This window comes from Bufo bufo, chromosome 2, assembly GCF_905171765.1.
Source record: "Bufo bufo chromosome 2, aBufBuf1.1, whole genome shotgun sequence".
NCBI lineage: Eukaryota > Metazoa > Chordata > Amphibia > Anura > Bufonidae > Bufo > Bufo bufo.
In genome coordinates, this window is record NC_053390.1 from 519292640 (window position 1) to 519580997 (window position 288358).

At 44.3% G+C, this 288358-nt stretch overlaps 1 protein-coding gene across 3 annotated transcripts; it reads right to left on the minus strand.

Annotated features, from left to right (window-relative positions):
- Window positions 1–58636: 58636 nt before the first annotated feature.
- SLC20A2 (solute carrier family 20 member 2) lies at window positions 58637–178441 on the minus strand. 3 transcript variants are annotated; one of them, XM_040417919.1, is made up of 11 exons: window positions 178319–178441; window positions 95997–96564; window positions 81747–81887; window positions 78943–79028; window positions 76151–76247; window positions 73635–73754; window positions 71116–71313; window positions 66887–67478; window positions 64431–64616; window positions 63057–63141; window positions 58637–60597 (listed from the first exon to the last, which is right to left on the minus strand). In XM_040417919.1, the coding sequence occupies exons 2-11, from the start codon at window positions 96283–96285 to the stop codon at window positions 60433–60435; spliced, it is 1959 nt and encodes a 652-aa protein (XP_040273853.1). In that variant the 5' UTR covers window positions 96286–96564; window positions 178319–178441; the 3' UTR covers window positions 58637–60432. The 3 variants fall into 3 exon arrangements, with proteins under 3 accessions (XP_040273853.1, XP_040273854.1, XP_040273852.1); XM_040417920.1 differs by lacking the exon at window positions 178319–178441 and adding an exon at window positions 145598–145618; XM_040417918.1 differs by lacking the exon at window positions 178319–178441 and adding an exon at window positions 103178–103245.
- Window positions 178442–288358: the final 109917 nt, after the last annotated feature.

Below are 288358 nucleotides of genomic sequence, written 5' to 3' on the forward strand. Positions count from 1 at the left end.
GCAAACCTCTCCTTTCACCTGGGATAAAGTGCATAACGTACTTCGCCACATCTTTGGGCGATTTGCGCTTTGCACATTGTCCCATGGGGAAGGAGAGGTTTGTTCTATAAAGGTAAAAAAAACTAAACAAAAAAAAAAATACCGGTAAGTAAAAAAGTTAAACGTTCAGTTAAAAAAGTTTAAAAAAAGTTTCTATGTTCTGTTCAACAGTTAATAAAGTTATTGCTTTGCGGCCTGGTTTTTTCTTTTTTGTTTTGTTTTTTTTACCTTTCAGGTGGACCAACCGATCGACCAGCTGCAGCACTGATGTGCATTCGGACAGAAGCATTGCGCTGCTGTCAGATTACACGCAAGTCGGTGTATGCAGCGCTGCAAGACGAGATTTCTCCTCTGCAGTAAAAGATACGTTTGCCGAGGCATATGAGCTGAGGAGGTGGCGGTGTTCATATACTTTGGCAAACACTTTGTATATATAAAAAAAAAAATCCCGGCAATGATTTATTCATCCACATCGATTGATGTGAATGGAGAAATCTGGTTTGCCAGGGCATACGAGCTGAAGTGGGTATGGATGTTGGGCGGAGCTCCTATGTCCTGGCAGACGCCTTTCCCCTCCTTTTTCTTTTTTTGGCAGAGATTTTTTCATCCACATTGATCGATGCGAATGAAGAAATCTGTGCCGTTCATTTTTTTCTTTCAGCCCAGAGGCTGAACGGAAAAAAAAAATCTCATTACCCGTATGCTCAATATAAGGAGAATAGCAGAAACTCCTAATGCTGGGCATACATGTAATGATTGCGGAGACCCTCAAATGCCAGGGCAGTACAAACACCCCACAAATAACACCATTTTGGAAAGAAGACACCCCAAGGTATTCGCTGAGGGGCTTATTGAGTCCATGAAAGATTGAAATTTTTGTCCCAAGTTAGCGGAAAGGGAGACTTTGTGAGAACAAAATCAAAAAAAATCAATTTCCGCTAACTTGTGCCAAAAATTTTTTTTTTCAATGAACTCGCCATGCCCCTCATTGAATACCTTGGGGTGTCTTCTTTACAAAATGGGGTCACATGTGGGGTATTTATACTGCCCTGGCATTTTAGGGGCCCCAAAGCGTGAGAAGAAGTCTGGTATCCAAATGTCTAAAAATGCCCTCCTAAAAGGGATTTGGGCACCTTTGCCCACCTAGGCTGCAAAAAAGTGTCACACATGTGGTATCTCCGTATTCAGCAGAAGTTGGGGAATATGTTTTGGGGTGTCATTTTACATATACCCATGCTGGGTGAGATAAATATCTTGGTCAAATGCCAACTTAGTATAAAAAAAATGGGAAAAGTTGTCTTTTGCCAAGATATTTCTCTCACCCAGCATGGGTATATGTAAAATGAGACCCCAAAACACATTCCCCACCTTCTCCTGAGTACGGAGATACCAGATGTGTGACACTTTTTTGCAGCCTAGGTGGGCAAAGGGGCCCACATTCCAAAGAGCACCTTTCGGATTTCACATGTCATTTACCTACTTACCAGACATTAGGGCCCCTGGAAAATGCCAGGGCAGTATAACTACCCCACAAGTGACCCCATTTTGGAAAGAAAACACCCCAAGGTATTCCGTGAGGGGCATGGCGAGTTCCTCGAATTTTTTATTTTTTGTCACAAGTTAGTGGAAAATGATGATTTTTTTTTTTTTTTTTTTTTCATACAAAGTCTCATATTCCACTAACTTGTGACAAAAAATAAAAATTTCCATGAACTCACTATGCCCATCAGCGAATACCTTGGGGTCTCTTCTTTCCAAAATGGGGTCACTTGTGGGGTAGTTATACTGCCCTGGCATTCTAGGGGCCCAAATGTTTTATATATACCCATACTGGGTGAGAGAAATATCTTGGCAAAAGACAACTTTTCCCATTTTTTTATACAAAGTTGGCATTTGACCAAGATATTTATCTCACCCAGCATGGGTATATGTAAAAAGACACCCCAAAACACATTCCTCAACTTCTCCTGAGTACGGGGATACCAGATGTGTGACACTTTTTTGCAGCCTAGGTGGGCAAAGGGGCCCACATTCCAAAGAGCACCTTTCGGATTTCACAGGTCATTTTTTACTGAATTTGATTTCAAACTCCTTACCACACATTTGGGCCCCTAGAATGCCAGGGCAGTATAACTACCCCACAAGTGACCCCATTTTGGAAAGAAGAGACCCCAAGGTATTCGCTGATGGGCATAGTGAGTTCATGGAAGTTTTTATTTTTTGTCACAAGTTAGTGGAAGATGAGACTTTGTATGAAAAAAAAAAAAAAAAATCATCATTTTCCACTAACTTGTGACAAAAAATAAAAAATTCTAGGAACTCGCCATGCCCCTCACGGAATACTTGGGGTGTCTTCTTTCCAAAATGGGGTCACTTGTGGGGTAGTTATACTGCCCTGGCATTCTAGGGGCCCAAATGTGTGGTAAGGAGTTTGAAATCAAATTCTGTAAAAAATGACCTGTGAAATCCGAAAGGTGCTCTTTGGAATATGGGCCCCTTTGCCCACCTAGGCTGCAAAAAAGTGTCACACATCTGGTATCTCCGTACTCAAGAGAAGGTGGGGAATGTGTTTTGGGGTGTCATTTTACATATACCCATACTGGGTGAGAGAAATATCTTGGCAAAAGACAACTTTTCCCATTTTTTTATACAAAGTTGGCATTTGACCAAGATATTTCTCTCACCCAGCATGGGTATATGTAAAAAGACACCCCAAAACACATTCCTCAACTTCTCCTGAGTACGGGGATACCAGATGTGTGACACTTTTTTGCAGCCTAGGTGGGCAAAGGGGCCCACATTCCAAAGAGCACCTTTCGGATTTCACAGGTCATTTTTTACTGAATTTGATTTCAAACTCCTTACCACACATTTGGGCCCCTAGAATGCCAGGGCAGTATAACTACCCCACAAGTGACCCCATTTTGGAAAGAAGAGACCCCAAGGTATTCGCTGATGGGCATAGTGAGTTCATGGAAGTTTTTATTTTTTGTCACAAGTTAGTGGAATATGAGACTTTGTAAGAAAAAAAAAAAATCATCATTTTCCGCTAACTTGTGACAAAAAATAAAAAGTTCTATGAACTCACTATGCCCATCAGTGAATACCTTAGGGTGTCTACTTTCCGAAATGGGGTCATTTGTGGGGTGTTTGTACTGTCTGGGCATTGTAGAACCTCAGGAAACATAACAGGTGCTCAGAAAGTCAGAGCTGCTTCAAAAAGCGGAAATTCACATTTTTGTACCATAGTTTGTAAACGCTATAACTTTTACCCAAACCATTTTTTTTTTACCCAAACATTTTTTTTTTATCAAAGACATGTAGAACAATAAATTTAGAGCAAAATTTATATATGGATGTAGTTTTTTTTTGCAAAATTTGACAACTGAAAGTGAAAAATGTCATTTTTTTGCAAAAAAATCGTTAAATTTCGATTAATAACAAAAAAAGTAAAAATGTCAGCAGCAAAGAAATACCACCAAATGAAAGCTCTATTAGTGAGAAGAAAAGGAGGTAAAATTCATTTGGGTGGTAAGTTGCATGACTGAGCAATAAACGGTGAAAGTAGTGTAGGTCAGAAGTGTAAAAAGTGGCCTGGTCTTTCAGGGTGTTTAAGCACTGGGGGCTGAAGTGGTTAAGGGTGTGCACACTTATGCAACCATATTATTTTATTTTTATATTTTTTCTTCCCTCTACCTAAAAGATTTCAGGTTTTTTTTCAATTGAGTTGTACAGTTTATAGGTCACATTAAAAAGTGGAAAAAGTTCTGAAATGATTTATCTTTGTCTCATTTTTTTACATCACAGGGGTGTGTAGACTTTTTATATCCACTGTATATAGCTATATATTCAAATCACGCCCTTTCCAAAGATATTTCTGCTTCTCAAAATGCCCATACTTTTAAAACATATTTTTCTATGTGTTGAATGGCATAATCAAAAAAATCTAAATGGTAGATTCACAATATTTTTGGTCGCTTCACCTCTCCACAATTGTATAAAAAAAATCTATAAATCGTCCCACAAAACATGAGCCCTCAAAGAGCTCTGCAGATGAAAATATGTGAAAGTTATGGAGTAGGAATATGATGATACAAAGAAAATAAAAAAAATGTTTAGTTTCTTTTTAAGTATTAAAACAGAAAAAGTATTAAAAAACAAACATACAAATGTGGTTTCTCTATAATCTTACTGACCCAGAGAATGAAGGTAACTAATATAGGTTTTGCAGTCATATTGTGCAGGATGGTTTTTTTAATCTTTTTTCAGTATTTTTTTTAGTCTGTAGTACCGTATGTACTTGAAGGAGTGCCACCTTCAAATCTGAATGCACTCCTACCGTATTTCTGACGTTGGGGGTAGCAGTATTTTGTACACTTTCGCCCTTTGTATTCCATAGGCGGCTTTCAATAGGTAGTAGATATAGCTGTGCATGCTCTTCCTCTCATTGGATGCTTGACTGCACACAGAGGTAACAAAATACAGCACACTATGGGGCACATTTATTAAGACCGGCATTTTATATGCCGGGCTTAATAAAGCCCTAAGCTGGCGGTGGATCCGCCAAAGTTATGAAGAGGCACAGGACTCTCCATAACTTTGGCAGATCCAGCGCCAGTTCTAAATGTAAGACAGCTTCCGAGCTGTCTTACATTTAGACCATTTTCTACATCTAAACCAGGCGTGACGTGGCGTGAGCGGGGCGAAGTCGCAGGTAGAACCTGTATTATGCCTAATGTAGGCTACTTTCACTCTGCCGGGAGCAGGTCTCGGCAGGCTGTTCTGGTAGGGGAACAGCCTGCTGGATCCCTGCTAACACTAGCCCACCGTGTTCACTATAATGGGGGGCGGGACGGAAGTCCGGCCGCAGCACGGAAAATATGCAGAGAGGCAGCTGGACAAAAACTACAACATGCTGCGGTTTTTTTCCGTCCGCCTTTGGGCTTGTTTGCCGTGCTGCAGCCAGCATTATAGTGAATGGGGCCAGAGCGGACTTCAGGCGGCACAGTGGGCTAGCATTAGCACGGATCCGACAGGCTGTTAACCCGACGAAACAGCCTGCCGGACCCTGCTGCCGCCAGTGTGAAAGGAGCCATAGGCGTATTTCAGTCAAATAAATGACCCCTATATGTGCAGGGTCTGCTCTCCTGAATGTAGATGCCCAATGGCATAGAGACGTTTTAGAGTAGATTCCTGCCTGACTGAGATCACATTGGAGCTGGTAGGTGGGCAGAAATGTATTTTCAAAATATATTTGCTAAGAATCTCATATTTTATCATATCAGAATGAGGGCTTAATACATTTTGCATCTATTGTGTTGTGTATAGTACAGTTATTTTCAGCGATTTAACATGTCCGTTTTTAGGAAATGCCATAAAAACAAAACCCATGTAACTACGGCGGAATTGCAATTTTTTTTTAAGCATCCCACTACACCATATGCAATATTAAATGGTACCATTAGAAAGTGCAACTTGTCCAGAAAATAACAGCCCTTTTACAGCTATGTGAATGGAAAAATAAATAAGTTATGGCTCCAAGAAGGTGGGGAGTAAAAAATTAAAAAGAAGAGAAAATCGCTGCATCAAGAAGGGGTTAACACATGCAGCATCGAATGTAGACATGTTACTTATGTATGAACTCTCACATCTTACAGTTTTTTTGCAGACTATATCTAAGGCTACTTTCACACTGCCGTTTCTGGGTCCGCCAGTGAGATCAGTTTCAAGGCTCTCACAAGCGCCCCAATCAGTTTAGCCCCAATGCATTCTGAATGGATAAGGATCCATTCAGAATGCATCAGTTTGGCTCCGTTCCGCCTCCATTCCGCTCTAGAGGCAGACACCAAAACGCTGACTGAGTTATGCAGACGGATCCGTACTGAACGGATACCAACGATTGCATTATAGGTGCGGATCCGTCTGTGCAGATACCAGACGGATCCGCACCTAAACGCTGGTGTGAAAGTAGCCTTACTTATCATAAGACTCCACTAGAGTACAAATTTTTGTCACAATTAGAATTTTTATCCAATTTTTGAAAATAGTTTGCTGCAAAGTTGCATGAAAGTGGTTGTGTTGTGTGTAGTAACTATAAGTAAGATTTTTATACACGGAATGTTTTGCACTCTCAGAAAGTCTTGATTTTGATAACATAGAAGCTGTTTGCTGTGTACGGTGTACATTTTTAACACATGTATGGATGGTGACCAAATATTACATGACCTTTGTTCCAGTGTTTTTAAAAACATAAACTCTTGTTGATTTACCGTATATGCTTGTGGTATACATGAGATTTGCACAACTCAATATATTACATTTATGGTACATTGTTCAATGTGTAAACTTCTGCTTGGATGTGAGATTTAGGCCTCATGCACATTACTGTGGTTTGAGTCCGCATGCCAGCTGCATTTTTTGCGGGTTTGGTGCGGACCCATTCACTTCAATGGGGCTGCAAAAGATGCGGACAGCACTCTGTGTGCTGTCCACATCCATACGTCCGTTACGTGGCCCCACAAAAAAAAAAAAGAACATGTCCTATTCTTGTCCGTATCACAGACAAGAATAGGACTGCTCTAGTGTGTGCCGGACATTCTATTGCTACAAAATGCAAAACGAACACCGCTGGTATCCATGTTTTGCGGATCCGTAATTTGCAGACCACGAAACGGACAAGGTCAGGTGCATGAGGCCTTCAAAACAAATTTTTTGATGATCCATGTTTTAAAATAATTTAAGTTTACATGAAGGTCGACATGGTTGTCTTCAGTCCGTCAAGGTAACTGCATCAGTTATCGGGATGTCTGCTTACAGGAAATATATAGGATTTGGGGTGCATTTACTTTTCAAGAACTGTATTTCCTGTAAAATTTAGGCTGTTAATTTTTAAAAAGTTACATCTTAGGGTACTTTCACACTTGCGTTAATATTTTACGGTATTGAGATCCGTCATAGTGTCTCAATACCATAAAAAAACGCTTCCGTTTTTTCCCCATTCATTGTCAAAGGGGACAAAATGTAACTGAACAGAACGGAATGCTCCAAAATGCATTCCGTTGCGTTCTCATACTGCAGCATACTGCGGTTTGCCTTGGGATGCGGAGCAAGACAGATCCGTCAAGACCCACAATGCAAGTCAATGGGGAGGGATCAGTTTTCTCTGACACAATCTGACACAATAGAGAACAGATCCATCCCCCCATTGACTTTCAATGGAGTTCATGACGGATCCGTCTTGGGTATGTTAAAGTTAATACAACCAGATCCGTTCATAACAAATGCAGACAATTGAATTATCAGTAACGGGAGAGTTTTTGCTGAACCCTGCCGGATCCAGCAAAAACGCTAGTGTGAAAGTAGCCTTAAAACCATTTTTGTCTTACCAGTTGTGGTTATTTTATGAAGATATATGCAGTGGTATTTATGAACTCTGCATATGTTGAATGTTTATTTTTAGGAGGTGTGGAGCTTATAACTTTCTGTTTGCGTCGCACTTTCACCCACTAATATCAAATTTTTAAAAATTTTATTTTAAAAAAATTACATTTTGACGCAAAATAGCATGAACCGTCAGTGTGTATAGAGTGCTGAGTGGTACTTGACCTTCAGAAAATATATGGGTATTTGTATGATTTTTTATTTTGTAATTTAGGTTCATATGCTTGTTTGAAAAAGGCTGTTTAGCCGAAACGCATCACATCTGCCTGTATTTTGTTTATGTCAATAAAGTGAAGATTTATTAGCATCAAAAAGTGAGTGCTCATCCACTTCTTCTACTTGTAATTTAGGTTTTGTACATGACAAAACTGTGATAATTGCCCTAGCTGCCAGAGGTGCAAAATGTCCAAACACCACTGGCACTAAAGGAGTCAATGGGGGTGACCTCTGTGATTATTCTATGTCAGATTTCATTAAAAACTATAGCTGGAAGGTGTTCTAAATACTCCAAATTTTCCACTTTATAAGCCACAGTTTATTCCCCCAAAAAGTGGGGGGAAAAAGTCAGTGCATCCTATAAAACGAACACGCCCATTAGAATCCAGGGGGCATGGGGAGCAGTGACTGTACTGCTGTTCTCAATGCTCCCTGGTTTTCTCCAGAGTTGCACTACATTGTAAGCAGTCAGGTCACATTGTAGTGTGGGTCCAGAGAAGACCAGGGAGCAGTGAGTGCAGGAGAGACCGCCAGATTTGCATAATGGCAGCAGAGCAGGAGAGATAAGTTAATTTGTTTTATTTCTGATGGGGGTCTGACCTGAGGTCTGACATGGGGATCTGAACTGAGGTCTGATGTGGGGGTCTGATCTGAGGTCTGATGTGGGGGTTCAATGTGGGGGACTAATCTGAGGTCTGATGTGGGGGTCTGATCTGAGGTCTGATATGGTGGTCTGATCTGAAGTCTGATGAGTAATGGGGTCTAATTTGGGGGTCTGATGAAGATTGGGGGTCTGTTCCGAGGTCTGATGAAAAAATATTTTTCTTATTCTCCTCCTCTAAAACCTAGGTGTGTCTTATCATCAGGTGTGTCTTATAAAGTGAAAAGTATGTTAATTCTTTGAAGTATACAAACTACAGATTGGCGTGGTATTAAAAAGCAGGAAGTGCTCAAACCTATAGGCAGTGGTGCATCTCTACAGGGGGGGCAGATCCTGCACTTGTGGTCCGCTGCTAATGGCAATCCCCAGCAAAAATGCATACAATGGAGGATGCCTGCAGCGGACCACAATACCACAATGGACTAGCAAATGTGTGATAAACAGTAAAAATAATATAACAAAAACAAAGACAGGTGCACTCTGCGGTCTTACTAACCCTCATACTGGTGTAAAATTGAGGGATTAGCCAACATATCCTGCTTGGAGGACATGTCTGAGCCCGAGCACCGCGCCAAGGTTTCTCAAGTAGCTCGGGACCTAACGCTAATTCTTTGAAGTCAATCCATGTGTGCTAGTTTCTGTTCAGAGTCTTCAACTTCCTCTTTATCTGTACTTTTAGTACAGCACAGAGGTTCACTTAGCACTCGTTGTCAGACCAATTAGAGCACCTTACCTCCCTTATGCTGTCCTAGTAGTGTGGCTGGTCAGTGTTTCTCACATTAAACGAATCGATGTATTGCCCCTCTGCTTGCAAGTTTTCTATGAATATTGAGTTAAAAAATACTCTTTTCTGAGGAAAGGATCTCTTTAAAAAGGGTTTAGCCTCCTGGTTTTGTAGGTTAATGTGGACTGACATTCTATCTAGGTTTATACAGATCTATTATAAAATACAATGAATAAGAGGTTCCCTTCTTTTGCTTACATTGAATTTACATAATTAGGAATTCTTTTTTGTATGCACTTCATTACTGTCCCTTTGATTGATGCTGAAAACATTAAAGCAATAAGAATTGAGTTTCTGAGCCTTCTAATTTGCTGCAAAAATATCTTACAAATAGATGTGGCAAAATGAAACTTGACAATAAGGATTCTATTACACATGTGCATCCAAGCCTATTGTAACCATACAGTTTGCTGCAGTTGTGTATTTAACATTTTAGTTCCATGTTAAGGTTTGCTACATCTGTACACATTTCAGATTATTATTTTTTTATGTCAAAGACTGTAGAAGGACAAATTCAATAATTTCGTTTGCAGTGCAATAAGATTACTCAATTGCTATTTTTTTTTTCTGGTTCTCTTCTAAATAAAGCAAACTTCCTATTAGATATGTTCTTATCTTTGGTTAACATAAGACATAATTTAATTTAAAAGGCACTCACTCCCCACAGAGATTTCATCTATTGGGAGTGTATTAGTCATGCTTCCTGCCAAGTAGTACCTGATGAAATACTAAATCCTGGAAGAAGAAAACACACAGGCAACTTTTCTGGTATTTTGTCACATTTCAAATACCATGAAAATAAAGAATGAGCATACAAGCAATAAAAAACAACAGAAAGGTATCAGCAATTTGATGTAGTACTCAGCTAAAAAACTACGAAAATAGCTTCATAATAGTATAAAAAAAAAGTAGGCGGCTGGATATATGGATTCTAATAGAGGCTCCACGAACATAAGAATTGTTTTGGATACCCTTAAATGGACAACAAACCCTGGGAAAAAACATAAATAGCACAAATCCATTTAATCCATATTGCATACTCAGCTATGTCTACAAGGTGCTCCCCAAACTGCTGCCATAAGTAATTTAATGATGATATTGGAGACAAAGAAGTGTCTCTATCTTCAGCAACATGCATGACCTTACACACTAAACAGGGAGTTTGGGAGAAGGGCAGGTCTTAAGCCTCCAGCACACTAAAATGCCTGTGCTGCTTAACTCCTTCAGGATTTTTTTTATTTTTTTTGCCTTGTAATCCCAGCCTTCCCAAAGCCATAACTTTCTTATTTCTCCATTCACATAGCTGTTGTAACGGGGTGCCGAAGGCACACTCGGTCTCCCATCAGCCGCAGAACTGCTGCTTAGCTTCGGGAGCGAGGATCTGTGTTTGACCTCGTTCCCAGGGCGGCTTTGCTAGCTGGGAGGCTCCCTGCTCCTAGGTCTGCCTTGAGCGCCGAGCTGATCACTCGGTGCTCGACTGGTCGGTCTGTCGGTCATGTGACGCTGGCCACGTCACATGACCCTCACTCCCCACTATAAATACAGGCAGCCTGCTGGCCACAGTTTGCCTGTTAATTTAGTTTCCTGGCAGTTGTTGTATACCTGTGTACTTACCTGATCCTGTTCCCTGACGATCCTTTGCCTGCTCCTCCTGTACTGCGCATCCTTCCTGGTATATTGACCTCGGCTTCCACCTGACTATTCTTTGTGGACTCCTTTGGTACTTCTCGACTCTCCTGGTATTTTTGACCCCGGCTTCTCCTGACCTTTCTTTGCTTATCCCTCTGTACTGCGTTGTCCTCTTGGTTTTGACCCGGTCCGTTCACTATCCGTTATTTGTCTTGTCTGTCCTTCCCGCACGTATACTAAGTTAGGGACTGCCGTCCAGTTGTCCCCTGTCATCAGTACTCGTGAGGCAAGTAGGCAGGGCCAGGGGTGAGGGTGGAGCGCAGTGGTCACTATCCTCCCCCCTGTGTGTGTGTGTGTGTGTATGTGACCGTTACAGCTGTATGACAGCTTGTTTTTTACAGGACAAGTTGTAGTTTCTAATGTCACCATTTACAGTTGCATACAATGTAGTGGGAAGCAGGATTTTTTTTTCTAATGTGGTAGGATTATAAAAAACAACAACAACAATTCACAACAGTTTTATGGGTTTTGTTTTTACAGTATTTCTTGAATGGTAAAACTGACCTGTTATGTTTATTCTCCGGATGAGTATGATAACAACAATACCCTTTATGTATATTTTTTCTTGCGTTTCAATACTAAAAAATTTAAAAACTTCTTTTTATGTATAGAGAGCTGTGTGAGGCTCATGTTTTGCGGGGGAATTTTTACTTTTCACTGATAACATTTTGGGGTGTGTATGACTTTTTGATTACTTTTATAAAAAAAATTGTGGGAGGTAAAGCGACCAAAAACGGCAAATCTTTTTTTCCAGTTTTGCCATTTGGGATAAATATTTTTATATTTTAACAGTAGGAGCATTTTCGTGTGTCACAATATCCATGATGTTTATTTTTTTTAATTGTTTATGGGGCTGATTTGAATTTTTATATATATATATATATATATATATATATATATATATATATAAAACCTTTTTTCTTTTTTTTTTACACTTTAATATTTCCACTAGGGAACTTGAACAAGCAATCATTAGATTGCTTCTCTCTTAGACTCCAGTGCATTAGCATTGGAGTATACAGCGGATGTTGGGTCTTTAAAGATGGTGCTGCTCCTGAGCGGAGCAAGCTCCATAGCTGTCGGGTACCTGCTGTTTCATATAGCAGATACTAATGTTCATTAGCAGATTGCTAATGTCCACGATCGGCGGTAATGCCGGCCATGGACATTTAACCCCTAAGATGCCTTGGTCAAGTTAAAAAAGTTTTGAAAAATATTTAAAAAAAATATATATATATATATATATATATATATATATAAATTCTAATCATCCCCCTTTCCTCAAAATGGCTAATTCACAGTTTTTCATCACTTTACTTCCCCAATTTTTTTTATAAAAAGTCATCAAAAAGTCATACATACCTCAAAATGGTATTATCAAAAACTACAGATCGTCCAGCAAAAAATGAGGCCCACATATCTCTGTAGACATAACTATAAAAAAAAGTTATGGGGGTCAGAATACTGCAATGGCAAGAAAAAAAAATGTTTTTTTAAAGTTTTTTTTTCAGTATTAAAGCACAAGAAAAACTATCCATATGTGGTATTTCCATAATCGTACTGACCTGGAAAATGAAGAGCACAACTCGCTTTTACAGCATAGTGAACACCATAAAAACAAAAACTGTGATGGTTAGTGGAGGATGGGGTAAACTATTAGTAAACCAAGGTTGGAGAGAGAGAATAATGACGGGGTGGATTAGGACAAGGAAAGCAGTAATATGTGAGAAATGGAGGGAAACTCAGTTGAAACTAATACACAGAGCAATATACGCATTCAATATAAATAATACAAGAAATACAGAGTCCTGGATAAATAAGTGTCCAAAATGTAGTCTCCTAAAGGCAGATCTAGACCACGGGATGTGGCTATGTCCCAAGACACAGCAATATTGGGAGTGGTTGCTATCATGGATTAAAGACACATGGCATATTGATTTACCATGTGAACCTGAAGTAGTTTTATTTCATGTATTTCCAGACACAATCCAAGTACCCAAACTAATAGATGGGGTATTACTAGTAGCATTGAAATGCTTATTACACAAATGGCTAGAGCCACATATCCCCACAAGTACGGAATTCCATAGTCTAATGCGGTACTTCCTGCTAATGGACCAATTAGATGCAGAATCAAATAAGAATAAGAGCTCAACTGCTTTTTTAAATAAATGGTCAAAATTTATTGCAAAGCATTTGTCAATGGAAGAAACACAAACTCTCATGAGTAACTTTAAACACACTGAATGGTATTTACAGAAAGATATTAGAGGAACTCTAGGAAAATTGAAAGTTTCATAAATATGAGAAATGGAAATAGGAAATCTATTGCTAGGTATAAGGATAAGGTAACAATAGTATAAGGGAAGAGGTGCATCCAGACAGTAGGGGTTGGGGGGAGGGAGGGAGGGATGGGGTTATAAGGCGGTTATTATTTCTTTATGCATTACTCATTTTTTCAGACTTAATGCTTGATACATTGTCACTGTAAGTATATGTTATATGGTGAAATTTGAAAGACAGAATATCATTGATGTTGAATGATACCTGAGACATGTGATATGTATACTCTCTTTTTATGTACCTGTCTGTATGAATAATTTTCTTTCTCTCCGCTATATGTGGAAATGAAATAAAATGTTTTGGAAAAAACTGTGATGGAATTGTGTTTGTTTTCCACCCCATTTGATTTTTTTTTCCCTCTTCCTGCTACATTCAATGCAATATTAAATGGTGGCATTAGAAAGTACAACTTGTCCAGCAAAAAACAAGCCCTTATACAGCAAGGTGAAAGGAAAAATAAAAAAGTTATGGCTCCGGGAAGGAAGGGAGCCAAAAAACAAAAACGGAAAATTATATAGTGCAAGTAATAGCAGCAGTCTCCACCACTGATGATCAGGCGATTGTTGGGTAGCAGGGATGCTCCGCCAATGAGGCGAGGTAAAGCAATTGCCTCAGGGGGCGTCAGGTTGGGGAAAGTGGGTGGCACCGGAAGGGCCATGAGCGCTTCCATTGTGGAAACATTCATCTCTGCATATTCAACTGCATCGCTGTTCTCAAGACTGCAATACAGTTGAATGCTGCGGTGGGGCACGGGAACAATGTCTCGCTGCCTCACCGTTCCCTCTAATAGCATTTGTCCTAGTTCCTTTAGCCTATCAGAGCCCGGTAGAATCATTGCACTGCCTGAGCTGGGCTGCATACAGCTCAGGGTACAGACCGGAAGAGGTCTGTGTCTTGCACCGCATCGCTGTCAGCAGAATGGAGGTAATTATTTGAGTTTAATATTTTTATTTGACAGCATGCTGTTGGGCCACAATGGGGGAAGCACTATGGGGACATTGGGGGCTCTAAAAAGGAGCAATTTTGTACTGGCACATACTATAAGGGGGTCATTATGGGAACATTCATTCTACTGAAGGCACTAAAAGGGGGTCATTTTTTGTACTGACACACAGTGTAAGGCCTCATGCACACGACCGTTGTGTGCATCCGTGGCCGTTGTTCCATTTTCCGTGATTTTCTGCGGACCCATTGACTTTCAATGGGTCAGTTGAAAACTCGGAAAATGCACCGTTGTTCATCCGCGGCCGTGATCCGTGTTTCCTGTCCATCCAAAAAATATGACCTGTCCTATTTTTTTGACGGACAACGGTTCACGGACCCATTCAAGTCAATGGGTCCGTGAAAAAACACGGATGCACACAAGATTGGCATCCGCGTCCGTGGCCGTAGGCTACTTTCACACAGACGGATCGTGAAAACTCAAATCTGACAGTATATTCTAACACAGAGGCGTTCCCATGGTGATGGGGACGCTTCAAGTTAGAATATACTAAGAACTTTGCACATGACTGCCCCCTGCTGCCTGGCAGCACCCGATCTCTTACAGGGGGCTGTGATCCGCACAATTAACCCCTCAGGTGCCGCACCTGAGAGGTTAATTGTGCGTATCATAGCCCCCTGTAAGAGATCAGGTGCTGACAGGCAGGAGGGGGCAGACCCCCCTCCCCTGTATTTAACTCATTGGTGGCCAGTGCGGCCCCCCTCCCTCCCCTGTATTTAACTCATTGGTGGCCAGTGTGGCCCCCCTCCCTCCCCTGTATTTAACTCATTGGTGGCCAGTGCGGCCCCCCTTCCTCCCTCCCCAGTATTATATTCATTGGTGGCCTGTGCGGCCTCCCCTCTCCCCCCTCCTAATTAAAATCACCCCCCCATTATTGGTGGCCAGTGCGGCCTCCCCTCTCCCCCCCCCCTAATTAAAATCGCCTTCCCCCATCATTGGTGGCAGCGGAGAGTTCCGATCGGAGTCCCAGTTTAATCGCTGTGGCTCCGATCGGTAACCATGGCAACCAGGACGCTACTGCAGTCCTGGTTGCCATGGTTACTTAGCAATTTTAGAAGCATTATACTTACCTGCAATGTCTGTGACCGGCTGGGCGCTCCTCCTACTGGTAAGTGACAGGTCTGTGCTATAGGCAATGCGCCGCACAGACCTTTCACTTACCAGTAGGAGGAGGGCCAGCGATTAAACTGGGACTCCGATCGGAACTCTCCGCTGCCACCAATGATGGGGGAAGGTGATTTTAATTGGGGGGGGAGGGGAGGCCGCACTGGCCACCAATGATGGGGGGGGTGATTTTAATTAGGGAGGGGGGGGAGAGGGGAGGCTGCACTGGCCACCAATGATGGGGGGGTGATTTTAATTAGGTGGGGGGGAGGGTAGGCCGCACTGGCCACCAATGAATATAATACTGGGGAGGGAGGGGGGCCGCACTGGCCACCAATGAGTTAAATACGGGGAGGGAGGGGGGCCGCACTGGCCACCAATGAGTTAAATACAGGGGAAAGGGGTCTGCCCCCTCCTGCCTGGCAGCACCTACAGGGGGCTATGATACGCACAATTAACCCCTCAGGTGCGGAACCTGAGGGGTTAATTGTGCTGATCACAACCCCTGTAAGAGATCGGGGGCTGCCAAGCAGCAGGGGGCAGTCATGTACACAGTTCTTAGTATATTCTAACTTGAAGCGTCCCCATCACTATGGGAACGCCTCTGTGTTAGAATATACTGTCGGATCTGAGTTTTGACGATCTAATTCAAATCCGATGGTATATTCTAACATAGAGGCGTTCCCATGGTGATGGGGACGCTTCAAGTTAAAATATACCATCGGATTGGAGAAAACTCTGATCCTATGGTATATTAACTCCTAACTTTACATTGAAAGTCAATGGGGGACGGATCCGTTTGCAATTGCACCATATTGTGCCGAGAGCCTACGAGGCCCTTATGCAACTGCCGTGACCCGTCCCAAGCGAGCGCCTGAGGATTGGGAGGCAGAAGAAGGAGAAGACTACTCTGGCTGCGAGCGAGAACCGGAACGCTCTCCAGAGCCGGCCCATCACGCCTTTCAGGAGCGGAGCTCCTTCATTGGGCCAAACGTCTTCTGGCAGCCAACCGTGTTGGAGAAATGGGTGAGCCCCTATCCTTCCCCCGAGCTGCCTCGTCGGGAGAAGACCATATCGGAGCTGGAGCAGTTAAAAGGACTTAGTGCTACCTTTCAGAACATCCGGATGGGACGGAGACCAGACGCATCGCCAGAACCTGCAGAGGCCGAGTCCGCGTCATCGGTGACTGTACCTGCGCCGGCGGCGTCAGCAGAGGACAGCGACTCCGACACAGAGAGCATCGGTGAGCAGATCGTCCGGCTGGAGGAGAAGTTGCGGGAGTTGCGCAAGACATACACCGCCGAGGAAGGATGAGGTAAGGGTGCCTGTCACCACCCGTAGACCGCCTTCTGTTGCCACCGCTCCGTCAGTGCCCCAGACCGGACCCGCGATTGCCGTAAACTGCTGCACCCAGAGCACCGGACCGCTTGCTGCGGCGGTGCCAAGCACGTCACACCCTGCAGTGATCATGCCAGGGCCGGCACGGTCCATCAGAGGGTTCACCCCTAGGCCTATGGGGCCAATACCTATTAGGGGCCCCTTTACCCTACAGCTGCCCCCTGATACTGTTATGTGGGCGCATCCTCCTGTAGAGGACTACTACAGACGATACCTGCCAGCGGAGCCAAGTGGATATGATATGCCACTGTAATCAGCCTGCTAGGCCTTTGATTTATTTCACTGAAGAAATATATGTTAACCCTTCCAGGACAGGAGTCCTATGTTTCTGGTCCTTTGTTGCGGCTGCCAGTTTCTCCACGGCTCAGTGGTAGGTGTTGACCACTGAAATAACAAAGCTATCAAGGCCACGTTTGTTTCCAGGACCTCCTGCTTGCTTTTGCTACCCACGCCAAGTTGTGCCTGTTCCTTTGTTGCACCTTTTACCCTTCACCCCCTTTTCAGGTTGATCAGGGGTTTTACAGCACTTTTCTTGCTGTCCGTTATTGTGCAACTTCATACTAAGGAACCGTGCCCGGAGACAGACTCAAAAGGACCTGAGCCTCTGAGATTCTTACTCTTTTAAAAGTAATGTGCCCAGAGATGGACTCCACCGCATGAGAGCCTCTGTGATTAATAAGAAATAACCTGGGTACGGACTCATGTTTGTTATTTGAGCCTCCAAGAACTTTTATACCGTTTTCTACTGTTCTATCATGGACTTATTCATTGTCATGGACTATCCTGGTTCTAATGTTACGCTGTGCCAGGTCAGCGCCCCCGTTCCATTCACTATCCTGAGAGAAGAGAACGACGCCCCTTGTCACTACCCTTCACTTTTGCCAATTGGACCTGATGTAAATGTAAATGCAGATGAAGTACATGTATGTATGCCTGCATGTCTCTTTTTCTATTTCAGGTAGAGATTCCAGTTGGGCGACCCATGATGGAGTACGAGGTCGTACTCAGCTTAAAGCAGTGGGGTATGTAGTGTACGGGAACTGTAATACCCGTCACTACCAAAGTGTCATTTGGTGTGCTGTCGTCCCTCCTTAATTATGGGAAGTTGTTATATGTCAGTTTTATAAAATGTAATGTAATGCATGTATTTCCCTGTTAATGACACTTGCATGTACAGGCTTGCCAGGGGTGTCATTCCAGCTTCTAGGCATTAGAGGGAGCTAGGGAGCCCTAGTTTATATAAGGCCCAGTCAGGGAAGTGCAAAAGAGACAGAGTCTAGTATCTGTAATCTACAGTTGGAGATTAGACAATGTCTGAGACAAGTCCAGGCCTGAAGCCTGCTGTTCAGGAGAAGATTCCCTCCTGAATTCCCATATGCAGAAGCAGGAATATCTTAGACTAAGAGCCTGAGGAACCATTCAGAAGCTGAGAGAGACAGAGGCAAAGATCAGAAGAGCCAGAGGTACTAAGAAAGACAGAGGAGGTACTTATTTAAGCCATAATCAAGGATATAAAGCCAGAAATAGGTTAATGGGCCTTGGTGAAGAATTGCTACATTCCAGGATCAGACAGAATTAGAGTGCAAGCTCCTGTGCTGCAAGTCCTGTGTTCAACACTCTGTAATTACCTTGCTGTAACTGAATTGCCTGCATCGACCGAATTGCAAAATCGACTGTATGCTAAGGAACTGCATTTCCATTATTGTCTCTGCTTGCAAAACTACTAAAGTTGGAGTTCTGTTTTAAGACTACGTTTCCTCAATTTATTCCTGCATCCGCAAACGGCGTGCCACCGTTTACTTGGCACTGGCGTCACGAACTATTTCTACCTATACCTGCCCTTGCAGAGAGTCAGCTGTACCAGGTTAGTGTATATTGCACTACTACACCCAGAAACACCTATTGCACACAACTTGAGTACGCTGCACTCTGGCAAAGAATTATTACTATTGGTGGGACTTTACACTTTTATCAGCTTAGCACAATTATTTTTGGAGGACATTATGTTTGTGGCAATAAGTGTCAGGGACACTATTTGCTGGGCAGTTATTTTTTAGGGGACTGTGTGCCAATAATTATATTGAAGTGGGGCAATATCAGTGTGATACTAGTATTTTCAGGTGGACTCCTGGTTTCTGCAGTATAGTATTGGGAAGCAAAGGGGAAATAGTACTAGAGGTGGCAGGATGGGGTGTTCTAAAGGTGGGGAGGAGGATGGAAAAGTAGGAAACTCAGTAGAGACAAGAGATGGCTGAAAGAAATCATCATGGCGGCCTGGTCTGAATGGAGAAGATAAAGAAAAGAACGTCTATATCAGAGGAGATGTCACTGGATGTAAGAGGTATGCCTTCCAAGTATGCCTTTAACAGTAGGACTGGAGGGAAGAGGATAGGTTGAGAATTTGGCATTGGGAAGAGGGGGAGCGCTATTTCAGTTTTCGCCTCAGGCAGCAGAAAGGCTAGGTGCACCCCTGTTGGGAAGGAACGCTTCCTCCATGACAATTGTCAGCCTTATATGCTGGTCTAATACCAGCCTTACTGCAAGGCATTATAGGTAAGCCCTCAGGCCAGGGCCATGCCCAGGTGGTGAAATCATTTTGTCTTCATATTCCCTGCCCTGCTGTGTTTTTCTACCGTACTGAATTTAATATGTAAAATGTCAGATGCCATCTCCAAAACTTTGGCTTTGTTTGGAAGCAGAGTTTTTAAGAAACGAAATGGATTCAATTAGAATTAATCTGCTCATCTCTAATCGGGATATTCAGGTTTCAGCAGATAATGCACAAAATGGGGCAAACGCTTTGACCATAGTGGAATTATATACAAGATGTCTCGATTAAAGGGTTTCTACCACCTCATTTTGACCTAATTAGCTCTCAGACACTAGCGATCTGCTAGTGTCTGATCTACCTAACAATGCTATTCTCAGACCTGTGTGTGGATCCGTTTCACTAAAAAACAAACTTTTATTAATATGCTAATGAGCCTCTAGGTGCTATGGGGGCGTCTTTTCAGCACCTAGAGGCTCAGTCTACTCACATTGTATGCTGCCCCAGTCGTCCATTAAGCCCGCCCATCTCCTCTTGAATGCCATCCTCCATCTGAGCCAGTGGACGAATTCTAGCGCCTGCGCCGTGCGCGTCTGTATTCTGCGCAGGTGCAGTGAATGTCTGACCGCTCCCTGCACAGACATCTTCACTGCGCCTGCGCCGATGACCGAGATGTCTGTGCAGGCAGCAGTCAGACATTCACTGCGCCTGCGCAGAATAAAGACGCGCACGGCGCAGGCGCGAGAATTTGTCCACTGGCTCAGATGGAGGATGGCATTCAAGAGGAGATGGGCGGGCTTAACGGACGAGCGGGGCGGCATACAATGTGAGTAGACTGAGCCTCTAGGTGCTGAAAAGACGCCCCCATAGCACCTAGAGGCTCATTAGCATATTAATAAAAGTTAGTTTTTTTGTGAAACGGATCCACACACAGGTCTGAGAACAGCATTGTTAGGTAGATCAGACACTAGCAGATCGCTAGTGTCTGAGAGCTAATTAGGTCAAAATGAGGTGATAGAAACCCTTTAAGCTTGGATTTACCGCTTTCTGAAATGGATACATTTACTCTATATGGGGGCTAATGCGCAGTTTAGTATTAATTGGTCAGCTATAGAGTCATCTTTGTTGCATCAAGGTACAAGGTATGGCTGGCCGTTGTCCCTTCTATTGTTTGCTTTGGAGCAAGCCAACTCTTGTATATCTAGAGTGTGAAAAATTGCCGCACTCCCAAAATCTTGACGTAATACCTTCTGATCGGGTTATTATAATATCTAGAGAGATTAAGCAGTTTATGCATCTTAATGTATTACCATTAATGAAGGAAATTAGGATTATTACTTAGCTTTGCCTGTCAATCTCGTTGGGCACAAGGGCGACATTAAAGGGATTTTGGGACTCCTATATTGATGGCCTATACACAGGACAGGTCATCAATATCTGATTAGTGGGCCCGGCAACTCCGCGATCAGCTGTTTAAAGAGGCCTCGGCGCTTCAGTGAATGCTGGGGTATTTTCACAGCTTACTAAGCACTGTGCTGTACGTTGTATAGTGGCTGTGCTTGGTACTGCAACTGGTAAGCTCCATGGCCTCTTCAAACAGATGATCAGCAGGGGTGCGTGGCAGGAGCTTGCCTCTACCAATCAGATGTTGAATACCTATCCCAAGGATGGTGCTGGGCATTATTAATTCAGGCTCCAATGATAACTGAAAGCAGTGAGGGATCTCAATGACTAATTGCATGAGAAAGTAAAATTTATAGATCTATATCAATTTGTTTTTGAGCCATTAGCAAGTCATTTTTTGGCATCAGAAAACCTCCAACTGACAAATCTGTTCCCAGTGCTTATTCGCTGCAAGGGGTTGGTCAATATAAATTACTAGCTGCACATACAAGCAGCTAGTAATACTGATTTAATATGTTTAATTTATGTTTAATTTTTCTACCGGTCCAGCGTCCTCCACCATTAATATAACCCCCTTTTCCCATTTAAGCGATGAGTTGATAAAGGTCTAACTGACCGAAATGTCTCCCCAAGCAATCACAGTACTAAGTGCTTCATCTATAACATATATGGAGATTTGTTCATAATTTAGAAACAATTATTTTTTTTCTTATTTCGATTTTTTTTTTCTTGATTGCATTCCTGAGATATTAGGAGCATTAAATTAAACCTACCTTTGCATACTACTTTGAGAGTGCGTGGTTTCATTCATATTGACTATTAGTGGGTCCTCACCCTTATACCATTGCACCTTCCCCCTTGAGGAGTGCATCTTCCATTTTTTCTAATTTATGTTTATATACTCTTACTTGCTAGTCGCTGCTGCACTCCCAAAATGGCCACTAATGGAGGGTCATGTGACCATTCATCAGTGGCCTCTATCCACTTACACTGGAGACAAACAGGGGACGGACAGAGAAACGATAAATGGATAACTTGGACGAAAGCTGTTCCATAGTTAAAAAAAAATCTATTTAAATATTCTTTTTTTTTTGGGTGGACTCTGCAGGACGGAAAAAGCGTAGTGTGCTCCGCTTTTGCATCAGTTTTTTTTTACCAACATATATGTTACACGTGGGACAAAAAAGCAAATTGAATAGCTGGAAACATTGTAGCTGTCAAACAAAGGGAGGCATAAAAGAAAGCTCATATATTTGCATCACAAGCAACAGCTAAAAAGAAAAGCAAATCTTAGTTTTAAGTGCCTGCTACCTGTTTCCATTTTGGGCTTCTTTTTTTTACCATTCTTCCTGTTATTGATCTTAAGGATATGAGAGGTGATACATGGATTCAGAGACTGTGAATCAGCTTCCTGCTTAGTCTTCCACTGCTCAGCTCTAATTTTGAAGTAAAAAACAGGAAGAAAATTTGAAAGAAAAAACACTAAAAATGAAGGAAGGAAAAAATACAACTGTGTAGCTAAAGAATTTAGTAATTCAATTTCCATAAACAAGTCTGTTAAAAACTGTTCAGTGGCTACAGCTAGTAGAAATTGTGTTTCCATTCTGTTCATCTACTGTATCTACCATATCTATCCAGGGATGTAGTAAAGAAGGGGGCTGCTGGGCCAGGTACCAGCCTATTTTGGTCCGGGTGTTTTTGGTACATGGCTAGGATAGTAAACTGAATCTTAGACCAGCAAACTGGTCTTAAAGGGGTTGTCTCACTTCATCATGTAGAGAAAGTTAATACAAGGCACTTACTAATGTATTGTGATTATCCATATTGGCTCCTTTGCTGGCTTAATTCCTTTTTCCATCACATTATACACTGTTCATATACAGCGTTCATGGCCACTACTGAAGCACAGATACGAGGTGGCCGGGACAGGACCTGCCGCACATGCAGTACCTATACGTGCTCCCACAGTCCCGCCCACCAGAGAGTCCAGTGCTTTTTTCTATAGTGTGCAAGCACAACCACTACTGCTGGATTGCAGGGTGGTTGTAACCCCCTGGAAACAAGCGGTGTATAATGCGATGGAAAAATGAATCAAGCCAGCAAAGGAGGCAATATGGACAATCACAATACATTAGTAAGTTCCTTGTATTAACTCTGTGTGATAAATGCCAGTTGCTGAAGTGAGACAACTCCTTTAGGACTCATGCACACAAACGTGTTTTCTTTCCGTGTTCGTTAAATTTTTTTTGCGGACCGTATGCGGAACCATTCATTTCAATGGGTCCGCAAAAAAAAAAAACAGAAGGTACATTCCGTTTCCGTATGTCTGTATTTCCGTTCCGCAAAAAAATAGAACATGTCCTATTATTGTCCGTATTACGAGAAATGGTAGGACTGTTCTATTAGGGGCCAGCTGTTCCGTTATGCAAAATACAGAATGCACACAGACGCCATCCGTATTTTTTGCGGACCGCAAAATACATACGGTCGCGTGCATGAGGTATTAAGGATGACCTAGCTGCTATGTTATCTTTGTATCTGTCTCTATTTGTCTGTATCAATTGATCCAGATTTCTTTTTCTAGATACACATGTGGACAAAATTCTTGGTACCTGTCACAGTCCCTCAGGTGACTTATGTCAGGAAATCAAGGAGATTGGCTGAGCGTGGAGGAATCTAACAGCATCCTTGATTTTCTCTTCTCAATGTTGGTAGGGTTAATGACTACTTCCCTTTTCTTAGCTGTTGCTCAGTGGTCATCACTTCTACCCTTTATAGTCTCACCCCACCCTTCTGACTATGCGATTGATAGCTTCATTTGAGTTTGGCTGAGCTGGTGTGAGATCATCTCTGGTGTTCCTGTTCTTCCATCTCTATAGAAGTTAATTGTCGCGTTTGTTTGTATTTGTTATATTCCCTGTTGTTGTATCTGGGCCTGAGACAGAGACTTCCATTCGTCCATCTGGGGAGGAATGGGTTGTCTCTGGTCCTTTTCTTATTCCTGGTCCTTATTGGGAAATCAGGGCCTAGGTAGCCTGTTTATGAATATTCCTACCTTTAAGGTCTATTCATATTGATAGGTAGTCAGGGCCCGGATTAGGGTTGTCTAGGAGGTGACATGTTTCTTCCCTAGTGTTCAAGCCCAGTTACTGTTCCCGTTCCCTCCTGTGTTCAGTTTGGAGTCCCCCCCCCCCCCCACTGATCGTGACATTATCAATCGCCACAAAAAAACGCCATTTCGTTCAGGTCAGTGCAGCTATGGATCCTATGTCTGTTCTGGTCGAACAGCTGCAGGGACTGTCTTTGGAGGTAGTTGACCTCCGCGGGAGGCTGGTTCCGATGGTGGGTACCAGGCCTGCCCTAAACCTAAGGTTGCCCTCCTGGACAGATTTTCTGGGCGTAGTGACAATTTCATTCAGTTCAGGGAATCGTGTAAATTGTACTTTAAGCTGCGTCCATACTCTTCTGGGGATGAGTGTCAACTTGTGGGTATGATCATTTGTTTGCTTAAGGATGATGCACAGTCTTGGGCTTTTTCTCTGCCGACCGAATCACCATCCCTCCAGTCGGTAGATGGATTTTTTAGAGCCTTGGGTCTTATTTATGATGACCTGTATCTCTCAGGCTGATACCAAGTTACGTGGTTTACGGCAGGGAGAACGCTCTGCGGAGATCTATTGCTCTGAATTTAGGAGATGGGCTACGGATACAGAGTGGAATGATCCTGCCCTCCGTAGCCAGTTCTGTCAGGGTCTATCTGAGAGGTTGCAGGACACGTTGGCCTTTCATGAGAAACCTGAGTCATTGGAAGAAGCCATGTTCCTTGCTGTACATCTGGATAGACGCCTGAGAGGGAGATCTAAGGGTCCTCATCCTCAGGACGTACTGTCAAATAAGGTGGCGGCTTCCTTTGACACTTATGGTAAAGAGAAACCTGTGGTTACGCCTTGTGAGGAGCCTATGCAGTTGGGGGGAGCTACTCCTGGGACTGCTGGTAAGAGCTCTGGTCATATGAAAGGAGTCTGTTTTTGTTGTGGAAACAAGGGACATTTTGTGAATATTTGTCCGTACATTCAGCGTCATGGTGTAAACAAAACTAAAAAAAAAAAACGCTTAATCCCTAAATTACTATTGGTGGTGTGGGTGGGGAGCAAGAAAACTTACTTTTGTCATTTACTGGTAGTACCCGATTTCTCCTGTCTGCCGAGGTGGCGCTAGAGTCCAAAACTGTGGAAATTTAGGTATTTATCGACAGTAGTGCTGGGGTTAACCTGGTTGATAGACAGTTTGTTCGTATTATGGGTTGACTAGTAGTGCACTACAGAGAACCATATCTGTCTTTGCAATTAATTCTGCACCTCTTACCCAAAAATGCCTGTCGCAGGTGGTAAATGACATCCATTTAAGAGTGGGTGATTTCATCAGGAATCTGTCTCGTGTTATGTGTTGAAGGGTCTGCCTGCTCCGATGGTTTTGGGCTTACCATCGTTAAGCAAACATAACCCTACCATTGACTGGCAAGCGAGACAGATTCTCGATTGGAGTGATTTTTCCATGGACAACTGTCTTAATGCGTCTTTCTCTGTGGTCACCACTAAAACTGTACCTTCGTTCATTTCCGAATTTTCTGATGTGTTTTCCGAGAGTGGTAACCAGGAGTTACCCCCGCATCGGGAGTATGATTGTCCCGTCAATCTTATTCCTGGAGCTAAACTGCCCAAATCTTGGTTGTATAATCGGCTATGTGAGAGTATATCACAGAGAGCTTGGCGAAGGGTCATATCATACCATCCAAATCCCCAGTGGCTGCTGGGTTGTTCTTTGTAAAAAAAAAAAAAGATGGTACACTTAGACCATGTTTGGACTTCCATGAGCTCAACAGTACTTCTGTCCGTGATCCTTACCCCCTTCCTTTGATTTGTTTAGTCAGATTGTCGGTGCCAAGGTGTTCTCTAAATTGCATCTGAGGGGGGCATATAATCTGGTAAGGATCAGGGTGGGGGATGAGTGGAAGACCGTATTTAATACCCGTGAGGGTCATTTTGAAAACCTGTTCATGCCCCCTTTGGGTTAAACAACGCTCCAGCGGTTTTTCAACACTTTATCAATGACATCTTTCATCATCTGGTGGGGAGATTTGTTGTTGTATATCTGGATGACATACTAATTTATTGTCCAGACATGGAGACTCATAAGGATCAGGTGAGACAGGTGTTACAGATCCTAAGAGAGAATAAATTGTATGCGAAGATGGAAAAATTTGTTTTTGCTGTTCAGGGTTACCAATTCCTGGGTTACCTGCTCTCACGCTGTCACCGCCAGTTCTGTGAGAAGGTCTGACAGACGTTCTTCTCTACCTCTTATATGACGTTCTTTGTTTTGGTTTCACTTTGTCATCTCCTTTCCTTCTGCCAGGTGTCACTTATTTAGACTAATCGTCTTCCTTTATATTCCCTCCCATACTGCCTCACTTTGCGGTTTATACTAGTTCCTGGATGAAGTGTTCACTGCTGGAGGCTGCTGCTGTTGTTTGCTAAGATAAGTCTTTTCCTTTATTGTGTTTCCATGCTGGCTTGACCCTGACTCTGTCCGTATTAAGTGCAGGGAGCCGGTGGTCGTGTCCCCTCACTATTATAGGGTTTTCAGGTGTCACACAGTCTTAGGTACGTGGGCATGCAATCGTCTACCATTGAGAGCCTTACATGTGCATAGCAGTCAGGGAGAGCTCTTAGGGTTTTAAAGGGCTCACCTATATGCTCCTTAGTTTGTGATCAAGCCAGTCAGTCGTTTATTTATTAGTTCCAGCTATCTGCAACTTCACCCGTGACATTATAAACCGCCAAAACCGTCTTAAGCATGGATAAGGTTTCAGCCTTGATTGGCCACATGCAAGGTCTTTCGCTGGAGGTAGCAGATCTCCGAAAAAATGTGTCTCAGTTTCAGGTGACCGGATCTGCTGGCGTTCATGGAGTTTGTTCCGAGCCTAAGATCTCGCTTCCGGATACGTTCTCCGGGGGTAGTGAGAATTTTGTTTGCTTTAGAGAGGCTTGCAAACTAAATTTTTGCCTACTTCCCCATTCCTCTGGTGATGAGGACCAGAGGGTGGGGATCATCATCTCGCTGCTCAGGGATAACGCTCAGTCTTGGGCCTTTTCGCTGCCGGTGGGGGCACGGCCCCTCCAATCGGTGGATGAATTTTTTGTAGCCCTGGGGCAGATATATGATGAGAGATGTGAAAAAAGGGGTAGTGACGTCTTAAAACCTAACTTTTAATAGGATAGTTATAAATCCCAACTGGGAAATGGACCCCTACCTGACAAACAAAACACAGACACAGAAAAACAGGTGACCTGGTATAGCAGGTCACCCGATGGTCAAATTGACGTACACGTCCCGGGGTGGAACGGGACGCGAGCTGTATGACCAGTGGGCATAAACAAAATAACAATAATAATGAAGACCGTGGCGTGTGCCGTGGTCTATAAACATGCCAGGGAGGCAAAAATATGGGTAGGTCTTACCGGTGGTGGGCAAGAGGACCAACCAGTCCAATGCCCTAAGGGAGGTGTTCTTGCGTGTGGATGCGTCCCCCAGTGAAGGTCACTTTGTGCAGGAGGGCCACAGGGAAGAAACTGTCCCTGGTGTTGCCCTACTTGGCCTAGAACTGCCCTAAAGTGCCTACTAATACGGGGTCCGATCCCCGCAAGGGGTGGCCCCGTCCGGAACCTAGCCCTAAAAACAATGACCCTAGATGACCCTGTGAGGACAGGGGAGAGGGCCCTGTGGGGCTCCAATGGCCTAGGTCAGCCAATAAAAGAGGGAGGGGGATTAAACGCTAGTGTGAATAAATGTAAAATATCCCATACACTAGTATAGATGGATACTCAATGTCCCTACGCGTTTCGTTAGAGAGTATAATGATGCTATATGTATCCTATAATAAAGGAACTATAGATGATTGCCTATGGCAGACCCCTTAACTCGTCAGGGGACAGGGGTAGAGGGTACAGGGTACAGAATGCCTCCCCACTCGCAACCTATCTGTGTGGTGAGAACAGAAATAGGGGGGGGGGAAACAAAGGTACCAAGGTGGTCGGCACCTGTATCTGTAGTGCCGCATCTTATGAGGAGAAGTCACATGACCCTCACGCCAAACAGAGCCTGGGTCATCTAGGACTACCTAGTCCCGCCAAGTCTGCGCCACCTTGGTACCTTTGTTTCCCCCCCCCCCTATTTCTGTTCTGACCACACAGATAGGTTGCGAGTGGGGAGGCATTCTGTACCCTGTACCCTCTACCCCTGTCCCCTGACGAGTTAAGGGGTCTGCCATAGGCAATCACCTATAGTTCCTTTATTATAGGATACATATAGCATCATTATACTCTCTAACGAAACACGTAGGGTAATTGAGTATCCATCTATACTAGTGTATAGGATATTTTACATCCATTCACACTAGCGTTTAATCCCCCTCCCTCTTTTTCATTGGCTGACCTAGGCCATTGGAGCCCCACAGGGCCCTCTCCCCTGTCCTCACAGGGTCATCTAGGGTCATTGTTTTTAGGGCTAGGTTCCGGACGGGGCCACCCCTTGCGGGACGGGACCCCGTATTAGTAGGCACTTTAGGGCAGTTCTAGGCCAAGTAGGGCAACACCAGGGACAGTTTCTTCCCTGTGGCCCTCCTGCACAAAGTGACCTTCACTGGGGGACGCATCCACACGCAAGAACACCTCCCTTAGGGCATTGGACTGGTTGGTCCTCTTGCCCACCACCGGTAAGACCTACCCGTATTTTTGCCTCCCTGGCATGTTTATAGACCACGGCACACGTCACGGTCTTCATTATTATTGTTATTTTGTTTACGCCCACTGGTCATACAGCTCGCGTCCCCTTCCACCCCGGGACGTGTACGTCAATTTGACCATCGGGTGACCTGCTATACCAGGTCACCTGTTTTTCTGTGTCTGTGTTTTGTTTGTCAGGTAGGGGTCCATTTCCCAGTTGGGATTTATAACTATCCTATTAAAAGTTAGGTTTTAAGACGTCACTACCCCTTTTTTCACATCTCTTGTCTATTTACGAGTAGTTTTGTTGGGGGGTGCCTTTGCACTACCCCCAAAGGACCACCCTTTATTATTTTGCAGATATATGATGACCAGGATCGTATTGCTCTGGATGAATCTAAACTGCGTCTTTTATGCCAGGCTAAACAGTCCGCAGAGATATATTGTTAGGAATTTCGGAGATGGGCAGCTGATACTGGTTGAAATGATGCTGCACTCCGAAGTCAATTTTGCCATGGTCTTTCGGAAAGATTGAAAGATGCATTTGCTTTTCATGAAAGACCAGCGTCCTTAGAGTTTGCCATGTCTCTAGCTGTTCGTATTGACAGGCGTCTTAGAGAGAGAAAAGAGACTACTCTTTCCTGTCATATTCAGCCCAAGGACAGTGGGGCTGTCTCATTCAGTGCGCAGGGGTCTCAGTCTGTCTCAATCTCCTCTGAGGAGGAGGCCATGCAGCTGGGTTTGCTTGCCTCTGATAGTAGAGGATTCAGCTCTCAGAGGAGGGTTTGTTTCTGTTGTGGGGGTATAAATCATTTGGCTAATGTTTGCCCCTCTAGGAGGTTCATGGAGTTTTCTGAGGGTAATAAAAAAATAAAAAAATAAATAAAAACCCTCTAAAAACTTTCCATTTGCTACTATTGGCAAGGTTGATGCGGAAATTGAAGGTTTGGCGTTTACTTGTAATTCCCATTTTCTCCTACCTGCCAGGGTGGCGCTAGACAGCGAGAACATTGTGAGATTTTTGTAAATAGTGGAGCAGCTGTCAATCTCATTGATAATCAATTTGCAACAACGCATGGTTTCCAGGTGTGCACTTTGGAAAAGGATTAACCTGTTTTTGCTATCGATTCCGCTCCACTTTCTCAAAGATCGTTAAAGGGCATAGTTCACAATATCCGTTTGACTGCTGGTGACGCTCATGTTGAGGATATGTCATGTTTCGTCTTTAGCAGATTACTTACTCCTCTAGTGTTGGGGCTACCCTGGCTCACTAAATATAACCCCACCATTGATTGGCAAGCAAGGCAAATAAATGGTTGGTGTGAGTTTTGCAGAGAGAATTGCCTCATGGCGTCTCTTTCAGAGGTTTCTACCAAGACTGTGCCATCTTTTCTTTCTGAATTTTCTGATGTGTTTTCGGAGAGTGGTGTCCAGGAGTTGCCCCCTCACCGGGAGTACGACTGCCCTAATAATCTCATCCCAGGCGCCAAGCTGCCAAAATCACGATTATACAATCTCTCCCAACCTGAAAGAGTCGCTATGCGTACTTATATCTCTGGGAGCCTGAGAAAGGGACACATCCGACCCTCGAAGTCACCTGTTGCCGCTGGGGGTTTTTTTGTTAAGAAAAAAGATGCTTCTTTAAGACCTTGTCTGGATTTCAGGGAGCTTAACCGTATCACGATTCGTGACCAATATCCACTTCCTCTGATCCCGGACCTGTTTAACCAGATTGTTGGAGCTAAAGTTTTTTCTAAGTTGGATTTAAGAGGGGCATACAACCTAGTCAGGGTCCGGGAAAGGGACGAATGGAAGACGGCCTTCAATACCCCTGAGGGTCATTTCGAGAATTTTGGTTATGCCCTAAGGTTTGATGAATGCTCCGGACGTCTTCCAACATTTTGTGAACAGCATTTTTTATCATTTAATGGGGAAATTTGTACTGGTGCATCTAGATGACATTTAGATTTTTTCTCCTGATTTCAAGACTCATCGGGACCACCTATGTCAGGTCTTGCTGATTCTGCGGGAGAATAAATTGTACGCTAAACTGGAAAAATGTGTGTTTGCGTTTCCGGAGATTCAATTTCTTGGTTTTCTTCTCTCCTCTTCTGGTTTTCAGATGGACCCTGAGAAGGTCCACGCTGTGCTTGATTGGGAGCTTCCTGAGAATCAGAAGGCGCTGATGCGGTTTTTGGGTTTTGCCAATTATTACAGAAAGTTCATTTTGAATTATTCCTCTGTTGTTAAGCCACTCACTGATATGACTAAAAAGGGGGTGGATTTTTCCTCATGGTTGGTAGATGCGCTTAAAGCCTTTTCTAGTATTAACTCCTTAAGGACACAGCCTTATTTCACCTTAAGAACCAGGCCATTTTTTGCAAATCTGACCAGTGTCACTTTAAGTAGTGATTATTCAGGTGTCTCCGCTGGTGTTTGTCGAGGGGCGAGTAGTGCGGGAAACTCCGGCGTCTTGCGTCGCACTCCTCGATTGCTGTAATTGCAAACTCTCGCGGGATCACGCTTACGCGGATTCCTCTTTCATCCGGAGATGACGTCTCTGATATGTCGATTAGAGATCCAATCTTCCGAATTCTTATAATAATGTCTGCATGGCCATGCGACTGGAAATATTTCGACAGGTGTATGGCGTTTACCAGACGCGTTTCGGGATATGTCGCTATCTGAGGAAGAGATTGCCAGGATCAAGGATACCTTCCAGACATGTTGGCACCTACATTTCATAAGGAATTATGAATCGCCCGGCCATCGCAGGCGCAAACCGGATACATATTTGTGTCCCGGTGGCCATGAGGTACGTGCCCATGGGCTTTATTTGATAGGGGCATGCCAGGGAAAGAAGATATCCATATCTCACCATAGAAACCACATAACGGTACCAGGTTTGGTACCAGGCAGGTCCGTTGATCCCAGAACCATCTCCCTGTGACCCGTGACCCTCTGGTCTGGAGCTATGAACCCTAAAGGGTTTTGTGGGTCATTTGCTGCCAGCCCAGAAGAGGGGGAGTGGAGGAGGGGGCGGCTACAGGCAAGCGGCTACAGGCAAAGGGGGTCACATCGTGCAAATGTTTGGAGAGACCTGGAAACCGCTGACATCACCCCCCCCCCTGTCACGAGGGTGTCAAGGACCACGCCTGACTCTGTTATACCCGGGGTCAGGAAGTCGCAGCGGTTGGCTGCACGCTCTATTTAAGATAGGGCTGTTTTCCTTATGGTAGCTTTCTGGGTTTGCTTAGCAAACCCTTTTGGCTCACTCAGGGATCCGTAGCTCCTTCTCCTCAGCTGTTCCTTGTCCAGCACTCCCAGACCTCCTTATATTTCTCTCTCACACTTCTCTGGTTGCCAGAGATAGAGCTTCCTGCCTGGACATCTACTCTGACCTTCTGGAGCTGTGTTGCTGCGTTTGCTGGTAGCTGGTCCAGTACGCTACCCTCCAGATCCCTGTTGGACCTTTTTGGTTTATTGTGGTCGCCCACCTGGGTGTATGTGTTTGTATGTTTTGTCTGTCCTCTCCCTGGTGTTTCCCTCTTAGTGATAGTGGTGTGGACTAGCGATCCCACCGGCCTGTTCACTATCCAGGGCTCATATTAGGGAGAGCCAGGGCTAAGGCACGCGATCGCCGCACGGGTGAGGAACCCGTCTAGGGACGTCAGGGCAGTCAGGTGCCAGCCGCAAGGTGAGTTAGGGGTCACCACCTTTCCCTCTCCCTTGGGCAGGGCTTTTCCTGTTTTCCTCCCTGTGCGTGTCGTCGGTCATTACATTATCTCTGGCCATTATTTTGTGTAGGTAAAAAAAAAAAAAAAAAAAAAAAAAAAAATTTACCTACTTAGAATCCAGTATGGATCAAATTGCTGCTCTGTCCAAACAATTTCATGGCCTGTCTTTGGAGGTGGTAGGATTGAAGGCGTCGGTCCTCCAGCAACAGCAGCAATTACAACTGACTGCAAGCCCAGCGGTTGCTACTGGTAACCAGGTTGTTGCGGAACCCAAGGTCCCTCTCCCTGACAGATTTTCTGGGGGAAGGGACAAGTTTTTGACATTCCGTGAGGCCTGTAAGTTATATTTTAAACTGCGCCCTTACTCCTCTGGTAATGAAGATCAGCGGGTGGGGGTTGTTATTTCCCTGCTGCAGGGGGATCCGCAGTCCTGGGCGTTCTCTTTACCTACTGATTCCCAGGCTCTTCGGTCAGTGGATGAGTTTTTTGGGGCCTTGGGTCTCATATATGATGACCCTGACCGAGTCGCCCTGGCTGAATCAAGATTACGGAGACTCTTACAAGGAGAGCGGCCGGTAGAGGAGTATTGCTCTGAATTCCGTAGGTGGGCTACGGATACCCAATGGAACGACCCGGCTCTCAGGAGTCAGTTCTGCTCTGGGTTATCCGAAAGGGTTAAGGATGCGCTTGCATTATATGAGACCCCCTTTTCCCTTGATGCGGTTATGTCCCTTTCTATCCGAATAGATAGACGCCTTAGGGTCAGGTTGAAAAAACCGGAGCAATTGGTAACCCCTCCCAAGCAGCAGTTAGTCTGTACGGACTTAGACGAGCCTATGCAGCTAGGAGGAACTACTCGTCAGGTCCGTCCTCCTGAGGCTCGCCGTAGGCGTGGGGTTTGTTTTTTTTGTGGGGAGAGGGGTCATTTCATTAATGTCTGTCCTTCTTTCCTCAGAAACAAAAGACCGTCGGAAAAACTACTAACCCCAGGCTGTGTGGAGGATGTCAGCCGGGGGGTATACGTTTCCTCCATACGTACATCGCAATTTGTGTTGCCAGCGGTTATTATTTTTGGTGATAAGACGGAGACTATTTCTTTCTTTCTAGACAGTGGAGCAGGGGTAAATTTGATAGATGCCCATTTTGCCCGCACTTTGGGTCTGTCTCTCTGTACTTTACAGAGACCCATTCCCATATTCGCTATTGATTCTGCTCCCCTGTCTCAGAGAAACCTCACGCACATGGTTCATAATTTACACCTTCGGGTAGGGGACCACCATAACGAGATGCTTTCAGGTTATGTTCTGGAGGGGCTTCCCACTCCGGTAGTGCTGGGTCTTCCCTGGTTGGTAGCGCACAATCCAGTGGTGGATTGGCAGGCCAGGGAGATATTGGAGTGGAGTGAGCAGTGCAGAGAAAATTGCTTAAATAGCAATTGCTTAGTCGCCTCCATAACTACCCTACCTACATTTATTTCGGACTTTGAGGATGTTTTTTCTGAAAAGGGTTGTCAGAAGTTACCACCTCATCGTCCTTATGATTGCCCGGTTAACCTTATTCCCGGCGCAAAATTACCCAAGACCAGGTTATATAATCTTTCAGGTCCAGAGAGACAAGCCATGAAAGATTATATCTCCGAGAGCTTGGCTAAGGGACACATCAGACCCTCTTCTTCACCCGTGGCTGCAGGGTTTTTCTTCGTTAAAAAGAAAGATGGGGGCCTGCGTCCTTGCTTAGATTTTCGCGAATTAAATCAGATAACCATCCGAGACCCATACCCTCTTCCTCTCATTCCTGACCTGTTTAATCAGATTGCGGGTGCTAGGTGGTTCTCCAAACTTGATCTTAGGGGTGCCTACAATCTGATTCGTATTAAGGAGGGGGATGAGTGGAAGACAGCGTTTAACACCCCTGAGGGGCATTATGAAAATCTAGTTATGCCTTTCGGTCTGACCAATGCTCCTGCCGTCTTTCAACATTTCGTTAATGACATTTTTAGTCATCTAATCGGCAGGTTTGTGGTAATATACCTAGATGATATTTTAATTTATTCGTCCGATCTGAAAACACATGAGGTGCATGTCAGACAAGTACTGCAGGTCCTACGGACGAATGAATTATATGCTAAAATTGAAAAATGTGTCTTCGCCGTTCAGGAGATACAATTCCTGGGTTATTTTTTATCTGCGTCAGGTTTCCGTATGGATCCTAGGAAGGTCCAGGCAATTTTAGATTGGGATCTTCCTGAGAACCTCAAAGCACTACAACGGTTCTTGGGCTTTGCAAATTTCTATAGGAAATTCATTAAAAATTATTCACTTATTGTAAAACCGCTTACTGACATGACTAGGAAGGGGACTGATTTTTCTAAATGGTCTGACGCCGCTAAAGTTGCTTTTTCCTCTCTAAAAGAGAGGTTTACCTCAGCACCTGTACTGGTCCAACCTGATGTCTCTCAGCCTTTTATTGTTGAAGTTGATGCGTCAGAGGTGGGAGTGGGGGCGGTGCTGTCTCAGGGTCCGTCTCCTGGCAAATGGCGTCCTTGTGCTTTCTTTTCTAAAAAACTATCTGCAGCAGAAAAGAACTACGATATTGGCAATAGGGAACTATTAGCTATTAAACTTGCGTTTGAGGAGTGGCGTCATTTCTTAGAGGGGGCAGTCCACCCCGTCACTGTAATTACGGACCACAAAAATCTTCTGTACCTCGAATCAGCTAAGCGTCTCACCCCTAGACAGGCTAGGTGGTCGCTATTTTTTACCAGGTTTAACTGTGTGATTACCTATCGTCCTGGGGCAAAGAACACCAAGGCTGATGCACTATCTCGTTGTTTCCCTGGAGGGGGTAATGTGAGTGATCCGGTACCCATTCTTCAAAGAGGAGTGGTTGTTTCTGCGGTACACTCTGTTTTGGAGGGGAAGGTGTTAGAGGCCCAGGGGGACGCCCCGGTCTCTTGCCCCTCAGAGAAATTGTTTGTACCGTTGAACTTACGTTTCGAATTATTAAAGGAACATCATAATTCGGCACTTGCTGGGCACCCGGGTAGTAAAGCAACCTTGGAACTATTGTCTCGTCGTTTTTGGTGGCCAAGGTTGCGTCAGGATGTATTGGATTTTGTGTCTTCTTGTTCTACCTGTGCGCGCGCAAAAGTTTCACATACACGTCCTGCAGGGTCTCTATTACCACTCGTCATTCCCAATAGACCGTGGACACATCTGTCAATGGATTTTATCACTGACTTACCTTTGTCTGCGGGTAAAACAGTTATTTTGGTAGTAGTGGACAGGTTTAGCAAAATGGTACACTTCATTGCGTTACCCGCACTACCTAATGCTAAGACTCTTGCTCAGGTATTCGTCAGTGAAATCGTGAAGCTTCACGGGGTCCCCTCCGATGTTGTTTCGGATCGGGGTACCCAGTTTATTTCTAAATTTTGGAAAGCTTTTTGTTCTCGTTTGGGGGTACACTTGTCCTTTTCCTCTGCTTTCCATCCTCAGTCGAATGGACAGACTGAGCGTACCAACCAAAACCTTGAGACATATCTAAGATGTTTTGTGTCTGAAAACCAAGAGTTGTGGTCATCATATTTACCGTTAGCTGAGTTTGCCATAAATAATCGTCGTCAGGAATCCACTGGCAAGTCACCATTTCTTGGTGCATATGGTTTTCATCCCCAATTCTGTACTTTCAAAGAGGGGGGGGTCTTCTGGGGTTTCCGAAGAGGAACGGTTTTTCGTCATCTCTTTCATCGGTATGGCAGAAGGTGCAAGCTAACTTGAAAAATATGGGAGGTAAATACAAATGCATGGCTGATAAGAGACGGTCGCCAGGTCCGGACCTAGGAGTGAATGACTATGTTTGGTTGTCTACTAGGAATATTAAATTGAAGGTTCCCTCTTGGAAACTGGGTCCTAGGTTTATTGGCCCTTACAAAATTGTAGCCATCATCAACCCCGTGGCTTTTCGCCTGGAGTTACCTCAGACTTTTAAAATTCATAATGTTTTTCATAAGTCGTTACACATAAAATATTTTCCACCTCTAGAACCATCACCGCTGCCACCCCCTCCTGTTGTCGTGGATGGTAACCTAGAATGTCAGATATCCAAAATTGTTAATTCTCGTCGGGTCCGCCGCTCTCTTCAATATCTGGTGCATTGGAGAGGTTACGGTCCCGAGGAAAGAATGTGGGTTCCTGCGTCTGAGGTAAACGCCGACAGGTTAGTTCGGGTTTTTCATGCCTCTCATCCTGGGAGACCTGGTCCTGAGTGTCCGGAGGCCCCTCGTAGAGAGGGGGGTACTGTCACGAGGGTGTCAAGGACCACGCCTGACTCTGTTAAACCCGGGGTCAGGAAGTCGCAGCGGTTGGCTGCACGCTCTATTTAAGATAGGGCTGTTTTCCTTATGGTAGCTTTCTGGGTTTGCTTAGCAAACCCTTTTGGCTCACTCAGGGATCCGTAGCTCCTTCTCCTCAGCTGTTCCTTGTGCAGCACTCCCAGACCTCCTTATATTTCTCTCTCACACTTCTCTGGTTGCCAGAGATAGAGCTTCCTGCCTGGACATCTACTCTGACCTTCTGGAGCTGTGTTGCTGCGTTCGCTGGTAGCTGGTCCAGTACGCTACCCTCCAGATCCCTGTTGGACCTTTTTGGTTTATTGTGGTCGCCCACCTGGGTGTATGTGTTTGTATGTTTTGTCTGTCCTCTCCCTGGTGTTTCCCTCTTAGTGATAGTGGTGTGGACTAGCGATCCCACCGGCCTGTTCACTATCCAGGGCTCATATTAGGGAGAGCCAGGGTTTAGGCACGCGATCGCCGCACGGGTGAGGAACCCGTCTAGGGACGTCAGGGCAGTCAGGTGCCAGCCGCAAGGTGAGTTAGGGGTCACCACCTTTCCCTCTCCCTTGGGCAGGGCTTTCCCTGTTTTCCTCCCTGTGCGTGTCGTCGGTCATTACACCCCCCCGTGACTGCAGCTAAGGATGATGGATGATTCCAAGCTAAGGACGATTCCACCATCATAGACCATTCAACTACACGGTAACTGACTTTTACTCTGCTTAAGCCTGTTGTACCCATATAACCCGTTTCTGTAACCTCAGACCACTGTATATATTCTCTGCGTATATTGTGTTGTATCTAGTGTGCCCTTACGGCGATTAAATATATAATTTAATCTTGTGCTATCTTGTTTCTCGATCACGAATCCCCACGTCCGTGTTTTGGCCTAGTTATAAGCTACCGCGGGTTTGTTTCTCACCCTATATAATCCCTTTAGCGGACCAGGCTTATACCAAATAAGAAGCTGGTGGCAGATTTCCCGGGCTGAAACAGCTCTGTTTTCACTGCGGCAGTGAAAAGGCTCTCTCAGCTTGTTGCCTCTCTGTGCCCGTGTGGACAGGAGGTGTGTGTGTAAACTGTACCAACCTGACCTTACCTGCTCCTCTTGAGGGCGTAACGTCACGTTTTTGGTAACCAGTGACTATACCGCATCTCGTGAGCTCGACGTAGGTGACGTCAAGCGGGCACGAGGTGTGGTATTCATCAAAGGGACAAAACAGAACTGAATGAAACGAAATACACCAAAATGCATTCCATTTAGTTTGGTTGCGTCCCCATCGCGGACAAAAAAACAATGCAAGCAGTGTTTTTCTGTCCGAGATGTGGTGCGGAGCAAGACGGATCCGTCCTGACACACAATGTAAGTGTCACGGACGTACCGAGACATACGGACATCCCGCTGACAGTGAGTGAGGAGAACTGCAAGACTGGCAAAACGTGGTTTGATCTGACAGGTTTTCCTTGTGGATCAATAGGTGTCTGTGTTGTTTCTGGTAATGGCCACACCCCTTGACTCTCCAGGTGTTGCTTATGTGGTAATTTAATCTTTCTTATTTATAGTTGCTTCTCCCACTATGCTGTGCGGTTTATAGCTTCTGTTCCTGTGGATTGTTTGTGGTTGGATCTCGGCTGAGTTCCTGGTGCTTCCATAGCCTCTTTGAAGTTAAGTCTTTGCTTTCCCTTTTGTATTTTGTCTGGGTCCTGTGTTTTGCATTTCCCTATTGTTTGTATTAGGCCTGAAGTAGATTCCTGTTTGTCCTTCCTTTTTGTACCAGGGTCCTATAGGGCTTGATAGGACTCTAGGTATTCCTGCGTATGAACTCACCTACCTTTGGGGTCTATTCATACTGGTAGTCAGTCAGGATTTTGTTTAGGGTTTTCACTAGGAGGTGTCCATCTTCCTTCCCTAGTTCTCAGGCCTGATTCCCTGTTTCTCCCTACCCTCCTATGCTCGGTGTGGTGTTTCACTCCCACACCGAAGCGTGACAGTAAGTCAATGGGGATGGATCTCTCTGACACAATCTGGCACAATAGAAAATGGATCCGTCCCCCGTTGGCTTTCAATGTTGTTCAAGACGGATCCGTCATGGCTATAGAAGACATAATACAACCGGACCCGTTCATGATGGATGCATGCGGTTGTATTATTGTAACTGAAGCATTTTTGCAGATCCATGAAGAATCCGCAAAAAACGATAAAGCCTAAAAATAATTTCAGTTGAGCTTTTGCAAACAGTTTAAGGCCTGTTTTCTCACTGAACAGCCTGCTGGAGCTCTCTGGATCCAGCATTGTCGTATGTTACCCCTGGCCCTTTGACTGTAATGGAATCCGAATGAGTTCTGGCCACTACTCGGCAAATAGGCTGAATCCTGCCAGACCAGCCTGTTGGAACAAGCCTTACATCCATGTGACAATACACCATTTAAAAGCTCCTAACAAGGGCCACTAGTGATACAATTGCAACGCCATGGTAACATAATACAATATTTTAAGGTGTTATAGAAGTGATAAAATTTAACAAAATAAATATGACAATTAAGTTTAACCCCTTGACTACCAAGCCCACTTTTTAGTTATGCCCACAGTAATTTTTTTTTGCTTTTGCCTTTTCACATTCAGACAGCCATAACCTTTTCTAATTTTTCATTGACATAGCAGCATATTCAGGCATTGATTTTGTGTATTTTGTAGTGTTTACTGTGTGTCATAGCTAACGTGCTAACGTAATTTTATTCCATGGGCTGGTATGATTACAATACAATGTATGAAAAAAAAAATTAAATTTTTTTTTATGATTCACTACTTTTGCATGCAAAAAAAATATTTCCATGAGCCATAGTAACATAGTACATAAGGCCGAAAAAAGACATTTGTCCATCCAGTTCGGCCTGTTATCCTGCAAGTTGATCCAGAGGAAGGCAAAAAAAAAAACTGTGAGGTAGAAGCCAATTTTCCCCACTTTAGGGGAATAAAAAAATTCCTTCCCGACTCCAATCAGACTAACTCCCTGGATCAATGACCCCTTTCTAGTAGCTATATCCTGTAATATTATTACACTCCAGAAATACATCCAGGCCCCTCTTGAATTTCTTTATTGTACTCACCATCACCACCTCCTCAGGCAGAGAGTTCCATAGTCTCACTGCTCTTACAGTAAAGAATCCTCTTCTATGTTTGTGTACAAACCTTCTTTCCTCCAGACGCAGAGGATGTCCCCTCGTCACAGTCACAGTCCTGGGGATAAATAGATGATGGGATAGATCTCTGTACTGACCCCTGATATATTTATACATATTAATTAGATCTCCCCTCAGTCATCTTTTTTCTAAGGTGAATAACCCTAATTTTGATAATCTTGCAGGGTACTGTAGTTGCCCCATTCCAGTTATTACTTTAGTTGCCCTCCTCTGGACCTTCTCCACCTCTGCTATGTCTGCCTTGTTTACAGGAGCCCAGAACTGTACACAGTACTCCATGTGTGGTCTGACTAGAGATTTGTAAAGTGGTAGGACTATGTTCTTATCACGGGCATCTATGCCCCTTTTGATGCAACCCATTATCTTATTGGCCTTGGCAGCAGCTGCCTGACACTGGTTTTTGCAGCTTAGTTTGCTGTTTATTAAAATTCCTAGATCCTTTTCCATGTCAGTGTTACCGAGTGTTTTACCATTTAGTATGTACGGGTGACTTGCATTATTGCTTCCCATAACTTTATTTTTCTGTGAATGTAGCCATGAGGGCTTTTTTTGTTGCAGGACAAGACATGGTTTTTATTGGTCCCATTTTGGAGTACATACTGTAAGATGTATTAATTAACATTTATTATTTTTGGGGTGTGGGAAGTAAATTCCTGTTTTTGCTTTTTTTTTACATTGCTCACGTGGTGCTTTAAATAACATCTGTATTAAATTGGTTGTGATGAATGCAATGATTCCTCTTATGTTTGTTTTTTTACTAATATTATAAAATAAAAAACTTTATTGGAAACAGTAATATTTTTCTTTTAAATAAACTTATTAACATTGAATTAATAATTTTTACTTTCATTAGGGGACATCATAATGAAATTACTTTTATATTTCATTGGTATACCTTGTATACCAATGCATTATAACCATCACTATCACTGGAAAACTGACTAGCTGTCTATTTGGCTGAGCCTGTGGCACACTCAAATGGGCAGCCTTTGTTAGGCCCCATCTATGGGGTTAAACAGCTGGGATTGGAATTATCTCCAGAGTTAATACAGCGGGAGCCTGGCTGTCAGTGCCGACATGAGCACCGCGACCTAACTGTACGTCATGGAGGCTTAATACAATCCTATTCATAATGTACAGTTATATTGCAGTGGCTTAAGGAAGTTTAATTGAAAAAAGCATGCAACGTTTTTTGTCCAGCCGATGGTCAGCATTTGCGCTGAATCAGGTAACTGGATCTCCAAAACGGAGCTGGGATCGGCGCTGTTTTTACTGCACTAAACAGCAAAAAAATTAAAAAGAATCAATATATTACATGTACCCTGAAATAGTACCAATAAAAAATTCAACCTGTCCCACAAAAAACAAGCCATCATATGGCTACACTGACAAAAAAAATAAACAAAAGCCCTGGAATGAAACATTGCAAAAATCTATTTTTTCTCCATAAAATGTGCAAAAGTACTAAAAGGTAAAAAAATTAATATATATATAAATTTTTGGTATTGCTGCATTTGAACTGTCCTATAGAATAAAAGTTATTTCTACTGCACCGTAAACAGCAGGAAAAAAAAAGACAGAAAGCACCCCCTCAAAAAAAAAAAAAGAATAAAATCTAATCGATAAATGACATGTACTTCAAAATAGTGCTATTAAGAATGCAACTTGTCCTACATAAAACAAGCCCATGTATGACTATAAAGACAGAAAAGTAAAAGGGCCAAAAAATTATTATTATTTTTTTTTCTAGCATTGCATTGTACTCATTTTGAGCTAAAAAAGATTTTTTTTAATTGGTCTTTATTACAAAGATGGTGTCCTTTTTTCTGTACATAGTTGAGATGCTCTAGTAGCTGACAGGTTCCTCATCTCTGCTCTCTGACATTATAAACACTCAATGTAGCTCAATTCTTATCTTACTGATAACAATGTGGCTTAAATAAGTGTTTATGACCTCTCAGAAGTTTAGAGATAAGGGTTATTAGATGACCGAAGGAAAAATATTGGTGAAAATGTATACGTCCAGGATATTAATACATTAAAAAAATAATTATAATTATTATTTTTAGGACGTTATAAAACAAAATAACAAAGTTTTATTAATCATCTGTTTTAAAAACACACGAAAAGGGCGTTTGACCTAAAAACTTAATATGTATTAGGCTTGCTCTGCGGTCAGAAGGAGGAGGTGTGTGATTCACTAAGACTGTGTGGGTGTAGCACCGATCTGGCACTATACACCTATGATTTGGGTACCAGTCAGCTGAACACAGTCCTCTAACTTGTATCGACCCACATATCAGGGGTAAACGTCGCATAGGGCAAGTATGTGGCACTTATTGTGTGTTGCGCCACTATAAAAAAAACACCCAGTGGAGTCAAACCCCTAATCCAGAACACAGTGTCCAGTGTCAGGCTTAACAAAAGCCACAATGTTACAGCTGGATACACAGAAGTCACCCTGAGGATGGCTGTGCACTATGCCATCCACTGAGGACAACTCATGATAGGTGCTTCACTAAAGCCAGTGTGGTGGACAGCTGATGTGGCTCATAGACAGCCAACCATCAGCGCTAACTGGAAGTAGTGACTACTGTAGAAGGCTCAACTCGTTTCTGTGCGCTCTATTGGCGCACTTCTCCAGGAGCATTTAACTAGAATTAGCACCAGAAACTGAAGCCTGCCTAAGTTGCACGGTCTCTAGGTTGAGAGTTGGCGTATTGTGTGGCTCTAATGTGAACCACGGCACTATGAGGGCCGCTCAGTGGCTGCCTATGTGCCGTGCTTTAAAGGGCAAACATCCCACCCCGCAGGCGTGCCTCCGCTCGATCAGCCAACCCGACGAGAGACACAGCTCTAGCATCGCCGGTCAGCTGATCAGAGGGAGGAACGAGATACACTTCGGGGAAAGCGCAGCTGCGCTGAAGGTAAATAGGGGGAATAGAACTGGCGACCCTAAAAAGATTGAAAATACATATAAATTAACACACAGGAGATAGCAGCGATGAGGAAATCATGTCAGAAAATAGTGCATATCAGACAAAATAGTGTGCATATGTCAAACATGTACAGACACAAATGGACAGAAAAATGACGTATGGTAGGAGATACCCAAGCGGGGACAGTACTAGAGAACAAACTAATACATATTACGTTTTTAGGTCATACGCCCTTTTCGTGTGTTTTTAAAACAGATGATTAATAAAACTTTATTTTTAACGTCCTAAAAATTATTAGATGACGGCACAAAGTTAAAGTAGCAGCCACACAGCTAGAAAAAGTTAACCCTTTGTGACAGAACATGTAATCATTAAAAAAAAATTGCCTCCGAAGGTGTACATAAGCCTTTAAGGTTTAAAATACGAGCAGTAATAAGGGTTTAGAATGCATCTCTCTCTCCATACCTGCTGGCTGGCAATCTCACCTGGTGTCTGTTCTGGGTCAATTAAATATCTCTCCTTTTTCCCGCTGCTCAGTCTCTTACTGTATGCAGTCTCACTGATAAAATGTAAAAAACAACAATGCATTCCCTTATCCCTGGCAATTATATAACTCAATTTTAGGAGGATTCTGGACATAACAAAGACCCTGCATGCACGGAGAGAGGCCTGCTGCTGCAGCCTTAACTACTGATAAAATACACTACAAAGATTCATGTATTCACCAATGTTACCACTTAGTGCACAGTAAGGGTACGGCCACACACTCAGGTTTTTGCTCCTTTTATTATCCACACCTGATTTTGGCTTTCAAAACTGCATTAAAAAGCCGACTCTGTGGCCATATTGATGAGTAATACATTAAAAGCATATTTGATCCTTCAAGCCTTTGTTTAGCAGCCGCATCCTTTGCTTTGACTCCAGCTTTTATGTGTGCATGTTTATATTACACTGGATCGTGTTCGTACAGTAAGTTCTATCAGTTCGGCTTTGATTTATGTTACAGTAAGCAAACCATTTCCTATTATTCACCTACAAGAACTCAGTTGCTTGCACTGTGCACTTGGACTTCAAAGGCTAGAAAAAAGCTTTTTGGTTGTCATAGATCCTGTAAACATAAGGACAAAAGCAAATGTTCTCCCCCCTGCAGTGTTCCATGCAGTGAACTAGAACATAATGATGGAGGCTCACATTCAAGTAAACGCTGCTAATGGTTGTGACAAGCTTGTTGGCTAATGCCTTTATGTGTATGAAATACAAATTGCACTTTGCGTTGTAGAATGAGGTTAGTAATAATAGGTTATACATAGTTGACAAACTTGATAGACTAGATACAGAAAATGTTACTTAGCAATAAATCATTGAACTATGATTAAATTTAAAAAAATGGTCCATTAAAATGGATTAGGTTTTAACAGTTCATATTTGGAATTCATAAATAAGTTATGGTCTTATTTAGTCAGTCAGGTCACATTTTCCCCTTATTAAAGGGAACCTGTCACCAGTTTTATGGTGTCCTAACTAAGGGCAACATAAATAAGTGACTGATTCTCTTAGCACAATGGTGGGTCACTTTCTTTAATTGACCCAGTCAATCTGCCAACATCTTATATTGAAAAGCTCCAGCTGATAATGATGAGTCCTGAATATTCATGAGCTCCTGACTCTCCCCGCCCACCTGCTGCTGAATGACAGTTTGTTTCCATATGAATCAGCAGCAGGTGGGCAGGGGAGTGGCTATAGCTGTTAATTAAATAAACGCTGGACTCAATGACATCACGCTGGACTCAAATCAGCTCATTAGCATGCGGCATGCGGCATGCGGCATGCGGCATCTTTGTGCGTATATTATGAGGTAACCATCTGTCACACCAGTAAGTGAATACATCTAAGGAGGTACTTTTTAGTAGTTAATGATTGTATATAATTAGTTAGATTATAATCAAATATCCACATGACAGGTTCCCTTTAACTTCAATAGAAAATGCTCCAGACTATACAATCTTTATGTAAAGAATTAGTGGGGTCATTTATCAAACTAGTGTAAAGTAGAACTGGCTTAGTTGCCCATAGCAACCAATCAGATTCCACCTTTCATTTTTGGGGTTAGGATAAAAAGGAAGAGGGTTAATCCTGTACTCCTGTGAGGGAAGATATAGGATTCAGACGCAGGGCGCCAGGGGTATGGGCCCAAGTGGATATACACTCACCTAAAGAATTATTAGGAACACCTGTTCTATTTCTCATTAATGCAATTATCTAGTCAACCAATCACATGGCAGTTGCTTCAATGCATTTAGAGGTGTGGTCCTGGTCAAGACAATCTCCTGAACTCCAAACTGAATGTCAGAATGGGAAAGAAAGGTGATTTAAGCAATTTTGAGCGTGGCATGGTTGTTGGTGCCAGACGGACCGGTCTGAGTATTTCACAATCTGCTCAGTTACTGGGATTTTCACGCACAACCATTTCTAGGGTTTACAAAGATTGGTGTGAAAAGGGAAAAACATCCAGTATGCGGAAGTCCTGTGGGAAAAAATGCCTTGTGGATGCTAGAGGTCAGAGGAGAATGGGCTGACTGATTCAAGCTGATAGAAAAGCAACGTTGACTGAAATAACCACTCGTTACAACCGAGGTATGCAGCAAAGCATTTGTGAAGCCACAACACACACAACCTTGAGGCGGATGGGCTACAACAGCAGAAGAACCCACCGGGTACCACTCATCTCCACTACAAATAGGAAAAAGAGGCTACAATTTGCACGAGCTCACCAAAATTGGACTGTTGAAGACTGGAAAAATGTTGCCTGGTCTGATGAGTCTCGATTTCTGTTGAGACATTCAAATGGTAGAGTCCGAATTTGGCGTAAACAGAATGAGAACATGTATCCATCTTCTGATGGCTACTTCCAGCAGGATAATGCACCATGTCACAAAGCTCGAATCATTTCAAATTGGTTTCTTGAACATGACAATGAGTTCACTGTACTAAAATGGCCCCCACAGTCACCAGATCTCAACCCAATAGAGCATCTTTGGGATGTGGTGGAACGGGAGGTTCGTGTCCTGGATGTGCATCCCTCAAATCTCCATCAACTGCAAGATGCTATCCTATCAATATGGGCCAACATTTCTAAAGAATGCTATCAGCACCTTGTTGAATCAATGCCACGTAGAATTAAGGCAGTTCTGAAGGCAAAAGGGGGTCCAACATCGTATTAGTATGGTGTTCCTAATAATTCTTTAGGTGAGTGTAGAGACCAAGTGTATTATTTTAAGATAGGAAAAAATGTCCTAATTCAGGGTATATCATAAGAGATTAGAAGCTGAAGGAAAGTAAGGGTACTTTCACACTAGCGTTTTTCTTTTCCGGCGCTGAGTTCCGTCCTAGGGGCTCAAATCCGGAAAAGAACTGATCAGTTTTATCCTAATGCATTCTTAATGGAGAGTAATCAGGGGGCGGACTGACAGGTCGGGCACTTCGGACATGGTCCGAGGGCCCGGCCGGGATGGGGGCCCGCCGCAGAATAACAATGTGTTATGCTGGCCTGGTAATAGTGGTAATGGCAGCGGGGCCCGGTGCACTCACTGTATTCTATCGCACCGGGCCCCGCTCACTGTAATACTAATTTTCATATGTGAACAAGAACAAGAGAAATCCTCTGCGATCCTCTCCCTCTCTGTACTCACAAACTCAGTAGCAGGCAGGCCGTGCGGCAGCGTAACTCACTGTTGTAATGAAGCTCCGCCTGCTTCATTACAACACCCGATGCCGGCCCCCAGACCCTGTATTGGGGGTCATTCACTCACAGGGACACTGTTATGGGGGGATCTGTGGATGACACATATATAGCATAAGGTGCTATATATGTGTCACCCACAGTGCCATCCACAGAGCCCCCACAACAGTGCCATCCACAGAGCCCCCACAACAGTGCCATCCACAGAGCCCCCACAACAGTGCCATGTTCCTGGAGGAATACACCAAATGGAAAAGGACTTAGGAAAACTAGAGGAATGGTCAAAAATCTGGCAACTATAATTTAATGTTGATAAGTGCAAGATAATGCACCTGGGATGTAAAAACCCAAGAGCAAAATATAAAATCAGTGATACAATCCTAACCTCAGTATCTGAGGAAAGGGATTTAGGGGTCATTATTTCAGAAGACTTAAAGGTAGGCAGACAATGTCACAGAGCAGCAGGAAATGCTAGCAGAATGCTTGGGTGTATAGGGAGAGGAATTACCAGTAGAAAGAGGGAGGTGCTCATGCTGCTCTACAGAGCACTAGTGAGACCTCATTTGGAGTATTGTGCGCAGTACTGGAGACCATATCTCCAGAAGGATATTGATACTTTGGAGAGAGTTCAGAGAAGAGCTACTAAACTGGTACATGGATTGCAGGATAAAACTTACCAGGAAAGATTAAAGGACCTTAACATGTATAGCTTGGAAGAAAGACGAGACAGAGGGGATATGATAGAAACTTTTAAATACATAAAGGGAATCAACAAGGTAAAAGAGGAAAGAATATTTAAAAGAAGAAAAACTGCTACAAGAGGACATAGTTTTAAATTAGAGGGGCAAAGGTTTAAAAGTAATATCAGGAAGTATTACTTTACTGAGAGAGTAGTGGATGCATGGAATAGCCTTCCTGCAGAAGTGGCAGCTGCAAATACAGTGGAGGAGTTTAAGCATGTATGGGATAGGCATAAGGCCATCCTTCATATAAGATAGGGCCAGGGTCTATCCATAGTATTTAGTATATTGGGCAGACTAGATGGGCCAAATGGTTCTTATCTGCCGACACATTCTATGTTTCTATGTTTCTATCCACAGAGCCCCCACAACAGTGCCATCCACAGACCACCATTAGTTAAAAACCCATCAAAATATTTTTTAATTTGGCTATTCCCCACCCCTCTTGTAATTGTTCCGCTACTTGTGGGCTGCACGGGCATGAGTTCAGTCACTTCGGTGCGCAATCCCGTCCTGCAGCGCGTGATCCCGCGAGACTGAACTCATGCCCACGTAGCCCGCAAGTAGCAGATCAGTGGAACAAGTACAAGGTGGAGGGGACTGTTTCTAACAGAGGCTCACTAATGGACGCTGAGATTAGATCACCCCATACGAAAGCATTGAATCAATGCTTTCCTATGGGGAAAAATCTGACCCTGGAGGTCATCATGCAGAGTGTTTTACTCCAGGAAGCCCTCAGGTGGCTGCCAGCCACTAGAGGCTGACTTATTGCTGGAACGTAAACAATGCAGTTTCTCTAGAACATTGCAGCTCGATTTGCAAAAGGGACACTGTACCCAGACCACTTCAATGAGCTGAAGTGGTCTGGGTGCCTTTTGTGTCACTTTAACTTTGAAATCTTATTAAAGATTGTGTAGGGTGTGGCTGGAGGCGATACAAGGGTGGGGCTTGCAGCAGAACATGGGTGGGGCCTGTAAGGGGGCCCTTGATTTATTTTGCCCGGGGGCCCTGAGGGTTCTCAGTCCGCCCCTGAGAGTAATCCGTTCAGGATGCATCAGGATGTCTTCAGTTCAGTCTTTTTGACTGATCAGGCTTTTCAGAAAACCGTAGTATGTTGTATTTTTACCTCCGGCCAAAAATCCGGAACACTTTGACTGAACGCCGGATCCGGGCTTTTTCCCATTGACTTGCATTAACGCCGGATCCGGCTTTTGCATGTTAAACCCGAAAAATGTGAAAAAAAAGTTAAAGTCCATAAATGGCGGATCCGTTTTTTCCATTGCATTTTTTCATTGTGATCAAAATCCTGATCAGGATTCAAATGTAATCCGTTTTCACACGTTTTTCCGGATCCAGCGGGCAGTTCCGGTGACTGAATTGAACACCGGATTCAAACAACGCTAGTGTGAAAGTAGCCTTAGGTGATAAACTATATGCGAAAACGCTATAAAGTGGCTATAGAGTAGAGGAAAAAAAAGGTTTACGATAGACTGGTTTAAAAATATATATTAGAATAAAAGAAAGGGAGAATCTAAAATGTATATGATAATATAAAATAAGGGGCAGTGTTATCCCTTTAATAAAAACTTTTGCCAATATGTTCCCCTTACCAATAAATAGTAGAACATTTAGTATTCAGTATCCATATGGTTAAGCCGTCTATCATCCGGTTTTATCATCCGGTACATTGTGTCATACGTAGAAACAATAAAAAGTACCTAAAATACGTAAAAAACGGGTGATATACACCACAGTCAGGTTGAGCTATACCTGACTGATCTCAATAAAGGATTATACCAAAAGAACAAAGCGTTGGACTGCCGTATCTTCCAGTAACTCTACGAGCGAGCCAGGCGAGGGAGGAGGTTGTTGTGGGTGTCTTGAGCTTTATCCCACAACACCCCTCCCTGGTGAAGTGAGTGTGGTGTATATTACCCGTTTTTTACGTATTTTAAGTACTTTTTATTGTTTCTACGTATGACACAATGTACCGGATGATAGATGGCTTAACCATATGGATACTGAATACTAAATGTTCTACTACTATTTATTGGTAAGGGGAACATATGTACACCAATGCCTCATTCAACATCCAGCATAGAGGCAGGGCAGAGTGCTGGTTGCAGAGTGCTATTGCATTTGTGTTTTTGCGTTTGTATGTGTATTTCGCCATAGCGATGTGCACCTGCATACAGGGTTGTGCTGACTGAATCCCCCACATTTTTTCTTGGTAGTATATATTGGAGGCGTGGCGATCTCCATGCAGTCATGCACACCTGACCAGTTAGTCGGTCCTGGAGGCTGGTTTTAAAGTCAGTATAAAACTGAGTCTGCTTATATGGCACCTACCAGTAGCCATTTGGCTCCAGAAGTATATAGTGGGCTCAGCATGCATGTTGGTACTTGCATCACTGGATCCGATGAAAGCTGTCACGGCACCGGACGGGGTTAAAAGCAGAGTGTGCCTGGCGTGCATGCTGTACCTGCGCTCCCTGGATTTTGTGCGGCTATCATGGCCCATAACAGGTAGGTACTAGTGTTAGGGACCACTCATAGAGGCGACCTTGACGTGGTGAGTGGCTTATTACGCTTTGGCCAAAATGTACGCCAATGCCTCATTCAACATCCAGCATGGAGGCAGGACAGAGTGCTGGTTGCAGAGTGCTATTGCATTTGTGTTTTTGCTTTTTTTATATTTTTAAACCAGTCTATGGTTCCCTATAGACATAATCTGTTAGCAGTTTGGCGCCATCAGGGGATTTTTTTCCCCTTTTTTTCCTCTTTCATTTTTGAAAGCTTCTTTGGAAAATGAAAGGTAGAAACTGGTTGCTATGGGCAACAAAGCCAGTTCTACTTTACACCGGTTTGATAAATCAACCCCTAGATTTTACAAGCAACATTGTAATAAGTGTATGGAAACACTTCTAAGATTTCCTTACTTCCTTAAAGGGAACCTATCACATTAAACATTCAATCTGCAGGGACTATCTTATTGAGCAGGAGGAGCTGAGCAGACATGGTCATTTTCAGTTTTTTACTCCCTGCCTTCCCGGAGCCATAACTTTTTTATTTTTTAATTCACGTAGCCATAGAAGGGATTTTTATTTTATGTGACAAGTTGTATTTTATTACAGCTCCATTTAATATTGCATACAATGTTAATGGGAAGCTGGAAAAAATTCTAAATGGGGTGGCCGCCACAGTTTTATGGGTTTTGTTTTTACGGCGTTCAATATGCAATAAAACTGTCCTTCATTCTGTGGGTCAATATGATTTCAATGATACCATGCATATAATTTTTCTTGCATTTTAATAGATAACAAAAATAAAAATGTTGGCAAAAAATGTATTCGCTCTTTTCATCGCCATATTTTGGCCGCCATAACTCTCTATATTTACGTCTTACCAAGCTGTGTGCATGGCAGTCTATGAGAAATATTAAACAAAGGATAACTTTTTTTTTTTACCACAGAGGTGTATTTTTTGGGTCAATGGAGTTTTATAGGAGTGCGGTGAATGTTTGCACATTAATATAAACACTAGCTAATATCCAGAGTAACTGCAGTGTGCTGCTAGAAGGTCTGGGAGTAACTCAATAAGGTCCTGGTAAGTTGTCAAAGGTATCTGGAGCCATACTGACTGCAGTGCATCCCACAGCTACTGGAGGGTGCATCCATAGAGCAAACACTATGATCGAGGTGGTCCTACAGATGCTTAGTTGCATTCAAGTCTGGGGAATTAGGGGGCCAGGTTGGTAATAGGAAGTCTTGGTCATGGTCTTCCAACCAATGTTGGACATTTCTAGATGTGTGACATCTCATTCTCTTGCTGGAGTATCCCATCCACCCCAGTGAAGGCATTGATTCATACCCAAATCGGTTGAAAGTGCCTTCCACATAGACTAGTGGGAAAAAGAGAATGCCACTAAAACATTCCCCAGCACCAGCTTGTGTTCTTCCAGCAGTAGTTGCACGGTGTTCTCTGATGTTTTTCATCTGACACACCGATATCCATCTGTTCACTGAAGCAGAAAACATGACTCCTTGGAGAAGGCAACCCTTTGCCAGCAGATGTCCAATTCCGATACTGCAGCGAAAATATAAGCCTTTTCTGCCGATGCAAGTTCATTAGCAAAGGTGTAGTGACCATCCATCTCCATAGGAGCCCTATATGCAGTAGGGTTTGCTGAACTGTTTTAGACACATGAAAGTGGTCATAATGTGACTCGATTATGTATTATACAAGGTTTTAAATAGGTAAACGGGAGCCACACATAGGCGACTGTGGGGAACGTGTGACAGCTGCCACAGTATGGTTATACCCTCAGTCACTTGTATTCTCATGAGTTGGGCGTAGAGTGTATGTTATCTGTTTGGTTAGGCCATTCTCCCCCTACTGTTCTGCAGAGGAAGTGACATTTCATGGGGCCACTACTTGCCTATAAAAAATGCAAGGCATATAAAAATAGTGTTAAAACCCTATAGGAGGAAAAAAACACTACAAAAATGCTGAGCAAGTCAGGCTTTGGGATGTAAAACACACAACACAAAACAGTGTGTGGCAGCACCTTAATATGGTCTTTTTTCCCCCTCATAGATCTCAGATCATGAAAATCTAAATTTAAAGGGAACCTGTCACATTTAACATGGTGTCTGAGCTGCAGGCAGCATATCATAGAGCAGGCAGATAAAACTATAAATCTATGGGAAAATATTCAGTAAAACTCGCATTTTATTAATTTAAAGATGCTCATTCTGGGCTTTGACATCAAGGAAGTGGTCCTATCATTGATTGACAGCTGTCCCTGTACGATTGTGAATACAGAGATAGCTGTCAGTCACTGATAGGACCTCCTCCTTGAATTTAAGTGAATGAAATACAGGTTATACCAAATCTTTGCCTATAAAACTATGTATCAATCTTTTCAGCTCCTCCTGCTCTATAACAAGCTGCCTGCAACTTACATTGCATTTTTATGTTGACAGGTTCCCTTTAATAAAAAAAGTATGTAATCACTTAGTGTGAACAGGAAAGATGAAGGGAATCCTGTAAAATGGTCTGTAATATCAAGAAATTGAAGAGAAAGCGGAAATGTGGAATGAAGGAGAGAAGAAGAATGTGTATTGCAATGCAGGGCTGGAACCAGTCGAGAAAGGAATGGCTAAAAATCATTGAGAATGTTAAAACACCCCCCCCCCCCCCCCCCTGACCACAAATAGAAGGATCTACACAAGGTCCAAGATTTCTTGTATCATGTATGTTTTCAATCTGAGTGTAAATAGTTCTCCTTTTTTACATACTTATTAGACTCAAGAACTGGATACTATAAGTAATATTATATGTAATGAAATACAAAATATGAAAAGTAATGCAAAGCCCAACAGGAAAAATAATCTAGGTCTATTATTAACAACCCTAGGCATATGGGTTTTAAATTTCATTTTATAGCCACGTCTGCAGCAGAGGAATCAGCTCTTTCTGCCTCTACCACAGGAAATACCAGCAGAGTTTAATGGACCAACTAGCAAATAAATTACATCAAGCTAATTGGGAAGAAAAACTGAGCAGAGGGAACATGTTCATAATACTGAATATAGACTGTGGGCCAGATTTATTAATATGTATGACCCTCAAATTTTTTTATTATTTTTTTTGCAAGTAGATATCTCCAATTTCTTTCAGACTCGCCTTAAAAGGCGAGGTTTAGTGAGAAGGGTTTCACTAATGATGCACCAACAATCTGAGCCAGTGCTAAATCTGGCACATTTTAAAACTGTCTGGTCCAAGTTTACCCTAACAGGCCACTATGCTTTTACTGTAACATTTTATTACAGCCCCTAAAAGCCTTTTTATTAAAAGGTATAGGTCGTTAAACCTTTGCCTAGCCATATGCTACTTACATTTTTTTTTTATATTGTTAAAATAACCAAAACACTGCATTATAAAAAAAAAAAAAAAAACAACAACAACTCTATACAGACTGCACAAACACATGGTACATGAATGTTTAGATTTTATTTTGCAGTTTTCTTTTTTCATGGTATAAAATAAAATATGCCTTTTTTTATACACTCACTAATTATATATATATATATATATATATATATATTTATTATCACAATTTCAATTTTGCTGCAAGTTAGATATTCTGCTACAATAATGTTCATATCATTTTCTTTATCTTTCAATAATATGCACTCAACAGCCCATATGTGCATACACATACAAATCTTAACATTTAGTTGTGAGCAGGATTCCCCTGAAAACACTATGCAGAATTTGTGCTGGTTCATGATCAGTGCAAGCTGCTTTATGGCACAATTTAACATACACCTTTTTTTTTTTTTTAACAGACTGACTGTTACAAGACAATTATTATAAAGAATGCACAAAAGGACAAAAGTGATATAGGCAAACTAAGTCAGTGTGCTCATTATTCAACAGCTAGCATCCAGTGACAAGGCCTAAAATATATGGGGCTTTGGATTTGTGTTTGTATGCTTAACAAACTCAACATATAAAAGAAAAAAGTCAAATATAAAATGCAATGTGCAGAGCCACAGCATTCTTTGTACAAACTGAAATGGACAGACAACTGCAGTTTATAAAACAGACCTACCTGATTACATATATTGTGATGCAACAACCTCAAAGTGTAGACATCAGAAGTAGAGATGAGCGAATTTCCGCTTATGAAATTCGTTCACACTTTGTTGGTTAAAGGTGAATTGCGTTATGGATTCCATTACCCCGGACCATAACACAATTCTATGACGGAATGCCTTTAGAGGCATTCCGTCATAACAGAAGTCTATGTGCTGCAAAACGGATCCGTCCAGTTTCCGTTATGCAGTGGGGGTCCGTGGTAACGGAATCCGTAACGCAATTCACCTTTAACCAGCAAACGAAGTGTGAACAAATTTCATAAGCGGAAATTCGCTCATCTCTAATCAGAATAAAAATGCAGACATTTTAAAATTGTAAAGATGGCAACATAATAAGTACCACGGACAGGCCTATGATTAAAAACAAAATAGCAGCATTTCAACATTATTATCATGTTGTAGATAGAAGCCTAAAATGGAAGACAGACCAGAAATGACAAAAATGGCAGTACTTCTAAAACTTGCTCAAACTGAACATTTAAAAGAACTGTCTGTTAAGGCAACCTGCACACTGGTGCAGGTTTACGAACAGAAAATCCGCATGAATTTCCGTGCATTTCAGGAACTAAAACTGCACCAAAACCGGCATATTTTAGGCTACTTTCACACTAGCGGTTTTTGCGAATCAGTCATGGATCTGCAAAAACGCTTCCACTACAACAATACAACCGCATGCATTTGTCATGAACGGATCCAGTTGTATTATGTCTTCTATAGCCATGACGGATCTGTCTTGAACAACATTGAAAGTCAATGGGGGGCGGATCCATTTTCTATTGTACCAGATTGTGTCAGAGAAAACGGATCCGTGCCCACTGACTTGCATTGTGGGTCATGATCTGTCTTGCTCCGCACCACATAGCGACGACATTTTGGTGCGTTCCATTTTGTTCAGTTTTGTCCCCATTGACAATGAATGGGGACAAAACTGAAGCGTTTTCATCTGCTATTGACATCCTATGAGGGATCTCAATAATGGAATTGAAAACGCTAGTGTGAAAGTAGCCTTACTCGTGGCTTTTGGTGCAGTTTTGTCACAGATCTCACCCTTCCATTGAAAAGGGTAAAATTAGCTACCAAAATCGAAAACATAATTGACATGCTGCAGATTTCTAAATCCACATGGCAGTTCAATTTCCGCACAGAACAAAAAAAAATAAAAAATCCAAGCGTAATCCCCAACATGTGTAGGGTAGCCTTCTTCAGAAACGTATCCCAACCGCCCTCCCCTTAAAATGCTTTAAGCAATGTAGAACTATAGAAAATGATTTAATAAAAAATGGGAAGGGTGCCGCATGTATAAAAGTAAAGTATAAAATTGTCAGGGATGCAACCTTGGAGAGTGAACAACTGATATGTAACACATCACGACACATTGCTTTTGTAGCAATTACAACAAGTTTATTATTTTGTCACGCTTAGAGCAACTAAAATATCACAGAGCATCAAGCCAACTTCTAGACAAATCTCCTCTCCTCAAACCATGGTGGAATGCTAAAAAGGAGGAAAAACAGAACATGGAAAGGCTAAACGCTTCAGTGTTACGATTAGCTTGCAGTCTAATAGGAAAATACAAAATCTTGTTCTACATACAAAACCTAGCTGCAAGAATTTTTATACCATTGCAGTATATCCTCTCTTTCCATCCAAGCATCCTTTAAGTTGGGTTTTTCCGGGACTAACATATTGATGACCTATCCATAGGAGAGCAAATAGTGTGTAGAGCAGCACTTCTGTAGAACACCGGATCCACGGTGCTCCATAGGTAAATTTACAAATAGAAGTTGATGGCAGCATTTTCGTCCAAAGATCCTTTATTAGCAGTTAGTCCATGAAAAGCTGTACAAAAAGGTGCATAAAAAGCTGCAATGTTTCGACCACCTAGTCTTTATCATTCATAGTAGGAATGCTATCCCAAAACATTTATAGGGCATCCAATACCACCCACAATATAAATAAACCAATGATATCAAGTGGATTTCCATTACCCAACCCAGGCTTGAAAAGCCACCAATACATAAACACCACAGTGTATTTCTAGACATAATTAACATAATGCTCTTCATAATATGGAGAGCATTCAGCGATGGACCCCTCACCTCATGCATCTTCCTCCAGCTTGGCGTCTCAGTGTTAAATGCGCATGCGTAAGAGAATCAAGCAATGTAACCCCATCGTCAGTTACTCAAATCATTTGATCGAAACCCGATCACATGATTATTCAACCACTCCTCCATCGGTCCGTCCAGCACATTATTTTGCTGAACACTCCATGTCTCCACCCATTCATGATATCATCTACAGATGCAATGGCAGACCTTTGACCACACCCCTCCATCATCTACACACTAGTAGACGCCAAGCTGGAGGAAGATGCATGAGGTGAGGGGTCCATCGCTGAATGCTCTCCATATTATGATGAGCGTTATGTTAATTATGTCTAGAAATACACTGTGGTGTTTATGTATTGGTGGCTTTTCAAGCCTGGGTTGGGTAATGGAAATCCACTTGATATCATTGGTTTATTTATATTGTGGGTGCTATTGGATGCCCTATAAATGTTTTGGAATAGGATTTCATACTATGGTTGATAAAGACTAGGTGGTAGTCGAAACATTGCAGCTTTTTATGCACCTTTTTGTACATGTTTTCATGGACTAACTGCTAATAAAGGATCTTTGGACGAAAATGCTGCCATCAACTTCTATTTGAAAATCTATCCATAGGAGAGGTCGTCAATATGAGATTCATGGGAGTCCAACACCCAGCACCCCTAGCAATAAGGAGTTTGTGGCGGCTGCAGGATCTAGAAGCAAACTGTGCGCTGACTGTTCCCGGGTACTGCAGTTTGGCTCCCATTCACCTGAATAACAGCATCAGCTGTAGTACCCAAGAAAAGCTCTACACAGATGTGTGTCCTGGCTCTATAACCTTACTCCCTCCACCTGTGCCTCCTGCTAACAGCTGACCAGTAGGAGTGCTGGGTTTTCCAAACCTGCAATTTCCGCTAGCAGCTGATCGGTAGGGGGTTGATGTTTTTCTTAGAAGCAAAATATGCGCCAAGGCCGGATGTTACATGTTGGCTAACAGGAAATTATTAAATGCCCTGCAGACAATAGGGGGGAATTTATCATTTTTCCCACACCACTTTTCCTGGCGTTAAAAAAAAATATAAAAAAAATAAGTGTGGAAGCACCATAAAGTGTTCCATGCTTATAAGTGGTTTCATATGCATTAAAATATATTTTAAGTTAAAATATTTAACTTTAAAAATGTTATGAGCATCAGTAAATTACTGGGAAAATAAGTGCTTATGTTTATTAAAAAATAACTGCACTTTCATAAAACTTTTCATATGTGCGTTAGCAGTTTACGGTAGGTATTACTGTATGCTTCAGAACCCATATACCCTCATTCACATGACAGAGGCAAAACTTTTTTTTTTGGGGCATCCAATTACCCTATGGGTAACAAATGCCACTTGGTGGGGTCTCAGCAGTTACTCTTATTACTCTAGTATATTAAATATTCTAAATATACGTCTGTTTACATCAGAAAATTGTCCTAATGACGATGCGATGAAAACGCAAGGTGAAAAGCTCCTGGAATTTTTAGAAGGAAGTTTCGAGGTAGACTTTTCTGCAGATTTTCCAGCCAAAGACAGAGGTGCATTTGAAAAGGAATCTGAACTATAAAAAGGACTTCTACTTTTCCTTCCTGCCGAATCCACTTCTGGCTCCACTTTTGAGGCAAACATGGAGAAAAATTTGCCTCAAAACCTCCTCTAAAAAACTGTGTGAACCTACCCTTAGGGGCTGTTCACACATCATATTTTTTTTTCTGACTAATTTTGACGTGTGAACGGCCCCTTATTCCGATATGTCAGAGACATGAAACAGCCCTTCGGCTCCCCTTGGAGAGGCGGGGTTAGCTAACAATTGGCTCATAGAAGGCCCTCTTCAGCTAAGGCTACTTTCACACTCGCGTTTTAGGCGGATCAGTCATGAACTCTATTGAAAGTCAATGGGAGACGGATCAGTTTTCTATTGTGCCAAAGAAAACGGATCCGTCCCCATTGACTTACATTGTGTGCCAGGATGGATCCATTTGGCTCAGTGTTTTGGTGCCCACCTCCAGAGCGGAATGGAGACTGATCGGAGGCAAACTGATGCATTCTGAGCAGATCCTTTTCCATTCAGACTGCATTAGGGCAAAACTGATCCGTTTTGGACCGCTTCTGAGAGCTCTGAACGGATCTCACAAACGGAAAGCCAAAACGCCAGTGTGAAAGTAGCCTAACTCTGTCTCCAAGGGGATCATAGCCAAAAGGACACAGCACTTGCCTGCCCCCTCATTTTAGCACTTTGTGGGGGTCTCAGCAGTTACTTTTTAAAGTACATTACAGCTGGAACCAAAGCTGAAGATTTGCATAGCTGTGTTACTGATAATTTGTTCACTCATATTTACACAATGCAATAAAACAAGCACAAGTGCATCAACTACATCAGTGTTTCACAACTCCAGTCCTCAAAGACCATCAATAAGTCAGATACTGAGAATTTCCTTAAAGGAAACCTGTAGATATTGATGATGACCTATTCTCAGGATAGATCATCAATATCAGATTGGTGGAGGTGAGACACCCCTGAAGATCTGATACTGATGACCTATTTTGAGGTAACCAATAACTACAGGCTGGAAACCCCATTTAAAGTAATACTAGAAGTCGAAATTGATATAAGTAAATCAGAAGAAAAACTTGCTTACATCATTCTGACTGATTATCTTATTGCAGCATGTTACAGAAGGTCTTCTAGAAATCTACATAAGGGATAATTTCCTTTTGTTTTATCCCGTTATTTGACTGATAGATGGTTAAAGGAGAGGGGGCTAAGCCAAGGTGGTTAATATTCCTTTTATGCTGCCAAAAGATTTTTAAGGAAAATTGTAGTCATCACAAAACAAGTGGCACAGACACTAGTTTTTCCAGAGGGAGGATAGAGGTTTGCAAAGGGATACAATCCTATTAATAATGTCAGAATTGGGCATAGGACAAGTTATCTAGATCAGATAACCCCTTTAAGATGTATACATATCTCATCTAGTTTATGGCTGGTTATTTGCCTCTACTTCTAGTTTTACCGCTGTGGGAAAAGCTTAGTCGTGTGTACCTGCCAACAGTGTATGTAGGGGTAATTAACAAAATTATGTCTATACCTTGTCTGGAAAAATCAGTGCTGCCGAAGTTCTAGCCGTGTGATGCTACATAGGCAGTATCCGAAAATAACAGGGAAAACAAAGGGGGTCATTTATTAAACAGAAATATGATTAGGCGCATTTCGGACACATATTGCAGCGCAAAAGGCAATCTGCTACTTTTCACCGCTCATGCCAGGTCTAAAAAAGTGGGAGCGGCACGGGTGGGAAGTGGCCGGCAGACATGTCTCATTTACTATTTTCTATGGCCGTTTTAGGCGTAGAAAATGGTCTAACTGTAAAACAGCTCGGAAACTGTCTTACATTGAGCAGTGGCGGTGGATCTGGCGAAGTTATGAAGAGGCCGGTGCTTTTACTTAACTGCGGCGGATCAACCACCAGTGCAGGGCCTTATTAAAACCAGCATCTTAAAACGCCAGTCTTAATACATTTTCCCCCAAAGTCTTCACAACGTACCAATGAGGTACACTATATCATAGCAATTTCTTTATTTTTGACTTAAATGTTCCTTTAATGAGTGACATGGCATCAGTTATTGTCACAGAAGTCCTGTTAAAAGAAGATAATAGAAGCTGACTTATGCAGGGATTTCAAGTACTGGAGCCGAGAAACAAAATTCATTATGAAAATGGAAAGCTGCGTTACTAGTGAACTGCAGCAGTTACATACATTAATGCTGTTCTGCACATACTCATTCAGCTTCATTACAGCATACGATTCTGAAGGCTTGGACAAGAAGCAGGTTGCTGAAGCACTGACACACAAAAATGTGACTTGACTCGTACTCTCCAACCCTACCTTCTTTGGTACTCTACTACACAAGTGGAAGGGCAAGGTGCTAATAAAAATATGCTAATGTATTTACAAATGCAAAATTATAATACATATAAATCTGCTTAGTGGGCGTGACCTTTTCCCCATAAAGAATTATGCACATCTTGTATGTACTTATTCCAGTCTTCTTCATACTCCATCATAACCCTACTTCTCTTTACAAAATGTATAATTGACTCACCCCGTACCTCGCTTAGCACTTACAGTACATATACCATGTAGATGTGGGCATCTTTGACAAGTCATACTATTTTTCTTTTAATATTAAAAAAGCAACCTCACAAAAATAATACATTATGTACAGCTTTTATCTAGATATAAAAGGCTATGCAATTACTCCCATCCCAAATTATAATGCTCTGGTAGTGTAACCTACTATACGCATATATATATATTTATTTAAATATAAGTAATGAGCCACATCTCACCATATCACCATTTTGACATACATTATATACAGCAACATTATTACATCAAGATGATGATGCATTTAGAAGAAGTACAAGGGCTTGCTATTTTCCACATTTTGGTGAAGCGAGCGGCTTGCAATATTGCTGTAGCTTTGTGTGGTTTCCAGTAGAGGACATTTAAATAGGATTTTTGCCTTAGTAGTCAGATCAAACATAGGGTAGGATGCCGTACTGAAGGATGGCCATCACTCCTGCACTAAAGAGGCCAGCTACAGGTACTGTCACAAACCAGGCCAAGAAGATGTTCCTGAACAAACGCCAGTCCACTGCTTTCCGTGAGCGGATCCAGCCCACTGACACCACCGATCCAACCTTACATTTTCATAAGATGCGAAGAAAGAAGAAAAAAAGATAAATCAGAAAGACAACATATGCAACAGATTAACTCGAGGTAAGTAGCACAATGATATTTTATTTTCTATGAATAGCTAACTGTTAAGCTCTACAGCTTTAATACCAATGGGTATGCAAATGAAAATCAAATTCTGAAATAAGGTGATGTTCAGAGTCTATTAGGCTACTGATTTCATGGGATGGTGAGAGCAGTGGTACTAACTAAACATGTGTCCTACAGGAAACATTTCAGATTAATACTAAGCAGATATTGTTAGATGTTAATCATGGAAAAGAGAAGGAGCGGTTACGGATTTATTAGTGAGCAGTCTGAAGCATCAATAAAGCGATCTGAGGAGAACTAAACATCTGATCATGTTGACTTCAGTAATTTACATGACAGGTAACGAGCATGCTCAGGAATTTAGATTTGGATCTGGAACCTGCTTGAAGGTAAAGTCGCACAACCACGGCAGCTGTGAGGCTAGCAAAGAGGAACAGGAAAATATATAATCCTGGGAAACTGTTAAGAGGACCTCCTGGAAAACCCCAATATGACATGTATATGGCTAAAAATGACGAGTTTATAAGCTGTTGCAGGATGACCGATTACTTGGCTGCATTGATGATGTGACGTATGCAACATAAGCCTGATGGGGAACCACAAAACGGCAGTCCTTCAGAGAAGAGTATGCGGGTCATTTACTAAACTGGTGTAAAGTAGAACTGGCTTAGTTGCTCATAGCAACCAGATTCCTCCTTTCATTTAGGTAAGCTCCTCTGGAAAATGAAAGTTAGATTCTGATTGGTTGCTATGGGCAACTAAGCCAGTTCTACTTTACACCAGTTTGACAAATGTGCCCCTATGTGACCATTTTGTTATTCTTTAACATACACATGTCGAATAACGCTTTGACAAAAGGAAACCCTCATCAGCGCTTGTGACCATGATAAACTGCTTACAGCTCTGGGTGGGGGCTGGGGACAGCAGCAAATACATTGAGATTTTACCATCAGTAGTACTGTGAATATGAACTTTTATTCTGCCAGATTCTTCTCCTGCAAGTGCACAGGAGGAGGTGCTTCACTTGTTCTCTACATTGAGCTGCTCCACCATCCCCTCCCCTCCGAGTGACAGTTTTAGTACCCAATCAGAATACCATTACAGCTGTCAGAGAGGAGGGGCTGTGAAGGAGCTCAATGTAGAGAACACGTTACATTTAAATGGTAATTTGACATTATATACTTAAAGAATACCCGTTTCAGACGACCTTTAATCTGCAGTTATCCCTTTTATAGGCTCCATATCTAATAGTCAGTATTCCCTGAGCTAATTGGTGACTTGCTGTAATGATATCTCCAATACAAAGAGAAGAGGTGCTTCTGCTCCCCTATTTCTCTGTAGTACCCCCCTTAGAAACAGCAGCAACATAAGTATTAAGCAGCGTAGCTGTGAATCCAGGACTGGGGCGAGATAGAGGCTGCTGAAGGCTATAGTGAGTTTTCTATGTCTGTTTCTCAGTCTCTACAGCAGCTCCTCCCTTGTCTTCTACTTTCCATAGACTTCTATAGGCTGCAGCTGTAACGTGATCTCTCAGTGAGCTGCTAACATCTCTTCATGGAAGAAGGATTTTAGCAGTGAATTAAGAGTGAATGATCAGTGCAGGGGAATGGTGAGACAGGAAAGCAGCCTGATAACTGGAGAAAATGCATTTTCTGCAGCAAGAAAAATTACAAAGATTCTCATCTTTGCACATACTTTTGATTTATGCAATGGCAGCTACTCTGAGTAATGTAATGTGGGTGATACTTTAATTATATTGATATATTCAATTCCTAGTTTACTGAGCAATATAAATGTAACAAAACTGAAGTCAAACACGATTAGCCTATTGCATGAAATTCTGATTATGACACAGAGAATTTTCTATTTTACCACTGCAAACCCAATACCTTGCAATGAGTGGAGCTTATGGGTATACCAACATTAGAGGCTATCAGTACAGTTAGCCCACACATTACTTCAATGCAAAATCCACTGTGGGGAAAAAACAAGACAGTTTTATGGGTGAAAGATATTTGCTTGAAACCACATGCTGTGCGCAGAGGAGAGTGGATGGCAGATGACGGGATAGGATGAGGCTCTGCGAGTAACCTGCTTTAGATCAATTTTTAGTGGCACAAGTGGACCTAACACTAGAAGTAGTAAGGATGCAAGTATTATTTAAACCAGTTAGTACAGGGCAAGAAAGCCATATTTTATCAACTTTAATATTCATAAACAGGGTAGCCCGGGGTAATAAAATAGTGGTTCATAGGATTTCAGAATATGGATGTATAGGATGCGCTCTGTGCCAGTAAATATTGATCTGAACCAAAAGGTAAAGTAAATGGATAGCCTTGACTACCCCGGCTGCAGTCACATGCAAAGGGCATACCTTGCAGTGTGTGGTGCTGACAGGGAGTCCAATATTGGAAGCTACCACAACTGTGAACGCTGAAGCCAACTCAATAGTGAATCCACTGTGGGAAGCATAAGAAAACACTTGATTGATAGTCACATTTTGTTTGCAATAATGTCACCCATTGTAGAAGGGCAACAAAAGAAAAAATCTTACCGGAATAGCCTTTAATGTCTGCTTCAGTGAACATAGAACAGCAGACAACATACAATCAACACTTCATGAAATATAACAGTGAGAAACATCTATGCTTTTCAATGACCCACACAATAAAAAATAAATAATAAAGATGACAAAACAAGAGATATGAAACCACAGCCAAGGTAAATCATTAGGGCTCAACAATATATCGAAAAACCTATGTGCAGTATATGATGTCAGAAATACACTTTACTATTGGGGGCGTCTTATGGGGTAAATCCTAATGAGCACTTCCACTATGTTGGTACATTAGTACAGTAGGACTGGGGAGCAGTAAATACATTGCTCCACGTGCGGGCTCTGAACTCACTTGCTTCCAGGTCTTCTCCTGCAGGGCTCCGCATGCTGTGCTGTGATCTGAGCACAGTGTGAGGATATAGGTGTGCTCTGTGACCTCACACTGTGCGACGTCCGATAACAGCACAGCGTGGCAGGAAAAGCAAGAGGAGCAGTGTTTGAAACAGGAGAGGAGAGTTCATTTATTTTGTCTGATCTGAGGTCTGATTAACATGGGGGTCTGATCTGAAGTCTTATAAACATTGGGGGTCTGAGCAGAGTTCTGATTAACCTTGGAGGTCTGGTTGGGGTTCAAAACTGAGGTTTGATTAACATTGGGGGGTCTGAGAGGAGGTCAAATAAAAAATATTTTATCTTATTTTCCTCCTCTAAAACTCATCTTATAGTGCGTCTTATAGGGCGGAAAATATGGTATACATCTTATTATAGACTTGTGCGTCCTGGCTGGACTTCTCATGCTTCATTCCTCCACTTTCCCTTAACTCAACTTATTATTTCTATTAGCTCCCCTCTCTGTCTCCAGCCTCACACACAAAAGTCTATGGAGAGGGGCCCCTGATTTATTACCCAACTACAGCCTTATCGTACTAGATATAGTAGAGTCAAAAGTGGGGGCCAGGTGCCCAAAATGGCAAATAATCATTTTTTTCTGTTTACAATATAGTTCTGTTTTCTGCTCTGTTACGGTATTCATTGCAAATGAAATATTTTTATATCTTAATGCTCTGGACATTTTCAGAGGTGGCAGTATCAGTTATGTTTATTGTTTAAAAGGAAATACTGGGAAAAGGGGTTATCTGAATAACTCAGTACTATCAATAAATATTTAAGAATACTTAACAAGTACATTACCTAGATGGAGTAATTGGGGTTAGGTCTTTTCCCATCGTCTGGATTACTCGACGACCCCATACCCAAAGGCCAGCGCAGATCCCGACTCCACCATACAAAAGCAACCACACTGGGGTTGAAGCTTCTTGCATGACTCCTCCTTGCTGGTAAATTAACCACAGAGCAACTAGGGGTCCAATGGCATTGCTGTGTGAGGGATAGACATCATTTTAGAACACTGTGGATTAAGAATTGAGATACAAACATTGCAAAGCAGATAAGACCCAATAAAAGCATTTACCAGTAAAGTAAGCTGCGATAGGTCCCAGTTTTGTAGACCACAATGTGCAGTCTGCAGCCTACGAGACCATTCTGTGCAGAGAATATACATCTTATTGCTTGCGGTGTGTGGTCAGGTCCATCTGCTCTACAGTAACTGACAGATTTCTCCACATTGCTTTGCATGGAGAGTCAATCAGTGGCTTGAATACAGCAGACTCTTCCCTGGCAGCACTGGCCATGAGCAGAGAAGACTGGCATGCCAGTTCTTTGAAACTAATCTTATCACACATAAGTCACCGACCTCTGAAATCAGAGTCAGTCACTACTTTGTTCATGATGGAACACTTGATAGGTTATATCAATATCAGAGAGTCCGAGACCCAGCTACCCCACCTATCAAGAAACACAGCTGGACATTTGGAAAAATGTTACATTTGAATTTCTCTGTGTTTAAGGCATAGGGGACGGGTCCGTTTTCTGACAATAGAAAACGGATCCGTCCCCCATTGACTTTCCATGGAGTTCATGACGGATCCGTCTTGGCCATGTTAAAGATAATACAACTGGATCCGTTTATAACGGATGCAGACGGTTGTATTATCATTAATGGGAGCGTTTTTGCCGAACCCTGCTGGATCCAACAAAAATGCTAGTGTGACAGTAGCCTTAAAAACACTGATGTGAAAGTAGCCTTATCCCGATATTTAAGTGCCATGGGCTGTGATGCTTAGGAGTCATGTGGGCGGTCCTACTCAGCGACGCACAGGTATAGCTGTATACACACTAATACAGGGAAGGAAGCCAATCACTGACAAAAGCCCACAGAGATTTAACTGTATGAATACTGATTTTTTTTCTACTATATAAATTTGCTCAGCTACTACTCCTCTGTAACCTGCTGCCTGCATGTTCTGCTCTCAGGTCATGTTAACCCCCAGTCCATAACCATCAGCACCACAAAAATGTTTTATCAGATGAGTCTTTTTCCCACCTGTGAAAAATACATTCCGCAATGATGATGGGTGTATCACACTATAAAGTCATTAACCCTGAGTGTATGTAAGAGCATGGCTTTTTCCAATGTTGTGCTGCCCATGGACGAGCATAGGCATCTCCCATACTTGAATATAATGTTGCTTAGTTACATCCCCAGAATGAAGACATGGTACAGCTTTGGAACACAATGTACAGTAGGAAATTTCTTATTACCATTATTGATATGTAGTAACCATTATTTGCTAACCTTGCAACCCCATGTAAGTTACTTCAAGTATTTGTTATGTACGTCTGGACCCAAAGAATCATGTACTGCAGCCTTAAAGGGGTTGTTCCATCTGGATATTTATGGCATATTGATAGGATATGCCATAAAACGTATGATAGCAGCAGGTCCTAGAGATGAGAACCACATCTATCTCAAGAATGGGACTCCCATGAAATGGAGAGCAAGCAATGCATGCTTTCTCCATTCACAAATATGGCGCTTGCACGGCTGTTTTTTAAGTCCCAGAGCAGTGAACAAAGAGGGTGCCAGGCATGTGCAGCGGGCTGTCCATTAATAGCAAGGCCCCGTTCTTCAGAAGGTGCAGGTCCCAGACGTAGGACCCTGCACTTATAGGACATTTATGGCATATCCTATCGATATGCCACAGATGTCCAGACAGGACAACCCCTTTAATATTAAAGGGTTTTCCAACACTAACTGATGACTTATCCTCTGGATAGATCATCAGTATCTGATTGCGGGCGTCTGACACCCGGGACCCCGCCGATCAGCTGTTTGAGCAGGCTGCACAGTGGCCTTCTCGCAGCTTACCCTAGGCCAGTGACATCACATTCATCGGTCACATATCCTAGGTGCAGCTCAGTCCCATTGAAGTGAATAGGACTGAGCAGTGATACCAAGTCGATATACGATGTACGGAGCTGTTCTTGGTAACCTGCAAAAAGGCTGCGATGCTCACAGGGGAGCCAATGCTTTCTCAAACAACTTATTGGCAGGGGTCCTAGGTGTCGGACCCCCACCTATCAGATACTGATGACCTATCCTCTGGATAGGTCATCAGTTAGAAAGAGTTGGAAAACCCCTTTAAGATATTACAAAAACAGAACACTTTCATAAAGACTGGTGACATTAACTTTAGCACAAGCTCAATATGTAGAAGATTCTACTTGACAAAAGGAGTGTCCTTTACCTGACATCATTTCCTCCATGAGCAAACGATCCAAAACAGGCAGTCAAAATCTGGAGGAAGTGGAAGAGTAAGTGGACATCTGACTTGTCTTTATCTTCTTTTTCCTCTTCTAAAGAATCATCCTGAGGAGGAATTGGATCGGCGAGTTCTGTGGCAAGCTTCATCTCTATGCCACCTTCCTCTGCCTCAATTTCCGCTTCTGCTACAGCATTGCAGTAGCTGGAGTAGCTATCATACCGTATACGTTTTTTTGAGTAAGACACAGAATCTCCAACTAACTTTTCGCTGTCCTCTGGAGTTGCAGTGTCAGATGCTTTGAACGTTGAGTGTACAGGCATGCCACAAATAGCAGCCGTATAGCACGTGTAGCTGTTGTTGCGCCTTAGCACCCTGTAATTGTTTTCATGAGAAGGACGATCATCGGTCACTCTATCTAGATGAATTTTGTGTAATAAGTCCTTGTACAGCCCTGAGTCCTTATGTACTGTATGATACACGTGAACATCACTTTTTATATTGTGGCCTTCAAAACTAAATGTGCCATTAGAAATTGGAGATCGTATGGAGCCATTTGTCATTGAAGCAGCTCTTCCTATAAGAGATGATAATGCACAACAATATAAACTATGTGCACTGAAAAATACCTTTTAATCATATCAAGCATTAACAATGAAACATTGGAGCACGTTGGTGTATGATAAATTATACTTCTGGATTGCGTACAATGTGACTCATGACATCAGTTGAAGTGAATGAGAACAGCACAATAGTGTCTATTGTGAATGAGTACACAATGGATGAGGCTGTGCACTTCTGGTACCAGAGCGACAAAGTAACAGCTGATCAGAGGAGATGTGAGGTGTCACACCCCTGCCAATCTGATAGTGGCAGCCTATCCCCAGGATAGCTCATCAATATCAAAAACATTTTTAAGCTTATATAAAAAAGAGTCAAAAGTACCTAGTGTGTCAGAATGATCACTAGATAATGCATGCCACCAACATTCAGAAGCAATTATTTAACATTTTCCATATCTTGCCTAGGTCTGTGATGAACCTTTGTTTTGATGCTGCTAGGGCTTGCTGTAAATTAGGGATCGACCGATTATCGGTTTTACCGATATTATCGGCCGATATTCAGGATTTTGACAGTTATCGGTATCTATTTTGCCGATATTCCGATAACGTATGGGGAACACAGATCACGCTGCTCTCAGCGCTCTCTGTGTTCCCTCAGCAGCACAGGGGAGAAGGAAGCAGTGTCACCCTCCCCCTGTGATGCTGCTGCCGCCGATGAGAGGAGAGAAGACAAGAGAAGGGGAGGGGCTGTGGCCACTGCGCCACCAATGATGTTGACTTACTCATTCATTCATATACAGGAGGCGGGAGCTGGCTGCAAAATCACATAGCCGGCTCCCGACCTCTATGAGCGGTAGCTGCGATCTGTGGTAGTTAACCCCTTAGGTGCCACGGATCGCAGCTACCGCTCATAGAGGTCGGGAGCCGGTTATGTGATTCTGCAGCCAGCTCCCGCCTTTTGTATATGAATTAATGAGAGATTTATGTTCATTGGTGGCGCAGTGTGGCCCCCCAAGCCCCCCAGTATTAATCATTGGTGGCAGTGGCCACAGGGTTCCCTCACCCCTCCTCCTCCGATCAGAGCCCCAGCAGTTTAAGCCTGGGGCTCCGATCGGTTACCATGGCAGCCAGAACGCTATTGAAGCCCTGGCTGTCATGGTAAGCTCCATGCTGCTGTGTGCACAAAGCACAGAGCAGCAGGGACAGTGTGAGATCCTATTCACCCTGATAGAGATCTATCAGGGTGAATAGGACAAGGGTTCTAGTCCCTAAGGGGGTTAAAAGTTAGTAAAAAATAAATACCAAAATATTAAGTATAAATAAAAAAAAGAAGATTTACAAAAAAAAATAACTACACATTAACAATAAAAATATTCTTTTTCATCAGATGTGTGTAGGATTTAAAAAAAAATTCACAGAATATCGGTATAAATTATCGGCTATCGGCCTGAAAGTTCACAAATTATCGGTATCGGCCCTAAAAAAAAAAATCTATATCTGTCGATCCCTACTGTGAATGGCATTACAATGTGAAGGATGTTGCCATTTCTGTAAATAAATCAAGGCAACTGGACTTACTGTAGATTTTTTGAAAACGTTTCACTCGTTCTTCCAATGAGCTTTCTCAATTCTGAGTGACTGTACAAGAATTCTCTGGGAATAAATAAATTATTCCCAGAGAATTCTTATACAGTCATTAAGAATGGAAAAAGCTTGTTGGAAGAACGAGTGAAACGTTTTCAAGAAATCTACAGTAAGTCCAGTTGCCTTGATTTATTCTTTACAGATATACCATGACCTGGATAAATGAGAACCTTCACAGACGATGTTGCTATTATTTATAAGATGCCTGCATCTATTACAGTTTGTAAGGTAGTGCTGTAATAACTCAGTCTGCTGTGCTATTCTTCTGTTTACTGACTACATAATCTGCTGCCCAGCATGTGAAACACAATCCCTCCAGAGACCCTAAGGTGGGCAGGGAGCAGTGGAGATTAGAGGCATGTGACCTTGACAAAACAGAGGGGAGTGGGAGAAAACCATGTGTTCAGAGTACAGAAGGTCACAAGTACCAGGAGTATGGGATTCTTAATGCTTGAGAGACTGGCTTACAGAGGCATCTCAGCAGCATACAGAACACTAGTGAGTGACTCACTGTACTGCATTAAACCATTTGCACACAATTATTTAGGACCAGAAAACCCCCCTTTATATGGAGGAAAGGCACAAAGGGGACTGAATATTAAAGAGGACCTTTCATGGATTTTTTTTTAGTTAAATACCTTTCCTTGCTGGGTACCCCCGCTGATGCTGTCACCCTGTCTGTTTTATTTTTTTTTAAATTGCTTGCATGCCCCGCTGTCTCTGCTGTTTTCCCACCCATTATGTTAATACTGAGCATCGGTACAGGGAGGAGGAGATGCCAGGGCTTCTCAATGGGTGTCTCCTTCTCCCTTGCTGTGATTGTACAGTGGCACAGCCAGGGAGAAGGAGACACCTATTGAGAAACCCTGGCATCTCCTCCTCCCTGTACCGATGCTCAGTATTAACATACTGGGCGGGAAAACAGCAGGGGGCACAGCGGGGTGTGCGAGCGATATTTATAAAAAAATAAAAACAGGGTGGCAGTACCCGGAAAGGAAAGGTATTAAAACTAAAAAAAAAAAAAAAATCCATGAAAGCTCCTCTTTAAATGGAGCGTGGATACTTATTTAAATACAGCTTAATCATTTCTGGCAAAATAACATTCAAGATCGATTTCCTGCCATTTCAAAGGGAACCCGTCACAATGAACATGGTGTCTGAGCTGCTGCAGCAGCATGTTATAGAGGAGGAAAAACTGACAAGACTGATATATAGTTTTAAAGAAAAAGATTCAGTAAAACTTGTACTTCATTCATTTAAATTCCTGCTTCTTTCGGGCTTTGAAGTCCAGGAGGCGGCCCTATCAGTGAATGACAGCTCTCTCTGTATACACAGTCAGAGAGAAGGCTGATAATCACTGATAGGACCGCCTCCTGGACTTCAAAGCCCAGAATAAGCAGGAATTTAAATGAATAAATTACACGTTTTTACTATATATGAATCTGCTCAGCTCCTCCTGCTCTATAACATGCTGCCTGCAGATTACCCTGCATTTTCATGGTGACAAGTTCCCTCTAAAGAGGTCTGCCTGTTGACAGGGAATGGAATCCTTTCTGTTTATATTCAGAGGCTGGTCTGACTGATCCTGGTCTCAGCAGTAGGTTTGCTACAATGCATCAGTTTAAGCAATCCTCAGAGCTTGGAGCACATCAGCACAAATCACTTCCCCGTGCCATGTCTAAACTTATTGGTTTTGCATACATTTCCAGAAAAACAAACCGACAGCTCTAATTGTACCCTCTAAATGCAAAAAGGAAATTTAAAAATATCATTCACTGACATCAAGCACAGATCTTCATCCAAAGAAATGACATTTTAAAAACCTTTAGTTTTATTTTGTGGAATGCACTAATGAGGAAGCCTGCTTCCAAGCAACTGTGCTTAGTATCTGAATGTTATAAAAAGGAATGGCATATCAGCAAGCTGATGAAAATGTAACTGTATACAAAAAACCGCCACTCTTCACTGTGTAGTACAAAGCTAAAGCCACAAAGTATAACAGCATACCATATGGTACCCTCGTGCTTCCATTGGCTACGGGCTCTGATCCAATCGCCGCTTCAGTAGTAGCACTAGTTAGAGGCACCACGCTTTCATCATTCCCCTTTGCACCAGGCAGCTCTTTAAAGACAGCATTCTCTTCATCTTGAATTTTATCAAGACTTTCTTCCGATATGCGCGACATTGCTTCTTTCTTTAATCGACCTACATAAACATCAAATACAAAATCCTTCATCTCACAGGAACTTTCACTCACAGCAATGTCTCTAGTCTATAAGGTCGCTCATTTAATAGTAAAAAAAAAAAAAAAAAAAAGGTGGAACTTACATAAAACTACTTAGGCTACATTCACACGACCGTATGTATTTTGCAGTCCGCAAATGTGGATCAGCAAAAAATACAGATGACGTCTGTGTGACAACCGCGTTGCATCATTTTTGCGGATCCATTGTAACAATGCCTATCCTTGTCCACAAAACGGACAGGAATAGAACATGTTCTATATTTGTTGTGGGGCTACAGAGCGGACATACGGATCCGGACAGCACACTGTGTGCTGTCCGCATTTTTTTGCGGACCCATTGAAATGAATGGGTCCACATCCAAAAAAAAAAAACACAAAAAAAAACAAAAAAACGGAAAGTTAACCGAGACAATAAGTTTGTGTGAATGTAGCCTTATTGTCCTGTTATATACATTTAGCATTCTGCAACATGTGTATCACATGAACCAGCTTTATGCCTAAGGAAGTTGCCCGCAAAAGGCTTATTAGATTCTTGCAAATTGGATGCAACAATGATAATTAAAGGGGTTCTGCAGTTTGTTTTAACGGATGATCTATCCTCTGGCCTCTGACCGGCAGGGGTCCAAAACCTGGGACCCCCGCCGATCAGCTGTTTGAGAAGGAAGCGGTGCTCCAGCAGCGCCGCGGCCTTCTCACTGTTTACCGCTGGCCCAGTGATGTCATGACTAGTATCAACTGGCCTGGGCGGGGCTAAACATTCACTGGAGCTTAGCCCTGCCCAGGCCAGTTGATACTAGTCGTGACATCACTGGGCCAGTGGTAAACAGTGAGAAGGCCACGCCGCTGCCTTCTCAAACAGCTGATCGGCGAGGGTCCCGGGTGTCGGACCCTCGCCGGTCAGAGGCTGATGATCTATCCAGAGGATAGATCATCAGTTAAAACAGACTGTAGAACCCCTTTAAGAATTTTAGGAGCAAAAAGCTACTTTTAAATACGACCTGTCCTCAATAAGTTCAAATAAAATCCCCTTATAATCAGGAATAGTGCCAGTGAAGGTACATCTACGGCAGTGAAACTAGCCTGATGGATTTAGCTGGATCTGGCATTGCTGGATTCTACAGTTCAATGCCAGATCCCATTTTACTATGATGGGGTCCGACAGTTATCCGGCCGCTTTTGGGCATAAATGCTAGTTTTCCGCTAAACAAAAAAGTTGCATGCATTTGTGCCAGATCAGGCATGCGGCAGATGCGAATGTACCCTAATCTGCACCATATTTGATGCACTTATTGAAGCCAAATCAGGAGTATAAAGAGGTATAATAGAGAGAGTAGGCTCAGCATGCACGTAGAACCTGCATTCCCTGAAATTAATGGAGATCAGTGGCACCCTTGGATGTAGTATTTAGTGTTGGTTTCTGTCCTAAAGAGATCACCTTGACGCTGTCATATTTTGTACAAAATTATTTGTGCCTGTATATTTGCCAAGAATTTTACATTTATAACGTAGCATTAGTACATTTTTTTTTATAGTAAGTGTGGCATTATTGTATTTACTTTATTATATGTGTTTGCATAGTGCTGTTGCATTGTTTCTTTTTGCTTTTGTGGATTTAGATAAAACAGGTAATATAGTATCTGTCATTTCTATTTTCTCTCCTCATATGATCCCCACCTGATTTTGGCTTCAAAAACTGCATTTGCTTGTTCACACATGAGTATTATTTTTTTTACTAACTGTGGGTCAGTAAAAATAAAAATCACGGAGACATGCACTACTTTAGTCTGTGATGTGGATTAAACACGCTCATTGAAGTCTACGGGTCCGTGAAAGTCATGGCCACAACACGGATGACATCCGCGTTTGGTCTGTTTTTCAATGGCAACTGATGGGAGATGCTCAGGAAATTAATTTTCAGAAAGTTATCTCAGGATAACACCAAGAGGGAAAAAATAAATAAATGGACAAACTAAGCAAACAAGGATTGTTCACGAACATCTTCACGGACATATTTTTAATGGACGTCAATTGGGCATACAAATGTGAATGAGGCCTTAGATGGTTTCTAAGGTAAAAGTGCTCTCCGAAGTCATAGTGGACTTAAGAAGTTATTTATGAGGATAAATGGGTGCGTTATATGACATGGGATGAAACACACCCCACCCATGCTGACAATTAATACTGAGGAATTCAGGAATATTAGGTGTAGACCATTTCATACATAAATAATATCTGGAATATTTATTGTACAAACATAACCAAGAAAAAAAAATAAACATACTTGCTATTTTCCTTCTCATCCATGGGCAAACAAAAAACCATACTACCAGACCAAATAAAACGGCAACGCCTAGTGATATTAACACCGTAGCCCACACAGGAAAAGAATCAAGTCCTAGAACTGAAGATAAAAAAGAAAAAAAGAGTAAATGAGACAGACTGATATAATAACACATCTTGCTTCATGCAAACATTTACACATTAGAGGTCAGAACAAGAAATTACACATTATCAGAATCTCACAAAGTGAATAAAAAAATAAAATAAAACTATCATGTAATAATAGTCTATAGTTTAGAAGTTCTTATTGGAATCTATCCTCTCAGGGCCAAGTCTTGTGAAATTTATTTACACAAGAGCAAAATAGATTAAAGTGACGCCATAAACAAGTACGGTATACATAAAATCATTAAAAAAAATAAAAAAAAATAAATAAAAAATAATAATAATATAATTTACAAGGAAGGGACTAAACGTGCGTAAAGATGACCTGCCAGAATTCCTGATGGTATAAATAATATGTTAACCTTAGGGCTGAAGCACACAAACGTATTTTTTGTCTGCATCTGATCCACAAAAGATGCGGACAGCACACCGTGTGCTGTACGCATTCCTATGTCCATTCCGTGGCAGCCACAAAAATATAGAACATTTCCAATTCTTGTCTGCATTACAGACAATGATAGGACTGTTCTATAGAGGGCAGGATATTCCGTTCCGCAAAATTCGGAACACAAAACGGCCGTGTGCATGAGCCCTTATTCTCTGGGTCATTAAAAGAAATTTATATAAATTCTTTATTTTTTACTACTTTTGCCTAAAAACAAAAAAACTAACAAACATTATATTGAAAATAACGTATTAGGTATTGCATTACGAGAGACATAAAAGTGGTTTGGCACACAGTATTTTATGGGGGGGAAAAATAAAAAATTGAGCCAAAGCCAAGTGTCAATCCAAAGAGGAAACGTATATTGCTGGATCCACTTCACAACACTGTATAAAATACTACAGTGGCGGTTTCCAAAAAATACTGTAATAATCATTCAGGAGCATCTATTCATATGACTATGTTGTGCCATTTCTTTATTATTCCCGCTAGAAGTTTACCAATAAATTGCCAGCAATCTGCAGTAAAGATACTCCTGGGTGTTACCAGTAGCGGGTCTCACTCTGTCCAATCAGTGCTTCTGGTGTCAGACTGTGCAGGGACACACCTCCAACTGGTTACCACCCCTCTGTACCCTTACTGCAGACTGCTAACAATTCATTCATAACGTCTAGTAGAAATAATACAGGAATGGCACAACACACAGACATAAGAATTGATGTTCCAGAATTATTACATAGGGAATGCAAGTAGTTCCCAAAACAGACATATCAGGAGAGGGGACAGGTTCTTTTTTAAAAGAAACAGCAGTTCTGTGAACACCAAAAGTTTTAATTATAAAAACTAAACAAAAGCAAAAAAACATTATTTTATATGCACTATAAATAGTACTAATTTAGGATGCAGATACCAATAGTTATTCTTTAAAAAATTCTCTCAAATAAAGCATTTTACAAAAGGGTGAAAAAGTCTAGATTTTTTTTCAATATTCTTTACTGAACTTTTATTATTTTTTTCAGTCCCACTAGGGGACTTCAACTTGCAATGTGCAGAGTAATCAAAGCACAAAAATGTTCCTGATCCTCAGTTCGCATGGCAAGTCAATGACCACTCAGAATCAAAGTTTGGGGTGGCCCCACCCGCTGTAAAATGATTTAGATGCTACGCCAACGGAGACCACAGGATCCAAGGACAAAATAATCAGGATCGGAGTCCTCTCAGATTCTGTCTGCCAACACCAACTGCTACATCTCCTGTACCATTACTGTGCTGTAATGGTGATATGCAGGAAGAACCCCATTTACAGACTTAAAGAGGACCTTTCATTGTTTTTAACTAGTTGAGATAAATACTTTTACTTGCGGGGTAAAAGCACCCCCCCCCCCCCATGCTGCCACCCTGCCTGATTTTTTTTAAATATTGCTCCTACGCCCTGCTGTAGTTTTCCTGCTCAGAATGCTAATACTGGAGCATCGGTACAAGGAGGAGGAGACACCAGGGTTTTTCAATGGGAGTCTCCTTCTCCCTGGCTGTGCCGCGATCCAATCACAGTGGAGAGCATCACAGCCAGGGAGAAGGTGGTGAGTTTTTTTTTTTCTCCCTGGCTGTGACGTTCTCTGCTGAGATTGGATCGCGGCACAGCCAGGTAGAAGGAGCCGACCATTGAGAAACCCTGGCGTCTCCTCCTCCCTGTATCGATGCTTAGTATTAGCATACTGAGCGGGAAAACTACAGGGGGGCACAGCGGGGCATAGGAGCGATATTTAAAAAAAAATCAGGCAGGGTGGGAGCATCAGCAGGGGGTACCCCGCAAGTAAAAGTATTTATCTGAATTAATTAAAAACCATGAGAGGTCCTCTTTAATCAGCCATTGCTATGTATGGATTAAATCTACAGCCGTTACTTACCTGGGGCACCAGTGTACAATATAGAAAATACATTAATAGCTATTGTAGCAGCATAAAATATTGGGAGTGCCTGTAGTCCATTGGGAACTGGATCCTCCTGAAAGACCCAAAAAAGACATTTCTTAGTGTGAATGAAAAAAAAAATTTAATCAAGGACAGGTAATGCAAATATCAGGTACAACTACATGATCAGCTTTTTTTCAGGTTTTCAGATGCAGTTTTGAAGCTATAACCAGGTGGGGATTGTACTGGGAGAGAAAGTATAATGGAGTACAGATACTACTATTTTTTATTTTTTTATTTACTCCTCGTCTCCTCCCGATTAAAACCTGAACGAGTACAGTCAGCCGTAGGCCTAGTTCACACTTCAGTAAAGCAGGAGTGCAGGTCAAAAACACAGAACAGAAGACATCTTTCCAGTCTACCTTATGTCTGTGTAGGCTCAGTTCTGGTTTTGGCTCACAATTAAGGATGAGCGAAATTGTCTTTCAAGTTTGGTGTAAAAGGTTCGCGTTATCTAATAAGTTATCCTCTGTGGTAGCAGGATCCATAATGGAATTCTTAGATAACCCGAATCTTGTATGCCGAACTTGAAAGACAATTTCACTCATTGCTACTCTCAATCACTGATGGAAATCACTGATGTGCGACATAGAAACATAGAATGTGTCGGCAGATAAGAACCATTTGGCCCATCTAGTCTGCCCAATATACTGAATACTATGGATAGCCCCCGGCCCTATCTTATATGAAGGATGGCCTTATGCCTATCCCATGCATGCTTAAACTCCTTCACTGTATTTGCAGCTACCACTTCTGCAGGAAGGCTATTCCATGCATCCACTACTCTCTCAGTAAAGTAATACTTCCTGATATTACTTTTAAACCTTTGCCCCTCTAATTTAAAACTATGTCCTCTTGTAGCAGTTTTTCTTCTTTTAAAATATTCTCTCCTCTTTTACCTTGTTGATTCCCTTTATGTATTTAAAAGTTTCTATCATATCCCCTCTGTCTCATCTTTCTTCCAAGCTATACATGTTAAGGTCCTTTAATCTTTCCTGGTAAGTTTTATCCTGCAATCCATGTACCAGTTTAGTAGCTCTTCTCTGAACTCTCTCCAAAGTATCAATATCCTTCTGGAGATATGGTCTCTAGTACTGAGCACAATACTCCAAATGAGGTCTCACTAGTGCTCTGTAGAGCGGCATGAGAACCTCCCTCTTTCTACTGGTAATGCATTTTATCCTGGTCCCTATTTGGGACGTCACATGTATATACAGCCACACCCACCACATATGAGCCTGCCAGTAAATACGTAGAGACCTGTCAAAGCGGAGATGGGCAGAGGAAAGCCACCAGCAAACTCTTCTCCCCATGCCCAACTGTGTTGATTGTAATAGCTGCCTGTGGTTCAGGCAGTCATGAAACAAAAGCCAGGCTCTCCACAGGATCAGACTTATCTGTATCTAGGCTTGGCTGTCTAAATCAGGCTCATGTTACACCATAAAACGCCATTATATGCACAGGAAGGATAAAAAGGCATCCAGTTGCCACACAAGATTGAGGGGTACTTTTAGAGAGAGTCGAACAATTTCTAAAGCCTACTTCCAGCAGAGGTAATTTTCTCTATCTGCACCTTGTCCCTCTCGTTTTGGACCCACTTCTAGTTACGGACAAGGATAGTACTGTTCTATTAGGGGCCAGCTGTTCCATTCCGCAAAATATGGAATGCATACGGACGTCATCCGTATTTTTTGCAGACTGCAAAATACATATGGTCGTGTGCATGAGCCCTAAGGGGTATTCCTGCTGTTACAAGTTATCCCCTTTCCACAGGAGAGGGGATAACTATTAGATCCTACTACTGGGACCCCCACCGATCATAAGAACAAGAAACACATAACCCCCGGAGCCCATAAAAAGGAAAGGAGGGGCAGGTGGAGCGTGCACACTGCCCCTCCATTCATCTTTATGGGAGTTCAGGTCAGTACAGCACTCTGCTATTTCCAGAACTCCCATAAAGATGAATGGAGTGGCAGTTTGCATACCAAACCTGCTGCTCCATTCATTTCAGGGGGCTCTGAGCGCTATGGGGTCCCCGTTCTCGTGATCACCAGGAGTCCCAGAGGTAGGACCCCAACCAATCTAAGGCTACTTTCACACTTGCGTTTTGGTTTCAGTTTGAGATCCACTCAGGGCTCTTACAAACGGTCCAAAACTGATCCGTTTTGCCCTATTACATTCTGAATGGAAAAGGATCCGCTCAGAATGCATCAGTTTGCCTCCGTTCCGTCTCCATTCCTCTTTGGAGGCAAACACCAAAACATTGCCTGCAGCGTTTTGGTGTCCATCTGATGAAACTGAGCCAAACGGATCCGTTCTGACACACAATGTAAGTCAACGGGGACGGATCAGTTTTCTATGACACAATCTGGCACAATAGAAAACAGAACCGTCCTCCATTGACTTTCAATGGTATCCAAGAGGGATCCGTCTTGGATAGGTTACAGATAATACAAAATTTATCCGTTCTGAATGGATGCAGACAGTTGTATTATCTGAACGGATCCGTCTGTGCAGATCCATGACGGATACGCACCAAACGCGAGTGTGAAAGTAGCCTAATAGTTATCCTCCTACCCTGTGGATAGCATATAACTTGTAACAACTGGAACACCCCTTTAACAGGTAAAAACATAAGAACGTGTGGCATATAGCAGTGAGTTTTTTTCCAGCTTTATTTACACAGCAAAAAACTGATATGATCATGATATGATTATGATATGATTTACCTTATTCAAGATGAAAAACTTAATCAACATAAAAAGACCACCAGACATCAGACCGGAGAGCAGCGGAGAAATGAACCAAGAGGCAACTGCAATGAAGAATTGAAAGCAGCCAGTTTAGAAGAGGAGTGTCGCCAAGTTCCACGCGCTACACAAGGCGTCTTGTAGAAAGAAATCAGTAAGACGAACCACAAGGTAAAACACTGGGGCATTCACAAGTGGGCGATCATAAGGTTAGTTAGATGGACACAAGCAGTATACAGGACATTCATATGCTGCTCACACTGCAGCGGATAAAATACTAATAATGATACCGTACATCTGTATATAAAAGGATCACAATGATACAACTGTAAAAGAAAAGCGCATTAATAGAAACAGTGCGATATCATACAAGCACATCTGCACATACATGATATGTAACACTCCCATTTTCCCCCTTTAAAGAGGTGTTGCATGTGGTTTACTCTACAACATTCCTCGCAGGTTAAGTTACAATGTTTCCGTTACTAGAGATTAAAGTGAATGACAGGATCCTGGAATAAAAACTGCTCAGAGTATAAATGGTGGGATAAAACCACAACCAAACAGCTCGTGCGCAAAGACATTTCAAATAACCCTCGTCTAACGCACTGAAAAACAAGTGAATAAAAATGGAACACAACATTATTAAAGAAGATAACGCTTTGAGGGAACGTATAACTGCTATGATCAGACCTATCGCCAAACGTCCCGTAACTTGCTACATTAGCCATCCTACAAACGAGACATACAACCTAACATACAGCAAAAGAGAGGAACAAGCACATGTGGAACACAGAAGTGACGTCAATCTGCAGAACACAAAGCAGAAATTACTTCTTTAAACGACAAACCCTTTAATACTAATTATTTCTATATTTAAAGGGGTTTTCGGAAACTTAAATATTGATGGCCTATCCTCTGGATAGGTTATCAGTATCTGGTGAGGGTCAGACCCCTGCCGATCAGCTGTTTGAGAAGTCAGTGGCACTGGTAGTAGGCATGGTGACGACACGGTCATTGGTTACGTAGCCTAAGCGCAGCTCAGCCCCATGTAAGAGAATAGGGCTGAGTGCAATACCAAGCACAGCCACTATACAATGTACGGCGCTGTGCTTTGGAGAAGGCTGAAACAACTGTGCCTTCTCAAACAGCTGACCAGCAGGGGTCACGGGTGTCGGACCCCCACTGATCCGATACTCAGGATAGGATACATCATTACCCTTTTACAAGACATATGTCCACAGGTTTACATACCCTTTCTGTGCCCCGCTGGGTTGCTGTTATGAATAGGACTTTTCTGGATCTAAACCACCATCCATACATAAACACTGCTACTATTCCAGCCAAATAGGAAAAGAACATTGTAGAAGCAGATTTGGATCAACATAAAATGACTGGGACACAAGGGCAAACAAGCAGCAGGAATGGGACCTGTCATTTATAATACGTATCATACTCTAAAGAGTCTTAAAGGGAATGTGTCACCAGCGACCTCCCTATCAAACTGTTTGCATAGTCACATAGCTGTGGTTCACCTGATTAAAATTATATATATTTTTTTCTTTTGTGGATCCCAGGCTTGGCTCCCAAGTTGTACTTTTTCTTAAAGGGGTCTTCTGAGATATTGTTATCTAATCGGTGGGGGTTCGACACCCGGGATCCCACCAATTAGCTGTTTGAGAAGGCACCAGCGCTCACAATAGGGCTGCTGCCTCCTTGCAACTTTGCCTAGGCCAGTGAGGACATGTTCATCAGTCGCGTGGCCTAGGATCAGCTCAGCCCCATTGAAGTGAAAGAGGCTGAGTTCCGATACCAAGCACAGCCGCTATACAGTGTATGGCGCTGTGCTTGGTGAGCTGAGAGAATGTGAGCACCGATGCCTTCTCAAACAGCTGATTGGCAGGGGTCCGGGTGTTGGACCCCCACCGATCAGATATTGATGACCTATCCTGAGGAGAGGTCATCAGTTAAAATATCCCGGAAAACCCCTTTAATATACTAATTAGGCATTGGTGCAATGAGGCGTCACCATTGCTCTAGCTGCACCTAAGCTCTACTCCTTTCTGTGGTCAGCCCCTCCTTCGCTGCTTTGCCCAGTCAGGCCCCCTTCACACAACCGACTTTTTGCCCCCTCTGAATGGGGCCACAAAAAATGCGAACAGCACACCATGTTTTGTCCGCATTTGCATTTCCTTTCTGCAGCTCCACAAAAAAAAAAAAATAGAACATGTCCTATTCTTGTCCCTTTAGCAACACGGACATCATCCATATTTGTCGCGGATCCACGTTTTGCAGACTGTTGTGTGAATGGGGCCTCAATCAAAGCAGTGAGAGAGGGGCTGGCCACAGACATGAGTGGTGCTTGGGTGCAAAAAGAGCAAGGTGACGCCCTCATTGTACCAAGGGCCTAATTTGCATGTCAAGAAAACATATAACTCGGGAACAGAGTCTCGGATCAACAAAAGAAAAAAACTGTTTTAAATCAGATGAAACACAGCTATGTGTCTATGCAAACAGTTGGAGAGAAGGTCGCTGGTGACAGATTAGTAGATAGTACATGGGCAAAAGAGGAAGCAAAAAACAATACGAACATGTATCCTGTAGTGTACTGCTTACCTGCAATGTGAGAAAAGGTACGTAGGTGTGCAAGTTTAAGTGAAACGATTTAAACATTGGTCCCTTCTACTATATGCTTGGAAAAAAGTAAGTCTACTATAGTTTGACCAGAGATTTCTAAAAATGTTTTCCACATACCCTCACTCATAAAAGGAAATGTCAATTACCAATCTTGACAAGCTGCATCCACTGCACACCCTGTGTACCGATAGCAACAAGAGAGAAGCCGATTGTTGCTCCAACTATGCAATGCGTCCCGGAGACTGGGAGTTTCAAGAAGGATGCGATCAACTGCCAGACAGCTGAGCCTGCAAAGAGGAGGACAATGTCAGACGGTCACATACATGTCAGGTTCAAGACCACCAATAGGAGAAGTCGCACATTCCTCGCCAAGCGTATGATATTTCATGAGTAAAGGCGCTGGCTTCTCTGGTGGATGAGACCATGGTAGTGCTCATAGGCCAGAACTTTTTCCGATTATGTCCAAGTACGGCCACCACTGCTGGATTGCAGGGTGGTCGTAACCCCTGGATAAGAGCAGTGTGTAAGGTGATGGAAAAATGAATCCAGCCAGCAAAAGAAGCAATATGGACAATCACAATACATTAGTAAGTGCCTTGTATTAACTTTCTCTACATGATAAATGTAATTTGCTGAAGTGAGACAACACATTTAAAAGGGTTGTATGGAGGCGCAAGCTCACATGCTGAGCTTATTCCATATGCAGTGGGTGCAGGCTGTACAATACAGCAGGCACCTACCGGCACTGACTAGGTGCGAAGATAACTCCAATCCCGATCATTTAACCCATCAGATTTCATGTTTAGTGCACAGTGAACAGTGCAAACACAAAACCAAAAAACCCATGGCGGAATTGCGTTGTTTTTTTTTTTAATTGCACCCCAAAAAGATTTTTTCCCCGCTTTCCAATACAAGCTATGGTAAATTAAATGGAGTCTAAAAAAGTAAAACTTGTTCTACAAAAAGTAAGCCCTCATATGGCTATGAGAATGAAAAAAAAAAAAATATAATAATTTTTTTTACATACACAATTTTTTTTTTTTATTACAAAAAATTCGCTACTTTCACTGATACACAATCACCCTTCCCTGGTTTCATAAAGGGGTTGACCAGCTTAGGGTACTGGCATGTTCAGCTGAGCAAGCGTATGGTGTATTAGGTAGGGATGACAGGCATCTCACATCTATGGCCAGCACAGGCATCAGATTCTCAGCAGACCACTCCAAATTTAGCCGAATCTGCTAACAGCATACAGACAGACATCACACATATGGCCAGCTTTAACCGGGGACGTCATTTAAGGCTACTTTCACACTTACGTTTGGTGCGGATCCGTCATGGATCTGCACAAACGCTTCAGTTCAGATAATATAACCATCTGCATCCGTTCAGAACGGATCCGTTTGTATTATCTTTAACATAGCCAAAACTGATCCATCTTGAACACCATTGAAATTCAATGGAGGACGGATCCATTTTCTATTGTGCCATATTGTGTCAGTGAAGACGGATCCGTTTTGCTCAGTTTCGTCAGGCGGACAGCGTTTTGGTGTCAACCTCCAGAGCGGAATGGAGACTAAACTGATGCATTCTGAGCGGATCCTTTTCCATTCAGAATGCATTACAATACAAACTGATCCGTTTTGGACCGCTTATGAGAGCTGTGAAACGGATCTCACAGACGGAAACCAAAACGCCAGTGTGAATGTAGCCTATTTTGTATTTGATAAATGGCCCACCCAAACTGTCAAGCATGGGACCTAAACACGGCATCAAGCACATTCTAATACGTAGAAGTGGTCCCTCCTCTCAAGTAACCCTCATAGACATGGACCACAAAGGCTTCCGTTGTGCATTCCATCCTATGGATTCCGGAAAGTCATAACGGAATAGCTAACGCTAGTGTGAACCCACCCTTAACGGTTTATTTTCCTAAGATAACCCCTTTTATGTAGTTTGAGTATTTTCTAACATTTGAATTTATTTATGCTGATGAATATGTGTAAGGGTACTATCACACTAGCGGCAGGACAGATCCGACAGGCTGTTCACCCTGTCGGATCTGTCCTGCCGCTATTTCACAGTGCCACCGCTCCGTCCCCATTGACTATAATAGGGACGGGGGCAGAGCTCCGGCGCAGCACGGCAGTTCGCGGTGAGTGGCCGGAGCTCCACCCCGTCCCCATTATAGTCAATGGGGACGGACCGGCGGCACGGCGAAATAGCGTCAGGACGGATCCGACAGGTTGAACAGTCTGTCGGATCCGTCCTGCAGCTAGTGTGAAAATGGCCTAAGATGAATCCCAAAAAACAGTTTATGTATTGCATTGGGTCACGGTCACCTTCTATTTGATGTCTAAGCTAATAGAAAGTTCCACCATGTGAAGTAATTAACATGTAAATGGAATACAAGGCATCCCTTAGCCCCCAAGTCCCCTCTTAGTCCTCTCCATTCACGTCTATGGGGCTGACAGTGCTCCAATCTGTCCTTTAGAAGTTAATGAAGTGGTGGACTGACATGTGCGCTAGTCAATCTGTCTGACAGTAAGTGCAATAGTGCCCCCTTTTCTTCAACATTCAGAGCAGGTGATCTCCCTCACTTACCCCCAGCAGTCACAACAATCCCCTAACCCTCTTTATGTGGCTGCTACTAGAAAAGTGTCACCACAGCATTCAAAAATGAGATCCAGAGATCTCATTAGAGCCGCCTACCTCAGTTCATCGCCGCCTCTCTAACGTCCGCTCTCCTCAGCCAGATCCCGCGCGTGCGCACTAGGTATAACCTGATGCGCCCATGCAGACTCCTGGCAGCGGCCTCGTTAAGCGAAGTGCGCATGCGCCAGCCGGCGCACTTCGCTCGAACCTGCCTTGACCGCCCTATTACAGCCATCCAACCTCCTACAGCTAGGTTATACCTAGTGCGCACGCACGGGATCTGGCTGAGGAGAGCCGACGTTAGAGAGGCGGCGATGAACTGATGTAGGCGGCTCTAATGAAAGGGAGGGCGGCGATTTCAATTCAGAAGGCAGCGATGGGCACTAAAACCAGATGCCTGCAGCCGGGCACCCTGCATCATGAGACGTCCCCTTGGACACATTTGTGAAGTGAGTGACAGGTTATATAAACCTGTTTTATATGATTATAGAGCCACAGGCGCATTTGATAAGGTCACTTTAGGATTCTGTGTATTAGTAGGGACCTAGCCATATGTTTAGGTTATAGGCCTAAATTCTGATGACAGAATCCCTTTAAGGCAGGCTTGATTCTGAACAATTAAACTGTGGTTTACATGGCTGAAAAGAATATATGCTTGCAACTAAACTATAAAAAAGGTAAGGATATAGGTTACACTTGGAAGCCTTTTGTGACTATTAGAGGCCATGGATATCAAGAAAAACTTCGATATTTCAGATAAAATACAGTAATCAAGACCAAGTTCACATTATGCACAATGCTAATGGCTGGGACGTGACCTGGCAACTTTCCTAAATACTTTTTTTGAAATTAGCTTGCATGAGTATTATTTTGCATGTGTAAACTAGGTAAAAATGTAAAGGCTTGTACAGAATTAGAAAAGCATGGTTGAGCCTCATCATAAATTAAGCACATCCACCAGCAGTACAGGGGAGGCGTAGCACATGCTGGTCTAGATAACTCTCCCCCATCTTAATATCTCCCTTTCACAGGACATGATTAGTGGCAATTATCTATCTTTCTTTGCACCCTGGAATAAAAGCAACAGATGTGAGGACGACCTCAAGGCTGAGTGACCTGTAGATATTGAATAGTACACCTCCTAAAATACAAACAATGAAACTCTGACTCCAATTTTTTTTTTTTGGGGAGAAGAACAGAAGGATGGTAATACTATCTCTTGGGAAAGGTGAAACTGGGAAGAGACTTTTGCTAAAAAAAAAAGGAAGGATCAGGAGAAATCACTACCCTTCAAGATTACCAAGTAGGGCTGGTTAATGGAGAGCACAGCGATCTTACTAGCCCTCCTAGCGAATGTAATGGCCAAGAGGACTGCAAGCTTATAAGGGAACCTGTCATCAATTTTATGCTGACCTCACTAAAGGGCCACATAAAATAGTGACAGACATGTTGGTGTGTCACTCATGAACTAAAAGTAAGTGGTTGCCGAGAACCAGAATTATAATCATTGCAGCACAAGCCTTGAAAAGAGTCAAATCTACATGAGAAGAGTCCTGGTTATAGATAATCTCCTGCTCATCTGCTGATGATTGGCAGTTCTCTACTAGAGAGAAAGGGAGAAAACTTGGTAGAAGACTGTCAGTCATCAGCAGGTGGGCAGGGAGAATCATGTAGATTTGACTCTTTTCCAGGCCTAGTCTGCAATGCTTGTGATGTTGGTTCTCGGCAACCACTTGCTTTTAACTTAGAAATGACAGACCGTTGAAATCAATTCACTTGTCTGTACTTTATGCTGTCGTTAGTATGGGCAGCATAAAGTTGATGACAGGTTCCCTTTAACCACCTCCGGACCGCTGTACGCACAGACGCGTCCTGGAGGTGGTTGTTTTATTCCACCTGGACGCGCCGGCGCGTCCTCTCTCGAGACGCGAGATTTCGGTCACAGCCGGCCCGTGCATGCGCATCGCGGGCCGGCAAAAGTTAAAGGACTATTGCATCAGCAACCTGCCAGCCAATGATCGTCGCTGGCAGGTTGCTGATTTTTAAAAAATCGAATCAGAAGCCAGATAACAGATCATATTAGTAAATATGATCTGTTATATGGCTTCTCTGCTGGTCCTTTTCGTCGGTTGGTTCCAGCAGAGGAGCAGACATCACTGAGTACACACAAAACACTACCCTTAGCCCCTGATCACCTTCCATCACCCCCATCATCCAAATTAACCCCTTGATCGCCCCCTGTCAATCACTTAGTGAAAGACAAAAAGTGATCAGTGTAAACGGACACTTTTTTTTTCACTAGTATTGGCTGTTAGGTTTTAGGATAGTTTAGGTCCCTTGGTTAGGTAGTTAGCGCCCAGCCCACCGCACCGCAGTCACTTTTATTCGCTGATTAGCGCAGCCCTCCCTGGACCTAGTACCAGCACTGCCGTACAACATGGTGAAGTAGCGAGCACCAGAAGGGCAGTTGAAGCTGGTACGGTGGCACGTGCAGTAGTTACCCCGTCGCAGCCACCGCACAGACAGGCCCGTAGAGCCCCTAGAATCCCTGAGGTGCTGGCAAACCCTGATTGGCAGTCACCAACTTCAGCCGCACCTGTAGTTCCCCCTTTCACCGCCCAGTCTGGAGTTCGGGTTGAGACGGCTCAGATCAGTACGGCCCTGGGATTTTTTGAGCTGTTCTTGACTGCGGAGCTCTTGGACTTAGTCGTGGCAGAGACAAACCGGTATGCCACACAATTTATAACCGCAAACCCGGGAAGCTATTATGCCCAGCCTTTCCGGTGGAAACCAGTCCAAGTTTCCGAACTTAAAATTTTTCTGGGCCTTCTCCTCAACATGGGTCTAACCAAAAAGCATGAATTGCGGTCATATTGGTCCACGAACCCGATTCATCACATGCCCATGTTCTCTGCTGCTATGTCCAGGGCACGTTTTGAGACCATCCTGCGTTTCCTGCACTTTAGCGACAACACCACCTCCCGTCCCAGAGGCCACCCAGCTTTTGACCGGCTCCACAAAATTCGGCCCCTCATAGACCATTTCAACCAGAAATTTGCAGATTTGTATACCCCTGAGCAAAACATCTGCGTAGACGAGTCCCTAATACATTTTACCGGGCGCCTTGGCTTCAAACAATACATCCCAAGCAAGCGTGCCCGGTATGGGGTCAAATTCTATAAGCTCTGTGAAAGGGCCACAGGCTATACCCACAAATTTCGGATCTATGAGGGAAAAGATCAGACCCTGGAGCCGGTCGGTTGCCCTGACTACCTGGGGAGCAGTGGGAAGACAGTCTGGGACTTGGTGTCACCCTTATTCGGCAAGGGGTACCATCTTTATGTGGTCAATTTTGACAACAGTGGTGCCCTCATTATGCATTTGTTTATAGAACGGATTTGCGCCTGTGGCACCGCACGGACTAGTCGCGTGGGCTTCCCCCAACGGCTTGTAACCACCCGTCTTGCAAGGGGGCAGAGGGCTGCCTTGTGTAACGAAGAACTGCTCGCGGTGAAATGGAGAGACAAGCGTGACGTTTACATGCTCTCCTCCATTCACGCAGACACGACAATCCAAATTGAAAGGGCAACCCGTGTCATTGAAAAGCCCCTCTCAGTCCACGACTATAATGCGCTCATGGGAGGGGTGGACTTCAATGACCAGATGTTGGCTCCCTATTTAGTTTCCCGCAGAACCAGACGCTGGTATAAGAAGGTGTCTGTATATTTAATTCAATTGGCGCTGTATAATAGTTTTGTTCTCTACAGTAAGGCTGGGAGAACACGATCCTTCCTCAAATTCCAGGAAGAGATCGAGAACCTCCTTTATCCAGGAGGTTCCGTGGCCCCATCCACCAGTGTAGTTAGCCGTCTACACGAGCGACATTTCCCCAGTGTCGTTGCTGGTACCTCAACCCAACCGCCACCCCGAAAAAAATGTGTCTGTAGCAGGAGTGGAATAAGGCGTGACACCCGCTATTTCTGTCCTGACTGTCCGGACCACCCTGCCCTATGCTTAGGAGAGTGTTTCCGGAAGTACCACACACAGGTACACCTAGCATAGGGATCACATCTCACCAGGACAGGCACACAGGGCTATTAGGGCCCTTTCTCTCACAGCTGCTGCAAACCTCTCCTTTCACCTGGGATAAAGTGCATAACGTACTTCGCCACATCTTTGGGCGATTTGCGCTTTGCACATTGTCCCATGGGGAAGGAGAGGTTTGTTCTATAAAGGTAAAAAAAAACAACAAAAAAAAAACACCAGTAAGCAAAAAGGTTAATGTTTAGTTCAAAAAGTTAAAGTTTAGATGTTCTCTTCCAAAGTTAATAAAATTATTGTGTTGCGGCCTGTTTTTTTTTACCTTCCAGGTGGACCAACCGATCGACTAGCTGCAGCACTGATGTGCATTCGGACAGAAGCATTGCGCTGCTGTCAGATTATACGCAAGTCGGTGTATGCGGCGCTGCAAGACGAGATTTCTCCTCTGCAGTAAAAGATACGTTTGCCGAGGCATATGAGCTGAGGAGGTGGCGGTGTTCCTATGCTTTGGCAAACACTTTGTATATAAAAAAAAATAAAAAATCCCGGCAAGGATTTATTCATCCACATCGATTGATGTGAATGGAGAAATCTGGTTTGCCAGGGCATACGAGCTAAGTGGGTATGGATGTTGGGCGGAGCTCCTATGTCCTGGCAGACGCCTTTCCCCTCCTTTTTCTTTTTTTGGCAGAGATTTTTTCCATCCACATTGATCGATGCGAATGAAGAAATCTGTGCCGTTCATTTTTTTCTTTCAGCCCAGAGGCTGAACGAAAAAAAAAAAATCTTATTACCCGTATGCTCAATATAAGGAGAATAGCAGAAACTCCTAATGCTGTGCATACATGTAATGATTGCGGAGACCCTCAAATGCCAGGGCAGTACAAACACCCCACAAATAACACCATTTTGGAAAAAAGACACCCCAAGGTATTCGCTGAGGGGCATATTGAGTCCATGAAAGATTGAAATTTTTGTCCCAAGTTAGCGGAAAGGGAGACTTTGTGAGAAAAAAAAAAAAAAATCAATTTCCGCTAACTTGTGCCCAAAAATTTTTTTTTCTATGAACTCGCCATGCCACTCATTGAATACCTTGGGGTGTCTTCTTTCCAAAATGGGGTCACATGTGGGGTATTTATACTGCCCTGGCATTTTAGGGGCCCCAAAGCGTGAGAAGAAGTCTGGTATCCAAATGACTAAAAATGCCCTCCTAAAAGGAATTTGAGCCCCTTTGCCCACCTAGGCTGCAAAAAAGTGTCACACATGTGGTATCTCCGTATTCAGGAGAAGTTGGGGAATGTGTTTTGGGGTGTCATTTTGCATATACCCATGCTGGGTGAGATAAATATCTTGGTCAAATGCCAACTTTGTATAAAAAAAAAAAAATGGGAAAAGTTGTCTTTTGCCAAGATATTTCTCTCACCCAGCATGGGTATATGTAAAATGACACCCCAAAACACATTCCCCAACTTCTCCTGAATACGGCGATACCACATGTGTGACACTTTTTTGCAGCCTAGGTGGGCAAAGGGGCCCACATTTCAAAGAGCACCTTTCGGATTTCACAGGTCATTTACCTACTTACCACACATTTGGGCCCCTGGAAAATGCCAGGGCAGTATAACTACCCCACAAGTGACCCCATTTTGGAAAGAAGACACCCCAAGGTATTCGCTGATGGGCATAGTGAGTTCATGGAAGTTTTTATTTTTTGTCACAAGTTAGTGGAATATGAGACTTTGTAAGAAAAAAAAAAAAAAAAAAAAATCAATCATTTTCCACTAACTTGTGACAAAAAATAAAGAGTTCGAAGAACTCACTATGCCCATCAGCGAATAGCTTAGGGTGTCTACTTTCCGAAATGGGGTCATTTGTGGAGTGTTTGTACTGTCTGGGCATTGTAGAACCTCAGGAAACATGACAGGTGCTCAGAAAGTCAGAGCTGCTTCAAAAAGCGGAAATTCACATTTTTGTACCATAGTTTGTAAACGCTATAACTTTTACCTAAACCATTTTTTTTTTTTACCCAAACATTTTTTTTTTTTATCAAAGACATGTAGAACAATAAATTTAGAGCAAAATTTATATATGGATGTCGTTTTTTTTGCAAAATTTTACAACTGAAAGTGAAAAATGTCATTTTTTGGCAAAAAAATTGTTAAATTTCGATTAATAACAAAAAAAGTAAAAATGTCAGCAGCAATGAAATACCACCAAATGAAAGCTCTATTAGTGAGAAGAAAAGGAGGTAAAATTCATTTGGGTGGTAAGTTGCATGACCGAGCAATAAACGGTGAAAGTAGTGTAGGTCAGAAGTGTAAAAAGTGGCCTGGTCTTTCAGGGTGTTTAAGCACTGGGGGCTGAGGTGGTTAAGGGAGAGCATCTTTGGGGAAATTGTACTGATAGGCTCAAAAGGTTCCGAAGTGTGAGCTGAAAGAACAAAGTTTAAATCCCAGGGAGGCACCCTATTTTTACAGACCGGGGATAACTTAGACACTGCCGTCACAAATCTCTTAATCCAAGGATATTCTGCTAACTTAAACTCAATCAAGGCTTTTAAACGCTAAATTCTGCACCTTCAAAGTGCTAGGCCTAAGCTTTTTTCTCCCTCCCTCCTGTAAAAAAATATAATACAAGTGGAATGTCCGGAACATCTAGCACATCCAGTGGTCTATTGGCACAAATCTGTAAAAAGCCCTCCAAACTCTCAGATTGATATCAGAAGGGACCTTCTTACGACTTGCCAACAGAGTAGTAATATCCTCAGAAATCCCTCTCTTCCTCAAAATCTCCATTTCAACAACTAAGCAGTCAGGTAAAGGTTTTTCACTTCTGGGTGAGATTGGCCCCTGAGCCAGAAGTTCACGGGACTCGGGAAGAACCCAAGGGGTGGCTATCGACATCCTACGGAGCCAGGAAACCATACCCTCCTTGGCCAAAAGGGAGCGATTACTATCACCGTGGCACTTTCCTCCCTGATGGACCCTCGGTAACAGCTTTAAAGAGGGAAAGGCATATAGAAGGCCCTGCTCCCAGGATTGAGCAAATGTTTCCACTGCTTTTGGATGCTCCTTCGGGGAAAGAGAACAGAAAACTTCTACCTTTTTGTTTGACCTGGTGGCAAAAAGCGCTATCTCCGGGACACCCCATAAGGCTGTAATCTGATTGAATACTCCTTGGTCTAGGGACTATTCCCCCTGGCACAAATGACGGCTGAGGAATCTGCTTTCACATTGTCTGTTTCTCTTAGATGTACTGCAGAAAGAGATAGAGAAGTTTCTGCCAGACTGAAAATCTGATGACTGAGGGACATAAGGCCCGGAGCCCTGTTACCTCCCTGTCGGTTGATATAGGCCACTGATGTCATATTGCCTGAGTAACCCCTCACGTTTCTGCCTCTGATAATTAGGAGACTCTGCATCAAGGCTAACCAGATTGCATTCAGCTCCTTGAAATTGTGAGACTGAGACAGAGAGCTGTTGTCCCAGAAGCGACCCCACGTGGGCTCCCCATCCGGATGGACTGGCATCCGTGGTCAAAGGTGAGAACCGTCTCCCTGAACCAAGAAACACCTCTGTGTAGATTTTGCAGATCCATCCACCACCCCAAAGAACTTAGAGTCTGGGGTGATAGAGAGATCCCATCTGTCCCAAGTTTCCATAATCTGGAGAAGCCTTGAATGATACTGGGCCCACTCTACCCCCGGAATAGCAGCCGTCATGGGACCCAGCACAGAAATGGCATCCCTCAAGGAAACAGACTGACGTGAGAAGGCACTGAACCCTTGACTTGATCAGAAAAGCCTTCTGCAGGGGCAACAGGCATCTCTGGTTTCTGGAATCTAGGATCACCCCGAAGAAACTGGACCTCTGATTTGGACAAACTGGACTTTTCCAGGTTTATATCCCACCCTAGTCTGTCGAGAACTTCGCTTAACCAAGCAATCTGTCCTTGAAGGATCCGATTTTACCGGGTGACAAGAAAATAGTCTAGGCAGGGAATGATAACCATCTCCTTCTCCCTAACGTGGGCCATCATCTCTGCAATAATCTTTGTAAAGACCCTAGGAGCCTGGGATAGCCCAAAGGGAAGGGCCCGAAACTGAAAATGCAGAACCTACTCTTCTAGCTGGACTGTTACTCTCAGAAACAGCTGGTGGCTGGGATGGATTAGGGACATGATAGTACGCATCCCTCAGATCTACTGTGGCCATATAACAGTCCGGAAAGGGGATTGTTCAAAGCCGACCTGATGGATTCCATCTGAAATCTCTCGTACACCAGATAACCGTTCAAACATTTTAAGTTTATTATTGTTCGAAACAAAACATTTGGTTTTTTGACAAGAAAAAGGGTAGAGTAAAAACCTCTTGCCACTTCCTGTCTTGGAACTTCTACCAGCACTTTTTTTCTTTAATAGGGAGAAAACTTCTGATATGATGGCGACTGTCTTGGAGGATCTGATCGATAATCTGTCATCACAAATCTTTCTATTGGCAAACTCTGAAACCTTAGGGTCCATTCACACGTCCGTAGTGTATTCCGGACCCACAATACACCCGGCCAGCACCACCTACTGGAGGCCTGGCGTCATTGGGGTTGTTTTTTAGAGGCATCTGACCCGGAAAAAAGAAACCCCTTAGACTTTCTAGCAGCTCCCACAAACTGTTTAGCTCTTTCCTTCCCCTTGAAACTTGCTCTATTAAAGAGGACCTTTCACTTGTAAAAGTATGCTGCCATGTAGAGCGGCGCCCGGGGATCTCACTGCACTTACTATTATCCCCGGGCGCCGCTCCGTTCTCCCGTTATGCCCTTCGGTACCTTTGCTCCTTAAGTTATAGTAGGCGGTGTCTTCCCTTGTCCTGTGGGCGTCTCCTTCTCCTAGGCTGTAGCGCTGGCCAAGGAGAAGGAGATGCCCACAGGACAAGGGAAGACACCGCCTACTATAACTTAAGGAGCAAAGGTACCGGAGGGCCTAACGGGAGAACGGAGCGGCGCCCGGGGATAATAGTAAGTGCAGTGAGATCCCCGGGCGCCGCTCTACGTGGCAGCATACTTAGTTCACATAGTTTTTACAAGTGAAAGGTCCTCTTTAAGCCTGGGACGGAAGGACCTCCTAGGGGGCTGCTGACTGGTAGAGGGAAAGCATTTTTTCCTATCTGAAGCCTTCTCCAGTAAATCGTCATGGACTGGCCCAAATAAGTATTCACCTTAACAAGGAATGGCACAAAGTTTAGCCTTAGAACTAGCATCCCCATTCTAGCTCTACGGGCAGAGTAAGATAAAGCGGAAGCTCTAGCAGATAACCTTAATGAGTCAGCGGAAGCATTGGCCAAAAATCCCAAAGCATTATTTATAGTAGGGAAAGAGGAAATTAACTGTTTCCTAGGGGTACCTCCTTTTAATGTGAGCTTCCAACTCCCTCATCCACACTTTCAGGGATCTACCAACGGAAGTGGTGGCAATAGCAGGTTTAAAGGCCACCGCAGAGGCTTCCCAATAATTTTTTTTAATAAATCTCTGCTCTCTTGTCCATTTTGTCTTTAAAGAGAACCGGACATGCAAACACGGCCGCAGACAACCAAAAAGGCCGAAACCTCCCTAGGCCAAAAAGTAGAACGGAGTGGGGTAGGAGGGAGAAGGGAGCCCAGTCTTTTGCAGCGGCTCCTAGAGGAGTCTTAGGCCGCACGGGATAACCCTCCTAATACTATTCAAAGTCGGGGCTCCCGCAGCTCCATCTTTTTTCTTCTTTAGCGGTTCTGATCCTACCTGTCCCTTAGGACAGGAAACAAAACTGGGGATAGAGGGGGTGGACCCTCTCCAGGGGTGCTGTCATAGGCGAACGGGAAAATTGAATAATTATCTTCATAAAAAATTCCCCACTATATGTTTGATTTGATTACTTTAGAGCAAACATTGGAACCTTTAACACCCCTCTGCTTTCAAAAGGTCTCCCCAAAAAAAAAAAGAGAAACAAAGAAAGGAGGCGGTGTCCATCAAACACTATGGGTGAGATTTATCAAACTGGTGTAAAGTAGAACTGGCTTAGTTGCCCATAGCAACCAGATTCCACTTTTCATTTTTCGAATCTCCTTTGGAAAATAAAAGGTTGGGCAACTAAGCCAGTTCGATAAATCTTCCCCTATATACTTTAGGTACAGATTCAAAAACTGCACCCTGGAGTGTTACTACAGGTTTGTCACCAAGTGCAGAGCAGCCAAGGAAATAAATGATGCATCCTCATGCATTAGCATGTAGTGAAACTCCTCCTTCCACAGTCTTCAGTAGCTGGTAGGACAAGAAAAAGACTGCCACGGCCTACAAGACAAGAAGCTGCCAGGCGAAACTCGAGTTGGGCTAGTACACACATGGACTGCGGATGCCATGTGATTGTTAGTGTAGCAGTAGTGTTGCGTCACTATACCACTGGAGGTCATGGCTGTCTTTTTCTTGTTTCACAAGCTACCGATGATGGTGGAAATCTCTAATGGAGGAGCTTCACTACGTGCTACTGGATGTGGATGCAGCAATTTTAATTTTGTTTGGTGAAGACCTTCAGCTAAGTGTCTGATTGCGCCAATATATTTTACCATTAATTACTTAGGTAGGTACTGCCTTTAACCTTTGGCTCTATTTTTCATCCTTGCATTGCAGGAGCCAGAACTTGATCATTCCACATAACAGCTTGTTTTTTGTTTTGCAGGAAGAGTTACAAATACGAATATAGAGGTTTCAAGAGAACAAATATTTTTCAGGATTTCCTATATGTAATGCTGTTGATGAAAAGCCCGTTTACAACTCCAGTTTCTTACAAAAAAATCTTATTGCATTTAACCTTTGGTTTCAGCTGCTCTCAGGCATTGACACAGCTGCTTCCAGCCAGGAGGATTGACTGACGAGGCTCTCCTCACAGTGCTCTTCCCAAATGTCCTCTCCTGCTCAATGCCATTGCCTTTCCAAGTGGTCAAGTCAATACCCCCACCCCTTTTGTAAAACCAGATCATAAAAATAAAAAAATAAAAAAAACAAACACTTTGCAGCAATTACGGATCAGGAACAGTAAGTGAATGTTCTGCGCAAGCACAGAAGATTATCCACCCAGGGGCAACAAAGACAAGTGGTGCCTCTTTTTGCCGTGCTGCCGCCAGAACTCCGCCCCCGCCCCCATTATAGTCAATGGGGACGGAGCGGCAGTCCGGGGGCACACGTGAACTAGCGGCAGGATGGATCCGACAGGCTGTTCACCCGCCGGACTCCCCTGCTGCTAATGTGAAAGTACCCTAAGGCTGGGTTCACACTTGAGCGTTTTTCAGCGCATTCAAACGCGCTGTAAAACGCTCAACACATGAAAACCAATGCTTCCCTATGGCCCTGGTTCTCACTTGAGCGTTTTACAGCGCTGAAAAACGCGCTGTAAAACGCCCTACGCTCAAACAAGTACTTGAGCTTCTTTGGGGCGTTTTGACGCGCGTTTGTGGCCATAGGACATTGCAGTCAATCACACAAACGCGCGTCAAACGCGCGTTTACTATTGCAAAAAACGCTCGTCAAAAACGCGCGTTAAACGCGCATATCAAAGACGCTCAGGTCTGAACCCAGCCTAAACCTTTTAAAACTACCAAATGAGGTGCAAGAAAGGTCTGCACACTCAACAAATCCAGCAAAAGCCCATTTAGTTCAGAAGAAACACAAACTACTTACCAACCATAGCGCTAACCTCTCCCGCCATCAGTAGGCTCACAGAGTTGTTATAAAGGTTTACATCGATGATACCCTTCCGGATGGTTTCTCCAACTTTAGCTCCCAGCAATACCGAGCCGGCAGTTTCAAAAATTGATGCCAGTATGCAAGCCTGCCGTAAAGTCACCACTCCAGAACCCACCGCAGTGCCAAACGAATTGGCCACATCATTTGCACCAACAGAAAAGGCCAAGATGAAAGCTATGATGAAGCCCAATATAACCATCCACAGATACTCGTCAAGAACCATGTTGGCGGTTTCTTTTTCTTGCTCTTACTCCAGGTCAAAAAAAAAAGGGAAAATTAGAAATCGGGGGCGGGGGAAGCAAAAACAGGAGTATGAAAACCTGTTGAGCAGAGCTGTGTAACAGGGATCAGCTCTGCTGGAAAGTGCTAGTGTTCAAGAGAATGGAGAAAATGCTAACTGAGGGTAATAAAAATACTGGCAGGAAAGTTCCTCTGGGTGCGCTCAGTCAGTGAAACACATTCCATAATTTGCTCTTGAATAAGTTCTCTTTATTTTCTTGTCCTATGGAAAAAAAAAAAAAAAAAAAAAAGGAGAAATTGATCATTTCATGGTAGATAGAATAATATGATCTTTGGCAGAAACAGACAGAGAAAGGGGGGAGGGGAGAATAAATCTGCTGGCTGGATCTCAGCTTCAACATGTGACATTTCAACCAAAAACACAAAGAAATAAGATTATTATAAGACTCTACAAGCTTTAGTTACATAAGCATGCCAGAAATGCAACGCTTAGTGCCACACAAAGCTGTAGGAAAAGGGATGGAAACGAGCGCCCTGGAATAACGGAGAGAAGTGTGGAGACCACTCAGCTCTCAGATGAACCCGACACCCAGTTTCAACTGTGCTCCACTTATAGGACTCTGTACCTGTGCTGGGCTGGTGTTATGTGAGGAAGACTTTTCAAACAACGCACAGAAAGGGTTAAACTACTAGTGGGTGCTGTGCAGCTCCCTGAAGAGGAGCTTGGCATCCTGTGCCCGACAACCAGCTGAAAAGAAATTTTGGAGGTGCAATGTGAGGGAAGCCGATGTCAGGTGCTTTCAGGCAAGGAAATCGCTGAAAACCCTCCTGGCTGGAAGCCAGTGACTGACGAGGCTCTCCTCACAGTGCTCATCCCAAATGTCCCATCCTGCTGGACACCATTGACTTTCCAAGCTGTCAATGCCCCACCCCCTTTTGTAAAATCTATATATACTAGCAGAAGGACCCGGCTTCGCACGAGTATGTTCCTGTGTGTCGTTAAAAGATATCGACAGTAGGGATCGACCGATATAGATTTTTTAGGGCCAATACCGATAATTTGTGAACTTTCAGGCCGATAATTTATACCGATATTCTGTGAATTTTCATTTTTGAAAAAAATAAATAAATCCTACACAAATCTGCTGAAAATGAATATGTGTAGTGTTTTTTTTGTAAATCTTTCTTTTATTTATACTTAATATTTTGGCATTTATTTTTTTTACTAACTTTTAACCCCCTTAGGGACTAGAACCCTTGTCCTATTCACCCTGATAGATCTCTATCAGGGTGAATAAGAGCTCACACTGTCCCTGCTGCTCTGTGCACACAGCAGCATGGAGCTTACCATGGCAGCCAGGGCTTCAATAGCGTTCTGGCTGCCATGGTAACCGATCGGAGCCCCAGGCTTACACTGCTGGGGCTCCGATCGGAGGAGGAGGGGGGACCCTGTGGCCACTGCCACCAATGAATAATGGTGGTTGGTGGGGGGCGCACTGCGCCACCAATGTTTTTAATACGGGGGTGGGGGGCGCACTGCGCCACCAATGATTAATACTGGGGGGCGCACTGCGCCACCAATGAAGATAAATCTCTCATTAATTCATATACAGGAGGCTGGAGCTGGCTGCAGAATCACATAGCCGGCTCCCGACCTCTATGAGCGGTAGCTGCGATTCGCGGCACCTGAGGGGTTAACTACCGCAGATCGCAGCTACCGCTCATAGAGGTCGGGAGCCGGCTATGTGATTCTCCAGCCAGCTCCCGCCTTCTGTTCAATTTGAATGAATAAGTTAACATCATTGGTGGCGCAGTGGCCACACCCCCTCCCCTCCTCTTCCCATCTGTCTCTTCATTGGCGGCAGCAGCATCACAGGGGGGAGGGAGACACTGCTTCCTTCTCCCCTGTGCTGCTGAGGGAACACGGAGAGCAGCGCGATCTGTGTTCCCCATACGTTATCGGAATATCGGCAAAATAGATGCCGATACCCATAACTGTCAAAATCCTGAATATCGGTAAAACCGATAATCGGTCGATCCCTAATCGACAGTATCCCCCATAACCGTGACCTCTACAGTACCCCGCCCCCTTAACAGTGAACTCCATAGCCCCTCACCCCTTAACACTGACTCCCCCACAGTGCCCCGCCTCCTTAAAATGGGACCTCCACAGCAGCCCATCCCCTTAACTTTGACCATCACAGCAGCCCTCCCCTTTAACAGTGAGTTTCACAGCACCCCACTCCCTTGACATTGACCTCCTCAGGGGCCCTCCCCCTTAACAGTGACCTCTACAGCACCCCACCCCTTAACACTGACCTCCATAGGGGACCGTCTCCTTGTCTGTGACCTCCACTGTTCCCTGCCCCTTAACAGACCTCCACAGTATCCCGTTCCCTTAACAGTGACCTCACAGTACCCTACTGACTTAACAGTGACCTTCACAGCAGCTGCCCCTTTAAGGCTACGTCTACACAGGGCACAACTACACTGCAACATTTGTAGCGCAACATTTTGTTGCACTAATGTCGCGCGACAATTTTTATAATGGCAGTCTATGGTGTCGCACTGCAACGCAACAGTTGCCGAAAAATCCATCTCAAATAGATTTTCTGCGACTGTTGCGTCGCAGTATGTTGCAGTGCAACACCATAGACTGCCATTATAAAAATTGTCGAGCGACAAATGTCGTCGTGTAGACGTAGCCTAATAGTGGCCCCTGCCCCCCTTAACAGTGACCTCCACAGAGCCCTGCACCTTTAAGGCTAGGGCTACATGACGACATGTGTCGCGCAACATTTTGTCATACCAATGTCACGCAACAATTTTTATAATGATAAGCTATGCTGTCGCACTTTCTGCTACAGTCGCAAAAAATCCATCCAAGATGGATGCATGTAGCAGCGTAGTTGTTCCCTATGTGTCGTGCAATTTATTGTCATCATGTAGACCTAGCCTAAAGCTGACCTACAGCAGTGAAGAAAAATGGCTGGGTTGTTATGGAAACCTGGAGTAAAAACTGTGTGTGTTTGGAGACCAAGGGCCTGCGAGCTTCTATTGGCTGATAAGGGACATGTGACAGTGTGTATGGCAGTTGGGATATAAAGAGCAAGACTTGCAGGTTTGGATTGGCTAATGCAGGAAATTTTTTGGGAATTTCACAGGAACGGTATGTCCTAGAGAGCTGAGACCCGGTCTAAAACCTTCCCGGACACCTGATGTACCCGTGTGTCAAATTTGGTGAAGATCAGTCCAGTCGTTTGGTTGCGCATAAAGAACAGAGACAAGAAATAATTTTTATAATATAAGAGATATATATAAATAAATAAACCTTATCATATAAAAAAAAAAAAAAAAAAAAAAAAAAACTTTACAGGCCAAGTCTAAAGTAAAGAATTACCAAAACTGGTGTAAAGGAAAGCTGGCTTAGTTGCCCATGGCAACCAATCAGGTCCCACCTTTCATTTTTCACAGCTCCTTTGGAAAATGAAAGGTGGAATCTGATTGGTTGCTCTGGACAACTAAGCCACTTCTACTTTACCCCAGTTTGATAAATGTCCCCCATAAAACAGAGAGCTGCACATCACACGCTCCATCTTTACACATGGCTGACACCAAACACGTGTGTGACATGGGCAACATTTAAAAAGAAGTCAGCAATTGTTAGGGTGCCTGCACACATAGGCTTGTAGTGGAATTTTCTGCACTTGTGTTTTTTTTTTTACAACTCCGCTTTTTTGCCAGCTCCAGATATTAGATCAAGGTCTATGGGAAATATGAAACAGGGGACACCAGCATTTTTTGCTCTTATTAATTAGGTGGGTTATTTGTCGGTCTACCGCTAACTTCTTTTCAGAAAAGCTGCATGCTGGAGGAATTCAGTCTAACCATATACTTGGAAGACAGTACTCGGCATATACAAGAATAATGCCACTAAAGTGGGCAATTATTTTTATACCAAGAAGTAAGCGGCAGACTTGGCTTGGGGTTGCTTTACAGTAGCTGGTAATATTACACTGGAAAATGCCCCGTGCCACCTCCTTGCCCAGTATCTGATGTATATCTATCATATGCCTCCGTGCCCCCTCCATAACATATATTCATGCTATGCCTCAAGGCCATGTCCTTTTCCTATATCCACGTTATGCCTCCACGCCACCTCCCGGCCATCCATCTATCCACGCTATGCCTCCACGCCACCTCCCGGCCATCCATCTATCCACGTTATGCCTCCACGCCACCTCCCGGCCATCCATCTATCCACGTTATGCCTCCACGCCACCCCCCGGCCATCCATCTATCCACGTTATGCCTCCACGCCACCCCCCGGCCATCCATCTATCCACGTTATGCCTCCACGCCACCCATCTATCCACGCCACCCATCTATCCACGCTATGCCTCCACGCCACCTCCCGGCCATCCATCTATCCACGTTATGCCTCCACGCCACCTCCCGGCCATCCATCTATCCACGTTATGCCTCCACGCCACCTCCCGGCCATCCATCTATCCACGTTATGCCTCCACGCCACCTCCCGGCCATTCATCTATCCACGTTATGCCTCCAAGCCACCTCCCGGCCATCCATCTATCCACGTTATGCCTCCACGCCACCTCCCGGCCATCCATCTATCCACGTTATGCCTCCACGCCACCCCCCGGCCATCCATCCACGTTATGCCTCCAAGCCACCCATCTATCCACATTATGCCTCCCGGCCATCCATCTATCCACGTTATGCCTCCACGCCACCTCCCGGCCATCCATCTATCCACGTTATGCCTCCACGCCACCTCCCGGCCATCCATCTATCCACGTTATGCCTCCACGCCACCTCCCGGCCATCCATCTATCCACGTTATGCCTCCACGCCACCTCCCGGCCATCCATCTATCCACGTTATGCCTCCACGCCACCCCCCGGCCATCCATCTATCCACGTTATGCCTCCACGCCACCCATCTATCCACATTATGCCTCCACGCCACCCCCCGGCCATCCATCTATCCACGTTATGCCTCCACGCCACCCATCTATCCACATTATGCCTCCACGCCACCCATCTATCCCCGTTATGCCTCCACGCCACCTCCCGGCCATCCATCTATCCACGTTATGCCTCCACACCACCTCCCGGCCATCCATGTTATGCCTCCATGCCACCTCCAGGGCACATATCCATGTTATGCCTCCTTTCTATGTCCTTTGGCATACATAAATGCCATGAGCAGCTGGAATCATTAAACTAGTTTGGATCCGTCACAGCTATATCATTAAACTAGTTTGACGTCTCATGACCCAATCCTTATATTCTCTGACCCACGTGTGATACTGACATCGGAGGCACCCACTCAACTTTCACCCACAAAGAAAAAAGGGGGGGGGGGGGGGACAGCTTTCATAAACTTAACTGTGACGACAAAACTCATCAGCCACCATCACGTCACACGCCAGCGACCCCGCCATCTATAGAGTATGCCATACAGGGAGACACCCTACAACCATTTCCTGTCATTAGAAAAGAAAAAAAAAAAAAAGGAGGGCGAGTATGCCAAATTTATCAACTGTGACTTTCATAAAAGCCAGAAAAAAAGTGTCTAAAGACGCACCAAATAAAGTGATACATTTAGAAACATAGAATGTGTCGGCGGATAAGAACCATTTGGCCCATCTAGTCTGCCCAATATACTGAATACTATGGCTAGCCCCTGGCCCTATCTTATATGAAGGATGGCCTTATGCCTATCCCATGCATGCTTAAACCCCTTCACTGTATTTGCAGCTACCACTTCTGCAGGAAGGCTATTCCATGCATCCACTACTCTCTCAGTAAAGTAATACTTCCTTATATTACTTTTAAACCTTTGCCCCTCTAATTTAAAACTATGTCCTCTTGTAGCAGTTTTTCTTCTTTTAAATATTCTTTCCTCTTTTACCTTGTTGATTCCCTTTATGTATTTAAAAGTTTCTATCATATCCCCTCTGTCTCGTCTTTCTTCCAAGCTATACATGTTAAGGTCCTTTAATCTTTCCTGGTAAATTTTATCCTGCAATCCATGTACTAGTTTAGTAGCTCTTCTCTGAACTCTCTCCAAAGTATCAATATCCTTCTGGAGATATGGTCCTTGGTGAAAGTAATGGAAATGCCAACTCAGGAGAAACCCACTTCCCTTCATAAGTTCCCAGGCAGACCACTGCCTTGCCTTCTAGGCGACTTCAGCATACACATAGCCTGTGGGCCGGACCTGCCCTTCATGAGTGCCATATCCATGTTATGCCTCCATGCCACCTCCCGGTCATATATCCATGTTATGCCTCCATGCCACCTCCCGGTCATATATCCATGCCATCCACACAGCGTGCAGCCACATGCCCGGCATGACAGGCCTCCCAGATCCACAGGCCGCTCACCTCTCCTCCTGGGAGCGCTGCTGCCACCTGCCGGCATCACCTCTCAGGAGGCAACTACTGAGGCTGGCAAGCCGGGTACTCGGAGGTTACAAGTAGGGAAGCCGAGGGGGCATCTGTGGAGCACATGCCTATAACCGGGCACCCTGTATAGGACCTTCCCGTCGTGCACTGTTCTGGGAAGGCAAATACATGTCCTGCCAGTATCTGGCATCGCCTGGCACACAGCATGAGCGCCCCGATCGCGTCCCTCTCCATTCTCCTTCTGACAGGAAGCCGCCCGCCTCACATCTCCACAATAGGGAGAGCGGTGCTGGGGGGGGAAAGCGCCCTTCTGCGAGCCGAGGTGTCACCCATCATGCTCCCGCACTCCGCTACACCGCATCCTGCGCACACGACGGGGACCTGTCACTGTGACAGTGGGGAGCCGCGGCCGTACGGCGGGTTCGCAGGGCTGGTCACTCACCTGGACTGAGCGCCGCTCTCAACTGCCCTGAAGTCGCTGCTGGTCAGACTTACAGCACTAAGCGGGAGGAGAGGGGCGGGGCTCTGCCATGGCTCCGCCCGGCGTGAAAGACGTCAGCGCGCGCTGAGCCGCCAGAAAAAAAAAAAAAGCGCGCTCAGTCCGAGTGCACAGCGTCTGTCGTGAGCTGTGAGGAGAGAGCGGGAAAGCCGCGCTCAGGTATTGCCATATACAGTATAGAGGAGAGACGACACTTATGCGCCCTGAGGAACCGGACTGGCCCGGTGTAGTCAGCCATGGTGGGCAGATTGTGCGCCCTTGTGTATCTTCATGGGCTGGTGTTACTAGTCTTTCGTTTTTTACCTTCCCCAAAAGCCATGATATGTTTAGTTTTCCCATGTGAGCGCCGGGGGCAAAGGGGGAAAGAGGCGCAACGCAAGTCTTCCTCAGCGGAATGGCCTGTGTATACCCGCCGTGCAGTCTCTGGTTCATCCAGGTTCCACAACAGACAGGTGGACAGTGTACCATACACAGGTTTTGGGGCAATACTTATGCAGTGCTAAAGGGGATTTCCGAGACTTTAAATCCTTTGGATAGGTCAATAGTGACTAATTAGTATCTAATAAGCCTGGGCCAGTGAAGACACGTTTATCAGTCACATGGCCTAGGCACAACTCAGCCCCATAGACGTGAATGGGGCTGAGCGTGATACCACAGCACTGTACATCGTATAGCTGGCCGTGCTTGGTAGGCCGCAGTTTTCATGGGAGCTAGTGCCTTCTCAAACATCTGATTGGCGGGGGTCCCGGGTGTCAGACTCCCACCGATCAGATCAGCGGTGTAGCTAGAAATGACTGAGCCCTACAGCAACTTTTTTGCAATCCCCTCCTCCCGTGCAGCCTCTGTTCCTATGGCTAGTCAAGATCGCTCTCTCAGACCAGGCCCGGGAGCTGCTCCGTCTGTTTCCTACACGTTCAGTATATACTGTATGAAATGTAAGTGTATAATACCGGGGTCCTGATAATAAAATCTTCTAGCGCTCCACCTGGGTGGGCCCCTTCTTTATTCGGTTCCCATATAGCTACGCCCCTGGATCAGATACCAATCTATCCAGAGAATAGCTCATCAATATTTACATTTCAGAAAACCCTCTTACGTGCGTGTCTAATGAAAAAGGAGTATGGTTTGTTTTCCTTGAACGTTTCACTCCTCCCCTGTATCTGTCCCTACTTATTAGAAAAAATAAAATAAAAAATGTGGCAGTTACACTTTAACTTTTTTTTATAGTTTCCCCTACATCACATGCAACCAGGATGGATAAAAATCAATGATTTTTTTTTTAAATATTAAAAAATCTAATTTTTTTTATTTAAATCAATCTGATTTTTTTAATATAAAATGCTTTTTGAGGAAAATATATTACCATCCAAAGGTTATTTCATTATGAAATAAAGATTACTTTTTTAATTATGTAGAATAAGGCTGTATATGTTTAATTTTTTGTTAAATTCCATTAATCCATTCACAATGTCATGCTCTTCCAGAGGTTTTTGTAAGATTATTGGGCAGTTTCTCTGCCTACAAGATATTATCACAGATGCTTGGTTTAATTTTGGAGTTCTCAAAATTGAATTTATAACATGAAAAGAGTTGAGAAAAAGATCTTAATCCTAACTTCTACAAACCTATAAATACAGAATTTATATATATTTTCTTTAGCCAAATTAGTTAACAAACATGCTGTAATGTTATTGTTTCTTTTGAATAAATCCAGTTTAAATTGTTATCATTAAGGTAATGATTATTTTTCTCCTTCCTAAGTACAACAGAAAAATTGTCCAAATATGAATCTTTATGTAAAAAACTATGATTTAAAGCAAGCCTTACTGACTAGTGATTTAAATCGGTTTGATTTAAATCAAATCCACCCTGCATGCAAGATTAAAAGCTGCCGTTATAAAGTATAACTTTACTCACCAAAAAACCTGATATGGGTATTTGAATGTAAAAATAATAAAGTTATGGCCCTTGGAAGGCTGGGAGAAAAAAAATGGAAAATGGCCTGGTCCTGAAGAAGTTCAAAAAAAACAAAAAACGTCCTTTCATCTCAACAAGTCACGTACAATATAAAATAAAAATAGACATATAAGGTACTGCCACGTTTGTTACGACTGCCTCAAATAAAATATCCCGTGGCCAGATGAATGCTGTGTTCACCTCTTCAATATCAAGAAATTAAAATGTATCCACCCCAAAATGGTACCAACGAAAAAATTGCCTCATCCCAAAAAAATGAGCTCCCACACAAGATTGCCAGAAAAATAAAAAATAGGCTTTCCACCTCCTCACCATGACGGCTACGAGGAGATTGACCCCTGACCTCTGTAGGGGCAGGAACAGAGAGAGTGTTTAAATCCCCCCCTCCCACCACCAACACCAGTGTTTCCTGTCCCTACAGAGGACAGGGGCAGAGAGAGTCTCCCTGTGGGGAGATGAAGACGGATCCTTTTCCTGGCACCTACCGGTGTTCCCCCTGCTCTCCTGCGGTCAACGTACTAATGCTGGGCAGGGGTGAAGGAGGGAGGCCTCGCTCCATTATTAGATGAGAGCCTGCTCCCGGCTGCGATCTCCCGCCGACCCTTTTTGCGTTCGCCGGGTGTGCACCGAAGCGCTTCTGAAGGCGGCCGACGTCACTTCCGGTGGACGAGGGAGGTGACGTCATCCAGGAAGCGTCTCCAGCTTCAAATTTCGGCGTCAGCAAGCGCTGAATGCCTCCTGTACTGGCATACCTTGGAGTCTGTGTGCGGTCATGTCGGCTGAACCCCGCTCCCCTGGAGACCCTCCCCTGTGGGGAAGCGCTTGTTACTCTGTTACTTGTTCTTTCTAAACACTGTACCAGGTTGCCTACTCCTCCTCCTCCACTTCTCAGGCTTGGGGCTGTTATCTCCATGCATTTATTTCATGGCTGATAGGGATTATTTCCCCCAGGTTCCTAAGGAGGCCCAGAAAAAAATCAAGAAACAGGCCAAATGCGTGTCCTGCCTCAAACTGCTTCCGGACGATTACCGCAAGAAACTTTGCAAGGACTGCATTTCTAGTGTCATTGCGGAAGAACAGCCTTCCTTTCTTTGATGAATTAAGGTCTATGATCCATGACAAAGTAAAGACCTCCCTATCCCAAATTTCCCCCCCTCTCAGGGACCCGCCTCCACCTAAAAAGCGAAGGGAACCCTCTCCCTCCTTATCTGACCCGGAGGTAAAGGGGGAAGATGCCTCTACATCTAGAGCCTGGGAGGACGAGGAGGCTTCCTCTGATATTGACACTACTGAGTCAGAGAGGAAATTTTGTTTTTCGCTAGATGAGATGCCAGACCTTCTAAGGGCTGTCTGGGCCACGATGGGGATAGAAGACACCCCAAAAGCCCACTCAATACAAGACGAGATGTTTGGGAGACTCCGGGCTAAGAAAACCCGCGTGTTTCCAATTAACGAAAATATTCGAGATAGGGTTCTCGACAAATGGTCCAACCCTGAGAAACGTTTGGGGGTATCCAAATCCTTTAAGAACCGGCTGTTATTCGATTCTAATGAGGGGAAGATTTTCAATGAGACTCCCAAAGTGGACATTCAGGTCGCTAAGGTCAATAAAAAGACTGTCTTGCCCTTTGAAGATACCTCACAGTTGCGTGACCCCATGGATAGGATGGCAGATAGTCTTCTAAAGAAATCATGGGAAGCGGCCATGTTTAATCTAAAAGCTAACATCGCGGCCACCTCGGTAGCTAGGTCCATGAGGTTGTGGCTTGACGAGTTAGAATCTCACATTAGAGATAATACCCCCAGGGAAGAGTTACTTAGGTCCCTCCCCTTATTGAAGTTCGCCACAGCCTTCATGGCAGATGCCTCGGCCGAATCGGTTAGATTCACCGCAAAGGATGCTGGGCGACAATACTTCGAAAATGAAGCTATGCTCCATTCCGTTTTCAGGGGAATATGTTTTTGGCCCGGTCTTGGACCGTATCCTTGAAAAGGCCGCGGACAAGAAGAAGGGCTTCCCTGAGGAAAGATCCTTTAAAAGGAAATATCCCTTTCAGGCCCCCTCTAGCCAGAATAAACCCTTCAGGGATAGGGGAAAGTCAGGGCGTTGGAGCTATCCTAAAGGGGGCAAGGGTAGAAGTAACCCCTCTTCCTCCCAAAGTAAGTCCTCCAACAAACAATGACGCCAGCGTGGGGGGGAGATTGAGGAAATTTCTGACTCCGTGGGAGTCCATTACCCCGAATCCTTGGGTCCGGGACATCATAAAATTCGGTTACCAAATCGAACTTTCCTCATTTCCCCCAAACCGCTTCATCGTCACGAATATAAGCTCCTCCAGTATACGCATAAAAATTCTGCAGGGAATTCAAAGCCTTCTAGCTATGGACGTGATAGTACGGGTCCCTCCTTCTCAACTAGGTCAGGGCTTCTATTCAAATCTTTTTCTGGTAGAGAAGAAAGAGGGGTCTTTCCGTACAATTATAAATCTGAAAGCCTTGAACAAATTCATAACTTATCGGAAATTCAGGATGGAATCCCTAAGATCCCTGATCCCCTTAATAGGGAAGAATGCCCTGATGTGCTCAGTAGAGCTTCAGGATGCCTACTACCACGTTCCAATTCATCCGGAATCCCAGAGGTTCCTAAGATTCGCTATCCAGGACCACAGGGGGGTAACCAGCCACTTCCAGTTTACGGCCCTCCCCTTTGGGATATCATCTGCACCCAGAGTCTTTACGAAGCTGGTAGTCGAGATGGTTGCCTTCCTGAGACACAAGGGACTAGGGATTGTTCCATACCTGGACGACTTCCTCTTGGTTGGGAATTCAGAGGACAATCTGAGATCAGACTTACTAACTTTCCTATCTCTCATCCAAGAACTAGGATGGTTGGTGAACCAGAGAAAGTCAAATCTTGTACCTTCCAGCACTATCCAGTTTTTAGGTGTCGTCCTGGACTCCCGGGCTCAACGTACCTTCCTTCCACCAGACAAGATCAAAAACCTTCAACTGAAGATTCGTCGGTTTCAGAACAGGAGGTCCTGTCCCATAAGGGAAGCCATGAGCATCCTGGGTCTTCTTTCGTCCTGCATCCCGTCCGTTCCCTGGAGCCAGTCCCACTTTCGATCTCTTCAGTTATGGATCCTCAGATCTTGGGACAGACGACAGTCCTCACTGAATCGCAAGGTTCTGATCCCTCCTGTGGTGAAGGCATCCCTGAACTGGTGGAAATGTACAGCCAACCTGTCCTTGGGAGTCGCCTGGGAGAAGACCCCCTACATCCAAGTTCTTACGGATGGGGTGCGAAAGTGGTAGATCACTTCTTTCAGGGTTCCTGGATTCCGATAACCCGCTCCCAATCTTCCAACTTCAGGGAGCTGGAAGCGGTCCGAAAAGCTCTGGAAGCGGCAGAAGTCCTCCTTGTGGGTCATCACTTAAAAATACTTTCCGACAATAAGACGACGGTAGCGTACCTTTCTCATCAAGGAGGCACGAGATCGGAGAAGCTGATGTCCATCGCAATAAAAATCTTCGCCTGGGCAGAGTCCCGCGTGAGGTCCATCTCCGCAATTCATTTAAAAGGGATACTAAACGTGGAGGCAGACTATCTCTCAGTTGCCAGTTGATAGACCATACCGAAAGGTCTTTGAATCAGGACGTGTTCCAGGCTCTGGTGGAAAAGTGGGGCACTCCACAGGTGGACCTGTTTGCCTCCAAGAAGAACGCAAAGGTGCCGACATTTTGTTCATTGAACCCTCGAGACAACCCTTGGGCTCTAGATGCACTCACGATTCCTTGGGACTGGGATCTCTGCTACGCATTCCCACCCTTGCCTCTGCTTCCCAGGATAATTCAAAAGCTCAACCTAGAAAACCCGACTCTGATCCTAATAGCTCCCTATTGGCCGAAAAGGAGCTGGTTCCCTTCCTTAAAGAACCTATCGATAGAGGACCCATGGCCTCTTCCTTCCAGGAGGGACCTTCTTCTTCATCAAGGGCCGATACTCCACTCAAACTCGAGTTTCCTCAAGTTATCTGCTTGGATCCTGAAGTCCAGAGGTTGAAATCCCAAGGGCTTTCCGATCAGGTGATTTCTACCCTAAAAGCAAGTAGGAAGAAAGTTACCTTCTCTATATATCTGAATATCTGGAAGCGGTTTTGTTCCTGAAGCGGCAGTTCTGCCCCAAATCTAGAGCCTCCCAATTTCCAGAAGATCTTAGATTTCCTCCAGCAGGGACTTGAATTGGGTCTCAGGCCTTCCACCCTGATGGTACAAGTCTCGGCCCTAGCCTGTTTTTTTTTATCAAGATTTAGCCAATCATCGCTGGATCAGAAGATTTATGAGAGCTGCTTCTCGACTTTGTCCCTCTCTGAAAACCAGGATCCCCAATTGGGACCTCAATACGGTGCTCACAGGCTTGACCCTTGCCCCGTTCGAGCCCTTAGCTAGTTGTTTTACCAAACATCTTTTTCTAAAAACAGCTTTTTTGGTGGCCATCACGTCCGCAAGACGGTTAGCGAGATTCAAGCTCTATCAATTCAGGAACCCTATCTCCGTATCACCGATGATCGAATTGTCCTTAAATTAGATCCAGGGTTTTTACCTAAGGTAGTATCGGATTTCCACCGTAACCAGGAGATAGTATTACCTTCCTTTTGCAGTAATCCCTCTAATGATAGGGAGTCTAGCTTCCATTCCCTGGATGTGAGACGCTCAGTCCTGCGATATCTCAAGATATCTAAAGATTTCCGTAAATCCAATAACCTTTTTGTCCTATTCTCAGGTAAGAATAAGGGTCTAAAAGCCTCCAGGTCCTCCTTAGCTCGGTGGATCAGGGATTCCATTTCCTATGAGTCTCAAGGCCTTCCTTGCCCCACAAATCTGAGAGCCCACTCTACCCGAGCTATGTCCTCCTCCCAAGCCGAGCGGGCAGGAGCTTCCCTTGATGATATCAGTAAACCTGGTCTAGCATTCACACCTTCACTAAGCACTATAGGTTAGACCTATCCAGTTCAGACCTGTCTTTTGGACGTAAGGTCCTTCAGGCGGTCGTCATCCCCCTAGGCTATAATTTTTTTCATATCTCCTCGTAGCCGTCGTGGTGATGAGGTGGAAAGCCGGAATTAGACTTACCGGTAATTCAGTTTCCACGGCACGTATTTTCCCTACCCCTTATTAAGTTTCCTGGGGAGGTTATGAAGTAATACCCTCTTGATTTGTTATGTTTTTTGTTCTCACCACTTATTTTTGTCTCTGTAATTTTGGACACACTGGTGTTGGTGGTGGGAGGGGGGGATTTAAACCCTCTCTCTGTTCCTGCCCCTACAGAGGTCAGGGGTCAATCTCCTCGTAGCCGTCGTGGTGATCTCGTGGAAACTGAATTACCGGTAAGTCTAATTCCGGCTTTCAGAAAATGGCTATGCAAAAGTGCTTTGTGTAAGTGGTGAAACGTAAAAAAAAAATAATATATATATAAAATCGGAATCTCTGTAATCGTACTGACCAGCAGAATAAAGATAACTTGTAGTTTTTTCCACAATAACAAACCCCAAAAAGCAATGGCAGAGGTGCTGTATTCATCCTGCTTCTAAGATATGCAATATTTGTCCGGCCTTTCCTCTGCATGTTTACCGGGTTACGGCCAAATCTCCGCCATTCCCCATTATAGTTAATCATCTGTTCTATGTCTCGATCTCTCAGTTGCATCTCCACATCCTGACCTAACCTTCTAGGATACTACCATGAGGCTCACGGAGAGGTAAGAATCTTTTCACGTAATACCGCATTTACTTTTATGAACATTTCTCTCGCGTGCTGATTCCTTTTTTCTTTCTACCGGAAACTCTTTTGCATCACTGCATTTTGATGGGGATCTCAGCAGTTTCTGGGATCGTCTGTCCAACTTGTAAAGTCATCTGCAGCGACTCAGAGAAGCAGTGTTGCCACAACCCAAGACGGAAGATTGGCTTCGTACTGCCAAGGGATTTTATCAATCTAACAGTTTCCAGACTGCAACGGGCCCCTGGATAGCAAACGTGTTAGGCTACTTTCACACTGGCGTTTGGTGCGGATCCGTCTTGTATCTGCAAAGATGGATCCGCACGAATAATGCAAATGCTTGTATCTGTTAATAACGGATCCGTTTGCATTATTATTTCAAAAAAAGTATCCGTCTTTACTTGCGTTGAAAGTCAATGGGGGACGGGTCCGTTTTTAATTGTACCATATTGTGTCGGTGAAAAACAGATCCGTCCCCATTGACTTACTTTGTAAGTCAGGACGGATCCGTTAGGCTGCGCATAGTCAGACGGTCACCAAAACGCTGCAAGCTGCGTTTTAGTGACCGTCTAAAAAACGCCACAGGCACCAAACTAAGCCAAATTATTGCATTCTGAACGGATCCTTATCCATTCAGAATGCATTGGGGCTGAACTGATCCGTTTTGAGCCGCTTGTTAGAGCCCTGAAACCGATCTCACAAGCGGACCCAGAAACGCCAGTATGAAAGTAGCCTTAAGAAGCAACCTCACTGAGGTCCTGGTACTTCAGTTACAAACAATATTTTTTGGTGGCACTGTTAGCCTTGGCTTACAGTAACTACAGGTTTGTAATTGCTGATATCGCAGCCTATGGAAGCTCTAGAATGGGTGAGGGGTTTTGCGCCAGTCAGCTAGCCTTTGCAGAGCCCAGAATACTCCCCGGATCAGCGAGTCTACTGGTACTTAGCCGACAAAGGGTTTGCATTGTTACCTCATATGATACGGCCCTTCCCAAGATGAAGATGAGCTAACAGTCGCCCAAATCGCAACTACTGGTTTACTAGTGCCCATCGGTATGTTGAATGTGCATGAATACTATCCACAAAATGGTGTTCATGTCGTCCTTACAGATGGATCTGGACAAAGCCACCCTGGTGATTCAAGCTTGTGTAGTTCTTCACAGTTTAATCAGGATCCATGATGTGATCTCAGATGCTGACCTGGGCCAAAATCTGAAGACGATCATCTGTCATTTTAGACCAGACCCGCCATGGACGTTCTGGAACCGCAGGACTTACTAATCTGTGTGGACTACTTCAGTAACCCTGAGAGTGCATTGTCGTGGCAAGTGGACGCAATTCGTGGCAGTTGTTGATTTTAGCTGGTCTCTTAATTTATTCAAAAATTATTTTTTAGTGCCCCTGTTGTTTTTAGTGTAGGGACTTGCAAGAGAATAAGGACCCTTGATGTGGGTTTGCAGGCTGGAGTATTTTATTAACCAAGTTCCACATTCAATCTTAATTTAAGGATTGATTGTGAGGAAGTGATATTATTTAGTTTACAATGCCATAGTAAGCAGAATTACTGCATGCGCAGTGCGCCCTCCGTTTATTTCCCCGCTCCGTTCTCATTGTAGGTGCGGGTCCCTAGCAATATGCCCCCATTGTCTGTGATGGGAATACCCCTTTAAACCTTTTGATTATATGTCTGTCATATGATTTATGTTTCTAATGAAGAAATATAAAAGTTCACTGGTTGATGTAATGAAAAGGTGTCTTTTTGTCCCATTTTATTATGTACCTAATTTTCAGAGATAACAAGTTTTTTCAGGGAGGGTGTTGCTACTACATGTAAAGGATCAACTGACAAGCCCTCAGGTGTGATTATATGGGAGTATTTTTAAAAGATTGTAAGAAGCAGTAGGAAATTAGAGTACTTCAGGATGCTACACGGGATTCACATATACTGTATGCTTGTGTAGTCACGTATCAAGTGATGTGGACTCCTTCCTTTTAGACGTCTCCCATTCCCTTCCAAGAATTGTGTGGGTGAACTCCTCCCATGACCGATCGTTGCGGATTTGGTCATGGTAGAGGTCACTGTGGGTAGCCCACGCTTCTGGTCTTTCTTGGATAAGAACAATTAAATATCCTACGTCAACTTTTTTTTAGATAAAGAATTGCAAAGACCTTTGTCTGCTATGCAAAGTAGTTTGCCCATTGGCGCAGGGGACTGAGCCTTCAGTTTCACAGCAACGGATCCGCAAAAAAAGGATGGCATACAGATGGTCTCCGTCTGCCATACGCATATTTTGCACACCCATTGACTTGAATGAGGACAGGGGCCAATTTTTGCTTGCCTAAATAGTTTTTCTTTTTTTTTTCGGAATGGAAATGGACACACAGATGCGAACAGCATACTAAATGCTATTTACATTTTTTTAAGGCCCCATTGAATATAATGGGTCCGCATCCAATCTGCAAAAAATGTGGATTAGATGTGAAAAAAATCATACATTCATGTGAATGGGGGGAGGGGTGGGGGATTCAGTCAGCACAACCCTGTATGCAGGTGCACATCGCTATGGCGAAATACATATACAAATGCAATCGCACTCTGCAACCAGCACTCTGCCCTGCCTCTATGCTGGATGTTGAATGAGGCATTGGTGTACATTTTGGCCAAAGCGTAATAAGCCACTCACCCCGTCAAGGTCGCCTCTATGAGTGGTCCCTAACACTAGTTCAATTCATGTGAATGGACCATAATGCAGAGGACTAGTCCTGTGCAGTGCAGCCATATGAGGACTGGATAGGACTAAACATGGGGTCTGTCTTGTGCCCCCCACATGACATGATCCTAGCATTCAGTAACCACTCTTCAGGTACTTATCGGGTGTTAGGTAGTAGTTTATTGAAGAATTACTGCACAGAGCATCGGCTTATCATGAATGTCAGTCTAAATATAGAGCATCTTCATAGTTCGTCTGTCCAAAAGCATCTCTCTTACATTCTTCATGTGTCTCCTGCGTGTGTTTTTAACAGTTTACCTTCTCAACAACAACGTCACCTAGAGACAGGCTGCTATATTCTGTATCACCTAGAGACATGCAACGCTGCTATGCAAGTGAAGACGCTGCATGGTGGATGTAGTTCTAATGACCAAAATAAATAGTTATTCTATTAGTTCTATAAATCTTCTCTTGGATGTCCTGTTACCCTGTTGGTTACTCATTGGTAGATACCAGTGAGTTCAGGTCAGCCGAGCCACAGTTGAACCAGGGCCATATTCCCCAGATTGCACACGCTGGTGTGAAAGTGGCCTTATGCAGACAGCTTGCTTGCGATCCCAGACAATGAGAGAAATGGGTTTTGTGACTTTTATTGCCACAGTGACTACCAGCCGCTTTAATACCTGTTATCCTTCCACCACTACACAACTAGAACATTTGTATTGTGATAAATACAGATAAGTTTTGGGCAATGGCAACTTATTTATCAACGCCGGTGTATGCTATGCTGGCCTTGACAGAACCTGTGCTGCCGGAGGTGGGATGTAATTTCTGACAAGGTGCACCAGAATGTAATCTACGGCAACTCGGAGCTGCTATATATTTCGGTCATTATTTCCACCATAAATAATAATGAACTAGCCAGGCCCCCCCCCCCAGTGTAAAATGCAGATTGCAACTAGAAAAAGTCACAAATACAGTTAGAAAGGTGGTTGACACAATGTGTGTGCTAGGTGTATGAAGGAGAGGCTGGGGCGGTGATGCGACAATAAAAATTGTGGCGCTACGTATATTAGACATTAAACTGTTCTACGCACCAAATATGATCTAAATTCCACATCCATTTGAAAGTGGTGCAGGATATCAAAATTTTACACAAAAAGCGTGCGTGCCAAGATGTATGACAAATTTATGCCAAAAACAGTCCCCCTTTGTGTATATACCTTTAGAGTATGTCCACACCGGGCATAAGTTGCAGTAGAGAAATCTGTAACAAACTGCATGAGGTACGTGCGGATTTACTACATATTTCACCCTTCCCCAAAAAAAACCTTGGGAGAAATCGACTGCCATTTTCATTGCCAGCCTTGATTCCCCGTGCACAGCTGGCCGATCCTCCCAGAGGCCATGAGAGAGCCTAAAATCTATCGCAGCCTCCTAGCTGCCATAATTTTCTACCTTCATTCACCCCCCCCCCCAAAAAAAAGCAGATAAAGATAAATGTGCTGGCCCTGCTGCCCATGCCCCCTCCTGCCCTTGTCACGCCCCCTGAATCTTGCCACTTTTCTGAAAGAGGCAAGTTGTGCCACAAAAATAGTGTGCGACATAAGTTGCGATTTTCATTTTTAACTTCACAATAGGGGCGTAAATAGCATAAGTCTTCCCTAATCTTTAAAATCTTATAATTTTACAAAATCTTGGAGAACCCTTTTAAGGCCACTTGAATTTATTTTTATTTTTTTCATTTTTTTATTCCCAGACTTCCCAAGGCTATTACTTTTTTTATTTTTCCGTTCACATACAGTAGCCGAATGAGAGCTTGTTTTTTTGCTGAACTAGTTGTACTTTCTAATGGCACCATTTACGGTTGTATATAATGTGGGAAGCGGGGGGGAATTCAAAATGGGGTGAAATAAAAAAAAAAACACAATTCAGTCACCGTTTTATGGGTATTGTTTTTAGACAGTTTCCTATGCAGTAAACCTGTTACTTTCATTCTCCGGGTCAATACGATTACAACAATACCACATAAGTAAATTTTTCTTTTTTTTTAACCCCTTAAGGGCCCTGCCATTTTTCACCTTAAGGACCAGGCCATTTTAAGCAAATCTGACATGTCACTTTATGTGGTAATAACTTTAAAACTCTTACATATCCAGGCCATTCTGAGATTTTCTCGTCACATGATTGGTAAAATTGAGTCAAAAAATGTCATTTTTATTTATAAAATCAGATTTATAAAAATTTTTGAAAAATTAGCAAATTTCTATTTTTCTACTTTTCTAATAGTAATAACTCCAAAAATTTGTTATTACTTTACATTTCCTATATGTCTACTTAATGTTCAGATCATTTTGTGAATGCCATTTTATTTTTAGGGGACGTTAGAAGGCTTAGAAGTTTAGAAGCAAATCTTGAAATTTTTCAGAAAATTTCCAAAACCCACTTTTTAAGGACCTATTCAGTTATGAAGTCACTTTGTGAGGCTTACATAATAGAAACCGCTTTAAAATGACCCCATTTTAGAAACTACACCCCTCAAGGTATTTAAAACTTACAAACTTTGTTAACCCTTTGGGTGTTCCACAAGAATTAATGGAAAATGGAGATGACATTTCAGAATTTCACTTTTTTGGCAGATTTTTCATTTTAATCCATTTTTTCCAGTAACAAAGCAAGGGTTAACAGCCAAACAAAATTCAATATTTATTGCACTGATTCTGTAGTTTACAGAAACACCCGATATGTGGTCGTAAACTGCTGTACGGGCACACAGCAGGGCACAGAAGGAAAGTAACACCATGTGGTTTTTGGAATCAGATTTCACTAGGATAATTTTAAGCTGCCATGTCACATTTGAAGACCCCCTGATGCACCCCTAGAGTAGAAACTCGAATAAAAATGAACCTATTTTGGAAACTACGGGATAAGGTGGCAGTTTTGTTGGTACTATTTTAGGGTACATATGATTTTGGTTACTCTATATTACACTTTTTGTGAGGCAAGGTAACAAAAAATAGCTGTTTTGGCACCGTTATTTACAATGTTCATCTGACAGGTTAGATCATATGGTATTTTTATAGAGCAGGTTGTTACAGACGTGACAATACCAAATATGGTTTTCAGTTTTACATCATAAACCATTTAAAAAAAATATATTTTTTAGGGTCTCCATATTCTGAAAGCCATAGTTTATTTTTATTTTTTGGGCGACTGTCTTATGTAGAGGCTCATTTTTTTCAGGATGAGATGACTGTTTGATTTGTACTATTTTAGGGTGTATATGACTTTGTGATCGCTTGGTATTAAACTTTTTGTGATGTAAGGCGACAAAAAAATGTTTTTTTGTACTTTTTTTGTATTAGAATTTTTTTTTCTTTACGGTGTTCATCTGAGGAGTTAGGTCATGTGCTATTTCTATAGAGCCGGTTGTTACCGACGTGGCAATACCTAATATGTATACTTTTATTTATTTAAGTTTTATACAATATCATTTTTGAAACAAAAAAAAAATTTGTTTGTGTCTCCATAGTCTGAGCGCCATAGTTTTATTTTTATTTTTTGGGCGATTCTTAGGTAGGGTATCATTTTTGCGGGATGAGATGATGGATTGATTGGCACTAATTTGGGGGGCATATGCCTTTTTGACTGCTTGCTATTACACTTTTTGTGATGCAAGGTGACAAAAAATGGCTTTTTTGACACAGTTTTTATTTCATCTTTTTTTACGGTGTTCATCTGAGGGGTTAGGTCATGTGGTATATTTATTTTTTTAGAGCAGGTTCTTACGGACGCGGCGATACCTTATATTTAAACTTTTTTTTTTTTTTACATTTAACACTATAAAAGCTTTTTTGAAACAAAATCCTATTTTAGTGTCTCCATAGTCTGACCCATATATATATATATATATATATATATATATATATATATATTTTTTTTTGGCTTATTGTCTTGGGTAGGAGCTTATTTTTTGAGGGATTAGGTGACTGTTAGATTGGTGCTATTTTGGGGGGCATACGCCTTTTTGATCGCTTGGTGTTGCACTTAGTGATGTAATGTGACAAAAATAGTTTTTTTAGAAACATAGAATGTGTCGGCAGATAAGAACCATTTGGCCCATCTAGTCTGCCCAATATATCTGAATACTATGGATAGCCCCTGGCCCTATCTTATATGAAGGATAGCCATATGCCTATCCCATGCACGCTTAAACCCCTTCACTGTATTTGCAGCTACCACTTCTGCAGGAAGGCTATTCCATGCATCCACTACTCTCTCAGTAAAGTATTACTTCCTTATATTACTTTTAAACCTTTGCCCCTCTAATTTAAAACTGTGTCCTCTTGTGGTAGTTTTTCTTCTTTTAAATATGCTCTTCTCCTTTACCGAGTTGATTCCCTTTATGTATTTAAAAGTTTCTATCATATCCCCTCTGTCTCTTCTTTCTTCCAAGCTATACATGTTAAGGTCCTTTAACCTTTCCTGGTAAGTTTTATCCTGCAATCCATGTACTAGTTTATGAAGGGTTTTGGAACCGCGCTGCTCTGGACCAAGTCTCCCGATAAACGTGGATGGCAGAGGATGAGCCCCTTTCTCCCAACACCCAAAGGATCCAATCTTCAAAAGATCTCCTCCTCTAAGGGTTTAAATGGGATAGGCAGAATAGTGAAGCACCCTTTGCAATTTTTTCTTAAAAGGTTTTATTATACTCACAAGAGTTGGTAGACAAAAAGCATATAATACAAGATATCAGAACGTCAGGTTCCTGCCCGACCCGGGTTTCGCTGTCTCGCTTCCTCAGGGGCATCTGCTGTGCATGCTTGCACTCCGGCCCTTAAATAGCCCAACTGCTCTTAATCAGTTAACCAGTAAGCTTCCGGAACATGCAGCAGTTACTAAAACAGTTGTACATCTCACATACTTAATTTGTCATTGTTGTTCCTTTATGCTTTCACAAACACATTAGATGTAAAAATAAGGAAGGTTCCTTCCTCCTTTATGAGAGTCATAAATTCATACATAAAACATATAAAACATTAATAAAATAGAAATAGGGGATCAGTTCCCTCTATTATAAATTAAACAAACCACATTTCTATCCTTATGTTGCCGCACCATTGCATATTAAATTGCAGCCTAATTCGCATTATAACATCATATAACCAAAATCTACATTACCGTTCCTAGTATCCACCCACTCCTAGTGCATAATGTCAGTATCCCCCACCCATTCTTACTAGCGTCATCCAGGTATCCCTTGCCCCACCTCCCCCCTCTGTCATAATATCATGTGACAGCACCGCCCAATAGAACGGTCCGAATATCATGACGTCACTCACAGGTCCGGTTCCAAAACCCTTCATATTGTATTCACCAGTGTGTATGACCTACCACACTACTCCGGGACCAGCAGCAGCGCAAGTAATTTGTCGGTGTTGGGACACAGGACTGACTTTTCATTTTGCCTTTTTACATGTACTAGTTTAGTAGCTCTTCTCTGAACTCTCTCTAGAGTATCTATATCCTTCTGGAGATATGGCCTCCAGTACTGCGCACAATACTCCAAGTGAGGTCTCACCAGTGTTCTGTACAGCGGCATAAGCACTTCACTCTTTCTACTGCTTATACCTCTCCCTATACATCCAAGCATTCTGCTGGCATTTCGTGCTGCTCTATTACATTGTCTTCCCACCTTTAAGTCTTCTGAAATAATTACTCCTAAATCCCTTTCCTCAGATACTGAGGTCAGGACTGTGTCAAATATTCTATATTCTGCCCTTGGGTTTTTACGCCCTAGGTGCATTATCTTGCACTTATCCACATTAAATTTCAGTTGCCAGAGTTCTGACCATTCTTCTAGTTTTCCTAAATCCTTTTCCATTTGGCGTTTCCCTCCAGGAACATCAACCCTGTTACATATCTTTGTGTCATCAGCAAAAAGACACACCTTCCCATCGAGGCCTTTTGCAATATAACTTATGAAGATATTAAACAAAATTGGTCCCAGTACAGATCCCTGTGGAATCCCACTGGTAACATGACCTTGTTTTGAATGTTCTCCATTGACTACAACCCTCTGTTGTCTGTCACTCAGCCATTGCCTAATCCACTCAACAATATGGGAGTCCATGCTCAATGACTGCAGTTTATTGATAAGTCTTCTATGTGGGACAGTGTTGAGGAACGGTTGAGACGTATGCATATATCCATGCATGCCTGCAAACACGTGCGGTCATGTATGGTATATATCTGCATACATTAACCACAGCATCATGGGACGATGTGCCCAGCATCTGCGCACGTCTGCCCATGGTGATCCCCAGGGGCTCATGGTGGCCCTTGTGGGAAATATGTGGTCCCTGGAAGCTGTGCTCCCTTATAATCCCCCTTATATTAGTATATATATGTGCCCCCTTATATGTGTCCTCTTATAGTTAGTATATATTTCCTGTATGACCGTGTATATATTGGCCCTGTATGGCAAGTGGGAACATATGCATGTCCCCTGTATGTGTATTTGCACACGTGTCTATGTATATACACTTATGTCAGCATGACAGTATGTATGTGGGCTTATTGCTGCCCATTCATACCCCCGGTTTTGTATGTGTTTATAGATGTGCCCCAAGCATCTGTGGATATATATATGCATATATGCAATTCCAACTGTTATCAACAGAGTTGTTTAGAGAAAAACTTGTGCTGATAGCCTGTAGGATAACAGCTGATTAGCATCTAGTCCCCTTTTGTTCAGGCCCCTTACAATCAGACTCTCTGGCACCGTTAGGGCCTTCTAACCAGAGACATCATAACCTGTTTTCCACACCTCTGCCCCATGGCCATGCCCATTACTCCCAGCATTTTTGGGACTAGGAGGGGGGACTAAGGCACACTATGATGTCACATGCCTGAGGAAGGAGGAGGGGGTTGCTTTTGGGCTATAAAACCCCAAACCGGACAGAGGTGCCCTCTCTTGCAACCAGACTACAATCAGAGACGCAGGGGAGAGAGCAGCTTCATGATGACCACCTGGATAAGGCCTAAGTATACCTGTGTAGCCCCTACCTACTCCTCACATATCACCCCTGGTCCTGTTGCCCTGTGTGCTGGTAACCCCTGATGGACCCTGGTGCCATATCCCTGGTCCCTGACCCAGCACCACTTCCCCTGATTAACCCTTTCCCCGCCAGGCTTAACCCCTGGTTTACCCTGGTCCCTGTGTGCTGGTAACCCCTGCTCAAACCCTGCCACACACCCCCCCTCACTGTACACTTGCAGGGTATTTACCCTTGCATTGCTGTACAGTTATGTTATTATCCCCTTTGTTAACCCTTTGTGTTTGTGGTTTACTTACACCCCTGTAAGACCACCGGTAACCCTCGTCGTAACTTGTAGGGACAGTGATTAGTCAGGCGGGTGGGTTACTGATATTTGTGTGTATGAATGTATTATTGCAATGTATAGATAGTGTGTGTGTGTGGTGGAATTTGGGATTGTGCTGTGTAGTGTAGCTAGGCTTGTATTGTGTTTATGGTAGTACTGTTTCTGTACTGCGGTGTGTACGTCTATATGTATATATATATTCATATCCATTGATCCATGAATATGTATAGATATTAGTAGGGATGTCCCGATACCATTTTTTTAAGACTGAGTACGAGTACCGATACTTTTATTTAAGTACTCACCGATACCAATTACCGATACAAATTTTAACAATAAAATACACACACATGTATTTTCTGACCACTGACCAACCAAAAGGCCCAAAAACAGAACTATAACATTCCAAGGAGACGTTCTACTGTATGGGGGCAGCCACAAGGAGACGTTACACTGTATGGGGGCCACAAGGAGACGTTCTACTGTATGGGGGCAGCCACAAGGAGACGTTCTACTGTATGGGGGCAGCCACAAGGAGACGTTCTACTGTATGGGGGCAGCCACAAGGAGACGTTCTACTGTATGGGGGCAGCCACAAGGAGACGTTCTACTGTATGGGGGCAGCCACAAGGAGACGTTCTACTGTATGGGGGCAGCCACAAGGAGACGTTCTACTGTATGGGGGGGCAGCCACAAGGAGACGTTCTACTGTATGGGGGCAGCCACAAGGAGACGTTCTACTGTATGGGGGCGGCCACAAGGAGACATTATACTGTATGGGGGCGGCCACAAGGAGACGTTATACTGTATGGGGGCCACAAGGAGACATTATACTGTATGGGACGGCCACAAGGAGACGCTACTGTAAGGAGTCAGGACAACAATTTTTGAAGCCCCCCCTCCTCAGTATAATAGTCTTGTGGCCATCATACAGTAATGTATATTTCTTCTTGCCCTAATGCCTGCTTTTAGAGATCAATGTGCAGCTTGCAGGCAGGAAGGGAAGGACCAGGGCCATAGAAGACATACACTATCACTTTTAGAGGGACTCGCTCCTGGCAAACACAGCTCTGCTGCAGTGAATGCAGTGGAGCAGACTGTGATGTAATTATAGTTATTGCAGGGACTCAGAGAATCGTCTGAGAGTTTATTAGTTAAAACGAATCGAATGAGTCAGAGACTGTCACCCCAGACTTCCTGCTCTGCTACATGCACCCTGTACACACACAGCTCCACTACATGCTATGCTAATAATGCCCCCCCTTCCCCCCGGACGGACTTACAGGGAGCCGCAGAGCAGGAAGCCTGGCAGGGACTCGATGACACGGTCTGTGACTCATTGGATTCTTTTAACTAATAAACTCTCAGACGATTCTCTGAGTCCCTGCACTACGCTCCCTGTGCTGTGAGTCAGTGCTGGTTGCCTCTGATTGGTTGGAGGGCGGGGAGGGGCGGGGCGGAGCTAGCTTCCACTCTAGGCTCCAATTACACTGCCTGCTGCTGCCTCTGAAGTGTGAAGCTGTTAGCTGTGGGAGATGCAGGGGCCGCGGACGGACACATAGAAGCGGTGCACAGGTATCGGCAGTGGTATCGGGGACATTTGCACGAGTACATGTACTCGTGCAAATGCCCGGTATCGATACCGATACTGGTATCGGTATCGGGACATCCCTAGATATTAGCGTATTGCTAGACTTGTATAATTGTATTGTGTAATAAATATTCCTTATTGTTCATAATGCAGTGTATGGTGTTTTTAGTAGTCGCCGCCGTAGTATAGTGATAGTAAGGCGCATGCAGCTAGCATAGTGATTAGTGTAAAGCATAGCGAAGATATTGTGTTATTATTATATAAAGGCATAAATGGGCGGAGTTATCACTAGACGGCTCCTCCCATTTATGAATATTAATTATCGATATTTGCATAAATATTGGTGATTAATACTCCCCCTTTACAGACAGTGTCAAAAGCCTTACTAAAATCTAGATATGCGATGTCTACTGCACCTCCACCGTCTATTATTTTAGTCACCCAGTCCAAAAAATCTATAAGATTTGTTTGACATGATCTCCCTGAAGTAAACCCATGTTGTTTTTCATCTTGCAATCCATGGGATTTTAGATGTTCCACAATCCTATCCTTTAATAGGGTTTCCATTAATTTGCCTACTATTGATGTCAGACTCACTGGTCTATAGTTGCTCGATTCCTCCCTACTACCTTTCTTGTGAATGGGCACGACATTTGCCAATTTCCAATCTTCCGGGACGACTCCTGTTATTAATGATTGGTTAAATAAATCTGTTAGCGGTTTTGCCAGCTCACCACTAAGCTCTTTTAATAATTTTGGGTGTATCTCATCAGGCCCCTGTGACTTATTTGTCTTCACCTTAGACAGCAAACTTAGAACATCTTCCTCTGTAAAGATACATGCATCAAATGATTTATTAGTCATCCTTTCTAGTGGAGGTCCTTCTCCTTTTTCTTTTGTAAAAACTGAAAAGAAGTATTCATTAAGGCAGTCGGCTAGCCCTTTATTCTCTTCTACATACCTTCCGTCCTTTGTTTTTAATTTTTGTTATTCCTTGTTTTAATTTCCTTTTTTCATTTATATATCTGAAGAATGTCTTATCTCCTTTTTTCATAGACTGAGCTAGTTTTTCTTCTGCCTGCGCTTTAGAAGTTCTTATAGCACAGTTTTTATTTAACTTTTTTGACGGTGTTCATCTGAGGGGTTAGGTCATGTGATATTTTTATAGAGCCGGTCTATACGGACACGGCGATACCGAATATGTCTACTTTTCTTTTTTCCCCTATTTTTGACAATTTGTTTTTTACTTTATTTTGGGAAAAGGACGCTTTTTTATTTTTTTTTTACTTGAAACTTTTAATTTTTTTAAACTTTTTTTCACTTTTTATTACTTTTTTATATTTGTCCCACTGTGGGACTTCACCTTTTCAGGGTTTGATCCCTGTTTCAATTCAGTACAATACATTCTGTATTGTACTGAATTGAACTGTCAGCGACTTACACAGTAAGACACTGACAGATGCCTAGGAGACCCAGCCCTCAGGCTGGATCTCCTGGGCTTCCGTAGCTGGCAGGCTGATGCCTGTGTAAGGAATTGTGGCTGCCATGGCTACCATCGGGTGCCCGCCACCACAGTGCGGGGACCCGATGGCTATGGAGTCGAATTGGCCATTTTTTCTTTTTTTCCTGTTTGCTATATGGGATAAATTTTTTAGTATCTTAATAGTACAGGAATTTTCGCACACTGCGATGTCGCTTATATATATTTTTTTTATTGTTTTATGTATTTTAATTTTGGGGAAAGGGAGGGGTGATTTCAATTTTTATATTTGTAAAATATTGAACTTTTTTTTTTACACTTTATGGTTCCCATAGGGAACTGTAACAAGCAATCATTAGATTGCTTCTCTCATAGACATCAATGCATTAGCATTGGAGTCTGAGGATTACATTATGTTCCTATAGAGTCCTGCCACAGGCAAGGGGTTCCATAGGAACTTGTGTGTGGCAGCCCCCGGATCATCCAGAAGGACTGAGGCTGCCACACACACCATCTGGATCCTTGCTAGGGGGAGCCGGTGTAAGGCCGGGAGCACTTGTTCCGGGTTTTTGAGCTCCCAGATGCCGTGGTCACATTTAACCACAGCATCTGATGGGTGTAATGTGTGAGATCGATGTTATCGTCAATTACATACATTAGTTCCGGATGACTGCTGTTTAAAACGGCATGCACCTGATGTCTATGGCTCTGGCTGTGCTCGCTAGCGGGCGCCATTTTTAAATACCCACCAATGTCAATTTACGTGAGGCAGTCGGGATGGGGTTAAATGTCATCCAGCTGCTACTGTAAAATACTGCAAATTTTCTACCATTCCATGATGCAAAATCTACCCTTACAGTATGTTCACATGCAGCAGAAATTCCCCCATTCAGAGTTAATGCCCTGATTATTCAGCTAAATATATTTTGCAACCAAACCTCGGTGTGGAACATATGCCTATAGTTATTGAAAGCAGTGGCTACATACCTCAACCTACAGTAGAAAAGCTCTTCTAGTGTGTGAGAGACTTCTGAAAGAACACTGTTTTCCAATCTCTGTGAGAGCTGCTGAAGCTAAAATGCTGCATAAAAGGCTACAGATGTAATAGCTAGCGGTAAACAGTGCACTGAAAAAGCTTCTGTGTGGATGAATGGCGTGCTAGAAAACTTCTTTGACAAGTTTTCTATCAGTCATCTATTTTTGTGTCGACATCATTCATCCTTTCAGCTTCTATTTCTGTGCTGAAGCTGTAATACATTTCAAAAGATGAGAAATGAAATTAGAACTCAACTGATTAAAATAAATGGAGCCTGCCAATGTTTTTTTTTGGCAGACATTTTGTGTTTTTTATGGCAACTATCTCATAAATACATACAGTAATTGTAGTTAGTCTGTATTCCTAGCTAGCATTTACTGAGGTATTGTCTCCAGCTCTCTCCTCACTAGACAAAAGGCTGTATTTTTTCTTATCCAAGTATTTTTGAATGAAGCCGTTGCTGTAATATCTACTATAATTAGTGATTGAACAAATGCAGGAAAGCAGCAAACGTATTGGAAGATATTGATGAGCCCACTGCATTGGCCATTTTGTAACTGTTCTGCCCCAAGCAATACAGAATGAGTCAGGATGAGTTCAGGGTAAATCCTGATGGTTTTGGACACAAGTTTAATTAATTTTGTCTGTGATTGCAGTCAGTTTTTATCCGCATGGATGCAACTAGTTCTTTATACACGTGAAATGAGACGCGACCATCACTGAAAAACGCATTGCATCCAGAAGCCGTCCGTTTTTCACACAACTATGGCGCCAGGGCTGCATGAAAGCACACAATCTAGAGAATGCTGTGATTTCTCCTGGACACATTGAAATGAATGGTTCAGGATTCAGTCCAGATGCTATCGGTTCACGACACGCCTTGCATTTAGATGGACTGACACAAGTGAGTTTTCCGTATGGAGGTGATGCGTGTTGTGAACAAAGCACATCTGCACTGAATCCTGAATTTCAATGGGTATGTGTACATGAGTACTGTTTATCACCGATCATCTCTGCATTCAGGAAAACTGCAGCATGTTCTCTATTTTTTTTTTTTTTTTTTTTTTACGCAGCCCTGATCCAATAGAAATGAATAGAACATGCGTGAAAAATGGAAGGCATTCGAATGCAATGAGTCTTTCACTGATTGTTGCTAGGAGATGTTGAGTGTTATTCTTCAGTCTTTCTTCACACGCAGCATAGTTTTTTAATGCATCATCTGTGCATTCAGGAAAAGAAAATCTCACATAGCTCTGGCTCCACAGAAGTGAATAGGGCTTTCTGGAGAAACGGAAGGCATCCAGATGCAGTGAAGGTTACTAGGAGGTGCTTAGTGTTATTCTTCAGTGTTTGAAAAGTGCATACAATCTGGATGAAAAAATGCACACACAATGCAATAAGGCCTCATGCACACGACCGTTGTGTGCATCCGTGGGCGTTTTCAGTTTTTTTTTTCGCGGACCCATTGACTTGGGTCCGTGCATCCGTGATCCGTGTTTCCTGTCCGTCCAAAAAATATGACCTGTCCTATTTTTTTTGACGGACAACGGTTCACGGACCCATTCAAGTCAATGGGTCCGTGAAAGAACACGGATGCACACAAGAATGGCATCCGTGTCCGTGATCCGTGGCCGTAGGTTACTTTCATACAGACGGATCCGAAGATCCGTCTGCATAAAAGCTTTTTCAGAGATGAGTTTTCACTTTGTGAAAACTCATATCTGACAGTATATTCTAACACAGAGGCGTTCCCATAGTGATGGGGACGCTTCTAGTTAGAATATCCTACGAACTGTGTACATGACTGCCCCCTGCTGCCTGGCAGCACCCGATCTCTTACAGGGGGCTGTGATCCGCACAATTAACCCCTCAGGTGCTGCACCTGAGGGGTTAATTGTGCATTTCATAGCCCCCTATAAGAGATCAGGGGCTGCCAGGCAGCAGGGGGCAGACCCCCCTCCCTCCCCAGTGTGAATATCATTGGTGGCCAGTGTGCGGCCCCCCCCCCCACCCCCTATTGTAATATCATTGGTGGCCAGTGTGCGGCCTCCCCCGGCCACCCCCCTCCCTCTATTGTAATATCATTGGTGGCCAGTGTGCGGCCTCCCCCGGCCACCCCCCCTCCCTCTATTGTAATATCATTGGTGGCCAGTGTGCGCTCCCCCCACCCCCCCCCCCGGTCATTGGTGGCAGCGGAGAGTTCCGATCGGAGTCCCAGTTTAATCGCTCTGGGGCTCCGATCGGTAACCATGGCAACCAGGACACTACTGCAGGCCTGGTTGCCATGGTTACTTAGCAATATTACAATATTAGAAGCATCATACTTACCTGCTGCGCTGTCTGTGACCGGCCGGGAGCTCCTCCTACTGGTAAGTGACAGATCATTAAGCAATGCGCCGCACAGACCTGTCACTTACCAGTAGGAGGAGCTCCCGGCCAGTCAGACAGCGCAGCAGGTAAGTATGATGCTTCTAATATTGTAATATTGCTAAGTAACCATGGCAACCAGGCCTGCAGTAGCGTCCTGGTTGCCAGGGTTACCGATTGGAGCCCCAGAGCGATTAAACTGGGACTCCGATCGGAACTCTCCGCTGCCACCAATGATCGGGAGGGGGGGGCGGGAGAGGGGAGTCCGCACACTGGCCACCAATGAAATTACAATAGAGGGGGGCCAACGGAGGCCGCACACTGGCCACCAATGATATTGCAATAGAGGGGGGGCCGCACACTGGCCACCAATGATATTACAATAGAGGGGGGGAGGGGGGCCGACGGAGGCCGCACACTGGCCACCAATGATATTACAATAGAGGGAGGGAGGGGGGGCCGCACACTGGCCACCAATGATATTCAAACTGGGGAGGGAGGTGGGTCTGCCCCCTGCTGCCTGGCAGCCCCTGATCTCTTACAGGGGGCTATGATACGCACAATTAACCCCTTCAGGTGCGGCACCTGAAGGGTTAATTGTGCTGATCACAGCCCCCTGTAAAAGATCGGGTGCTGCCAGGCAGCAGGGGGCAGTTATGTACACAGTTCGTAGTATATTCTAACTAGAAGCGTCCCCATCACTATGGGAACGCCTCTGTGTTAGAATATACTGTCTCATCTGAATTTCAGATGTAACTCAAATCCGATGGTATATTCTAACATAGAGGCGTTCCCATGGTGATGGGGACGCTTCAAGTTAAAATATACCATCGGATTGGAGAAAACTCTGATCCTATGGTATATTAACTCCTGACTTTACATTGAAAGTCAATGGGGGACGGATCCGTTTGAAATTGCACCATATTGTTTCAACGTCAAACGGATCCGTCCCCATTGACTTGCATTGTAATTCAGGACGGATCCGTTTGGCTCTGCACGGCCAGGCTGACACCAAAACGACTTTTTTTTCATGTCCGTGGATCCTCCAAAAATCAAGGAAGACCCACGGATGAAAAAACGGTCACGGACCTACGGAACCCCGTTTTGCGGACCGTGAAAAAATACGGTCGTGTGCATGAGGCCTAACACTTGCGTGCAAAACCATCAGTTTTTCCCTGAACAGATCCTTACACAATCCGTACCGCTCGTGAGAAAGAGGCCTAAGGGTACTTTCACACTTGCGGCAGAGGATTCCGGCAGGCAGTTCCGTCTCCGGAACTGCCTGCCGGATCCGGCAATCCGGACACAAATTGATGGCATTTGTCAGATGGATCTGGATGCGGATCCGTCTGACAAATGCATTTAAATACCGGATCAATCTCTCCGGCGTGATCCTGTATATTTAATATTTTTTTTGGCATTTTTAAAGGTCTGTGCATGCGCAGACCGGAAAGCCAGATCCATTTTGCCGGAACACTGAATGCCAGATCCGGCACTAATATGCTTCAATATAAATTAATGCCGGAGGCGGCATTCCGGCATGTGATCAGTATTTTTGGCCGGAGAGAAAACTGCAGCATGCTGCGGTATTTTCTCCATCCAAAAAACGTAAGAGGGACTGAACTGATGCATCCTGAACGGAATGCTCTCCATTCAGAATGAATTAGGATAAGGCCTCATGCACACGGCAGTGTTCTGCGGCCGAGAGCGGTCCGTGGTAACCCGGCCGGGATTCCTTAGCGCTGTCAGAAGGAATCCCGGCCGGGTTACCACGGACCGCTCTCGGCCGCGGAACACGGCCGTGTGCATGAGGCCTAAAACTGATCAGTTTTTTTCTGGTATTGAGCTCCTGTGACGGAACTCGATACCGGAAAACAAAAACGCTAGTGTGAAAGTACCCTGAGAGTTGCTGGCTATTAGTGTTTTCATACATACGGTATCTATTGCACCAAAATGAAGTTTACCATGACAAGTAAAACTACTGCCGCTCTGTTTCCCTACTGCTATTGAAATTCTCTGCCATGAAGCCAACAGCTGGAAAAGACCCAAGATGCTATATTTCAGTAGAGGGCTCCCTTTCTTGCCAGGCGATTAGGCACACAAGTAAAGCAGTGCTTTGTGCACTTTAGATGTTGAACTTCAGATAACCCAGAATAAGTCTTGAAGTACAAGCAGGTCGTAGTATTCCGCAGTACTATTTATACCGTCTATTCAGAAGCGTGCTGATGGCTGTTGCCACTCATCTTAATTTAGGCAAAAGGTCACAGTTCAGTTGAGCAGTTGAAGGGCCGCCAATGTTTTTTTTTTTTTTTTTTTTTTTTTTTTAAATAGTTCGCAAAGTTCTTTTTTTAACTACAGAATGTGACAGTCCAGAGCCAAGAAATACAAGAAGATCAAAGGATATTGTAAGAGATTGTTTTTGGATTCATAACAATGCCTCTCAAGCAAAAATGAAATGCCTTTGTCTTTAGTCCTCATATGGATGCCACAACATGGTGTTTTAATTGAACTGTGTTTTCAGATCTATTTCATATTAGAGTTCAGCATGTAGCTTAGGCAGGGTGCTGAATCTCCTTAGAGAGGCCAGTCCTGTGTGGAGACTCACTGGAAGTACTTCATTTTATAAAGACTTATTGGCAATGCTCCATGGGAAATGAATATGCAAAGAGGTATTCCCTAAGAAAGGGAACTATCTTGCCAGCACCACCTATTGGGGGTTGCTCTCGGAGTCAAAATCAGACTTTCCAACAAGTCTTGGGATTTGACAAGTACTGGTCTTGCTATATTCCCTTGTTAAATCCCCAGGCTTGTTGGAAAGTCTGATTTTGACTCGCAGGAAGCGACTTCCAAAAGGTGGAGCTGGTGAGATGGTTCTCTGTCTTAGGAGGTACCTCTTCGCAAGTTCAGCATGTGCAAAGCACTTGCTTTGACCAGTTCCAGACTGGGCAATTAAACCCACACCCCAACCAAGTCCAGTTTTGCAAATCTGACGTCACTTTATGTGGTAATAACTTTTGAGATTGTTTTTTTTGTGACCCATTGTACTTCACATTAGTGGTAAATCTGGATCAGTATGTTTTATCTTTAAAAAAAATCACAAATTTACAAACAGTTTGGCAAAATTTGCATTTTTCTCAATTTGAATTTCTCTACTTTTAAGACCAATAGTGATACCACACAAAATAGTTATTAACATTAACATTCACCATATGCAATTCTTAAGAAAATTTCCAAAACCCACTTTTTAAGGACCAGTTTCTGAAGTCACTTTGTGGGGCTTGCATAGTGGAGACCACCCATAAATTATCACATTTTAGAAACTACACCCCTCAAGTTATTCAAAACTGATTTTACAAACTTATTAAGATGAAATTTCAAAATTTCTGTTTTTTGGGCAGTTTCCATTTTAATCAAGTTTTTCCTGTAACATATCAAGGGTTAACAGCCAACTGGCACAGTCCACCGAACCCCCCCAAGTATTATAATCATTTGTGGCAGTGGCAGTTCCGATCGGAGCCCCAGCAGTGTAAGCCTGGGGCTCCGATCGGTTATCATGGCAGCCAGGGCGCTACTGAAGCCCGGGCTGCCATAGTCTGCTCCCTGCTGCTGTGTGCACAGAGCAGCAGGGAGAGTATAAAGTCCTATTCACCCTGATAGAAATCTATCAGGGTGAATAGGACAAGGGATGAAAGATCCCAGGTTCTAGCCCCTAAGGGGGGAAATGGTTATTAAATAAAAAGTAAAAAATTAAATAAAAATAACACCAAAAAATTTAGTTTAAATCACCCTTTTGCCCAATTTTACATATAAAATATATAAACAATAAAAAAATTACATATCGCCACGCCTGAAAAAGTGCGAACTATAAAAATATGTAAAAATATCTCCTATGCGGTAAACGCCGTAACAGAAAAAAAAAACTTGCAATTTGCAATTTTTTACTCACCCTGTCCTGACAAAAATTTGGTTGGACTGTTCTATTATGGTCCAGACGTTCCATAAAATCAGGAATGCACGCGGCTTTTTTGGTGTTTTTTTTTTTTTTTATCGTATCGAAATCAAGAGTCTAAATTTTGGTATTGTGGCAACCCTAGGTAAGACCTGTGTGTGTTATTTATATATTTATATATATATATATATATATATATTTATTTTTTTTCGATTATACCGTAATTAAATGTATTTTAAATTTGGCGACAAAAAATTTAAATTTGACTCCTAAATTTTTCAGGTTAGGAGCCAATGGCTCATTGATATTTCTTTTAGTCTGGAGCCCTGGTATGGTTTTTGGAAGGCAGATTTTGCTGGACTGATTTTTGGACACCATGTCCCATTAGAATCAAACTTTAAAACAAATTACAAAACTGATTTTTTAAAGGGCCAATTCAAACTAGGGGTGGGCGATATGGCCTAAAATCTACCGTATTTTTCGCCCCACAAGACGCACTTTTTCTCCCCCCAAAATGGGGGGAAAATGCCCCTGCGTCTTATGGGGCGAATGCTGACCGTTTTACATCGCAGGCTGCGATGTACGAGCGAGCAGGGGAGGGACTGGGAGGAGGAGCCGGGGGCCGGCAATAGCGGCGGGGCGGTGCAGTCACTGTACTATAGCTCCAGTGCTGCAATATTCAAATATAAAATGTCTTATTCAATTGAAACTGATTACACATGCCCCCTCACTGCTATTATTACCGTACATCCTAACAGCTTCAGTAGAACGCAGGCCGGGCGGGCAGCATCGTAACTCCCTGATGTCACGTGCCTGCGCCGCCTACTTTATGAATGAAGCAGGCGGCGCAGGCAAGTGACGTCAGTGAGTGACCCGCCGTCCTGCCTGCCTGGGTTGTCCAGAAGCTGTTAGGATGTACGGTACTATTAGGAGTGGGGGGGCATGTGTAATCACTTTTAATTGAATAAGACATTTTATATTTGTATACTGGAGCGGCGGGGGGGAAGAGGGATCTGTGGATGACAGTTTTATGGGGAACATCCGTGGATGGCACAGTTAAGGGGTGGGTGGCACTGTTATGGGCTGGGGGGGGTCTGTGGATGGCACTGTTATGTGGTGGGGGATCTGTGGATGGCACATACATAGCAGTGCCAGCCACAGATCCCCCATAACAGTGCCACCCACAGATTCCCCCCTGTAACAGTGCAAGCCACAGATCACCCCCCATAACAGTGTCCGTCACAGATCCCCCCCATAACAGTGTCCGTCATCCACAGAACCCCCCCCATAACAGTGTCCGTCATCCACAGAACCCCCCCCATAACAGTGTCCGTCATCCACAGAACCCCCCCATAACAGTGTCAGTCATCCACAGAACCCCCCCATAACAGTGTCCGTCATCCACAGAACCCCCCCATAACAGTGTCCGTCATCCACAGAACCCCCCCATAACAGTGTCCGTCATCCACAGAACCCCCCCATAACAGTGTCCGTCATCCACAGAACCCCCCCATAACAGTGTCCGTCATCCACAGATCCCCCATAACAGTGTCCGTCATTCACAGATCCCCCATAACAGTGTCCGTCATTCACAGATCCCCCCATAACAGTGTCTGTCATTCACAGATCCCCCCCATAACAGTGTCCGTCATTCACAGATCCCCCCCCCATAACAGTGTCCGTCATCCACAGATCTCCCCCATAACAGTGCCCGTCATCCACAGACCACCATTAGTTCCAAACCCACCAAAAGCACATCTTTTGGTTAAAAAAAATGTTTTTCTTATTTTCCTCCCCAAAAACCTAGGTGCGTCTTATAGGGCGAAAAATACGGTATATTGCGACATAATTTTAAGCATGTGCGATATGCGATATATTGTTTTCTATATTTGGGGGGGGGGGGGGGGTTAAACTTTTTTATTTTTTTTATTTACTTTTTATTTAATAACTATTAGCCTCCTTAAGGGCTAGAACCCTTGTCATATTCACCCTAATAGAGCTCTATTAGGGTGAATAGGACTTTACACTCTCCCTGCTGCCCTGTGCTTTGTGCACACAACAGCAGGGAGCTGACCATGGCAGCCAGCCACTAATGTGCCCCCAGCCTCTGATCCGCCCCCCCAGCCTCTCATGTGCCCTCCAGCCTCTCCCTCTTATCAGCCCCCTCTGGTAACTCAAACCCACCCCCCCTCCCTCCCTCCCTCCCCAGTATTAATCATTAGTGGCAGTGGCCACATGGTTCCCCCCCCCCCATCATTGGTGGCAGTGGGCAGTTCCGATCGGAGTCCCAGCAGTGTAATGCTGGGGCTCCGATCGGTTACCATGGCAGCCAGGACGCTGCTGAAGTCCTGGCTGCCATGGTATGTTAGTGAGCAGCATTATACTCGCGTGCGCCTTGGCCGCCGGGCGCTCCTTCTCATAGGTCTGTGCGGTGTGCATTGCTAATGCTATAAGCATTAGCAATGAGCCGCACAGACAGAAGAAGGAGCGACCGGTGGCCACGGCGCACGTGAGTATAATGCTGCTCACTAACATACCATGGCAGCCAGGACTTCAGTAGCATGACTCCTGGCTGCCATGGTAACCGATCGGAGCCCCAGCATTACACTGCTGGGACTCCGATCGGAACTGCCCACTGCCACCAATGCAGAGACTGAAGAACATTCCTGGCACCCGACCTCTGACAGGATGCTGTGATCCGCGCGATTAACCCCACAACTGAGGGTTTTATTGCGGCGGATCGCAGCGTGCAGTCATAGGGGCCGGGATATGGCCGGCACATGAACGCTACGTTGGTATTCAGGCATTCATTGGTGGCGCAGTGGCCACAGTCCTCCCCTCCTCCTCCTCCTACTCTGTTCTCATTAGTGGCCAGCGGCAGCCGCGCACAGTGGGGAGGAAGGGACTCCCTCCTTCTCCACTGTGCCGGCTCAGGAGAACATGGTGCGCGCCCAGAGCGCGATCATTCACTACCGCTCCGTGGTCATATCGCTGTCCGGCGATATGCACAAAATCCATATCGTGGCACAAATTTATATCACCTACATCGCCCACCCCTAATAGAAACCACCCATAAATGACCTCATTTTAGAAAGTACACCCCTCAAATTATTCAAAACTGTGGTACCCCCTACAGTGGGACACCCCCCCCCACAAAAAAAATAAAAAAATAGATAAAAAGTGACCCTATTTTGGAAACTACACCACCCAAGGAATTTTTTAAGGGGTGTAGTGAGCACTTTGACCCAACAGGCGTTTCAAAATTTTTAAACACTTGGCTGTGAAAATGAAATATTTCATTTCTTCCAATAACATGTTGTTTTAGCCCAAGATTTTTAATTTTTACAAGTGGTAATAGGAGAAAAAGAACCCCATGTTGTGTTACATGATATATATTTTTTTGAGTCTGACAGTATCCCCTATGTGGTCTTAAACTGCTTTTTGGGCACACTGCATGTTTGAGAGAAGGAGCACCATTTGCATTCAAGACCTAGTTTGGTAATGTATACATCATTGGCCAACAACTGTAGAGACTCTGCGGTGAAGTTAAAAAAATAAATCAAAAAAAAAAATTATTTTTTTTTTTTTTTAAAAACCCCCAAAAAATACAAAAAAAAAATAACTAAAGCGATCTCCGTTTAGAAACCATACTCGTCACAGAATTTACCAAGGGGTGTGGTGAACATTGTTACCTAGTGCCCAAAACATTGTGCCCACAGTGTGCTAGTGTGAAAAGTTAGCCCTCTTATTATGCTGTTTGCTGGTTTCAGAAACACCCTACATGTGGGCCTAATCTTGTGTGGACATACAACAGGGCTCATGAGTGAAAGAGCACCATGTGTATTTGAGGCCCAATGTGGTGATTTACACAGGTTGCACTGGCAATTGTTCAGGCTCTGGGGTGAAATAATAAATGTAATGTCTGATAAGTGAACCCATTTTGGAAACTTTAACCTTCCAAGTACTTTTTAAGGGGTGAAGTGAGCATTTTGAATCCACAGGTGTTTTGCAAAAATGAATGCAGCGCAGAGTGATAATTGCAATTCTCCTACAGATATGCCATTTCAGTTCCCAATATCTTGTACCCAGTTGGTGCCATCTGAGAATGACACCGCACTTTCTAAATTATTAGGCAGGTTCTACTGGGTATGGAAATGCCATAAGCTACTGGATGTAAGCTGCTGTGTAGGCACATGGTAGGGCTTAGAAGGGAAGGAGCACGATTTGGTTTTTGAATCTCGGATTTAGCTGGAATGGATTTACATTTGCAGAGACTGAGATACCCACACAGTGGAGACCACCAATAAGTGGCACCATTTTGGAAACTACACCCCTCAAGTTATTTATAAATGAGTGGAGAGAGCATTTTGACACCAAGGTATTTTGCAGAAATAAATGAGCAGGGGATGACGCAAAATAAAAATTGCAAGTTTTCTACAGATATGGCATTTCAGTGCTTTGTACAGTATGCCATTAATCAGCTTATGCCACCTGAGACACAGCACACCCTTAAATTTTTAGGCAGGTTCTAGTGTGTACGAAATAAATGTGGAGCTAAACTGCTGTTTGTGTACACTGCAGAGTTCAGAAGGGAAAGATCACCTTTTGCAGTGCAGATTTTGATAGATTAGTTTACTGTTGTCAAGTTACTTCTGAACAGCCTCTGGGTTACCAGTACGTCTACGTATTTTCTGAGAACCATACGTGTGTGAGGGATTATTTTTTTTGTGTGGAAGCAGTTGCTATTGTCAGTACTATTTTGGGATACCTACAATTTTTTGATAGCCTTTTATTTAACTTTTTGGGAAGCAGGATGAAGAAAAAGCTGCAATTCTGCCATTGCACACCCTGCACCATGTGGGAAAAACATGTTAATGTTATTGTGTATTTATGTCACCATTTTCTAAAAGACATATTTTTATGGCAATGGTCTTGTGTGTGAGATAATTTTTTGCAGGATGAAGTGACATTTTCAGTGGTACCATTTTTGGGGTACATTAGAGTTTCTGATTGGTTGATATTTTTTTTTGGGAGGCATTTTTTTACATTTTTTTATGGCATTTACCTGATGGGATTGATAAGGTCATATTTTTTAGAACAGCTCATTGCGGATAAATTTTTTTATTCATTTTTTTTTTCGGTTTAGACGACAAAAGCATTTTTGGAAAAAAATAATCATGGTTTTGTCTCACCATATTTTATTTTTCTGGTGATGGTCTTGTGTGAGGGCTCTTTTTTCATTAGTACCATTTTGGGGTACGTACGACTTTTTGATCAATTGATATTGTCGTTTTTGGGAGTCAAGATGACTAAAATAAAATCGCTTTTTTTTTTTATATACCATATTTAGTTCACCTGACTGAGTAGATCATGTGATACTTTTATACAGTCAGTTGGTATGGACAAGGCAACACAAAGTATGTCCATTTGTAAAAAAAATTATTGATAAATGGTTTGAGGGGAAGATGGCTTTTTTTTTTTTTTTTTTCACATGAAACTTTAACTTCATTTTTATAAAGCACTGTACAACCGCACACCAGTTGTTGATCCAGGATAAGACCAAGCAGCTCGTGCAGAATTCTGGCCCCTGGTGGTCATATGACCACTAAGGACGGAACAGGAAGTGGCTTAGCGCTTTCTGATCTTTCTGAGATCTCTGAATGGCCATGTTAGAATATCCGTTCAGAAATAAGTCATGATCTCCCGGGCCTTTATAACCTATTTTTCACTTTATAAAATGTACCGTATAATAAGACACATCTCAGGTTTTAAAGGAAGGAAATAAGAAAAAAAAAATTTCATCATACTCCCCATATCAGATCAGCCCACCATATCAGGAATTCATATCAGAACCCCATGGAACGATATCAGATCAGACCCCCTATGACCTCTATGTCAATCCCCCATCAGACCTTCGTGTCAGACCCCATAAGACTTCCATGCCCGACCCCCATATCAGCCACCACTACTCTCCAGTTCTGGCGGTTTCTGCATCCATTGTGCTTCCTTATCTTCTCCAGCCTGCGCTTTTCTCTCACCTGACTGTGTTTAGTGTCAGGTCATAGTGCATGCATAGCGCCCCAGGGAAGGTGAGTACCGGCAGCGCTTCCCTCCCTGCACCTACTGCCATTTTTCCTTGACTTTTGGGGGGAAAGAAGTGTGTCTTATAAAGTGAAAAATATGATACTCTGTGGGCTGTCAAGAAGTGGTAAACTAATCCCATAGTGTATTTCACATAAGACTTCTGTTAGGTCACAGAACAGAGACTACTATTAGGCCTCTTTCACACATCTGTAGTCACATCTATGACTAGATTATCAGTGGTTCTAACGTGAAGATATCTGATAAGGATCTTTATTTGGTCTGTGTATCTGTTTTTTGCCCTCCATGTCTCATCTGTATTCCAGGGACAATGCTGGGCTGAAAATTTAATTTCTAGAGCATATCCTAGCAATGATCTGTGAAAATCGTGGACCAGTTACAAAAATCAAGGATAAACGGCACTCCTTGGTATGAATGCAGTGGGTGCTCGTCTCCAGGGGGGTGGTAAAATCCCCCCTAGGGTTGTCCCGATACCACTTTTTTAGGACCGAGTACAAGTACCGATACTTTTTTTCAAGTAGTCACCGATACCGAATACCGATACTTTTTTTAAATGTCATGTGACCGTTTTGGGGGATCTGTGGATCTGTGGATGACGCACTGTCATGTGGGGGATCTGTGGATGGCACTGTTATGGGGATCTGTGGATGGCATTGTTATGGGGTGGGGGGATCTGAGGATGGCATTGTTATTTGGTGGGGGATCTGTGGATGGTGCTGTTATAGGGGATCTGTGGATGGAACTGTTATGGGGAGGATCTGTGGCTGACACTGCTATATGTCATCCACAGATCCCCCTCATAACAGTGTCCCCCAATACACCGGGCCCCGCCGCTCACCGAAGTATTTATAAACGTGAATCCTTATCCTGTTGTTAAGTTGAACTAACGCTGCCCTCTCCCATGTTCCCATGTCCCCCCTGTATCCCCATAGCACTTACTTAAGCTTCCATAGCAGGCAGAGCAGACGGCAGCAGTAACGTCACTCACTGACGTCGCGCGCCTGCTCCGCCTGCTTCACTCATAAAGTGGGCGGAGCAGGCGCTCTACGTCAGTGAGTGACGTTACTGCTGCCGTCTGCTCTGCCTGCTATGGAAGCTTAAGTAAGTGCTGTGGGGATACAGGGGGGACATGGGAACATGGGAGAGGGCAGCGTTAGTTCAACTTAACAACAGGATAAGGATTCACGTTTATAAATACTTCGGTGAGCGGCGGGGCCCCGCCCATAGTTACGCCCATAGTATTCTATTTATGTATCGGGGCGGGGTATCGGCGGCTGAGTACCGCCGAGAAAACTCGGAATCGGTCCCGATACCGATACTAGTATCGGTATCGGGACAACCCTAATCCCCCCCAAACAAAAGTGTGAGCAACAAAGATGAAAAAAACAAAAAAAACTGAGACGGCACGTCCAAATTTGTGGAATTTAATCCAGATGCAATGGCATGCTTGACAAAGGCTTTCCAAGATGAAACGTTGCATCTGGATTAAATTTCACAAATTTGGAAGTGCTGTCTCCATTGTTTTTGTGGCAACTATGCAACCCCGTTTTGAATTTGGTAAAACCCCAAAACATTGGGAAATAGAAAAGAGAATGCAAAGAGAGAGTGCGCTGGAGTATAACAATGGCTGGGTGCTGCTGGTATACTTGTCTACTCAGCACAAGGTATGGACAAGTTCTGTGGGATCCATGCCAGGTTCATTTTAGTGAACGTTAGCTTGTCCACTTTGGCTGTGGACAGGCGGCTGCGCTTGTCTGTGATTACCCCTCCCCCATAAAGGGCAAGCTCAGGCCATGTGCCCAATTTGGAGACCGAGAAGTTGAATAGGGCAGACCCATTAGTCAGTACGTGTAGACATGTGCACACGTACTGTTCCACCATGTTGCTGAAATGCTGCCTCCTGCTAAGAGGTTCCGTATCAGCTGGTGGTGCTGGTTGTTTTGGCGTGGTGACAAAGCTTTTCCACATTTCGACCATGCTAACCCTCCCTTCTGAGATGCTGGCGGTGCCCCTCGACTTCTGCGTTCGCCTTGTGCTTCCACTAAGCCCCTGCTGTCAGGTGTGAATGCCATGAGCAGTGTGTCCACCAGCGTGCGCTTGTACTCGTGCATCTTCCGATCACGCTCCAGTGACGGAATTAAGGACAGCACGTTGTCCTTGTAGTGTGGATCCAGCAGGGTGGTTACCCAGTAATCAGCACTGGTTAGAACGTGGGCAACTCGGCGGTCATTGCGCAGGCACTGGAACATGTAGTTGCTCATGTGTGCCAGGCTGCCCAGAGGCAATGACGAGCTGTCCTCAGTGGGAGGTGTATCGCCTGTGTCCTCTGTATCCCCCCAGCCACGCTCCATTGATTCCCATAAGCTGCTTTGGGTGCCACCCTGCTGTGAACACGGTTCCTCCTCCTCATCCTGCAGAACTGTGCCCTGGCTGGACAGTTGTGTACCTGGCCTCTGTTGGTGCAGGAACGCACCCTCCAAGCCACTTGTGAATGCCTGCCCTGATAACCATGGAAATGATCCCTCTTCCTCCTGTGCCACATCCTCTTCCATCATCGCCCGAAGTGTTTTTTTTCAAGGAGACATAGAAGTGGGATAGTAATGCTGAGGACAGCGTCATCGGCACTGGCCATGTTGGTGGAGTACTTGAAACAGCGCAACATGTCACACACGTGCCGCATGGAGGCCCACTTAATGGTGGTGAAGTGGTTCAGTTCCGCAGAGCGATTCACCCGTGCGTGCTGCAGCTGAAACTCCACTATCGCCTGCTGCTGCTCGCACAGTATCTCTAGCATGTGCAAGGTGGAGTTCCACCTTGTGGGTACATCGCATGTGAGCGGGAAGGCCAAAGTTATGCTGCAGCGCAGACAGGCCAGCAGCAGCAGGGTGAGAACGCAGAAAGTGGGTAATTTTTTAGGAACCTCTGCACCTCCAAATTCGGCTAGCCCAAGAGCTGCTACTAGATTCCGCCTGTTATCACACACCGCCAGGCTTGAGGCTTAGCGGCACCAACCACTAATCGGTCTGTTGTTCCATGCCCGTCCACAGCTCCTGCGCGGTGTGTTCCCCCCCCCAAACAGATGAGTTACAAAACAGCCTGCTGTTGTTTCCCCCTGGCTGTGCTGAAGTTGTTGGTGAAGGTGTTATGCTGACTGGATGAGGGGGCGGAGGAGGCAACGAGAAATGTCCTGCAATCCTCAGTGGCGGTAGGACATTCGCCAAACTGCTATCCGCTTCAGGCCCAGCTGCCACTGCATTTACCCAGTGTGCAGTTAGGGGGATATAACGTCACTGCCCGTGCTTACTGGTCCACGTATCTGTAGTTATGTGGACCCTGCCACAGATGTTGCGCAGTGCAAACCTGATTTTGTCTGCCACTTGGTTGTGCAGGGCAGGGATGGCTCGCCTGGAAATGTAGTGGCGGCTGGGAACCACGTACTGTGGGACAGCCACTGTCATAAGTTTTTTAAAAGTCTGTCTCCACCAGACGGAATGACAGCATTTCAAAGGCCAGGAATTTTGAAATGCTGGCATTCAGAGCCAGGGATTGCGGGTGGTTAGGGGGGTACTTCCTCTTTCTCTCCAGTGTTTGGGGGATGGACAGCTGAACGCTTCCATGTGACAGTGTGGACATGCTGGGTGACTGTGGCGGTGTTGCTTCCACATCCTCTGTTTGCGGGATGGCAGGTGCCACTGTCACTCTAGAGGGGGAGGAAGAAGCAGAGACCGAAGCAGAAGAAGGAGCAAGAGGAACCTGAGATCTTTTGTGGTTTTTCAGGTGTGTACTCCACTGCAGCTCGTGCTTTGTATAAAGATGGCTGGTCATGCAGGTTGTGCTCAGGTTTAGAATATTTATGCCTCGCTCCAGGCTCTGATTGCACATCGTGCAAACCACTAATCTTGTCAGCACATTTTCTGAAGAACTGCCACGCCAGGGAACTTCTTGGAGCTGGCTTTGGTGTGCTCAGTCCCTGGGTGCGGTGGGCAGTAGCAGGCATACTGGCTAGGGGACAGGCACTTTGCTTTTGCACCCTGCTCCCTCTTTTGCTGTGTAACTGGTGCTGTGTGACCACCACCTCTTCCTCCGAAATGCACACGTCACTCGCATGACCTTGATTTCATGTGGGGTATAGGACCTCATCATCCTCCACATCATCTTCCACCCACTCTTCAGCCCTGCCCTCCTTTCCAGTCTGCACACGGCAGAAAGCCGCAGCAGTTGGCACCTGTGTTTTGTCATCATCAGAGACTTGCTGCGGTGGTCCTCCGATGTCCACATCCTGAAACATAAGTGGTTTGCACTCAATCTCTTCCACTTCTGGGGCAGGGCTGGGTGGATGGCCCACGGAAATCCTGCCAGCAGAGTCATCAAAAAGCATAAGAGACTGCTCCATGACTTGGGGCTCAGACTTCTTGGCTGATTTGCAAGGGGCTGTCAAAGACAGATGCCCATGGGCAGCAGGTGCCTACTCTGTGGTTTCCGCAGGAGACCAGGTGGGAGAAAATGTGAAGGAACTGGAGGCACTGTCAGCCATGCAATCTACTACCGCCTGTAATTGTTCTGGCCTCACCAGTCGTACACCGGTATTCTACAAAATGATGCTGAACTTCCTGTCGCCTACGTGCACCTGAGGAAGGTGTTTCATTTGGGCATGTAGCTGGCACAGAACGACCACGTCCTCTCCTCGCAACAGGAGCTCCACCAGCAGGACCAGGGCCATGTCCCTTATTTGATGCTCTCCTCATTCTTTGAGGTCACCCACCGAACTAACAGACGGACTAACTATTTTAATTTCCCTTTCACGTATGTAGTGCAGGTGTACTTCACACCAAAAATTTAGTTTTTTTCCTGCTGACCATGGGCATCTGTCTAGTTAGTCTGTCTGTTATATGTGAACTAACAGACGGATTAACAATATTTTTGTCAGGGGTACAAGAATTAACAGCCAGGTTAATATATTTTTGTGTCGGGTACAAAGATGGTGCATTGCACCCACAAAAAAAAACGCTGTTGGTCACCCACAGAATTAACAGCCAGATTTATTATTATATTTGTGTCATGGGTGCAAAGCTGGTGTATTGCACCGACAAAACAAATAACACTCTCCCTCGCTTCAGCTGCCTGCTTTCTGTCCCTGCACTACTCAGAGCTGATGAGCGTGATCCAGCTTGTATAGAGGCTGGGTCACATGATGCACCGGCCAATAATGGCTTCTAATTGCCCACAGCTTAAAAGCTTGATTGGCTGCCCTGCAGCCTGTCAAAAGCAGTATTAAATGCCCGAACACCGAACTTTCCCGGCAAAGTTCGGTTCCAGGTGCCTGAACTCTCAAAGTTCAGTACGGACCCGAACTTTACAGTTTGGATTTGCTCAACACTATCTAACTTCTCCTGACATGTCTGTTTTAAAAACTACTTGCATTCCCCATATAATAATTCTGGAGCAACTGTCCTTATTTCTTTTAGAAGTTGTGAATGACTTGCTAGCAGTTTGTATTGAAGGTCCAGATGGGTGTAACTAGCTTGGGTGTGCCCCTGCACAGTCTGACACTGTCCATACTGTGCAGGGACACACTCCCAACTGTTAATACTCATCCGGACCTTCAAAGCAAACTGCCTGAGCGAAGCCGTTTCATACAGCAGACAACCACGGCTTATGTCGGGTAATGCTGGTTGCGGACATTTATCACTTCAGATGCCGTGGTCAGTCCTGACCACGTCATCTGATCGCATGCAAACCCGAAAGCGCGCACTTCCGGATATCCTCCGGTGGCGATCGGAGGAGCTGGAGTTTGTATACAGCAGCCCCTGACAGTAAGCTACTTCATAGTGTTTCCTATGGAGCCCTTGTCTGTAGCAGGGCTCCATAGGAAGCCAGTACATTTCTCATATACTCCAATCAATGCATTAGACTCTATTGCTTGTTATAGTTCCCTATGGGAACCATCAATAAGTGTGAAAAAAAATAATTACGTTTTAAAAAATATATATACACTCACCTAAAGAATTATTAGGAACACCTGTTCTATTTCTCATTAATGCAATTATCTAGTCAACCAATCACATGGCAGTTGCTTCAATGCATTTAGGGGGGTGGTCCTGGTCAAGACAATCTCCTGAACTCCAAACTGAATGTCAGAATGGGAAAGAAAGGTGATTTAAGCAATTTTGAGTGTGGCATGGTTGTTGGTGCCAGACGGGCCGTTCTGAGTATTTCACAATCTGCTCAGTTACTGGGATTTTCACGCACAACCATTTCTAGGGTTTACAAAGAATGGTGTGAAAAGGGAAAAACATCCAGTATGCGGCAGTCCTGTGGGCAAAAATGCCTTGTGGATGCTAGAGGTCAGAGGAGAATGGGCCGACTGATTCAAGCTGATAGAAGAGCAACGTTGACTGAAATAACCACTCGTTACAACCGAGGTATGCAGCAAAGCATTTGTGAAGCCACAACACGCACAACCTTGAGGCGGATGGGCTACAACAGCAGAAGACCCCACCGGGTACCACTCATCTCCACTACAAATAGGAAAAAGAGGCTACAATTTGCACGAGCTCACCAAAATTGGACTGTTGAAGACTGGAAAAATGTTGCCTGGTCTGATGAGTCTCAATTTCTGTTGAGACATTCAAATGGTAGAGTCCGAATTTGGCGTAAACAGAATGAGAACATGTATCGATCCTCTGATGGCTACTTCCAGCAGGATAATGCACCATGTCACAAAGCTCGAATCATTTCAAATTGGTTTCTTGAACATGACAATGAGTTCACTGTACTAAAATGGCCCCCACAGTCACCAGATCTCAACCCAATAGAACATCTTTGGGATGTGGTGGAACGGGAGCTTTGTGCCCTGGATGTGCATCCCTCAAATCTCCATCAACTGCAAGATGCTATCCTATCAATATGGGCCAACATTTCTAAAGAATGCTATCAGCACCTTGTTGAATCAATGCCACGTAGAATTAAGGCAGTTCTGAAGGCAAAAGGGGGTCCAACACCGTATTAGTATGGTGTTCCTAATAATTCTTTAGGTGAGTGTATATAAAAACTTAAATCGGGGTGATTTAAGTTTTTATATACACTCACCCTAAAAAAAAATTACGCCACGTGCGAAAACTGATTTATTTGACCCCCCCCCCCCACAAAATTTTTTTTTACTTTCAGTATCAAAACGCCAACAAAAAAAAATATACACACAAGGTATCGTCTGATTCGTACTGACTTGTAAAATAAAATAACTGGTCAGTTTTTTCGCACATCGAACATTGTGTATAAAAAAAAAAACTGTAAAACTGTTGCGGATTTGTCTTTGTTTTTTTCCAATTCCACCCTATTTGGAATTCTTTTTTCTGCTTCCCACTACATCATATTCAATATTAAATAGTGGCGTTGGAAAGTACAACTTGTCCCGCAACAAACAAGCCCTCAAACGGCTATGCGAATGAAAAAATAAAAAAGTTATGGTTCTGGGACCACAGGGAGCGCAAAACGAAAACACCTCCAGCGTAGAAAGGGTTAAACATGGATAATGTAAACAATATCAGTAACAGTATAAAAGCTAAATGAATAATTTTTTTTATAAAGTAACAGAATGTAGTCAATGGCATTCATTGTATAGTAAAAAGCTTATCATACAAGTACATTTTGGGGCATTGCCAAATCCTTTAAATAAGGTTTGGTGGAAAAGTCAGCAAACATGTGATTAGTGCAAGAGGAGACACAAATTGTGCTGTTCATAAAAGCCGTTAGTGTCTACGTTGGTGATCATGAAAGAAAAACAATTAGCTGCTTCATGTGACTGGTTCAAGTTATGTAATACATTGTTATTCTGCCTTGTACAGGCTGAGAGCCGGGATACTGGGATTAATGGCACTTTATGAGCTTTAGCAGAGCAAACAGTTAACTCCTGATTGCTTTCCAACTGAAAATACAAATTTTTTTTTTCCTCATGAATTATAGAGCACAACAGATTAGTGTACCAACCTGCAATAGAAGTACTGGATCCTATACTACTAGCATAAGGAATATGTTAAAGGCTAGGTCACACTTGACGAATTAGCTGTGGATTTGCTGTCATGGAATTTGAGTCATACGGAACCAGCAAAGTGGAAAAAATGCTGCAGAAAAGGTGAGGCAGTACAGATTTGAAATCTGCAGCATGTCAATATACAGGTGAAACTCGAAAAATTTGAATATCATACAAAGTTCATTTATTTCAGTAATGCAACTTAAAAGGTGAAACTAACATATGAGAGACTCATTACATGGAAAGCGAGATATTTCAAGCCTTTATTTGTTATAATTTGGATGATTATGGCTTACAGCTTATGAAACCCCAAAATCACAATCTCAGGTACCCTTTGCTCAGGGGATATGGATTAATTAGCTGACTAGAGTGTGACACTTTGAGCCTAGAATATTGAACCTTTTCACAAAATTCTAATTTTAAGCCGCATTAATGCAACTCCTTTTAATTTGCATTACTGAAATAAATGGACTTTTGCACGATATTCTAATTTTTCGAGTTTCACCTGTATACAGTGGATTTCTCCTGCGGATTTCACTCTTTCCAATAGTTTTTCTGCAGGTGGTCTTTGCTGGGGAAACTCAGTCACTTGTGAACCTAACTTAAAGGGATTAAATATGTTTCTCTGTTAGAGCACACAAAATATAATTTTTCTTAATGGAATATTTTTAATTTAAAATGCTCCAGTGTCTAGATCTTGCTGTTGTTTCTTTGTTAGGGTGCTCTTTGATGTTCATTTGATTCCCTTTTTACAATGTCCATCTAATGTTTCCAGTGCTGGTAAGAATAGCCACTTCTAATGCACGTATTCTTATTTGCTTTCCTGACAATACCACAAATTAGTAAACTGTCCTTGTACAATGCTGTGTCTAGCTGTCCACTGGACATAATGGGCAGGATTATTTATCGCCATACGCCAGACATCTGGTTTTAAAGAGTCGCGAACCCTGGTTTGAAACTTTTAAAACGCTATTTGTGCAAACCAAAAAATAAATAAATACGGATCTGGACTTCTTATCTGCAGTACTACTCATGTATTACTGCACATAATAGTCCAAGATCATGGTTACTGATTCCATTTAAACCTTAGAGGTATATTTAGGACAGGCACTCTGCATTCAAAAGATTTGAATTACCATTTAATATTATACATCTTTATCCAAAGTAAATATACACATCTATCCATAAACTTAATAGTAAAAGTATATTTACTTTGGATAAAGATGTATAATATTAAATGGTGATTCAAATCAATATATTCTCTGGATGGTTTCAAATGCAGAGTATATGTCCTAAATATACCTCTATACACTTACTACATTGACAGGGTGAGTCAACTAGACATGAGCACCACGTCTGTAGTAACAGGGGGGTGAGCCCCTATAATTTCTTCTTAAACCTTTTAAACCTTATTTTAAAAAATGTACTTAATCGATGACACTAAGCATACAATGTTATTTTCAAGAAAACCTACATCAAGACAACTATGCCACCCTCATACTTAACCTAACTACCCTTTTACAAAAAAAGTGTACATAGAGTTTGGACTTTAATTAGCGTGTGAAAGACTGAAATAACTCTTAACACTGCTCAAAGAAAGAATAGTTAATGAGTACTGAATTATTGATCGGCTAGGAACTGTTCAGGTCATCCTGATCCTTTTTAGCTACCCTTCACCTAATAACTTTAGTTCTTTTAAGTTTAGCATTTTTTTAATAATCAAAATAGATACGAGTAAAATGTGTAGACAACTGAACAAGAAATCTGCAGTCTAGAAGTAACATCTGTGATTCAGCTCTCAATGCCTCTTGCTTTTATATAGTGACTTCCTCAAGTATTCACCTCCCACCTTTGTGCTTGTCCTGTTTTGTTGGATTGATTTTAATTTGGATTTTATGTAATTGATATCACAAAATAGTTTTTGCAGTGAAACGAAAACCTATGTTAAAAGAATTAAATGAAAAAGTTGTGAGGGCATCTGTATTCACCTTTGCTATAAAACCCCTAAATAAGGTCTGGTCTAACCAATTATGACGCCTCAGAATGAGCTGAATAAGGTCCCTGGCGTGAAATCAAAGTGTCACATGATGTGAGTATAAATACACCTGTTCTGAAGCTCCTGATTCATGAAGGGGTTCTGCAGCTTTATCTTAATAATGATCTATCCTCTGGATAGATCATCAGCATTTGATCGGTGGGAATCCAACACCCGTGACTCCCGTCAATCAGCTATTTGGAGAAGGCAACATGAAGACCATGGAGCTCTCCAAACAGATAAGAGACAAAGTTTTGGAGAAGTATAGAGTAAAGTTGGGTTGTAAAAAAAAATAATAATAAAATAAAAAATATCCCAAACTTTGGACTTCCAACAGAGCACCATTAAATCTATTATAACAAAATGATAGTAATATGGCACAACTGCAAATCTGACAAGAGAAGGCCGCCTACCAATACTCACAGACCGGGCAAGGAGAAAGGAAGGCAATAATGAGAGATTCACCAAAGACACCAAGGATAACCCTGAAGAGGCTCCAAAGATCCACAGCAGAAATGTAAGTATCTGTTCATGGGATCATTACTCTGTACACGCTACAGGTTGGGGCTTTATGGAAGAGTGGCCAGAAAAAGCCATTACGCCTTAATGCAGAAATGATGTAACTGCAATATTTGTGTGTAAGGGCTGAGCCTGCTCCATATGGGTTGGGTGTTGGCTGAGCAATACAGCTGACACCTGGCCGCAGGATCGAATGTTAGGAGGGCACATATGTCCTCTCAGCATGCTCTGCTCCCCCATTAGACTGCTGGAAGCCTGTGATATCATTGAGCTGTCACTCATTTTTATGTCAACTCCCACAAATGCAGGAAGGAACCTCTAAATGAGAAATGTTTAGAATATTTTGTGACGGAGCTGATCATTTTAGGTCTCTGTCTTTTCAGGAGGATATGTCAGCCCAATATTTTTAATGGCAGAGCACTATGCAGCATTATCTGCCATTAAACAGGATCACATAAGGTGTTGTGCCAAGTTTAAAACTGATTTTGTTGATGACAGACTTCCAGTTATCTAGCTTTATTTAAAAAAAAATGCTCAACCCCGTAATGACTGCTAATACGCCTTTTTACAGCCGTCATTAATGGGCTTTATTCTACAGTAGAGCGTGTTTTTTTCCAGCAAGGCTTTAGAGTAGGATCGCAGTGCTGAAGTCACCAGGCTCAAGCCGTCGGCTTACAGTTAGGGACCTGGAGATTATAATGGGTACTAATCTGATTGGTCCCCAAAGCAGTGATTGCAGTGAGAAGCCAATCAAATCAGTCACAGCCTGCCAAAACATAGGGCTCAGCTTTCCTCTGGTCTCTGCCTCTCCTCTCAGTGTGGTTTTGTAAGAAGCCATGAAAATGGATACAGTGTGTGTAACAATTGCATTATTGTGAAAGAAAAATAACATAGATAACTTATATAACCCTACATAGGCTTATATTAGGCTAGGGTCAGGGCTTGTATCAAACCCTCCCTATTCATACACACTAAAACAACTAAACAAAAAAAAAAAAAAAAAATGTATACAAAAAAACACTTTCACATTTATTTATGCTTTTGCACTTTGATCAACAAAGTAACATCAGGCAATATCCTGGTTTTTAAAATATATTTTATATTTAAAAAGGAAATTACGACAATGTATTTTAGATCATATACCAGTCTAAAAAATAGCATGTATCAGAACAGATACAGTGAACTGAAAGCATTTGAAGACTGATCCGTCTAAAAAATGCGTTCGGTGTTACTATGGCAGCCAGGACGCTATTAAAGTCCTGGTTGCCATAGTAGTAGTGGGGAGCGGGGGAGCAGTATACTTACCGTCCGTGCGGCTCCCGGGGCGCTCCAGAATGACGTCAGAGCGCCCCATGCGCATGGATGACGTGATCCATGCGATCACGTCATCCATGCGCGTGAAGCGCCCCGGGAGCCGCACGGACGGTAAGTATACTGCTCCCCCGCTCCCCACTACACTTTACCATGGCAAACAGGACTTTAGCGTCCTGGCAGCCATGGTAACCATTCAGAAAAAGCTAAACGTCGGATCCGGTAATGCGCCGAAACGACGTTTAACTTAAGGCCGGATTAATGCCTTTCAATGGGTATTAATTCCGGATCCGGCCTTGCGGCAAGTGTTCAGGATTTTTGGCCGGAGCAAAAAGCGCAGCATGCTGCGGTATTTTCTCCGGCCAAAAAACGTTCCGGTCCTGAACTGAAGACATCCTGATGCATCCTGAACGGATTGCTCTCCATTCAGAATGCATTGGGATAATCCTGATCAGGATTTTTCCGGCATAGAGCCCCGACGACGGAACTTTGTCCTGAAAAAAAAAAAAAGGCATAGCAAAAGTGCTAATTTCGCTTTCGTCATTAAGGCCCAGAAAGCATACAGGGGGAAGTGATAAAATGTTATGGAGACCTTTGAGACGGAAACATTATTTATTCCATTTTTGTATCTATTGTATCTTGAGTAACGAAATTACACTAAGTTTGAGTCTGCAATCTTCATTAATTTCCAGACCCCATAATATTCAATTTGCAACATGCTCCTAGTTTCAGGCTGTTTTCATGTGGCTGTATCCCTCCCAGTTATTCTAAGAACTCCAGTCCAAGACTGTGCAACTGGACTTTAGCTATAGCATCTTTCCTGGCTAATAATGGTGTCCCCGGTACCTAGACTGGATTGTTGCAACAATAATATTATGAAGCGGGCATCAAGCTGGCAGGCAAAAAATATACAGAAATAAACTCTTAGTTAGATAAGAAGAACTGAATTAGGATGACAAACGGATGATGGAGATGCCAGTCAGGCACTGGAGCAGATGAAAGATAGTAACATAGTACATACAGTAAGGCCAAAAAAAGACATTTGTCCATCCAGTTCGGCCTGTTATCCTGCAAGTTGATCCAGAGGAAGGCAAAAAAAAACAACCTGTGAGATAGAAGCCAATTTTCCCCACTTTAGGGAATAAAAAATTCCTTCCTGACTCCAATCAGGCAATCAGAATAACTCCCTGGATCAACGACCCCTCTCTAGTAGCTATATCCTGTAATATTATTACACTCCAGAAATACATCCAGACCCCTCTTGAATTCCTTTATTATACTCACCATCACCACCTCCTCAGGCAGAGAGTTCCATAGTCTCACGGCTCTTACTGTAAAGAATCCTCTTCTATGTTTGTGTACAAACGTTTTTTCCTCCAGACGCAGAGGATGTCCCCTCGTCACAGTCCTGGGGATAAATAGATGATGGGAGAGATCTCTGTACTGACCCCTGATATATTTATACATAGTAATTAGATCTCCCTCAGTCGTCTTTTTTTTAAAGTGAATAACCCTAATTTTGATAATCTTTCAGGGTACTGTAGTTGCCCCATTCCAGTTATTACTTTAGTTGCCCTCCTCTGGACCCTCTCCAGCTCTGCTATGTCTGCCCTGTTCACAGGAGCCCAGAATTGTACATGTGTGGTCTGACTAGCGATTTGTAAAGTGGTAGGACTTTACAAGATGGTGATGGTGTACATACAGAGAGCGGATTAATGATAGTGAATAGAAACAGACACTAGTCCGCAATACTATCACAGGAAGAAGAATTTAGGACCCACAGTGCCTGGATCTGGAGAAGAGTCAAACATTTCCAGAGAAGAGTCCAGTTTATTCATGAGGTTCCCCCTCTTTCCACCCACAAATGAATGACCGTTCTCTCCTTAGTTTTTTCTCTAGGAGAAAACTGCCAGTTATTGGCAGGGTGTGGGGAAAACATGAATACGCTGTACCCTTCTCTGCTATGTGTGCTGCCAGCATCACACAGTAAGTTCTCAGCACATGTGCTACTGTGGCACACGATTGACAGACCGGTGCTTTGAGTATGCCTGTCACTTACATTATGGAGCCCTCAGTGAGGACAGCATATAGGAGGTGACAGGTTCCTTTGAACTTTGCAGTTATGAAGCAGATGAACAGTAAAAAAATAATAATAATAATCTGTCCATAGCCTTTAATTATTATATGTAGAGATGAGTGAATTTTCCGAAAAGGTTTGTGTCAATCCTAATTTATTCCTGGCGAATCGCATTGAAAAACAGCTATTTCCTGGCTTCAGAGAGACTGTAAAGGGGTGTAGAACACTGCCTTGCAGTAACACGCATATGGAGTCTGCTGTGGTAGAGAAACAATACTGAGTCAGTATGACATGCAGATGACAGGCATCACTCTTAGAATCACTGCACACTTCACTTATTTGGCCAGTTATGGGGTCAAAACTGACCAAATAACTCAAGTGTGAGCTCAGCCTTATAGGTCGATTTTTAGCGTCAAGAAGCGCGCTCCTTTTACACCATCAGCTGATTCCACATGGATGTCTACAGAACCTGTTTTATTAAACGCTTATACAAGTAGAGCCCCCTGACAGAGTGGAGAGGGTGTCAGCAGTAAATTTGTGCTGACGTCACTGATTATTTTGCCCTTCCTCTGATCCGTCAAAACAATAACCCCCAAAAATGGGATCCTGTCTGTTGAGCATCCGCCTTCACTCGGTCAGCATTTGGTCAGTAATCCATCAGTATTGCTAAGCCAAAAAAAAAAAACGGCATTGGATCCATCATAGATGACACGTGAATGAAATATTTACATCTCTTCTGTGTTTTGTACCCACTCCTGCTTTTGGCTACCAAATCATAAGCCAATTTTGATGCAAAATAGGGACCATGTCATACAGGCCTTACAGCTGTTACAAAGACAGGATCCGTTGCGCGTCTCATTTTGCCTTCCTTCTGACAGATCAGAAGGGTCAAATAAATGATGTCAAAAAGGCAAAATAGTGGCCCAGTCATGGAGTGGAGAGGGTGGAAACAGCATGAGCAGTCTACAGAGTGGCCCAATGACATAGTGTTGAGATAGCAGCATCATGAGGAGACCACAGAGTAGTGAAGTGGCAGAAGCATGAGGAGTCCACAGAGTGGCCCAGTGACAGGGTGGGGAGGTGGGGGCAATACCAGTACCAGCTGAAGATGCTGGCTGGTAGTAGAGGCACCTGGTAGCAGGTGTGGCATCAGGCTGGTGGCAGCATCAGAATAGTAGCTGAAGCAGGTAGCCATAAGAAACAGGTCTCTTATCAAAGTGTTGGTGTGGCACCATGGATGAGCTAGTCTGATGCATCAGGCACTGGTGTTTGAAAATCCTGTCCGTTCCACGCCTGATTCATCTTCACAAAGGTCAGTTTCTCCACATTTTGGGTGGACAAGCAAGTTCTGCTTGGGGTAACTATGGCCCCCACCGCACTAAACACCCGCTCTGATGCCACACTGCTGGCCGGGCAGGAAAGCTTGTCCAGGGCAAACTCGACCAGTTGCGGCCACAAATCGAGTTTGGCTGCCCAGTAGTCCAGGGGATCTTCCATGTGGCATGGCAGCGTGCACTCCAAGTATGCAACCACCTGCTGGTTCAAGTTCTGCTCCAGGTCTAGCTGCTGCTGCTGGTGAGTAGTTTCTTCAGTAGTCAGGTGAAGAAAACTGCTCATCAGCGACTCTAGACTTAAGTTGCTGCTGATGGAGCTGATACTCCTCCTGCTCCCTCCCTCCCCCAGCAGCCATGGCAGTGGAACATGAGCGAAGAGAGTCCCCCCGGTTAGACCTGCGTGAGAATGGGCGATGGCGCATATAGGCAGTGGCCAACTGAATACATAGGATGTCTCGATAGTAGTTCAGTTTGTCCTCCCTCTCAGTCAGTGTAAAAAAGGCCCCCATTTTGGACCAGTAGCGAGGGTCTAACATGGTGAAGAGGCAGTAGTCACCCCTCTGCCGAATAGTGACAATTCGGCTGTCACTACTCAAACAAGTGAGCATGCATTGGGCCATTTGCGCAAGTGACTCGGAGGGACTCCCTGCCTCCATCACCACTGCATACTGCCACGGTGTGTCTGGGTCCTCTACCTCGTCTTCCTCATCGCCCTGTAGCTCCTCTGGCAGACCCAGCTCCTCCTCTCCTGTCACCTGTGTAGAAAAACCACCCATTTCTCTACACTTGCTTGTGCTCGAATGTCCTCCTTCCCCTCCTCCTCATCTAGTTCAGCCCCCACCGGGCTCAAGTGGCCGTAAGATGTAGTTGCCACGTCTCCTGTCACCTGGCCAGCCAGATTTAGCAGCATCTGTTCCTGGACATGAATCAGTGGAATGACGTTCATCCCGTAGTCCTGGCGACTGACAAATAAAGTGGCCGCCTCAAAGGGCCCGAGCAAATGGCAGGTGTCATGCATGAGCTGCCCCTGGCTAACATCGAAGTTACACAGGGGAGTACCTCTGTCCGCCTGTATCATCAAGAAATCGTTTATGGCCTTTCTCTGTTCATATAATCGGTCCAACATATGGAGGGTGGAAACGTCGCATATCGGCCTATGTTGGGGGTGCTGTTCTGCCGATGCAGCTCAAAGAGAGTGTGCTTTGCGGTGTACGAGTGGCTGAAGTGCATGCAAAGTTTCCTGACTATTTTCAGGATGTCTTGCAGATGGGGTGAAGACTTCAAAAATTGCTTTACAACCAGAATGAACATGTGCACCATGCAGGGCGCATGGCTCAGCCATCCTTGACGCAGCGCCGACACCATGTTCTTGTTGTCGGTCACCATGGTTCCAATTTTGAGTTGTAGAGGAGAAAGCCAGGATTCGATTTCTTAATAAAGGACGCAGAGTAGTTCCTCCCCTGAGGTGCAGAACAGCGTGACACCGTTGTGCCCTGCACATGTGGTATGGTGGAGGGGCACTGTGAATTGTCCCTGCAGTGGAATCTGAAGATATGGTGGAGGATGAGGAGGCAGAGGCAGACATTGTCGCAGGACCAACAGCGTGAGAACGTGGAGGCGGAAGCAGCATCACCTGGCCAAGTTGCTGGTGTGGCTGGGCTAGAACCACATTTAGCCAGTGGTCTGTAAAGGACATATATTGTCCTTGACCGTAGTTACAGCTCTACACGTCGGCGCTTCCGTGCACTTTAGCAGACACCGACAGGCTCAAGGACTGTCCCACCTTCTGTTCTACATATGTGTGCAGGCCTGGTACTGCCTTTTTCGCAAAGAAATGATGGCTTGGGACTCTCCACCTTGGCTCGGCCATCAGTTCTCTGAAAAGTGCAGAGTCCACCACTTAAAAAGGGAGGGAGTGCAGCACCAGCAACTTGGCCAGGAGCACGTTCAGCTTCTGCGCAATTGGATGAGTGCACGCATACTGTTGTCTATTGGCAATCGCTTCAATGATCGATTGCTGACGGAATGACTGATGAGCAGTAGGAGGAGCAGGAGCATCAGGACCAGCAGATGATGGGAAGGACAGACAGCTCCCTTCGTCTGAGGTGGTGGAGTCTTGACTGCATGAAATTGGGTGCGTGCCACTGGATGATGTAGCGGTTTCTGTGTCAGGCTTGACCACCACATTGGAGCCACGGTTCTCCCAGGCCACTTTATGGTGACACTGCATGTGTTGACGCAGGGCCGTGATGCCAACATTGGCACCCTGGCCAGGCTTCAACTTCTGCCCACAAATTCTGCAAGTGGCCATGTTCACCACCTCTGGCGGCCTAACAAAAAATTGCCACACCGCCGAGCATGGCATTTTCCCTCCAACACTCCGCGCTGACTGCCTACTACTGCTGCCTCTGTGAACCAGTGCACCGCTACTTTCAGGCCCGGTAGGCTCCTGCGAAGCGGGTGGTATACCCCGGATATGTTTGGCTCTCGACCTCCCACTGCTGCCACCCTGCTGACTCAGTGCCACCCTGCTGGCTCAGCCGCTGCCTCACGTGCAATCTGCCACTCTCTCTTCTCCTGATGATGATGATGAAGCCCCTTCTCCACCCAGCTCCCAAGTGCGATCGGCTACATCATCATCATCCGCTACTGTCTCCACGTCATTGATATCCCCCTCAACGGTCTAAGGGCCAGGAGCCTGACCACTCGCAACATCTGCTTCCATGTGACTCTCATCATCACTACATGCCTGCCTAGTGGAGGAAGCGGCGTATGTCTCCTACAGATCTTTGGCTGCGCAGTAGCTGCTGACTGTCCTCTAGTAGCTCCTCCTCGTTGAAAAGTGGAGCTGAGCCTACGGCATATTATACTTCTTGCGCTGAGTGAACATAAAATGACAGAGGAAGGTTCAGGACAGGTGGGGGCACAGGGCCTGCTCCGCACCATGCCAACTAAGCGTTGTGTCAGAGGAACCCACCGACTCTTTGCTGAGGGTGTCTGATGTCACTTGCAACGAAGTCGAAGACCGAGTCACCCATATAAGCACCACTGGGTTGCTGGGCAAGACACGACCGCTAGGTGACACCGGGAGTTCAGGCCTCCTGCTGCCACCCCCAATTTTTCTGCTGCCTGCCACTGAAACATTTTGCCCACTGCCCGTTCCCTTTCAAGGGCCTGTCACCTGTATGTCTGACATACTGTATATTAAAATTATTAAAATAATACCCCCCAAAAAAGGCTGTAGAACAATATTACTTCACCGCTGAACGGCAATTAAGATATACTGTATATGTGTATATATATTTGTGTGCTTTTCTGATTAATAAACTCCCCCACAAAAAAAAGTCACAATTCACCGCAGAAGGTCAATTAAGAAGTCAAGTAAAAAGTTTTAGTTTTCCTATAACTATATCCCCAAAAAATAAATATAACAACCACAATTCACTGCAGAACAGCTAATGGGACGTACATATATTTCCTTTTTCTACACTATGTAAATAGCTGTAGTACAATGTAACTTCACCGCTGAATGCCAATTATGACATATTTTTTCATTTTTTTCCCCCCTATTTCTACACCCCAATAAATGAAATATAACAATCACAATTCACCGCCGAACGGCTAATGGGGACGTATGTATATTTCCTTTTTCTACACCATGTAAAAGGCTGTAGTACAATGTTGCTTCACCGCTGAACGGCAATTAAGATATACTGTATATGTGTATATATATTTGTGTGCTTTTCTGATTAATAAACTCCCCCACAAAAAAAAGTCAATTAAGGCATATATATTTTTTTCTGATTAATAAACTCTCCCAAAGCGCCCCCCCCCAGGGCCGGACTGGCCTACCGGGAAAATTCCCGTTAGGCCGGTAGCCCTGATTGCCGCGTGGCCGGCCGCAGGCGACAGCAAGGAGGCTCCTCCATGGCAGGACGCTAATCTCCTGACGTCATTAATGCAGAATGGCTGTGCGTTCCAGGGCTGCCTGGATGTCACAGCAGGCTGATGGAGTGGCTGCTGGCGGCGGGGATCGGCTTTCTGCTCAGCTCGCTATGGCTGCTGGCAGCGGGGATTGGCTTTCTGCTCTGTCCTAGTGCTGGCCTGGTGCTGAGGGGATCGGGAGACCATGTCAGCCTGCTGGTGTAGTCGGTTCTGGTGAGTGCCCAGTGACAATGTCACAGCACGCTGGGGTTGATTGAGTCGGCTTTCTGCTCACTGTCCTAGTGCTGGTGGTGAGGATAGCTCTGGTGCTGCGGGGATCGGGAGACCACAAACCCGGCAAGAAAGGCCATGTCAGCCTGCTGGTGGTGGCCGGTTCTGGTGAGTGCCTACTCAAAGCGGGCCCCAGACTCCGAAAGATGCAGTATAGCAGCGAGGGGACTGGTGACTTGACATTACTTATACCTATATGTCCTGGTGGGGTGTACTACTATCATAGAGGCCCTCTTGGCAGGTGTAGGCGTGTAGCTGACTGCCGCACAGTGTAACTACTGTAGTTACACAGCAACATATACACCACTAACGTGATAAGCAGTCACCATTTCCTTGTAGCTTGCCTTTTACTCAGTACATAAATACACAAAGGCGCACCAAACATGGCTCCTGTACTACAGACACATCTTATGAAAGCAGCTTTCACTCTAGCATTGGATAGAGCACTTATGTTGTCGGCAGCGTAGCACAGTTGTGTATCTAAGGCTACTTTCACACTAGCGGCACGGACCTCCGGCAGGCTGTTCCGTCGGGTTAACAGCCTGTCTCATCCGTCCTGCCACTAGTGACTGTGTGCCCCCGGACTGCCGCTCTGTCCCTATTGACTATAGCGGGGTCGGAGATCCCGCGAGGCATGGCGAGAGGCTGCTGGAATAAAACTACGACATGTCCGACATTTATTCCGGCAGCCTCTCGCCGGAACTCCGCCCCCATTATAGTCAAAGGGGACGGAGCGGCAGTCCGGGTGCACACGGTCACTAGCGGCAGGACGGATCCGACAGGCTGTTCACCTGACGGAACAGCCTGCCAGAGGTCCCTGCCGCTAGTGTGAAAGTAGCCTAATGTTCTGTGTGCATTGTTCTGAATGAAATCCGGCTGATTCACTGCTGCTGCCGGAGTGAGAAAACGCTGAAAAGGCTTCGTTCTTCTACCGAAAAGTTTGACAGGTAAAAAGGTGGTTGAAGCCATATTAACTCAGCATTTCAACCAGCCTACTATCACCGTGGTGTGTATGAGAGCGCGAATTGTCACTGGGCCTCAGGTTCCTCCTGGGACTTAAGTAGTTTGTTCACGCCGAATGCAGTGGTCATTGTACTGGACTGCTGTATTGAGTTCTCCTATAGGTTCCGCTCAGGTGTTTTTGATATTGGAGAGGGGCAGAGCCGAGGTGTAAACCAGGTCGGGGAAATGCCGAGTCATGTGCGCCCAGTGTGCCAGCCCAGGTACCAGACACTGACTGGTCCTCTGCCAAACGCTGTCTGGGCATGCTGAGAGTTGTAGTTTTGCAACAGCTGGAGGCATCCTGGTTGGGAAAAGCTGGTCTACTGTGATAATATGAACAATGGGGGTTCTACAAAAGAGCTATTGTGGGGCAAAGTTCATATTCAAGTTTACACACGTGTTTTAAAATGAATGCTTTCCCCTTTTATAAACAAGTAAATAATGACGCAATGCTGTGGGGCTGGTATTCAACTTTTTCCAGGGCTGGTTTTTATCCCCAGTCCAGCCCTATCCCCCCAAAAAAATAATAATAATAATAATAATCACAGTTCACCTCAGAACGGCAATGAAGACGTTTTCTTTTTCCTATTTCTACAACCCAAAATAAGAAATATAACAATCACAATTCACAGCAGAACGGCTAATGGGACGTACGTATATTTCCTAATACATCACATAAATGGCTGTAGTACAATGTAACTTCACCACCGGACGGCACTTATGACACATTTTTTTTCTTTTTCCCCCTAATAATACACCCCCCAAAAAAAGGTAATACAATGTAAAATCAACGCAGGACAGCTAATAGAACGTACGTAACTATCCTATTACTACACCCCGTAAATGGCTGTAGTACAATGTAACTTCACCGCTGAATGGCAATTATGACATATTTTTACCTTTTTTTTTTCCTATTAATAGCCCCATAAAAAGGAAAACAATGTAAAATCAACACAGAACGGCTAAAAGGACGTACAGTACGTATCTTTCCTATTAATATACCCCGTAAATGGCTGTATCACACAGAACTTGCACCCCAATCACAAGCAAGGTTTGCTGGAATTAGTGATGTATCATATAGTGCAAACAACCTAAAAGCAGCAGTATAACACCAATTTGGATCCCCAATTAGTGCAGTAAGATGTAATAGAATCACTCCTATTACCCAGGCTGGACACTCTCCTATTGCACCCTGTTCACCTTTTATAGTGTAGATAATGCCTCCCTATCCTTCCCCTACACCTTGACTAATCTTTCCCTGAATTTGTAAGTCATTTTTTCAGCACAATGAAGTCTTTCCTAGCACCGTCACTAGCGCCTGCTGACGTCTCTCCCTGCACTAAGTACACTGGAAAATGGCAGAATCCAAAATGGCTGAGACTATTTATAGGGCTGTGACATCACAGGGACTGGATGGCTGCTGATTGGCTGCATGCATGGCATTGTGGGTGATCCATCGTTCCCAGAGTTCTCTGCTCCATGTCCTAACACGTGCAGCAGCCATTTTAGAAAAAAATTTGATTCGTTACCACGAAGCGTGAGTAAATTTGGATTCGGTGCAAATAGAATTTTTCCTGAAATTCTGATCAAATTCCACTTCGTCACCTTCAATTTGCTCCTCTCTAATTATATGCTTTAAATGAGCAACTAAATATATTAGCAGTTGCACAAATCTCTCTGCGGTCTTGCTGTAAAGTTTAATTTTGCAGTCCAGGCTATTTAGGCCACAGACAGTTGGCTACACTGGCTAACCCTTTCGATCCCCCTGCCATAATACTACATTAGCAGGGTGCGAGAGATGTATGAAGCAGGATCAGCTGATGATCCCGCTTCATATACGGCTGCAATGACAGGGTGGGAGATGACCCTAATCCCTGTCATTTAGCCCCTCAGATGCCATTGGCAGTAGTGACCGTGGCATCTGTGGGGTCACACAAAGGGAGAGGCCTCTGATCGGAGCTCCTGTGGCAAAATCACAGTGCTCTAATCTGTTGCTATGAAATCTGGAAGCCTTGTGAAGGCTCCCGGGCACGTCTAACTGAGCTACCTGCAGAGCGATGCCTGAGGCACGGCCTGACAGGCAGCCTGTCAGAATGCTATAGACTGCAATAGCTTTCTATGTCAGCCAATCATTGACCGCAGTGATTGGCTGCAGCAGTCACACGTCCTATACATGCATGTTATGTGGCATGCAGATGTACGGCATGCCACCACTATAGCTAATCACTGTCCTCAGCTATAAACTGCTGAGGATAGTTATTGGTTGGCAGCTGCAGTGGTCATGTGCTGTGTACCAGCACGTCACCGCCACTGCAGTTTGAAAGCATGCAGCGGCATGGGGACTAGATCGACAGAGCAGAAAAAGAGGTGAATTTTCCAAAACGCCAATAATGCAAGTAAAACAAGTCAGTGTGGGCCTTTCCAGAAGATGTTTGGTATTACATCTCATCTCATTCAAGTAAATGGAAATAACATAAATGAGAATTCAGAATGTTCCATAAAGATCTCAGATGGGAAAAGCATTTGCATCTCTCAAAGCTGTTTTTCAGCTTGGCCCTGTGACCGCTATATAGAAAAAAAGACAAACTGTCATTCATCTTATGAGTTCATATATATCAGGGGTAAATACTTAGACTAAAAAACATATATCCAGGATTTTTGCCGCCCCCTCATGTCACTCACTGACAGACAGACAGACACGCACTCAGACACTCACTGAATGACGTACACAGAAACTCACTGACAGACACACATACACTCACTGACAGACAGACACACACACACTCACTCACTGACAGACACTCACTGACAGACATACACCTACCCACTGAAACACACACACACGGAAACTCACTGATAAACATACACATACTTACTGACCGACAGACATCCACACTCACTAACCTATACACTCACTCACTGACATACACACACAGACACTCAATGACAGACACACATAGATTTACTGACAAAAAGACAGACATACATACACTCACTCACTGACATAAATACACAGGCAGACACTCACTCAGTCAAACACTTAAACACTCACCTCCCTGGGGTCCAGTGTGGTGCAGCTCCTCAGTCCTCCAGCGCGTCGTTTAGTATGCCGGGGCCGGAATGACGTCATATTCCGGCATCACAGAGGGCGCATGAGGAAGGAGTGTGGAGCTGCTAGAACAGCCTCCCTTGCCGCCCGCCTCCTCTCCTCCGGTAATTTACTGGTAGAGCAGGCACCTGCCATCAGGGTAAGCAGATGCCTGCTCTGCCATATTTAAGAAGGACCTCCACCTTCTAGCCCCCCTGTAACGGCGCTGGAGCCCCAGTCAGGGGGGAGCCCACCAGGGCGCCCCCAGCAGGCCGGCGCCCTAGGCGAACGCCTAGTTCGCCTATATGGTTGCGCCGGCCCTGCATATATCATTAAGATACACTACATTCTAGAACAGGATAAAGGCTCGGACATTAGTGATTGTCAGCCGCACACAAGGTCTAAAAATTCCCTTCCATATAGACTTCAAAGCCAGTTAAACTGGTGTATTACTGCACAGCACAACACGATTATCGTGATTAAGAGAATAAAGATTGTAAATAAGGAATCAGAATAAAACCACACAAATAGAGTACTATAGTTATGATATGTCTGCACACTAGTGGTAAGAGAAACAATGTGGAAAGAGTACAGTGTTTGTTTTAGCTGGGTGTACGTGGTTTACATGAATGTGATTATTGTAATTATTAATCTCTGCCTTGTGACTCCTGTGATACCATGAATAGCTATAAGTTTTAACCTTAACCCTTTCTACCGCGAGCCAGTTTTCACCCTCCTGACTTTTCTGACTTGGCAATATGTGATATGTTTATTTATTTATTGTTTATATATTTGATATGTGAAATTGGGAAAAGGGGGTAATTTATACTTAATATTTGGGTGGTTTTTTTTTTGTTTTGTTTTTTTTCACTTTTTATTTAACCACCTCAGCCCCCTAACTTAAACACCCTTAATGACCAGGCCACTTTTTACACTTCTGACCTACACTACTTTCACCGTTTATTGCTCGGTCATGCAACTTACCACCCAAATGAATTTTACCTCCTTTTCTTCTCACTAATAGAGCTTTCATTTGGTGGTATTTCATTGCTGCTGACATTTTTACTTTTTTTGTTATTAATCGAAATTTAACGATTTTTTTGGCAAAAAAATGACATTTTTCACTTTCAGTTGTAAAATTTTGCAAAAAAACGACATACATATATAAATTTTTCTCTAAATTTATTGTTCTACATGTCTTTGATAAAAAAAAAAATATTTGGGTAAAAAAAAAAATGGTTTGGGTAAAAGTTATAGCGTTTACAAACTATGGTACAAAAATATGAATTTCTGCTTTTTGAAGCAGCTCTGACTTTCTGAGCACCTGTCATGTTTCCTGAGGTTCTACAATGCCCAGACAGTAGAAAAACCCCACAAATGACCCCATTTCGGAAAGTAGACACCCTAAGGTATTCGCTGATGGGCTTAGTGAGTTCATAGAACTTTTTATTTTTTGTCACAAGTTAGCGGAAAATGATGATTTTTTTTTTTTTTTCTTACAAAGTCTCATATTCCACTAACTTGTGACAAAAAATAAAAACTTCCATGAACTCACTATGCCCATCACGAAATACCTTGGGGTGTCTTCTTTCCAAAATGGGGTCACTTGTGGGGTAGGTATACTGCCCTGGCATTTTAGCGGCCCAAATGCGTGCAAAGTAGTTTGACATCAAAATCTGTAAAAAATGGCCGGTGAAATCCGAAAGGTGCTCTTTGGAATGTGGGCCCCTTTGTCCACCTAGGCTGCAAAAAAGTGTCACACATGTGGTATTGCTGTACTCAGGAGAAGTTGGGCAATATTTTTTGGGGTGTCATTTTACATATACCCATGCTGGGTGAGAGAAATATCTTGGCAAAAGACAACTTTTCCCATTTTTTTTTATACAAAGTTGGCATTTGACCAAGATATTTATCTCACCCAGCATGGGTATATGTAAAATGACACCCCAAAACACATTGCCCAACTTCTCCTGAGTACGGCAATACCACATGTGTGACACTTTTTTGCAGCCTAGGTGGGCAAAGGGGCCCACATTCCTTTTAGGAGGGCATTTTTAGACATTTGGATACCAGACTTCTTCTCTTTAGGATTTCACAGGTCATTTTTTACACATTTTGATTTCAAACTACTTACCACACATTTGGGCCCCTAGAATGCCAGGGCAGTATAACTACCCCACAAGTGACCCCATTTTGGAAAGAAGATACCCCAAGGTATTTCGTGATGGGCATAGTGAGTTCATGGAAGTTTTTATTTTTTGTCACAAGTTTAGTAGAATATGAGACTTTGTAAGAAAAAAATAAAATAAAAAAAATCATAATTTTCCGCTAACTTGTGACAAAAAATAAAAAATTATAGGAACTCGCCATGCCCCTCACGGAATACCTTGTGGTGTCTTCTTTCCAAAATGGGGTCATTTGTGGGGTAGTTACACTGCCCTGGCATTCTAGGGGCCCTAATGTGTGGTAAGTAGGTAAATGACCTGTGAAATCCGAAAGGTGCTCTTTGGAATGTGGGCCCCTTTGCCCACCTAGGCTGCAAAAAAGTGTCACACATGTGGTATCGCCGTATTTAGGAGAAGTTGGGCAATGTGTTTTGAGGTGTCTTTTTACATATACTCATGCTGGGTGAGAGAAATATCTCGGCAAAAGACAACTTTTCCCATTTTTTTATACAAAGTTGGCATTTGACCAAGATATTTATCTCACCCAGCATGGGTATATGTAAAATGACACCCCAAAACACATTGCCCAACTTCTCCTGAGTACGGCGATACCAGATGTGTGACACTTTTTTGCAGCCTAGATGCGCAAAGGGGCCCACATTCCTTTTATGAGGGCATTTTTAGACATTTGGATCCCAGACTTCTTCTCACGCTTTAGGGCCCCTAAAATGCCAGGGCAGTATAAATACCCCACATGTGACCCCATTTTGGAAAGAAGACACCCCAAGGTATTCAATGAGGGGCATGGCGAGTTCATAGAATTTTTTTTTTTTTGGCACAAGTTAGCGGAAATTGATTTTATTTATTTTTTTCTTACAAAGTCTCCCTTTCCGCTAACTTGGGACAAAAATTTCAATCTTTCATGGACTCAATATGCCCCTCAGCGAATACCTTGGGGTGTCTTCTTTACGAAATGGGGTCACATGTGGGGTATTTATACTGCTCTGGCATTCTAGGAGCCCTAAAGCGTGAGAAGAAGTCTGGAATATAAATGTCTAAAAAATTTTACGCATTTGGATTCCGTGAGGGGTATGGTGAGTTCATGTGAGATTTTATTTTTTGACACAAGTTAGTGGAATATGAGACTTTGTAAGAAAAAAAAAAAAATTTCCGCTAACTTGGGCCAAAAAAATGTCTGAATGGAGCCTTACAGGGGGGTGATCAATGACAGGGGGGTGATCAGGGAGTCTATTAGTCTATATGGGGTGATCACCCCCCTGTCATTGATCACCCCCCTATAAGGCTCCATTCAGATGTCCGTATGTGTTTTGCGGATCCGATCCATGTATCCGTGGATCCGTAAAAAAACATACGGACATCTGAATGGAGCCTTACAGGGGGGTGATCAATGACAGGGGGGTGATCAATGACAGGGGGGGTGATCAGGGAGTCTATATGGGGTGATCACCCCCCTGTAAGGCTCCATTCAGACGTCTGTATGTGTTTTGCGGATCCGATCCATGTATCCGTGGATCCGTAAAAACATACGGACATCTGAATGCAGCCTTACAGGGGGGTGATCAATGACAGGGGGGTGATCAGGGAGTCTATATGGGGTGATCACCCCTGTCATTGATCACCCCCCTGTAAGGCTCCATTCAGACGTCCGTATGTGTTTTGCGGATCCGATCCATGTATCAGTGGATCCGTAAAAATCATACGGACGTCTGAATGGAGCCTTACAGGGGGGTGATCAATGACAGGGGGGTGATCAGGGAGTCTATATGGGGTGATCACCCCCCTGTAAGGCTCCATTCAGACGTCTGTATGTGTTTTGCGGATCCGATCCATGTATCCGTGGATCCGTAAAAAACATACGGACATCTGAATGCAGCCTTACAGGGGGGTGATCAATGACAGGGGGGTGATCAGGAAGTCTATATGGGGTGATCACCCCTGTCATTGATCACCCCCCTGTAAGGCTCCATTCAGACGTCCGTATGTGTTTTGCGGATCCGATCCATGTATCAGTAAATCCGTAAAAATCATACGGACGTCTGAATGGAGCCTTACAGGGGGGTGATCAATGACAGGGGGGTGATCAGGGAGTCTATATGTGGTGATCAGGGGTGATCAGGGGTTAATAAGTGACGGGGGGGGGGGGTGTAGTGTAGTGTGGTGTGGTGCTTGGTGCTACTTATTACTGAGCTACCTGTGTCCTCTGGTGGTCGATCCAAACAAAAGGGACCACCAGAGGACCAGGTAGCAGGTATATTAGATGCTGTTATCAAAACAGCGTCTAATATACCTGTTAGGGGTTAAAAAAAATCGCATCTCCAGCCTGCCAGCGAACGATCGCCGCTGGCAGGCTGGAGATCCACTCGCTTACCTTCCGATCCTGTGAACGCGCGCGCCTGTGTGCGCGCGTTCACAGGAAATCTCGCGTCTCGCGAGATGACGCATATATGCGTGACTCTGCGCAGGGCTGCCACCTCCGGAACTCGATCCTGCGTTAGGCGGTCCGGAGGCGGTTAATAACTATTTTCCCCCCTTAGGGGCTAGAACCTGGGATCTTTTAGTGCATTTAGTGCTTATAGTGCACACAGCAGCAGGGAGCCGACTATGGCAGCCAGGGCTTCAGTAGCGTCCTGGCTGCCATGGTAACCGATCAGAGCCCAAGGATTACACTGCTGGGGCTCCGATCAGAAGCTGCCACTGCCACCAATGGAGGGGTGGAGACCCTGTGGCCACTGCCACCAATGAAAAGGGGAGGGGACCCTGTGGCCACTGCCAACAATGATTTTAATACTAGGGGGTTGAGAGGGGCGGACGCCCTGTGCCACCAATGATTTTAATGGGGTGGTGGGGGGGAGCACTGCGCCACCAATGATAATTAACCCTTAATACAGGAGGCGGATACTGGCAGCAGATCAATGGCAGTTAACCCCTCAGGTGCCGCACCTGAGGGGTTAACTGCTGCTGATCGCAGCTCCCTGTCAGAGGCAGGGTGCTGGCGGCTATGCGATTCTGCTGCCGGCACCTGCCTCCTGTATTATGTGTTAGACGACCTTATATGGGTCCAGACTAAGTAGCAGGCTACACAGAGCGGCGCCCAGAGATGTCCCAGCACTTACTATTATTCCTAGGCGCCGCTCTGTTTGCCCGCTGTGCCCCATTACTGTCTCCTGCTCCATATGCTAATTACTATCGGACGAATTACGATCGTCTTGTGCAGGGGCTCATTTTTTTGCAGTTGAGGAGATGAAGAGTTTACGTTTTTTTTGGTACCATTTTTGAGTACATAGGATTTTTTGATCATTCATTATTACAATTTATGGGACAAGGTGACCAAAAAAATTGCTTTTTTTGGCACAGTTTTTGGGGGACTTCAACTTTTGGGGGTCTGATCCCCTCTGCAATGCATTACATCGTATTTTAATGCATTTCCTGTTAGAGTATTACACCTAGTAGGTGGAATCTAATTGGTTGCAGAACAACTGCATTTAATCTGTACTGTGTGCAGGTACTCTAAACCTGATTGCTCCATGTAGGATATTATACGTTAGGTGAAATTTAGACTTTGTAGGTAGTGTTGATCAAGCACCAAAGTGCTTGGGTGCTCGAGTAGAACCCCTCGGGATGCTCGGATGCTCATTAGATGGAAGTCAATGGAAGAACCTGAGCATTAAGCCTGGCACCCCCTGCTCTGAAGAGGGGAGGATCTCTGGTTCACATAAAAAGGTCAGAAATTGATGGAAACATAACTGAAATTGTTCGGTAACAGCATGGGGAGGATGTCTGGATGCATCTTGGACTCCCAGGTCGCTGCTGGGTACGATGTTGTCCGAGTAGTACTCCAATTTTACAGACTGACAATAATACACACAAAACCGAAGATAAAATCGATTTTATAGAAAAAATTGTTAGGAAACATTCTTTCCTGTATATTTACTTGTATATAAAGTGCAAGTGCTGCCAAAACTTACAAGGAACCGGCACTCCAATACACCCTTTATTACACATAAAGGAGGGCATCATACACACCCTTGAAAAATTATAATTGCTGGCCTGCTGGTGACCCTCAAAAACATTAGGAGCAAGGGCCTGGTGGTGACACTCTAGAACACGGGTGTCAAACACAAGGCCCGCGGGCCGGATACGGCCCGCCAGACCTCGTCATGTGTCCTGCGCAGCCGCCGCTGGCCGCCAGCCTTCACCTTTTATTCTCGCTTTTTTTTTGACACAAGAAAGCCGCCTCTTCAGCGCATGCGCGGCAGCCTACAAGCCAGAGAACGTCTGCCCTCTAGCGGCGCCGGCCGTTTTACACAGGAAATAATTTTACCGTATATCCTAATTGCTTGTGTAGAATGCAGGCAGGCCGGGCGGGCGGCAGCGTAACTCCCTGATGTCACGTGCCTGCACTGCCTCCTTTATGAATGAAGCAGGCGGCGCAGGCAAGTGACGTCAGTGAGTGACGCGCCGGCCGCCCGTCCTGCCTGCCGGCATTATACACAAGCAATTAGGATATACGGTACAATTAGGAGTGAGGGGGGCATGTTTAATAACTTTTAATTCAATAATACATTTTATACTTGTATACTGGGGGGGGGGGGGCGGCGGGTTTACACGGAATCTGTGGATGGCACAGTTAAGGGGTGGGGGTCTGTGGATGGCACTGTTATGGGGTGGGGGGTCTGTGGATGGCACATATATAACACTGCCATCCACAGATCCCCCCCCTGTAACAGTGCCAGCCACAGATCCCCCCCCCTGTAACAGTGTCTGTCATCCACAGATCCCCCCATAAGTGTCTGTCATCCACAGATCCCCCCATAAGTGTCTGTCATCCACAGATCCCCCCATAAGTGTCTGTCATCCACAGATCCCCCCATAAGTGTCTGTCATCCACAGATCCCCCCATAAGTGTCTGTCATCCACAGATCCCCCCATAAGTGTCTGTCTTCCACAGATCCCCCCCATAAGTGTCCGTCATCCACAGATCCCCCCCATAAGTGTCCGTCATCCACAGATTCCCCCATAAGTGTCCGTCATCCACAGATCCCCCCATAAGTGTCCGTCATCCACAGATCCCCCCATAAGTGTCCGTCATCCACAGATCTCCCCATAAGTGTCCGTCATCCACAGATCTCCCCATAAGTGTCCGTCATCCACAGATCCCCCATAAGTGTCTGTCATCCACAGATCCCCCCATAAGTGTCTGTCATCCACAGATCCCCCCCATAACAGTGTCTGTCATCCACAGATCCCCCCCATAACAGTGTCTGTCATCCACAGATCCCCCCATAACAGTGTCCGTCATCCACAGATCCCCCCATAACAGTGTCCGTCATCCACAGATCCCCCCCATAACAGTGTCCGTCATCCACAGATCCCCCCATAACAGTGTCCGTCATCCACAGATCCCCCCATAACAGTGTCCGTCATCCACAGATGTTTAAAAAAATAAATAAAATTACTGTCTGTTACCAAAAAAATTTTTTCAATAAATTGTACAATAATTGTACATTTGAATATCTACTTGCCATTATTCTGACTGTTTCTGCTTTCAGAGCTAGTTATTACTTACATTATTACAAAAAACAGTAATAATTGAATGCAGTGACAATAATTTATCATAATAAAGAGTGGACACATAGTCCTACAGATACAACCGGCTCTTTGAGGGTGACTAAACTGCTGATGCGGCCCCCGATGAATTTGAGTTTGACACCCCTGCTCTAGAACATTAGGGGCGAGGGCCTGCTGCTGATCTCGCCATCTAAAACATTAGGGGTGAGGGTCTGCTGCTGAGCTGACCATCTAAAACTTTAGGGGTGAGAGCCTGCTGCTGAACTGAACATTGAAAAAATTATGGTTGAGGGTCTGTTGTTGAGCTGACTCTATAAAACATTACTCTGAAACATTAGGGACAAGTGCCTGCTGCTGATCTGACCATTGTAAAAAGTATGGTTGAGGGCCTTCTGCTGAGCTGACCATCGAAAAAATTATGGTAGAGGGCCTGCTGCTGAGCTTGCACTCTAAAACATTAGGGGCGAGGGCCTGCTGCCGAGCTGAGCATCTAAAACATTAGGGGTGAGGGTCTGCTGCTGAGCTGACCATCTAAAACATTAGGGGTGAGGGTCTGCTGCTAAACTGAGTCTCTAAAACATTAGGGGCGAGTGCCTGTTGCTGAGCTGACCATCGAAAAAATTATTGTTGAGCGCCTGCTGCTGATCTGACCATGGAAAAAATTATAGTTGAGGGCTTGCTGCTGAGCTAACCATCGAAAACATTATGGTTGAAAGCCTGCTGCTGAGCTGACCCTCTAAAACATTAGGAGCGAGGGCAGCCTAATAAGCATGTTGATATGATGGAGGAGGAGGACGAGAAAAGGAAGATTGAACCATATACCCTTTTTTGTGGTGGAAGGGATGCATGGGAATACAGTGTATTCAATACACCATAAAAGCCACATTTAAAGTGCCTTTATGTTCAGCCGCTGTGCTCTGGTGGAGTAGAGAAGTCAGGGGCAATCCAGGCCTTGTTCGTTTTGATAAGTCAACCTGTCAGCATTTTCAGTCAGATGCGCTTATCGGTTATTATGCCCCCAGCAGCACTAAATACCCGCTCTGACAAAACGCTTGCGGCAGGGCAGCCCAGCACCTCCAAGGCGTAGAGCGCCAGTTCGTGCCACGTGTCCAGCTTGGACACCCAATAGTTGTAAGGCACAGAAGGCTCATTGAGGATGCTGACACCTGTCTGCTATGTACTCCTTAACCATCTTCCAAAACTTTTCTCTCCTTGTGACACTAGGCCGCGCATCAAGGTGAGGTTGCTGGGGGGGTGTCCTGAAACTGTCCCAGGCCTTGGAGAGTGTTGCCTTGCCTCTGTTGGAACTGCTGTGTGTTCCCCTCCCCTCCTCGGTTGCCCAAGGAGCTACATACTCTGCTGCCATTGTTGTCAGCTGGAAATTTTGGGAACAATTTTTCCACAAGGACTTTCTGGTATTTTGCTAGTCCTTTCCACCACAGGAATGAGACATGAGAAGTTCTCTTTGTAGCGGGGGTAATCGTTGTTGGCCAAAATTCGTATAATGCGATGGTAGCGGGAAAGGCTGCATAACATAAAGTCAGCCATGTGTGCCAGAGTCCCAACAGACAAGACTTTGCTGTCCTCATCAGGAGGATGACTCTCAATCTCCTCATCCTCTTCGGCCCATCCACGCTCAACAGATGGAATAAACCTGCTGTGGGTACTACCCTCGTAGCGGAGGCAACCGTCTCCTGCTCCTCCATCATCCAATTCGCTCTGAGAAGATGAACGGAGGGTGGTCTGGCTATCACCCTGTGTACTGTCTTCCCCTATTTCCACCTCTTCCACATTCAAAGTGTCCTCCTTCATTGTGAGCAGCGAGCATTTCAGTAGACTGAAGTGGGATGGTTATGCTGATAATAGCGGCATTGCTGCTCACCATCTGTGTTGATTCCTCACAGTTGCGTAAAACCTCACAGAGATCCAACATCCATGCCCACTCGTCGCTTGTGAAGTGCGGAAGCTGACTGGAAAGGCGCTGACCATGTTGCAGCTGGTATTCCACTAATGCCCTCTGCTGCTCACAAAGCCTGGCCAACATGTGGAACGCGGAGTTCCAGCGCGTGCTCACGTCGCAGAACAGTCGGTGAGCTGGCCATTGCAAGCGCTGCTGCAGCATTGCCAGACCGGAGGCAGCTGTAGATGATTTCGGAAATGGGCACACACGCGGCGCACCTTCACCAGTAGCTCAGGCAAATTGGGGTAGGTTTTGAGAAGCCGCTGAACCACTAAGTTGAACACATGGGCTAGGCATAGTATGTGTGTGAGCTTGCCGAGCTCCAAAGCCTCCACCAAGTAGGTTGAGTGGCCAGAGACACAGCTCAGTCTGGTCCCTTATACCCTGCCACAGCTCTGCGGCGGTGTGCTGTTTGTCACATTAACATATTAGTTTCAGCACGGCCTGTTGCCGCTTCCCCACTGCAGTGCTACACTGCCTCCAGTTACTGACTGATGTCTGACTGGTGCTGCAAGATGATAATTCAGAGGTGAAAGTGGAGGAGGAGAAGGGGGGGTTGCAGCCACTAATGTAGGGCCCGCAATCCTTGGCGTCGGTAGCACCTGTGCCATTCCAGGATGCAACTCGCTCCCGGCCTCCACAACGTTCACCCAGTGTGCCCTCAGGCAAATGTAGTGTCTCTGGCCACAAGCACTTTTCCATGTGTCAGTGGACCTTTCCTAATAACTGCGTTGGTCAGCGCATGGGTGACGTTATGGGACACATGTTGGTGTAAAGCGGGGACGGCACACCGGGAAAAATAGTGGTGGCTAGGGACTGAGTAATGAGGGACCGCTGCCGCCATCAGGCTGCGGTAAGCCTCAGTATCCACAAGCCTAAATGGCAACATTTCCAGGGCCAGCAATTTGGAAAGGTGCACATTTAGTGCTATGGTCTGTGGGTGGGTGGCTGGGTATTTGCGCATTTGTTCTAAGGCCTGGGGTATGGACATCCGTATGCTGCGCTGGGACACAGAAGTGGATGTGCCAGCTGATGGTGCTTGCGAAGGTGCAGGCATCCGGGCCTGCATCTTGGACAGGGGATTGGCCAGCACTTAACACAGGGGAAGAGTGGTGTGAAATGCAGACACTGATTATGGACCCAGGCGTTCGGCCCACCTATTAGGGTGCTTTGATGCCATGTGGCGGATCGTGCTGGTGGTGGTGAGGTTGCTAGTGTTCACGCCCCTGCTAGTTTTAGTACAGCACAGGTTGCAAATGACAATTCTTTTATCGTGCGCACTTTCCTCAAAAAAGCGCCAGACTGCGGAACACCTACCCCTTGGCAAGGGAGATTGCTGGAAGGGGGTGCTCCGGGGAACAGTTGCGGGCCTGTTTAGTGTGGCCCGACTTCTCCCTTTTGCCACCCCACTGCCTTTTCCAGCCTGTTGCGGTGCTGCGGATCCCTCCCCCTCTGTACTGCTATCCTCGCTCGGCTTGCCACTTTCCCAGGTTGGGTCAGTGATTTCATCGTCCACCACCTCCTCTTCCGTTTCCTCACTCTGGTCATCCTCCTGACTTGTTGAGCTAACAAGAACCTCACTTATTGACAACTGTGTCTTATCCTCATCATCAACCTCTTAAGACACTAATTGCCGTTGACTTATTGACAACTGTGTCTCATCATCATCATCCACCTCCTGAAACACTAATTGCCGTTCACCACCGTCATCTTCTTCTAACTGTGGATACTTAAGAGTTTGGGAATCAGTGCACAAGATCTCCTCATGTCCCTCTTCAAGCGGGCTTGGCGATCGGCCCAAATCAAAGAATGGCGATGAAAAGAGCTCCTCGGAATATCCGAGTGTGGGATCACTTGTTTGCCAAGACTCTACATGGTGGGAGGAAGAAGGATAAGGGTGAGGATTCTGTTGACCAGACTCTTGGCTACTGACTGGACTTTGTGGAAGACAGGGTGGTGCTTAACCGACTGGAAGCATTATCTGCTGCAATCCAACCGACCACCTGGTCGCACAGGTGTGACTTCGAGAGTGGTTTCCGGCGCCGCCCTGCAAACTGGGACATGAAGCTAGGTATCGTGGATGAGTCTGTTTCTTGAGCTCTGGCAGCAGGCACAGTTTCGCCACGGCCTCTGCGTGCACCATCAGCAGCACGGCCACTTCCCCGTCCCTTACTGCTCGCCTTGAGCATATTAAATTGTATATATGCTTGCAAATATGTCACACGTAAGGTAGCGCAGGTTTTGAAAATGTATGCGCAAATAAATTAACCGCCTCCGGACCGCCTAATGCAGGATTGCGTTCCGGAGGCGGCAGCCCTGCGCAGAGTCACGCATATACGCGTCATCTCGCGAGACGCAAGATTTCCTGTGAACGCGCGCACACAGGCGCGCGCGTTCACAGGATCGGAAGGTAAGCGAGTGGATCTCCAGCCTGCCAGCGGCGATCGTTCGCTGGCAGGCTGGAGATGCGATTTTTTTTAACCCCTAACAGGTATATTAGACGCTGTTTTGATAACAGCGTCTAATATACCTGCTACCTGGTCCTCTGGTGGTCCCTTTTGTTTGGATCGACCACCAGAGGACACAGGCAGCTCAGTAATAAGTAGCACCAAACACCACTACACTACACCCCCCCCTGTCACTTATTAACCCCTGATCACCCCATTTAGACTCCCTGATCACCCCCCTGTCATTGATCACCCTCCTGTAAGGCTCCATTCCGACGTCCGTATGTTTTTTACGGATCCACGGATACATGGATCGGATCCGCAAAACACATACGGACGTCTGAATGGAGCCTTATAGGGGGGTGATCAATGACAGGGGGGTGATCACCCCATATAGACTCCCTGATCACCCCCCTGTCATTGATCACCCCCCTGTCATTGATCACCCCCTGTAAGGCTCCATTCAGACGTCCGTATGTTTTTTACGGATCCACGGATACATGGATCTGATCCGCAAAACACATACGGACATCTGAATGGAGCCTTATAGGGGGTGACAAATGACAGGGGGGTGATCACCCCATTTAGACTCCGTGATCACCCCCCTGTCATTGATCACCCCCCTGTAAGGCTCCATTCAGACGTCCGTATGTGTTTTGCGGATCCGATCCATGTGTCCGTGGATCTGTAAAAAACATACGGACGTCTGAATGGAGCCTTATAGGGGGGTGATCAATGACAGGGGGGTGATCCCCCCATTTAGACTCCATGATCACCCCCCTGTCATTGATCAGCCCCCCCTGTAAGGCTCCATTCAGACATTTTTTTTGGCCCAAGTTAGCGGAAATTATTATTATTATTTTTTTCTTACAAAGTCTCATATTCCACTAACTTGTGTCAAAAAATAAAATCTCACATGAACTCACCATACCCCTCACGGAATACAAATGCGTAACATTTTTTAGACATTTATATTCCAGACTTCTTCTCACGCTTTAGGGCCCCTAAAATGCCAGGGCAGTATAAATACCCCACATGTGACCCCATTTCGGAAAGAAGACACCCCAAGGTATTCCGTGAGGGGCATATTGAGTCCATGAAAGATTGAAATTTTTGTCCCAAGTTAGCGGAAAGGGAGACTTTGTGAGAAAAAAAAAAAAAAAATCAATTTCCGCTAACTTGTGGCAAAAAAAAAAAAATTCGATGAACTCGCCATGCCCCTCATTAAATACCTTGGGGTGTCTTCTTTCCAAAATGGGGTCACATGTGGGGTATTTATACTGCCCTGGCATTTTAGGGGCCCTAAAGCGTGAGAAGAAGTCTGGGATCCAAATGTCTAAAAATGCCCTCAAAAGGAATGTGGCCCCCTTTGCGCATCTAGGCTGCAAAAAAGTGTCACACGTGGTATTGCCGTACTCAGGAGAAGTTGGGCAATGTGTTTTGGGGTGTCATTTTACATATACCCATGCTGGGTGAGATAAATATCTTGGTCAAATGCCAACTTTGTATAAAAAATGGGAAAAGTTGTCTTTTGCCGAGATATTTCTCTCACCCAGCATGAGTATATGTAAAAAGACACCCCAAAACACATTGCCCAACTTCTCCTGAGTACGGCGATACCACATGTGTGACACTTTTGCAGCCTAGATGCGCAAAGGGGCCCAAATTCCTTTTAGGAGGGCATTTTTGGACATTTGGATCCCAGACTTCTTCTCACGCTTTAGGGCCCCTAAAATGCCAGGGCAGTATAAATACCCCACATGTGACCTTCATTTTGGAAAGAAGACACCCCAAGGTATTCCGTGAGGGGCATGGCGAGTTCCTAGAATTTTTTTATTTTTTTTGTCACAAGATAGCGGAAAATGATGATTTATTTATTTTTAATTTTTTTCTTACAAAGTCTCATATTCCACTAACTTGTGACAAAAAATAAAAACTTCCATGAACTCACTATGCCCATCACGAAATACCTTGGGGTGTCTTCTTTCCAAAATGGGGTCACTTGTGGGGTAGTTATACTGCCCTGGCATTTTAGGGGCCCGAATGCGTGAGAAGTGGTTTGAAATCAAAATCTGTAAAAAATGGCTGGGGCATTTTTTACAGATTTTGATTTCAAACTACTTCTCACGCATTCGGGCCCCTAAAATGCCAGGGCAGTATAACTACCCCACAAGTGACCCCATTTTGGAAAGAAGACACCCCCAGGTATTTCGTGATGGGCATGTACGGAAAAAGTACACTGGTTGTCACAGATATTTTTAGGATGCGCAAACGTTACACAGGAGATGTGGCGCAGGTAATGTCACTGTCCGCTGCCTCTACGGAAAAAGTACACTGGATGTCACAGATATTTTTAGGATGCGCAAATGTTACACAGGAGATGTACCGCAGGTAATGTCACTGTCCACAGTGGACACCGTCTACGGAAAAAGTACACTGGATGTCACAAATATTTTTATTATGCGCACACGTTAAACAGGAGATACGCGCAGATAATGTTGCTGTCTGCAGCGGCCAAATAATTGCACGCAATTTAGCGCTAATATATATTGCTGCCAGATACAACAATAGTCCTTAAAAGGACTTTTAGGTCTCTAACACCAACCCTGCCTAACAAAAAAATAAAATGTAATTCCCTACACTATCTGTCCTTTCTACAGCACAGCTCTCCCTAACTAAGACTGGCCGAACAACGTTTTCATCGGGTGCTTTATAGCACCCGATGACGCGTTCCGGCCAGCCAATCACTGTAATGCCAGTAACCAACATGGCTATGGCATTACAGTGAGTAGCAGTACTTACCTGCACGTTTATTGGCTGCATAGCAGCCAAAAAACAAGCGGGGAGGAGACTCGAGCATCGCGCTCGAACAGATGCTCGCGATGCTTGAGCTGAAGTAGTATTTGGCCGAGCATGCTCGATCAATACTATTTGTAGGCAATTTATAGTCTATATACATATATAACAAAAGGTGCTTAAAATGCTAAAAGGGCGTATATCCACAGTTATTTATGAGACAGAGGTTTGACAAATTGGAGTGTGAGAAACAAGTAAGGCTACTTTCACACTACCATTCAGAGCGGGTCCGTCTGATGTCTGCACAGATGGATCCTCTCCTATAATGCAGATGTTTGGATCCGTTCAGAACGGATCCGTCTGCATTATAGTTTAAAAAAAATTCTAAGTGGGAAAGTAGTTAAGACGGATCCGTCCAGACTTTACATTGAAAGTCAATGGGGGACGGATCCGTTTGAAAATTGAGCCATACTGTGTCAGCTTCAAACGGATCCGTCCCCATTGACTTACATTGTAAGTCTGGACGGATCCGTTTGCCTCCGCACGGCCAGGCGGACACCCGAACACTGCAAGCAGCGTTCAGGTGTCCGCTTGCTGAGCGGAGCGGAAGCTGAACGCTGCCAGACTGATGCATTCTGAGCGGATCCGCATCCACTCAGAATGCATTAGGGCAGTACGGATGCGTTCGGGGCCGCTTGTGAGACCCTTCAAACGGAACTCACAAGCGGAGCCCCAAATGCTAGTGTGAAAGTAGCCTAAGTTACTAGTGATGAGCGGCAGGGGCATAATTCAAATTAGCGATGTTTCGCGAATATTTTGTAGAATATTCATCATATTTTCGAGATTATATTCTTAATTGCAAAAATCGACACTGTAATATTCGTGTAATGCGCACGAAATACAGGCGTGGGTCACATATGCTACATTTTTCAAGCTGGTATAAGTTTCCTGAGACTGGAGAAAATGGTTGGCATGGCAGAACATTAGAATAGCTTTATATGCAGATAGAGTGCTCCAATATATTTGCGCTTGCGAATTTTCGGCAATTAATGATGCTCATATTTTTTCGCAATACGTGTAATGTGTGACATCACAGCACTATGTCTGTAGCATGTATCTATGGACAGTCTAATGTAATACAGAGCACAGCAATGACACTGCTGTCTCTTTCATAACTGCAATAAACTTTAGAAAATGGCTGCTGGGGAGGTTCTTATATAGTAAGGGGTAGGCAACTTTTCTATTGGTTACTAGGGATGTTGCTAAGCTGTGACGAAGCCTTCTCATTGGCCCACAAGCAAGAAGAAGGGAGGGATGATCACCTGATGTCTACTGTGTTAAAAAAAAAAATATCGAATTTACAAATATATAGCGCCATATTCTAAATATTTGCAAATTCTCGAAGTGCCGATATTCACGATTAAAATTCAAATATTTGCGCTCAACACTATAAGTTACCATATATTTGCTTAAATTCGGAGTTCAGTTCCTAGTTTTGTTAGAGCAGCCGACATGAAAGGGCTTTGAAAAGTTAGTTTGGGTTAACATGCATATTTGGTCTAGCTACTAAAGCAGCAGAAATATTCCAGCATGCACTACATATGACCTTAAAAAAGTCCTGTTAGCAAGCCGTGTGTTCAGAGGTACTGTTCAGTTCCAAAAAATGTTTTTATTGTGTTTTGGTATTTAATATAGCAGTGCATGCATGTTCATGACTGCAGTTTTTATAAGCAGGTTATATGCCAATGCAAATATTTATTTCCTGCTATAAAGATAACGATTGCTGGATACATATGTAAAGGCTGAGAAGAAGATAATCTAAGCAAAGACTGAAACTATGACAAGCTTTCTCATTCCGATACACCCTGCTCTTTTGTACAGGGATGCAACAATGCATTGCCATGGCCTGGGTATAATTAAACAGAAAGACATAAACATTACATAACACAAAAAGCTATGTAGCCAGAAAAGTTTTGGGATGCAAAAGGTACTGTGATTCAGTTTGACCCTGAAACAGTTGACATCTTTGTTTTAGGGTATCTAAAGTCCACAATTATCAGCACACATGACTGTTCTTTTAACGTGGCCACCCCAAGATGAATCGTGCATCAGCTGAATACACAAAAGTAGATATGATTACCTGTATGACACTTAAACGAAGGACTGCCGATGGGACGGCTGCAAAGTCACACACTGGTTTATTCTGGTTGCACTTCTATGGCAGCTGTTATAATTCCATGCTAAGGCATCCCAGAAGAGCACCATAAATAACATAATCGTATGGGGGTGGGAGCTGCAGGCAGATCATTTTGACGGTTACTCTCTCCTAGAAAAAATAAATAAACGTTCTCTACACCCTCTGCCTGTCAATCAAAGACATAACAGCTTCTAGAAGCAGTACAACACTGCAATGGTATACGTAGTAGGTTACAAGACTACAGGACTGCGAAGGTAACAGGGCAGTGATTTGTAACTAAGTATACCCTATTGCTGCCGCACGGACTTCTGCTGGATGTTTCCCAGTTTCTGCAAAACTGCCACTGACAAGTGATCATGAGCAAAACAGCTCATCTGTTGAATTTGGCTTAGCAAATGGCAGTTTACATTAGTATAGTACAAACTGTTTTGATTCCTTTTTCTTTTTGAAGGGAATATATCGTGAGAAAATGACCTATTTAAAAAAATATTTAAAATATATTTTTTTACGTTTTGGTGGCGTCTTTCATGTGAATATCCATATGAAAAAATAAACAGACATAATAAGCTCACAATCCTTGTTTTTCCAGCTTTGGTGTGTAGCCTGGGACAGAGTCAGCAGAAGACAGGGAGTTTAGAGAGGTTTTATATTGAGGGTGTGTCCTTAGCATAAGCCATCAAAATACTATCAGCAGCTATGTTTTAGCAGCCTTGGTGCTGGAACTCAGCAGTTCCTTTCGCTGTGTACTGCAGCACTATTCCCATTCACTTCAATGGAAGCAGTGCTGCAGTAACCAGCTGTGGAGCTGTGTAGTTCCAATGCCAGAGCTACCGAATAACAGATGATTGGTAGGGGGTGCCAAGATTCGGACCTGTGGCAATCAGTTATTGATAGGCCAAATATCCTAGGGATAGGCAATCAGATATCCTATGGATAGGCCATTAATATAAAAGTCCTGGATAACCCTATTGGCAATTGTATTGTTGGAACCCTAGGTAAAGGCTGTATTACACAGCCCAATTCTGCAGATGATTGTCGGGAAGGAAGCATTCCTTCCCTGCAATCACCTGCTTTCTAGCGGAGGAGACCACTGCTATTACATGCAGCGATCGCCTCTACAGTAGGGGGAGGAGCGATCGTTATACCATCGCTCGTTCCTATGCTGTCTAGTTGTTTGCTGGTGGCAGATCGTGCTGTGTAATCATGGTCTGCTTATAAATCACAATTGCTCCTTCATCGGGCAATCGGCAGCAGTATTACAACGAGTATTCCTCCCAGGCGTCTGGTAGTATCCTATTACCTGCTCAGTATGCATGTGTATGAGGGAGTTAGAAGTAATAGCTGTATTCAGAAGAGAGATGCAAAGGAGACAGCGGCACTCACCAATTCCAAGATAAGGCTACTTTCACACTAGCGTTCGGAGCGGGTCCGTCTGATGTTTCATCAGACGGATCCGCTCCTATAATGCAGACGTTTGCATCCGTTCAGAACGGATCCGTCTGCATTATAACTTAGAAAAATTTCTAAGTGTGAAAGTAGCCTGAACGGATCCGTCCAGACTTTACATTGAAAGTCAATGGGGGACGGATTCGTTTGAAGATTGAGCCATATTGTGTCATCTTTAAACGGATCCGTCCCCATTGACTTACATTGTAAGTCTGGACGGATCCGCTTGCCTCCGCACGGCCAGGCGGACACCCGAACGCTGCAAGCAGCGTTCAGGTGTCCGCCTGCTGAGCGGAGCGGAGGCTGAACGCCCCCAGACTGATGCATTCTGAGCGGATCCGCGTCCACTCAGAATGCATTAGGGCTGGACGGATGCGTTCGGGGCCGCTTGTGAGCCCCTTCAAACGGAGCTCACGAGCGGAGCCCCGAACGCTAGTGTGAAAGTAGCCTAAAACGTCCAGTTTATTAGGCTTCTATAAAATAGGGTACAGGCAGGTCTGTGCACATAGGTCAAATGGAGGTACGGCTACAGCTGTTTCACGATAGGAGCGCTTCATCATGCCTTTCATGCTGTGGAGGTGAGTGACTGACCTATAAAGGTCAGGTCAGGCCACTCCCCCCACCGCATCACATAGAGGAACACCGTGTTAACTCATTCAATACTCTATTACACCAAAAAATCAGTGTGTCAAACAAAAACAAATAAATCATTCCTATCATTAAAACCTGATGGTCCCATCGCTTCTGTCTTAATGATCCATAATGCTTCTCTCTTTAGGAGAAGCTTTTTTCTGTCTCCGCCGCGAGGCGGTAATTTCACTATTTCTAGACCTGCAATCTGTAGGAGGTCCTCGCGGTTTTGGTGCGATTCTTTCATATGTTGTATTAATCTAGTGGCTCCAATTTCTGTTTTAAGGCTGTACTTGTGCTCTCTAAAACGAACGAAAAGGGGTCTGAAAGTTTTTCCAATATAAAAATGTCCGCAGGGGCAGAAAAGAGCATAAACTACAAAGGTGGACCTACAATTAATGAAGTCCCTCACTCTGTGTTTTATGGCTCCAATTTTTAAATGTGCGCCTCTCCGCATCTGTTCACACATGGAGCAGTGTCCACACCTGAAATTGCCCTCAGGGACGCAGCGTTCAAGCCAATTTTTGTTCACATTACAAAAATCTAATGTGAACACTGATCTGCTAGGAACCGTGTCGGAGACGGGATTTTTTAATTCTTGTGGCTCTATATTTCTGTGCTTGCTGATAGATTTCAGATCAAAGTCACCTGCAGATCTTTTATAGAAGTAATAGCTGTCTGCTGCAGCAGTGTTTGTCCAATAGCTATTTAACGTCCATCTGTGAAATTTTTCTGTCAATTGAGTCCCATTAATTGCAAATGCCATAAAGCATGCACACCCTGCTGCTCTGATGATAGAGGAAGAAAGTGTGTATTTCTGAGATGGCAGTCCCAATGGAAGTTTTCAAGAGTAAATGATTGAAACATCTACACATTATTCCTCTTCTACAGACGTATACCTCATTAATGAAACTAACGTTAGGGCGAGTTCACATCAACGTTATCCTTTAAATACTTTGTATCCAAGAGGCCTGAACAGGGACTACGAGGTTATGTCATTTTAATATGTTTTTCATCTGGATGCATTTTTTTTCAGACCACGGTACCAAGAACCTGATATGGGAGGATCCGATTTTCCTTCGGATGGACTGGGTCATAGTAGGATAAATGCATCCATTGATATATTTAAAGGATTACATGTGTGTGCTATCATGATTGTCTAATTGATGATGTCATGATTAGGTGATGTGCATGTCACTATTTGGTATTGTGCAGTTGAGGAAGGCTGGACGAGCCGAAACGCGTCCTGTAATCTTGTATTTATACTCTATGCAATAAAGAATAACATGGATTAAAACTAACACAGGTGCTGGGATTTCCTGTTGAATTGATTGATGGGGACTGCCCTTTCCCGTGCAACAGTTGGAGGATCGTGAGCTGTCTGTTTGGTGTTCTATTGTACATGTTAAGGCATGTGTAGCTGAGGAAACTGTGTCCTATCTGAGTGCAGGTCTTGATGATAAAAGAGCCTAGCCTAGGTCATACAGTGGATCAATAGTGCACAATATAAGAGTATACTACAGTACCTATAAATAACCATGGTAGCTGGGTAATAATATACGTACCCAGTTTACTTAGTTATTACTTCTTATAATCCCTGTAATACAAGCCGGTTACCATTGGGGAAAAATAACTGCCTATTTTAACCTGTCTAGTACAAGAAAGCAGTAGTGCACTGTACACTGTGGCATCCCTGGATGCCGCAGGCATTTTGCCACCTTAGTGTAAGCTTGAGTTTATAGTGCAATTCAGACTCTTTACTAAAGAGGGGGTCGAGATTTTTAGTCCTAAACTTATGGAGGGACTAACAGTAGGTTTTCCAGTTAAACCCACATTCTGCTGAGTTCCAAATATCCACAAAAACCCCACCAAACCTTTGAGGCATGCGATTTTGGGCATATGTAACAACATCTGCAGGTTTGTGGACTTTTACCTACAACAGGGCATTCAAACTTTACCATCCTTTGTGAAGGACACACAGCAGATATGCTTAGATACCTTAATGGTTTCCATCTTGATGAGAACATGTTTATGGTTACATGCAGTGTGGAGTCTATACTCCTATAAAGGAGGGAATACACCTATCATAATTTTTGGAGATTATTATTATTATTTATTATTATTAAATGCCATTCATTCCATAGTGCTGTACATATGAAAAGGGGTATACATACATAATACAGACAATTACACTAAGCATAAACAAGACGAGTTACAAACTGGTACAGAAGGAAAGAGGGCCCTGCCCGTGAGGGCTTCCAATCTACATGGTATGGGAGAATGACACAGTAGGTGAGGGTGAAGTTGGTCATGGCAGTATAGAGGCAGCAGGGTCACTTGTTGTAGGCTTGTCTGAAGAGGTGGGTTTTTAGGTTTCTTTTGAAGGATTCCCCTGTAAGTGAGAGTCTGTTATGTTGGGGTAGCGAGTTCCAGAGTGAGGAGAAATATTGGAGGCGATTGTGTGAAGAGGTGATTAGACGAGAGGAGAGAAGGAGGTCTTGTAAGGATCGGAGATTGCGTGTGGGGATGTATCGGGAAAGTAGCTCAGAGATGTAGGGAGGGGACAGGTTGTGGACATCCTTGTATGTATTTGTATTTTGAACTGAATTCGCTGTGCAATGGGGAGCCAGTGAAGGGATTGGCAGAGGGGAGAGGCAGAGAAGTAACAGGGTGAGAGGTGGATTAGTCAGGCAGCAGAGTTAAGGATAGATCGGAGGGGTGCGAGAGTGCTATATGGAAGGCCACAGAGGAGTATGTTGCAGTAGTCTAGGCGGGAGATGATGAGGGCATGTACAAGCATTTTCGCAGATTCAAAGTTAAGGAAAGCTCAAATGCCGGAGATGTTTTTGAGTTGGAGGTGGTGGAAAGTGCTTGGATGTGCGGTTGGAAGGAGAGGGCAGAATCAAAGGTCACACAAAGGCAGCGGACTTGGTTGACCGGGGAGAGTGTGCAGCCATTGATCGGGATAGATAGGTCTGTTGGGGGGGTTGAGCAAGATGGGGGAAAGATGATGAATTCTGTTTTATCCATGTTAAGTTTTAGAAAGCGAGAGGAGAAGGATGATATAGAAGATAGACATTGTGGGATTCTGGATAATAAGGTGGTGATGTCTGGACCAGAGAGGTAGATGTGTGTGTCATCAGCATAAGAGTAATACTGAAAGCCAGGGGACTCTATGAGATGTCCCAGGCCAAAAGTGTAAATAGAGAAGAGCAGGGGTCCTAGGACAGAGCCTTTCGGGACACCAACAGAGAGGGAATGAGACGAGGAGGTGGTGTGAGAGTGGGAGACGCTGTCCGGTCTGTGAGGTATGATGTGATCCAGTGGAGGACCAGGTCAGTGATGCCAAGAGATGAGAGAGTTTGCAACAGAAAGGAGTGGTCGACAGTGTCAAAAGCAGAGGACAGGTCAAGGAGAAGGAGGACAGAGTAATGTTTTTTTGGTTTTGGCTGTTAGTAGGTCATTGGTGACTTTGGTAAGGGCAGTCTCAGTTGAGTGGTAGGATCGTAAGCCAGATCGTAGCCGGTCAAAGAGGGAGCAGGAGGATAGGTGAGAGGAGAGTTCCGAATGGACATGTTGTTCAAGTAGCTTTGAGGCATACGGAAGAAGCGATATGGGGTGATAACTGGACAAAGAAGATGTGTCCAGTGAAGGATTTTTGAGGATGGGTGTAATGGTAGCATGTTTAAAAGCAGAGGGGAATACACCAGAGGTTAGTTATAGATTGAAGAGATGAGTTAGGGCTGGGACAAACACTGTGGTGAGGTTAGGGATGAAGTGGGATGGGATTGGGTCAAGTGCACAGGTGGTGAGATGTGATCTGGAGAGTGGAGAGTTTTTGTTCTGTAATGGTGAGTTCTCAGCTGAGATGAGAGGAGAGGGTGGGGGCACTGGGGGATGGAGAAGGGAGTTAAAAATGTAAAAAAGTAGTTTAGGGCTGTGGGACAGGGGAGATATGAGGGATGAGAAGTAGGCCTGTTTTGCATCAGCGACTGAGGATTTGAATATGAGGAGGGATTACTTGTATGCGGTGAATTGATCTTTAGAATGGGATTTCTTCCATCGCCGCATAGCAGCCCTGGAAGCTTGTCTGAGTTTTTTGGTCAGGTTGGTGTGCCTCGGTTGTCTGTTGTTTTTCAGGGTTTTGTTATGTGTGAGGGGGTCAACAGTGTCCAGAGCTGTACTTATTGTGGTGTTATATAGGGTGGTGGCAGCATCTGGGTCTTGGAGGGAACAGATGGTAAAGAGTGAGAGAAGAGAGTCAGAAAGCAAGCAAAGGTCGAGATGTTTAAGGTTCCTGCGGGAGTGTGCTAGTGTGTGGACCGGGGGAGCAGCAGAAGAGACCAATGAAGAGAAGGTGAGTAGGTTGTGGTCGGATAGGGGTAGAGGCGAATTATAAAGGTTAAATAGGGAGCAGAGAGGAGTTAAGATGAGATCCAGAGTGTGACCATCTCTGTGGGTGGGAGCTGAAGACCACTGTGAGAGGCCGATGGAGGAAGAGAGTGATAGGAGTTTAGAGGCGGCTGCGTGGCAGGTTTCAATAGGGATGTTGAAGTCACCCATGATGATAGTGGGGATGTCAGCAGAAAGAAAGTGTAGTATCCAGGTGTTCAAGTGGTCAGGAAAGATGGTGGCTGGGCCTGGGGGCCGGTAAATGACAGCTACTTGAAGGTTGGAGGGAGAGTAGTGGCGAACAAGGTGTACTTCAAATGAGGTGAGCGTAATGGAGGATGGCAGTGGAGTTGGGTTGTAGGAGCAGGTGTCTGATAGGAAAAGACCAACTCCTCCACCATGTTTGCAGCAGGGGCGAGGAGTGTGAGTGAAATGAAATCCACTATATAAGAGTTTAGAAGGGGAGGAGGTGTCAGAGGGTGTCAGCCATGTTTCTGTGAGACCCAGAAAGGAAAGTTTTTGAGAGATGAAAAGATCATGAATGTAGGACAGTTTGTTACAGACAGAGCGTGCATTCCATAATGCTCCTGCAAGAGGAATCAAAGGAGCAGGGGTCAGAGGAATGGTTATTAAGTTTAAGGGGTTGCAGAAATTTGTATAAGGAGATTTGTACTGTGACGTGTAGCTGATAGTGGGGATTTGCTGAAGGGGGCCTGGATTTGGAGAGATATTACCAGCAGTAAGGAGAAGCAGAGAAAGTGTTAATAGATGAGAATGAGAGGGCATGAGGTATCTGTGTGTGTTTGCAAAGGAAGTTTTTTACGTTGCCAAACAGGTATGTGCAAGCGGTCAGATGAGAAGGTAAGATGGAGGAAGAGATGAATATTTTCTTGCTGGGTGAATGGATGTGGGGGTATTTCAGGAGATTGTGGAAAAGTGGGAAGAGTAAGATGAAAAATGTAAACATTGTTTGCAGTAACTATGTCTGTAATCACCTGTGGTCCCCTTCTGGTCCAATTTTGGTATAATTCGGTATGTGCACTTAAAGAGTTGCACTTGAAAGATGTTGCATTGACAAGACCAAGGTCTAAAACACCTAAGGACTTAGATTTATACCACTCAGTGTTCAATCAGGTGTGACCAAGAAGGGAGGGGGCTACATATGGGCTAATCAAGGGAGGACCAGATACAGGGTGAAATAGTCAATGTAAACAAATAATCAATAAATCCAGCAGGGAAAAAGACATTAAAGTTCAATGTAGACATACCAGGGATGAGAAGGAAAGATGAGGGGTGTGGACAATATCAGACTGTGGAAAAGCTGGGTGCAGCAGTTAGCTTCAATGTAGACATACCTGGAGAGGAGAGAATTGGGTGATGGTCAGTAGGCAGTGATGACAAAGTGGATTCCATATCCATATTAATTACATTCTGGTATAATTCATTATGTGCACTTAAAGAGTTGCACTTGAAAGATGTTGCATTGAAAAGAGATGAACCAATCTGGACACTGATCTTATAGCATTTATTTTAACTTTGCTGGAATATGCTCTAACATTATTTTTTTTATGTACTGCCTCTTCCTGTAGCTCCAGGGCAGAGCTGTGGGGGGTGAGTGGTGTGGCCTTATATGATAGCCTGTTCCAATACAGAGAAAATAAAAATAAACACAGAAAGGAAGGTAAAAATAATGTTATTTCACACACATTAGTATTGACTCCCCATCTTATATGAGGATGACATTTTATATGAAGTATTAAAAAGTGGTTGTAGGGTAGTATCAAGACATTCACGAACATTAGCTAACACTCTTTCCTCTCCATTTTTTCCTAATGTGACCAAAACCACAACCAACATTTAATTGAAATACATGGGCTTTTATAGATGTGGAAGTCATCATGTAAAACGTAAATATACTGTGACTGTCAAAAGCTTTCATGATTCAAAACATAGCTTGGAGTTTCCAATTAAAAGTTACATCAATTGTAATACAGTGGGTATAGTTTATATTATACGGTGTGCTGACTGCGATTTTATGTACGTAAGCAGTTCTTCTAGGAAATTTAAAACTAGGATATTAGAACATATTAATTACATAACTAATCCTTTCTGCCTAGGTACATCAAATGCAGCCAAACACTTTATATCCTCACATGACCGCAGCTTGAAAAGCTTCTAAACATTTGCAATAGAAAAAGTGGTGCCCCCCCCCAGAGATGGAGATATAAAAAAAAATGACTCTACAGAGAGAGGCATTCTGGATTTTTAGACTGAACTCCAGAACTCCAATGGGATTAAACATGAGAAAAGAGCTTATGTACAGTATTATTATTAAGTTATATTAAAATTCATTAATAATAATAATAATAGTATATATGTAGAAGAATATATATATATATATATATATATATATATATATATATATATAAAATGCACAGTGAGAGTTAAAACCCCCACAATTGGTGTCGGATGCGGGCACAACTAGAAATCGCAGCCACCGGCAGTTGTAGGAGGTAAATGTCCTGGGTAAAAACTGCAGCGAAATTACAGTCTGAACATCCAACCATGGAGGATTTAGTAAAGCAATTGGTGCAGGCTAACTTGCTGTAGCAACAGGCTACTGCTCAACAGCAGAAAGCCCATATGGAGGCTATGCAAGCCCAGCAAGAGACAAATCAGCTCCTGATACGACAGATGTCTGTATTGACTGAGGCCGTCAAATCTCAGGAGGGGGTGAGCCTTCCCAGTCAAAATGGCAGTGTTAAAGCCCGTAAAAATGTGAGGGGAACTTTGCAAAAAATGACACCTGAGGACGACGTTGAGGCGTACCTGTCCATATTTGAAAGGGTGGCAGAAAGGGAGAGTCTCCCACCCGAGCAGTGGGCAGAAGTGTTGGCGCCATATTTAACAGGAGAACCTCAGAAAGCCTATTATGATTTAACCTTGCAAGATGCTAAAGAATACGGCAAGCTAAAAGCAGAAATTCTTGCTCGGCAGGGGGTGACTGATGCAGTCCGAGCGCAGCGTGTTCACAGCTGGGAGTTTTGCCAAGATAAGCCTCCCAGGTCCCAAATGTTCGATACAAAAATGGTTACAGCCAGAATCATCCTCCCCAGCTCAAATGGTGGAAAAAGTGGTGATGGACCGGTTCCTCCATACGCTGCCAAAGCCCATAAAAACTAAAAACGAACTATATCAGTGGGCAGAGCGGCGCCCAGGGGTCCCCCTGCACTTACTAGTATGTCTGGGCGCCGCTCCGTTCGCCTGGTATAGGCTCCGGTGTCTGCAGCTCCCTCTGTTGTACTGGGCGGAGTTTTTGTATTAGGGTTGTCCCTTGCTGCAGCGCTGGCCAATCGTAGCGCACAGCTCATAGCCTGGGAGCTCATAGCTGAACAAGCGAAGAGGGAGGAATTGGTCTATGAAAGACCCCAGAGAGTGGTGAGATCATATTGTTTTGTTACCTGATTTGGACTGAACACAAAATGTGGGACTTTATGTTGTGCAATATTTGTGGGCTGAAGAAAGCTCAAAGCTAAAGTTTGGACATGTTTACTTTTGTTTGCTGAAATAAACACTGCCTGTGGTGAAGAGTGAACTGACACGTGTGTATGTGTGCACAGTGACAGAGTTAAAACTCCCACAATATATATATTATTTTTTTTACTTTTCTCATGTTTCCCTTGTGCAAACACAAAGCAAATTCCATTATATGTTGTCAAAAGAGTATTAATAATTTTTATTATTTTAATTTTGACAATGTAAACTAAGGAAATTAATTGTACAATTTTTCCTTTTTATTTTATTTACTTTGTGCTTTTTTTCTTGTTGTGGCCATAATTTTTGGTTGGGATTATATATTGGTTATTACTTTACATTTCCCATATGTCTACTTCATGTTTGGCTCATTTTGTGAATGCCATTTTATTTTTTGGGTATGTTAGAAAGCTTATAAGTATAGAAGCAAATCTTGAAATTTTTCAGAAAATTTCCAAAACCCACTTTTTAAGGACCAGTTCAGGTCTAAAGTCACTTTGTGAGGTTTACATAATAGAAACCACCCAAAAATGACCCCATTTTAGAAACTACACCCCTCAAGGTTTTAAAATCAGATTTTAAAAACGTTGTTAACCCTTTAGGTGTTCCACAAGAATTAATGGAAAATTTCAGAATTTCACTTTTTTGGCATATTTTCCATTTTAATCATTTTTTCCCCCCGCTAACAAAGCAAAGGTTAACAGCCAAACAAAACTTAATATTTATTGCCCCGATTCTTTAGTTTACAGAAACACCCCATATGTGGTCGTAAACTGCTGTATGGCCACACGGCAGGGCGCAGAAGGAAAGGAATGCCATATGGTTTTTGGAAGGCAGATTTTGATGGACTGGTTATTTGACACTATGTCCCATTTAAAGCCACCCTGATGCACGACAAAAACACAGAAATATAGTGGCAATACTGGAGGAGCTGCTCAACCCCTAACACTGTAGCGTGTTTTTCATTGGGGGAGCAGCCCCACCGTGTGTGGACCGCAGCAAACGACTATCCCCAGCAAAAAATGCATACGGTGGAGGATGTCGGCGCGGTCCACATGCACCACAAGGGCATCCTACACAAAACGGAGCATTGTGCGGATGAAAATACAATCATATAAATCACAGAAAAAATGCACCAAACGGATATGCCACTGACTATACTGGCTAGTCATAAATGCAGATATTAAAAGCTGAGACTTTCGCCAATATATTCCTGTCAGGAAAATATCTGGCATTTAAACACTCTTTTGCACCTGGTGACCTCCATCACATGGTCTGATATGGGTGTGGCTTACAGTCTGGCTTTGTTCATATTGCACTAGTTGTCCTGCTAGGCGTTTGTGTGGAAGCCTGGCTGTGAGCTGGATTACATCACCTTCAGACCTTGTTCACACCATAGTTAGCGTAGTGGTAGGACCCTTTGCCATGCTGAGTGACCGTGACGTGGTGCATGAAGGGCTCCGATATTTTCCTGACAGGAATATATTGGCGAAAGTCTCAGCTTTTAATATCTGCATTTATGACTAGCCAGTATAGTCAGTGGCATATCCGTTTGGTGCATTTTTTCTGTGATTTATATGGCCACCCTGATGCAGTAGAAACTCCCAAAAAGTGACCCCATTTTAGAAATTACACCCCTCAAGGTATTCAAAACTGATTTTACAATCTTTGTTAACCCTTTAGGTGTTCCACAAGAATTAATTGAAAATGGATATGAAATTTCTGAATTTCACTTTTTTGGGCAGATTTTCAATTTTAATCTTTTTTTTCCGCTAACAAAGCAAGGATTAACAGCCAAACTAAACTCAATATTTAATGCCCTGATTCTGTAGTTTACAGAAAACTCCACATGTGGTCATAAACTGCTGTAGGGGCACACGGCAGGGCGCAGAAGGAAAGGAACGCCATATGGTTTTTGAAGGGCAGATTTCCCTGGGATAATTTTAACTTGCCATGCCACATTTGAAGACCCCCTGATGCACCCCTAGAGTAGAAACTACAAAAAAAGTGACCCCATTTTGGAAACTACGGGATAAGGTGGCAGTTTTATTGGTACTATTTTAGTGAGGCAAGGTAACAAAAAATAGCTGTTTTGGCACTGTTTTTATGTTTGGTTATTTACAACGTTTATCTGACAGGTTAGATCATGAGCTATTGTTATAGAGCAGGTTGTTACGGACGCGACAATACCAAATATGACCATTTTTGGGTTGTTTTTTTCAGTTCTACATAATAAAGCATTTTTTAACAAAAAAATTTTTTAGTGCCTTCATATTCTGAAAGCCATATTTACTTTTATTTTTTGGGCGACTGTCTTATGTAGGAGCTAATTTTTTTCAGTATGAGATGACTGTTTGGTACAATTTTGGGGTGCATATGACTTTTTGATCGCTTGCTATTACACTTTTTGTGATGTAAGGTGACAAAATGGCCTTTTAACATTGTTTTTATTTTTTACGGTGTTCACCTGAGTGGTTAAATCATGTGATATTTTTATAGAGAAGGTTGTTACGAACGTGGTGATACCTAATATGTATACTTTTTTTTTTATTTAGGTTTTATACACTAATATCATTTTTGAAAGAAAAAAAAATCATGTTTTAGTGTCACCATAGTCTGAAAGCCATAGTTTATTTTTATTTTTGGGGTGATTCTCTTAGGTAAGGTATAATTTTTGTGGGATGAGATGATGGTTTGATTGGTACAATTTTGGGTTGCATATGACTTTTTGATTGCTTGCTATTTTCTTACTTTTTACGGTGTTTACCTGAGGGGTTAGGTCATGTGGTATTTTTATCCAACCAACAAAGGAAGCAATATGGATAATAACAATAAATTAGTAAGTGGCTTGTTTTAACTTTCTCTACATGATAAATGCCACTTACAGAAGTGAGACTATCACTAACTGTTTACAAACTTTACATAAATTAATAGTACAGGCGACCATAAGAAACTTTATAATATATCTTATTAGATATAAATGTCTAGTTCTGCTGTTTACCACTCCCCGCTAAATGCTTTTCTCTTTAACCACCTCCCGACCGCCTAACGCACGGATGCGTCCTGGAGGTGGTTGATTCATTCCTCCTGGACGCATCCATGCGTCATCTCGCGAGACGCAAGATTTCCTGTGAACGCGCGCACACAGGCGCGTGCGTTCACAGGATCGGAAGGTAAGCGAGTGGATCTCCAGCCTCCCAGCGGCGATCGTTCGCTGGCAGGCTGGAGATGCGATTTTTTTTTAACCCCTAACAGGTATATTAGACGCTATTTTGATAACAGTGTCTAATATACCTGCTACCTGGTCCTCTGGTGATCCCTTTTGCTTGGATCGACCACCAGAGGACACAGGCAGCTCAGTAATAAGTAGCACCAAACACCACTACACTACACCCCCCCTGTCACTTATTAACCCCTGATCACCCCATATAGACTCCCTGATCACCCCCTGTCATTGATCACCCCCCTGTCATTGATCACCCCCTTGTAAGGCTCCATTCAGACATCCGTATGTTTTTTACGATTCCACTGATACATGGATCGGATCCGCAAAACACATACGGACATCTGAATGGAGCCTTACAGGGGGGTGATCAATGACGGGGGTGATCACTCCATATAGACTCCCTGATCACCCCCCTGTCATTGATCACCCCCCTTTCATTGATCACCCCCCTGTAAGGCTCCATTCAGACGTCCGTATGTTTTTTACGGATCCACGGATACATGGATCTGATCCGCAAAACACATACGGACATCTGAATGGAGCCTTACAGGGGGGTGATCAATGACAGGGGGGTGATTACCCCATATAGACTCCCTGATCACCCCCCTGTCATTGATCACCCCCCTGTAAGGCTCCATTCAGACGTCCGTATGTTTTTTACGGATACATGGATCGGATCCGCAAAACACATACGGACGTCTGAATGGAGCCTTACAGGGGGGTGATCAATGACAGAGGGGTGATCACCCCATATAGACTCCCTGATCAGCCCCCTGTCCTTGATCACCCCCCTGTAAGGCTCCATTCAGACGTCCGTATGTTTTTTACGGATCCACGGATACATGGATCGGATCCGCAAAACACATACGGACGTCTGAATGGAGCCTTACAAGGGGGTGATAACCCCATATACACTCCCTGATCACCCCCCTGTCATTGATCACCCCCCTGTCATTGATCACCCCCCTGTAAGGCTCCATTCAGACATTTTTTTGGCCCAAGTTAGCGGAAATTTTTTATTTTAATTTTTTTCTTACAAAGTCTCATATTCCACTATCTTGTGTCAAAAAATAAAATCTCACATGAACTCACCATACCCCTCACGGAATCCAAATGCGTAAAAATTTTTAGACATTTATATTCCAGACTTCTCACGCTTTAGGGCCCCTAAAATGCCAGGGCAGTATAAATACCCCACATGTGACCCCATTTCGGAAAATAGACACCCCAAGGTATTCGCTGAGGGGCATATTGAGTCCATGAAAGATTGAAATTTTTGTCCCAAGTTAGCGGAAAGGGAGACTTTGTGAGAAAAAACTAAAAAAAATCAATTTCCGCTAACTTGTGGCAAAAAAAATAAAATTCTATGAACTCGCCATGCCCCTCATTGAATACCTTGGGGTGTCTTCTTTCCAAAATGGGGTCACATGTGGGGTATTTATACTGCCCTGGCATTTTAGGGGCCCTAAAGCGTGAGAAGAAGTCTGGGATCCAAATGTCTAAAAATGCCCTCCTAAAAGGAATGTGGGCCCCTTTGCGCATCTAGGCTGCAAAAAAGTGTCACACATGTGGTATCGCCGTACTCAGGAGAAGTTGGGCAATGTGTTTTGGGGTGTCATTTTACATATACCCATGCTGGGTGAGAGAAATATCTCGGTCAAATGCCAACTTTGTATAAAAAAATGGGAAAAGTTGTCTTTTGCTGAGATATTTCTCTCACCCAGCATGGGTATATGTAAAATGACACCCCAAAACACATTGCCCAACTTCTCCTGAGTACGGAGATACCACATGTGTGGCGAAACCGACCTCGCCACTTGGTTTTGGAGAGGACTGGCTGCTGGCCTCTTGCCCCAGGATTATGGGCCATATACTAACTTTTAAACCCCTGAACCGATTCAAGTGAATTTTGGATAGGTTTGTCCCCAAGTTATACTGTTTAAATTGATGTAAGTTATATGTATGGCCAATGTAAACTCACAAAGTTGTAACAATTTATAAAAAGTGTAACTTGTCAGCTTGGGAGGAAAATGCTGGGTGTGTTTCTATTGTGCCATTGTCCCATTGTGTGTTTAAATGGTGATGTCTGTTCTGTTGTCCTCACATGTGTATTGGCGATCTCCCTTTGTCCTCAGAGATAATTGGATTGCTCCTCAGGTTGTCTCCGGGACAGAGAGGAGGAGACCATGATGCATTGTGGGGATATGTTGTATTTGTCCTATGTCACAGTCTTCATTCTGGTCCTCTGGGGGTGTGAATGATTGGTTGCTGTAAGTACATTGTATGTGTTGTAAATTACTGATTGGTTGTATTTCAAACCCCTGTGGGCAGTACTATGTTTGTGGTTTATGAATAAAAGAGGCTGTACGTGAAGTACAGTCAGTCCACTGCTTGACCCTCAACACGGAGCCTTGTCTCGTTAATGGGGGGATTCACTGTATGCTGTTAGAAGACCGATTGCCAGAAGTGTAAGCTGATCCCTGTTCGTCTGCTAGCAGCTATTTGTGAGGTTCCAGTTTGGAGTGCTACTTTGTATCCAGTTCGGGACATTGGTGTTCTGCAGTAGCTGTGCCTGTCTCTCAGAAAGGGGCTTATCGCCTAAACGGATTTTAACCCCTTGTCTGCTGAAACGGTCCGTTACAACATGTGTGACACTTTTTTGCAGCCTAGGTGGGCAAAGGGGCCCACATTCCAAAGAGCACCTTTAGGATTTCACAGGTCATTTTTTACACATTTTGATTTCAAACTACTTACCACACATTAGGGCCCCTAGAATGCCAGGGCAGTATAACTACCCCACAAGTGACCCCATTTTGGAAAGAAGACACCCCAAGGTATTTTGTGATGGGCATAGTGAGTTCATGGAAGTTTTATTTTTTGTCACAAGTTAGTGGAATATGAGACTTTGTAAGAAAAAAATAAAATAAAAAATAAATCATCATTTTCCGCTAACTTGTGACAAAAAATAAAAAGTTCTATGAACTCACTATGCCCATCAGCGAATACCTTAGGGTGTCTACTTTCCGAAATGGGGTCATTTGTGGGGTGTTTGTACTGTCTGGCCATTGTAGAACCTCAGGAAACATGACAGGTGCTCAGAAAGTCAGAGCTGCTTTAAAAAGCGGAAATTCACATTTTTGTACCATAGTTTGTAAACGCTATAACTTTTACCCAAACCATTTTTTTTTTTACCCAAACATTTTTTTTTATCAAAGACATGTAGAACAATATATTTAGAGAAAAATTTATATATGAATGTAACAAAAAAAGTAAAAATGTCAGCAGCAATGAAATACCACCAAATGAAAGCTCTATTAGTGAGAAGAAAAGGAGGTAAAATTCATTTGGGTGGTAAGTTGCATGACCGAGCAATAAATGATGAAAGTAGTGTAGTGCAGAAGTGTAAAAAGTGGCCTGGTCATTAAGGGTGTTTAAGCTAGGGGAGCTGAGGTGGTTAAACATCCTCTTGACATTGCCTAAGATGGAGCAGCTCAGTGAAGGATCAGATTACACATGTCAGTACAAGTCTATGGAGAGGGGAGGAGGGATCTCAGAGACAGGCATAGCAAGGAAGACTACATAGACAGTTTCTGTCTCAGACCAAGTGCTAAGTTCACATCCACTCCATGATCTTGGGGCTGCGTCTGAGTAAGAGAAAGTTAGGAAGCAGATTCTCCTCCCATTGTGCAGTGGATGGGAGCTAGAAAACAAAGAACGGAGCTCATAGTACCATATATAAAAATTATATTTTTATTGTAAACATGATTAAGATGTAAAAATAATAAATAGTATGCCATTAAAAAGTGAAAAGAAGCAGCAAAGAGAACGCCATCCTGGGGCTGCACACGTATCAAATATAGAAACATAATAATAAATGGTATTGATTGTATGTAGTACAATGACCAACTATTAAAAGAGAATAAGTCTTAAATATAAATATTGGGCGAGTCAACAGTCAAAAAATAATAACTGCACGGCTGGGGAGGAAAGGATTGCATGCAAGTGCAGCGGTGACCAAATGGGAGCAATCCACAATAGTAACCAGGTATCAAAATAGTACCTATATCCAATGCCGTGTAAGTTAAAGATGACAGAGACTCGCCCAAAAAGATCGTGTGCTGTATCAACCAGGATGGCGCTACCCCTAGCATATAGAAAGAGGAGGGGAAATAAACCCCCCAAAAAAGAGTGTTATTCTCAGATTACCCTTGGATAATATCTCCAAAGGTGGTCCAATAGACAACAACCGGGCGCCACCGGGGAGGAGAGAGAAAGATCAGTAGTGGGTAGGGAGGCAGATTGGTGGTAGGCTGCCAGAGGTGGCTGAATACACAGCAGGGATAGCTGTATATAGTAATAAAGTAGAAGAACCAAAAAAATAATAGTAACCTAGCCACTAGGTCAGCGCCAATCACCTGTGTAGAATAGAGTAAAATAGAATGATGTAGGGAACATAGTGCTGTCTAGAGTGGTTTGTAGGCGAGACGCGAGATTACGAGCATAGCCGGCCCGCGCATGAGCAGTGCGGGCCGGGAAAAGTTACAGGAGAAGTTCGTCACCAGCCTGCCAGCCAATGATCATCGCTGGTAGGTTCCTGACTTTTAAAAAATCGAATCACAAGCCATTTAACACATTATATTTATAAATATAATGTGTTAAATAGCTTCTGTGCTCTCTGCTGGGTCCTTTTCGTCGGTTGGTCCCAGCAAGGAGCACATATCACTGTGAGTACACCAAGCACAACACAATTAGCCCCAGATCCCCCCCCCCCCCCCAATCACCCCAATTAACCCCTTGATCACCCCTGTCAACCACTAGTGAAAGGGAAAAAAGTGATCAGTGTAAACTGTCACATATTTTTTTCACCAGTATTGAGTGTTAGGTTTAGGATAGTTTAGGCCCCTTTGGTAGTTAGCTTCAGTTAGCGCCCAGCCCACCGCACCGCAGTCACCGATTCGCGTATAGCTAATCAGCATTGGTACTTTTATAGTATCTGTAACTGATCAGAACTGATCAGTCAGATCTATAATAGTATTAGTGTCACCTTAGCTCGCCCTCCACCCAAAACGCAGTGTTTGCCCGATCAGGCCTGATCGATCGCCCACACGTGCGTTCACCCACGCCCGCCCCGCCGCAGTGACAAAAATTTTGTATTCTTCTGAAGAGGCCTACAGGCTTCTGACCCTGTCGGATGAGGAATGGGAACTCTCATCTGACGAATCCAGCGGGTCAGAATACGAACCTGTAGAAAGCAGTGGCAGTCTGACCCAAAGTTCGGAGGATGAGGTTGAGGTCCCTGATACCACCAGACATACCCGGCCCCGTGTTGCTAGACCACAGGTTGCGCAGGATCCGCTTCAAGGGCAGCAGAGTGGGGCTGGCGCTGTCGGATTACGTGGTGAGGCATACACCAGCAGCGCAGCCCATCCTGGACCTAGTACCAGCACTGCTGTAGAACATGGTGAAGTGGCGAGCACCAGAAGGGCAGTTGAAGCTGGTACGGTGGCACGTGCAATAGTTCCCCCGTCGCAGCCACCGCACAGACAGGCCCGTAGAGCCCCTAGAGTCCCTGAGGTACTGGCAAAACCCTGATTGGCAGCCCCCATCTTCAGCCGCACCAGTAGTTCCCCCTTTCACCGCCCAGTCTGGAGTTCGGGTTGAGACAGCTCAGATCGGATCGGCACTGGGGTTTTTTGAGCTGTACTTCACTGCGGAGCTCTTTGACTTAGTCGTGGCAGAAACAAACCGGTATGCCACTCAATTTATAGCCGCCAACCCGGGAAGCTTTTATGCCCAGTCTTTCCGGTGGAAACCCGTCCAAGTTTCCGAATTTAAAACTTTTCTGGGCCTTCTCCTCAACATGGGCCTGACAAAAAAGCATGAATTGCGGTCATATTGGTCCACGAACCCAATTCATCACATGCCCATGTTCTCTGCTGCCATGTCCAGGACACTATTTGAGACCATCCTGCGTTTCCTGTACTTTAGTGATAATGGCACCTCTCGTCCCAGAGGCCACCCAGCTTTTGACCGGCTCCACAAAATTCGGCCCCTCATAGACCACTTTAACACCAAATTTGCAGATTTGTATACCCCTGAGCAAAACATCTGCATAGACGAGTCCCTGATGCATTTTACCGGGCACCTTGGCTTCAAACAATACATCCCAAGCAAGCGCGCCCGGTATGGGGTCAAATTGTATAAGCTCTGTGAAAGGGCCACAGGCTATACGCACAAATTTTGTGTCTGAGGGTAAAGATCAGACCCTGGAGCCGGTCGGTTGCCCTGACTACCTGGGGAGCAATGGGAAGACAGTCTGGGACTTGGTGTCACCCTTATTTGGCAAGGGGTACCACCTTTATGTGGACAATTTATACACAAGTGTGCCCCTCTTTAGGCATTTGTTTCTAGAACAGATTGGCTGCTGTGGCACCGCGCGACCTAGTCGCCGGGGCTTCCCCCAACGGCTCGTTACCACCCGTCTTGCAAGGGGGGAGAGGGCTGCCTTGTGTAACGAAGAACTGCTCGCGGTGAAATGGAGAGACAAGCGTGACGTTTACATGCTCTCCTCCATTCACGCAGACACTACAATCCAAATTGAACGGGCAACCAGTGTCATTGAAAAGCCCCTCTCGGTCCACGACTTTAACCACCTCAGCCCCCAGTGCTTAAACACCCTGAAAGACCAGGCCACTTTTTACACTTCTGACCTACACTACTTTCACCGTTTATTGCTCGGTCATGCAACTTACCACCCAAATGAATTTTACCTCCTTTTCTTCTCACTAATAGAGCTTTCATTAGGTGGTATTTCATTGCTGCTAACATTTTTACTTTTTTTGTTATTAATCGAAATTTAACGATTTTTTTGCAAAAAAATGACATTTTTCACTTTCACTTGTAAAATTTTGCAAAAAAAAAACGACATCCATATATAAATTTTGCTCTAAATTTATTGTTCTACATGTCTTTGATAAAAAATAAATGTTTGGGTAAAAAAAAAAATGGTTTGGGTAAAAGTTATAGAGTTTACAAACTATGGTACAAAAATGTAAATTTCCGCTTTTTGAAGCAGCTCTGACTTTCTGAGCACCTGTCATGTTTCCTGAGGTTCTACAATGCCCAGACAGTACAAACACCCCACAAATGACCCCATTTCTGAAAGTAGACACCCTAAGGTATTCGCTGATGGGCATAGTGAGTTCATAGAACTTTTTATTTTTTGTCACAAGTTAGCGGAAAATGATGATTTTTTTTTTTTCTTACAAAGTCTCATATTCCACTAACTTGTGACAAAAAATAAAAACTTCCATGAACTCACTATGCCCATCAGCGAATACCTTGGGGTGTCTTCTTTCCAAAATGGGGTCACTTGTGGGGTAGTTATACTGCCCTGGCATTCTAGGGGCCCAAATGTGTGGTAAGGAGTTTGAAATCAAATTCTGTAATAAATGGCCGGTGAAATCCGAAAGGTGCTCTTTGGAATGTGGGCCCCTTTGCCCACCTAGGCTGCAAAAAAGTGTCACACATGTGGTATCTCCGTATTCAGGAGAAGTTGGGGAATGTGTTTTGGGGTGTCATTTTACATATACCCATGCTGGGTGAGAGAAATATCTTGGCAAAAGACAACTTTTCCCATTTTTTTTATACAAAGTTGGCATTTGACCAAGATATTTATCTCACCCAGCATGGGTATATGTAAATTGACACCCCAAAACACATTCCCCAACTTCTCCTGAATACGGAGATACCACATGTGTGACACTTTTTTGCAGCCTAGGTGGGCAAAGGTGCCCAAATTCCTTTTAGGAGGGCATTTTTAGACATTTGGATACCAGACTTCTTCTCACGCTTTGGGACCCCTAAAATGCCAGGGCAGTATAAATACCCCACATGTGACCCCATTTTGGAAAGAAGACACCCCAAGGTATTCAATGAGGGGCATGGCGAGTTCATAGAAAAAAAAAAATTTTGGCACAAGTTAGCGGAAATTGATTTTTGGGATTTTTTTTCTCACAAAGTCTCCCTTTCCGCTAACTTGGGACAAAAATTTCAATCTTTCCTGGACTCCATATGTCCCTCAGCGAATACCTTGGGGTGTCTTCTTTCCAAAATGGTGTTATTTGTGGGGTGTTTGTACTGCCCTGGCATTTGAGGGTCTCCGCAATCATTACATGTATGGCCAGCATTAGGAGTTTCTGCTATTCTCCTTATATTGAGCATACAGGTAATGAGATTTTTTTTTCCCGTTCAGCCTCTGGGCTGAAAGAAAAAAATTAACGGCACAGATTTCTTCATTCGCATCGATCAATGTGGATGAAAAAATCTCTGCCAAAAAAAGAAAAAGGAGGGGAAAGGCGTCTGCCAGGACATAGGAGCTCCGCCCAACATCCATACCCACTTAGCTCGTATGCCCTGGCAAACGAGATTTCTCCATTCACATCAATCGATGTGGATGAATAAATCATTGCCGGGATTTTTTTTTTTATATATACAAAGTGTTTGCCAAAGTATATGAACACCGCCACCTCCTCAGCTCATATGCCTCGGCAAACGTATCTTTTACTGCAGAGGAGAAATCTCGTCTTGCAGCGCCGCATACACCGACTTGCGTGTAATCTGACAGCAGCGCAATGCTTCTGTCCGAATGCACATCAGTGCTGCAGCTAGTCGATCGGTTGGTCCACCTGGAAGGTAAAAAAAACAAAACAAAAAAGAAAAAACCAGGCCGCAACGCAATAAATTTATTAACTTTTGAACAGAACATATAAACTTTTTTTTAACTTTTTTAACTGAACGTTAACTTTTTTACTTACCGGTATTTTTTTTTTGTTTAGTTTTTTTTACCTTTATAGAACAAACCTCTCCTTCCCCATGGGACAATGTGCAAAGCGCAAATCGCCCAAAGATGTGGCGAAGTACGTTATGCACTTTATCCCAGGTGAAAGGAGAGGTTTGCAGCAGCTGTGAGTAAAAGGGCCCTAATAGCCCTGTGTGCCTGTCCTGTGAGATGCAATCCCTATGCTAAGTGTACCTGTGTGTGGTACTTCCGGAAACACTCTCCATAGCATAGGGCAGGGTGGTCAGGACAGTCAGGACAGAAATAGCGGGTGTCACGCCTTATTCCACTCCTGCTACAGACACGACATCTTTTTCGGGGTGACGGTTGGGTTGAGGTACCAGGAACGACACTGGGGAAATGTCGCTCGTGTAGATGGCTAACTACACTGGTGGATGGGGCCACGGAACCTCCTGGGTAAAGGAGGTTCTCGATGATCTCTTCCTGGAATTTGAGGAAGGATCGTGTTCTCCCAGCCTTACTGTAGAGAACAAAACTATTATACAGCGCCAATTGAATTAAATATACAGACACCTTCTTATACCAGCGTCTGGTTTTGCGGGAAACTAAATACGGAGACAACATCTGGTCATTGAAGTCCACCCCTCCCATGAGCGCATTATAGTCGTGGACACAGAGGGGCTTTTCAATGACACGGGTTGCTCGCTCAATTTGGATTGTCGTGTCTGCGTGAATGGAGGAGAGCATGTAAACGTCACGCTTGTCTCTCCATTTCACCGCGAGCAGTTCTTCGTTACACAAGGCAGCCCTCTCCCCCCTTGCAAGACGGGTGGTTACAAGCCGTTGGGGGAAGCCCACGCGACTAGTTCGCGCGGTGCCACAGGCGCAAATCCGTTCTAGAAACAAATGCCTAAAGAGGGCCACACTTGTGTAGAAATTGTCCACATAAAGATGGTACCCCTTGCCGAATAAGGGTGACACCAAGTCCCAGACTGTCTTCCCACTGCTCCCCAGGTAGTCAGGGCAACCGACCGGCTCCAGGGTCTGATCTTTTCCCTCATAGATCCGAAATTTGTGGGTATAGCCTGTGGCCCTTTCATAGAGCTTATACAATTTGACCCCATACCGGGCACGCTTGCTTGGGATGTATTGTTTGAAGCCAAGGCGCCCGGTAAAATGTATTAGGGACTCGTCTACGCAGATGTTTTGCTCGGGGGTATACAAATCTGCAAATTTCTGGTTGAAGTGGTCTATGAGGGGCCGAATTTTGTGGAGCCGGTCAAAAGCTGGGTGGCCTCTGGGACGGGAGGTGGTGTTGTCGCTAAAATGCAGGAAACGGAGGATGGCCTCAAATCGTGCCCTGGACATAGCAGCAGAGAACATGGGCATGTGATGAATCGGGTTCGTGGACCAATATGACCGCAATTCATGCTTTTTAGTTAGGCCCATGTTGAGGAGAAGGCCCAAAAAAAAATTAATTTCGGAAACTTGGACTGGTTTCCACCGGAAAGGCTGGGCATAAAAGCTTCCCGGGTTGGCGGATATAAATTGTGTGGCATACCGGTTTGTCTCTGCCACGACTAAGTCCAAGAGCTCCGCAGTCAAGAACAGCTCAAAAAATCCCAGGGCCGAACCGATTTGAGCCGTCTCAACCCGAACTCCAGACTGGGCGGTGAAAGGGGGAACTAATGGTGCGGCTGAAGTTGGTGACTGCTAATCAGGGTTTGCCAGCACCTCAGGGATTCTAGGGGCTCTACGGGCCTGTCTGTGCGGTGGCTGCGACGGGGTAACTACTGCACGTGCCACCGTACCAGCTTCAACTGCCCTTCTGGTGCTCGCCACGTCACCATGTTGTACGGCAGTGCTGGTACTAGGTCCAGGGAGGGCTGCGCTGCTGGTGTATGCCTCACCACGTGATCCGGCAGCGACAGCCCCACTCTGCTGCTCTTGAAGCGGATCCTGCACAACCTGTGGTCTAGCGACACGGGGCCTGGTACGCCTGGTGCTATCAGGGACCTCTACCTCCTCGTCCGAACTTTGGGTCAGAGAGCCACTGCTTTCTACAGGTTCATATTCTGACCCGCTAGATTCATCAGATGAGGGTTCCCACTCCTCATCCGACTGGGTCAGAATCCTGTAGGCCTCTTCAGAAGAATACCCCCTGTTTGACATTTTGGACTACTAAATTTAGGGGTATTCCCTGAGACTACCCAAGAAAAAAAGCAAGCCTGTCTTACAAAGGGGAGGCTAGCGAAGTACCGGAGGCCGCTGTGGTTGATAAAAAATATCAAAACAGATTTTTTTATCGCCGCAGTGCGTGTAAAATGAATGTGCAGCGATCAAAAAAATATATATTTTTTGTCACTGCGGTGGGGCGGGCGTGGGTGAACGCACGTGTGGGCGACCGATCAGGCCCGATCGGGCAAACACTGCGTTTTGGGTGGAGGGCGAGCTAAGGTGACACTAATACAATTATAGATCTGACCGTGATCAGTTTTGATCACTTACAGATACTATAAAAGTACAAATGCTGATTTGCGATACGCTAATCAGCGAATAAAAGTGACTGCGGTGCGGTGGGCTGGGCGCTATCTGACGCTAACTACCTAACCAAGGGGCCTAAACTATCCCTAAAACCTAACAGTCAATACCAGTGGAAAAAAAAAAGGGACAGTTTACACTGATCACTTTTTTTCCTTTCACTAGTGATTGACAGGGGCGAAGGGGTGATCAAAGGGTTAATTGGGGTGCAGGGGGGTGATCTGGGGCTACAGTGAAGTGTTTGGTGCTACTCTCAGTTCAGTCTGCTCCTCTGCTGGATCCAACCGACGAAAAGGACCAGCAGAGGAGCAGAGAAGCCATATAACAGATCATATTTACTAATATGATCTGTTATATGGCTTGTGATTGGATTTTTTGAAAATCGCCAGCCTGCCAGCCAATGATCGTTGCTGGCAGGCTGGTGACGAACTTGTTCTTTAACTTTTGCCGGCCCGCGATGCGCATGCGCGGGCCGGCTTTGAGCGAAATCTCGCGTCTCGCGAGATGACGCGTATATGCGTGACTGTGCGCAGCGCTGCCACCTCCAGAACGCGAATCTGCGTTAGGCGGTCCGGAGGTGGATAATTTGCTCATGGGAGGGGTGGACTTCAATGACCAGATGTTGGCTCCTTATTTACTCTCCCGCAGAACCAGACGCTGGTATAAGAAGGTGTCTGCATACCTAATTCAATTGGCTATGTACAATAGTTTTGTTCTCTACAGTAAGGCTGGGAGAACAAGATCCTTCCTCAAATTTCAGGAAGAGATCATCGAGAACCTCCTGTATCCAGGAGGTTCCGTGGCCCCAACCACCAGTGTAGTGAGCCGTCTACACGAGCGACATTTCCCCAATGTCGTTGCTGGTACCTCAACCCAAGCGCCACCCCGAAAAAAATGGCGTGTCTGTAGCAGGAGTGGAATAAGGCGTGACACCCGCTATTTCTGTCCTGACTGCCCTGACCACCCTGCCCTATGCTTAGGGGAGTGTTTCCGGAAGTACCACACACAGGTACACTATTAGTATAGGGATTGCGTGACACAGGACAGCCACATAGGGGTCTTAGGGCCCTTTCACACAGAGCTGCTGCAAACCTCTCCTTTCACCTGGGACAAAGTGCATAATGTACTAATGAAACATCAGACGGATCCGCTCCGAACGCTAGTGTGAAAGTAGCCTTAGTTGCATGACCGAGCAATAAACCGTGAAAGTAGTGTAGTGCAGAAATGTTAAAAGTGGTCTGGTCATTAAGGGGGTTTAAGCTAGGGGAGCTGAGGTGGTTAAAGGGGTTATCCAAGAGTATAAAGTGTCCCCCCCATGTGCCGGGCCCCCCACATGGAATATACTTACCCCGCTACCCGCAGCGCTCCTGGTCCCTGCACCGCCTCTGCTGCTTCTCCCCGTACACGTATGAAAACATCCGGTGTTGGGGGGGAGAAGCCAATGGCAGGCGGGGATGAGCCTCCCTAGTATTGCGGGTGACGCTAGGGAGGCTCGTCCCCGTCCCCGCCTGCCATTAGCTGTTCACCCCGACACTGTATGTTTTTATCTGTGTACGGGGAGAAGCAGCGGGAGTAGGATGAGGATATTCCATGTGGGGGCCGCGGGACATGGGGGAACACTTTATACTCTTGGATAACCCCTTTAAGCTTGTATGATTATTTTATGTACCTGTCGCTTTAAATTGCACAGCATATTTTAATATGTGTTTTTTATAGTTGACCACTGATTCATTTGTGTATATGTGTGTGTGTGTGTGTGTGTGTGTGTGTGTATGTGTATATATATATATATATATATATATAATTAGTATTATTATTATTTTTTTGGGGGGGTTATCGTTTTAGACACAGTGCATCTTTATATCTATAATCTGCAGTAATTACTGTTGGGTATAGATATTGATCACAGCACATGTTGCTATATGTCGGACATTTCACATCATGGCAGATCCACACCACTTTGCTGTATATGGATGAGGCAAATTTATTGCCACATTTCCTCCCCTTATAAATATCCAAAGTTTTTAATTCATTGATTTTACCTCCTGATGAAACCTGTAGTAGGTGAAACATGCATTGAGGTGTTCCATCTTTGGTAAGGGCTCATTCAGACGGGCTCATTACTCTCCCGCAGAACCAGACGCTGGTATAAGAAGGTGTCTGCATACCTAATTCAATTGGCTATGTACAATAGTTTTGTTCTCTACAGTAAGGCTGGGAGAACAAGATCCTTCCTCAAATTTCAGGAAGAGATCATCGAGAACCTCCTGTATCCAGGAGGTTCCGTGGCCCCAACCACCAGTGTAGTGAGCCGTCTACACGAGCGACATTTCCCCAATGTCGTTGCTGGTACCTCAACCCAAGCGCCACCCCGAAAAAAATGGCGTGTCTGTAGCAGGAATGGAATAAGGCGTGACACCCGCTATTTCTGTCCTGACTGCCCTGACCACCCTGCCCTATGCTTAGGGGAGTGTTTCCGGAAGTACCACACACAGGTACACTATTAGTATAGGGATTGCGTGACACAGGACAGCCACATAGGGGTCTTAGGGCCCTTTCACACAGAGCTGCTGCAAACCTCTCCTTTCACCTGGGACAAAGTGCATAATGTACTTCGCCACATCTCTGGGAGATTTGCGCTTTGCACATTGTCCCATGGGGAAGGAGAGGTTTGTCCTATAAAAGGTAAAAAAAATATAAATTCACAGGTAAGCAAAAAAGTTAATGTTCCTAAAGTTCAATAAAGTTTATAAAAGTTAATGTTCTGTTTCAAATGTTATATAAAGTTAATGTTAATAAATTTATTGCGTTGCGGCCTGTTTTTTTTTTTTTTTTTTTTTTACCTTCTAGGTGGACCAACCGATGAACCAGCTGCAGCACTGATGTGCATTCTGACAGAAGCATTGCGCTGCTGTCAGATTACACAAAGTCGGTGTATGCGGCGCTGCAAGACGAGATTTCTCCTCTGCAGTAAAAAAGATATATTTGCCGAGGCTTATGAGCTGAGGGGCGGTGTTCATATGCTTTGGCAAACATTTTTTATATAAAAAAAAAAATTCCGGCAATGATTTATTCATCCACATCAATTGATGTGAATGGAGAAATCGGGTTTGCCAGGGCATACGAGCTGAGTGGGTTTGGATGTTGGGCGGAGCTCCTATGTCCTGGCAGACGCCTTTCCCCTCCTTTTTTTTTTTGCACATTTTTTGGCAGAGATTTTTTCATCCACATTGATTGATGCGAATGAAGAAATCTGTGCCGTTCATTTTTTCTTTACTTCTCCTGAGTACGGCGATACCACATGTGTGACACTTTTTTGCAGCCTAGGTGCGCAAAGGTGCCCAAATTCCAATGAGTATCTTTCCGATTTCACAGGGCATTTTTTACGCATTTGGATTCCAAACTACTTCTCACGCTTTAGGTCCCCTAAAATGCCAGGGCAGTATAAATACCCCACAAGTGACCCCATTTTGGAAAGAAGACACCCCAAGGTATTTCGTGAGGGGCATGGCGAGTTCATGTAAAATTTTATTTTTTGTCACAAGTTAGTGGAATATGAGACTTTGTAAGAAAAAATAAAATAAAAATAATCATTTTCCGCTAACTTGTGACAAAAAATAAAAACTTCCATGAACTCACTATGCCCATCAGCGAATACCTTCGGGTGTCTACTTTCCGAAATGGGGTCATTTGTGGGGTGTTTCTACTGTCTGGGCATAGTAGAACCTCAGGAAACATGACAGGTGCTCAGAAAGTCAGAGCTGCTTCAAAATGCAGAAATTCAAATTTTTGTACCATAGTTTGTAAACTCTAACTTTTGCGCAAACCAATAAATATACACTTATTGTATTTTTTATATCAAAGACATGTAGAACAATAAATTTTGAGAAAAATGTATATAGAAATGTAGTTTTATTTGAAAAACAAAGTGAAAAATTTAATTTTTTTGCAAAAATTTCGGTCAATTTCGATTAATATCAAAAAAAGTAAAAATGTCAGCAGCAATGAAATACTACCAAATGAAAGCTCTATTAGTGAGAAGAAAAGGAGGTAAAATTCTTTTGGGTGGTAAGGCTACTTTCACACTAGCGTTCGGGTGTCCGCTCGTGCGCACCGTTTGAAGGGGCTCACGAGCGGCCCCGAACGCATCCGTCTGGCCCCAATGCATTCTCAGTGGAGGCGGATCCACTGAGAATGCATCCGCCTGCCAGCGCTCAGCCTCCGCTCCGCTCAGCGAGCGGACACCTGAACGCTGCTTGCAGCGTTCGGGTGTCCGCCTGGCCGTGCGGAGGCGAGCGGATCCGTCCACACTTACAATGTAAGTCAATGGGGACGGATCCGCTTGAAGATGACACTATATGGCTTAATCTTCAAGCGGATCCGTTCCCCATTGACTTTCAATGTAAAGTCTGAACGGATCCGCTCAGGCTACTTTCAGACTTAGAAAATTTTCTAAGTTATAATGCAGACGGATCCGTTCTGAACGGATGCAAACGTCTGCATTATCGGAGCGGATCCGTCTGATGAAACATCAGACGGATCCGCTCCGAACGCTAGTGTGAAAGTAGCCTTAGTTGCATGACCGAGCAATAAACCGTGAAAGTAGTGTAGTGCAGAAATGTTAAAAGTGGTCTGGTCATTAAGGGGGTTTAAGCTAGGGGAGCTGAGGTGGTTAAAGGGGTTATCCAAGAGTATAAAGTGTCCCCCCCATGTGCCGGGCCCCCCACATGGAATATACTTACCCCGCTACCCGCAGCGCTCCTGGTCCCTGCACCGCCTCTGCTGCTTCTCCCCGTACACGTATGAAAACATCCGGTGTTGGGGGGGAGAAGCCAATGGCAGGCGGGGATGAGCCTCCCTAGTATTGCGGGTGACGCTAGGGAGGCTCGTCCCCGTCCCCGCCTGCCATTAGCTGTTCACCCCGACACTGTATGTTTTTATCTGTGTACGGGGAGAAGCAGCGGGAGTAGGATGAGGATATTCCATGTGGGGGCCGCGGGACATGGGGGAACACTTTATACTCTTGGATAACCCCTTTAAGCTTGTATGATTATTTTATGTACCTGTCGCTTTAAATTGCACAGCATATTTTAATATGTGTTTTTTATAGTTGACCACTGATTCATTTGTGTATATGTGTGTGTGTGTGTGTGTGTGTGTGTGTGTGTATGTGTATATATATATATATATATATATATATATATATATATATAATTAGTATTATTATTATTTTTTTGGGGGGGTTATCGTTTTAGACACAGTGCATCTTTATATCTATAATCTGCAGTAATTACTGTTGGGTATAGATATTGATCACAGCACATGTTGCTATATGTCGGACATTTCACATCATGGCAGATCCACACCACTTTGCTGTATATGGATGAGGCAAATTTATTGCCACATTTCCTCCCCTTATAAATATCCAAAGTTTTTAATTCATTGATTTTACCTCCTGATGAAACCTGTAGTAGGTGAAACATGCATTGAGGTGTTCCATCTTTGGTAAGGGCTCATTCAGACGGCCGTATGCTGTCCGCAAAAATACTGAATGCTATCCGTCTTTTTGCGGATCCGGATAGCATTCAATATTTTTTGCGGACCCATAGACTTCAATGAGGCCATGTCCCGATTTTCACGGACAAGTATAGGACATGTTTCATTTGTTTTGCGGAACCGTGGAATAGAAAAGAAGTGAATGGGTCAGCATCTAATCCGCAAAAAAAACGGATCCGCATTTTTGCGGATAGCATAGGGCCGTCTGAATGAGCCCTAATTAGTATGTCGCAGGGTATAAGCTTGTTTCCGTCAGTACATTCTTTCTTCATGTGATTCACTGTAGTTTTCAAAACACTAGGACCGGGATAGTTGTTATATTGTTATTAGATTATTTTAGTGATTTCATTTAACACTACTGTTTTTTTTTTTTTTTTTTGTACTAGGCAGGTTAAGTTAGGCATTGATTTTTGCTCATTGATACCCTGCTTGTATTACACTGAGAAGTTATATGAAGTAATAGTCTAGTAAGCCAGGACGTTGCTAGGGTCTGAAAACATTTGGGGCCTAAGCCGTAATGCATATACTGTACGTCAAATTTTCAATCCAACCCACCCCCCCAGCCCCAGTGCTAAAGGCATATTTGATTGGACATTACATTTAGCACTATCATACACTGTATACAGGAGACTACAGCACCACATACTTATTACATCTAGTGATGTCTCCTCTGATGTAGATGTTCTTATTCCTTATCTACTCCATTTGGCTCAGACAACCATGAAGACTTCTTTCAGCAAGATTTTTCACACAGACATCTTAAGTACTGTACCTCACTTTTGTATCAACCTCCCCCTCCTCCTGGTGCCCCAACAGTCCTATTCTGCTGCTATCCCAATACTTTGCCAAATGTATTCCCCAGAGGTCCCAAATATTATACTTACGAAATGGCAGTGCCACACAAAGTGCTCCCAAAAGTCCCACAAATAGTAATAATTCTTTCCCAGAGTATCCCTGTTAGTATCAGTGCCCTCCATATTTTGGCCAAAAACAGTAATGGCCCCTCAAAATCCCCAGTAATAAAAAAAAAAAAAGCAAAAGTAATAAGGCAGCAAGGTGGCTCAGTGGTTAACACGGGTGTCTTTGCAACACTGGGGTCCTAGGTTCAAATCTGAGTTTGTATGTTCTCCCCGTGTCTGCGTTTCCTCCGGGTACTCTATTTTCCTCCCCCACTCCAAAGATATATTGATAGGGAACTTAGATTGTGAGCCCCATTGGGAACAATTTGATGTTAATGTCTATAAAACACCGCTGAATATGTCAGCTCTATATAAGTGTGTAAAATAAATAAGGGCCCTCCGTAAAGCCCTTGTAAAGTCCTCACAGTTTTAGTGCCCCCGTAGTTATAATGCCTCATATAGTGCCCCCAGTAGTTATAATGCCCCTTATAGTGCTCACAGTAGTAACAGTGCACCTTCTCTCATGCTTCCAATAGTGCCGCCAGTAGTTATAATTCTCCCTATATTACCTTTTGTAATTGCTTTAGAGTTATTGCAATAAATGTTATTGAACCATAATTATGCCTCTAGTGTCCCTAGTAGTTATAATACCCTCTGTCATGTCCCGGGTAGTTATAATGCCTATCTTTCCACCAGTAAGATAGTCCCAGCAAGTACCGTATATACTCGAGTATAAGACGAGTTTTTTGGCACATATTTTTGTGCTCAAAAAGCCCCCTCGTCTTATACTCGAGTCTAGTCTAGCTCCGGTAATAGCAGGCAGTGCGGGGGGCGGCGCTCACTCACTGACGTCACGCGCCTGCGCCGCCTAGTGGGACAGGCGCGTGACGTCAGTAAGTGAGCGCCGCCCCCCGCACTGCCTGCTATTACCGGAGCTAAGACAAAGTACCGGTAAGATAATCAGAGTAAAGAGCTCAGCAATGAGCGATGATTAAAGTTAAAGTACGGTAGTTACTGATTACGGTAGTTTATAAATATACTGCTGTGAGTGTCGGGGAGGGGGATCTGTGGATGGCACTGTAGGGGGATCTGTGGATGGCAGTGCCATCCACAGATCCCCCTACAGTGCCATCCACAGATCCCCCCTCCCCTAAACAGTGCCATCATGGCACTGTTTAGGGGAGGGGGGATCTGTGGATGGCACTGTTTAGGGGGGATCTGTGAATGGCACTGTTTAGGGGGGAGATCTGTGGATGGCACTGTTTAGGGGGGAGATCTGTGGATGGCTCCCTGTATTTAATGCAGAGTGTGTGTGTATATAATGCACACACTCTGCATTAAATACAGGGAGTCAGAGTCAGACTCCCATCAATCTGAGTCACCCTCTTGCAGATGTGTGTATATAATGTAGAGTGTGTGCATTATATACACATACACTCTGCATTATAGCTGCATTTCCCACCCTAGTCTTATACTCGAGTCAATAATTTTTCCCATTTTTTTGGGGTAAAATTAGGGGCCTCGGCTTATACTCGGGTCGGCTTATACTCGAGTATATACGGTAAGTAGTAGCAGGTGATTAGCAGGTCTCAGCCTGCGTGGAGTGAACAGAGTTACGCTGTCCCAGTGGACCTACCTACAAGGAGGGAATAGAAGGATGCTGGATGCTAAAGAGTCAGACTAAGAATTTTGTCTACCTTTCCAGTTTTCTGTGTGAAAGTAGGTATTTTTTTGAAAGTGCAGTGTGTTCTACTCATTTCACAGATTGAAAGACCTTTGAATGTAGTGGGTACAGTACACAGAAAAGATGCACATTATTTATTTCTCAGTGCACTTTTCTAACATCACAAACAGATGAGCATTGCACCAGTCGGCAAATTTACAGGCTGAAATAAGGATCTCTATTATATTAAGTCCAGTTCTATTGACTTTAATCACAAATTTTTAAAAATTTAAACGTTGTGAATAAAGAAGGGGTGAGCACATTTCTCCTGTCACAGATGGAAACACACTGCGGTGTAATTACACTGTTTGGCAGCACAAACTTTGGGTTCAGGGCATCTAAATATTTACTTATAGTCTGTCTGATTTTACTGTGGCACATATGAGTGGGAAATTGACTTCCTCTATGTTACTTATGTAACGACTAGGCCGCAGGCGAAACACATGAGGCAAAGTGATCCAATGGGGGGTAGTAGTTCAGAGCCTACCTGGGCCGGCGTACAGTGATGGGGAAGACAAAACTAAATCCTCTGGGGCACGCTTTATTGCAGGGAACACCACCCACATGGAAGTTGAGGTGCCCTTAATGGTATAGGTGTTAAAGGTGCTTTGGTGGCTGGGGCTCTGTGTTCGTGATGCCAGCACTGTAAGGTGCAAATGTTAAGTGTAGTAGTAGAAAGATGAGGAGTCGGTTGTAATCAAACAGTTGAACATTTACTGAATCAATTGTCTTCAGGTAGTCAGTACAGATACAGTTCATTTGTATGGCATGAGTGATGACTCAGAAATAGGTTCAGTAGTATTCCTTTTATCAGGTTTAGACAATTGTCAGTTAGGGAGTTCTCTAGTACTTTAGCCTTATAGGCGAAGAATAATTAGATTTACTTTAAGTCCACTTTCTATAGCACTCAGGTACTAAATATACTGTTTTCTACTTATTTTAAGCTATCCAATAAGGGCGTTTCTCCCTCGTGGCAGGGAAACTCTCTGTTACATTATTTGCAGGATGATTTCCTGAAGTATTCAGGTTCACTATATCCCAGAAGGCTTCTAGTGAATAAGGACAACTTGGCGCCTTGGTCATCCGGCTGTGTCCTGAAACTTGGAAAGTTACTCTTGGTCACTTGTGCTTGTGAAGTCCATAGGCCAGACTCAGCTCTAACCTTCACTAGTCTTGCTTTATATTTAGATGTAGACTTACTGTCCAGTGCTAAGCTGCTGTAAATACTCTTCGTTTGTCCTCTCCAGGATTGATCAGGTCTCGGAGGAAAGAAATTGCAGCTACATAGTGGATAAGGCCTGTTTCTCTCCTCCATACACTTGCTTTCCTCACTCGCTACAATACACTACACTGGAATTCCCTGAGCTAGACACACCCTAAGCCAGTGATGACTAACCTTGGCACTCCAGCTGTGGTGAAACTACGACTCCCAGCATGCTCCATTTATTTCTATAGAGTTATGAAAGCAGCCAAGCAAGGGGGACATCTTGGGAGTTGTAGTTTTACCACAGCTGGAGTGCCAAGGTTAGCCATCACTGCCCTAAGCTATATAAATGAGTGGCGCCAGCACCACCTAGGGGCGAATGTGTGCAATGACATTGCCAGCCTGATACTAGGAAATGCCATACATTGCAAATACTGTACATATGCTGAACCTTGTGTAAAAATGCTATGTGATCGATGCCTAAATTAGGTAAATGTGCATGAGGAACTAATGTATTTGCTAGATACAGATATAAGAAAATTATAATACTATTGTGACAAGTATAGAAAAAATATATACAGTTAAAAGAAATGTGTCATCAGAAAATGACCTATCGTTTAAATCACGTTTTTATGTTTATGTTTAACATATCTTTATAGAAATTTTGGTGATGTTATTTTTAAATTTCCATGTAAATATCTATATTTAAAACCACAAAATCCTGCAGTTTTCCCTTTGGGCACCAGTTCTTGGTCTGTACAGATCACTTTACTGCAGTTACCTGCTTATCAATACACAGAGGGGATATCATTACAGACAGGATTAGAATGACAGATAAGACAGGATCCACCTTTCACAATATGTGATTGTCAAAGCTTATCTATTCTTTCCTTATACAATGACCTCTGCACAGGTCACAGAACATGCCTAGAAAACTATCCTATATAATTCAATAGGGTCCCTTCCTGACCATTGTGTCTATGGAAAATAAAGAGATTACAACCAGTAAAGGATGTTCGTCACTATCTGGTTTTAACTGGCAGAAAAAAAAATTGGTGACAAATTTAATTTAAAAACCTTCTTCTTGGTATAACCTTTTACTGTATATCACAATGTTCTTCAGTGCATTATTGAAATAAATATGAAAATATTATTTGTTACCATGGTTTTCATACAGATTATCTGAGTCATATATTGCAGACTGTTCAGTAAAAACTGTTCTGCCTTCAGGCATTCCCACTCCCTTATGGAACGCACCTAAACCTTACCAGTAATTCTATAACTTCATTCTCATGTTCAGCAGACATGTGGGTAGTGCATGCAGAGGTGACTCACAGGTCACTCGACTCTTAGAGGTTATATTAACCCCTTAGTGACCAGCCTGTTTTGGGCCTTACTGACCAAGCATTTTTCTTCCTTTTTTCATTATCGCGTTCCAAGAGCTATAGCTTTTTTATTTTTCCGTCTATATAGCTTTATGAGGGCTTGTTTTTTGCCGGACAAGTTGTAGTTTTTAATGGCGCCATTTTGGGGCACACATAACTTTCTGCTTAACTTTTATTAACTCTTTCTGGGAGGGAGATGGGAAAAACAGCAATACAGCCACTGCGTTTTTACGTTATAAATTTTATGGCGTTCATTTTTTGGTATAAATAACATAAAATCTTTATTATCTGGGTCACTACAATTACAGTGATACCAAATACATATAGTTTTTTTTTCCGTTTTACTACTTTTTTGCAATAAAACCCCTTTTTTTTTAAAGAAAAAAATGTTTTTGCATTGGGGGATCTCAGAAAGGGGATCTTCCACCTGTCTGACATTTATAGGAGATCCTACCTACAGTAATACTATAAATTAGTATTTTGGGGGAGGAAAATCTAAATTATTTTCAATAGTATTGCAACACCTCGCATTTGGTGCGCATCCGTCTTGTATCTGCACAGACGGATCCGCACCAATAAGGCAAACGCTTGTATCCGTTCAGAACAGATCCGTTTGCATTATGAAGAACAAAGTCAAAACGGATCCGTCCTGACTTACATTGAAAGTCAATGGGGGACGGATCCGTTTTCAATTGCACCATATTGTGTCAGTGAAAACGGATCCGCTCCCATTGACTTACATTTTAAGTCAAGACGGATCCGTTTGGCTCCACATAGTCAGACGGTCACTAAAATGCTGCAAGCTGCGTTTTAGTGACCGTCTAAAAAACGCAACGGAGACCAAACAGTCAAATTAATGCATTCTGAACGGATCCTTATCCATTCAGAATGCATTGGGGCTGGACTGATCCGTTTTGGGCCGCTTGTGAGAGACCTGAAACAGATCTCACAAGCGGACCCAGAAACACCAGTGTAAAAGTAGCCTAAGAAATAAGATAGATTAGATTAGATGAAGTGCCTGGTTTCTATTTGCAGAATTAGAACGGTTCCAAGCTACACTAATGACCAACCTTGCTGAGAAGCTGAAGAGTGCTGGTTAGCGGTAGGACCTTCTTTGTTGTACTAGACACTTCAATAGGGCTGAGCTGCAAATTGCCGACAAATATCTATAAAACTGTTATCCCCATAAAAGGGGTTTATGCGTCATCAGAGAATGTAGGCATAAAATAAAGGCGACATCTCTCCAAAACTTGTTTTTTATAAAAGTGTTACCAAAATTTGTAGCTTTGGGTCCACTGCATGAAGCTACTTAGCTATTAAGAGTTTACATTACTGAGGGTAAGTCCTCATTCACATGTCAGTGTTTGGTCAGTGATTTCCATCAGTGATTTTGAGCCAAAACCAGGTGCAACTCTAAACAAAGAACAGGTGCAGATCTTTCCCTTATACTTTATGTCTGTGGAGGCTCCAATCCTGGTTTTTGCTCACAATCACTGATGGAAATCACTGACCAAAACATTAACGTGTGAATGAGGCTTAAGGCCACATGTATCAGACATTTGCTGGTGTCTGCATGTTCCTTTATGATAACTTGCCACAATTTCCATACTTTTTAATATGTAATGGGATTTTGCAGTTAAATATGTAGACCTGTTTACTAAAAATGTAGGGGGACATTTATCAAATCAGATATGTCAGTTTTGTGGTCTAATAAAGTCGCAAGTCATGGCAACTGCGACATTTTCTGTGACATTTCATGATTCTGACCATTTTTCACAGTGGTTTATGTTTAAGAGCTAAAACTGAGATTAGACCTGAATGATGGCTCATTTACTATGTATGGGTTTTACTAAAGTGTTCAGATGGCTCACCCTCTGGCTAGCATGGAAAGGGTGCTCCTACTAAAAGACCCACCCAATCTTAAAGGGAATCTGTCACCTATTTTGAGCCTATAATACTGTTAACATAGCAATGTGCAATATAGTACCTTCATTCCTGCATGTGTCTTCTTTCTTTTATTCAACTTTTCATTCAGATGCAAAAGCGATTTTTCTGATATGCTAATTAAGTCTCAAGGTGCCCAGAGGGGCGTTATTACTCTGCTCTAGTGCCCAGTAACGCCCCCCTGCAGTGCCCAGCCCGCCTTTCTTTCAAGCCCAGCACGCCTCCTAAGAAATAAATGTACTCCCACAGGCGCAGTTTCGCTGAGTGCCTGCGCCTGTACGATACTCCGGCTCCTGAGGCAACAGCGCTCTGATTACGTCACTGGGCTCGGCGCATGCCCAGTGACACTATTGAGGCTGTTGCCCTCTGGAGCAGGAGTATCGTACAGGCGCAGGCACTCAGCAATACTGCGGCTGCGTGGGATTTCGGAGGCCAAGAGAGGAGGACGCAAGGATGGTGGGGTGAATAAATTACATGACTATCACGGTCGGCGTGACTATCACATACGTGACACAGAGGGAGGGAACGAGGAGGGCCCTGCCCAAGTGAGAGGGAAGATGGTGACCCCTGACTCACCTTGCGGCTGGCACCTGGCTGCCCTGACGTCCCTAGACGGGTTCCTCACCCGTACGCCGATCACGTGCCTAAAGCCCTGGCTTTCCCTAAGCTGAGCCCTAGATAGTGAACATGGCGGTGGGAACACTAGTCCGCACCACTAGCTCTAAGGGAAAACACCAAGGGGAGGACAGACAACACAGACTCAACATATAATCCCAGGTGGGCGACAACAGGAGACAACAAGAAGCCCCACAGGGATCCGGAGGGAAGCACTCTGGAACGACAACCAGGATTCACAACTCCAGTGGGTCAGTATAGATGTCCAGGCAGGAAGCTCTATAACTGGCAACTAGAGAACTGTGAGGGGAGAATATAAGGAGGTTGGGAGTGGCAGACAAGAAACAGCTGAGGAGGAGAAGCTACGGATCCCTGAGTGAGACAAAAAGGATAGCAAGGCAAACACAGAAAACAATCACTAAGAAACAACGTGATCTTTAGATATAGAGCGCGCAGCCACCCGCTGCGACTTCCTGACCCCGGGTAAAACGGAGTCAGACGTGGCTCTTGATACCCTCGTGACAGTACCCCCCCTTTCACGAGGGGCCTCCGGACACTCAGGACCAGGTCTCTCCGGATGAGAGGCATGGAAAGCCTGAATTAACCTGTTGGCGTTTACCTCTGACGCTGGAACCCACATTCTTTCCTCGGGACCGTAACCCCTCCAATGCACCAGATACTGAAGAGAGCGGCGGACCCGACGAGAATCAACAATTCTGGCTATTTGAAACTCCAGATTACCAGCCACAATAACAGGAGGAGGTGGCAGCGGTGATGGTTCTAGAGGTGGAACATACTTCTTGAGTAACGATTTATGGAAGACGTTATGGATCTTAAAAGTCTGAGGTAGCTCCAGGCGAAAAGCCACAGGGTTAATGACGGCTACTATTTTATAGGGACCAATGAACCTAGGGCCCAGTTTCCAAGAGGGAACCTTCAACTTAATATTCCTAGTAGACAACCACACATAGTCATTCACTCCTAGGTCCGGACCTGGCGACCGTTTCTTATCGGCCATGCATTTATATTTACCACTCATCTTTTTCAAGTTAACTTGCACCTTCTGCCACACCGATGAAAGAGATGAAGAAAACCTTTCCTCTTCGGGAACCCCAGAAGACCCCCCCTCTTTGAAAGTACAAAATTGGGGATGAAAACCGTATGCACCAAGGAATGGTGACTTGCCAGTGGACTCCTGATAATGATTATTTATGGCAAACTCAGCTAACGGTAAATATGATGACCACAACTCTTGGTTTTCAGACACAAAACACCTTAAATATGTTTCTAGGTTTTGGTTGGTACGCTCAGTCTGTCCATTCGACTGAGGATGGAAAGCTGAGGAAAAGGACAAGTGTACCCCCAAACGGGAACAAAAAGCTTTCCAAAACTTAGAAATAAACTGGGTTCCCCAATCCGAAACCACATCGGAAGGGACCCCGTGAAGCTTCACGATTTCACTGATAAACACCTGAGCAATAGTTTTAGCATTAGGAAGTGCGGGTAGCGCAATAAAGTGTACCATTTTGCTAAACCTGTCTACTACTACCAAGATAACTGTTTTACCTGCCGACAACGGTAAGTCAGTGATGAAATCCATTGACAGATGTGTCCATGGCCTATTGGGGATGAAAAGTGGCATAAAGACCCTGCTGGACGTGTATGAGAGACTTTCGCGCGTGCACAAGTAGAGCAAGTAGACACGAAATCCATTACATCCTGACGCAACCTTGGCCACCAAAAACGACGAGATAATAGCTCCAAGGTTGCTTTACTACCCGGGTGCCCAGCAAGTGCCGAATTATGATGTTCTTTTAATAATTCAAGACGCAGGTTTAACGGTACAAACAATTTCTCTGAGGGGCAAGAGACCGGGGCGTCCCCCTGGGCCTCTAACACCTTTCCCTCTAGAACAGAGTGTACGGCAGAGACAACCACTCCTCTTTGTAAAATAGGTACCGGATCACTAACATTACCCCCTCCAGGGAAACTACGGGATAATGCGTCTGCCTTGGTATTTTTTGCCCCAGGACGATAGGTGATTACAAAGTTAAATCTGGTAAAGAATAGCGACCACCTAGCTTGTCTAGGGGTGAGACGCTTAGCCGATTCTAGGTACAGAAGGTTTTTGTGATCCGTAATCACCGTGACGGGGTGGATTGCTCCCTCTAAGAAGTGACGCCACTCTTCAAGCGCCAGTTTAATCGCCAACAGTTCCCTATTTCCAATATCATAATTCTTCTCTGCAGAAGATAACTTTTTGGAAAAGAAAGCGCAAGGACGCCATTTGCCAGGAGATGGACCCTGAGACAATACAGCCCCCACTCCCACCTCTGACGCATCGACTTCAACAATAAAAGGCTGGGAGACATCAGGTTGAATTAAAACAGGTGCCGAGGTAAACCTCTCCTTTAGGGCTCATTCAGACGGCCGTATGCTGTCCGCAAAAATACTGAATGCTATCCGTTTTTTTGCGGATCCGCAAAAAAAATGAAACATGTCCTATACTTGTCCGTGAAAATCAGGACATGGCCCCATTGAAGTCTATGGGTCTGCAAAAATACTGAATGCTATCCGTTTTTTTGCAGATCCGTTTTTTTGCGGATCCGCAAAAAAACGGATAGCATTCAGTATTTTTGCGGACAGCATACGGCCGTCTGAATGAGCCCTTAGAGAGGAAAACGCATTTTTAGCGGCGTCAGACCATTTGGAAAAATCAGTCCCCTTCCTAGTCATGTCGGTAAGGGGTTTAACGATCACTGAATAATTTTTAATGAACTTTCTATAGAAATTTGCTAAACCCAAAAATCGTTGTAGGGCTTTAAGGTTCTCAGGAAGATCCCAATCTAAAATTGCCTGGACCTTCCCAGGATCCATACGAAAACCTGAAGCAGATAATAGATATCCCAGGAACTGTAATTCCTGAACGGCGAAGACACATTTTTCAATTTTCGCATATAATTTATTCGTCCGTAGGACCTGCAGTACTTGCCTGACATGCACCTCATGTGTTTTCAGATCAGCCGAATAAATTAAGATATCATCTAGGTATATAACTACAAACCTGCCGATGAGATGACTAAAAATATCATTAACGAAATGTTGGAAGACAGCAGGGGCATTGGTCAGACCGAAAGGCATAACTAGATTTTCATAATGCCCCTCAGGGGTGTTAAAAGCTGTCTTCCACTCATCCCCTTCCTTGATACGAATCAGATTGTAGGCCCCCCTAAGATCAAGTTTGGAGAACCACCTAGCACCCGCAATCTGATTAAAAAGGTCAGGAAGGAGAGGAAGAGGGTATGGGTCTCGGATGGTTATCCGGTTTAGCTCACGGAAATCTAGGCAAGGACGCAGGCCCCCATCTTTCTTTTTAACAAAGAAAAACCCTGCAGCCACGGGTGAAGAAGAGGGTCTGATGTGTCCCTTAGCCAGACTCTCGGAGATATAATCTTTCATGGCTTGTCTCTCGGGACCCGAAAGATTATACAACCTGGACTTGGGTAATTTTGCACCGGGAATCAGGTTAACCGGGCAATCATAAGGATGATGAGGTGGTAGCTTCTGACAACCCTTTTCAGAAAAAACGTCCTCAAAGTCCGAAATAAATGTAGGTAGGGGAGCTATGGAGGCGATTAAGCAATTGTTATTTAAGCAATTCTCTCTGCAATGCTCACTCCACTCCAATATCTCCCTGGCCTGCCAATCCACCACTGGATTGTGCGCTACCAACCAGGGAAGACCCAATACCACAGGAGAGGGAAGGCCCTCCAGAACGTAACATGAAAGACACTCATTATGGTGGTCCCCTACCCGAAGGTGTAAATTATGAACAATGTGGGTGAGGTTTCTCTGAGACAGAGGAGCAGAATCTATAGCGAATACGGGAATGGGTCTCTGCAGCGTACAGAGAGACAAACCCATAGTGCGGGCAAAATGGGCATCTATCAAGTTTACCCCTGCTCCACTGTCTAGAAAAAAAGAAATAGACTCCGTCTTAACACCAAAAACAATAACCGCTGGTAACACAAATTGAGATGTTCGTATGGAGGAAACGTATACCCCCCGGCTGACATCCTCCGCACAGCCTGGGGTTAGTAGTTTTCCGACGGTCTTTTGTTTTTGAGAAAGGAGGGACAGACATTAATGAAATGACCCTTCCCCCCACAGAAAAAACAAGCCCCCCCCCTACGGCGAACCTCGGGAGGACGGACCTGACGAGAAGTTCCGCCTAGCTGCATAGGCTCATCTAAGTCAGTACAGACTAACTGTTGCTTGGGAGAGGTAACCAATTGCTCGGGAATTTTCGATCTCTCCCTAAGACGTCTATCTATTCTGATAGAGAGGGACATAACAGCATCAAGGGAAAAGGGGGTCTCATACAGCGCCAGTGCATCCTTAACCCTTTCAGATAACCCAGAGCAGAACTGACTCCTGAGAGCCGGGTCGTTCCACTGAGTATCCGTAGCCCACCTACGGAACTCTGAGCAATATTCCTCTGCTGACCGATCTCCCTGTAGGAGTCTCCGTAACTTCGACTCAGCCAGGGCGACCCGGTCAGGGTCATCATATATGAGACCCAAAGCCCCAAAAAATCCCTCCACTGACAGAAGAGCCTGAGAACCAGGGGGTAACGAGAACGCCCAGGATTGCGGGTCCCCCTGAAGCAGGGAAATGACAATCCCTACCCGCTGTTCTTCATTACCTGAGGAGTAAGGGCGCAACTTAAAATATAATTTGCAGGCCTCACGGAACGTAGCAAATTTGTCCCTTCCCCCAGAAAATCTGTCAGGAAGAGCAACCTTGGGTTCTGTAACAACCTGGTTACCCATAGCAACCGCTGGGGGTGCGGTCTGCTGCATTTGCTGCTGTTGTTGGAGGACAGACGCCTTCAATCCTGCCACCTCCAAAGACAGGCCTTGAAGCTGTTTTGCCAAGGCAGCAATAGGATCCATATTGGATTCTAAGTAGAGAAAAAAAACAACAAAATAAAAATATATATATATTTTTTTTTCTCAAAAAGTAATGGCCAGTTATAATATCACGGTCGGCGTGACTATCACATACGTGACACAGAGGGAGGGAACGAGGAGGGCCCTGCCCAAGTGAGAGGGAAGATGGTGACCCCTGACTCACCTTGCGGCTGGCACCTGGCTGCCCTGACGTCCCTAGACGGGTTCCTCACCCGTACGCCGATCACGTGCCTAAAGCCCTGGCTTTCCCTAAGCTGAGCCCTAGATAGTGAACAGGGCGGTGGGAACACTAGTCCGCACCACTAGCTCTAAGGGAAAACACCAAGGGGAGGACAGACAACACAGACTCAACATATAATCCCAGGTGGGCGACAACAGGAGACAACAAGAAGCCCCACAGGGATCCGGAGGGAAGCACTCTGGAACGACAACCAGGATTCACAACTCCAGTGGGTCAGTATAGATGTCCAGGCAGGAAGCTCTATAACTGGCAACTAGAGAACTGTGAGGGGAGAATATAAGGAGGTTGGGAGTGGCAGACAAGAAACAGCTGAGGAGGAGAAGCTACGGATCCCTGAGTGAGACAAAAAGGATAGCAAGGCAAACACAGAAAACAATCACTAAGAAACAACGTGATCTTTAGATATAGAGCGCGCAGCCACCCGCTGCGACTTCCTGACCCCGGGTAAAACGGAGTCAGACGTGGCTCTTGATACCCTCGTGACAATGATGTAGTGGAGGGGGCGGCGCCGTTTGGCAAGGATGTGGGAGGACATTTATTTCTTAGGAGGCGTGCTGGGCTTGGAAGAAAGGCAGGCTGGGCACTGCAGGGGGGCGTTACTGGGCACTAGAGCAGAGGAATAACGCCCCTCTGGGCACCTTGAGGCTTAATTAGCATATCAGATAAATTGCTTTTTCCTCTGAATGAAAAGTTGAATAAAAGAAAGGGGACACATGCAGGAATGAAGGTACTTTATTGCACATTGCTATGTTAACAGTATTATAGGCTCAAAATAGGTGACAGATTCCCTTTAATAAGTACAATATAGTATAGTGTAGTAGGGCACACCTACATCTGGACACAGCATAGATACACTGTTCTGTATAAAAACAATATAAATTTATTATAAAATGTATACAAGGTGAAAATAAAACAATGAAAAAAATGATGAAAAAATAATATATATAAAACTAATACATTAATCTCACACTTGTGTGACAACCTCTCTTTGTATTACAGGACCACAGTGTTTAAGGTAAAATATTATTGCTTTGACACAATGACAATCCGCATTAGTGCCAACCGTGGTATCTCCTAATATACAAATAACTATTTAATGAGGAAAGTTATCCAGCAAAAAATATATTCCAAATAAAACTAGTAAAGAAAAGGTAAGTCCTCCGTATTTGCTAAGTATTTTCTAATATCGCACTACAACCGCTCCATAAAATCCCTGTTCACTTATGATCAAGATACTTATAGAATGATATTATTATTAGACATGTAACTAACGTATATCTGCAACTATGCCAACAGTCTCAGTATCTAGTTAACCTCTGTAGGCTATATTATGTGAGATATAGTTAAAAATGATAGTTAAAAATGGTCTTGTTGGCAGTGTTCCAGAATGATATATCCATAATACATAATAAATGCAAATAACTATAATAATAAAGCGCTGACAATTGCAATTGCTGTATATGTTTGAATGTACAGAGGTTTACTTCACTTCTTAGATCCACGAAACACTGATTTAGTCCATACCAATAATCCTCCAGAGACTGAAGAAAAAAGGTGAATCCGTATTATTTCCTTAATGATTCATAAAACAATCTTGCACATATTTATAAAAAGCAGAGATAGATCGTACTGGTCGTGTTAACTGTAAAGGTATATCAGATTGAATATGCTGCGTGGCGAATTAAGTATACTGCAAACAAGTTGTTAGTGGCTTTATCCTTATAATGCTTATACAAGCAGTTCCTTTAGTTAGTACATCCTGGGGTGTTACTGTTAATTGCTAACATGTAGCAATGTTGCCCATATGTATAGGCTAATTACTCGCTGTTTGAAGGTATCTGCACGGAGGCCCGTACTTGCCGTGGCGTCCCATGTGTTGCGGTTTGAAAAGTTCTTACCTCCGGCTCCTTGTGATGGTGAGTCGTATTGCTCTGTACTGGTTTAGGTAGGCACTTGTGGGATCACGCTGGTGTCTCTTACTGTGAAACACTGTTTGAATCAGCGTCCCACGTGTCTTACTTGATACAGGCACAGCTCGTTCCTCCCCAAGATGATCTAGACTCCCAGGAGCACTCCGGGACTTGTAGATTGTAAATTGTAGATCTCAAAACATATTAACCAGGGGACTATTCACACCATACGCGTTTCGAAGTTAACACAGACTCCTTCCTCAGTGGCTAAGTCCCCTATGATTCATGCAGGTTTAAATACTCCTTGCAGGATGTTCCCATTTAGATTATCTTGAAAACGTGGAATGTCTCAAAAGCATGGAATGGATCTATCTCACAATTCATATATTTTGTCTACATATGACTACCTAACGGATATACATTAAAGGGAACCTGTCACCGGCATTTTGTGTATAGAGCTGAGGACATGGGCTGCTAGATGGCCACTAGCACATCCGCAATACCCAGTCCCCATAGCTCTCTGTGCTTTAATTATGTAAAAAAAAACAGATTTGATACATATGCAAATTAACCTGAGATGTAAAACCTGAAAGGACGACCCATTTCTGAATGGATTGTTGTGGTCTAGATGTTTTCTTGATAGATGGTGCTACTAGTAGGCCCAAACTGGGGGCTTTTGTGAAAATGATTTGTGAGTTATTGGGTATTAAATGTCCTATTAATTTGTCATTAACAATGTAACGCCAATGTTTCTGAATTATGTATCAAATTTTTTTATATTGTGAATTAAATGGCAAAATCAATCTTATAATGTCCTCTTTGTTATCATTTGATATGACCGTATTAGTATCGAAGAAAGTTTGTCGGCCCATCTGGCGGACTTTATCTAATGACCTTTCCAATATTTCTAGAGGATATTTTTTCTTTAAGAATTGATCTTTCATTTGTATGGCTTTCTCTTCAAATTTTTCTGATTTGGAACAATTCCTCCTAATTAGTGGTGATCGAGCACCAAAGTATTCAGGTGTTCGGCCCGAACACATTGCTATATTCGTTTGCTTGGCCGAGCACCCGAGTAAAATGGAAGTCAATGGGAGACAACCAGGCACCCCCTGCTCTGAAGAGGGGATAGTGCCTGGAAAGTGATAGAAACACCACAGAAATGGATCGGGAACAGCATGGGGACGATGTTTGGATGCATCCTTGACTCCCAGGTCGCTGCTGGGAACCATGTTGTCCGAGTTGTACGCCACTTTTAGAGACTGACAAAAATACGCACAAAACCCTCAAAAGACCAAAAAAAATCAATTTTACAGGAAAAATTGTTAGGAAACATTCTTTCCTGTATATTCAATTGTATATAAAGTGCAAGTGCTGCAATTACAAGCAAGAGGCACTCCGAAACAGCCTGTATATCACATAAATGAGGGCCTCATTCACATTGTGGTACAATTGTTCAGGTAGTGGGACTACTACACTCATAAAGCCTATGCACTAAGTGAAAGGGCTGCCAAAAATTACAAGGAACCTGCACTCTAAAACACCCTTTATTACACATAAAGGAGGGCATCATACACACCCTTGAAAAATTATGATTGATGGCTGCTGGTGATCCATCTAAAACCTTAGGGGCGAGTGCCTGCTGCTGCATTGGTGACTCTAGATAACCTCTGGGCGATTGCACGTCCCCGTGACGGCGACGATCCATTTAGATGTCTGCCCTATCAACTTTCGATGTTCTTTTCTGCGCCTACCATGGTGGTAACGGGGAATCAGGGTTCGATGCCGGAGATGGAGCTTGAGAAAGGGATACCACATCCAAGGGAGGTCAATACCTCTTCTCATATGTACAGCGCTATGGAATGAATGGCGCTTTAATAATAATAATAATAATGGCTGAAATCTGATTGGCTGTTGTTGCCCGGCCCCTTTTTTTCCCTAATTGTGAACCACCCATAGAGTGTGGGTCAAGTTATTAAAGCTCAAGCATCCAAGGAAGGCAGCAGGGGCACGGCAATTACCCACTCCCGGCTCGGGGAGGAAGTGACGATAAATAACAATACAGCACTCCTAAGCAGCCCTGTTATTGGAATGAGTACACTTTCCGTTAACAATACATTCACAAAAAACCCTATTGTGGAGGAGCAGCGTTTGAAATTACAATTGTAGCATGAGCTGTATTACAACAGCTAAAATATGCTTTTTTCTCCCTCCACACTAAATTGTTAAAACTTCACCTTTATTTATTCACCATTAATACCTAAATCTAACAAATTAGTGAGAAACCTAAACGTTAAAACTTTCAGGGTGAGCTTGTGATTCAGCACTATATGTGCTTATTATTCTCTGACAGAGATTCTATATACACTTAAATAGCGTCTGTGGCTGCGCGCTGCCACAAACATTATATGCGAGTGTATGCTGTTCAGCTGACCCTATAAAAAAAATTTGAGTTGAGGGCCTGCAGTTGAGCTGACCCTATAAAAAAAATTTGAGTGGAGGGAATATATACAATCTGGATAATGAGGAGGAGAAAACAAGATTCAACCATATACTCTTTTTTTTCTTTTCTTTTTTTTTGTGGTGGAAAAGGTGCATGTGAATACACTACAGTAGATTGAGTACATTATAAATGATAGATTGAAATTGCCTTTGTTCTTCATCATCAGCTCAGCTCTCCTCTGGTGGAGTTGAGAAGTCAGGGGCAATCCAGGCCTTGTTGATTTTTATCTGAGTCAACCTGTCAGCATTGCCAGTAGACAAGCGGATACTCTATTCTGTTATAATGCCACCAGCAGCACTAAATACACACTCAGACAAAACGCTGGCGGCAGGGCAGGCCAGCACCTCCAAGGCGTAGAGCGCAAGTTCGTGCCACGTGTCCAGCTTGGACACCCAGTAGTTGTAAGGCACTGAGGGATCATTTAGGACGCTGACACGGTCTGCTATGTATTCCTTTACAATCTTCCAAAGCTTTTCCCTCCTTGTACCACTAGGCCGCGCTTCAGGGTGATGTTACTGACTGACAAAGGTGCCTTGCCTTTGTTGGAACTGCTGTGTGTTCCCCTTGTCTCCCTTCCTCGGTTGACTGAGGAAGTACGGACTCTGCCGGCCGCGTTGTCAGATGGAACATTTTGGAGCAATTTCTCAACAAGTACCTTCTGGTATTGCACTGTTTTACTCGTCCTCTCCAACACAGAAATTAGAGATGAGAAGTTCTCTTTGTAGCAGGGGTCGAGAAGGGTGACCACCCAGTAATCCATGTTATCTAAAATGCGTATAATGCGAGGGTCGCTGGAAAGGCAGCCTAACATGAAGTCAGCCATGTGTGCCAGAGTACCAACAGGGAAAACGTCGATGTCGACATCAGGATGACTCTCCATCTCCTCATCCTCCTCCTCTTCTTCTGTCCATCCACGCTGAACAGATGGAATTAAAGTTCCATGGGTACTACGCTCTGTAGCAGAGGCAACTGTCTCCAGCTCCTCACCCTCCTCCTCTTCATGGTCCTCTTCATGGTCCAATTCGCTCTGAGAAGAATAACTGAGGGTGGGCTGGCTATCGCCCTGTGTAATGTCCTCCCCCATTTCCTCGTCTGCCACATTCAGAACGTCATCCTTAATTGTGAGCAGCGATCGTTTGAGTAGACACAGCAGTGGGCTGGTTACGCTGATAATAGCGTTATCGCCACTAACCATCTGTGTAGATTCATCAAAGTTTTTTAAAACCTCACAGAGGTCTGACATCAAGGCCCACTCCTCGCTTGTGCATAGTGGCAGTTGACTCGAAAGGCGACGACCATGTTGCAGCTGGTATTCCACAACTGCCCTCTGCTGCTCACAAAGCCTGGCCAACATGTGGAACTTGGAGTTCCAGCGCATGCTCACGTCGCACAACAATCGCTGCTGCAGCGTTGACAGACCGGCTGAAGCTGTGGACGACTTGCGGAAATGGTCACACACGCGGCGCACCTTCAGTAGTAGCTCTGGCAAATTGGGGTAGGTTTTGATAAACCGCTGAACCACTAAGTTTAAGACATGGGCTAGGCATGAGATGTGTGTCAGGTTTCCGAGCTCCAAAGCCGCCACCAAGTTAGGGCCATTGTCAGACACAACAATGCCTTGATGTAGGTTGAGTGGCGAGAGCCACAGCTCAATCTGGTCCCTTATACCCTGCAACAGCTCTGCGGCAGTGTGCTGTTTGTCCCCTATGCAGATCAGCTTCAGCACGGCCTGTTGACGCTTACCCACAGCAGTGCTACACTGCTTCCAGCTAGTGACTGATGGCTGACTGTTGCTGGAGGTGGAGGCGGCGGAGAGGAAATATGGCAGTTGGAGCCAGTAACATAGCTGCTGGCAGAGACCCTGATGGACGTAGGGCCCGCAATCCTGGGCGTGGGTAGCACCTGTGCCATCCCAGGGTATGACTTACTCCCGGCCTCCACAACATTCACCCAGTGTGCCGTCAGGGAAATGTAGCGTCCCTGGCCACCAGCACTTGTCCTTGCTTAAGTGGACCTTCCCAGTAACTGCGTTGGTCAGGGCACGGGTGATGTTCTGGGACACATGCTGGTTGGCACGGCACACCGTGAAAAATAGTGGTGGCTGGGGACTGCGTACCGAGGGACGGCCGCCGACATCAGGCTGCGATAAGCCTCAGTGTCCACAAGCCTAAATGCCAACATTTCAAGGGCCAGTAATTTCGAAAGTTGTGCATTTAGTGCTATGGCCTGTGGGTGGGTGGGTATTTGCGCTTGCGTTCAAATGACTGTGTTATAGACATTTGGACACTGCGCTGGGACAGGGAAGTGGATGTTGTTGCTGATGCTTTATGCGAAGGTCCAGGTGCAGGGGGAGGGACATCCGGGCCTGCGCCTTCGACAGGGGATTGGCCAGCAGTGCGTAACACAGGGGAAGAGAAGGCAGTGGTGTGACCCGCAGACCCAGATTGTGGACCCAGGCATTCCTTATTAGGGAGCTTGGATGCCATGTGGCGGATCATGCTGGTGGTGGTGAGTTTGCTAGTGTTCACGCCCCAGCTCATTTTGGTATAGCACAGGTTGCAAACTACCACTCTTTTGTCGTCTGCACTTTCCTCAAAAAAGCGCCATACTGTGGAACACCTAACCCTTGGCAAGGTAGATTTACGCATGGGGGTGCTCGGTGTAATGGTTGCGGGCCTGTTTGGTGTGGGCCGACTTCTCCCTTTTGTAACCCCACTGCCTCTTTTAGCCTGTTGCCTGTGCTGCGGATCCCTCCCCTCTGTACTGCTGTCTTCGCTCGGCTTTTCACCTTCCCATGTTGGGTCAAGCATTATCCAGGTAGGAGCACTGTGACATATAAAGAGACATTTAGGCCGCACCACACCACTCGGCATTTCTACTAAACCTGGACTTGCGATAGAGGGACCTGGGGGGAGGCGGCCCATTGCATGTGTTCCTGTGGGACCTGAATATGCTTGTGTGAAATTGCCTTAGACTTAGTGGCTCAGTTTTTTCCGTAAGTAGTAATCCATGTGTTATCAAGCACCTAACCTAATTAGAGGGTATAAAATGTATACCCTTTTAACCTCCTCAGGACCGCCGTACGCAGGATTGCGTCCTGGCGGCGGCCCTGCTCTTCTGGGTGGACGCATATACGCGTCCTCTCGCGATAGCCGAGATTTCCTGTGAACGCGCGCACACAGGAACGGAAGGTAAGCGAGTGGATCTCCAGCCTGCCAGCGGCGATCGTTCGCTGGCAGGCTGGAGATGTGATTTTTTAACCCCTAACAGGTATATTAGACGCTGTTTTGATAACAGCGTCTAATATACCTGCTACCTGGTCCTCTGGTGGTCCCTTTTGTTTGGATCGACCACCAGAGGACACAGGCAGCTCAGTAAAGTAGCACCAAACACCACTACACTACACCCCCCCCTGTCACTTATTAACCCCTTATCAACCACTGATCACCCCTGATCACCCCATATAGACTCCCTGATCACCCCCCTGTCATTGATCACCCCCCTGTCATTGATCACCCCCCTGTAAGGCTGCATTCAGAGGTCCGTATGATTTTTACGGATCCACTGATAGATTGATCGTATCCGCAAAACACGTACGGATGTCTGAATGGAGCCTTACAGTGGGGTGATCAATGACGGGGGTGATCACCCCATATAGACTCCCTGATCACCCCCCTGTCATTGATCACTCCCCTGTAAGGCTCCATTCAGACGTCCGTATGTTTTTTACGGATCCACGGATACATGGATCGGATCCGCAAAACACATACAGACGTTTGAATGGAGCCTTACAGGGGGGTGATCACCCCATATAGACTCCCTGATCACCCCCCTGTCATTGATCACCCCCCTGTAAGGCTGCATTCAGATGTCCGTATGTTTTTTACGGATCCACGGATACATGGATCGGATCCGCAAAACACATACGGACGTCTGAATGGAGCCTTATAGGGGGGTGATCACCCCATATAGACTCCCTGATCACCCCCCTGTCATTGATCACCCCCCTGTAAGGCTGCATTCAGATGTCCGTATGTTTTTTACGGATCCACGGATCGGATCCGCAAAACACATACGGATATCTGAATGGAGCCTTATAGGGGGGTGATCAATGACAGGGGGGTGATCACCCCATATAGACTCCCTGATCACCCCCCTGTCATTTTTCACCCCCCTGTCATTGATCACCCCCCTGTAAGGCTGCATTCAGATGTCCGTATGATTTTTACGGATCCACTGATACATGGATCGGATCCGCAAAACACATACGGACATCTGAATGGAGCCTTACAGGGGGGTGATCACCCCATATAGACTCCCTGATCACCCCCCTGTCATTGATCACCCCCTTGTCATTGATCACCCCTCTGTCATTGATCACCCCCCTGTAAGGCTGCATTCAGATGTCCGTATGATTTTTACGGATCCACTGATACATGGATCGGATCCGCAAAACACATACGGATATCTGAATGGAGCCTTATAGGGGGGTGATCAATGACAGGGGGGTGATCACCCCATAATAGACTCCCTGATCACCCCCCTGTCATTGATCACCCCCCTGTAAGGCTCCATTCAGACATTTTTTTGGCCCAAGTTAGCAGAATTTTATTTATTTTTTCTTACAAAGTCTCATATTCCACTAACTTGTGTCAAAAAATTAAATCTCACATGAACTCACCATACCCCTCACGGAATCCAAATGCGTAAAAATTTTTAGACATTTATATTCCAGACTTCTTCTCACGCTTTAGGGCCCCTAGAATGCCAGGGCAGTATAAATACCCCACATGTGACCCCATTTTGGAAAGAAGACACCCCAAGGTATTCCGTGAGGGGCATATTGAGTCCATGAAAGATTGAAATTTTTGTCCCAAGTTAGCGGAAAGGGAGACTTTGTGAGAAAAAAAAATATAAATTTCCGCTAACTTGTGCCAAAAAAAAAATCATTTTTATGAACTCGCCATGCCCCTCATTGAATACCTTGGGGTGTCTTCTTTCCAAAATGGGGTCACATGTGGGGTATTTATACTGCCCTGGCATTCTAGGGGCCCTAAAGCATGAGAAGAAGTCTGGGATCCAAATGTCTAAAAATGCCCTCATAAAAGGAATGTGGGCCCCTTTGCGCATCTAGGCTGCAAAAAAGTGTCACACATCTGGTATCGCCGTACTCAGGAGAAGTTGGGCAATGTGTTTTGCGGTGTCATTTTACATATACCCATGCTGGGTGAGATAAATATCTTGGTCAAATGCCAACTTTGTATAAAAAATGGGAAAGGTTGTCTTTTGCCGAGATATTTCTCTCACCCAGCATGAGTATATGTAAAAAGACACCCCAAAACACATTGCCCAACTTCTCCTGAATATGGCGATACCACATGTGTGACACTTTTTTGCAGCCTAGGTGGGCAAAGGGGCCCACATTCCAAAGAGCACCTTTCGAATTTCACAGGTCATTTACCTACTTACCACACATTAGGGCCCCTAGAATGCCAGGGCAGTATAACTACCCCACAAGTGACCCCATTTTGGAAAGAAGACACCCCAAGGTATTCCGTGAGGGGCATGGCGAGTTCCTAGAATTTTATATTTTTTGTCACAAGTTAGCGGAAAATGATGATTTTTTTTTTTCTTACAAAGTCTCATATTCCACAAACTTGTGACAAAAAATAAAAACTTCCATGAACTCACTATGCCCATCAGCGAATACCTTGGGGTGTCTTCTTTCCAAAAATGGGGTCACTTGTGGGGTAGTTATACTGCCCTGGGATTCTAAGGGGCCCTAATGTGTGGTAAGTAGTTTGAAATCAAAATCTGTAAAAAATGGCCAGTGAAATCCGAAAGGTGCTCTTTGGAATGTGGGCCCCTTTGCCCACCTAGGCTGCAAAAAAGTGTCACACATCTGGTATCCCCGTACTCAGGAGAAGTTGGGCAATGTGTTTTGGGGTGTCTTTTTACATATACCCATGCTGGGTGAGAGAAATATCTTGGCAAAAGACAACTTTTCCCATTTTTTTATACAAAGTTGGCATTTGACCAAGATATTTATCTCACCCAGCATGGGTATTTGTAAAATGACACCCCAAAACACATTGCCCAACTTCTCCTGAGTACGGAGATACCACATGTGTGACACTTTTTTGGAGCCTAGGTGGGCAAAGGGTCCCACATTCCAAAGAGCACCTTTCGGATTTCACCGGCCATTTTTTACAGATTTTGATTTCAAACTACTTACCACACATTAGGGCCCCTTAGAATCCCAGGGCAGTATAACTACCCCACAAGTGACCCCATTTTTGGAAAGAAGACACCCCAAGGTATTCGCTGATGGGCATAGTGAGTTCATGGAAGTTTTTATTTTTTGTCACAAGTTAGTGGAATATGAGACTTTGTAAGAAAAAAAAAACAAAAAAAAACAAACATCATTTTCCGCTAACTTGTGACAAAAAATAAAAAATTTGAGGAACTCGCCATGCCCCTCACGGAATACCTTGGGGTGTCTTCTTTCCAAAATGGGGTCACTTGTGGGGTAGTTATACTGCCCTGGCATTCTAGGGGCCCAAATGTGTGGTAAGTAGTTTGAAATCAAAATCTGTAAAAAATGGCCGGTGAAATCCGAAAGGTGGTCTTTGGAATGTGGGCCCCTTTGCCCACCTAGGCTGTAAAAAAGTGTCACACATGTGGTATCTCCGTACTCAGGAGAAGTTGGGCAATGTGTTTTGGGGTGTCATTTTACATATACCCATGCTGGGTGAGATAAATATCTTGGTCAAATGCCAACTTTGTATAAAAAAATGGGAAAAGTTGTCTTTTGCCAAGATATTTCTCTCACCCAGCATAGGTATATGTAAAATGACACCCCAAAACACATTGCCCAACTTCTCCTGAGTACGGAGATACCACATGTGTGACACTTTTTTGCAGCCTAGGTGGGCAAAGGGGCCCACATTCCAAAGAGCACCTTTCGGATTTCCCCGGCCATTTTTGACAGATTTTGATTTCAAACTACTTACCACACATTAGGGCCCCTAGAATGCCAGGGCAATATAACTACCCCACAAGTGACCTCATTTTGGAAAGAAGACACCCCAAGGTATTCGCTGATGGTCATAGTGAGTTCATAGAAGTTTTTATTTTTTGTCACAAGAATATGAGACTTTGTAAGGAAAAAAATAAAATAAAAAAAATCATCATTTTCCGCTAACTTGTGACAAAAAATAAAAAGTTCTATGAACTCACTATTCCCATCAGCGAATACCTTTAGGGTGTCTACTTTCCGAAATGTGGTCATTTGTGGGGTGTTTGTACTGTCTGGCCATTGTAGAACCTCAGGAAACATGACAGGTGCTCAGAAAGTCAGAGCTGCTTCAAAAAGCGGAAATTCACATTTTTGTACCATAGTTTGTAAACGCTATAACTTTTACCCAAACCATTTTTTTTTTACCCAAACATTTTTTTTTTATTAAAGACATGTAGGACAATAAATTTAGAGAAAAATTTATATATGGATGTCGTTTTTTTTTGCTAAATTTTACAACTGAAAGTGAAAAATTTCATTTTTTTGCAAAAGAATCGTTAAATTTCGATTAATAACAAAAAAGTTAAAATGTCAGCAGCAATGAAATACCACCAAATGAAGGCTCTATTAGTGAGAAGAAAAGGAGGTAAAATTCATTTGGGTGGTAAGTTGCATGACCGAGCAATAAACGGTTAAAGTAGTGTAGGTCAGAAGTGTAAAAAGTGGCCTGGTCATTAAGGGTGTTTAACTTGCAACACTGAGGATTCTCATGGTTTGTTCACGTTGTTAAGGCTACTTTCACACTAGCGTTAATATTTTCCGGTATTGAGATCTGTCATAGGGTCTCAGTACCGGAAAAAAAAACACTTCCGTTTTGTCCCCATTCATTGTCAATGGGGACAAAACGTAACTGAACAAAACTGAATGCTCCAAAATGCATTTCGTTCCGTTTGGTTGCGTTCCTATACCGGAGAGCAAACCGCAGAAAGACGGATCCGTCATGACCCATATCCGTTACTGATACTACAACAATCTGCATCAATTATGAATGGATCCGGTTGTATTATCTTTAACATAGACGGATCCATTTTCTCTGACACAATAGAAAACTGATCCGTCCCCCATTGACTTACAATGGAGTTCATGACGGATCAGTCTTGGGTATGTTAAAGATAATACAACCGGATCCGTTCATAACGGACGCAGATGGTTGTATTATCAGTAACAGAAGCGTTTTTGCTGAACAATGCCGGATCCAGAAAAATGACTAGTGTGAAAGTAGCCTTACATCTGTTTTGTTTGAGTTTCAATGGGGAAGCAGAAAAAGTGCTAGATGATTTAGAAGCAGTTTTGCAAGTATTTTAAGCAGCCACAAACACTGCTGACTTTTAACCCCTCCCAAGGACTAGATTAGAAAGAAAATGCTGTGGGGCGGAGCAGACTGAGCATGGTGGAGGACGTGTGCGCCTGAGCTCCTCGCCATAAGCCCGGTCTTACAGCCTATTTCAGAGCTACCCATTGCAAATATGGGGAAAATCGGTAGAGAGAAGAGAGGAGATGTGGAGAGTACCCCGAAAGTGAAGAACACGCTGAGCGATTTGAACAAGTTCCTCAATAAGAAGACCTCTTCTCAGTCGGAGCGAGGAAGGATGGCGCGATCCGCACCAACAGTGGAGGTGTGGGAAGACGACTCTGATGGAGACAGCTCAGATGCATGCTCTGAACCACAAGGTGAGCGTGACGCCTTGCCGATCACCAGAGCCTTCCTGCAACAATCACTAGCCCAATCGCTAGACAAAGCTTTGTCGCCAGTGCTAAAGGAGCTGTCGGACATTAAGACAGAAGTCCTACATATGGGACATAGAGTGGAGGCCTTAGAGGACTCGAATACCCTCATGACGCAGCACAGTGCGGGGATGCAATCTCAGCTTGCCTCGGTCTGTAAACAGGTGAACAATGCATTTCTATACCTGGAAGACCAAGAGAACAGGGGACCACGGAAAAACATCAGTCTGAGAGGGATCCCTGAGTCGGTTAACGCAGAGGAGCTGACAACCACAGTGCGCCATGTGTTTGAAAGGCTTATAGGCAAAGAACGCGCTGACACCATTGTTATTGAAAGAGCACATAGAGCCCTGCGGCCGAAACCGCCAGCCACTGAACCACTCAGAGATGTGGTGTGTGCTCTCTTGAACTACATGGACACTGCGGCATTAATTAAAGCAGCGAGGGAGGTGGGAGACCTCTTGCTGGAAGAACACAAGATCTTATTGTTCCAGGACTTAGCGGCAAGTACACTGGCTAAAAGGAGAGCCTTTCGCCCGCTGACAAATGCTTTAAGGGAGAGGAAGACTTACCCAAGATGTGGGATGCGTTGCAGATGGAACCACTAGAGATCCCCTCATGGCTACCGACATCCTTCCCGCCAGACCTGCCTCAACTCCCGCAGAACCTGCAGTGGCAGACAGCTACCAAGAGTCGCTCGCCAAGGAAGAAGACCACCTGAGGAGCAGGACTCTGACCCTACAAGCGAGGTTCATTGCTCTAAAAAGCGTTCATTGTTTGTCTTCATTGTGGGACATTTTGAATGTGTTAGCGGTTACCAGCGGGGTACTATGCCTACCTTCCCCAACAAGGGACTTGCCGCCAATCAATACGTTTGAGTTTTTTGCATTCAGATAATGTTATTGGATGTTATTATGGGTATTATTTAACCAGCTTGATAGGCCGGGTGAATGGAGATGAGTCCCTGTGACCTCTCCATCCATGTTCCCCCCCCCACTGGCCTTACTTATTTGGCTATCGTGTGCTTCATAGCGTCACGGGACGCCACCGGGCCTTATAGCCCATTTGTTTTGTTTATAGGAATTCTTAACTGTTATTGTTCTTGTCCTGTCTCACTTGCCACCTGCAGTTTTACTAGCCATCTAGACAGATGTACATGCGGATATGGCTGAAGTGAAGGTTTACTCCCTCAATGTCAATGGCACCTCAAAAGCGTAGCCAGCTATACCACACCTTAAGGAAAGAGCATGTTGACATTGCCTTTATACAGGAGACTCACTTCAGGCATATGCATATACCTAATGTAGTCAGCAAACAATTCCCCTTATGGTATCATGCGTCCCACTCATCGGCCTCGAGAGGAGTATCTATTGGTGTTGGGAAGAATGTTCGTCCCAACTGTCAGCGAAAATTGCAGACCCAGAGGGTAGATACCTCCTGGTTAAAGGGAAGATTCTTAACTTAACCATCACTATGGTAAATTTATATGCCCCTAATTGTAACCAGATTAGATGGCTTTTACGTACGCTTGAGACCCTGAAACCCTTTGCGGAAGGATTATTAGTCATGGGGGGAGATCTGAACATGATCTTTGACCCCATGAAAGATACTACATCTAGTACCAGGAACATGTCAGCTAGGCAACTCCTTAGACTTCATCTTGCTTTGTCTGATCTGGGGGTGTCGGATGTCTGGAGGCTATTACACCCCGAAGATAAGGATTATACCTTTCACTCCAGAGTACACAAATCGTACCAGAGATTGGATTATATTTTCTTATCTAACCAAGCACTCCCGTTAGTCACAGACGCTAGAATAGACAATGTAGTCATCTCTGATCATGCATCCATTAGATCCTGGACTTGGCGATTAAACACCACCCTAATAGAAGACGCTAAACATGCACAGTCAATCTCACAAAAATTTAGGGATTATTTCCTAAATAATGACTTAGGACAGGTATCAAGCTCCATTTTGTGGGAATCCCACAAAGAAGTGATTAGGGAAGAACTTATTAGCCTGGGCACCAAGATAAAGAGACAAAGATTAAAAGAGTTGAACTCCTTATTGCTGCAAATATCCACACTCAAGAGTCTACACAAGAAGTCACAATCTGAAGAGGTATATAAGTCCCTTATTTCCCTACGTAGACAGGTGAAGGACCTCCTTAACGTTAAAACAGCAAAAATATAGCAGGCACTGCGTTTTAAGCATTACCTTCATGGTAATAAAAGCTCCAAACTAATGACTAACCTGTTAAAGTTCCAGAGAGATAAATCTTTTATCCAGGCGATAAAATCCCCTGACGGGAATAGACTTACAAACACACTAGCCATTGCAAAGGAGTTCTGTAAATTCTATGAATCCCTGTATAACTTGAAAGATATTGGCCCTCGCCCTGATATGGTTCTACATATTAAAGACTTTCTAGGCTCCATTAAGATCCCACCCATCTCGGAAGAGAACAGTCTAGAGCTACTTAGGCCCTTTACAGAAGAGGAGGTGACGCAAGTTCTGAACACCATCCCATCTGGGAAAAGTCCAGGACCAGGTGGATTCCCCATTGCTTATTATAAAAAGTTTAGGGATATACTTATTCCTTATTTTGTTCAAATGTGCAACTCCTTGCTCCTTGAAACTCTGCCCCCCCAGGCTCAGGCAGCACATATTACGGTAATACATAAACAGGGGAAAGACCAAGAGGCCTGTGGGAGCTATAGACCCATCTCCTTGCTTAACACTGATTTAAAGTGGTGTGCCAAGTTGCTGAGCACCAAAATCTCTAAACTGCTGCCTGAGCTTGTGGGGGAAGAGCAAGTAGGGTTTGTACCGGGACGGGAGTGTCACGAGGGTGTCAAGAGCCACGCCTGACTCCGTTATACCCGGGGTCAGGAAGTCGCAGCGGGTGGCTGCGCGCTCTATGTAGAAACATAGTGCTGTTTCTTTATGGTAGCTTTCTGGGTTTGCCTTGCAACCCTTTTTGGCTCACTCAGGGATCCGTAGCTCCTTCTCCTCAGCTGTTTCTTGTCCAGCACTCCCAACCTCCTTATATTCCCCTCTCACACTTCTCTGGTTGCCAGATATAGAGCTTCCTGCCTGGACTCCTATACTGACCCACTGGAGCTGTGTAAACTGTGTTCCCTGGTTGTTGTTCCAGAGTGTTACCCTCCGGATCCCTGTGGGCCTTGGTGGTCTGCTGTTGTCGCCCACCTGGGATTATATGTTTTGTCTGTATTGTCTGTCCTCTCCTTGGTGTTTTCCTTTAGTGTCAGTGGTGCGGACTAGTGATCCCACCGCCCCGTTCACTACACAGGGCTCATCTTAGGGAAAGCCAGGGTTTAGGCACGTGATCGGCGTACGGGTGAGGAACCCGTCTAGGGACGTCAGGGCAGTCAGGTGCCAGCCGCAAGGTGAGTCAGGGGTCACCACCTTTCCCTCTCCCTTGGACAGGGCCTTCCCATTTCCCTCCCTTTGCGTGACGCCGGTCATTACAGGGAGACACAATGTCAGCAGAGTGGTCCATGCCGTGTGCCATGCTAGGAGAAATCGGACCCCATTGGTACTACTGGGGACTCATGCGGAGAAGGCGTTCGACAGGGTCAGCTGGTTGTACATGCGTAGCGCCCTAGAAGCATTTGGCTTCCCAGAACAGTTTATTAAAGCCATATTTTCGCTGTATTCTTCTCCATCAGCACGTATTATGGTAAATGGGACTCTGTCGGATGCCTTCTTGATTCGAAATGGCACACGGCAGGGATGCCCCTTGTCTCCCACGCTCTTTATACTTACTTTAGAGACCTTACTTCTGAAATGTTGACAATCCCTTGCTATCCGAGGATTAAGCATTGGTGCGTACACCCATAAGATGGTGGCATTCGCCGATGATTTGCTCCTTATGCTTACTGACCCAGTTGATACTATGATTGAGGTTTTGAACATTTTCCAACAGTTTAGTAAGTTGTCAAACTTCAAGATCAACCTGGACAAATCGGAAGCGTTAGGAATCTCCCTCTCCTCTACACAGCAAAATAGACTTAAGAATATGACCCCCTTTAAGTGGCCTTCATCTTCCATTAAGTACCTGGGAATTAACATCCCTAATGATCCCAAGTTATTATTCAGGCCTGAATTTCCCTCCTCTGCTGAATAGGATTGAAACCTTTCTAACCAAGAGGTCTATATCGTTCCTATCCTGGCTAGGGAGGAAAAATGTGATAACGGCCTATATCTTGCCTCAGCTGTTATATACTTTGAGATCCCTACCATTGTATTTACCAGTCAACTACTTATCCAAGGTCAAATTGATAGTGGGGAGGTATATTTGGGCGAACAAAAAACCCAGATTTCCCTTTGCTTTGCTTACTAGGAGAAAGAAACAAGGAGGCATATCACTCTCAGACATAGAGCAATATATGCAAGCCATACATCTGGAAAGGTGTATTGCCTTGACGAGACCTGTGCCCCCCACCCATACATGTGGAGATGGAACTAGCTGGAACTAATGGGTAATTCAGCTGACTACATATTATGGTTTGCTTTTAAAAAACCGGATAAGGACTCCCTTGTAACGGACCGTTTCAGCAGACAAGGGGTTAAAATCCGTTTAGGCGATATGCCCCCTTTCTGAGAGACAGGCACAGCTACTGCAGGACACCAACCCCCCGAACTGGATACAAAGTAGCACTCCAAACTGGAACCTCACGAATAGCTGCTAGCAGACGAACAGGGATCAGCTTACACTTCTGGCAATCAGTCTTCTAACAGCATACAGTGAATCCCCCCAATAACGAGACAAGGCTCCGTGTTGAGGGTCAAGCAGTGGTCTGACTGTACTTCAAGTACAGCCTCTTTTATTCATAAACCACAAACCTAGTACTGCCCACAGGGGTTTGAAATACAACCAATCAGTAATTTACAACACATACAATGTAACTACAGCAACCAATCGTTCACGCCCCCAGAGGACCAGAATGAAGACTGTGACATAGGACAACATATCCCCACAATGCATCATGGTCTCCTCCTCTCTGTCCCGGAGACAACCTGAGGAGCAATCCAATTATCTCTGAGGACAAAGGGAGATCGCCAATACACATGTGAGGACAACAGAACAGACATCACCATTTAAACACACAATGGGACAATGGCACAATAGAAACACACCCAGCATTTCCTCCCAAGCTGACAAGTTACACTTATTATAAATTGTTACAACTTTGTGAGTTTACATTGGCCATACATATAACTAACATCAATTTAAACAGTATAACTTGGGGACAAACCTATCCAAAATTCACTTGAATAGGTTCAGGGGTTTAAAAGTTAGTATATGGCCCATAATCCAGGGGCAAGAGGCCAGCAGCCAGTCCTCTCCAAAACCCAGTGGCGAGGTTGGTTTCGCCACACATCTCCCCCCCCAGGGAAGACTAACCAGGTACCTGACCTCACGCCGGTCGGTACCTGAGTTAGTCTGGCAGCCCACCCACAACCCAATACTGGACCTGTTGCATTTGGTAGCCTGTCTCTGTCCAGTGAGTCCACCAAGGTTATGTTGGAAGCTGGTACTCCCGGTCTCTGTGTTGCTCCCTGGCTTGGAGTGGAGGTTGCTTTGTGGGCAGGGATCAGCGGTACTCTGCCCTGGTGCCAGCGCTACCACGGAAGAAGCCTTGTTGGAGCCTGTTTGTTGGAGGGGGAGACCGACTGTCTCTACCCCCTGTGCTGTAAGTGCAGAGACCACGGTCCCATCTGCACTGTTGTGGGGCTTACTGTCTCCCCCTGGTGCATTAAGCTGCCGCTGGGGAGAGGGGGTAACGAGCTCCTCTCCCATACATACTTCCAGCCGCTGGGGAGGGCGACCGGCAGTCTCCGCTCCCAATACAGTGTCCTGCTGCTGGGGAAAGGAGACTGGGCTCTCTATTCCCTGCTGGACACTCTGCCGCTGGGGGACAGGACCGACTGTCTCTGCCCCCTGTAACTCCGCCTGCCGCTGGGGAATGGAGACTGGGCTCCCAATTCCCAAAAAATCATGCTGCTGCTGGGGGGCAGGAACAACTACCTCTGCCCCCTGTAACTCAGCCTGCCGCTGGGGAGGGAGGACGCTGCTCTCCTCTCCCTGCATTTCACACTGCCTTCCCGGCATATCACTCTGCTGCTGGGGGGCAGGAACAACTATCTCTGCCCCCTGTAACTCAGCCTGCCGCTGGGGAGGGAGGACGCTGCTCTCCTCTCCCTGCACTTCACACTGCCGCTGGGGAATGGAGACTGGGCTCCCAATTCCCTGCAGGACCGGCAGAAAGACCTCGGTCCCATCTCTACCGGCCACCTGGGGTCCTTCCCAGTAACACTCTACAATATCTGCCCAGCTGAATGGGTCTGGATCTGGGTCTGTCACCTTACCGTCCTGCTGAGCCTTCTCAATGGAGTGGAAGAGATCTCGGTAGTCCTGCTCCAGTTCCCACTCCAGGGTTGCTAGGTGAGCCAGGTCTTGTTCTACCTCATGGGGGTCATCCCACTCATGCCTAGCCTCCCTCTCATAAAAAATGTCCTGAAGTCTGGACTGTGCAGGGCTCCCGAAGTCAGGCTCTGCAAAGGACTCCCATAACAAGCCAGGACCATAAAACTCCTCTCCCTCTGGCTTGTCATGTTCGGCTGTCCAGGGTATATACTGTGCCATATACCACCAAAGTGCCTGGTAGGCATCCTCCAGCCATAGCTCCTGCCATACCCGGTGCTCTAGTTCCTTCACCCATTCCTCCAGGGGCTGCTCTCCCAGGAAGGGCATCCGCAGGGCCACTTGCTTCTGCAACCGCTGCTCTTCAATGGGGAGACTCTCACCCCGCTGGTATTGTAGATTATCCAGGGCCTGGTACCAGATGCCTTTCCTTAATGCATCCCGGCCATCCAGGTCCTCCTCCTCGTATAACACTGCTGGTTCCATCCTGGTGCTGTCAGGGACGCTGTACTGGGACATGCGTTGTCCTTAAATTGTAGAATCCACAGAAATGGTGTCTCCTGTAGCTGTCCTTCTGGCTGTAGGAACGATCCCACTGCTGCCACCAATGTAACGGACCGTTTCGTCAGACAAGGGGTTAAAATCCGTTTAGGCGATATGCCCCCTTTCTGAGAGACAGGCACAGCTACTGCAGGACACCAACCTCCCGAACTGGATACAAAGTAGCACTCCAAACTGGAACCTCACGAATAGCTGCTAGCAGACGAACAGGGATCAGCTTACACTTCTGGCAATCGGTCTTCTAACAGCATACAAGTGAATCCCCCCAATAACGAGACAAGGCTCCGTGTTGAGGGTCAAGCAGTGGTCTGACTGTACTTCAAGTACAGCCTCTTTTATTCATAAACCACAAACCTAGTACTGCCCACAGGGGTTTGAAATACAACCAATCAGTAATTTACAACACATACAATGTAACTACAGCAACCAATCGTTCACGCCCCCAGAGGACCAGAATGAAGACTGTGACATAGGACAACATATCCCCACAATGCATCATGGTCTCCTCCTCTCTGTCCCGGAGACAACCTGAGGAGCAATCCAATTATCTCTGAGGACAAAGGGAGATCGCCAATACACATGTGAGGACAACAGAACAGACATCACCATTTAAACACACAATGGGACAATGGCACAATAGAAACACACCCAGAATTTCCTCCCAAGCTGACAAGTTACACTTATTATAAATTGTTACAACTTTGTGAGTTTACATTGGCCATACATATAACTAACATCAATTTAAACAGTATAACTTGGAGACAAACCTATCCAAAATTCACTTGAATAGGTTCAGGGGTTTAAAAGTTAGTATATGGCCCATAATCCAGGGGCAAGAGGCCAGCAGCCAGTCCTCTCCAAAACCCAGTGGCGAGGTTGGTTTCGCCACATCCCTGATCAGTGATATCACAAGAAGTACTATCATTGCATGTAATAAAACAACGGCTCTTAACATGGGTCTGGGGAAACCGTCACCCCTAGCGCCCCTTAGAATTTTGCTGCAGATCCTCAGCACAACAAATATTGAATTAGCTGCCATCTGGATGTCCCTGCCGGGAGTTGTACTAGGTGATCTGGCAAAAACACCCATCCGAAAGGATTATTATGCCTCCTTCACCGGAGAGCATATTAAAAAGTGGGATTTCTTGCAAGAGAAGGATTTTGAGGCCACGTGTACCAAGTTTAAAAAGTCTAAGTTCGTTCCTCTTCCGGACCCCACTTGGCTGGAAACATACACCTTGTTTCCCAAAGTCCCCCCGAAATGCATATCACTCATCTACACGCACCTGTTGAAAGCTAGATATAACAATATACCCTCTTATGTAGGCGCATGGGAGAAAGAGTTGAATTGCGTCCTTGATAACAGAGATAAGAGTTACGTACTGACCCACTCCCATGGTTTCTCCAAATGCATTATAATCCAGGAAAACTCCCTGAAAATCCTCACTAGATGGTGTAGAACACCTGAGCTATTGTATAAAATAGGATTGACATGTTGGAGATGTGGGGAGGATAAGGGATCTTTGTCACATATTTGGTGGTTCTGCCCGAATCTGAAGAAGTTCTGGGAAGATATTCAAAAGATGATTAACCACATTTGCTCTACAAGTCTGAAACTCTCACCGGAACTAGTCCTATTGTGGCTACCCTTGACTGACTTCAGACCGAGCAGAATGAACATACCCACACATATGATTGCGGCTGCTAAGCTATTAATACCTATAAAATGGAGGGACAAGGAACCACCGACCTTGAAAATGTGGTATGAGAAAATGGATGATATATGCAGAATGGAGGAGTTAGTGGGTTGGACATACAATGCTAGAGGAAGGTATTTGCAAGTATGGGAACCGTGGATAGCACATGTTAAAGAATGTAGAAACAACTGAAGGTAGAAGATATGATTGCTAATTAGAGGGAAATCCTGCTCTATAGTCGTAGCCCATATGACCTGCTGTGTTTGGGTTTATGTATCAAAGTGAACATTCGTTCTTCAGCCTTAGATTATCCTTCCAGACTATTCTTTCAGTCGAGTAGATGGCAAATAAAAGGGAATATTAAAAAGAGATAAAGAAAGACAGGACATTTATGTTTTTAGTTCATTGTTTATCTTATCTTAATTTCTTATTTTTACACTTAACTGTTGATAAACAGACCTTCTTTAGAGAAATTGTATTTTTTCCTACCTGTGATGTCGGGCTAAGCCCCTAGAAGCCTAATTTATGTATACCATTGACATTGTGAGAACTGCAATTTCATGTCTACATTGCTATACCCTATGTAGGGTCTGTATTGGCTTTATATGGCTATGTGATTCTTTTTATTCCAATAAAAACAGATTTGACTAGAAAGAAAATGCTGCCAAACCACAGCAAATTCTTCCAAAAATGTCACTCAAAAACATCTAAAAATTTCCCAAAATCTCAGTCAGAAACTATTCTAAAAACTCCAAAAACCTCACTCAAAAACTCTCCACTAAAACTGACTCTAAATTACAAATCTGCCACCAAATACGACCTGTTTTCAGCTACTGATTCTTCTGCCACGGATATGAACCATGTCTGTTTACACTGTACTGCAACAGGATCCCTGAAATCTTATCAGTACTTGGTAGGGAAACCAAAAGTTATTTTACTACCAAGTACTGATAAGATATCAGGGATGGTAGCTGCAGTACAGCTACTAAACAAACATCTCCTGGCCATAAGTGAAACTAGCAAAATAACCCTTAATTTTATGGCCTCATGCACACAACCATGTCTGTGTATAGGTCCACAAACCTAAGATCCACAAGATATGGATACCTTCTGTGTGCACTCTGCATTTTTCTCACTTCCATCAATAGAAAGGGTTGTCTTGATCAATGCAGACTAGAATAACACATGTTGTATTATTTTACGGAACAGCCACGCGGATGTGAAAAAAATGCAGATGCATGCATGCCCCCAAAGAAATGAATGGGTCAGTGTGCTATCAGTATAAAAATGTGGATAGCACATGGATGAAAAATACAGTCATGTGCATGAAGCCTAACTCCTCATCCCCTCCACCCCAGTACATGAGGAGGAGATGCTATGCAGGCCCAGGATCGGCACTTTGTCTTTCCTCTGTCTTGCCTTGCAGAAGGATACTGCAGAGCAATGCTGACGAGATCCCAGAGCTGGGACTTCAGCACTCTGATTTGTTCACCAGAATTCACACTCAGAACTATGAGAATTAAGTAAACGCCGTGAACGCAGTTGCCCTTTTTAATTTTTTATTAATATATATCACAAATGACAATCATAATTTAAAACAACTTTTCCCTCAAAACCACCATAAACCAACCCTCTCCCTAGAGAAATGGATAGAAAAATCACGAGAAGGGGATTGGGAAGGTGCCAACTGACTCCACCCACACCTCTGTCCCTGCCTACTTGCACTTACCCGTCCTAGGTAACGGAGTGCAACTGGGCGGCGATCCCTAACCTGAGTAAGTGCGAAGAGACAAACAAACAAAAAGAGGTCGCACTAGCAAGGTCAGAACCAGGAAGTCAAGTTGGTACCAGGGAACAAGCAAAAGCAGCGTCAATGTACAAACTGAGAGTAAATATCAGGAGAAGCAATTAGGACACATGGAGCAGGCGAGGACAGGTCTAAGTCAAGCAGAAGTCAAATACCAGGAGAAGCAACAGTACAAAAGGAGCAAGCAAGAGACAAAGTAAAAAAACAAGCCGAAATACAAATACCTAGTCAAAGGGAAATACACGAGGTATAGGACCTTAATGACAGGCAACCTGTGGCCAGCAGGCTGCCTGTTAAAATAGGGGAGAGAAGGAGTCATGTGACGTGGCCAGCGTCACATGACTCATTCCCCTGCAAACTACGGGAGCGGAGGACGCCGACCACGCTAAGGAGGCGTGCGCGGCGGGTCCTCTCCGCCCCCCGTTGCCCTGGAGATGAGGATGCAGGGAACGTCCTTGCTCCGAAGTTATCGCAGGGCGCCGGTGGCACCGAAGGGAAGGAGCCCGAAGCCAGCGCCCTGTGACAATTATCTCACAGACCAAGGGAACCATTGTTTATCAAATTTGTCCACTTTCCTCTTAATTTTTGCCTAAGTTCTTTCTAAGAATAATTGTGTAAGCACTCTTCGCCTCCAAGCATTAACATCAGGTCGTTTGTTCGAGATCCAGCACCTCCGTCGATCTAGCATGGGAGCGCTGCTTCCTCTTCATTACACTATGCCTCATCTCATATGTAGCGGTTGCTCAGTGTAATTACAAGTGCCATTCAAGTGAATGAGTATTTGTAATTACACTGCACTTCCAAGACAAGTGTAATGAAGAGGAAGTAGCACTTGCATGGAGCACTGTCTCCTCTACAAACAGCTGATCGTGGGGCTGCCAGATGTCGGACCCCCTGAAGATAGGTCAGCAATATAAACAGGGTGCACAACCCCTTTAACACTATCCGACTCTTCCTCCAAACTATTTGTTTTTGCTCGTCAAGTCCCAGAACACACATCTATAGACATGGAATAATGTTCATTTTTATAAATTTCATTTATTCTTTCAATTACGCTATACCAATAGATGTGAAGCTTGGGGCACGTCCAAAATAGATGTATCCAATTTGTCCAAGGCTGATTACATTTCAAACATCTGTTATTTTCTTTAAAATCTTCAAATCTTATAAAGAAAATAAGGGGTTCTTTTTGGGTAACTCTGTCCGAAGAGCTTAAAAAGGCACAGCTCTCCATCCACTAAATTTTATACCATTCCCAATTACTGATTTCTTCTCCAGTATTTAACTCTCATAAGAGCTTCTTTCTCCCTATGAAACTTTTGCTCTATACTAACATTAACCCAGAATACACCTATGACAAGAAACCTTTTACCCTATTTCCCTATCAACTTCTGGAAGGAATCCTCCGGTGTATTGACAGCAGAATGGGGAAGTGCCCATCTATTTGAATAGCCTGCCACGGTAGGTTAAATATGTATAAATGCAGAGGATTGGGCTTTGTCACTTCAGCTAGGAGTCAGTTAAAACACAGTTTTGGCATTTTTCTGTTTCAAAAAGATCTGTTGAGTTATGTGAAATGCTTTTTTTTTATATCTAGTCAGAGGTACACTTTAGTTAGCCTATTATTGCAGCGCATTAATCCTGAGCAATTCATACATACATTAATGATCTCTTTTAAATGGAGAGGTTTACAACTATAGTACATTTTCTGGAAACAGTAATTAGAAATCAATGTTGTGTGCAATCGTCCAACCACAACTATCTTGTTAAAAGGGATGTCTGACACATTGATATTGATGTCCCTTCCTTAGGAAGGGTCATCAGTATTTGATTGATGGGGGTCCGACTCCCAGGACCCCTGCCGATCAGCTGTTTGAAAATGCTGCATTACTCCATTGAGCGCTTCGACCTTCTCATAGCTTACCAAGCACGATGCTGTACATTGTATTGCTTGGTATTGCAGCCCAGCCCCATTCACTTAAATGGGACTGAACTGTTCCTTGGCCATGTGACCAATAAATGTAACTGGCCTAGAAAGGGGTCACAGTGTCTACCGGAGCACCACAGCCTTTTTTTTTTGCAGTTGTTCGGTGAGTTGGACCCCCACCGATCAGATATTGATGAGGAGAGGCCATCAATATCAAAATCTCAGACAACTCCTTTAATACTTACTGTGACGAATACCACGTCTTGCGCCCGCTTGACGTCACCTACGTCGAGCTCATGAGACGCGGTATCGTCACGGGTTACCAAAAGCGTGACGTTACGCACTGCAGAGTAGCAGGTAAGGTCAGCTTGGTACAGTTTACACAGATACCACCTGTCCACGTGGGCACAGAGAGGCAACAAGCTGAGAGAGCCTGTCTTAGCCCGGGTATCCTCCACCAGCTTCTCATTAGATATAAGCCCGGTCCGCTAACAGGATTATATAGGGTGATAAACCAACCTATAGTAGCTTATAACTAGGCCGAAACACGGACGTGGGGATTCGTGATCAAGATACAAGATAGCACAAGATTAAATTATATATTTAATCGCCTTAAGGGCACACTAGATATAACACAATATACACAGAGAATATATACAGTGGTCTGAGGTTACAGATACAGGTGATATAGGAACAACAGGGTTAAGCAGAGCAAAAGTCAGTTACCGGGTAAGATGAAAGTTCCTTTGCTGTATTCACATGGAGCTCAGTGATGTCAGCTGGTTTCCAGGTCTCTCCAAACACATTTGCACGATGTGACCCTATTTCAGAAAAAGACGCCGCCCGCTGGCTTGCATGGGCTTATGACCTGTAGCCGGCCGCTCCCCTCACCGCCTATGGGTAGGGTCCACCCCTTCTACTCTGGTGCTGGCAGCAAATGACCCATAAAACCCCTTAGGGCTCATAGCCCCAGACTAGAATTTCGCAGGAAGATTGTTCCATGCCCAATTGATCCACCTGGGTTCTGGCTACAACTAGAGTCCAAACATGGTACCGTTAGTTGGTTTCTGTGGGGAGATATGGATATCTCCCTTCCCTGGCATCCCATTCTCAAACGAAGACCATGGGCTTGTTCATCGTGCCCACTGGGACACAAATATGTATCTGGTTTGCGTCTGTGATGGCCGGGCGATTCATAATTCCTTATGAAATGTTGGTGCCAACATGTCTGGGAGGTATCATTGATCCTGGCAAGGGCTGATACCTCCTGCTGCGGGTTTTACTGCAGGATCCGTGCTGTCTGACTGGAGGTGTGAAATGTAATCAAATGTGGCCTGCTAGGAGTTTTCTGCTATCTGGCTGTGGCTTTGAAGTAGGGCCCCCCTGTGGAGCTTGATTTCCTCTGCCATCTTTCAGCAAATGGTGGGTGTGAGGACATGGCTGACAGTAAATATTAATCCATATTCCTGACACTTACCATATCCTATTGTGAAAAAGACAGAAAAAGAGACTGCCAATGAACACATCATTTTCTGTTAGACCCAGTCTTACTAGCACATCTCAGGACAGGTCTAGATAGAGGTGTGTAACAGTGGAACATATGTAAGGCTGGAATCGCACATTAAGTTTTTGTGGCAGTTTTTTATGTAGCCAAAGCAATTTGTGGATCCAAAAAGAAAGAAAAGTGTAGTCAATTGCAGCCAGCTCTGAATTATAGCTGCTGCCCCTTCATTATCAGGATCAATGAGGTCTCATAGATCAGACCTTCAGTGATCTTTAAAATAATTTTATATGCCATTGTTACAATAGCAGCTCATGACAGCCTCTGTACTGTGTCCATTGGCTGCCTATGTGGGAATAAGGGCCCTTGTTCATTGTAAATCACCTCTTTTGCAGTAATGCAAAGATTAATCTTCCCTGGTTCTGTGTGTGCAGCTTCTTGACTAATACGCTAATCTGCCCTCCTACATATGGTTGACTGTTGCCTGAGCTTTAGTTTCATAGTTTGTTAGTTTAACCAATGAAAGTGTGCCATCCTGTCTGTGTATGGAACTTATGCCTGTTAACTGACTCTGTTACTCTGCTGCCTGCACTACATGTACTCTGCCTGCCCTGACCCCGGCCTGTTTACCATCTACGAGTATTGCCTGACCCTTTGATGCTTCGTACTCCATCTACAGCAGGGCCATTCCATGCGGTAGCAGCCTGGTGGGTCCCCTGCAGTGAAGGCCAGATCCCTGTACAGATGTTGAAGGGTGAAAACCAGGGGACATCCTTAGTAGTGCCCCAAGCGAAATTGGTTAGTTGGTACAGTGGGTCCACGCTCAATGCCCTTTAGAGCCATCACATTATGAGATGGAAATATTCTTTTAAATTCTCTTTACTGTTTTTTGTTTTTTTTCTGGATAGTGGACTAGTTAAATCAAGTATAGTAAAATTCAGCACTTTTGATTACAGCTATGAATGACAAAACTTGACTAGAGTCTTTCACAAAATGATTAATATTTCCACATATTCATTGTATGTGCAACAATAATAATGCTTGAATAGCTATCAACTTTTTTTTTTTTATCTGCTGCTACGGTTCATGAACAAGGCAATGCTCTGAAGACAGACCATATTATGAACCTGTACAATTTCCACTTAATGCCTTATGGTGCCCCCTTGAGGCTTGGAATTGTCCCTAAGGCTACTTTCACACTTGCTTTCGGCGTTCCGCTTGTGAGTTCCGTTTGAAGGCTCTCACAAGCCGTCCCGAACGGATCCGTACAGCCCCAATGCATTCTGAGTGGATAAGGATCCGCTCAGAATGCATCAGTCTGGCTCAGTTTCGCCTCCGTTCCGCTCAGCAGGCGGACACCCGAACGCTGCTTGCAGCGTTTTCGTGTCCGCCTGGCCGTGCGGAGCCAAACGGATCCGTCCAGACTTACAATGTAAGTCAATGGGTACGGATCCCTTTGACGTTGACACAATATGGTGCAATTTCAAACGGATCCGTCCCCCATTGACTTTCAATGCAAAGTCAGGACGGATCCGTCTGACTAACAATTAGACTTTGATTTTTTTCTGAAATATAATGCAGACGGATCCGTTCTGAACGAATACCATCGTTTGCATTATAGGAGCGGATCCCTCTGTGCAGATACCAGACGGATCCGCTCCGAACGCAAGTGTGAAAGTAGCCTAAGAAAGAATGCTTTTAAAGGGGTTGTAAGGGTACTTTCACACTAGCGTTAGCAGGGTGCTGCTAACGCTAGTGTGAAAGTAGCCTAAAGGATTAGAAAAAAACATACACAATCTATGGACAGGTTTGGCATTATTTTAGAAAAAAGTAGCCATGATTCTCTAATCCTGTAAAAGTGCTTTAGGATACATCGCAGGATTTTACTTCACATCTAAACAGTTGCATGTTATCAATTTGAGGGTTTCTGACAAATGTCCAAATAGTAATGCTGCGGGGGCAGACTCACTTAATGAAATTTGTTAGGTATTGGCAAGAGTTTCTGGGCTGCATTTTTATTAGGTGTGGTATTAAAATTCCTTCATATGAACTTTATTGTATTTTTGGAGACTTGACTGGGTTATCTTTAATTCAGGCTGATTTTACATGTGTTTACAAGTTATTTGTTGCTCGTGCTGTTATTTCCAAAGAATGACTTTCCTCAACACCACCTGGGAAAAATCCACTATTAAATATATGTTGTTACATAGATTTTGAGGATAGGAATAAACTTAGATGCTTGTAAGATCTGTCTAAGTTGGTTATGTTTTTTTCCCCTGCTCCCGGGGGCTGGGGGTAGGATGTGGTGGGTTTCTTTATATTGGGGACATCTGATGTTGTACTTTGTTTTTTTATGTTTTCATCTTGAATTAAAAAAAAAATCGACTTTCTTTTTTTAATTTATTTTTATTCAATCCTAGTTTTGGCTTTCAAAGCTGCATCAGGAATCCTCACCTTTCCAGCAGGGAACCTCCAGACACTCCATAGCATGTCCATGGTCCCGCGCTGCACTGACCTTCTGACATAAGCACGCCGTTACCTGACGCGCTGTGTGACGTCAGGCGCAGAGCAGCTCGGAACAATGGAGTGTCGGCGGCGCCCCTGCTGGAAAGGTAAGTTGGTGCGACTAAGGCCGGACGCCCAGAGTGCACAGCGTCATAGCCACCAATGACGCTGTGCACTCCAGGTGTCAGGAGGAGCAGGGGGGAGAGCTGCTGGCACAAGGGGGGAGAGCTGATGGCACAAGGGGGGGGAGAGCTGATGGCACAAGGGGGGAGAGCTGATGGCACAAGGGGGAGAGCTGCTGGCACAAGGGGGAGAGAGGGGGAGAGCTGATGGCACTGGGGTGGGGGAGAGCTGATGGCTCTGGGTGGGGAGAGCTGATGGCACTGGGTGGGGAGAGCTGATGGCACTGGGTGGGGAGAGCTGATGGACTGGGGTGGGGGAGAGCTGATGGCACTGGGGTGGGGGAACGGAGTTGATGACACGGGGAACGGAGCTGATGGCACAGGGGGGCTGATGGCACTGGGGGATAGTGGAGCTGATGGCACCGGGGGGGAACTGATGCACTTGGGCTGTTCGCACAGAATGAAGGGTGTTGGAGACTAATAGTAGGGGGTCTGATGAGTTTTTATAAAGGAAAACAGTCTATTAATTCATTTTTTCTTATTAGAGTATTCGATTAATCGTAAAAAATAGTTTGGACTAAGACTGAAAAACTGTCTTTTTTTATTTTATTGACCCATTAAAACCCTAGCAACTTGGGAATTATACAGTACACAGTAGTTTGAACACAACTATAATTTAAAAGTTTTAATTTACATCTTTTAACTGAGTTACATCTATACAGATGTATATATTCATCATTTAATCCAGTGAATGTGCTTGTATACAACTTTAAAGAGCGCGTTCACAAAATGATTACTTATCGTCTCCTGGGGAACCCAGTACACAATGTGCTACTGTTCTTTGTTTGCGGTCTGCCATATTTTTAAATGCCTCAAAGTAATAGTAATACATTAAGATCATGACATAAACCCTTGCGTATGACCCATTTCATGACAAAAAGCAGAAAAGGATTCGGATTCCAAATGGTTACTTCCAGCCAGTAGCTCCAAAACATGTAACCTCTGCCACTAGACGCTTTACACGGAATGTCAGACTGTAAGAAACACCTTCTTGTATAACCATTGTTAAAGTCATATCAAATATATCTAGGACAGCGGGACAAAGGCAAAATTGTATTGCCCATGTTATGACAACATACATAAAGTTTCTGAATTTCAAGCATACAGCATTCAGTTTGTGATTTAGTTATTCACTTTCCTGACTTTCTTTTCTGCAGATAATAACATTTACTACTTACCAGTACTATTGAGCGAATCGAAGTCAAACAAATTGACTTCGATCTGAATTTCAGGAAAAATTCGATTTGCTACAAACCAGAATTCCTTAGTGTTTCATGGTAACGAATCAATTTTTCTTGAAATGGCGGTAAAAAAAAATAAAAAAAATTCTCTCCTCTTTCATTTGCTTGCGGACCCCGTCACAGTCATGACATTAATGCACCTGGCCAGCATGATGACATCATCACATCACTGCGCAAGATTTTGTGCAGTTTCTTCAATCAAGATGGCTGCTACAGCCTCTCCTTGAGCAAATGGATGAGGAGAGTATGTATTTTTTATTTACCCTGATTAACCTCTGAAAGGCCTAAATTTTAATTTCAGTGATGAATGCGGCATCTGAGGAGTTCAATGATGGGGGTGGCGCAATCTTCATTCCCTGTCATTGGGCCCGCTACATTCAATGTAATGTAAATCGTGACAAAGTAATTCATCGAATATCAGATCAGTGGTCAGCTTGCATGTCTGTTTGTTGTATATCAGGCACTGCGTGATACATTATATCACGTAACTGATGAACGTGCCATCAAAAACTTGATGAAGAGGCTGCAGTGCTCAGCTGACCCTGCCGCAGAGCTTTCAAACAGTTAACCGAGTGCTGAGAGTTGAACTCCCACTGAAAAAAAATACTGAAAACAGAAAATAATGCACCAACCCAACAGACTGAACACCCACTGATCTCGTATTGATAACTGGTCCTAAGGATAGGTCATCAATATTTAAATGCTGGAAAACCCATGTACTCATATTTTATTTTTCATGAACACGCACCTTTAAAAGGATATTCTGGTTTTAATGCTTACATTTATTTGTTTAGAGAATAGGATGTTGAACAATTTACTAATATATATTTATTTAAAATTGTGCTCGCAAACCTTTATTATATCCGTGCAGTATTCACTCTCAAAAAAGCAAAAATGCATCCCCAGTAGAACTAGATGGACTAAACATGGTATTAGTCATGTGACCCTGACATGTGTCATGTGATCTGCCTTTCAGTTAACTGCCCATGTATCTAACAGGTGAATAGTAGTGTACTGGGGAGAAGAACATGTACAGCATATACACTTTTACTACCCGCAGCAGCACCTTATCATGTTTGTCAGTGTCTGTGTAGAAGCAGATATGTGTATGCTGTATTTGTGTTTTTTACACTAAACTTTGATAACAATGATAATATCCCTTTTACAGAGGTATTTCGTTCCTGCTGCTGCTCCGTTATCCAGGGCGGGCACGGGTTCCACATTACTTACACTGCCTCTCCAGTCTGCCAATAAGGCATGCACACATGAACTCCCTGGCTCTTAAAGGGCCAGCGAGCACACTATGCTCTTCCCCAGCCTATGGTTGACCACCTCAGGGTACTTTAAGGCACATTCACCTAGGGTACTTGAGTAATAGGTCCACTAGCTTGCTCACTGTGGCGTGTCCGGAGGCCCCCTGCTGAAAAGGTGAGTATTCCGAGCACAATAGCAATCGCTTCACTAGTTACACTACCAGTTTGTCTGCCCATGTACCGACCACTGCTTGATACCTGGATTTTGATCCTCTGCTGCCTGGCCTGACCTGTGCCTGATTAGGGTCTTGACCTGCCTGAGCTGCCTGCCCTGATCTTCGGACTGTTTCCTGGATTCACACGTTGTCTGTCTCCTGTGAACTCAGCCTGTTACTTCCTTTGAGTTTTACATGATCCCTCTGTGCTTCACACCAGTGTCTCTGACCCCCGTAAATCAGTAGTCTGGTGGTTCCCCTGCAGCAAAGTCCAGATCCCTGTATAAGGGTTAAAGGGTGAAAAGTAGGGGACGTCCAGCATAACACTCTTAGGATTAGCCTAAAATCAAACCTGTTCGTTGACACAGTGGTTCCACACCCATTGCCTTAACAGTCACTTAGAGACTGGCAGCCATTTTACAACATTTCCTAAAGACAAACAACCTTGTGAGTATACACAGTGATGTCATTATTATAATAACCACAATGAAAACCACTGTTCCACCACTAGTCCTATTTAGTTATCATATAGATGTGTGCTGACCCAGCACATGCATGTAACACAGCTGCTTACTGAATGTCAGGGATTATATAATGTGAAGTGTCACGTGACTGATGCCATGTTTCAATTAGGCAATGGATATATTGCATTAAACAGATATGTAGGATATACAGTTCTACTGCATATTGGGTTCAACTGCCTGATTATAAGAAAAATGTGTGCAAAATTTTAAATACATGTATATTAGAAAAGTTTATGATTTCCTAATATAAAAACAAATAAAATAAAAAAACTGGGATATCCCTTTAAGAGATTTTTCTGTCTGACCCAAGTTTTAAATTTAAACTGTAACACAACTTATGCTATATATTTGATTACATGCACTAAATGTATGTTACAGTATGTAGGTTGCACCACCAACGCTATAAAAACACGGATAAGAAAACACATCTCAGATGTACCACACCATGAAAGCCGCAACATTTCAGCGGCTAGTCTTCATTTTGCGGTAGTCCATGGAGGTGATACCTCTGACATGTCTGTGCAAGGTATTGAAAGGGTTAATAAACCAGTAAGAGGAGGCGACTGCAGAAGGAAACTTTTAAATAGAGAATCCTACTGGATTTTCCAGTTAGAAAGTCGCCAGCCTCAAGGGATAAATAAAAGATTAGACCTGATCCTACAATACAAATTTTTATTAATTTTTATTTAAAAATTTTTCCCCCCCATTTCTTCTAAGTCATTCAGGATGAAATATATTAATCCTTTTTAGTTTAGTTTTACTACCACGCACCTTTCCAGGAGGGAGGAGCCACCTGATGCTATGATTGCTTCAGCTGCGGCTTACTTCCCCCTATAAAGGTGAAGATCTCAGTGTATTTTGAGCAGTCATGAGTAAGGGCTAAATTGTTTTCTGCCCGAAACGCGTAGACCTATGCTGACTTGTATCTGGATGTTTTTAGTATACACCATTATTGAATAAAGTGCCTTTTGGATTACCACGAAGCAAGGCTGGACAAACTCTTCTTTGCAAGTTTTAAATTAGAATTGTTGAACAGACTCCATTCAGACGTCCGTAGTGCATTGCGGATCCGCAATACACCCGGCCTGCACCCCCATAGAAATGCCTATTCTTGTCCGTAATTGCAGACAAGAATAGGACATGCTCTATTTTCTTGCGGAGCTGCGGACTGGAAGATCGGGGCCGCGCTCCATAAATGCGGATGCGGAGAGCACATAGTGTGCTTTCCGCATCTCTTCCGGCCCCATAGAGAATGAATGGGTCCGCACCCGTTCCGGATAATTGCGGAACGATTGCGGACCCATTCTACGGACGTCTGAATGGAGCCTTAATCTGTAGTGGAATTATAAAGTAGTTCTGTTCTAAATAAATAAGAAACATTCAAGCTTAACCGCTTAACTGCTCAACTAGGAAAAACCTGTTTGTCAGAGAACTTCATTTCTCTCTGCTGGGTCATTTTCAAGGTGATTCACTAGGGACTTTAGAAGAAAACTGTATTAGAAGAGCCTAAGTATGTCATTATGATGAGCATTTCTTAGAAGCATGTTCCAACAAAGCAAAAATGTATGAATAAATCAGCCGGCTGCATTTAATTCAATGGATTTTGTTTTGGTGACCTTGTAAAGAACAGCTTTATTTTAATGTTTGAAGATCATCACATGCTTGGAATAGAAGTTTGCTTTCTAGAAATACTAAGATTTTGTCATGGACATTTTTTAAGTACAAAAACAAGTTAAAATTAGTAGAAGTAAAAAGCTTATTGATATGCACTAAGCTTTTTCTAATTGAGATACAAACTGTAGGATATTAATGAACACAGCATGGATCTGAAAAGCAGATTTAGCAGTACTTTTCTTATAAGAAATTTGGGCAAAATAAAAATAAGGTCCAAACTGGCGTTATTTTACTGAACACCATATTCAACAAAAGAACATACAATGTTGATCAGTGTGGTACATGTTGCACAGAAACACTTATATGCGTTTGCAAAGTGCATGAGTATTAATCCATCTCCCCTAGTATGTGATGGCATTTAATGGAATTTTGTAGTTCGCATTTTACTAGACAGATTGCTCAGAGAAAAAGTCTACTAAACTTACAATCAGTAAATTATGGCAGGGAGTAAGATTTTAAACTTCCCAATATATTATTTAAGGCTCATGCACACGCTCATGCAAATTGCAGATCCGCAAAACACAGATACCAGCTGCGTGCATTCCACATTTTGCGGAACGGCCAGTCCCTAATAGAACAGTGCTATCCTTGTCCGTAATGGGGACAATAACTGGACATATAGACTCAGAATGCACACGTTTTCTTGGAAAGAACATGGAAAAAAATACGTTCATGTGCATGAGTCATTTCAGTTTTTTTGTGGCCCCATTGAAGTGAATGCTTCCGTATACTGACAGCGGGAACCGGAAAAAATTACCCTTAGGGCTCATGCACACAAACTTAATTTTTTTCTGTGTCCTGTTTTTTGGGCGGTTCATATGTGGAACCATTCACATCAATGAAAACAGGAAAATAGAGCACGCAAAATGTTGTAGATGTGTTCTTAAAGGGGAAACATAGGATTTTAATAGGGTACAAAATAACATTTAAGAAACCTATGACCACCACTGGTTTTCAGATACAATGAGAAGCCTTGTGCTATAGGATGACTGAAGTACTATGGAAGTGCTCACAAGTATCCACCTTTATGCTGACCGTTGTGTGATTGGATGCCTTCAACATACCGTTTGTGTGACTAATCTATAGTATATGTATAGTGTAAATTGTTCAGAATGTTTTATTAGGTGCAGACTAGAGTTGAGCGAACCCGAACTGTAAAGTTCGGGTTCGTACCGAACTTTAGGTTTTTCGGCACCCGGACCCGAACATTTACGTAAAAGTTCGGGTTCGGTGTTCGTCGCTTTCTTGCCGCTTTTTGAAAGGCTGCACAGCAGCCAATCAACAAGCGTCATACTACTTGCCCCAAAAGGCCATCACAGCCATGCCTACTATTAGCATGGCTGTGATTGGCCAACTGCAGCATGTGACCCAGCCTCTATTTAAGCTGGAGTCACGTAGCGCCGCCCGTCACTCTGCTCGGATTAGTGTAGGGAGAGGCTGCAGCTGCTGTGAGGGAGAGATCAGGGAGAAATCTTATCAAGAAATGCTTTTTTTACTCAGCGATCTACAGCAAATGTGTTTTGTGGGTGCAGTGCACAATTTTTTTAAGCCTGCCCTGAGCCAACTACTGCTGAAAACGCACTTTTTTTTACTTCAGTTTGTCAATATCAATACATAATCGGCAGCCATTTTATGCAACGATAGTGCACCAGCACAGCATGTCTGCAAGTCCAGAAATACAGCTTTTTGCTTACTGGGGTTAAAAAAACCTTTTTTTCATATAGTGCACATCTAGGATTAGACGTGCATAAGTGACTGTCACATTTAGGCCAGAAATACATCTTTTTGCTTACTGGGGTGAAAAAACCCTCTAATATACTGCACATCTGGGATTAGACGTGCATAAGTGACTGTCACATTTAGGCCAGAAATACGGCTTTGTGCTTACTGGGGTGAAAAAACCCTCTAATATACTGCACATCTGGGATTAGACGTGCATAAGTGACTGTCACATTTAGGCCAGAAATACGGCTTTGTGCTTACTGGGGTGAAAAAACCCTCAAATATACTGCACATCTGGGATTAGACGTGCATAAGTGACTATATAGAACATAAAATCGTCCCTAGAGGATTACGCATCTCGATCAAACCGGCTGCTCGCATTCATTCGGCACAGCTGATCACTAAATGGGAACAAGAATTGACCAATAGCTCCCTTAAATTAATGACTCTGCTTCTGGAAGAAGAAAAAAAGGTCTTTGAAAAAACATCATCTAGTCTCAAAGATCTTACTGAAGGGGTCCTAAAATTTAAATCCGATTCCGAATTTAATAAGAGAGAGTCTTCACTGCAGACGTCTGTGGAACGTTTCCAAAACCTTCTAAAAGAAAGAAAACACCGTCAATTTACAAAGGATTTAGCCGAGTTTAGAGAGAACAGGGCCTATAACTTTGAGACTAAGGCACCCATCCATTCGGAATCTGAGGTGTCATCTTCAGAGGCCGATCTCTCTGACTCTGAACCACCTAGAACGTATCAGAACACGAATTACAATAGAGGTGGTTATAATCAGAGACCGGGACGAAGGCAGCAGAGATGGGGGAGACAACGGGGATATTCGGGTCGTACAGGCAGGGGACCGTCCCAGCCCTTTCTTCCCTCCTCTTCCTCCTCCCCCTCCCTTACCCCTACTCAACAACCCGCGGTTCCTTTTTTAGCCAACAGCCAGGGTCCCTACCAGCTGAGAGAGAGGGTGAGGGTAGGCGACAGTCGCCCATAACCGATAGTCTGCAGATTATCAACCTATCATCTCGACCATTGACAGATGTTGAAAATACTATACTACAAAAGGGTCTCTCGTTTGTACCTACTACGAAGTTCAATATCTTTACATGGATCAAGGACCTTAACCTTTTCTGTAGAAGGCTCAAATGGCACAAATTCTACCAAAACAGTAATAGACAAACATGCCACGACCTAGGAATCGACCCAGAGGATTTCCCCGATCTTCAAATCCTCATGGATCTATGTGAGGAGGGGATCAAAAACCCTGGGGATGGCCCCTTATCGGATCTTCACCCCACCAGCACCAGGCTACCACCCCCCATGAATTTAGAACATATAGACATTTTCCTTAAAATGGTCAGTATTGACCTTGAACGGTTAAATGTTAAACACCCAAGGGAATATAATTTGTCCCGATACGAGTCCGTAGCTCTCAGGAACCTAGAGATAGACAACACCATTGTCATAAAACCTTCAGAAAAAGGTGGTAACCTAGTAATACTAGACCACTCTAACTATCAGAAAATGTGTTTTGATCTACTAAGGGATCCTACTAGCTACAGAATCCTACCGTGCGACCCCAGCTCTGAATTTCAGTTGCAACTTAAGGGGATCCTTCAACAAGATTTAGAACAGGGGGTGATCAACAAGTCCGAACATGCCTACTTATTTCCTAGAAACCCCCAGCTGGCCACTTTCTATTGTCTCCCTAAAATACATAGGGGAGTCAACCCCCTTAAGGGACGCCCAATTGTATCAGGTATGGACTCCCTGACTCATCATTGTGGGACATACCTCGACCAAGTACTAAAAGAATTTGTGTCTTGTTTGCCATCTTTTACAAGAGACACAATGGACTTTCTTTGAAAAATTGAAACCATCTCAGTCGATTCTCATTGCCACCTTGCAAGCATCGACGTTGAGTCTCTGTACACATCCATACCACACGATAAAGGCCTAGCAGCAACGGCTTACTTCTTGAGATCAAGGGGTACACAATTTCAAAATCATAACAACTTTATTATGAGCCTTCTGGAATACACTTTTTTTTTCTCACACACAATTTTTTCACATATAACAGTTCCATCTACCACCAGCTCAGGGGGACTGCTATGGGCAGTCCCTGTGCCCCAACTTATGCAAATCTCTTCCTGGGCTGGTGGGAAGACAAATTTGTGTTCCCTGATCATCAAATGTGGTGGAACAGCAAGATCATCTTTTGGACCCGCTATATTGATGACATTGTTGTGGTGTGATGTGACAGCAAAGAAAAATTCGGGGACTTTGTTTCCGCTCTCAATATTAACAATGTGGGATTAAGATTTACCAGCGAGATAAAATCCAAAAGTATCACCTTTCTGGATGTGGAAGTCACATCCGTAGCTGGAAATCTCATGACAAACGTCTATCGAAAACCTACCGCCACTAACAATATCCTACATTGGAACAGTCACCACCCACAGGCAGTAAAAAGAGGTATTCCAAAAGGCCAGTACCTACGTATGTGCCGAAACTGCTCTGACAAAGAAAACTTCTATCATGAGTCAAGAAAGTAAAAAAATAGGCTATTACAGAGAGGATACCCAAAGTCCACGTTAAGGGAGGCATTCCAGACAGCGTAGAGTAGGGACAGGGGCGATCTACTGATACCAAAAACAAAAGAAAAAAAGGACACCACCCTAATTCGCCTAATTTTGACATATGACGTGGCAAATAGTGAAGTCACTGCCATCCTAAAAACCCACTGGCCAATCCTAATGATGGACAAAGACTTGTCCAAGGCCATTTCCACCTTCCCACAAATAACATACCGCAAGGGGAGGAGTCTTAGAGATCTTTTAGGGAACTGAGACGCAGAATTTGCGAACACGTCAATGACATAGCAAAGAAGAAGGACACCTCAGTTGCTAAGCATATAAATGATTTACATGGAGGAGATCCAAGTTCCCTCAAATTTTCAGTACTTGAAGTCGTCTCCAAGCCCCCAAGGGGGGGGGGGGGGCGACTGGGACCGGAGGATACTCCAAAAAGAGTCCGAATGGATCTATCGATTCCGGTCACAGTCGCCGAGTGGTTTAAATGAACGGCTCACATATACATGTTTCATCTGACACAATTTTTTCCATGAAAAACCCTGTATTCCCTTATTGGAGATGGCTCCTCCAGGTATATCTTATTCGCATATCTCCAAACTCAGTCCGACCCTTTGTCCATGCTGGTGCGGGAAGCACCGTTTTTACAAGCAGCGACATATATCACTGTCACTTTACATTTCTTTCACGTACATATAATTTTCAAACCTCTAATTGTATGTATGAGATGACCCTTATCCTATAGTTACATCATCATATTAATCCCTCCAATTTAGACCTTTATTTAAGGGCTCAAAAAACATTTAAAATCCCCCTACCCCTAATCTATTGAAAAAAGGGGGTCCCAGCATGATCCTATATTGACTATGTAGGCTTGATCGTCTGTTAACATCCAGCATTTACAAATACGTATCTATTGGGTCAGAGGTCAAACAATAGAGGTCCAGCTACAGCATAACCCTTTACAAAAATATAATATAAATGGATTTTAATATATCAAAACAGCAACCATGTCCCTGTATGTCCAGACCCACACCAGGCCACCCAAAGGATACTGCCAGGGAGTGGGGTAGTTGACCCTAATAATGTATACTAAAGCTTGGCCCTAAGCCCAGGGGCGGCCCCTAGTGGTGGAGCCCCCCTGTCCTCGAACCTGGCTAACAACTCCTATTAGGCCCTAGGGTGATGAGTATAGGTAGAAATACAAAAAGTGGTGGGCTGGTGTGGGCATGGACAGAGAGGATCAAAAGGATGCTAATGAGGCACCGTATATACAGCCCTGATGGTAAGAACTACCATCCGGTACACGGTGCACACGACTACAGAATAACATAAATTACTAAAATAAGATACAAAAGATGCCACAGAGTAAAACCGTGGTAAACCCCAACGCGTTTCCCCCACGATGTGGGATCATCAGGGGGTGATAGGAAAAAATATTAAATATATATAAACCGATTTGAGCGGGATACAGGATAAACGGACGAAGGCCCAGATACAATTGGTACATCCGTAAATAGCCGTTCAAAAGTATCAGTTATGACATTCAGTAATCAGCATAAAAAATTATTATTTGGACCAGATAGTAAATCCTGGGAGGGACAAATAAACCTATACCAACAGTCCGGTGTGTCAATGTATCACACACGTATGTCATACGTAAGAAAGGTAGATATCTGTAAAGAGAAAGGAGGATATCCATATATCAATATGCGTACGTCTATACCGCACCACCAGGTTAAGAATGTGACGAACCACCACCTGCATAGATAATATTAAGAGGAATCACTTACAGTGTAAAGGGCCAACTCCATGTATTGATAGAGTCACTATCAGGCTCATAGATAGTACAGAGACTCCCATGTAGATAATGGAGTGCGCTGCTGCCAATCGTATTAGTGATGTTCACATGGCGTAACCCACGTATCAATCAATAAAGTGAACTAAAGACATAATAGAATATTCATGCCAAAACACTGCACTCCACCCTTATAGGATAATATAGATAAATAGGGAGGTAGGCATACCTTCAAGTATAGACAGGATCAAATCAACCACCAAGGCAAGGTCAGACTGATAGATAAAGATCCACTATATAACAGAAAGGCATGTGTTACAAGAACACCACTAAAAGTAGCTCATGTCTAGGGGTGAAATTAGCAGTTTACTTACTGTTGGTCAAGTAGTCAAGGACATGTATCCCCTCCCAGGGTCCAACTATGAATCTCCCAGAGGTGCCCCCTCTTATAGTGAACACCTAAAGTTCACTGATTGTACACATGTGTCTGGGCGGAGGCCCAAATCAATGCCCCTCATTGGTCAGATCCGTGTATCGGGTTGGGGAGCATGTACATACCATTGAAGTCAGCATGCGTTCCACAGTGGAACGCACGCCGCGCGACCTCCGGTATACGCCCCCGGAAGTGGCGTCATCGGCATATGCGCTCCAGCCTGGAGCGCATCTATACAGCAACACAATCGCATGGAGACGTGCAGTCATGACGTCATCTCCCCGAGCCCTTGCGTTCCAGCATGGAACGCAAACAGCCGGATCTGACACATCTATATAGGTAAGATAAATGAGTAAGGGCTCAATGAAGATCAAAAATTGAATAGAGAAGTTGCCAAATAGAGGCAACAGTATCATCCAGCCCCATAAAACAGTAATAATATGAAGTGGATGATCAGGGGGACATATAGAAAGGACAGAGGATTATTGTCTGCATCGATAAAGAATATATAATTATAGAACGATATACAGTGAAAACAGTGAAGCCATTTATCATCACTGTTAAAGATAATAACGATTTCGGTGCTTCACGCACCCGGTCCAGTAAAGGGACAAGAATAACCACCGAGTCCACCTGTAGCAAGGGCAAAATGGGGGGGGGGAGGGGAGGAAAGGAAAAGGGGAGGAAAGGGAATATCGAAAGCAGGCCAGAAGGTCAAAAAGCAAAACAGGTCACAAATAGCATGAAAAAGTCAATCTTTCATTTAACCCGCGGGGGGATTGGGACCGGAGTCTGTGGATCCATTCGCTTTCCTTTTGTAGGATCCTCCTGTCCCAATCCCCCCCACGTGGAGATGGATGTACCAATTCAAGTACAGTGAAACGGAGGCATCCCGGATCACCCCCGTGAACTTCATTAACGTGTGTTGCAATCGGGGTGACTTCCTTGTTTTTAACGTCATTAACGTGTTCCAGGATTCGTCTTCTAAGTTCCCTGATGGTTTTCCCGACGTAGTCAAGGGGGCAGGTACATTGACACAGGTAGACAAGACCCCTAGATTTGCAGTTGATAAAGTCACGTATCTGGAAGGTCTGACCCGAGACTGATCCTGTAATTGTTTTCGCTGTATTCAGGTATGCACACGCCTTACAGTCACCACATCTAAAAAGGCCTACTGGCCTACGATCAAGCCAAGTCCCCGTCTTAGCGGGAGGCATAAAGTGGCTGGCCACCAGACGATCCCTAAGACTTCTGCCCCGTCGGTACGAGACAGATGGACGATCACTCACGACCTCGGAGAGGTCGGGATCCATTCTCAAGATGGGCCAATATTTACTTAAGATTTTCTTAACATTCTGATTGGCTGTGTCAAAATTAGAGATGATTCTCGTGGGTTGGGGGCTATCTAGACACCTTGTTTTAGGGATAAGAAGATCGTTCCGTTCTCTCCTCTGGGCATGCTTAAAGGCTTCCCTGAGTATTGGTTGGGGATACCCCCTGAGTGCAAATCTGTCACGAAGGGCCCTCGCTTCTAGAAAGAAGGCCTCATCACTGGAGCAGTTCCTCCGCACCCGCAAGTATTGTCCTCTTGGGATCCCGCGTTTGAGGGAGGTAGGATGGTGGCTGCTCCAGTGAAGGAGGGAGTTCGTGGCCGTGGCTTTCCTATAGATATTCGTAGAAAGCCGATCCCCAACTATAGTGACCTTGACGTCAAGAAATGTAATGCTAGACTGATGGTGTTCAAAGGTAAAGTGGAGACCGATCTCATTCATATTGAGCTCAGATATGAATCTTTTAAGCTCAACAGAGTCTCCTTTCCAGACGACGAACACGTCGTCTATATAGCGAGTCCAGAACAGTATGTTTCCGGACCACCATACATCATAGTCAGGGAAAACGAGGGTATCCTCCCACCAGCCCAGGAAGAGGTTGGCGTAAGTGGGGGCACAGGGGCTCCCCATCGCCGTCCCCCTGAGCTGGTGGTAGAATTTGCAATTGAATAGAAAAAAATTATGAGTCAGGGTATACTCGAGGAGCCTGATGATAAATTGGTTATGTAGGTTATATTGAGTGCCCCTAGCACAAAGAAAATACTCAATGGCTTTAAGGCCATGCTGGTGTGGAATGGAGCTATAGAGCGCCTCGACATCAATACTGCATAAAATGCAGTCAGGGTCAAGAGTCAAAGCATCTATTTTGTTGAGGAAGTCCGTTGTGTCCCTCGTGTATGCTGGGAGGGACACAACGAACTCCCTCAACACCTTATCCAGGTACACCCCACAGTTCTGGGTAAGTGAATCGACACCAGACACTATGGGGCGACCCTTGAGTGGATTAGTCCCTTTATGGATCTTAGGAAGCCCATAAAAGGTCGCTATCAGCGGTTTAGTAGGTAGGAGAAATTCAAATTCCGAAGTCCCAATAACTTTATTCGCAAGGCCGACGAGCAGAATGTGTTTAAGCTCAGCAAGAAAAGTCGGAGTAGGATTCGATGGTAAGATACTGTAACCCTCCCGATCCCTGAGTAATTCAAGGCACATGCGCATGTAGACCTCGTTGTCCAGTACAACCAAATTTCCCCCTTTGTCCGAGGGCTTTATAATGATGGTGCGATCTTTCTCAAGAGATTGCAGAGCCTGCATCTCAGGGATGGAGAGATTATACGATTTAGGGGTTGCCCGGTCAAGTTCTTCAAGGTCATTAGTCACCAATTGTAGGAAAATATCTACATGTTCATAGTTAGCTGGGGGGGGCATTTTCTTACTTTTTGGTCTTAATGCAGTAAAAGGGCCTGTACCGGTGATACGGGTATGGTCCCTATTTAAGTCGGTTAAGGTCTGAAGGTCATCAAAGTCCTCTTCATCAAGGCCCAATCTACTGCATGTGTCTCTATTTGAGACTTTAAAGAATTTACGCCACTTGAGCCTCCTGCAGAAGAGGTGAAGGTCCTTGGTCCATGTAAATAGGCTAAAATTAGAGGTAGGTACAAATGATAAACCCCTCTTAAGGACCTCCACCTCGACTGGAGTGAGAACTCGTGAAGACAGATTCACAATTTGAAGGTCTGTCATTGACCCTTGTCCGGGCGACCCCGGTCGCGTAGTTGATATGGCATTACATTCTTTTCTAAAAAAGAAGATGAACCTGGTTGTTGTTGAGTTTGGGTATTGGAGTAGCCAGAGGGAGGTGATGAGGAGGAGGCATTCGGATACCCCGATCCCCGTGCACCTCGTCCCCTGCCTCCATAGCCACCCCCCCTTTTTTGCCATCCTCGACCACCGCGTCGCCTCGTTCCCTGGCGACCTGAGTAGGAAGAACTACCGTAAGGCTTGGAATAGGAGTCAGTATCTGAAGAGTCGAATTCTGAGGAGGAGGGTTCTGGTCCCCCTACTGGTCCCTGTGTGACGGTGTAGGCACGATTCTCCTTGAACTCACTAAGGTCCCTAACAAATTGCCTATGTTTACGCTCTTTGATCAATCCCTGGAAACGTTCAGCGGCAGTTTGCAGGGATACCTCGCGCCTAGAGAAGTCAGGATCCTCCTTTAACTTTAGGGCGTTCTCAATTTGTTCATGTAATTTTTTGGACGATAGTTCAAAGCCTTGCCTTTCTTCTTCGAGAAGTAGATGCATTAAATTTAATGAACTCTGTGTAAGTAACTCCTCCCACCTAGCTAGAAGAGAGGGTGAAGATATTCTGTCTGCTGGTTTAACACGAAGGCGGAGCCCACGAGGGACAATTTTGTTAGCAATGTAACTTTCCAACGACTTAATCTCCCACCAGCCTTTGATATTTTCTTTATAACCGTTATACAATTCATTAAAGACCTGCTTGCTTGTGGCCTGCTGGCCTAGACCCGGTACATCCCTATCAGAGAAGATATCCCTTGCTTCGATAGCTAAAGCCTCGGTGAAAAGTGTCCCTGACAGGAAACTGGCCATAGTAATAGTAGAAAATCAACATCCAGCATTTACAAATACGTATCTATTGGGTCAGAGGTCAAACAATAGAGGTCCAGCTACAGCATAACCCTTTACAAAAATATAATATAAATGGATTTTAATATATCAAAACAGCAACCATGTCCCTGTATGTCCAGACCCACACCAGGCCACCCAAAGGATACTGCCAGGGAGTGGGGTAGTTGACCCTAATAATGTATACTAAAGCTTGGCCCTAAGCCCAGGGGCGGCCCCTAGTGGTGGAGCCCCCCTGTCCTCGAACCTGGCTAACAACTCCTATTAGGCCCTAGGGTGATGAGTATAGGTAGAAATACAAAAAGTGGTGGGCTGGTGTGGGCATGGACAGAGAGGATCAAAAGGATGCTAATGAGGCACCGTATATACAGCCCTGATGGTAAGAACTACCATCCGGTACACGGTGCACACGACTACAGAATAACATAAATTACTAAAATAAGATACAAAAGATGCCACAGAGTAAAACCGTGGTAAACCCCAACGCGTTTCCCCCACGATGTGGGATCATCAGGGGGTGATAGGAAAAAATATTAAATATATATAAACCGATTTGAGCGGGATACAGGATAAACGGACGAAGGCCCAGATACAATTGGTACATCCGTAAATAGCCGTTCAAAAGTATCAGTTATGACATTCAGTAATCAGCATAAAAAATTATTATTTGGACCAGATAGTAAATCCTGGGAGGGACAAATAAACCTATACCAACAGTCCTGATGTATCACACACGTATGTCATACGTAAGAAAGGTAGATATCTGTAAAGAGAAAGGAGGATATCCATATATCAATATGCGTACGTCTATACCGCACCACCAGGTTAAGAATGTGACGAACCACCACCTGCATAGATAATATTAAGAGGAATCACTTACAGTGTAAAGGGCCAACTCCATGTATTGATAGAGTCACTATCAGGCTCATAGATAGTACAGAGACTCCCATGTAGATAATGGAGTGCGCTGCTGCCAATCGTATTAGTGATGTTCACATGGCGTAACCCACGTATCAATCAATAAAGTGAACTAAAGACATAATAGAATATTCATGCCAAAACACTGCACTCCACCCTTATAGGATAATATAGATAAATAGGGAGGTAGGCATACCTTCAAGTATAGACAGGATCAAATCAACCACCAAGGCAAGGTCAGACTGATAGATAAAGATCCACTATATAACAGAAAGGCATGTGTTACAAGAACACCACTAAAAGTAGCTCATGTCTAGGGGTGAAATTAGCAGTTTACTTACTGTTGGTCAAGTAGTCAAGGACATGTATCCCCTCCCAGGGTCCAACTATGAATCTCCCAGAGGTGCCCCCTCTTATAGTGAACACCTAAAGTTCACTGATTGTACACATGTGTCTGGGCGGAGGCCCAAATCAATGCCCCTCATTGGTCAGATCCGTGTATCGGGTTGGGGAGCATGTACATACCATTGAAGTCAGCATGCGTTCCACAGTGGAACGCACGCCGCGCGACCTCCGGTATACGCCCCCGGAAGTGGCGTCATCGGCATATGCGCTCCAGCATGGAGCGCATCTATACAGCAACACAATCGCATGGAGACGTGCAGTCATGACGTCATCTCCCCGAGCCCTTGCGTTCCAGCATGGAACGCAAACAGCCGGATCTGACACATCTATATAGGTAAGATAAATGAGTAAGGGCTCAATGAAGATCAAAAATTGAATAGAGAAGTTGCCAAATAGAGGCAACAGTATCATCCAGCCCCATAAAACAGTAATAATATGAAGTGGATGATCAGGGGGACATATAGAAAGGACAGAGGATTATTGTCTGCATCGATAAAGAATATATAATTATAGAACGATATACAGTGAAAACAGTGAAGCCATTTATCATCACTGTTAAAGATAATAACGATTTCGGTGCTTCACGCACCCGGTCCAGTAAAGGGACAAGAATAACCACCAAGTCCACCTGTAGCAAGGGCAAAATGGGGGGGGGGGGAGGGGGGGAAGGGAAAAGGGGAGGAAAGGGAATATCGAAAGCAGGCCAGAAGGTCAAAAAGCAAAACAGGTCACAAATAGCATGAAAAAGTCAATCTTTCATTTAACCCGCGGGGGGATTGGGACCGGAGTCTGTGGATCCATTCGCTTTCCTTTTGTAGGATCCTCCTGTCCCAATCCCCCCCACGTGGAGATGGATGTACCAATTCAAGTACAGTGAAACGGAGGCATCCCGGATCACCCCCGTGAACTTCATTAACGTGTGTTGCAATCGGGGTGACTTCCTTGTTTTTAACGTCATTAACGTGTTCCAGGATTCGTCTTCTAAGTTCCCTGATGGTTTTCCCGACGTAGTCAAGGGGGCAGGTACATTGACACAGGTAGACAAGACCCCTAGATTTGCAGTTGATAAAGTCACGTATCTGGAAGGTCTGACCCGAGACTGATCCTGTAATTGTTTTCGCTGTATTCAGGTATGCACACGCCTTACAGTCACCACATCTAAAAAGGCCTACTGGCCTACGATCAAGCCAAGTCCCCGTCTTAGCGGGAGGCATAAAGTGGCTGGCCACCAGACGATCCCTAAGACTTCTGCCCCGTCGGTACGAGACAGATGGACGATCACTCACGACCTCGGAGAGGTCGGGATCCATTCTCAAGATGGGCCAATATTTACTTAAGATTTTCTTAACATTCTGATTGGCTGTGTCAAAATTAGAGATGATTCTCGTGGGTTGGGGGCTATCTAGACACCTTGTTTTAGGGATAAGAAGATCGTTCCGTTCTCTCCTCTGGGCATGCTTAAAGGCTTCCCTGAGTATTGGTTGGGGATACCCCCTGAGTGCAAATCTGTCACGAAGGGCCCTCGCTTCTAGAAAGAAGGCCTCATCACTGGAGCAGTTCCTCCGCACCCGCAAGTATTGTCCTCTTGGGATCCCGCGTTTGAGGGAGGTAGGATGGTGGCTGCTCCAGTGAAGGAGGGAGTTCGTGGCCGTGGCTTTCCTATAGATATTCGTAGAAAGCCGATCCCCAACTATAGTGACCTTGACGTCAAGAAATGTAATGCTAGACTGATGGTGTTCAAAGGTAAAGTGGAGACCGATCTCATTCATATTGAGCTCAGATATGAATCTTTTAAGCTCAACAGAGTCTCCTTTCCAGACGACGTCTGGATCGTCTGTTACCTGCAAAGATACACAGTTCAAAAACTTACAGCGCTTCCAGCCGCATATTCGTTCCAATATGCGGTCCAAAGGACCGGAAGTGACGCGTCGCGTCATCGTGATGCGGTTCACTTACCGGAAGTCCTCTCTGCTCGGCATCCGGAAGCACGAGCCTGCACCAGCACTTAAATAGTGAGTGCCTGCATATCAACTTGAGCCCTCCAGCCTCCAGCATACCCGCTGTATCCTCTCCAGGGCCTCCCTCTGATCGGTAAGTGCCTGGGATACCTATACCATAGGCTCTCCCAGCACCTTTTTGTGAATATCTGACATCCACTGCCTTTGCTTGCAGATTTCATCACCCAATTGACAGAGGTCCGCATCTATATATACAGCCTAACTGGGTATACCAAGGAGCTAAGTACTATCTTTAATTTTAAGCATTATCCATAATTGCTTTTTCTACTTCCCTACGTCCTTTACACCTGCATCACCTCCTGATGAGCTGCTGTATGCAGCTAAAACGCGTTGGGGTTGTGTCTTTATACTATTATATTAGACTTATTCTTTTTGTTTTCTTCTCTGGATTGATATATTCCACATCCAGCTTTGTTAGTGGGGCGTCACTAGGGCCATATCGAGGCTTAGGTACGGGGGCAGGGTGTCTCCACCATCAGGGACATCCCTGTGCTTCAGGACATTAGATCCATAGGGTTATCTAGGGAAAGAACCTTTTCCCACAGATTTACCTATTACTACCCCCACCCCTTTAGTGATTTATGTACTCAATACCTATCCTATCTATAATAGGAGGTTTTTCGTCAAATATATATTATATCACTCGAGCACATCGTTATTTTCGCTCGTACCCATTTACTAAATAAAGGTATCGTTTTTAAGTAAGCACGTTAATTTCACTTCTCTCCTGTGCATAAGTGACTGTCACATTTAGGCCAGAAATATGGCTTTTTGCTTACTGGGGTGAAAAAACCCTCTAATATACTGCACATCTGGGATTAGACGTGCATAAGTGACTGACACATTTAGGCCAGAAATACATCTTTTTGCTTACTGGGGTGAAAAAACCCTCTAATATACTGCACATCTGGGATTAGACATGCATAAGTGAGTGTCACATTTAGGCCAGAAATACGACTTTGTGCTTACTGGGGTGAAAAAACCCTCTGATATACTGCACATCTGGGATTAGACGTGCATAAATTACTGTGAAATTTAGGCTGTCATATAGAGTTAAAAAAAAAATGTGAGTGCAATACCCTACATCAGGGTTTTTATTGGTGGTTAATTATTTTTAACAGACTTAACCACTTTTTACTTTGCTTTGTGAATGCTAACTATGAGTCAAACATCTAATAAGGGACGCGGTCGTGGTGGTGGTGTTGGTGGAGCCTCTGGTGCAGGGAGAGGACGTGGCCGTTCTGCCACAGCTACACATCCTACTGAAACTACTACCTCAGGTCCCAGTAGCCGCCAGAATCTACAGCGATATTTGGTCGGGCCTAATGCCGTTCTAAGGATGGTAAGGCCTGAGCAAGTACAGGCGCTAGTCAATTGGGTGGCCGACAGTGGATCCAGCACGTTCACATTATCTCCCACCCAGTCTTCTGCAGAAAGCGCACAGGTGGCGCCTGAAACCCATGCCCATCAGTCTGTCACATCACCCCCGTGCATATCGGGGAACCTGTCTGAGCCTCAAGACATGCAGCAGTCTCTTATGCTGTTTGAAGACTCTGCTGGCAGGGTTTCCCAAGGGCATCCACCTAGCCCTTCCCCAGGGGTGGAAGACATAGAATGCACTGACGCACAACCACTTATGTTTCCTGATGAGGACATGGGAATACCACCTCAGCACGTCTCTGATGATGACGAAACACAGGTGCCAACTGCTGCGTCTCTCTGCAGTGTGCAGACCGCAAAGGAGGACGGGGAGGAAGACTTGGTGGAAGACTATGCAGGGGACGATGAGGTCCTAGACCCCACATGGAATGAAGGTCGTGCCACTGACTTTCAGAGTTTGGAGGAAGAGGCAGTGGTGAGACCGAGCCAACAGCGTAGCAAAAGCGGGAGCAGGGTGCAAAAGCAGAGCAGCCATCGCCAAAACAGTTTGCCTGCTACTGGCCACCGTCACCAGGGACCGTGTACACCAAAGGTAGCTTCAAGGAGTTCCCTGGCATGGCACTTCTTCACACAATGTGCTGACGACAAGACCCGAGTGGTTTGCACGCTGTGCCATCAGAGCCTGAAGCGAGGCATTAACGTTCTGAACCTTAGCACAACCTGCATGACCAGGCATCTACATGCGAGACACGGGCTGCAGTGGATTAAGCACCTTCAAAACCAAGAAAGGGCTCAGGCCCCTCCTGCTCCCTCTTCTGCTGCTGCCTCGGCCTCTTCCTCCACCTCAGAAGGAAGGTTGGCACCTGCCGCCCAGCAAACAGAGGATGTGCCACCAACAACACCACCTCCGTCACCAAGCAACTCCACCATGTCACACGGAAGCGTTCAGCTCTCCATCTCACAAACCTTTGAGAGAAAGCATAAATTCCCACCTAGCCACCCTCAATCCCTGGCCCTGAATGCCAGCATTTCTAAACTACTGGCCTTTGAAATGCTGTCATTCAGGCTGGTGGAGACGGACAGCTTCAAACAGCTCATGTCGCTTGCTGTCCCACAGTACGTTGTTCCCAGCCGCCACTACTTCTCCAGGAGAGCCGTGCCCTCCCTGCACAACCAAGTATCGGATAAAATCAAGTGTGCACTGCGCAATGCCATCTGTGGCAAGGTCCACCTAACCACAGATACGTGGACCAGTAAGCCTGGCCAGGGACGCTATATCTCCCTAACTGCACACTGGGTAAATGTAGTGGCGGCTGGGCCCCAGGCAGAGAGCTGTTTGGCGCACGTCCTTCCGCCGCCAAGGATCGCAGGGCATCATTCTTTGCCTCCTGTTGCCTCCTCTTCCTACTCGGCTTCCTACTCCTCTTCTACCACCTCCTCATCCGGTCAGCGACAGACCTTCACCACCAACTTCAGCACAGCCAGGGGTAAACGTCAGCAGGCCGTTCTGAAACTGATGTGTTTGGGGGACAGGCCCAACACAGCGCAGGAGTTGTGGCGGGGTATAGAACACCAGACCGACGAGTGGTTGCTGCCAGAGAGCCTCAAGCCCGGCCTGGTGGTGTGTGATAATGGGCGAAATCTCGTTGCAGCTCTGGGACTAGCTGGTTTGACGCACATTCCTTGCCTGGCGCATGTGCTGAATTTTGTGGTGCAGAAATTCATTCACAACTACTCCGACATGTCAGAGCTGCTGCGTAAAGTGCGGGCCGTCTGTGCGCGCTTCCGGCGTTCTCATCCTGCTGCCGCTCGACTGTCTGCTCTACAGCATAACTTCGGCCTTCCCACTCACCGCCTCATATGCGATGTGCCCACCAGGTGGAACTCCACCTTGCACATGCTGGAGAGACTGTGCGAGCAGCAGCAGGCCATAGTGGAGTTTTAGCTGCAGCACGCACGGGTGAGTCGCACTGCAGAACAGCACCACTTCACCACCAATGACTGGGCCTCCATGCGAGACCTGTGTGCCCTGTTGCGCTTTTTTCGAGTACTCCACCAACATGGCCAGTGGCGATGACGCCGTTATCAGCGTTACAATACCACTTCTATGTCTCCTTGAGAAAACACTTAGGGCGATGATGGAAGAGGATGTGGCCCAGGATGAGGAGGAGGAAGTCATCTCTAACACTTTCAGGCCAGTCTTTTAGAAGTGGCTCAGAAATTGGATTTTTGCAACAGTAGAGGCCAGGTACAAATTTGGCCAGCCAGGGCCCACTACTGGAGGACGAAGAGGAGGAGGATGGGGATGAAGCATGTTCACAGCGGGGTGGCATCCAACGCAGCTCGGGCCCATCACTAGTGCGGGCTGGGGGGATACAGAGGACGCAGACGATACGCCTCCCACAAAGGACAGCTTGTCCTTACCTCTGGGCAGCCTGGCACACATGAGCGACTACATGCTGCAGTGCCTGCGCAACGACAGCAGAGTTGCCCACATTTTAACGTGTGCTGACTACTGGGTGGCCATCCTGTTGGTTCCCCGTTACAAAGACAATGTGCCGTCCTTAATTCCCTCACTGGAGCGTGATCGGAAGATGCGCGACTACAGGCACACGCTGGTAGACTCGCTTCTGAGAGCATTCCCGACTAACGCCGGGGGACAAGTGGAAGCACAAGGCAAAGGCAGGGGAGGCGGAAGAGGTCGCCAACACAGCTGTGTCAGCGCCAGCACCTCAGAAGGCAGGGTTAGCATGGCCGACATGTGGAGAAGCTTTGTCACCTCGCCGGAACAACCGGCCCCGACTGCTGATATGGAGCGTGTTAGCAGGAGGCAGCATTTGAACAACATGGTGGAACAGTACCTGTGCACACGCCTACACGTACTGACTGATGGTTCTGCCCCATTCAACTTCTGGGTCTCCAAATTGTCCACATGGCCAGAGCTTGCCCTGTATGACTTGGAGGTGCTGGCCTGCCCTGCAGCCAGTGTACTCTCTGAACGTGTATTTAGCACGGCAGGAGGCGTCATTACAGACAGACGCAGCCGCCTGTCCACAGCCAACGTGGACAAGCTCACGTTCATTAAAATGAACCAGGCTTGGATCCCTCAGGACTTGTCTGTACCTTGTGCAGAATAGACAGTTCTAACAGCCTCAACCATCCATCCTTGTACTCAAGTGCACTTATTCCATTTTCTTTTTTTTATATGTCCTAATATTTTGGGGGATACCCCTATGTAAAAATGCTAAATAACACACATCTGTGTTGGCTACCTATTCTTCCTTCGCCGCCGCTTCCACCTAGTCCGCCACGTGAGCCTACACGGCCACATCCACCCATTCACCGCCTCCTCAACCACTCCCTCCTACATCATTCCTAATTTTTATGTTTTTTTAATTCATTTCCCTATCCACATTTGTTTGCAGAGCATTTGCCATGCTCTTAAGCACATTTTGCTGCCTTTTGCAGCCCTCTAGCTCTTTCCATGACATTTTTACAGCCATTTTAATGCTCAAAAGTTCGGGTCCCTATTGACTTCAATGGGGTTCGGGGTCAAGTTCGGGTCCCGAACTCGAATCTTTTTTTCAAGTTCGGCCGAACCTGCCGAACCCGAACATCCAGATGTCCGCTCAACTCTAGTGCAGACAAGTCTAGGAGTTTGCTTATGTTTTTGTAAGTCTATATGGTGGATGCCATCAGGGACATAGCTATAGGGGGTGCAAAGGTAGTAGTCGCTACCGGGCCCAGGAGCCTGAGGGGGCCCAAAGACCCTTGTGCCACATAAGAAGACACTGGTATTATAGAAAGTGCATGCTGGTTAAGTTACATCTCTGGCTGGAGGGAAGGGGTTAGGTCAAGAATTTAGCATGGGGGAGGGGGTTCCATTTCAATTTTTGCCTCAGACAGCAGGAAGGCTATGTGCTTCCCTGCTGCTGGCCACAAAGCACTGAGGGAAGGGGGGCCCAAGCTGAACTCTTGCACCAAGGTCCATGAGCCTTTAGCTACGCTCCTGGATGCCAAATAGACTTCTTAACAGAGGGCTCAGGAACAGTGGTGATTGTGTAAGTTGTCTGCTTTTATTGGAAGCTAAGTGAATTGGGGCTTGTTCACATCTGCATCAGAGGCTCTGTCCTGGGATTCCTTTGCAGATTCCTTCAAAAAAAGTTGAGTAAAGTTTTTCAAGCAGGACTTTTTTCCTCATCTAATGAAGCAAACTCCCAAATGGAAACCAAACTGACCCCAATTTTCAGCAATAGGATCTGTTTGTTTCTAGTTTGGCTCTGTTTGGGTTTATGTCCCAAATACAGCACTTCCGTTATTTTCACTGTTCTGCATCTCTAACGGAGCAGAACAACGGAAATCAATAGAGGTGGGGTGACTCACTCTAAATGAAGTTACAAAATACATTTATTATAACATTCTAACGTGTGTGCAAATACTTATATAAACATATACATCTTTGCTAAATCCATCATGTGACACCGTCAGCTCATTAAAGGGGATGTCTCAGTTCAGCAAATGGCATTTATCATGTAGAGAAAGTTAATACAGGGCACTTATTAATTAGTATTGTGATTGTCCATATTGTCTCCTTTGTTGGCTTCATGTTTCCATCACATTATACATTTATATTGCATTTTCAGGGGTTACGATCACCCTACAATCTTGCAGCAGTGGCCATGCTTGCACACTATAGGAAAAAGCCTTTTCCTATAATGTACAAGCACGGCCACTACTGGCGGGAATGTGTTTAGGCCAGTGCTTTTTTCTATAGTGTGCAAGCATGGTCACTGCTGCTGGATTGTAGGGTGGTTGTAACCATGAAAATGAGCAGTGTATAATGTGATGGGAAATCGAATCCAGCCAGCAAAGGAAGCAATATGGATAGTCACAACACATTAGTAAGTGCCTTGTATTAACTTTCTCTACATGATAATTGCCATTTGCTGAACGGAGACAACCCCTTTAACAAAAATGCATTTTGCTGACAAGTGCTCTTTATACCTCCGACCCGACATGAAGCCCTCTCTTTCTATGGGCTTCCGCTTCTATCTGATGGAAACAAAGCATACTGATATCTTAGTCTGGGCTGCATGCATTAATAGATAAGCGAAATGATGCAGCCAAGTGCTACTTCTCATTTAAAACTGCACTGCCTCTACAATGACAGGCCTACCGATGACCATAACAAATGCTTTACTCCAAAGCAATCAACATGTACTAGAAATGTTGTGTTATGCAATACTAATAATTTCTGTTATCAGAGCTTCCAGGACTAGTATGTAGTTTGGCATGCTGACATACCGTTTGTAGGCATCACGTGCTGCATAGTCATTGATACTACGAGGTTTACAACATTAATACTGTCATGTCTGTCTGCTAACATAAAGTACGGTTATGTTTCCTTGTGAGGTTTCCTATACTTACTGACCTGCACTTGTATCTGTCACTTTAATGTGCAGCTCCCAGCCTGTGTGCTTGCATCGTACGAGTCCCTCCCCACTGCCCTCCAGTGTGTGAAGAAGTCACATTGTGTAATTGGACCACGCACATGCTTTCCTGAATTATTCAGATTGGTTTAGTTGGCCGCCACTCAACTTTAACTCAAATCCATTTACAGTCCGTACTTCTCAGTAAAATGACACTGAATCATGCGGACACAGTGCTCACCTGAATAACAACCAAATCCTGACTTCTGTGGATAGCCTTCACCAATTCCGAACATTAACACTAGTAGCTGCTTTTCTTAGAGAAGGCTAATGAGTCCATTTTACAATGTCATTTCCAGTTATATCTTAAATTTAAAATCAAGTAACCACAATTCTCAATCGCCTTGGAAGTACACATACTGCTTGTTTGAGCTTCCATGTTGCTATGCTTGTAATCTCCTAGCGTATTGAGGAGAATATTAAAGGCGTTTTCTGAGAATAAACTTTTATTTTCCATTAAACTTTCCCTGGCCATACTAACATATATATATATATATATATATATATATATATATATATATATATAATGATTTTATTACTTATTATGGACCTTTTACTTACGTGTGACCTGGTTTGTTGTCTTGCTGACGTCACATGGCGACAGAACGTCAGCATTGAGGGGCAGAGTCAGGGAGCAGCTGCCTCTGTGTACATGCACACCCCTTCCCTGTGTCCACACTTGCTGCCCAGCCTGGCACCGCCTTTACCCTTCTGCATTGACATTCTTCGACTGCCTTCTCCACCTGCCTACTCATCCCTGAGCTGGATATCGCCGCTATATACTAGCGCTATGTGTAATCGGATGCCGCTCTGTCTGCACGCCTGTCAACAGGGGCGGATTGGGAACGCAAAGTGGCCCTGGAAAAAAAACTTAATAGTGGCCCCATGTTGTGGTTGGAGCCAAATTGGTAGGTGTGACCAAACCAAATAGGCGTGGTCAGCAATCCAGCCTATTTTGCACCTTAGTGACAAAGCATTTTTGTTATTTTTCCTTATCCTGGCCCAAGAGAGTCCCTTTTTTATTTTTACGTCAATGTAGCTGTAACTCTCATAGCTCCGGAACCCCCACAGAAATAAATGAAGCAGCTGCAATTATGCCCGATAGGCCGCTCCATATATTTCTGGGGCTCCATGGAGCCCTTTTTTTTTTTTTTTCACCAAAACCTGGCTTAGTGCCATTCATAAATGACCCCTATTATTCCTAAAGATCTGAATGCACAGATTGCCTTTACTTGATTTTTCAAAATATCCTAGGTTGTGTAGTTTGTACCATTTCCTTTCTGTACACTCTTAAATGTGCAGGGCATGCACAAACCAGGGTGATGAAGAATGCAACTTTTAAATGGATTTTACATGTCTTAAGCCTACACATAATAAAAATGTCCTCCCACACACTGTAAAAAAAAAACTTTTCAACCAACCCTGATGATAATGTCTGAGGTGCCCTGAAGAGTTCACACATACACACCTAAAAATATTCTGCACTGTGCAAGGTACAACATATCCAGTCTGCAGAGATGTCAAGACAATCTCACATGACACTAGGAAAGAAATAATACTGCACAGGCCAACTAGGCATAGTGCAACAGATATGAGAGGATCAAAACTAGATGAAAAAGAGAATCCAGCACTGCTGACTTCTTAAAAAACGGGTTCTTTATTTGCAGGATACAAGCAGGTAAAACTTTTGACACGTTTCGGGCTGCACTTTTTCAAAAATACATTAGTATACAAATACAGTTAAAATACACATGCAAAGTACTGAGCCAATCGACATCCTGTTATGTCATTAATTAGATAATTGGATAAATGCTGGTTAAAAGAAGCAAGATAGTTGCAAATAACGGCTGGAATGAGAACTCATTAGGAGAAAAGTTTGGACACTTCACACTAGTAACAAAAGTTACACAAGTAATAGTTCAAGGAATGTTCAGTGTAGGCAGTGTTCACATTGAAATCAGGCCAAACATATAATGTAAGCAGTAGTGAGAGTCAGTTAAGGAGAGTATATACAATTAAAACAATAAATAAATACATATATTCCGCACAACATAATGTCATAAAATGCTGCAACACCACATTGGATAGTTGTTGATTAGAAGATATAAGGCTACTTTCACACTTGCGTTGTTAATTCCGGTATCAATACTGGAATTAAACTGATCCGTTTTGATTTTGCACATCGGGATGCATCCGTTCCATTAGGATGCTGTTGTGTGAAATCAAAAAGAAAAAAAATTATCTGTCACTAAATACATTGAAAGATCAGTTTTTATGACCGGATACAAAACGGAATGCTCTGACAGAACGGAAGACATCCTGATGCATCCTGAACAAATGTCTTTCTATTCAGAATGCATTAGGACAAAATGGAACCGTTTTTATTTCTGGTATTGAGATCCTCAAGTTTGAAAGTAGCCTAAAATGGTTCCAGATAGTGGGATGGAATCAAACCTCATTCACTCGTTAAGAGAACAATGAACACTAGTAACAAAAAACATGGGTAATAGCTCATTAGATATTCAATATAGGCATCGTTCACCCCTTTTGAATTTTGGGCAGCAAGTGAAAGACTGGGACCACTGGGTAATGCACCAACAATTACTCACTGTTTTTCTATTTTAGGATAACCATTCTAAGACCCTATAATAACAGCTTTTGAAGAGTGTTTTTAAATGCAACTGTAAGTTAACACATAGCTAAGCAATTCTTGGTTTTTACATAGACATGAATCCACCACCACCACCATCCCTCCCTTATCTGTTGAGCGTACAACTAGACCGGTGTTATGCCTAACAGTGATGGATGAACATCGGCCGGGACGATTTGCGAACGAGATCGCGCAAACGCGAGCAAATGTTTGCGAACCGCATGTTCGCGGCGGGCCCCATTCACTTAAGTGGCAGGTGAACCTGAAAAACCTTCAGGTCATATTTGCAGCCACCAAATACTTAAAATACGTGCACAAATCGTCCCACAACATGGATTGCCAGGGGCATCAAAGGCAAAAATTCCCACAAAAAAAGATGTATTTTAATCAGGGGCCATTTCTATGCGTCTTAAATTGAAACTCTCTAAAATGTGCCATTCTGGAGCCTAGAAATTTTCTATTTTAGACCATGGGAGTACAGGCCCCAAACATTAGGCATTCACCGGACAGAAAACATCAAGGGATTATGTGGCTGGAGGTATATTAGACGGTCATTGGATATCAATTTTACTTCAGGCCAGTGGAGTACAGGCCCCAAAAATTATTAATTCAATGTACAGAAAAGAACAAGTGATTATGTTCTGGATGTATATTAGACGGTCATTGGATATCAATTTTACTGCAGGCCGGTATAAATACATGTCAAATACATATATTTAAAAGAACTAAAAATATAAAATTTGATTAAAAACATGGCTAATGAAATCCCCCCTCTTGAATAAACCCCAAATGAAAATAGGTTGCATTCCAAAACACGTGGTTGCCACAGGTGTTGAATTCCTCCCAGACCCCAACAATTAGGCATTTACCGTACAGAAAAGATCAAGTGATTATGTGGCTGGAGGTATATTAGACGGTCAATAAATATCAATTTTACTGCAGGCCAGTGGACTACAGGCCCCAAAAATTATTCATTCACCGTACAAAAAAGAATAATTAATAATGTGGCTGGGGGTACATTAGGCGGTCACCGTATAACAATTTTACTGTTGGCCAGTTAGATTACAGGCCCCAAAAATTATAAATTCACCAGACAGAATACATCAAGTGATTATGTGGCTAGAGGTATATTAGACGGTCATTGGATATCAATATTACTGCAGGCCAGTACAAATACATGTCAAATACATATGTTTAAAAGAACAAAAATATTAAATTGGGTTAAAAACATGGATAACGAAATCCCCCCTCTTGATAAAAAAAACAAATGAGAATAGTTGAAATTCGATAACACGTGGTCGTCACAGGTGTTGAATTCTTCCGAGGTCCCAAACATTAGGCATTCACCGGACAGAAAAGGCCTTTTATGCTGCTGCATTTACATAAGACAGGACCATTATTTGTTCTGCGTGGTGGCGGATATGTGTGGGCTGGCATGAGGAAATAAAATTAAACGTGGTCTTCACAGGTGTTGAATTCCTCCGAGATCCATGCCTCATTCATTTTTATAAATATGAGGAAGTCCACACTGTCGTGAGCTAGGTGTCACGGTAGGGAGTGGGGGAAACTCCCTACCGTACAATGTAAAAGGGATAAAGGGTAGCTGCTAGGCCAGTACGCCGGAATAAGGGAGAAGGTCACCTCCTAAAGCATCCCTGTTCTCCTAACTGTATGAGCCAACCCAATAAGGTAGCAGGGCCCATACGCTGGAACCTCAGAACCCTGAAATCCCTGAATTTCCCTGAGGTAGGAGACAGGGACCTGAGACAACCAGGTTCATCCAAAACACGGATGAACCAGTCTCCACAGGCCTAGAAACAAAGGGAAAAGGATAGACCATACACAGCTAGAGGATCGGCAGGTAAGGACAAAATGACAACTCACTTACCTGCCGAAGCCTCCACAACTGGAGCCCGTGCATAAGTACAGGAGCCGGAACACACAGCAGGTCACAGTACAAACAACCCACACAGGAATCCAGCATACCAACTCTGCCAGAGCCCCCCATGCTCACACAGTGCATAGCAGGCCAGGCAGCGCTTCATACAGGCTATAACATACATGGCAAACGTCAAACATACATATAAGGACAAACACCAACAACAGCCCAGACATGTAACAACCATGAAGACGTACAACATACCCTGAACATAAACCCACACCTAAAAAATAACAAGTGAGGTAGGGAACCAGGAGCATACAAAGGAAAGGCAATTTATGTCCAATAAGGTGGCCCTCAAGGACTAGGCAGAATCATCCAGGCAAGGAGCAGAGCTCCATGACCAGACAAGGCTGTAGTACAACTGCCCCCAGCCTGCAAGCCACAGGTATATATCAAGCTTGCGGCCACACCCAGGACACACCAAAATCCCCACTAGCTAGAAGATTAACCCTTAGCTCACCAAACAGCAGGGAGGCACACCTTAAAGGGGAATTGCACATGCAAACCAAAAACGACACTTTGCCACCAGCAACAAGTTTGCATGGCAACCGCGTCATGGTCAAACAACAATATGACCATGACACTAGGCGAGTGCGCTTATTGGTCACGATCACCCCTTCTGCGCTGAGCGTCCTTTCGGACAGGACACTCAACGAGGGGCAAGCCAAGAGTTCCATGGAAAATTGTGCCAGCTCTGGCCACAGGTCAAGCCTGCACACCCAGTAGTCCAGGGGTTCCTCCCCTCTCAGAGCATCCACATCGGCCATTAACCCGATGTAGTCAGACACCTGTCGGTCTAGGCATTCCCTGAGGCTGGATCCGGAGGGTGGCTGTGGATGATTTGGCTGCAAGAATGATCTGCTATCCGAAGTGACCAACACATCTTCAAACCACCCTCTTCTTGCATGCCATGTAGGATTGGTACTCACAACTGTTTCTCTGTGGGTGGAAATTCCTCTGCAGAATGCAGCATCTCTCGAAGCAAGGCCTGGAAATGCTGCATTCTGACAGCCCTCTGTGATGCTGGTAACATGTCTACCATTTTGTGTTTGTACCGGGGGTCTAAATACGTTGCCACCCACTACTGGTCCTTGCCCTTTATGCTTTTTATACGGGGGTCCCTCTTCAAACACTGGAGTATGAAGGCCCCCATTTGCACTAAATTATAAGTGGTGGAGTGGCCTGGCTCCTGCTCAACGCCCAGGAGAATGTCATCCTCGGTCCCCTCCCCCCATTCACGGACAACACCAAGGATCCCAGAATAGTTTAAAGCCTGCTCTTCTTGCTCCTCCTCCGCATCCTCACCCAAGGCACCATCCTCTTTAGACTCCTGCTGACTTGTCTCAGATGGAGTAGCTCCCCCTGGGAATTCATTCAGCATTGCGACTTCCTTATCTTCCTCCTCCTTGACGGCTTGATCAATGACACAACGCAATGCACACTCCAGAAAGAAGGCGTAAGGTACGATGTCACTGATGGCGCCCTGGCTGCGACTGACCAGTTTGGTGATCTCATCAAATGGCCACAGAAGTCTGCATGCGTAGCGCATGAGCAGCCACTGGCGTGGTAAAAAAAACAAGCTCCCCAGAACCTGTTGTGCCGCAGAGTTCGTACAGGTCGTTAACAGCACGTTTCTGCTGGAGAAGCTTATCAAGCATATACAGTCAGGTCCATAAATATTGGGACATCAACACAATTCTAACATTTTTGGCTCTATACACCACCACAATGGATTTGAAATTAAATGAACAAGATATACTTTACCTGCAGATTGTCAGCTTTAATTTGAGGGCATTTACATCCAAATGAGGTGAACGGTGTAGGAATTACAACAGTTTGCATATGTGCCTCCCACTTGTTAAGGAACCAAAAGTAATGGGACAATTGGCTTCTCAGCTGTTCCATGGCCAGGTGTGTGTTATTCCCTCATTATCCCAATTACAATGAGCAGATAAAAGGTCCAGAGTTCATTTCAAGTGTGCTATTTGCATTTGGAATCTGCCATCATTAGGCTGAAAAAATACAACAAACCCATCAGAGAGATAGCAAAAACATTAGGCGTGGCCAAAACAACTGTTTGGAACATTCTTAAAAAGAAGGAACGCACCGGTGAGCTCAGCAACACCAAAAGACCTGGAAGACCACGGAAAACAACTGTGGTGGATGACCAAAGAATTCTTTCCCTGTTGAAGAAAACACCCTTCACAACAGTTGGCCAGATCAAGAACACTCTCCAGGAGGTAGGTGTATGTGTGTCAAAGTCAACAATCAAGAGAAGACTTCACCAGAGTGAATACAGAGGGTTCACCACAAGATGTAAACCATTGGTGAGCCTCAAAAACAGGAAGGCCAGATTAGAGTTTGCCAAACGACATCTAAAAAAGCCTTCACAGTTCTGGAACAACATCCTATGGACAGATGAGACCAAGATCAACTTGTACCAGAGTGATGGGAAGAGAAGAGTATGGAGAAGGAAAGGAACTGCTCATGATCCTAAGCATACCACCTCATCAGTGAAGCATGGTGGTGATAGTGTCATGGCGTGGGCATGTATGGCTGCCAATAGAACTGGTTCTCTTGTATTTATTGATGATGTGACTGCTGACAAAAGCAGCCGGATGAATTCTGAAGTGTTTCGGGCAATTTTATCTGCTCATATTCAGCCAAATGCTTCAGAACTCATCGGACGGCGCTTCACAGTGCAGATGGACAATGACCCAAAGCATACTGCAAAAGCAATCAAAGAGGTTTTTAAGGGAAAGAAGTGGAATGTTATGCAATGGCCAAGTCAATCACCTGACCTGAATCCGATTGAGCATGCATTTCACTTGCTGAAGACAAAACTGAAGGGAAAATGCCCCAAGAACAAACAGGAACTGAAGTTGCAGTAGAGGCCTGGCAGAGAATCACCAGGGATGAAACCCAGCGTCTGCCTATGTCTATGCATTCCAGACTTCAGGCTGTAATTGACTGCAAAGGATTTGCAACCAAGTATAAAAAAGTGAAAGTTTGATTTATGATTATTATTCTGTCCCATTACTTTTGGTCCCTTAACAAGTGGGAGGCACATATGCAAACTGTTGTAATTCCTACATCGTTCACTTGATTTGGATGTAAATACCCTCAAATTAAAGCTGACAGTCTGCCGTTAAAGCACATCTTGTTTGTTTTATTTCAAATCCATTGTGGTGGTGGTGTATAGAGCCAAAAATGTTAGAATTGTGTCGATGTCCCAATATTTATGGACCTGACTGTACAAGGTGGAGTTCCAGCCCATTGGGCAGTCACAAATGAGACGTCTGATGGGCAAGTGGTGTTGCCGCTGAACGTCAGCAAGGCGAGCCAGGGCTGTGTAAGATCTTCTAAATTGGACAGAGATTTTCCTGGCCTGCCACAAGACATCCTGCACCCCGGGGTATTTGGCAATGAATCACTGAATGACTATGTTCAGGACGTGTTCCATGCATGGCACATGTGTCATTTTTCTCAGTTTCAGTGCGCTCAGCAGATTGGCACCGTTGTCGCACACCACTTTACCAACTGTCAAATTGAGTGGGGTTAGCCACTGATCGGCCTGCGACCGCATAGCTGAAAGGAGTGCAGGACCGGTGTGGCTCTTGGCTTCCAAGCACCACAGCTGCAGTCAGCCGAGGAGGTGCCGGAGGATTTAGTAGGAGGAGGAGAAGAAGAGGCAGGCCTGCATGCAATCTGTGGCAGTAAAACCAAATCCACACGGGTAACATGGTTGACGGCCGTCAGAAGGTTCACCCAGTGGGCAGTAAAAGTTATGTACCTTGCCTGCACGTGTTTGCTACACCACGTGTCTGTGGTCAGATGTATCTTGGCACCGACACTGTGTGCCAGAGATACATTCACTTGCCGCTGAACATGGCCATATAGCTCTGGGATGCCCTTCTGCGAGTAATATTGCCTTCCGGGGATCTTCCATTGCGGTGTTCCAATGGCCACAAATTTTCTAAAGGCCTCCGAGTCCACCAGTTTTATATGGCAGTAGTTGGCGGGCTAGCCATTTCGACAAGCTGGTGGTCAGCCGTTGGGCAAGAGGGTAATCCGGCGTCATCCACTTTTTTTGTTTGAACATTTGGGCCACGGATGCCTGCCTTTTTTCCAGATGAACAAGACAACAGTACGGTAGAAGGTGGAGTGGAGGACAAATGGGAGGAGAAGGAGAAGAGACAGTACGTGAAGCGCCGGTAGTGTGGCTTTGTGGGTTCTGACGGTGTGGCTTACCTGGACGTATGCGTTAACAGCACAGGCTGCAGATGGCAACACTATTGTCAGAAGCTGACACGTTAAAAAAAGCCAACACTGCGGAGCCATGTGCCGGCGTCCTGGGAGCGCCAGATGTGACCGTGCATGGTGGATGGCTCACTCTAGATACATCTGCTTTTTGCCTCCTGTGCACTGCCAGTTCTGCCTGCTTCTCCTCCTTCTCCTCCCGATCGGCTGCTCCGTCTCTCCCTCTGAACTCCTCTTCCTCTCTTGTGGGCACTTATGTGACATCCATCGACACGTCATCATCGTCACCTTCACCACCACTGACATTAGAGATCTCTGAGTAGGCAGCAACAGCGGGGACCACCCTCCTTGGCTGATCTGGGTACTGTCGTCAGACCGCTGGGTTGCGGCTGTTGCTACCTCCTCATCCGAAGCCAAGAATGGCTGCGCATCGGTAAGGTCTGGAAATTGGTGGGAAAATTATTCCTCTGACTCGAGTGGAGGGGCTATGGTGGTGGTGGTGGTGTCTTTGGGGGTGCACACAGCAGAGATTGAGGAGGGTGCTGATACAGAGGATGAGGAGGGTGCAGAAGCGGAAGGCTGAGTGAGCCACTCAACCAACTCTGGTGCGTCCTTTGACGTAATCTCACGCACCTTCTCCAACTTCCCACTTAGGCTCCTGCCTTGTGCATCTTCCCAACCCCTACCACACCTGCGGAATGGCCTGCCTCTTCTTCTACCTGTCATTTTCAAAATGACCCTGTGACAAAGTCCCTATAGAAGAGCAGTATTTGTGTAAGCAGGTATATAATACCCTTTAATAAGTATTTGCTGGAAGCAGGCAGGGTGGATAAAAATAAATGATTTTTTTTAAAAAAATAAAAAAAATCAGATTTTTTTAAATTTAATTTAGATTTTTTTAAAATAAATATAAAATGCTTTTTGAGGAAAATATATTACCATCCAAAGGTTATTCCATCATGAAATAAAGATTAGTTTTTTTTAATTATGTAGAATAAGGCTGTATATGTTACATTTTTTTGGTAAATAAATTCCATTAATCCATTCACAATGTCATGCTCTTCCAGAGTTAAGATTATTGGGCAGTTTCTCTGCCTACAAGATATTATCACAGATGCTTGGTTTACTTTTGCAGTTCTCAAAACTGAATTTGACTCAACAGAGATCACATGCCTCTTCTTCACAGCAAAAATGTTATAACATGAACAGAGTTGAGAAAAAGACCTTAATCCTAACTTCTACAAACCTATGAATACAGAATCAACCTAATCAAACTAATATGAAAAGTTGTTATTCTAAAAATCTTCATCTACTTGCATATTATAAGTTATACCAGCAAGAATTAGTCTTTATGTAGAAAACTATGATTTAAATCAAGCCTTACTGACTAGTGATTTAAATTGTGATTTAAATCAGTTTGATTTAAATCAAATCCACCCTGGAAGCAGGTATATCAAACCTTTAATCAGTTTATTTTGGGGCAACAACAGGTATCACACAAGTTGCAATTAGTTGTTCCAATAGCGTTTGTCCCTCTGTATAGCTGCGGTATCTCAGCAGTACCGCACACAAATGCTGCACAATACAAATGCACTATATAGAAATTATATTATAGGTATATCACACAACTGCCTCAATCAGTTTTTTTGGGGAGCAACTTGTATATCACACCAGTTGAAATTAGTTGTTCCAGTAGCGTTAGTCCCTCTGTATAGCTGCGGTATCTCAGCAGAACCGCACACAAATGCTGCACATGCACTATATAGAAATTATATTATAGGTATATCACACCCCTGCCTCAATCAGTTTTTTGAGGGGGCAACTGGTATATCACAACAGTTGCAATTAGTTGTTCCAATAGCATTTGTCCCTCTGTATAGCTTCGGTATCTCAGCAGAACTGCACACAAATGCTGCACAATACAAATGCACTATATTTAAAGGGATTCTGTCACCAGGTTTCACCCCTGTCAGCTAAACATATGCTGATGTTCAGGGCCTCATCAGGATTCCTAATGTGGGCTTCTAAATGTGATCCGTAGCCTTATTTTGCTAAAAAACTGGTTTTACTAACCTGTCACTCAAAGAAATAAGGTGCCCAAGGGGATGTCAGGGGATGTCAAGGGATGCAAGGTGCCCGCCGCACCCACCGCCGTTCGTGCCCAGCGCCGCCTTTCCAGACTTCTGCACCGCCTCCTAATCCTATGTGCCGCCTCTCGCTCTCCCTCCCTTCCCCCTCCTCCTGCTGTAAGATATCGCGCATGTGCACAGGGCTCTGAGAGGCTGGCGCCAGAGTGCAGGTCATACCTGGGTTGAGCGAAGTGCCGGCGCATGCGCACTTCACTTCAAGAAGCCAAATCGAGAAGTCCGCACGGGCGCATCAGGCAGAGCCCTGTGCGCACGCGCGAGATCTTACAGCAGGAGGAGGGAGGAGGGGGGATGGAGAGAGAGCGAGAGGCGGCACAGAGGATTAGGAGGCGGTGCAGAAGTCTGGAAAGGCGGCGCTGGGCACGAACGGCGGTTTGTGCGGCAGACA

Excerpts from the sequence above, each read along its gene's own strand:
- SLC20A2 (XM_040417919.1), bottom strand. The coding sequence starts at position 96,285 with ATGGTTCTTGACGAGTATCTGTGGATGGTTATATTGGGCTTCATCATA. Across the intron at positions 81,888-95,996 it reads AGAGGTTAGCGCTATGGTTG|GCTCAGCTGTCTGGCAGTTG; the intron begins GTAAGTAGTTTG and ends TCCTCTTTGCAG. Across the intron at positions 67,479-71,115 it reads AAGCACGAGGGTACCATATG|GAAGAGCTGCTTCAATGACA; the intron begins GTATGCTGTTAT and ends CATCTCTTATAG.